This window comes from Dermacentor andersoni, chromosome 7, assembly GCF_023375885.2.
Source record: "Dermacentor andersoni chromosome 7, qqDerAnde1_hic_scaffold, whole genome shotgun sequence".
NCBI lineage: Eukaryota > Metazoa > Arthropoda > Arachnida > Ixodida > Ixodidae > Dermacentor > Dermacentor andersoni.
In genome coordinates, this window is record NC_092820.1 from 18,618,424 (window position 1) to 18,896,186 (window position 277,763).

A 277,763-nucleotide genomic window follows, 5' to 3' on the forward strand; every position below is an offset into this window, starting at 1 on the left:
ATCCGAGCGTGGTCGGCGTTCAAGACGTCGATTACAGAAGTATTTGACCGACCCGCCGTCAGGAAACTCCGAGCCGAGCAGCGCTTACGTACACGCGCACATGACACGGGTGAGACATTCACCAGCTATATAGAAAACGTTGTAGATTTGTTCAGGCGCGTGAACGCTGCCATGACGGAAGCGGAAAAGATCAAGCGCGTCGTGAAGGGAAACGACGAGGACGCGTTCCAGATGCTTCTGGACAAGCACCCGCACACTGTTGGCGACATCATCAGCTTGTGCCAGAGCTATGATTAATTACGCAAGCAGCGAGCTCTGACAAGGTGACATCCGACACCAAATGCGCCGTCACTCTGCAGCCCGACTACCGGCCCAGAACAAGCCTCCCTGATAACCCAAATCAAGGATTTCGTGCGCGAAGTCGAACGACAGCTATCTCTGGTGTCCGTCACTCAGGAGTCTGCCAGCACTTTGCCGTCTCATCTCCGTAACGTGATCCAAGAAGAAGTCGCGGAAGCGCTGCCGCCTGTTGACCAACAGGATCTCGTGACTACACCAGTCACTTATGCTACGGTTGCTGCAATGGCCCCTCGCATTGTGCCCGTGCGTCGCTTCCTGCAGCCTGTGCACCGCCTTCCCCCTCCCGTCCCCTGGACCACCACTGCCATCACTAACCCGTGGCGTACGCCGGACAATCGCCCTATATGCTTCGCATGTAGGCATCCCGGTCATGTCGCAAGCTACTGCCGCCGCCGATCGCTGGCGTTCGATGACGATCGCCGAGCGCCCTATGTGCCACCTGATTCAAATGCGCCTTACGGACCCCTCGATCCATCACCAGCTCGCTCGCAGACTGATCACCATCCTCGGTTCGAACGCCTCCGATCACCCTCCCCACGTCGCCGATCGCTTTCCCCTATGCGTCGACGAACCGTCCCTAACGAAGAGGGAAACTAGACGACGCAGTTCTTGAGGCAAGAACTGCACAAGTGTCGACATGCCGAAGTCCTCCTCATTTACTTGCCAATGTCATTGATGTGTTTATCGAAGAAGTCGCTACAGTCGCCCTCGTCGATACCGATGCCGCAATTTGAGTTATGGACGAAATGCTTTGCCGTTCGCTTCGTAAAGTGACGACGTCTGTGTCTGGATTGTCGCTTCGAACGGCGAGTGCTCAATCTATTCGCCCTACCGCTGCTTGTACTCCGCTACTTGTACAGGACGTTCTGTACACGATTGAATTCATAGTTCTTTCATCTTGCTCTCACGCCATTATCCTAGGATGGGGACTTTCTCTAGCGCCACAATGGCATCAATTGCGCTCAGGCTGAGACTGAACTTTTCTACCTTGGTGACCTGGCCTCCGTCGATGCCCATCCTACCGCTAAAATTGTCGTGAAAGAAGACACTTGTATTTCGCTGTGCTCTCCAGCATTCGTACCAGTCTTCTGTAGTACCATATCCGACGGGACGGTCTTCTTCATGCCCTCTCATCACTTTGTTACCCGAAAAGCGCTTCCTTTGCCCTTTGCAGCTCTTGACCTTGCCGCCGGTGCCAACACGATGCCCATTTACAATCATCTTTCATCGCCGCTATCACTGCTCCGCCGCGAATGCCTTGGTTACGTCGAGTCGGTCGATTCAACACGAATTGTCTCCGTCCTCGACGAAGTGCCTTTTACTGCCGTCCATGAACTGAGTGCCCTCTCTGTACCCGACTCAACATGGACTGGTGTGTTCAGCCCACTCATCGCCGAAGATCTGACGCTTTCGCAGAGATCTCAACTTCCTTCAGCACTTCCGCCGTTCTTTCGACGTGTCGCAAACAGCTCTTAGCCGCGTATAGACGGTCGAGCATGACATCGACACTGGCTCTCATTCACCGCTAGGACAAAGACCATATCGCGTGTCCGATACGGAACGTCGCATCATTGCAGACCAGGTCGATGACATGCTCCATCGAGGCGTCATTCAACCTTCCCAAAACTCATGGGCCTCTCCCGTGGTCCTCGTCACAGAAACAGACGGTTCCTTCCACTTCTGTGTTGATTTTCGACGGTTGAACAAGATCACGCTGAAGGACGTGTACCCATTACCACGAATCGATGATGCTCTGGACTGTTTGCAGTGAGCCGAGTTCTTTTCTTCGCTGGATTTGCGGTCAGGCTACTCGCAGGTTCCGATGACAGAGGCCGATCGCCCGAAAACTGCCTTTGTTACACCAGTCGGCTTGTATGAATTCACTGTCATTCCTTTCGGGCTTTGCAACGCACCTGCTACGTTCGAAAGAATGATGGATAATGTTCTGCGTGGGCTCAAATGGAAAATCTGTCTTTGGTATCTTGACGACATTGTGGTGTTCGCCCCTCATTTCTCAATGCACCTGCTCCGCCTCCAGCACGTACTCACTTGCTTGATCAGCGCTGGGTTGCAACTTAACCTGAAGAAATGCCGATTTGCTGTTCGTCAACTCACAATTTTAGGCCATATCGTTTCAAAGGAGGGTATTCGCTCGATCCAGAGAAGCTACGAGTGGTTACTGCGTTCCCAAATCCTACCACTATGAAAGAGCTACACAGTATTATCGGCCTCTACTCTTACTTCCGGCGATTCGTTCGAAACTTTGCGTCAATTATATCGCCACTCACACAGCTCCTTGGTGGCGCTAGAGATCTCTCATCATGGTCGACGCCTTCATGAAGACGGCGCCTTCACAACCTTGCGCCGTCTTCTCACGACACCACCCATTCTTCGCCATTTTGACCCTCAAGCGCCAACCGAAACACATACTGATGCAAGCAGTGTACGCCTTGGCGCTGTGTTGGCACAGCGTCAACCTCGCCACACAGACTACCTCGTCGCATACGCGAGTCGCACGTTAACGAAGGCGGAGACCAATTACAGCGTTACAGAAAAGGAGTGTTTGGCCATTGTGTGGGCGCTTGGCAAGTTTCGCCCATATTTATACAGCCGATCGTTTGACTAGTGACCGACCACCACGCACTATGTTGGCTGTCGACGCTCAAAGATCCATCGGGCCGCCTTGCCCGCTGGGCATTGCGAATCCAAGAATATGACATCCGCGTGGTTTACCGTTCCGGGCGAAAGCACTCCGACGCTAACGCGCTATCCCGATCACCGCTACCCCCGAAGGACATTCATAACTCTTCCTGCGAGTGCAGGTTATCCTCTCTCGACGTTGACACTACCGCTGCTGCACAGCGTAACGATCGCTGGACTGCATCTCTGCTCGACCTTCTCTCGGATACGTCAAAAGTTCCGGCGTCACGTACGCTTCGGCGCCAGGTTCCTCATTTTGCGATTCGAGACCTGCTGCTATATCGACGCAACTATGCCCCAGAGGGAAGCAACTGGTTGCTCGTCATTCCGAGAATCTTGCGATCAGAGCTCTGCTCCTCGTTCTACGTCGACCCTCAGTGTGGCCACGCGGGAGTCTTCAAGACCTACGAAAGACTCCGACACCGCTATTACTGGCGGGGAATGTACAATTTCGTTCGAAAGTTCGTCCGCTCTTGTCCTGAGTGCCAACGCCGCAAAGCGCCACCGCAAAACTCTGCGGGTGAGCTCCAGCCTTTACAATGCCCATTCCGACCCTTTGATCGCGTGGGTATAGATCTCTACGGGCCACCTACCTTGACTCCTACCGGCAACACGTGGATAATCGCTGCTTAGACCACTTAACCTGTTATGCGGAGACTGCTGCTCTACCAAATGCTACAGCGCACGAGGTCGCCAATTTCATACTTCGCCGTTTTCTTCTTCGTCATGGAGGTCCACGTGAACTTTTAAGCGATCGAGGCCGCGCCTTTTTATCTGAATTCATCGAACAACTGCTTGCTGAATGCGCTATTGGTCATCGTAAATGCACTGCTTTTCACCCACAGACTAACCGTACCACGGCACGCTTTAATCGAACTCTTGGTGACATGCTCGCCATGTATGTCTCACCTGATCATTCTAACTGGGACCTAGCTCTTCCGTTTGTCACCTACGCCTACAACACCGCGAGTCAGGTCACTACCGGATCCTCACCCTTTTACCTTCTTTACGGCTTTTAACTTCTTTACGGATGGGCCCGGCCGGTAGGCGGGACCCATCCTAATGCCTGGCGATCTCGGAAGCCGCCAGACAAACCGAAAAATGCCGCCAGCTGGCCCGCCGATTCACCTCGGACGACCAGAACCGTCAAAAAGCCGTTCACGATGCCCAGAACACGACTCCCACTTTTCTCCCGGGCGCTCTCGTATGGCTGTTAGTGCCACACCGCACGCCTGGGCTCGCTTCAAAGCTCCTTCCGAAGTACGACGGGACATACCGCATTCTCGAGAGAACATCACCCGTTAATTACCTGGTTGAGCCGCTAACGCCGCCGTCCGACATGCGACGTTGTAACCGCGAAGTCGTTCACGTTCAGCGTCTCAAGCCGTATCACCATTCTACCCTCCTTCCAGAAAACTAAGTCGCCAGGATGGCTCCTTTATTTCCGCGTGGTCATTGTAAGGAAGATAACGAACGTGCGCACACAGCAGCACTCGGGAAGTGCTCGGTGAATCCTAGAACCGGTGGTCGCTACGAAACCCAATGAAGCTCTTTTATAATATATATATGTATATATATATATATATATATATATATATATATATATATATATATATATATATATATATATATATATATATATATATATATATATTGAAGATAGAAGAGTACGGCGTACGTTGAATAAGCGCGCTATTGTGCACTGACGTTTCGGCTGGTCTGGTAGACCAGCCTTTGTAGCCCCACCGGCCGCAACGTCAGTGCAATATACTGTGCTTATTCAACGCCCCTCCTACTCTATTTTCTTCATATTACTACCGGGGCCAGCGTGACTACCTGGAACCATATATATATATATATATATATATATATATATATATATATATATATATATACTTATATATGGGTGGGTGTTTGTGTGGTCCGGCAAACAAATCCGGACTTTTGATAACAACGGATTGCAAACGGTGAAGGAATGGACCGTAAATCTTCAGGAATGTCAGGACAGTAAGTTGCTTCTCGACTAAAGCAGAATAATTCCAACCTCCAGATAAAGCATATTCTTAGCCACGGAACTCAGCAGCGCCAGCCAAAGGCGCAGCGCTTGCCTTTCACAAGTATTGCAGGTCTTAACTTGTATGCTACACATTCTGTAAAAAATAACTCAGCCAAATTCAAGAATGGCGCAAATGTAAATGTTATGGATCATCGGCAACATAGCCCTACGCATCCCAGTGTTTTTATTACTGAACCGACGCAGCAATTTCATTACACGTTCTCGTTTACAAGCATTTGCTTCAGTTTGCTGCAGCTAGTTTACCATCAGAAATTAGCCCTAAGTAGTCATAAGCTGCAACGTGTGGGAGCGGCTCCTTTCGATAATGAAGGTAAATAAAAATTGGGCTTGACAATGGAAACGCAAGTAACGAGCGTTTCTTGACGCTAACGGAAAAAGACAGTCAATTCAGCCAGGGATCCAGTTCAGACAAATACTAGTGTAAAGTTTAGTGTAACCCATTAATATTCTTTGCTGAGGTGGAAAATGCAATGCCATCAGCCTAGAGATAGAATTTCACATCCTGAGGAACTGGGACAGAAGATAATGAACAAAAGTGGTGAAAGAACTCATCCCTGTGGTACGCCTCTCGTCTATTTAAGTATGCCCGTTGTCACCGCAACCTTGACACAAAAAAATTGCCTGCCAGAAATGAGCTCTTGTACCCAGGCCATTAAACAGTCTGGAACACCGCTTGCTAATCTAAAAATTAAAATTCCATACTTCACACTGTCGTGGGCTCCTGCAATATCTCATTTTATCAGTGCTGATACATCTCCTGACAGTCCGGTGGGTCGTATTCGGCTTTCTAGATAAACGTGAACTGACCATTTGGAACATTGAGGCAAAAATACTACTTGGCTCGAGCACAGAATACACTGAGAAGTAAATTCGAAAAGCCGGACCTGGATTACACTTCCTATTATTTTGAATAGACTCTGTGATAGGGGAATTTGCGAAATGTTTTGCATGGTATATTCGAGGTTATGATATCTAAGTAAAAGCACAATTTTTCCAATTTTAAGAGAGGTTGAAATCCAGGTATATTGTAGCAGACAGTAAATTATATTAAATACCTTATGACGAAAACAATTGAACAATCTTTTAATTATAGCAATTATGATGCGGTCTGGTGCCGGAGCTGCTAGATGTGTCGTTAAGATGACACCGGATAATTCCGTCACAGTAACTTCTACAAACTATGATGTCTAACTTTTAAACCTCCTAGGTCTAGGACTCTACGAAGAATAGCGTGCTTCAAGCCCGTTCGCTGTGTCATCTATTGAATTCGCCACTTCTTCGAGGGATAGAACAGCATACTGTGATCATATGGAATGTGGAAAATACGTTTTGCTCCGTAAAAACCTAAAAAGTGCAGATCTTCCATCAGGTTTTCATAAAGATGGATGCAACCATTCTCTTGTTCATCTTTAGCTATTACTTTAGTTATTTTTAACACAGTTGCGTAAAATGCATTGTCAATTTTATTTTTCTGTGAATGTTGGAGACATTTCTACACTGCTTTTCTTCACTAGTAATCCCGTGTACACGCTTAATTCCAACGAGATGAGTTTGGCGGCGAGCTTCAAGACATCACCTTAGCCACAGCTGGCTGAATGCCAAAATTGAAAAGCGATACCACTCAGTCAGCCCTCCGTTGTTCATCAGAACTGGTTACCGCTGATAACCCTTAATTTATGGCTTAGTTATAAGTTTCAGAATTATTGAGGACTCTTTGTCTTAAAATAGAAGACTGACATGAAAGCATAATTTATAGGTAAGGATCGTTAATTGTTCCATTGTCAAAGGTGTCCCAAGGGGAATAGACATCTGAGTAGAAGAGAAAGTCAGGTGTAGTGCATTTGCGCATTGCCCCCGTAGAAAAGTGCTCCGATCACAATTGTGACATTCAGAATTGTTATCATGCAACTACTTCCCCAGCCTCTTTCTCCCAACACCCATTTTCATTCTCCAAGAGGTGCGATCAACAATAAAACTTCCTGCCAGGAGCATTGCACTTCATTGCGAAGCGAGTTCAAGTAATCAGTGCACTTAACTTAGTTCGCGAAGCACGCTTTAGCCACTCTAAACCGATCGTAACCAAGCAGAACTCTCAGCACACCTGTTCAAAAGTTACTCTATGATATCATTTTGATGCAACTAATGCTAGCAGCCCACCGCCTCTATCTGGGGCATCTATAAGATATGCTCCAAAATTATTTTCAGTAAATCTTTGATGCGACGAAAGCTATGATTCTTCGAGTAAAATAACGTCCGGAATTAGCTTGTGTACTAGATAAAGAAGATAAACGTAACTAGGCCATAGCGCGGTAATTCCATTGAAGAACTCTTACTGAGGCTACGGCTATCCTGGAATGGATGCTCCGCAGCAGAACGCAACGCATGCTGCTCGCGTTGCTAACGTTCTTTCTTTCCTTTTTCAGCCTAGATTTGGGAGAATCTGTGGGACAAACCGGGGCACTGTTACATCAATTGCTGATAGTCCCAAGCCTCATGTATTCAAATGAGCGGCTAGGTCCCCCAGTTGCTGATAGCGGAGAAAACACGACGGTATTAGACTCAACCTCTGTCTGATTGTCAAATTTTATTTAATGCTTCACAGAAATATTATTTGAAATGGCAGCAGTGGCACCTTAGTGCATCTACGTAGCAGGATGATATGGAATGAGAGCTGCCACAATTACAGCATCTCAATGAAGCAGGTTTTGCACTGCCGTGGTCTAGGTGTCGAGGTATCCACGTGGAACAAATACGGTAATGCCTTCACTTCAGAGGGGGGCGTTAAACGAGCGAACTAGACGATAACGCTTTTAGTTGGAGCTCAGCTATCACCCACTGACCTATTTCATCTGTAAATAGAAACAACACTAGCCGGAGAGAGCATCTCCAAGAAGGCCTCAAATGTGATATTGGTGGGTACCCCACGCATGCGAGATGAGGAGGCACGAAAGCAGGAACCGCGATGGTAACGAATCTCGTGCCGTTAAAGGAATAATTGAGGCACTGAACGTTGCACGACACACACAGAATGTCAGTATGGCCAAGACACCTCGCCTCCGAGATGCCAGTTCGGTTAAACCGCTGAGCTCCTCCAGCAAAATTTCAGATTTGGTCGACCGAATGGACGCACCATCTGTCGGAACGAGCACCACGGGCCAGGTATTACCTCCGTTCAGAAGAAAATACTTCAGGGGCATCGACTCAGTGGGACCGCTACCCAAACAAGGTGAGCTTTTGCCGGGAGCGGAGACCAAGATTCGCGCTCCCTGGAAAGAAAGAAAAAAACACGCCTATGGAAAGAACAAAGCAGGACAAGCAATTAAAATGTGGCCAGTCCCCTCTCCGGATACGAGACAAAAAGATCACTGGCGTGCCTCGTCAAGCTGCAACAGAACGACACCCTGTCCTAATGTTCTTGTTTTTGTTCCTTAACGAAATGGCGCAGCGCACTATCGGGGATCGGCCATGAACCGGGCCGAGAAAGAAGTGTTACAATATTCTTTGACTCGATATTCTCGCGTCTTCTTCCTCTTCCCACTGGTGCCCTCTAAGCCTCTGCCACATCATTTAGTTTTGTCTCTAACTTCCGCCGTGACAGTATACATACATACATACATACATACATACATACATACATACATACATACATACATACATACATACATACATACATACATACATACATACATATATACATGCATGCATGCATACATACATACATACATACATACATACATACATACATACATACATACATACATACATACAGACATACATACATACATACATACATACATACATACATACATACATACAGTGAAGTAGACGTACGTATGAAGCGCTGTATTGACGTTTCGGCTGGGGTCCAGCCGAAGTGTCAATAAATCACTTCGTACGCTTTTATAATTGCCTATATATTTGCGCGGACTCAGAAACGCTTCTTTCTGGCGCATATATATATATATATATATATATATATATATATATATATATATATATATATATATATATATATATATATATATATATATATATATATCTTTATATATATATCTTTATATATATATCTTTATATATATATATATATATATAGTAATGTAGGAACTGGGGTCACTGCATATACGCCGGTCATAGGCCAATAAGAAACAACGGAAGTGCCCCTTTGAGGGAAGGGGTATGACGAAGTAAATTCAACAAAACGAAGCTGTCCTTTCCAATCTTTCCCGGCGTTTGGCATTTGTCGTCGTTTCTTCATCTAGTCGCGTACATGATCACTGAGAACAAATGAGTCTACGCGCGCATTGTGAGTGAGCGTTTATTAGTTGATTCGTTTTATGGGAACGGAGGGCATGCGAACTACCGAGAAAGTGCACGATGAAAGATGAACAGTCACCAAAGCTTTCTGCAGCTAATATGCGGCGTGCAATTGGTTCCTCCAAGTCTAAAACGTCTGCAAACATTGAGATTGAGAGGCGTAAATGATGACGTCTCTGTGAGGGCCCTACTGGGCTGAAACATTCACCATTAGGTCCCGTGATTCACTGTTCGTACGGCCCTGTGTTTCCTACCAAACGGCGTGGCAGCGCTTTGGAAGACCTCCTTACACCGACGTTTAACTTCCTGTGTTGTGAAATTACAATGACAGCGTGCTCCTTCACAGCCAAGCTGTAAAATAAACAAATGCACAACGCCTCTTCCACTAAAAGCAAATGTATAACTCAGCCAACTCGTGCACTCTTTTCAAAATCTTATGCACCTATGTAACTTCGAACATCAATTAACTTGTGAACAAACATTGAAAAAAGCTTTCCTTCAGATAGACTCCAAGTGCGTTCGGTGTTTACTTTTTTTGCGAATTTCAGTCCCTCTCTTTCCCTACTCTTTTGGCCATGTTACGGAATAACTGCCTAGAGGTTAGCTTCTTAACCATATTTAAGCAGTTTTCCTACAATGCGCTTTCACTTAGCCGCATTAAACATTCTAGAGATTCTAAAATTACCAATTGCATGAATGCAGGAAGTCCAAAAACAAAGCGATCAATTTTCGCCACATAAGGAGAGAAAAGGCTTTTTCAGCTTTATCATGGGAAGCGACAGGTTCTTAATCGCATGTCCTTCTTGATTTACATTTCTTTCTCTGAACCAGTGCGTTGAAAATTTGTACATCGGCAATTCGTAGGCCCGTCTTTTATTGAACATTCCAAGCGTGCGGCCCATTACCAAACTTGCTCGGGCAATGAAGTGCACGCTGAGTCAGTTTTCCACCGAAGTGGAACGGCTCCAGAGCTAATCGAAGCGACCGCCGCTCTTCAAAAATTTCGTGACGTACCGCTGCTGTTTCTACCTGGCCCGTTCTAAGAAAAAAAAATTCCCTTCACCGGGAGGATCGGTCGTTCGCACTGAAGTAGCCGGCAGCCGCCTTTCCCGGAGGCAGTCAACGCAGCCTGGGCGCGAACTAGGCCGCAGCGATCGTTCTCCGGGTAAACGGCACGCGGGCGCTCAACGTAGCAGGATTCCTCCTCTCCCGCTCGAAGGAAGCTGCGGGAAGAGAGGACGGGAGAGTACGGGAGTAAGCCCAGCGGAAGGAAAACGGAAGGGCGCCGGGAGGCACGAAAGAAGCATCGATTTTCGAATTGGCGTCTCTCTGGCGCCGACGGTCGGCGTCCTGGAGAGGAGGAGACAGTGGACCCTCCCGCTTGTTTCGTTCCGCGGAAGAGCAGCAGAGTGCGATATGGAGGGGATGGGAGTTGGGGAGAGGGGCTTGTTCGTCCGAGTAAAGGGCCAGGAAAAGGATGAGGGCGAGAACTGACACGACGAAGTCCGTCAGTCTACCACGAGGCGCGGCCTGGAGGCACTGCTCCGCCCAAAAGAGCGCGGAAAGCGGACAGAAGAATTTTGTGAAGAAGACAATAACTTGGCCACTTACGGAGTGTCCTAGCTAAAACACTTCAGTAGAGTAACTCGGCGAGTGTGTAAATGAGAAGAAAATGAAGTGCACATGGTGAGAGCCGCACAGGCCACGGGGCAGACACGGCGGGGACAGCGAACGTCCCGTTGGAGAATGCCGCGGCCAGCGAACACCAGCGGAGCAGAGCCGCCCAGAAGTGGAGCGCGGCTGTTGCCTGTAGTGGACTTGCCTCGTTGGCGATGAAAGCGAGGAACACTGCGACGTGCCCACGCGCCGCCGTGGCGTTAGTTTTGTTGCTCCTGGCGCTGCCCGCCGCCGTCAGCGTGCGGGCGCTTCTTGCCTCGTCCTCCGTCCGGCCGCGCAGTCACGCCGCCCACTGGGAGGATGCGGAGCAATCGACGCTGCTCTCTGCTGCGCGACTGGACACGGCGCGCTGCAGGGCTGCCTGCCTCTCACAGGTGAGTGATTTGCACGTGCATGCACGCGCCTTTCGGTTCTTGGGTGGGAGGGACGCTGTTGTGATCAGGGGCACGAAAAATTCCCCGTGCTTTAACCTTCGTTAACGAAAGCGCGAAGTGAAAGAGAATGCCGGCGTCATTTGTTGACTCTGCTCTCTTCTTTAAGGTGAAAGCTTTAGATCTCTATGTTTCAAGGTCGCGTTTTGAGGTACAGAAAATTGGAGCGCTCGTGGTGGTGCTCACGCGTTGGTTGTTGTCTTCTTCCACATCGCCGCCACATTGATGCCGCTAATCATCTAAAAAATACGCAGGTAAACATTATAGAGCTAATTAAGGCACTCGAATCCACTACCTTTGTTGGGAAGCGGAACAAGGAGCTTTGGTGTTAAAGGACGACGTTGATTAAGGCACATTTAATTAGAGTAGCTTTTAATAGGGCACTCGAACCCACGATCTTTATTGGGAGCATGCAAGTAATAAAAAGTAAGAACGCATTAAAATGAGAATATCAAGAAATTTATTGGATATGTCTCTAGCGCACTCGCTTTCGCCTTCCACCTCTTTGGCGTATGCTAAAGTGACTGTCAGTTTTGTTTGTGTGTGCGCGCGCGTGAGTGCGTGTGTGTGAGGAGGCTTATGTGTGTTTGTGTTTACGGCTGAAGTCGTACGTGAGAACGGTGTAACTGAATTCAATTGAAGCTGGCCGGGAATAAATACTGACTCCTAGCGAAACTGCTTCACTATACCGCATTGTACAATGAGTGTTTAAAAATAGTGAATGTCGCGAGAAGAAGCTTGTTAACTTGACCAGTTGGCTTCGTCCATGAAACCACTCTGGTTTACAGCATTTTAAATTGTTAGAGTATAAACTTCACCTCTAACATATCATTTATTTTACAAGTGGTCGTGTTCAATGTGATGAATTGCTACGTGAGACAATAGGGTGACGTAACAAATGGGTCTCTTCTGGCATTCGAAGTTGCGATGTTTTTCATATAAGTCGAACTGTTTTTCATTACACTAGTCTCTTTTCACAATGGCGATGGTACTCTAACTTTAAGCGTGCTGAGGAAGCATCGAAAAAGAATGGTCTCCAGTCCATGCTGGGCAGGTGGCTGGATAGCGAAGCTGTAAACATCCACTGAAACGATGACCCATTGCTACGTAGGTTGAAACTATTCAAGTGGTGACATTGACGTTCACTTTACCAAATTATTAGCCTAAGATGTTTCAACTGCCTAGGCTTTCGACGCTACTTCGTGCTGTTCTTGGCGCTCGAAGTAGCGGTGCAAGCCAAGTCACAGGCCACGTCAGAGTACCTATTCATTTTTCGTCTTCACTGAAGCTTGTTTGCCTATGCCCACGTATCTTAGACCTGCAGAAACTGACCCTTTCAACTAAAAACCATACAAGCCGTAGGTGACTTGCGTGGTCAGTGTGGCGTACGAAATTTCATTATTTGCTCCAGGGTGCATATCGGCGAGACAGACCACTGCATCAACGATAGGACACGATCTGTCTGTCAATAATAGGATTAACGCACATTTGCCAGTGCACTGCGATTCCTACATTTGTGCGACACATCTGTTCCATATCCGCATTCTTGGTAAAAGCAAAGATGCCCTGGCACGGCAATTAATGGAAGCCTATTTCATAAACATGAAACGTGAAGTCTGTGTCAGCGGTACATCTGTGGCAATACGTAGGACTGAACTGCAGTTTCTGCACTATATGATTGGATAATAATGCAAATTTATTTGAGTATTGTGCGCAAACGTATGTGGGCACATGACCACTTTCGCCTATAAATATGACCCTGTCTGCTTTCAATAAACTAGTTGCTATTGACGCTCATTCCTGTCCTAAAGCTTTTTTCGAGCCTTAGTTGCGTCTTAAGTTCGGGGAATTAATATTAGCTTGATACGGTACATAGTACGGCAAGTGAAGCGGCAAAAAATTTGGGACAGACAGAGGGTACAGCACAGGCGCTTGAATCTCGAAGAACTTCAAGTTCGCATGCTACCGGCAAGCTCATTTCGAGCTGCAACAAGTTGTGGATCCGGTGTCTGAGACATCGCAACACCCTCATGGGAATCGGCGTATCCGCCAGCCTCTCCGCAATTCCGCAGAAACCATGGAAGTCATTTCGTGGTTCCATCTCCACTGGCTACGTTGGAGAGTCACCAGACAAAGGCCTGCGGCCGGGAACATCATTGATTCCCCGGAGGGGTTGAACCTTCCTGGCGACGTGAGTGATGTACTCCTCCTCCATCCCAAGTTTGGCACCGAGCTGAAGCAGTTGGCCCTTCAGCCGCTTTCGCCCGTGCGGCATGTCTGCCCTCGTGCGCCGTAGAACGAGGAAGCCCGCTGCAGCTGTGCCCGTGTCGACGCGCTCAACCAGTTTAGGTAAAGCTCTTCATCGCATTCCGGTTAAATGTGTTGGTAACAGAGAACACTCAGTGGTTGTGCTAGAAGCTGATAATGAAAGTGACTTTGCTAATATTTTTAAAGACCGGTTCATAGCAAAGCCGATGAAGCTGTCGGCTGTGTTTTTCTATGTCGAGAGGACATAACCACGTCTCAAGTAACAAAAAAAAGCAAAGGATATTTGTAAAAGGCTTAACCTTCACTGTGTTTGAGAAGGTATCCACAGAAGTAGAGAACACTACCTTGACGTCTTTTTAGCACGAGAGTGTTTTATGCCGGAGTCCCCGATGAACTTTCTGTAACATCTGTTACGTCGGCGCGAACGCGTAAAATATGGTCCCTTGATCTTGACAGGGATGGCGCCGCCATCTAGGAGCGCTGAAGCGAAGTACGGCATCATGACACTACCGAGCGCCGACAGGGAGTTTTCGGTAGCCTCAGCGCAGTGGAGGTTCCAACGCGGTGTAGCCTCCCAGGTAGCACAAAAGAGATACGTAACGTTTTCGTAGCGTTTATCCAAGACGATAAAAACGGGTTAAAGAAGACACGAATGAGAGAACTTCGGCGGGAAAACGTCGTATATCTCTGCTAATGTCCGGCTTAATTACTTTCTTGAGACGATCTAGAACAGGTCTGCAAGACGTATTCGAAAAGCTGGTCTAGAAATAGGATTGGGAAAGACACAAGCAATCCCTTTGGCAAAACTATTCGTAACCAATTTCTAAACGTTTTTAGGACGTTATCAAAAAGCTGGTCTAGAAGCGGTCTTGAAAGGTTTACGATCATCTGAAGCTAATTTTCGCGGGTGACGGGCGCGATCAGACACCGTTGTTCAAAACACGCGTTTAGTTTCGCCTCACGCGACTGGCCTATGCCGCGCAGACGTCGTCAGCCGCACCTGTTGGCACGGCCTAGGCCAATCGCGTGAGGTGAAACTGATCGGGCGTTTCGAACAACGATCTCGAATCGCGCCCCAGATGAGTAGAAGCGTCGGTGTTGACTGTAAGAGCCACGGCGCAGTGCCAAGCACTGTTCCCCGCATGGCCGGCGCATCCTCTACCAAGTCGCACAAAAATGAGCCTGTTAGGAATAATAAATCCTTAATACCGCCTTTAGTAAGCTACGATGCTTACAACCACAATGGGAATGACATCCTGCAAAGAACAAATGGCCACGTCTTGGCAGGTGGCCAGACCAAGCCCTTTATGCCAAGAGTGCATGAAATGAGAACATTGTGACAAAGCAAAAACACTTTATTAAAACGTAATGCTTATGCAAGGTTCGAACAAACTGTGTGAGAAATGCAAATAGAAGTAAAGGTACATCAACAATGACAAAAGTCGCAGAAAGGATTCGTAATGAACTCGAAAGTGAACATTCACTAGCACATTAACAAAATTCCAAGTACACATACAAAAATGAAGAGAAAAACCTGGAGTGTACTAATGTGTCTAATTTATCATAGTAAAGTGCACGTGCTATTAGGTGGACTAGAGTTATGCAGAAGTGACATCGGAGCGAATGGAAGAAGTAGACTGAAAAATGCAAGAGTATGAATCGGATGGTAACTGCCTCCAAGCAATGTTACCTATCAGCTAGAAGCTTGAAAAGAGCACAAAAAGAAATACCACCGCATATCATTCCTGTGACAGAAATAAAAAAAAAATGGGAACAATGCAAAATTGGAAATATTGCCTTTAGGATATATCAAAGAAGGTAATGGCGAGAAAAAATAACCCTACAACAAAAAAGCAAAAAGTGAAATTAGTACAGAATACTTAAACGGGGGATTCAGTGTAACAAGTGAACACTACTGTAGTACAGCGAACGATGAGACAGTAATGCTGCATCTTGCCACTCCAGAACGTGAAAAATGAATATGCAAGCCTCATATTAGAAACTTACATAAACATGGAAATAAACTGGAATGCACTGGAAGCTGCATTTGTGTAACAAAGGAAGCAATGGTCATAATAAATAGTATGTGTTTTTTCTAAAAACCTTTACAAGAGGCAAAGTTGTACCTCTCTGGCAAAAACAAAGTTGCAACGAATAATTTGCAAACCAGCAAATACATTAATTAGCGCACTGACATGTCACACTTTGCGCACATCTCCAGTCTCCTAAAGTAAAAAAAAGCACTCTGAATGAGAAAAACGTTTAACACATGTAGCCCAGAGCAAGTTCCTTGCCAGTTCACTCACACTTTCACATCCAAAAACATTTGCCACAAAGTCCAGGCACAGTTCCACTGACGTTTACCAATTCACCGCCACTTTCACGTGCAAAAATATTTGGCACACAGTCCAGGCAGAGCTTCATAGATAAACAGCTTGAGAGCACCCTACTGATTATTGTGCAGTCCCGCTGCTGGAAATAGAACTGCCGCACATGCTGGTAGTGGTTTCAATGTAGACACACTTGCTGCCCTGGACAGGTATGCTCAGATATCTGCACTGGTGCTCCATTTTGTCGAAGTAGACACATTGATGCACTACGCTGGTAATTGAAATGTATTGAATGCACAAGTATTGGCTTCACCAGAGAGACTTGCCCACATACCACCACTGGCATATATATGCATTTGCTCTTCACTCAGTAGCATTGAACTTAAAGTGTTCCCTTTGTGGGAGCCATGTGTAAAACCGGTGTCACACGACCACTCTCGATCGCGATCAAGCCCGATCCGGATCGAAATTATCGATGCGACTGGCTCAGTATCGTAGCTTGCACAAAGGAGCCAATCACGACCGAGAAATTCGATTTGTAACGGGCTGGATAGCGGCTAAAAGAGCCCCGTGTGAAACCGGTATCAAATAATGCACAGACGTACGCTAGGAAAATGTGTTGCACAAGGACAAAGAACTGCGACATGCCCTGTTGTGCGAAGCGCGCGAACAGAACACATGTATATATATATATATAAAAACTGCGAGAGCGCATTCGCGAACTGCATGCGCACACATGGCACCCGCACGAACTCGGCAGGCCGCCGTAAAGCGCGAAGGGCGCACAGCGTACATTCCGACACATGTCCCAAACTGCAAACAATCGTACTACCTAAAGCATACAAGTTATTTTATACCAAGGGCATACTCGACTCACGTATGCAGTATCCACAAGCGAGTTATGCAGCGTACATGCTGCATCCATTCGCCAAATAGTGAAATTGATAACAAGCACAAAGCTACAAGGGACTCAATACATTACTACCATTTGAGGCGTCAAATAAAATCGAATTTGGCCGTTTCATATATTGGACACAATATATGGACACATGTGGTACCCGGTAATACCATGAAATACCCATCACGTGGGTAAAGGGGGCGAAAACACAATCGAGAACCTGAAGCGCAAACGATAAAAGCACGGTATGGTGCACGCAAAATTCTGTCAGTGCGCTGTAGCGCGAGGGAAGAAAATAGGGCGAGCACTTGACCTCACCTTTTGGGATACCGCACTAGTACTGAATCATTAAAAAAAAGCCTGTTTGAACCAGTTCCCTTGTCTGCAACACTCTTGCTAAACGGGAGACTAAAATACCACGATCACGGCTCTATATTGCGGAGATCAGCAAGGTGCGCACAGACAGAAATTTTGCCGCCTTTCTTCGCATTCCGCAAAATGCTTTCTTGTTAGGATCACGCATAGCGGCCGATCCCGACGCTAGAGACACACAGGCACGATTTCGTCCCTCTAACTTTCGTCCTTATACTGCCCTTAACGCCTTTATTACAGCGTCAGTGAAAAGGCGCCTCACATAACATGACAATGAACTTGAAGAGCTGATTAATGCCCTCCACTCCGCGCCCTCCAATTGAAAACACTACTGATTTCCAAATTAAATTACACAAGCAGATCGCACAACCCAAATTAATCACAGAACGTCGTTTTCTTGACGGCGAAACCCTGCAACACTTACATGACAAAGGGCAGCGGCAGCACATTCAAAACAGCCGCTATCATACCACAGCGCAATGCAAGTGCGATAACGCTATTATGCCCGGCTCAAATAGATCGCACAACCCAAACTAATCACAGAATGTCGTTTTCTTGACAGCAAAGCACTGCAACACTTACATAACAAAGGGCAGCGGCAGCACATTCAGAACAGTCGCAAACAGACCATAGTGCTATGCGAGTGCGATAACGCAACTATGCCCGGCTTCACGAATAACATGGCCGCCTTGGTCACATAACAATTGAAAACAGTACTGATTTCCAAATTAAAACCACACAAACATACCGCACAACCCAGACTGATCACAGAATATCGTTTTCTTGACAGCAAAACACTGCAACCCTTACATAGCAAAGGGCAGCTGCAGCACATTCAGGTCAGCCGCAAACACACCACAGCGCAATACGAGTGCGGTGACGCGACGACGCCATGACGACGCGACTATGCCCGGCTCGCCCGGCATCACGAATCACGTGGCCACCTTGGCCACATGATTTGACGATGGTATCGCCACCTTGCGCAAGGTTGGATCGCGTTGATGGGTTGTTGAATATTGTAGAAGCCGCTAAAGAGGCTGACGCGCCGTGGCGTGGCGGTGGCGCCTTGAGTCGTTTTCAAAACGTATTCACCCCTCGTTTTTAAGCTGCCTGGCTTCCAACGTTATCAAAACGTATTCACCCCTCGTTTTTAAGCTCTCTTGTTTGGAACGTCTTTGATGTGTCGATTTTGGTCAAAAATCCGTTTCAGACGTTGAATCTCTTAATACGACGTTTTCAAGACTTTGTGTGCTACCTGGGCTGATCTAACGTGGGAGCAGGCGGTGTAGGCCTTCTGTTGAGTGAGGACGCAGGTTCGGCACATAGTTTGTCTTTTAAGTTGGATTAGCCTGTGATGCCTCGTCGCCTACGGAGTGCAGCTTCAACACGCAACAGCACTGCCTACACGCAGCCTGCGGCTTCGATTTCGATGGCACCAACCTTATCTTTAAAGGAAACTGCTGCACTAAGCGGCGCAGAAAGGCAGCGACGCCGACGGGCGAATCTCGCTTTGGTCCGGCGAGAGACACCAGAACCTAAGCAGAACGCCTTCGCGTGCTCGGGTCGCACGCTGCGAGCTTTGCCGCTCGCATTCCTGAAGCTGGGCGCGTCGCGACTCGACTGGCAGCCCAAGACAATATGGAGCCGGATCAAAATGCTTGTACTCGCGCCGAAACAACTTGGCAGCAAAACGCCGTGCGCCATGCAAACTTGCAATATTGTCGCCTACCCACAAATTGTGCCCCTTTCGCTGCAGTGGACCGTGAGTTCACTAAGCCATTTACAAACAACGCGTTCGGTATCGCTTGTGCCGTTTGAGAACGGCTCTGGTTTACGGCGGAGTTTCGCAGTGCTCCGGGGTGAAAATGAATGGTCTCCGAGGGTTGTTTCCCGGTCGTGAGTCGTTCGACAGCTTTCGCTTGTGTGGCAATTGTCGAGGGTCTCTGTGCAGTTGTAAGGTGCCGCCGATGGCTACTTGCAACTTCATTCTTCACGTACAATAAAGATAGAACAACTTCTGTGGAAACACGTTTCGCTTTGTGATCCACCGATTCACATGAAATAGGGATCAACTATGTTTTTTTCAGGGCAAGGACACACTAGCCTGAATTCCTCTCCAGTAAAGAACTCTCAAGGCATCATAAACCTCTGCGAAGCTATCAGTATAAAAGCACCTGCGTCTTTTCCGCAGATATTAAGGACTATTATTATTCACTTCCATAAACTCACCGTTTACTTTCATCCAAGAATGCATTGAAATATTTGAGTGTGTTAACTGCGAAGATATATCTGGTGTTCCGGAAGGAAGTTTTCTTTAGAAGTTTTCCTTTTTCACGTCAAGTATACATGCGGGCAATGACACGGAAAAGCTAATATTCAGAAAGAGGGAGCATGCATCGGTTCCTGTATCGCTTCCATTCCTAGTGGCTTCTTTGTAGCCAAACGTGAGATAATTCTTTCGCGGCACCTTGAAAACCAGTAATGCAAAAAAGATCTTCAGGTAGGTTGAAGATAATCTGCTTAAATCAACTGTGACGACGGTTCTTTTGATTCTGACCTTCCTAACCGGTAATCGAGGAGACTTTGTAGCCACTGATGGTAACGCACGGAACGCCAGCATCAGATACTTATCGGAGGTTTTCAGATATCGTGTTTAATTTTCTGGATGATCGCACCTGTTAGTGCTCTTGAGGTTTCGTCGGGGTTTTGAGGAAACAAGTATCTGATACCCTACAAGTCGGCACGTTCGAAACTCGTAAAACGGAGTGTTGTGGAGTGTTGTTAGGTGGTGATTTGATAATGACCTGAGGAAACGCTATTGTCACAGTATTAATTACAGTGCGTTCACTCAATCTGATGGCCTCTTGGATGCAGGTTACTATATGCCCTTCCAAGTTTTCGTAGTCGAAAGTTTGCTAAAACAGTCGCTTTCGCTCGAGCGTGCTAATGCTGTAAACACTACTGAATTTCAGTACATTCAGTTACTGCCGATTACCTTTCTCTTGTACGTAATAACCATAAACATTAGACTCCTGCACTTTTCGGTTAAGGCCCTGAATAGTTCCTTACAAGTAACCTCCTGCGTTGAAGAATGTGTCGGTGTCTTCTGTATAGCAAATGTCGTTGAAATATTGGCCATGGATCCTCAGTCGCAGTCATTCCCATTCTATTAGCTTGAACTCACGTAAGCGTGTAGTCTAGAGCTTCTGAAAAATAAATGTCTCCCTGCCTTACTCTATACTTAATCAGTATTTTTACGATTTTCTTATGAAGAATTTAGGTAGGTGTTGAATCCTTACAGATATTAACTCAGCCAATGACTTGTGGTTTCTGTACTTCTTCACTAGGCAATTTCTTCATGACTGTAGGTATTTCTACTAAATCAATCCCCTTTTCATAATCTCCGAAAGTCGTATAGGGAGGCCAGCTGATTATACTCCGCAGATTAATAAATTACTTTACTGATGGCACGAATGAAATTCATTGTTAAATATCCCTCTCGAAATGCAGCCTGTTGTCCTGGTTGATCGAAGTTAAGGGTTCTGCTGTTTTGATTAGAAAGTATTTTGGTAAATATTTCTACCACGAAAAAAAAATGCCTATTTGATATGTAGAGCTTAAATTTTTTAACGTCTCTCTTTATAGATTATCATGACGTTGGCTTTCGTCAACGTTTAGTGCACTTGATATCTCGAGAGATTGCGTCTAAAGGCTTATAAAGCAAATACTATACAATTCTGCCGGTTTAGGTTCTTTGGAGTCGCGACAGGAAATTAACAATTCCACCCGGTGTTTTTGACACAGCTAGCCAGGGTAGTAAAATCATGGTCGTTTGTGAATAGTAAAAAGGACAAGTCTAAACATCATAACATGCTGAGGTTGACATTGACAAGGTTATAAAATTATAGAGTTGTTGGTTAAACAAGTTACTGTAGAAATCCTCCTTTCCCTGTTAAAAACAGTGATCCAAGAGTTTAAAACAACGCGAACAGCAACAAAAGAATATTGAAGTGGTTCCTGTAAGTCATTGGCTAAATCATGCAGCTTAGAAATTTGCACACATGTGAAGGATGCCCTCTTCACTTAAAATCAACAGTTCTGGGTGCTTCTCTGAGCTCAAAAATGTCAATTAGGAAGTATCAAACCTCTGTGCTCGCGCGTTCGACACCACGAACGCCGCACCACGCACAGGTGTTGAGGTAGACGTACAGGATTACAGTGATGCTGTTCAGCATGTTTCACAGTTTCACAAGAGAAGAGATTCTTCAAAGTGAAGGCATATCAAGACCTAACAATGAGATGCTGGGCACACCAGTCCAACCTTGTGCAACAATAAATATCTTTTATATATTACTCATGAGTCATTTTTAATTTCATTATATAATAACAATAATTTCGTTATCCCACACCATACCAATATTTTAAAGTGAAGATTTCTATGCCTCTTCCTTCGACTTTCTCACTGCTGTTGTGTTGTCTTTAACCCCGCGTCGGGGGTGGTTCAGAGCGTGTATATACATGGAAGGAGCGAGGAAGGGAGGAAACGAGACCCCAGCAACTCGTTTGGACCTTTGCAGCGCGTCGAATGTGCACAAAGCCCTCCGCAGCACCCTGAGCGTCGCCAAATTAGCCTCGTGACAGCTGTAGTAATCCGTGACCCCCAGAAATGCCGAGAATGTAGTGCTTAACTTTCTACTAACGGTCAAGTCCAAAGGGAAGCTCGATAGAATAGGAGAGGGGGCAGAGACTGGATAGAACCGACACTGTCTTCGCTCGCAGTTCCCATACAAGGGGAGAGGACAGAAAAAAACACTTGAGACGGCAAGGAAACGCTACTGCTAAAGACATGACAGTGCTTGCGGGGAAACTGGAATTTAAGTTCACGGTACGGTACGCTTCGTTTCTGCTATTGTTGAAAAATAAGCACCGTGCAAATATGGGAAGCGCACACCTTACGCAGGAACTGCATCAGCAGAGTCGCAATAAACTGCACCGCAGGGTGTAGGCGACATAGCGGAAGCGGTCCCGCATCAAATCAACACTTCTGCGCCCGCTGAGGTAGCTTTGCGGCTATGGGATTGCTCGAGGCCGCGCGTTTGATCCCGACCACTGCAACCGCATATTGCCGCGACACACATGGTGACATTCAAGTTGCGCGCCCTTTGTATTGGACACTGTGCACGCCGTAGCGTGGTGTTGTTCAGCAACAACAGGCAGCGATCTTCGTGGCACGGGCAGCCAGTTGGACCAGGCTCGCATGCGCCACGCACACGAGGCGTCACTTGAGGAGAAAGAGGAAGACGGTTCGAGGCCAGTTTTTGAGAACGCGACTGCCGGGAATTTCTTCACGACCGCAGTGGCATTTACTTGTGGGCACAAGTTCGCCCTTAATAAATATTGTTGTTTTATTAACATCGTTACATTTCTGGTCGAGGTGCGGGGTATGAGTCGAAGCCCCACGAACGAAAGTCAGCGTAGCCCCGACAACCAGCGAGTCCACCCCGTGGAACTGACACCTGTACGCCAGCGTACCAGCCGCCGTCTTCGAGGTGACTCGCCCAAATTCGGCCCTCTTCATGCCAAGAGAAACTCAGACAACGCACGCCGCCACAATGACCAGCCAGGTAACACCGGCACGGCTAGTCGTAAGCCAACCTCGCAAGCCGCCAACATTCCATGGTGACTCGTTCGAAGACGTGGAAGATTGGTTGGAACTGTTCGAGAGAGTGGCGAGCTTTAATGAATGGAATGAGAGACAGAAGCTCCGTAACGTATCGCTTTGGAGGACTTCGCAAAAACGTGGTATAAAAACCACGAACCCTCTTGGTCCTCTTCGGAGGAATTTCGACAACTGCTAGCAACGTACGCCAGCACGGATCGTAAAGAAAAGGCGGAAATTGCACTTCAAACCAGGAACCAGCTCACAAATGAGAACGTGGCGACGTACGTCGAGGACATGCCCCGACTGTTTAAGCGTGCTGATCCCACCATGAGTGAAGATAAGAAGTTGCGCCATCTCATGCGTCGAGTAAAGCAGGAACTCTTCGCAGTTCTCGTCCGCAACCCACTGCGCACGGTCGCCGAGTTCAGACGCGAAGCAACGACCATAGAAAACCCGCTGGAACAGCTGGCTCGGCAATACAACCGTGAGGCAAGCTGCGCACCTGCCCATGTCTTCCCTGGTGGACTGCCAAACGACCTGGAATCCCTGCGGGAGCTCGTCCGGTCAGTGATCAGGGAAGAGCTCAACAAGTTGCAGGCACCTCAGGCTCCAACTGCACTATCTATCGTCGGCGTTCTCCGGGACGAACTGAGGAACATCACACGGGATCCAAAGCGTAAGCCACAGCTGACGCGGCGCACCCCAACGTACGCCGACGTACTCAGGCAACCCGCGGTACACAGTAGTGGAGCAGTTGCGACGGCCGTTCCCTACCTGCCGACAGTACGCAGTGCGCCTCGTCTACTGGAATCACCGGCTGGCTATCAGCCTTCAGCACGAGTTCACCTCGTTTTGTGGAACAAAGGCTCCGGAAAAGTGACGTCTGGCGTGACCACGAGCGCAGGCCTCTGTGTTTTCACTGCGGAGAAGCGGGTCACCTGTATAGGTTCTGCCCGTACCGTCAAGCTGGATTAAGGGGTTCTCCATTAAGTGCACCATGCCCACGAAACGGTGAACGGCCTGTAGAGATCTAAGAATACTTGTCCACGCGCCAAAGCCCCCCTGCTCCTCGCCAACATCAACCACAGTCACTGTCGCCCATGCGCTACCGATCGCCTAGCCCACGCGCGACTTCTAGATTGCCTAGGCGTCGTTCACGAAGCCCACACTAGGAAAACTGAAGCAAGCGACCTGTGAAGGAGAGTCCGCTGATAACCAGAGTTACGAAGATCCTCCAACGTGGTTCCAGTGCGATGACGAGATAATTCCAGTAAACAGGTGCAGGAATGAAACGATTACATCAGACTTGCGGTAGATAATAGATGGATGCGAGCTGAATGCCTTAGTCGACACCGGCACTGATTATTCGGTAATAAGCTTCAAGATGGCGAAACACCTGAAAAAAGTTGTGACACGGTGGACTGGAGTGCAGATACGCACGGCAGGCGGTCATCTTATTACGCCCCTTGGCCGATGCACCGCAAGACTTACGACAAAAGGGTTCACTTACGTTTCTGACTTTATTGTACTGCGAGAATGTTCACGGGAACTTATATTGGGAATGAATTTTCTGCAAGCTAACGGCGCTATAATTAACCTACATAGGTCCAGTGTGTCTTTCCCGACAGAACAAGCTATACCTGTGGTAGCATAGGAGGAGCGACGTCTTGCTGCACTGTGCATCGTTGACGATGATGTAACTGTGCCGCCACGCTGCAGTATAATGGTTCTTGTGGAGAATGAAAGATTTTACGACCGCGAAGGCATAGCGGATAGAAACATAGAGCTCCTTTTCAACAAAGGTATTTGCGTGGCTCGGGGGCTTGTTCCCTTAAGCGATGGTCGTGCAAATGTCGCACTTACGAATTTCGGAAATGTATTTCAGCACATCGCAAAAGGAACAGCTATTGCCTATTTCCACGAGTTCTGTGTAGCGACCGAATTATGCAGCCTAACGACAACGTCAACTGCCCTGCCAGGGACAGATCAATTACCGTCAACCCGAGACTCCCGGAAGCCCAAAAGAAACAGATATATGCCCTGATCAAGAATTTTTCCGATTGCTTCTCCACTTCTTCGAGGTACGGCGCACGTCTGTTGCAAAGCACAGAATTATAACAGAGGACGCCACAAGACCGGTATGCCAGCGCTCGTATCGAGTTTCACCGAAAGAAAGAGAGATCGTCAAGAAGCAAGTAGACGAGATGCTTTCTGATGACGTTATTCAGACTTCCAGCAGTCCATGGGCGTCTCGCATAGTGCTCGTTAAGAAAAAAGATAACACACTTCGATTCTGCGTCTACTACCGTAAATTGATCAGCGTAAACAAGCGGGATGTGTACCCCCTTCCGCGTATCGACGATACGTTAGATCGGCTCCGATGTGCGAAGTTTTTCTCCTCCCTGGATCTCAAGAGTGGATACTGGCAAATAGAGGTGGATGAACGGGACCATTAAAATACAGGATTCGTAACCCCTGGTGGCCTCTACGAATTTAAAGCCCTTCCATTCGGCCTCTGTTCCGCGCCCGCAACGTTCCAGAGAACGATGGACCCTGTGCTCGCAGGATTAAAATGGCAGTCATGCTTAGTGTATTTGGATGATGTGGTCGTATTTTCCACCACATTTGACCAACATCTACAGCGCCTGCGACTAGTATTAGAAGCTATTCGCGCAGCAGACTTGGCAATTAAGCAGGAAAAATGTCAATTCGGCTTCGATGCGCTTCGGTTTCTTGGACACGTCATCAGTGCTGAAGGTGTTCGGCCAGATCCCGAAAAGACAGCAGCTGTTGTGAAGTTCCCGACACCCACAGACAAAAAGTCAGTGCGACGTTTCTTGGGTTTATGCGCATACTACAGAAGATTTGTGGAAAACTTTTCAAAGATTGCTGAGCCCTTCACTTGACAAGAGAAGATCAACCTTTCATGTGGAAAAGCGAACAAGACGCCTTTGACGAGTTAAGGAAACGCCTGCAAGCTTCACCAATCCTTGCCCATTGTGATGAGACAGCCGACACTGAAATTCATACCCATGCAAGTAACGTCGGCCTCGGTGCCGTACTAGAGCAGTGGAATAACGGCCTGGAGAAAGTAATTGCTTATGCCAGCCGTAAACTCTCAAAAGCAGAGGCAAACTACTCACAACCGAGAAAGAGTGCCTTGCAGTCATTTGGGCAATATGTAAATTTCGGCCCTACCTCTATGATAGACCATTCAGAGCAGTCAGTGATCACCATTCGCTTTGCTGGCTGGTGAATCTCAAGGATCCATCCGGACGACTAGCAAGATGGAGCCTTAAGCTTCAAGAGTATGACATTACTGTCGTATACCGTTCCGGGAGGAAACACAGCGATGCCGACTGCTTGTCACGCGCACCCGTCGAGACAACTGTGTCAGAAGAAGAGGATTTCCCGTTCCTTGGCATTGTAGACGCGTCACAAATTGCTCAACAAAAACGACATGACCCAGAATTGCTTCCACTTATACAGCGCCTGGAGGGACTCGACGTTCAACTCCCGTGTATTTTCTCTAGAGGGCTATCCTCGTTCTGTCTGCGAGGAAGTGTCCTCTACAAGAGAAACATCGAGAGCAGCGAGACAAAGTTTTTACTTGTGCTGCCCACATCTATGGGAGAAGAAATTTTCATGCATGTCACGATGAAGCGACGTGTGGACATATGTGCGTGAGCCGTACAGTCGCCAGGATTAATCTGAAATACTACTGGCCCAAGTTAGTAGCATCAGTGTAGCACTATGTCAAGACTTGACGCGAGTGTCAAAGGCGCAAGACTCCACCGTAAAACCAGCAGGCCTCCTCCAGCCAATAGAGCCACCAAAAGCCCCATTCCATCAAGTCAATATGGACATCCTTGGACCCTTCCCATCATCATTTTTAGGCAAAAAGTGGATATTTGTGGCCATAGACTACCTGACCCGTTACGCAGAAACTGATTCCCTGTACAATGCAACGGCTGTCGAAGTTGCAAAATTCTTTGTCCACAATATCGTGCTCAGGCATGGCACTCCCACAGTTGTTATTACCGATAGTGAAACGGCCTTTACTGCGGACCTAATGAAATGCTTGTTGCACATGACACATACTGATCATAGCAGAACTACGGCGTACCACCCTCAGACAAACGGTTTAACTGAACGCCTCAACAGAACACTGACTGACATGCTTTCGATGTATGTCGAAGTTGAACATAGGCTGTGGGACGAAATTTTGCCATACATCTCTTTCACATATGATACGGCCGTTCAAGAAATAACATGAGTCGCCCCGTTTGAAATTGTATTCGGCCGAGCAGTAACCACAACTTTGGATGCTATGTTGCCGTTAGATGAAGAAAATAACTCATCTTACCTAGACGATTTTTTGCAACGAGCCGAGGAGGCACGACAGATGGCAAGGTACCGAATATGCCGCCAACAACGCATCGACTCCAGCCGCTACAACCAGCGCCGTAGTGAAGCTCATTAACAGCCCGGTGACAAGGTGTTGGTATGGACCCCAGTGCGACGCCGTGGACTGTCTGAAAAGCTTCTGTGGCGATACTTCGGCCCTTACGAAATACTTAGTCGTGTAAGCGACGTCACTTACGAAGTGAAATCCGCTGGACACGAGAGCCCAAGACGGCTCCACTCCACGGAAGTTGTGCATGTTGTCCGCATAAAACCCTACCAGGAGAGGTCATGAACAAAAAAAAAAGTGAAAGCCCAAAGGAACCCCTAGTTCCTCTCACGCATCTGGCCGATGCGGTAAGGAGGGGGATAATGCCGCGACACACTTGATGACATTCAAGTTGCGTGCCCTTTGTATTGGACACTGTGCACGCCGTACCGTGGTGTTGTTCAGCAACAACAGGCAGAGATCTTCGTGGCACGGGCAGCCAGTTGGACCCGGCTCGCATGCGCCACGCGCACGAGGCGTCACGCGAGGAGAAAGAGGAAGACGGTTCGAGGCCAGTTTTTGAGAAGGCGACTGCAGGGGATTTCTTCACGACCGCAGTGACTTTTACTTGTGGGCACAAGTTTTCCCTTAATAACTATCGTTGTTTTATTAACATCGTTACGATATCCACAGGGGCGAAATAAGAAGCGTTGGTACACATATATTTAGGGCCACGTTAAAGAAGACCATGGTGTCAAAATTAACGTGGAGTCAGCCACTACGACGCGCGTCATATTCTGGTCCAGGTGTTCGCTCGCCATGCCCCATGTTCAATTGAAGGTAAATACTTCTTCCACGATGCCATGTGCCATGTGAGGCAATGATGATGCTCAACCCTCTCAGACGTTATGAAGTATGGCGCACAATAGCGTGTCAAGGAAACACCTCTGCCTGTAATACGCAGACAAGCAGCAGTGGTGCACGCGAAGTAGCGTTTAACATAAACGTACCACTCTCGTGCTGCACTTAACATTGAATAAATGAAACATTCGCCTTCAACATCACCGCTGAATATCATGAAAGCAAACAGCACAGAAAGCCTCGCTTACATCGATTCCAGCAGTACGGGAGATTGGCATAGTTTTTTCATAATTTGTGCTTTTTATTTAAATTTAGGAATATGTATGACACCCAGCTGTATGTGAACTTGACATGGTAATTGGAATTGCATAAACAGGCCTGGAGTGTGGCCTGATCCCCGGTGACCAGAACCGCTAACGCACTCCCTCACCAGAGCAGGATTGGCCACCCTGGTGCAGTACTTGGCCACAACCTCCTATATGAGCACAACACTAAAACCCCGGCCCTCAGTCCCCAGCAGCTGCGAAGCAACTGACCACGGCGGCGGTCAGACCTGCGACGCTGCAGAGGGTGCTAAGAATCCCTGGCTCCGGACAGGCCGCCATTGGTATATGAACCTGGCAACGTTTAACGCTAGAACGTTATCTAGTGAGGCGAGTCTAGCAGTGCTATTGGAGGAATCAGAGGGTAGTAAATGGGATATAATAGGGCTCAGTGAAGTTAGGAGGAGAAAAGAAGCATATACAGTGCTAAAAAGCGGCCACGTCCTGTGCTACCGGGGCTTAGCGGAGAGACGAGAACTAGGAGTCGGATTCCTGATTAATAAGATCATAGCTGGTAACCTGCAGGAATTCTACAGCATTAACGAGAGAGTGGCAAGTCTTGCTGTGAAACTTAATAAGAGGTACAAAATGAAGGTTGTACAGGTCTACGCCCCTACATCCAGTCATGATGACCAGGAAGTCGAAAGCTTCTATGAAGACGTGGAATCGGCGTTGGGTAAAGTCAAAGCAAAAAACAGTATACTGACGGGCGACTTCAATGCCAAGGTAGGCAAGATTTGTTGAAGGATGGTGGACAGATTGTTCTAGAGAAACTGGCCACTCTGTATACGCAATGCCTCATGACTTCGAGCGTACCGGAATCTTGGAAAACGCTAACATAATTCTAATCCATAAGAAAGGGGACGCCAAAGACTTGAAAAATTATAGAGCGCTCAGTTTACTGTCCGTTGCCTACAAAGAATTTACTAAGGTAATTGCAAACAGAATCAGGAACACCTTACACTTCCGTCAACCAAAGGACCAGGCAGGATTCCGTAAAGGCTACTCAACAATAGACCATATTCACACTATCAATCAGGTGATAGAAAAATGTGCGGAATATAACCAACCTTTATATATAGTTCTCACTGATTACGAGAAAGCGTTTGATTCAGTCGAAACCTCAGCAGTCATGGAGGCATTGCGTAATCAGGGTATAGACGAGCCGTATGTAAAAATACTGAAAGATATTTATAGCGGCTCCACAGCCACCGTAGTCCTCCACAAAGAAAGCAACAAAATCCCAATAAAGAAAGGCGTCAGGCAGGGAGATACGATCTCTCCGATGATATTCACAGCGTGTTTACAGGAGGTATTCAGAGACCTGGATTGGGAAGAATTGGGGATAAGAGTTAATGGAGAATTCCATAGTAACTTGCGATTCGCTGATGACATTGCCTTGCTTGGTAACTCAGGGGACCAACTGCAATGCATGTTCACTGGCCTGGAGATGCAAAGCCGAAGGGTGGGTCTAAAAATTAATCTGCAGAAAACTAAAGTAATGTTTAACAGTCTCGGAAGGGAACAGCAGTTTACAATAGGTAATGAGGCACTGGAAGTGGTAAGGGAATACATATACCTAGGACAGGTAGTGACGGCGGATCCGGATCATGAGACTGAAATAATCAGAAGAATAAGAATGGGCTGGGGTGCATTTGGCAGGCATTCTCAGATCATGAACAGCAGGTTGCCATTATCCCTCAAAAGAAAAGTTTATAACAGTTGTGTCTTACCAGTACTCACGTACGGGGCAGAAACCTGGAGGCCTACGAAAAGCGTTCTACCTAAATTGAGGACGACGCAACGAGCTATGGAAAGAAGAATGATTGGTATAACGTTAAGCGACAAGAAAAGAGCAGATTGGGTGAGGGAACAAACGCGAGTTAATGATATCTTAGTTGAATTCAAGAAAAAGAAATCGGCATGGGCAGGACACGTAATGAGGAGGGAAGATAACCGATGGTCATTAAGAGTTACGGAATGGTTTCCAAGGGAAGGAAAGCGTAGCAGAGGGCGAAAGAAAGTTAGGTGGGCGGATGAGATAAGGAAGTTTGCAGGGACAACATGGCCATAATTAGTACATGACCGGGGTAGTTGGAGAAGTATCGGAGAGGCCTTTCCCTGCAGTGGGCATAAGCAGGCTGATGATGATGATGATCAAACGCTAGCGGGATACAACACGCCATTTTTCCAGATGCATCGGACCAATCTACCCTTTCACAATTTTCGGTCACATATATCCCATCCACCTCTGACAGTGTATACTTTGACGTCATCTGCCTATCACGCATTGCTGTATGTGAATGATTTTATAGTCGATTCGATATTATATGTCATTATACCCTACTTACTATGTCTGTGCATGAGTTACATGAGACAGATATTCTAACACAAAATTAACGTTGCCAACAGGTACCTGAAATTAGGCACACGGCATTACTTCCATTCTGGCCTTCGAAGAATTGCCGCTTGCGAAATTCGAACGCGTAGTAACGTGCTTGCCAGGAAAGCGCCGGGGCAGGTAATTCGGGGCAATATACAATTTTGCCACGCCCTACTTCCGAACCACTGCTCGCTTGTTGGTTTTCCCCACGCCACACGTATCCATTTGCGTCTTCAAAACAGGCATAGTCACCACCGGTTAGTTACAACATCACTAAAAAAAAAAACTAGATTGCCTGCGAAAAGCCGCGACAGACTTCACGGCCGCGAGGTTACGCAACTTCTGGCTTTTGTCTGGTAATCGAGGCCAATATTCACCAAGAAATTATTCGTCTTTACGCTTAGTTTGTTTCCCGGAGGTGACCCTTAATAGCATCTTTTATTTTAATTATTTTAATTGCATTTTGAAATTTGGTGACCACTTTTTTCTAAATCTTCAGTCCTTTATGCATCCCTAATGTTAATATTCGTTAGGTGCCCTACATGTTGAACTTTAGCCACTGATTTTATGTCTGCTTCAAGTGCGCGTCTTTTATGTGTCGTAATGTAACCGTAGTTTGTGCTGATGTTGAAATTTCACCACTGCATTTATATTTTTTTCACATGTCCCACGTTTATGCACTGCGTCCGTGGTCAAGAAATGTGGTCATCGCGTTTATATCTATCCAAAGTGTGGCGCTATGTTGCATTACCATAAATTTTATTCCCTTCTAAAATACAAGTGCACTGACCATATTACAACAAGGCTGTTAGCCTCTAGTAGGTCGGCATTTTTCGTGTCGCCGTCTGTCAGCAAAAATATGAGCCGATCCCCGTGGCACTGCAGGGCCAGGAGCTGTGGCTTGCTCTATTGAAAAAAAAACGTAAACTAGAATGAGCGAGAAATGTTCTACGCTATTATTGCTCCGTAGACTGGACGATTTTTCGTAAACTGGACGAGTTCTGGCCAACTGTACGATTTCTCATAGACTAAACGACTTCTCGTCGACTGAACCATTTCTCGTAACTTGAATGATTACTCGTACTATACATGTGTATGAGATTGCGTTCTTGCCAATGAACAAGATTCTCGCACCTCATGAACGAGTTTGTTTGTGCGAGCTGAGCGCATACGAGATGAACGACCTTGTACGACCTGCAAGAGCATGAACCCTAAGATATATTGGCACTTCCTTTACATATTTACTATGATAATTCAAATAGAATTCTTGTAAGGGGTACTACATGCATGATCACTTGTGCTGACCTTACTGCAGTGTTGTCTTGCTGTAATGGTTTGTTCCCCATTCCACAGTAAAGAGTAATTTTGAGGTGAAAATGTGATGTGAAGTAGTGGTTTGTATTTGTAGATGAAAGAGTATATTTACGCAGTTTCTTTTTGCACAGCCATTCAAGTTTTCATTAAGAGTGATGTCCCCTTAATTCAAGCAACATCATGTCATACATCACACAAGCGTTGTTTATTTGACCTTCTAATGGTGCTTTAATACATCCAGTCTGCTGACAGATGGCCACTGGAACGTGTTGCTTGAGTGAGAGCTCGCGGGGCCGAGTAACTAGTTTGGCTTGCTGGTTGAGCATAGTGGAAGGCTACAGCGCGAGAACGGTTGCGGATTTCTTCATAGTAAACCTTAATAGATTAAAAATACACGATTTTTTTTAGACCGTAGTTTGGATGACGTTGAACGTTACCTGACAACGCATAAGAATCTTAGTGCCAAAGCCTTTTCAGTCGGTATAAAGGACGGCTGCCCCACAATGGGCTTTTGTCTTGCGTAAAAGAGGCATTTGACAAAGATGGCGTTGCTGGCTTTCAAATAACGCAGCTATCAGTGGCAGTGGATTTTTAGAATTATTGAACGTCTAAATGACGTCTTCCTATGCTACATGGAACAAAGGAACTTACCTGCAGAAAGAGGGTGTCTCTATTGGTTCCTCGATAGCGCCAGTACTCAGTGACTTATTCTTAGGCCAGTGTGATGAGAATCTTTACTTACAATTGCGTAGTTTAAACATCGTTCATATCTTTAGATATGTCGAGGATTTCTTTAGTTTTTCTTGACGTTAAAAGCACTAAAATGTGTCCTTGAGGTTTGTCACTGATCTCGGGGCCGTGCGGATGTTGGGAGAGATGGAGTAGGGAGACGCAGGAGAGCACAGCAATGAGATTTTAATCTACCCAAACTCGAAAAGGAAAAGTCAGAACTCGAACGGGAAAAGTCAAAACTCAATTGGCAAAAAAATAAAACTCCACACTTGCATAGCCACAAGTCCTTATCCTCGCCTACGTGCGTCCTTAGCGCGTTTCGCACGAAAGCCCGGCAACCCTGGCCTATGGCTGCACGCTAACAAAAAGGAACGCTCTTACAAAGTTCGGTTGTCGCGCGTATCTCCAAGTCCGATGTGCGTCAGCTCTTTGTCCCAGTCGGTGCTCCTGCCGAGTTCGTAAGCTCTGTTGCCTTGGTATAGTCCGGCCAGTTCCTCCGTCTCGGATGTCGGTGTCCCGAACTACGTCGGTGACGTCGCACTGCGGCCTCCCTGGCTAGGCCTAACGCCGGGTTCCGCTGCTACTTTTCCGAGTGCCGACGAGGAGGAGGAGGAGGAGAAACATTTATTAAAAAGAAAGGACAAGCAGGTGTCTTTCTGTTTGTGAGGGAGGCGCCCTTAGTCCAGGGCTCCTGCGGCTCTTGCTGTCTCCCGGGCCCGCCGCACCAGTTGCTGCTGGTTACGAGGGTCCGAACTAGTCAGCACGGCCTCCCACTGTTCGGGTGTGGGGTTGGGTATTTGTGGGGCCGCCTTCACGTTGGGGCACGCCCATGTGGTGTGATATAGGGAGGCGTAATCATTACAAAGGGGACATTTGTATGAATATAGTGTAGGGTGTATTGCGTGTAGTCTGCTTAAATGGGGGTATGTGTTGGTTTGTAGTTGTCGCCATGTTACCGCGTCTTCACGTGAGAGGGTCTTGTGTGGAGGCGGGTATTGTCGTCTGTTCAATCTGTGGTGTTGTAGTATGGCGTTGTATTGTAAATGTACGGGCTCCATGGATTCGGCCGTATCCCTCTCTTGTGGCACCCGGGAGGCATGAGCTCGGGCTACAGCGTGCGCACGCTGATTTCCACGGAGGGACTCGTGTCCTGGAGTCCACACTATTTCAACGTCCGGGAATCGGGAGGCTTGTTTGAGGAGTCGGTGGGCGATTGAAGATATTCTGCCTCTCGCGTAGCTACGGCAAGCTGCCTGGGAGTCAGTAATAACTGTGACGTACTCGTTGGTCGGACTAGAGGTGATGGCCAAGGCGATGGCTGTCTCCTCTGCTACGAGGGCGCTGGCAGTGCGGATCGTCATCGAGACCACCTCTTGTAGGTGATAGTCGACAACGCTGGCCGTCATGGCTGCTTTTTGGGGGTACTGCGCGGCATCTGTGAACAGTGTGGTGGGGAGACTGCCATATATTATCTGTAGAGTTTTTGCGCGATCTTGGCGACCATCGGCATGATGTTCCGGGTGCATGCTTCTGGGGATAGGGGCTACCTTGATATGTTGGGGGCCAGATGGTCCCCAACATCTGGCCCCCAACCGGAAGTTGGGGGCCAGATGGATTCTTTGTTCGTGGCCTTTGCCATGTGTGGGGTAGCCTAGGCGCGCTATGACTGTTCTTCCTGTTGGTGTGAGGGCTAGTCGTTCTCGTTGGCTTGTGAGGTGGGCGTCTATAATTTATCTTATAGTATTATTCGCGCCGTGCACAGTTTCCCTGTGCCCGGTTCTGGTTCTGAGGTGCGCTGCTTCGTCGGCTTGTGTTCTTACTTTCGCAGTTTCCTTAAAAAATTCGCCGACGGTGCTCGGCCTTTGACAGATCTTCTAAAGGAGAACACGCCATTCTCATGGGATCCAGAGCAAGCTCACGCGTTCGCCGCCCTCCTAGGGTTTCTGACCACCCCTCCCATACTTGCCCCCCTTGATTTGATCTATCTGCACCGACCGAAGTCCACACTGACACAAGCGGCCACGGCATAGGCGCTGTTCTCGCCCGACAGCAGAATGGTACCGAATGCGTGACAGCTTACGCTAACCGCCTGCTGTCTCCTGCCGAGAGAAATTACTCCATCACCGAGCGGGAGTGCTTGGCTATAGTTTGGGCTGTCGCCAAGTTCCGGGTATATTTTTACGGCCGCACGTTTTCAGTTGTTACCGACCACCATGTCCTCTACTGGCTGTCTTCCCTCCGGGACCCCACAGGACGGTTTGGTCACTGGGCTTTACGGCTCCAGGAATTTTCATTTGTTGTCAACTATAAGTCTGGACGTCTGCGCAATGACGCTGACTGCCTGTCTCGTTACTCCATGGATCTTCCTGATCCTGTTGCGCATGATCCGGTGACTTGCGTGATGGCTTTGACTGACATGTCCGACATCCGCGCTGAACAACAACGCGACAAATCCTTACAGTCCATAATCGCCGGAGTGCAATCTGGCAGCACCGACGGCACGTGCCGCATGTTCGTGCTGCGCGACGGCATCCTCTACCGCAGCAATATCAACCCTGATGGGCCCGAGTTCCTCCTTGTCCTTCCTCGTCATCTGCGATCCGTCGGTTTAGAACAACTTCACAATGCACCAACGCGGGACGCGTTGGAGGTTTGCCTACATACGAACGCGTACGACGCTGGTTCTTCTGGCCAGGTGTCTACCGCGCTGTGCATCATTATGTTGACACTTGCAAATTTTGTCAGCGCCTGAATTAACGTGCCCTGCCACCTGTTGGACGACTCCATGCAATTAAACTTCCCTCTGAACCGTTCTTTCGTGTTGGCCTTGACCTGCTTGGCCATTTTCCGACGACGACTAGAGGGAATAAGTGGATCGCTGTCGCTTCTGATTACGCGACACGCTACGCGATAACAAAGGCGTTTTGCCGACTCTTTGCGGAACAGACCTCGCCGATTTTCTCCTTCACGACGTCATTCACCAGCACGGTGCACCTCGACAGTTACTTACAGACCCCGGCCGCTCGTTCTTGTCTCGAGTTATGGCCGACCTTCTCCACTCTTGTACCACTGAGCACAAGCTGTCCAGCGCCCATCACCCACAAACGAACAGTCTTACGGAGCGTCTTGTCTTCGTCGTCCTTTTTTGTCCCTCGTCTATGTATGCACTATAAGTGACGATTGATACAATGGAATATGAACTAGCCGGTACCCAAACCTTGCTTCATTACGGAACTTCTCAACCGAACACTCACAGATGCTGTCCATGTCCGTTTCCAACAATCACCGTGACTGGGACGCCACACTGGCCTAAGTGAAATTCGCGTATAAATCGTCCCGACATGACACCGACAATATTCACGCTTTTATATTTTGTATGGTCGCGACCCCGCATTGCACTTAGACACCATGCTACCTTCTTTGCTGCGCGTTGCCTCTGAGTACGCTAGCTAAGTCATCGATCGCGCTCACATGGGGCGTCAAATCGCCCGATCTCACTTATTAGCCTCCCAGCATCTGCAAAAAGAGCGTTACAACAAATGCCATCGCGATGTTCAGTTCTCTTCAGGTACTTGGGTGCTGCTTTGGTTACCATGTCGTCGGGTCGGCCGCTCCCAGAAGTTACTGTTCGCTACACAGGGCCTTATGAAGTCCTACGTCAAGTTAACGACGTCAGTTACGACATCGCGCCGTTGCAGTTCGATCCATCCTGAAGTCCGTCGCCTGTTGACGTCGTGCAGGTTTCGTATCTGACGCCATACTTCGCTCGCAGATCTTCGCCTACCGTGCACCGAGACGGCTCTTCACCACGCGGGGGCCCTTTTACGGAACGATGAATGAAAAGACGAAAAAGAAGGTCGCGAGACTGGCTGCTGCGGGTTGTTGGTGGTCAGCCACCATAACTACTAAGACTTATTTTGTATATATAATCATCAGCCTGGTTACGCCCACTGCAGGGCAAAGGCCTCTCCCATACTTCTCCAACTACCCCGGTCATGCGCTAATTCGCCCCATGTTGTCCCTGCAAACTTCGTAATGTCATCCGCCCACCTAACTTTCTGCCGCCCACTGGTACGCTTCGCTTCCCTTGGAATCCAGTCCGCAACCCTTAATGACCATCGGTTATCTTCCCTCCTCATTACATGTCCCGCCCATGCCCATTTATTTTTCTTGATTTCAGCTAAGATGCCATTAACTCGCGTTTGTTCTCTCACCAAATCTGCTCTTTTCTTCTGCCTTAACGTTACACTCATCATTCTTCTTTCCACAGGTCGTTGCGTCGTCCTCAATTTAAGTAGAACCCTTTTCGTAAGCCTTCAGGTTTCTGCCCCGTAGTTGAGTATTGGTAAGACACAGCTATTATACACTTTTCTCTTGACGGATAATGGCAACCTGCTGTTCATGATGTGAGAATGCTTGCCAAACGCACCCCAGCCCATTCTTATTCTTCTGATTATTTCAGTCTCATGATCCGGATCCGCCGTCACTACCTGTCCTAAGTAGATGTATTCCCTTACCACTTCCAGTCCCTCGCTACCTTGTTCTCTTCCGAGACTGTTAAGCATTACTTTGGTTTTCCGCAGATTAATTTTTAGACCCAGCCTTCTGCCTTACCTCTCGAGGTCAGCGAGCCTGCATTGCAGTTGGTCCCCTGAGTTACTAAGCAAGGCAATATCATCAGCGAATCGCAAGCTACTAAGGTTTTCCCCATTTACTATTATCCCCAAATCTTCCCAATCCAGGTCTCCGAATACCTACTGTAAAAACGCTGTGAATAACATTGGAGATATCGTATCTCCCTGTCTGACGCCTTTCTTTATAGGGATTTTGTTGCTTTCTTTGTGGAGGACTACGGTGGCTGTGGAGCCGCTATAGATATCTTCCAGTATTTTTACATACGGCTCATCTACACCCTGATTCCGTAATGCCTCCATGACTGCTGAGGTTTCGACGGAATCAAACGCTTTCTCGTAATCGATAAAAACTGTATATAAGGGTTGGTTATATTCCGCACATTTCTCTATCACCTGACTGAGAGTGCGAATACGGTCTGTTGTTGAGTAGCCTTTACGAAATCATGCCTGTGTCCTTTGGTTGACCGAAGTCTAAAGTGTTCCTGATTCTATTTGCGATTACCTTAGTAAAAGCTTTGTAGGCAACGGAGCTGATCAGTTTATAATGTTTGAAATCTTTCGCGTCCTCTTTCTTATTGATTATGATTAGGTTGTCGTTCTTCCAAGGTTCCGGTAGCGTCGAAGTCATGAGGCATTGCGTATACGGGGTGGCCAATTTTTCTAGAAAAATGTGCTCACCATCCTTCAACGAACCTGCTGTTACCTGATCCTCCCCAGCTGTCTTCCCCCTTTGCATAGCTCCCAAGGCTTTCTTTACTTCTTCCGGCGTTACTTCTGAGAGATCAAATTCCTCTAGAATATTCTCTCGTCCATTATCGTGGTGGGTGCCACTGGTACTGTATAAATTTCTATAGAACTCATCAGCCCCTTGAACTATCTCATCCAAATTAGTAATAATATTGCCGGCTTTTTCTTTTATCACATACATCTGATTCTTGCCTACTCCTAGTTTCTTCTTCACTGTTTCTTAGGCTTGCTCCGTTCCTGGGAGCCTGGTCAATTCTATCCATATTATACTTCCTTATGTCAGCTGTCTTACGCTTGTTGATTAACTTGGAAAGTTCTGCCAGTTCTATTCTAGCTGTAGGGTTAGAGGCTTTCATAGATTGGCGTTTCTTATTCAGAGCTTTCGTCTCCTGCAACAGCTTACTGGTATCCTGTCTGACGAAATACCCAACGACTTCTATTGCACACTCCTTAATGATGCCCATAATTTTGTCGTTCATTGCTTCAACACTAAGGTCCTATTCCTGAGTTAAAGCCGAATATGTGTTCTGTCGCCTGATTAGGAATTCCTCTATTTTCCCTCTTACCGCTAACTCATTGATCTGTTTCTTATGTACCAGTTTCTTCCGTTCACTCCTCAAGGCTAGGCTAATTCGAGTTCTTAGCATTCTATGGTCAGTGCAACGCACCTTGCCGAGCACGTCCACATCTTGTATGATGCCAGGGTTAGCGCAGAGTATGAAATCTATTTCATTTCTAGCCTCGCCATTCAGGCTCCTTTACGTCCACTTTCGGCTATCCTGCTTGCGGAAGAAGGTATTCAATATCGGCATAGTATTCCGTTCTGTACTCAACTAATAACTCTCCCCTGCTATTCCTAGAATCTACGCCTTGACTTGTCTACAGCCTGCTTCTTGCCTACCCTGGAATTGAAGTCGCCCATCAGTATTGTGTATTTTGTTTTGAATTTACCCATTGCCGATTCCGCGTCTTCATAGAAGCTTTGGACTTTCTTGTCATCATGACTGGACGTAGGGGCGTAGGCCTGCACGACCTTCAATTTGTACCTCTGATTATGTTTACCAACAAGACCTGCCACCCTCCCTTTAATGCTATGGGATTCCTGTATGTTACCAGCTATATCCTTATATCCTACTGGGTGATCCTGCAGGGTGATCGTGCAGGATCACCCTTATTGCCTGCAGGGTGATCCTGCAGGGTGCAATCTGCGAAGGAACGTCGTTCCGACACACGCATGCACTATCGTTCGCATCGAAAGTGGCGTGGAGCACGTCGGCATGTGGTGGCGCATTCGCACTGGCATTAAGCGCGCATTAAAATTTTCCCGAAAAAGACAATCCTGACAGCAATGCGCGGCCAATCGACTACGAACGCAAGGAACCATGTGTCATAGAACGAGGCTACACAAACGCGCAGCAGTATGCCCGCATGGTATTTGGAGCCGGCACGCTTCCCGACGTGCAACTGAAACCGCTTTTGTTTGTGCAGATGCTTGCCGCCGTTTTGTCGACGATCTTGCAGGATGCAGTCGGCGAAGAAACGTCGTTCGCACACACGCCTGTACTATCGTTCACATCGAAAGTCGCGTGGAGCACGTCGACATATGGTGGCGTATTCGCACTGCCTGTCAGCACGCATTACAATTTTTCCGAAAAAGACGATCCTGACAGCAATGCGTGGCCAATCGACTACGAACGCAAGGAACCATTTCACAGAACAATAATGAAAAAAATAAATAAATCAAGATGCTTTGTTTCAAGTCGATTGGTATGCTAGAATCGTTTGTGAACAGCGCATGAACTGACGAGCAGGAGGCACTGACATATACGCAAATGACATGTATGTGCAACCATACGCCTTTGACTCGTAAGGGGACAATATAGCAGATAGTGGGGATGACTCTACCGTTCAAACAAATGACTGAATTATCATATCCCCTGCGTATACATCTCGAAGCACACCCAAGCGTGTTATCGAGAATTACCTTGACCACACATTTTGCAGGTGTTAGACGTGACGACACCACCCCTGTGATCATCGCTGGAGACTTCAATGTGGACAGTTCAAAACCAGATAAGAAATGGTTGACCCAGTTCGTGCCAGGAAAGTTTTGTTTCAAGTGCCACACAAGCCCAAGTAATTCAACTACTGAACAACGGTCGCGCATAAATTGAAGTTTCGCTAAGAATCTGTCTAAATTGTAACCGAACCAATCAGGCTATATGGCAGTAATCACAAGGCTATCCACACACCATTACGAAATGACGAAAATAAATACATGTACCTTTGTCTAACCCTGTGTAATGTGCTACAGCTTCGCTGGTCATCCACCTTCACACAGCAGAATGGCTCCTCAATTTTTGTTTAGAAAAATGTCTGTGTCACCTCCGAAGGATGAAGACATGACTTAGGGACCTAGAGAAAATGTGATCCATGGTGCAAGTCTTCAACAGGGGCTATTTTTCCCAAGTTGCTTATTAGCACCAATTAATAAAATATCACATTGACCATTGTGCTGTGCGTACAAACACAATACTCATGCAGCTCCAATTTCTCGTTTCAGCTTGCCAATTCGAGTGCTGCAGACCACTTCATAGACTGCCACATGTCTCAAGAATGTAACCTGGTATGTCACACTCATCATTAGTCTCTCGTCAGTAAAATAAAATATGCTCAGGTGAATTTTGGTTGCTCTTGGTATATTTGTTGCTTTCGCATTGCTTGTGATAAGCTGTTTATCTTCGTAAGAAAAATGAGAACGAGTCGAAGTTGAGTGGTGATGTTTGCAATAAATGGCGTTACCGCACCTTCCTGGTTACAAGTGCGTAAGCCTTAGTAGGGATATAAAAAGGGGCGGTGGTATAGCAATTTTTATAAAGGAGAGTGTACAGTGTGAAGTGCTGAGCGACCTGACTAGATGCGATCAAGGTATTGAAAGCCTCTTTGTCAAATTGTCGAACGTCACTGTTGGCGCGATCTACAGACCGCCAGCAGACAAATCGATGGAATTTATCGACTTCATCGACAATGCTCTTCGCACTTTACAGTCTATAACAAAATCACTTATGCTTCTTGGTGACGTCAATATAGACACCATATCAGATAGTCCTTTCGCAAGAGACTTTCATGACATACTAAATTCCTATGCCTGTTCTAATCTGATATCACTGCCAACCAGGGTCACAGTAGATACTGCCACGTGTCTTGATGTGTGTGTTACCAACATAGATGATGCAAATGTTACGGCTGGTGTTCTCAGATATGACATCAGCGATCATTTGCCAGTGTTCTGCTTGGGCTTTCCTTCCGAGAAAAATTATGTTTTTCCTCAAGAAAAAATGTTGTATCGAGCAATAACTAATGAAACCTTGATGACGTTTCATAACTATATAGCAGAAGAGAACTGGGATGATGTGTTCAAGCAACGCAACGCCACACTGGCTTACCAGGTCTTTTTGATGAAATTTCAGCATCGCTACGATTTGGCCTTTCCGCTCCGAGAAAGTGCCCAGAAAAGTAAACGGATTAGAAAACCATGGGTTACTAGGGAGATGTACAGAAGAATAAACGAGAAAAACCGAAAATTGCAACAGTTTCTTAAAACCCGAGATCCATGTGTACTGTATGAATTCAAACAACTGAGAAACAAATTGAACTCGGATCTAAAATACGCAAAGTCCAATTATTTCCAAACTAAATTCCAGGATGTTCAAAATGACAGCAAAAAGACATGGGAGCTACTAAATAACACATTAGCAAGGAATCAAGCTGACTGTGGTGTGAAGGAAATCTGCATTGACAATGTGCTTCTAACTGGGAACAATTTAGTAGAAGCGATGAATCTGCATTTCGTCAAAGTAGGTGTTTATTCAGGACGGCATGGCTCTTCCAGTGACTGCGTACATATATATAGCTTGATGGAGTCAATCATGCTTGCCCCTACAACGTCTCATGAAATTGAAACAATAATAGGACATCTAAAAAATCAAGTCGCTTGTGGAGACGACGGGATAAAAGTTTTGCCTATTAAGCATGTGGTATGCTTGATAAGCCCCATATTATCGCATATAATAAATCAGATGCTTCTTAGTGGAGATTTTCCAGATGATTTGAAGATCGCAAAAGTTACACCTGTCTACAGAGGCGGTGGTGAGACCAACATTAATAATTATAGGCCCATTTCAGTTCTGACAGTGTTTTCAAAGGTATTTGAATACGTCATCAATCACAGGCTAAGCGGTTTCTTTAATAAACATCGAGTAATAACAGAAGCTCAGTACGGCTTTCAAGCAAACAAATCAGCAGAGATTGCTCTTCTTGACATAAAGGATAAGATAGTCGAAAATATAGAAAAAAAATTGCTCACTCTTGGCTTCTTTATAGATTTCAGCAAAGCCTTCGACACTGTTCAACATAATATATTGTTAAGAAAATTAGAAAAATATGGTATTAGAGGAGTAGCAATAAAAATAATCCGGAGTTATCTAGACAAACGTTATCAATATGTACGTGTTAACAATTGGTCCTCCAGCAAACTCGAAGTACAACAGGGCGTTCCCCAGGGCTCTATTCTGGGACCCCTACTTTTTCTTATCTACATAAATGATATTATAGCAATACATGGATCCCCGCAATTAATAATGTATGCAGACGATACTAATGTTTTTTTCACCGGAGAAACCATGCAATGTTTAGAGACGTCTGTTAATGACTACTTATTACAGTTATCTGCATGGCTTCAAAGAAATCACTTGAGTCTAAGTATAAATAAAACAAAGTACGTCATTTTTAAGCCAATTAATAAACATGACTGCTACCCGGTAAAAATTAGATTTGAAGGACGCTTGCTGGAGCAGGTTACTGAACAAAAGTTTTTAGGTGTCTGGTTTAACCACAACCTCTCATGGAATACCCACGTTATTCAACTAAAATCAAGCCTTTCTCGCACCCAAACGTTTAAAGCAATACCCAAACGTTTAAAGCAGGCACTATACTATTCACTGGTTTACTCTAGAATGAGCTATGGAATCTTGACTTGGGGAACAACAGCTACTAACTACTACAAACTTATGTACACAAACTATGTACTATGTACTACAAACTTATATATTACAAAAGCAAATTTTGCGCATACTGGAAAATTTTAAAGGCAACAAGCAGTTATTGAGAACACAGCCGTTATTTATCAAATATACCATGTTGAAGGCTGACCAGGTGTACTACTTTAAGCTATTGCAATGGATCAATAAGTATAAGTTACATATTTCCGCAGTGCCCAGCTCAAGTTCATACAGTACCCGAAACCCAAAACGAAAAATGCCGCAAGTTAGAACCAACTATGGAAGGCAAGCATTATCTTTTCAGATAACCAATGCTCTAAACAGAAGAGATATGCAAGTCGACTTTAATAAAAGTGTACATACATTTAAGAAACACTGTAGGAAGTTTCTTGTGAAGAGTGACATTATGTTTTCATTTGTGTAAATTACCTCAAAAAGCGCGCTTTGTTCTCCCTTGCCATGCTCCTCTCAGCTACTGCAATTTTGATACACGGCTGTGAAATTGTGCTTGGTTTCTGTGTCTTGCTTTTTTTTTATGAGTGCCATGTCTATGAATGATGTTGTTGAACGTGCTGACTGATAACTGAATTGCTGTGTTCTGTATTTACGTTGCAGACATTAGGTTGCGCATGTAAATATTTTGTTCCAATTATTTGCTGACTTCATATTCGAGCAGTGACTAGTCTCCCTTTTTAATATTGCCCACTGTCTGAACCTATGATGTCTGTCTGGCTGAACTTTGTTCATGTATTTTGTCTGTGTATATTGTGCAAGGGGGCCGGGGCCCTTGTCAGGCGCTCTGTCGCCTTTAGCCTCGGCCCCCTCTTAGACTGTGTCTGAGGAAACAATAAAGAAAGAAAGAAAGAAAGAAAGAAAGGAAGAAAGAAAGAAAGAAAGGAAGGTGAACTTCACTACAGTGATCACAGTGGCAACAAAGACAACATTAGTTCATTAAAAATAGCCCAATGGTATGCACACGAACAAAACACCGACTTATGTCGAAAGCGAATGGAGAAAGAAGTTAAGCAATAATGGGTTGAATTTCTCTCAAAACTATGTTCCTAGTCTCTTTAGCTGAACTAGAACGTATCGTTTTACATACCTCAGCGCGTTGCCTTGCGACACCGGCTCGATGCTTCAAGTGTCAGCACTATGAACATGTGGCCAAGTACTGCTGTGGTGAGCAGTGACGTAAGAGATGCGGAGGATTGCATGATTTCAAAACATGCATGCGCAGCGAGAACGTTGCGCAAATTGCACTGGCGCGCACCTAGCTGCTTACAGCAAGTGTCCTACGCGGGCAGTGGCTAGAAAATGAAAGAAAATATTTATCTTGGAACCAAAGGGAAAGGATGAAACGAATGAGAATAAAAAGATGAAAAGTCGCAGACAGGCAAAAGACATCACTGGAAGCTCAAAGAGATATACTTTATTCCCAAGCCCAAAGCCTACATCAGGAACGCCAAGACACAGTGGTGAAATCACACAGCGGATCGGCTAACGCAGTCAGATCACTGAACAGATGCTCTGTATGCGAGAAGACTGCTGAACAAACGGAAATGCGAAGTTATGTGTCTGCACTGCAGTGACCCCATTTGCGTTGCGGTGAAGCAGAACCACCACTACAGGAGGACAACAGGTGTCAACAACAAGTGCTATGTGTTCTCTTCAAGGCCTGCGATCACAAATAAAGAAGATGCCGGCGAACTCCATGAAGGACATGCTAGTAGCAGTCCCGCCTCTCGAATCAGTGATTCTAAGCTGTGCCTCCTAGTAAAATACCTAGCACCACGGACGTGGTGAGGGCACAATGTTCATCGTCTTGTACAAAGGTGCCACTTCTTATGCAGTGGAACTCTGCAGGTCTTGCATGTCATTTACTTGAACTGTCAATTTCTTAGGTAACATGCCAGTGCCAATATCGGCCCCGTCCGAGGCTGGCGTTCCAAGTTCCAGATTATTTGCTCGAAATGTCGCACACGGAAACCAACGTGTTCCGGCATTTGCCAGCGGTAGCTCCATGGTATATGTCAGGCATGAAATACCACATTTTCTGCTACCAATTCAAGACCTCTGAAGCAGTGCTCTGGATGTCATTGCTGTTGAATTACGGCTGGGAAACCGAACGCTCAGCATGGCGTCTGTATATGTGAGCTCTCGCCAGAAATTCATGATGGGAGAAATAAGGGACCTCTGCAGCCGCTGCCCTGGTCCGAGGGCTATATGCGGCAGCTTTTACGAGCACCATGCTCTCTGGGATGACAAGTTGATCGATGTTCGTGGAAAACAATCTGTCAGTGCTTCAGATACTGAAGGACTCTGTGTGGCGAATGGCAGACAGCAAACGCTTTTCCGACCATCATCATCATCATCAGCCTGGTTATACCCACTGCAGTGCAAAGGCCTCTCCCATACTTCTCCAACTACCCCGGTCATGTACTAATTGTGGTCATGTTGTCCCTGCAAACTTCTTAATCTCATCCGCCCACCTAACTTTCTGCCGCCCTCTGCTACGCTTTCCTTCCCTTGGAATCCATTCCGTAACTCTTAATGACCATTGGTTATCTTCCCTCCTCATTATGTGTCTTGCCCATGCCCATTTCTTTTTCTTGATTTCAACTAAGATATCATTACCTCGCGTTTGTTCCCTCACCCAATCTGTTCGTTTCTTATCCCTTAACGTTACACCTATCATTCTTCTTTCCATAGCTCCTTGCGTCGTCCTCAAGTTAAGTAGAACCCTTTTCGTAAGCCTCCAGGTTTCTGCCCCGTACGTGAGTACTGGTAAGACACAGCTGTTATAAATTTTTCTCGTGAGGGATAATGGCAACCTGCTGTTCATGATCTGAGAATGCCTCCCAAACGCACCCCAGCCCATTCTTATTCTTCTGATTATTTCAGTCTCATGATCCGGATCCGCAGTCACTACCTGTCCTAAGTGGATGTATTCCCTTACCACTTCCAGTGCCTCCTTACCTATTGTAAACTGTTGTTCCCTTCCGAGACTGTTAAACATTACTTTAGTTTTCTGCAGATTAATACTTAGAGCCACCCTTCGGCTTTGCCTCTCCAGATCAGTGAGCATGCATTGCAGTTGGTCCCCTGAGTTACTAAGCAAGGCAATATCATCAGCGAATTGCAAGTTACTAAGCTATTCTCCATTAACTCTTATCCCCGATTCTTCCCAATCCAGGTCTCTGAATATCTCCTGTAAACACGCTGTGAATAGCATCGGAGAGATCGTGTCTCCCTGCCTGACGCCTTTCTTTATTGGGATTTTGTTTCTTTCTTTATGAAGGACTACGGTGGCTGTGGAGCCGCTATAGATATCTTTCAGTATTTTTACATACGGCTCGTCTACACCCTGATTCCGCACTGCCTCCATAACCGCTGAGGTTTCGACTGAATCAAACGCTTCCTCGTAATCAATGAAAGCTATATATAGAGGTTGGTTATATTCCGCACATTTTTCTATCACCTGATTGATAGTGTGAATATGGTCTATTGTTGAGTAGCCTGTACGGAATCCTGCCTGGTCCTTTGGTTGACGGAAGTCTAAGGTGTTCCTGATTCTATTTGCAATTACCTTAGTAAATACTTTGTAGGCAACGGACAGTAAACTGCTTGGTCTATAATTTTTCAAGTCTTTGGCGTCCCCTTTCTTATGGATTAGGATTATGCTAGCGTTCTTGCAAGACTCCGGTACGCTCGAGGTCATGAGGCATTGCGTATACAGGGTGGCCAGTTTCTCTAGAATAATCTGCCCACCATCCTTCAACAAATCTGCTGTTACCTGATCCTCCCCAGCTGCCTTCCCCCTTTACATAGCTCCCAAGGCTTTCCTTACTTCTTGCGGTGTTACCCGTGGGATTTCGAATTCCTCCAGAATATTCTCCCTTCCATTATCGTCGTGGGTGCTACTGGTACTGTATAAATCTCTATAGAACTCCTGAGCCACTTGAACTATCTCATCCATATTAGGAATGATATTGCCGGCTTTGTCTCTTAACGCATACATCTGATTCTTGCCAATTCCTAGTTTCTTCTTCACTGCTTTTAGGCCTCCTCCGTTCCTGAGAGCATTTTCAATTCTATCCATATTTTTCCATATCTATCCATATCCATAGTTTTGAAGCCTGGGTTTCCGACCACCGGCGTCTTAAGTGTCATTGGTTTGTCATTTCACTCGGCGAACATTCTTGCATCATCAATGAAGAGTAAAGATAGAGTGGGCAGCGACTATTTTCATGTCTTCGTCAACATTGCTGGATTTGGAACCACCGGCTGAAGGTCCTGCCCTGCGACGCATTGGGATATGTACAGGAATGGTTTAAGTGAATTTTCTGGCGACCTGTTCGCCGTTAAGCTACGTTGCTAGAGATTAGCTAACGCTGAGCTGAAGCTACCTGACCACTTCCAGCTGCGGACTTGAAGTTCAAAAATATGTGAGCTGTCATTAGGAGAGCGGAACGAAGCGTAATGAGTACGAAAGGCGACCCACCAAAGAAGACGATATATAACAGAGTTAACGCACTGATTCGCCGTTGCGCAAGGAAAATAATAAAATTTCAATAGGCAGCATTTTGTGAAAGCCTTTCTGTCTTCACGCCAATGCCAAGGATATGGCGGGTCGTTAATAACCGTGCTGGAAAAGTTAGACCAATCAAGGCATTTCAAGTCTTAGCATTGAAATTAGGCATGTCGCTTACTTGTCTTGCGGATGCCTTTGCTCAGGTGTTCTCTTCCGGCAGGTCGCCAGGCACAACCAACCCGCCTCCACCGCTATCGTCGGCTCTGACGGATGCTTCTTTCACACTGAGGAATTTGGGACAAGCTATGAGCAGCCGCCGACGTCGCTGTGTGCTGGGACCTAACCTTATCAGCAATCAGATACTAACTAACCTACCAGCTGAGAGACGACGTGATCGGTTAAAAATTTTGACGAAGCATGGGGCAGATTTATGGAAGGTTGCATGGGTGGTACAGGTTTTGAAGCCTGGAAAACAACCGCCAGCTCTGGACTCGTACAGGCCAGTATCGCTGGCCCCCTGTGCAGCGAAGCTAATGGAGAAGATAGCGTGCACAAGACTCACTGGATACGTAGAGCAGGGTCGAAAGCTACTATAGTGCTTGGCTGGGTTTCCGCAGCATCTGTGAACTCAAGATAATGTGCTGGTCCTGCTAAGTCACATAGAACATTACAATGCGACGGCCTGTCGACACCTGCTGTTCTTATGCATCTCTCCAACGCCTATGACTACATATCGCAAACAGCCATCATCTGCCAGCTACAAGCAATAGGCGACACGGGTCATCTCTTGAACATTGTACATACGTTTTCAATGATCGTCGCATCAGAATTCGTCTTGGTGACAACTTGAGCGATGAAATTGATATATTTCGCGGCGTACCACAAGGGATCGTTTGATGTCCCTCATTATTTACCATGACCATGACGACGCTTCCAAGAATGCTAAACCATCAAAAGCCTGTGAAGATGTCTATATATGCGAATGATATCTGCATATGGGTCTCCGGCTACCATCATCGTCGTCTCGCACAAACAGCCCAGGGAGCAGTAAATGCCATTCAGGGACACTTGAAAACGCTTGGCTTATCATTACCAGCAGAGAAATCATTATTCAAATTATTTCCGAGAAATAAAAGAAAATCTACACGTTGAAGCTGAATTTCGATGCGTACCAGATCTGCGAAGTCAGTAACATCCAATTTCTAGGCATTACCTTTGGCCACAAGGTACTCTGGCGCCACGCTGTTGACTACGTTGTGGTATTTCGCTAGAATAGCAGCTTGGGCTTGTTGGTTTTCCATCCTGCTAGTAACAGCGCCAAATGTAGACAAGAGACAAGACAAGAAGACACCACAAGCGCTGACATTGAAAAGGGCCCAAGGTACTAGAAATGTATTTCGCTAGAATAGCAGCTTGGGCTTGTTGGTTTTCCATCCTGCTAGTAACAGCGCAAAATGTAGACAAGAGACGAGACAAGAAGACAACACAAGGGCTGACATTGAAAAGGGCTCGAGGTACTAGAAATGTATTTCGCTAGAACAGCAGCTTCGGCTTGTTGGTTTTCTATGCTGCTAGTAACAGCGCAAAATGTAGACAAGAGACGAGACAAGAAGACACCACAAGCGCTGACAATGAAAAAGGCCAGAGGTACTAGAAATGAATTTCGCTAGAATAGCAGCTTGGGCTTGTTGGTTTTCCATCCTGCTAGTAACAGCGCAAAATGTAGACAAGAGACGAGACAAGAAGACACCACAAGCGCTGACATTGAAAAGGGCCCGAGGTACTAGAAATGTATTTCGCTAGAATAGCAGCTTGGGCTTGTTGGTTTTCCATCCTGCTAGTAACAGCGCAAAATGTAGACAAGAGACGAAACAAGAAGACAACACAAGCGCTGACATTGAAAAGGGCCCGAGGTACTAGAAATGTATTTCGCTAGAATAGCAGCTTCGGCTTGTTGGTTTTCCATCCTGCTAGTAACAGCGCAAAATGTAGACAAGAGACGAGACAAGAAGACACCACAAGCGCTGACAATGAAAAGGGCCCGAGGTACTAGAAATGTATTTCGCTAGAATAGCAGCTTGGGCTTGTTGGTTTTCCATCCTGCTAGTAACAGCGCAAAATGTAGACAAGAGACGAGACAAGAAGACACCACAAGCGCTGACATTGAAAAGGGCCCGAGGTACTAGAAATGTATTTCGCTAGAATAGCAGCTTGGGCTTGTTGGTTTTCCATCCTGCTAGTAACAGCGCAAAATGTAGACAAGAGACGAGACAAGAAGACAACACAAGCGCTGACATTGAAAAGGGCTCGAGGTACTAGAAATGTATTTCGCTAGAATAGCAGCTTCGGCTTGTTGGTTTTCCATGCTGCTAGTAACAGCGCAAAATGTAGACAAGAGACGAGACAAGAAGACACCACAAGCGCTGACAATGAAAAGGGCCCGAGATACTAGAAATGAATTTCGCTAGAATAGCAGCTTGGGCTTGTTGGTTTTCCATCCTGCTAGTAACAGCGCAAAATGTAGACAAGAGACGAGACAAGAAGATACCACAAGCGCTGACATTGAAAAGGGCCCGAGGTACTAGAAATGTATTTCGCTAGAATAGCAGCTTGGGCATGTTGGTTTTCCATCCTGCTAGTAACAGCGCAAAATGTAGACAAGAGACGAGACAAGAAGACACCACAAGCGCTGACATTGAAAAGGGCCCGAGGTACTAGAAATGTATTTCGCTAGAATAGCAGCTTCGGCTTGTTGGTTTTCCATCCTGCTAGTAACAGCGCAAAATGTAGACAAGAGACGAGACAAGAAGACACCACAAGCGCTGACATTGAAAAGGGCCCGAGGTACTAGAAATGTATTTCGCTAGAATAGCAGCTTGGGCTTGTTGGTGTTCCATCCTGCTAGTAACAGCGCAAAGTGTAGACAAGAGACGAGACAAGAAGACACCACAAGCGCTGACATTGAAAAGGGCCCGAGGTACTAGAAATGTATTTCGCTAGAATAGCAGCTTGGGCTTGTTGGTTTTCCATCCTGCTAGTAACAGCGCAAGATGTAGACAAGAGACGAGACAAGAAGACAACACAAGCGCTGACATTGAAAAGGGCTCGAGGTACTAGAAATGTATTTCGCTAGAATAGCAGCTTCGGCTTGTTGGTTTTCCATGCTGCTAGTAACAGCGCAAAATGTAGACAAGAGACGAGACAAGAAGACACCACAAGCGCTGACAATGAAAAGGGCCCGAGGTACTAGAAATGAATTTCTCTAGAATAGCAGCTTGGGCTTGTTGGTTTTCCATCCTGCTAGTAACAGCGCAAAATGTAGACAAGAGACGAGACAAGAAGATACCACAAGCGCTGACATTGAAAAGGGCCCGAGGTACCAGAAATGTATTTCGCTGGAATAGCAGCTTGGGCTTGTTGGTGTTCCATCCTGCTAGTAACAGCGCAAAGTGTAGACAAGAGACGAGACAAGAAGACTTGTGGTGTCTTCTTGTCTCGTCTCTTGTCTACATTTCGCGCTGTTACTAGCAGGTACGTTGTGGTGTCATCGCCACAGAGGCCTCATGTGCTCAAGCGAGTCGCTGATATACGCTGGGGCAGCCCCCGGAAGTCGACGCTACCGCTGCATAAAGCGTTGTTTACAAGAGGGCTCCTTTATCAGCTACCGATGATGTCATCCTAAGATAGCCAATACGATCACTTAGAAATTATAGACAGAAAAGGTATTCGGCCGTGCTTGCGAAGGCCTTAGCCAGCATCGAACAAAAAAGGTGCTCTAGGAAGCTGAGCGACAACCTCTGCGCCTTCAGGCTTCCCAGTGTCTTGTGAACCAACTATTACGTCGGAGTTAGTGTTCGTCTGGTCAAGCCCTCTTAAGACGTGTATGTAACACTCCGCACTCACATGTCATGCAGCACTGAACACGCTTTCAGTCTTAGGATTACGCTGCTCGAGAAAGAGGAAAGAGGTAGACCTGCCCTGGACAATGGAGGATACAATATTCAACCTAAGTGTACCATGGCTACAGTCAGAGCTGTGATGCAGCTGCAGAAGCTAAGTCGCTAGCTCTGAAACATTCGCACTCGAGTTAATCAAATCACCTCAAGTATACACAAATTGCTCGGTCAAAGTAGACGAAGATTGCTGACCAGAGGCATAGTATATTCCCTCTATGAGATATGTGTCACCTGGCCGCGTGGACTGTATAGTAGAAGAGTCGACTGGTGGATTAGTTGGTTTTCAATAATTCAGCTATAACTTAGCACAGTAAAAACCAGATACAAGAAACGTGGACAAAAACGAGCGCTACACTCACAACTGCTTAACGGAAAGATAGAATTATACATATATGTCACTTCGTCATACAAGCGCATACCTAGCAAAACGAACCGGCAAATATAGATCAAAGGCAGTTGCGCAAGAAGTCGAATTCAGCATCAAGTAAGGAGATAGAAGACCCACTTATGCACCTATCTCGGTTCTTCTCGATAGAGAATGCCTCCCGAGCAAGCAAGCCTAGAAGAGGCGTTGCCGCTCCTTCCCAGAATGGTAGTCTCGCAAAATCGAGCGTCACACCCACACGCGGTAGCCTGACGCACCATATGTGCGCCCTCATCCTCATTCTTCTTTATTTTTTGCGCATGTTCCCTTGTACGGTCATTCACGCAACCCTTGGTTTGTCGATACAGCTGCCCACAAGGATGCTATGGGATGGCATATGCAACCCCTCTGGAGCATTTAACAAAGGGCTTCTCATGCCTAGTGTGGCAGCTCCTACTGCTCTCACAGCAAATAGAGAGCACAGCTTCGGCAGCTTTCTGGGCACCCCAAAAACACGAGGAATACCATGACGGTTCGCAACTTCTTTAATGTTGTATGCCACCTTATGCACGTAGTGTATAACCTCCGGTCTCACCTCAGTCGTTGAACGTCTGCTCCTGACCTTCGTGCTCTAAGCTTTACTTTCTTGTTGCAGAGATGCTATAGTGTTGGCGACCGTAAAAGGGAAAGCAGCTGCGAAAAGGTGCCCAACTCGGTTTGAGAAACTAGACCACATTTGGTGCACGCATTACTTTCCCCAGAACTGATTCCAAGCAAAGACTACCTATTTCTCGCTGCACCACCTTGGAATCATACGGCAGTAGTTGGTCAAGGCTCGCGGTTGATTGGCCTAGCATACGTGACCAACTTCGAAACACAGCTTTGAATCTCAGAACTGCAGGTCTGTGGCGTCAGGAAGTTCATACGGAAAACAATCCCTTGGCTTTTTTTGTTACAATCTTCTAAAACGCAAGTAGTGGATGTAAAGTCACTGTTATTGTTTAAAAGCACTAAAAAGCATCAATGTGCCTATAAACCTTTAAGACCTGTCCCCCTTTAAAACCAAGCTAGAACCGGCACAAGACCTGTCAACAAAAGGTAAAAAAATGGCGCACAAGATAGGAGCGGCACATGATCCCCCCTTACGGCGTTGCACACACCCCCGCTATGGCGTTGCGAATATGGCTGCTCGTTGAAAAGAATAAAAGTCACACTTAAAAAAAACCTGACTAATTATAAAAAGTTGCCCACTGACATTCCCGCTTAGTTCTGGAAGTGGAACACGTCATTGTACTCAGTACATTTCGTCAAGGCAACCAGAAGCTTACCGTGAAAAGTTGAGCAGAATGGATCTTTTACGTAAACGGCAAAAAACATACGTAATGTCGTCGTTACATCTAACGAATTGCGCAACCTCTGAAGAACTTTCTACACGGAAAGGATCGTCCACATGTAGCGTCTTAAGGTTTTTCAAAAGAAAAAAGGGTCACGCAGTGCTGCCACGCTCCGCGCTCGCTAACAGTAGCCTGAAAATAGTGTCGGTCTTGTGCGTTTTCGTGGTACAGAAAATCATCAAACAGCTTTCTTTGCTGTTCTTGATTCCTGTGGCAAGTGTGGACAAGTGCAAACTTTCGCGTAACTCGGCGAATCTTGGCTTGGCCCGAATGGCACCCTTACTAATGGGAATAAAATTTGTAATCACCGCAGCCTGCGTTTCTATTCTACTGAATTTCTCAGGATAAACTTCTGGTTTCCCTAAGGGAGTGCATTGAGTCGACTTCTAGAACTCAGAGGGCCTGTCAGTAGGCAACTTCTTTAACGTTACTGGAGTTTATTTAGGCCTGCCTTTTATTCTTTTCAACAAGCAGCCATATCTGCAAAGCCGGAAGGTGTGTATAGGTTTATGTGTCGTTCCTATATTGTGCAAAATATCTTTTTCTTTGAGCTTGTTTTTAATGGGGGGCCAGTTTCAATAGTTTTAGGCATGTTGGTCATTTTTTGTAGCTTTTAAACAATAATGGTGACTCTACATCGACTGCTTGCATTTTAAAAGCTCAAAACAACCAAGGCCAAGACCTTGTTTTTACGCATAACGTTACTGACGCCGCAGGCCTGCAGTTTTATTTTTTTATTTATAGATACTGCCAGCCCTTACACAGGCCTATAGCAGGAGAGGAATACGAACAATTATAAATCAAATATTTTGCACATGGAAAATTGTACATTGAAACACAAAAAGGGACAATAAATTAAAATTAATAACACCAAGAGGTAACAAAGCGTAAACTGCTGAAGATAACAAGGACACAAAGTTAAGTATATAATTTACAAACTAGAATATTTCCAATGCGTTTTGCGAAAAAATCAATTGATGAGGATGAAACGGCTTCTTCCGACAGAGAGTTCCATTCTTTGATAGCTCTTGGAAAAAAGCTGTACTTGAAACAATCGGTATGTATAACAGGTGGACGAATAAACATTGAATGACGATGTCTAGTGGTTTCACTAGAAAGAATATCAAAAAAATCTGTATGCTTTATATGAACATGATAATGAATGATTAGGTAAAGAAATATGTCTTTCATATTTAGATCTAGCCTGGAATGTCGGTAGGTCTGCCTGTACACAAAGTTGAGAAGGGGAGTCCGTCCGCCAATATTTATTGAATATAAATCTGACTGCCAGACGCTGTATTCGTTCGATTTTTGATATATTTATAGCAGTGTAAGGGTCCCAGACCACCTTAGCATATTCCATTATAGGTCTAATTATTGTTTTATAGGCTAGAAGTTTTGTTTCTTGAGTTGCGAATGGCAAATTTCGCCTCAGACACCAGAGTGCCTTGTTGGCCTTGGCACACACATAATCTATATGGTGGTTCCAGCGAAGATCACTTGTGAAAATCATGCCAAGATACTTATGCTGATCAACTCTTATCAGTTGATGATTATTAATAAAATAAGAATAGTTTAAGAAATTCAACTTTCTAGAGACTGTCATAACTACAGTTTTTAACGGATTTAGCACCATTTGCCATTCATCACACCATTTCTTTATTTTCTGTAAATTTGCTTGTAATTTTGCCTGGTCTCCTACCGCATCAATTTTATTGTATATAATGCAGTCATCTGCAAAGAGCCTGATGGAAACGTCTATTTCATTCGGGAGGTCGTTTATAAATAAGAGGAATAAAAGGGGGCCCAAAACACTGCCTTGGGGAACTCCCGACTTAACACATGAAATCTGAGACTTTGTACCACTAATTTCGACATCTTGCTCACGAGAAAGAAAATAGGATGAGAACCATTGAGTAATAGCAGCATTTTTGAACATAACATCAATTTTTCTTAGTAGTTTATGGTGAGACACTTTATCAAATGTCTTCGCAAAGTCCATGAAGATCACATCCGTCTGTCCCCGAGAGTTAATAGTTTCTGAAAGATCATGGGCTAATTCGATGAGCTGAGATGTTGTGGATAGGCCTTGACGAAAGCCATGTTGGTGGATAGATAACAAATTATATTCATTAATATAAGTTAACAGATGGTTCGAGACGATATGTTCAAGCATCTTTGAACAGGTACTAGTGATCAATATAGGGCGATAATTTGCTAAATTATCAGCACCGCCGCTTTTAAGGACAGGAATCACTTTAGCTTGCTTCCATACCTTTGGTAAAAAACCGCTATGAAGTGAAGACCGAAAAATTAATGCAAGATATTTAGAATTCCAATCGGCATAGCGATAAAGAAACTCGTTAGGGATGCCATCGGGTCCAGGGTTTTTCTTGATGTTCAAACGAAGCAAAAGGTTGAGCACACCTTGTTCAGAAATCTCAACGTCCGCAATAGGCGGCCTGTCAGATGGAGTTTCAATACTCGGCATAATCCCGTTGTCTTCTGTGAACACAGATGCAAAATAATCATTGAAACTCTCGGAAGAAGGATGCTCATTAGATTGTGTCGTTGAGTGAACATTCGATGATGGATTAATATATCTCCAAAATTTACCCGGTGCTTCTTTTAGAAATTTTGGGATTGTGATGCCAAAGAACCTTTGTTTGGATTCTTTCACAAGTATCTTAAGATTCCTTCCAAGGCATTGAATGGTGGAACGAGTCTGAGTGCTAGGATTCTTTTTACAATTTTTACGTTTTCGTTTTATTATTTTTTAAGTGTACTATTTCTCTATTTATCCAAGGGCTTCTATTGCTAGTTTTCTTTAAACGCTTAGGTATATACAGTTTTATAGAAGACATGACCAAATTAGCAAAGTACTTCCAAAGACAATCAGGACCCTGATTACGCATATAAAGTTCAGAGAATCTCTCATAAGAGTCCTCTAGCAATTCTAGAACCCCAACATCATCAGCTCTAGCAAAGTCTAACACGATATTTTTGCTGGGATGGTTTACAGTATTGGCAGAAAGGCTCAAAGACAGTACTACAAGTTTATGGTCAGAGATGCCATCACTGGTCTCACAGTCTATTAGTAAAGGCAACAGGTTATTAGACACGAAAACAAGGTCAAGGATAGACGAAGAACGAGCACTGATTCTAGTATAGTCGGTCACCACTTGGTTTAAACCAAAACAAAAAACAACATCAAGAAGCTCATTGCAATTCAAAATATCTGTATCTCCAGGAGAGTGAGCATTCCAGTTTATTCCAGGTAGGTTGAAATCGCCCAAAAGTATAATATTGTCTCCTTGTTGCATATTGCTCTCCATAAAGTGCCGGAGAGAAGAAAGAACCTGGACTGGTGAATTTGGTGGCCTATATATACCGCCTATGTGGACTGAACGATCCTTACAAATTATCTTAATCCAAACTGCTTCAATATCAGCAGGGACAGGAAGTATAATAAAGTCAATGTTATCGCGAATCATTAACGCAACTCCACCACCTCTACCATCCCGGTCCTTCCTTACCATTACATAAGACTTTGGAGTTACCTCGCTATCTAATATACCTTTATGAAGCCATGTCTCAGTAATCATTGTAATATCCGGGTCATGCTCTAAAATCATAGCTTCGATATCCTCGACCTTATTTAATATGCTGCTTGCATTCACATTCAGTATCCTGAAGGAATCGCTTTCCAAAATTCAAGCAGGGTCATCCTGAGGGTGTGCTTCACACTCATAGCGCTCATTAGTGATTTCATTCCACGCATAAAGGACATTATTGACTTTTATTTTGTCATATAGTAGTTTTAACTTTTACTCCCTTTGACCTTTCTTCCTGTGTAGAAACCCATAGACATTTTCGTACTTCAACAATCTTTTTCGAATAATCCTCACTGATGCTTATATTCGTACTTTTGAGCATAGAGCAATGACGCAAAATTTTAAATTTGTCTCTGAAATCAGCCACCCTCAAGATTATGGGACGGTCTCTACCTTCAATCTTTTTGCCTAGGCGATGGATTCTTTCAACTGAATTGATTTTCAGCTTCAATATGCCGCTAAACACATCACCGTTCACCTTTTTGAACAAAACATCATCAGTTTCCCGTGCTTCCTCACCAATTCCTCTTATTATCAAGTTATTTCGCCTGGACCTGTTGTCAAGTTGATCAACCTTTCGGTTGAGAGCATCTAAATTCCGGTCATGTACATGCAGATAGTCCTTAACTTTAGATAGTCTTATTAACAACGTCGAATTCCTTCAAACTTTCTTCTATGGAAGAAAGCCTGGTATTCATTTGAACCAAATTTGCTTCAAAAGAGGCTTGTTTTTCCTGGATTTCAGAAAGTTTACCCAAAATCACTTTCTGCGTGTCAAGAAGTTCCTTGATCATTTCAGTGTTAGTAGGCCCAGGATTTTTTTCAACATCCCCTGATAACGACAACAACATCCCTGCCAAAGAGAAACATTCGCCGATACAACTCACAATAGTATGTGGACACGGCAGCACGACCAGACAAAGGTAATTGCTACGAAATACATATTTCTTATCACTAACCTGCATGTACAAAGGTACGTGAGCCAACATTGTCACGGCCATGCCGCCGAGTCCACTGAAGGCCGTCACTGCTGCAGCTTCTTTTATACCCAAGAATCCGTCATGCCGATGTCTTCTTAATGACGTCAGGGTGCTCCAGGTGGGTGCGCGGTAGACAGTGTCCACGTGTAGATGGAACGATGGCTTGCCAAAAACGGCACTTGCATTGGGGAGACAGCCTTGATCGACGATAGACGAAGGCGAGATCAGCGGCGCTTTCGCAGAAAGGTGCACTCCATCTGCCCGTCCCACGGATCCGCCACCGATGAAGCAGCTCTCGAAGACAATCTGCATGTACAAAGGTACGTGAGCCAACATTGTCACGGCCGTGCCGCCGAGTCCACTCTTGCAGTTCTTAAACTGCAAGCTGTCTTTTGAAGTCGGTCACGTCTGCTGGGGCTATAAACCGCGAGCCTTGAAGCAATTACTGCCGTATGACTCATCACATTCTAAGGTGGCAAAGCGAGCAGCAGGTATACTTTGCTAGGAATGAGTTCTGCGAAAATCGTGCGCCCGACAAATGCGATCTAGTTTCTCAAACCAAGTTGCACGCCTTTTGGCAGCTGGTTTTCCTTTGAGGGTCGACAACACTACAGCAGTGTCGACTGCAAGAAAGCAAGGCTTCGAGCACGGAGAGCAGCAGCAGACGTCCAACTGAAGGTGAGACCAGAGGTTATATCCTACGTGCACAATGTGTCACAAAACCTTAAAGAGGTTGCTAACCATGGTATTCCTCTGTTTTCGTGCGCCCAGCAAGCTTTGGGAGCTGTGCTCGGGAGTTTGATGTGAGAGCAGGCGGGGCTGCCATACTAGGTAAGAGAAAGCTTTTGTTAAGTGCTCCAGAGGGTTTGTATAGGCTAACTTCTTGCACATTTGCGGAAAAACCTCTTGCACATTGGACAAACCGAGCGTTGCGTGAATGACAGTTTAATGAAACATGTGCAAAAAACTTAAGAAAAATTAGGATAATCGCGCACATATGGTGGCTCATGTTACGGCGTGTGGGTGTGACGCTCGATTTTCCGAGACTAACATTCAGGGAACGAGCGGCAACGCGTCTTCTAGACTTGATCCAGAGGCCATCTTCATCTACAAGAAGAGAGATAGATCTATAGGTGAGCTGTCTATCTCATTAGTTGATGCTCAATTTAACTTTTTGCGCCACAGGCTTTGATGTGCATGCGCGCGTTCTTTTGTATTGGTATGCGCTTGCGTGATAAGAGCATATATATGTACAAAGGTAGCGTTTGTCCTTGTCAATCTTTCTTTTCTCTGTGGTTTTTATTGCGCTAAGTTACTACTTCAAATATGGACTGCATAGCTTCGTCGGCAGTTGTTGAAGACGTGGTAATAGCTGCTGTTCTGCGCAAACTAAAGACATTGCAGCAAATCACTAGCCATCGTGAAAGAACTCAGCAACAATGGCTCCACGGTAAAGTTTCAGTGAATTCCCTGCCTCATTGGGAACGCTGGCGACGAGAAAGCTGAAGCTTTTGCATGCACAGCGCTCCATCGTCCTCCCAAATGACCCAAAGATCAATCAAGTTAAAGAATCCGACATTCGAAATTATTGTGGGTCACTTTTGGTTCAACCACATATGTCGTGCGTAACCAAGAGATTTCGTCCAGAGGAAGCCTCACTACTACATCGAATAAGGACACGATCGTCTAGTAAACCAGCATGATTATTTAAAAGGGCGCATCAATTCTACGAACTGTACGACATGCGACGAGAAAGGAAATCTGAAACATTTTCTGTGGTCGTGCCCAAAATTCCGAGACGAAGGCGAGGCTCTCCTAAAAACTTTGCAACAAGAGGACCTTTCACATACGTGCCTGAAACACCTTGTGTTCCCCAAAAACTAGTTATAGATGGCAAAGAAACTTCACGTCTCCTAATCAGATTCTTAAGAAAGACTGGTCTGATGGAAATGTGGAACACCACAGTGTTGTTATAAAAGATACTCAGGGTGAGCAATCGCCGGCCGTGAGTGCCAGGTTAAACCCGACTATTGCTACCGCACCACCACTACGATCACCTCTACCATGACCTCGCAACGCCCACTGATCTTGGTATGTTCCCCTGTGACGCTTACATATACTTCCGAAAGCTCATCCACTTTAGTCATTGGCACTGAACCTTCTCAGTACGTGATACGAAAGAATCGTCAATGTTGCTCGCATGCAAAAGGTAAATGATGACTGCAGAGACATAACCCAGCACAAAGCATTGTTTGTGGTACTGGCGAAGACCCCTTGGCAGCTATACTTGCAGATACATTTCCACCTACGCTCGAGTGCCACCAGACCAGAGAGGAGACATGTGTGTAAAATTTATCGTGGCATGAGTACGGATATATAGGTTCGTTGGCTAAATAGACACGTACAACAAACCTTCTTCGCATCGCGGCATAATAAAGCTTCATAAGGCATATTTCCATAAATAGCAACCACCCAACTCAATGCTACCATTCTCCATGTATATATCTGAGAGTTCCACGTTACAATATTGTCGGGAGCACCACTATTGTGTCAGAGGCACGGAAGTGTAGCATGGAGGTGCAGAAGCTAGGGGTGATGTCGGTAGATCTCTGCACCAAAAATTTTATGAACTTCGTATATCTGCTTCTCACTCATTCCACAAAAAACATCAGTGCCGATAGCAATGTAAGTAGCAAAAAGTGTTAGGTGGTTTTGCAAAAAGGAACTTCAGTATCTGCTGAACTACAAGGTATGCTTGCGTACTTCTGGGCGACGGACTATATGAGGTGCACAAGCTACCTTTGAGGTACATTATTTGGCCAGGTCGTACAGGCCTACGCCCCTACATCTAGTCATGATGACCAGGAAGTTTAAAGCTTCTGTGAAGACATGCAATTGGCGATGAGTAAAGTCAAAACAAAATACAGTATACTGATGGGCGACTTCAATGCCAGTATGGCAGGAAGCAGGCTGGAAACAAGTCAGCGGGGGAATATGCCATAGGTTCTAGGAATAGCAGGAGAAAGTTATTAGTAGAGTTTGCAGAACGGAATAATATGCGGATAATCAATACCTTCTTCCACAAGCGGGAGAGCCGAAAGTAGACGTGGAGGAGTCCGCAGGGCTAGACAAGAAATGAAATAGAGTTCATACTCTGCACTAACTCTGGCATCATACAAGATGTGGACGTGCTCGGCAAGGTGCCATCTAGTGAGCATAGAATGGTAAGAACTCGAATTAGCCTAGACTTCAGGTGGGAACGGAAGCAACTGGTATATAATAAGCCGATCAAAGAGTTAGCGGTAAGAGGGAAAATAGAGGAATTCCGGATCAAGCTACAGAACGGATATTGGACCTTAACTCAGGAAGAGGACGTTGGTGTTGAAGCATTGCACAGCTATCTTATGGGCTTCATTAAGGAGTGTGCAATAGAAGTCCGTGGTAACTTCGTTAGACAGGATACCAGTCGCAGGATATCGCAGGAGACGAAAGGTCTGATTAAGAAGCGCCAATGTATGAAAGCCTCTAAACATAAAGCTAGAATAGAACTGCCAGAACTTTCCATGTTAATCAACAACCATGAGACAGCTGACATCATCATCATCATCATCAGTCTGGTTACGTCCACTGCCGGGCAAAGGCTTCTCCCATACTTCAACAACCCCGCTCATGTACTAATTGTGTCCATGTCGTCCCTGCAAACTTCTTAATCTCATCCGCCCACCTTTCTGCCGCCCCCTGCTACGCTTCCCTTCCCTTGGAATACAGTCCTTAACCTTTAGTGACCATCGGTTACCTTCCCTCCTCATTACATGTCCGGCCCATGCCCATTTTTTTTTATTTCAAGTAAGATGTCATTAACTCGCGTTTGTTCCCTCACCCAATCTGCTCTTTTGTTATCCCTTAACGTTACATCCATCATTCTTCTATCCACAGCTCGTTGCGTCGTCCTCAATATAAGTAGAACCCTGTTTGTAAGCCTCCAGGTTACTGCCCCGTAGGTGAGTACTGGTAAGACACAGCTATTATACACTTTTCTCTTGAGGGATAATGGCAACCTGCTGTTCATGATCTGAGAATGCCTGCCAAACGCACCCCAGCCCATTCTTATTCTTCTGATTATTTCAGTCTCATGATCCGGATCCGCGGTCTCTAGCTACTTTAAGTAGATGTATTCACTTACTATTTCCAGTGCCTCGCTACATATCGCAAACTGCTGTTCTCTTCCGAGACTGTTAAATATTACTTTAGTTTTCGGCAGATTAATTTTTAGACCCACTCCTCTGCTTTGCCTCTGCAGGTCAGTGAGCATGCATTGCAATTCGTCCCCTGAGTTACTAAGCAAGGCAATATCGTCTGTGAATCGCAAGTTACTAAGGTATTCACCATTAACTCTTATCCCCAAGTCTTCCCAATCCAGGTCTCTGAATACCTCCTGTAAACACGCTGTGAATAAATAGCATTGGAGAGATCGTATTGTTACGTGTAGAAAGACACAGACGGAAAAGGCTATTTACAAGCAATTTACACTGGACTGAAGCCAGAGCGCCAGGCTAACAGTTTTCTCGCACCAAGGGCACAGGCCCACTTCATGGTCGTTCTCGCGGCGGCTCGTCTCTCGGGTATCTACCGATAATATCGTAATACTTATCCCCGGCGGCAAAAGCGCCGTGACGGTGCTGTTAAATATCCAAGGCACGTGGAGAGTTGTAGGGCTTGAGTCGGGTGACGTGGACAATGTCACTGGTTGTCACACCGGAGGACGTAGTGGGCGTGGCTAGAACAATTTCATAGGTGACATCGGTCACTTCGCGGAGCACGCGATATCGCACGGTATAACAGGAAAGCAGTTTCTCACAAAGGCTAACTTTACGCGATGGTGACCAAAGCAGCACGAGGGTGCCGGACGCAAAATGGACAACACGGTGACGGAGGTCTTAGGGTCGCTTCTGTTTGTCTTGAGAGACTTGTAGACGAACGCGCGCAAATTGACAAGCATGGTCACCACGGGCGATTGCATCACGGGCATAAGCGCAAGTTGAAGCTGTGCTGGACGGAAGCACGGTGTCTAGTAGTAGCGTCGGTTCGCGGCCATACAAGAGGTAAAACGGGGAAAAGCCGGCAGTTTCGAGATGGGAAGAGTTGTATGCAAAGTAATGTAGGGTAGAGCCAGGTCCCAGTCACGGTGGTCGTCTGAAATGTATTTGGATAGCATGTCTGTAAGGGTGCGGTTCAAACGCTCAGTGAGGCCGTTCGTTTGAGGGTGGTAGGAGGTAGTAAACTTATGCTGAATGGAGCAGGCCCGCATGATGTCGTCAATGACTTTCGCCGAAAACGTACGGCCACGGTCTGTTAGCAATTCACGCGGAGCACCATGCATCAAAATGATATCATGTAGGAGGAAGTCCGCAACATCAGTTGCGCAACTGGTCGGAAGAGCACGGGCTACGGCGTAGCGGGTCGCGTAGTCCGCCGCGACTGCAACCCGCTTGTTTCCTGATGTAGATTCCGGAAATGGGCCGAGAAGGTCTAAGCCGACACGACGAAAGGGCTCGGCAGGGATGTCGAGCGGCTGCAGGTAACCAGCGGGGAGCTGGGAAGGATTCTTGCGTCGTTGGTAAAGTTCCCAAGCGGTGACGTAACGTCGTACGGAACGGGCAAGACCCGGCCAGAAAAAACATCGACGTACACGGTCATAGGTTCGAGATACGCCGAGATGTCCTGCCGTTGGTGCGTTGTGGAGCTCTTCTAGAACGGTGGAGCGGAGGTGTTTAGGTATTACAAGTAGGAACTCATAGCCGTCCGGATGAAGGTTACGACGGTACAGAGTACCGTCGCGGAGGACGAAGAGGCGTAGAGCAGCATCGGCCGCAGAGTGCTCAAAGCGGTCGATGAGTGCTCTGGTGTAGACGTCATGGCGTTGCTCGTCGGCGAAATGAAGCAGCTGTGATACAGAGAATACGCAAGAAGCACTGGCAATATTGGGGGAGTCAGAGTCGTCAATGGGGTAACGCGACAAGCTGTCAGCGTCTTTGTACAGGCGGCCAGACTTGTACACCAAGGAATATGAAAATTCTTGTAGCCAAAAAGCCCATCGACCCAGCCGGCCTGTAGGATCTTTTAGCGATGACGGCCAACAGAGAGTGTGATGGTCAGTGACTACGGAAAAGGGCGACCGTAAAGGCAAGGACGGAACTTCGCAACCGCCCAGACAACAGCAATGCACTCTCGTTCCGTAATGGAATAGTTGCGCTCCGATGGTGCTAGGAGGCGGCTCGCATAAGCAATAACGCGATCCTGGCCACGCTGACGCTGGGCTAAGACGGCACCTACGCCGTGACCGCTGGCATCTGTACGCAATTCTGTAGGGGCATCAGGGTCAAAGTGGGCGAGAATGGGTGATGAGGCTAGAAGAGTGGCGAGACGAGAGAAGGCGGAGGCTTCTGAAGTGCCCCACGAGAATTGTACGCCTTTCTTCAAAAGATTAGTGAGGGGCCTAGCAATTGTCGCAAAATCTGGAACAAAACGACCAAAGTACGAGCATAATCCTACAAAACTTCGGACATCTGTGGCTGTCTTCGGAACCGGAAAATCTGGGACAGCGCGAGTTTTGTCGGGATGAGGTTGTACTCCGGAAGCGTCAACGAGATGGCCCACAAGAGTAATTTGTCGGTGGCCAAAACGACATTTGGACGAGTTAAGTTGCAGCTTCGCCTTTTGAAATACATCAAGTATAGTTGTGAGACGCTCAAGGTGAGTGTCGAACGTTGGCGAGAAGACGATGACGGCATCGAGTTAGCAGAGGCATGTGGACCATTTGAAACCTTGGAGCAAGGAGTCTATCATACGCTCAAAGGTGGCAGGGGCGTTGCATAATCCAAACGGCATTACTTTAAATTGACATAGGCCATCAGGTGTAATGGACGCGGTTTTTTCTGTGTCCATATCGTCAACAGCAATCTGCCAGTATCCAGAACGCAGATCAATAGAAGTGAAATAGATGGAACCGTGGAGGCAGTCAAGGGCATCGTCTATACGTGGGAGCGGGTAGACGTCCTTCTTAGTAATGTTGTTCAGATGACGGTAGTCTACACAGAAGCGCCATGTGCCGTCCTTCTTCTTAAACAACACCACAAGTGACTCCCAGGGACATGAAGAAGGGTCAATGATGTTTTTCTCTAGCATTTTGTTCACTTCAGTTTGAATTACTCGGCGTTCCAACGCAGAAACTCGATACGGTCGTCGGTGAATAGGCCCAGCATCGCCAGTAAGAATCCGATGCTTGACCGCGAGCGTCCGGCCTAAAGGGCGATCGTCGAAGTCGAAAATATCTCGGTAGGACGATAATACTTGGCAAAGGTCTTCAACCTGCGCAGAGGACAGGTCCGTCGCAACCATTTCCTTTATGTTTGGGTCGGTGCCCGAGGCTGGCGCGAGGGGCCTGCGAAGATCGCAAGAACCATCGGTTGATAACGCTGCCACATGATGATCGCCGAGACAATAAAAGTTGGCAAGGCAAATACCTTGCGGTAGAATTTGCTTTGCCAATCCAAAGTTAAAGATAGGTATGCGAGTGCGGTTCGCAGTAATAGTAAGTATAGTGTGAGACACGGTAACGTCATAATGTAGTGGAAAGTCGGGCAGAGGAGTGACGAGGTACTCGCCATCAGGAACTGGTGGGGAAGACGACAGTTCAATAAAGGCTATTGATTTTGGCGGCAGGCGAAGAAAGCCGGTGGGGCGTAAGCGGCACTGGGTTGCGTCAGAAGGGTTTGCGAGAATCGGCAACTCAAGGCGAAGGGTACTGGTAGAGCAGCCAATAAGGGCAGAATGCGCGGAGAGAAAGTCGAGGCCGAGAATTAGGTCGTGGGGGGCAATGGGCAATAACGGTGAAGAGGACAGGCGTGTGGCGGCCGGCATTGCTGACTCGTACCGCACACATGCCAATGATAGGCACAGTACCGCCATCCGTAACGCGGACGACGTGTGCCGACGCTGGGGTGAGGAGCTTTTTGAGTCGTCGTCGGAAGGCAGCACTCATAATAGAAAGATGTGCGCCTGTATCGATGAGTGCAGTGACAGGATAGCCGTCAACGTCAACATCAAGATGGTTTTGTTTCGTTGGTAACGTGAGCAGAGGATTTGAGGGCAGGGTCGACAACGCAGCTTCACCTCCAGAAGCTGCAGTGCCTAGTTTTCCGGCTGGTTCCGGGAGGCGATAGGCGGCGACGAGAAGCGGCGGGGTTGGGGCAAACGAGACTGATGACGTCGAGGTGAGGGCGAGCGGCTGTTCGGAGCAGGGGCATCAGCAACAGTGAGTTCATGGCGGGTGGCATAGTGAACAGAAGGTCCAAAAGTGCGGGAATAAGTGGCGGCGTATGTGCGAGGAGGTGGTGGCCATCGGTTGCGGCAGTGACGAGCGACGTGGCCGATGCGACAGCAGTGGAAGCAGATTGGCCTGTCATCAGGGGTACGCCATTCTGACGGGTTGCGGCGAGATATGGTAGAAAAAGACTGCCGGCGACGAGGAAGGCTGGTAGAGAACTGGGGAACGTTGGGTTGAGACGTTGTACACACGGAGTTCAGACCCATGTTCTCAAATTCCTGTCTGACTACGGCCTGAATCATTGCAATCGCGGTTTCTGGCCGATTGGGAGGGGTCGCGGCGAAAGCTGGCAAACAGGCGGCCTCGAGCTCGCGGCGAACAATACGGGTGACGTGGTCAAGGTGGTAGCCTGACGTGGTTGACCCTCACATGTCGACGTAGCTGCAGTGTTGGGTAGCCACGTGATGTGGTGTGTGATACGGCGGCTCTTAGCTTGTTCAAGGCGACGGCATTCTTTGATGATGGCGTCGATTGTCGAGACGTTGCCGAAAACAAGGAAATTGAAAGCGTCGTCGGCGATGCCTTTTAGAACATGTGACACTATATCAGCTTCAGACATAGCGTCGTCAGCTTTTCGGCATAGAGCCAACACGTCGAGGATGTATGAAATGTACGGCTCTGTAGATGTCTGAACACGAGACGCAAGAGCCTTTCTCGCGGCAACCTTGCGGCCAATGGGGTCGCCGAACAGTTCCCTGAGCTTTTCTTTGAAATTGTCCCAACTGGTTATCTCGTCGTCATGCGTCTGGTGCCACACGCGTGAGGTGCCGCCGAGATAAAAGATGACATTGGCGAGAATAATGGTTGGGTCCCACCTGTTATTAGCGCTGGCATGTTCATATAGCTTGATCCATTCGTCAACGTCCTGTCCCTCCAGGCCAGAGAACACACCAGGGTCGCCATGTTGGGCAACCGTGACGACGGGAGCAGTCGGACAAGCCGAAGCCGTTGCAGAGGCGGGATCATCACCGGTAGGCATGGTGACAAGCTCGATGTTCCGACCACTCCGGAGTTCCGTGGTGAGGACGGGGATCACTCACCTCCACCAGAATGTTACGTGTAGAAAGACACAGACGGAAGAGGCTATTTACAAGCTATTTACACTGGACTGGAGCCAGAGTGCCAGGCTGACATTTTCTCGCGCCAAGTTCACAGACCCACTTCGTCGTCGTTCTCGCGGTGGCTCGTCTCTCGGGCATCTACCGATATTGTAATAGTATCTCCCAGCCTGACGCCTTTCTTTATTGAGATTGTGTGGCTTTCATTATGGAAGACTACGGTGGCTGTGTAGCCGCTATTGATATCTTTCAGTACTTTTACATATGGCTAGTCTACACCCTGATTCCGTAATGCCTCCATGACTGCTGAGGTTTGGACGGAATCAAACGCCTTCTCGTAATCAAAGAAAGCTATATATAAGCGTTGGTTATATTCCGCACATTTGTTTATCACCCGATTGATAGAGTGAATATGGTCTATTGCTGAGTAGCCTTTACGGACTCCTGCCTGGTCCTTTGCTTGACAGAAGGGTAAGGTGTTCCTGATTCTATTTGCAATTACCATAGTAAATAGGTTGTAGGCAACGGACAGTAACCTGATCAGTCTATAATTTTTCAAGCCTTTGGCGTCCCCTTTTTTATGGATTAGGATTATGTTAGCGTTCTTCCAAGTTTCCGGTGCGCTCGAGGTCATGAGGCATTGCGTATACAGGGTGGCCAGTATTTCTAAAAATATCTGCCCAACATCCTTCAACAAATCTCCTGTTACTTGATCCTCCCCCGCTGCCTTCCCTCTTTGCATATCTTCTAAGGCTTTCTTTACTTCTTCCGGCGTTACTTGTGGGATTTCAAGTTCCTCTAGACTATTCTCTCTTCCATTACCGTCGTGGGTGCCAGTGGTACTGTATAAATTTCTATAAAGCTCGTCAGCCACTTGAACTATCTCGTCTATATTAGTAACGATATTGCCGGCTTTGTCCCTCAGCGCATACATCTGATTCTTGCGAATTCCTAGTTTCTTCTTCACTACTTGTAGGCTTCTTCCGTTCCTGAGAGCATGTTCGATTCTATCTATGTTATACTTCCTTGTATCAGCTGTCTTACGCTTGTTGATTAACTTGGAAAATTCTGCTAGTTCTATTCTAGCTGTAGGGTTAGAGGCTTTCATACGTTGGCAATTCTTGATCAGATCTTTCGTCTCCTGCGATAGCTTACTGGTATCCTGTCTAATGGAGTTACCACCGACTTCTATTGCACACTCCTTAATGATGCCCATAAGATTGTCGTTCATTGCTTCAACATTAAGGTCCTCTTCCTGAGTTAAAGCCGAATACCTGTTCTGAAGCTTGAACCGGAATTCCTCTATTTTCCCTCTTACCACTAACTCACTGATCGGCTTCTTATGTACCAGTTTCTTCCGTTTCCTCCTCAGATCTAGGCTAATTCGAGTTCTTACCATCCTATGGCCACTGCAGCGCACCTTGCCGAACACGTCCACATCTTGTATGATGCCAGGGTTAGCGCAGAGTATGAAGTCTATTTCATTTCTAGTCTCGCAATTCGGGCTCCTCCGCGTCCACTTTCGTCTATCCCGCTTCCGGAAGAAAGTATTCATTATCCGCATATTATTCTGTTCCGCAAACTCTACTAGTAACTCTCCCCTGCTATTCCTAGTGCCTATGCCATATTCCCCCGCTGACTTGTCTCCCGCCTGCTTTTTGCCTACCTTGGCATTGAAGTCACCCATCAGTATTGTGTATATTGTTTTGACTTTACCCATCGGCGATTCTATGTCTTCATAGGAGCTTTCCACTTCCTGGTCATCATGACTGGATGTAGATGTGTAGACCTGTACGACCTTCAATTTGTACCTGTTATTAAGTTTCACAACACTGCCTGCCACCCTCTCCTTAATGCTATAGTATTCCTGTATGTTACCAGCTATATTCTTATTATTCAGGAATCCGACTCCGGGTTCTCGTCTCTCTGCTAAGCCACGGTAGCACAGGACGTGCCCGCTTTTTAGCACTGTATATGCTTCATTTGTCCTCCTAACTTCACTGAGCCCTATTATATCCCATTTACTACCCTCTAATTCCTCCAATAGCGCTGCTAGGCTAGCCTCACTAGATAACGTTTTAGTGTTAAGCGTCATAAGGAAGGAAAATATGGATAGATTTGAACATGCTATCAGAAACGGAGGAAGCCTAAAAACAGTGAAGAAGAAAATAGGAATATGCAAGAATCAGATGTATGCATCAAGAGACAAAGCCGGCAATATCATTACTAATATGAATGAGACAGTTCAAGCGGCTGAGGAGTTCTATAGAGATTTAGACAGTAACAGTGGCACCCACGGCGATAATGTAAAGAGAATAGTCCAGAGGCATTTGACATCCAGCACGTAACGGCCAAAGAAGTAAAGAAAGCCTTGGGAGCTACGCAAAGGGAGAAGGCAGCTGGGGAGGATCAGGTAACAGCAGATTTGTTGAAGGATGGTGGGCAGATTGTTCTAGAGAAACTGGCCACTCTGTATACGCATTGCTTCATGACCTCGACCGTACCGCAATCTTGCAAGAACGCCAACATAATCCCAATCTATAAGAAAGGGGACTTTTGTCAACCAAAGGACCAGGCAGGATTTCGTAAAGGCTCCTCAACAAGAGACCATATTCACACTATCAATCAGGTGATAGGATAATGTGCAGAATATAAGCAACCCTTATATATGACTTTCATCGATTACGAGAAAGCGTTTGATTCAGTTGAAACCTCAGGAGCCATGGAGGCATTATGGAATCAGGTTGTAGGCGAGCCGTATGTAAAAATACTGAAGGACATCTATAGCGGCTCCCCAGCCACCGTAGTCCTCCATAAAAAGAGCAACAAAATTCCAATAAAGAAAGGCGTCAGGAAGGGAGATACGATCTGCCCAATGCTATTCACACTGTTCATACAGGAAGTATTCAGAGACCTGGATTGGGAAGAACTGGGGATAAGAGTTAATGGAGAATACCTTAGTAACTTGCGATTCGCTGATGATATTGCCTTGCTTAGTAACTCAGGGGACCAATTGCAATGCATGCTCACTGACCTGGAGAGGCAAAGCAGAAGAGTGGGTATAAAAATTAATCTGCAGAAAACTAAAATATTGTTTAACAGTCTCGGAAGAGAACAGCAGTTTACTATAGGTAGCGAGGCACTGGAAGTGGTAAGGGAGTACATATACCTAGGACAGATAGTCCCAGCGGATCCGGATGAAGAGACTGAAATAATCAGAAGAATAAGAATGGGGTGGGGTGCGTTTGGCAGGCATTCTCAGATCATGAACAGCATGTTGTCATTATCCCTCAAGAGAAAAGTGTATAAAAGCTGTGTCTTACCAGTAATCACGTACGGGGCAGAAACGTGGACGCTTACGAAAAGCGGTTTACTTAAATTGAGGACGATGCAACGAGCTATGGAAAGATTAATGATGGGTGTAATGTTATGGGATAAGAGCAGATTGGGTGACGGAACAAATGCGAGTTAATGACATCTTAGTTGAAATCAAGAAAAAGAAATGGGCATGGGCAGGACATGTAATGAGGAGGGGAAGATAACCGATGGTCATTAAGGTTTACGGACTGCATTCCAAGAGAAAGGAAGCGTAGAAGGTGTGGCAGAAAGATGGGTGAATGAGATTAAGAAGTTTGCAGGGACAACATGGCCACAATTAACACATGACTGGGGTAGTTGGATGAGTATGGGAGAGGCATTTGCCCTGCAGTGGGCGTAACCAGGCTGATGATGATGATGACGATAATTTGGCGATTTAAGTTTGCTGTTGTGAACAAGTCAATAACTGCAAGGTGTTTCACAACATCAACGGGAGCAATTATTTTCTGAAACTATAGCAAACAGCAAGAACATTTAAACAAGAAACAAGCACGACACATTTGCTTACTTTCAGTGAAATACGTAGCCAAGGCAGCCGCGTTTCGATGGGGGCGTAATGCGAAAGAACCCTTCTAGTTAGATTTAGCTGCGCGTTAAAAACCCCAGGTTGCCCAACTTTCCAGAGTCACCGCCCTACGACGTGCCTCAAGCTGAGAAAGTGGTTTCGGTACGTCAAACTCCATAATTAATTTTTAGAGACAAAGGGACATGCGTATTTCATTAAGACTTGAGCGCTAAAAGGCAGCCTTCCCTAAATTTAATAATTCAAAGTGTCATCCGACTTGAGAGGCTGCAACTTAGCTTTGAAGGTGATAGAGAAGCGTCCATCCTCGGCGCTGTCGTAGGCCATCGTTAACTTTATGCAAGGGAGATGTTCACAGGCACCGTGTTCGCCATATGTATTTTTCAAACCCACAACGCACATAGCTCCACATTCAAGTTAGGATTGTGAAAAAGAAGGACGAAAACATCAAACTGACACAAAGCATAAAATGGTCTTCATATAGATAAAAGTGATGTAAGGTAACATTCTTTTGCAAGTAAGGATCAAGCACGCAGAGCTAACTCTGTCTTTTCCTGAAGTACCAGCTTGTCAAAAATATGCATCTTCTTATGATGCCATTCTGTTAACTTTAAAACAATAAAATATTGGAAATGTGGCACATGTTCGCCATATTGCTTCGAGTATCGTATTTCTTACTCGTAGAAACAGTTCTTCATGGGCATATTCTGAATATCAAGGATACCCTGGCGTACTCATGCGAATGCTTTGGTCTCCTTCATGCTTTAGTCTGCTCGCATATGAATTACAGTACACTGGTATGGAGGACTACTATAGAAACTAATCATGAAAAAGTAGTCATCCTTGAGAAATGTGCTCATCGCATTGTTGTTAACACCAGGGTAACACTCGACAAAACAAATAAATAAAGGGCAAAGAAATATGCCCGTATTTTCCTTGCACACATGTAAATTATTACGATAAAGGGGTAAAGTGGGCAACTTGGTTGATCTTCTTAATAAACGCAGCGCAAGAGAAATGGCAGCACAAGACAGAGAGGTACACAGGACAGGCGCTGTCCTGTGTACGTCTCTGTATTGCGTTGCCGTTCGTCTTGAGCTGCTTTTAGTATGAAACTATTACACACCTGTAGAAACAAAGAAGACACGCGCTTGGAAATATTTCTCGCTTAGCTCCACTGCATTTGAATGATCCGCCGTACTCACACCACTGCAAATCACACTGGTTGTTATCAGCAGTAAGAAGAAACTGTGGGTGGAAAACTTTAGTATAATAGTTGCCAAAAGCTATAAAGAAATTATCAAGATACACAATAATGTGGACAACTTCAGTAACTCGGCCTTGCATGAATTGTTTCATTAATAAGGTTGGCCACCTCAGCGCCAATTTCATAAATATGATCATTTCAAGATTGTAATCTTTTTTATGAACAATGTTCTTCTATATGATCTGTTTCTCACTTACAAACTCGCCATTAGTCTTCTTCGTCTTGTTTTCTTTTTTTCGTCAACTGCGCAAGGTGATGTGCAATTTTTTTTTTCATTATTATTATATACTGGGCAAGCTTACCAGCATTCCCTTTCTTATTCATAGCGAGAATGTCAATCGTCTCCTGCCGCTGCCTGCTGTAATTGGGGTGGAAACCTAATTTGTCAAGCACTTTCGCTTGTCTACCACCTCGTTCATCTTATTTTGTTGGTGAAAAACAAATTGTGTTTTGTTGTAATGTGCAGAGCATAGTAAAACTGGGAATCTTGCATTTTGATGCGTACATAAATGCCCCCATTGGTTGGTTAGGTTAAAGCTTTCTTCCCCTCTTTAGGCTATCACACAAGTGTGGAGCTTTGGTCGGGTGCAATAATGATGTCAGTTTTATAACTCAGTGGTTTTAACCCTGTGGTCCAGTGGCGACATGCACGGCAATGTCTCCAGTCGTAGACGGAGCAGATACCCTGGCATGACGGGTATAACAGCTGACACACTCGGCAGAAAAATCAGCCATTATTGAAACCAATGTTACGTTAAAGCAGCGATTAGATTATTACTAGAAATGTCTGTTCGTGAGTGGCTGATGAAAACGAAGAAATAAAATCGAGTAAAGGAAGTTCCTTCTTTCACCAGCCGAGAAATAGTTGCATGTTCGGCGAAGTAGGGACAGTTTAACAGGCATAAACATGTCATGATGTCTGGTCTCTTCCTAAGATTTGTGCTTCGTTTCTCTATTTGCTCAGTGATCACTTAACTCGTCATTTTTTTTTTATATTGACAGTGCTGGCAAACGTGCGAACTCATCGAGGCGAACTACCCTGTCTGGGGCAACATGTGCCAAATTGAAGACATTTGCGTGAGTGTTTCTCTTGAGCTCTATTCGAGTTTTTTTTTTTTTTTTAGCTAACACAATAAGGCCCAAAGGTTTCACAGTCGCATAACAAAATGCTTTTGCTAGTTCATCGGACAGCATGTGTCTGTTTCCTTATCTAAACTGGGCTTCCCCTAAGTTGCTGGCTAAGGGACAAGTGCAACAATTACGAGGAAAGTGAGTTCACTTGTTCACGTAGCACACTGATCGTAATCAGATAAAAAGGCTACACAATCCAAAACATGGTTAAATAAATATGTGTGTCTATTTTTGGTAAAAGCATGTTACACTCAAAGCGCAACGATGTCCGCGAACACAGTCGGCGATCGTCGGAATTTCATTTGCGGGTCCAGCCTGTCGGCTTTTACACGCTACTCGTCGAAGGTTGTAGTGTAATCCCACGTGCCCACGTGGTTTCCAGAAAGTACTACGCAGTTCATGTCTCGCATGTAATCGGATAATGCACGCTTCGGCAAGATATAAACAACAAACAGAATGAGCGATAACATTCGCGTGAGTTCCAAATAACGCAGGTGCGTCTTGCGCTGACCATTGAACTATAGCGTTTCACATTTGGTAACAGGTGAAAAGCGGTCACCACAGAAACATAAACAACTACACGTGTCAATATAATGTTAAACAACAAGCATCAAATACACATTAAAAAAATAAAGAAACATGAACATATTTTTTCACATTATCATTGAATAAATACAGCAATTCAGGAAAAGATTATACCACATATACAGGGTGTTACACATAGCTTGCACGAAGGATTTTAAAAACGTGGTCAACCAAACCAATGGCACATGGTTTGCCGTCATGTGGCGCTCCTTAGAGTATTTTTATATTACGCCTAATTACAAGTAAATATGAAGAATTATGCGAAATTTTATTGCGATGGCAATTATATAACACTCTAGGCGCATTTTTACCGTCGCCGTCGCCGTGATGTTCACTATAATGTCCAAGGGCGATAACACCGTTGCCGCATGACGTATGCCATATGACGTATGCCGTGTGCCGTGACGTATGCTGTAAGTGCGAGTGAAAGCACGTGAGGGAAACCGGCGATCTCGGCTCAATCTGGAGCGCGCGAAGGAGAAAGCGGAAATCATACGCGCCGTCTTTCGTCGCGCGGAAGGGCGTGGGGTTGGGGGGTTGGGAGGGAGGCAGCAACTGCGTATTTCGCGACCGGGAGCAAGGGGAACCGCGGCTCGACGCGGGGAGGCAATGCGGGAGGGAGGAGAGGGGCGGCTTCAACAAGTGTGAACTGTGCACGGCTTCGCGCAGTCGCGCGCACCGTATCTTGACAGGAGCCGCGTTTACACGAAACCGAAAGTGGCGCATCGCGTCACATTTCTAGCGCATCGCATTCATGTAAACAGCGGTAATGCGCCAGGAAGGCGCATCGCATTAATGCGTGAGGCGAGGGTAGATTTACGGGCGTGAGTCGATGATGATGATGATAGCAACTTTATTGTACCGCCGGATAAGGATGCCCCCTTATCCACCGCACACAGGCCTAGGGTACGGGGGCCGGGACCTCCGCCATTAGAAGCGAGCAAAGAGGTCTTGACTCTTCGCGGCTTCTTCAGACAGGCGGATGGCCTGTTGCTGGGGAGTAGTGTCCTCGCTCCGCAGCAGGGCTTCTCAGGCCTCTCTACAATTTATGTTTGCTTTAGCCCCGGGGAGCTAGCGCATTCCCAGATTATGTATAACATGGTATGCACAGACCGGGTTTACGAAGTTCTCAGCTTGCAAGCGCCGCCATGCGACTGCCTCTCTATTGTTTGGACTTCTATCCAGGGGTGCCACCAGTATCCTGCGTAGCCGATAATTTTCTAGATTCTCCGTATAATTTTGCAGACGCTCGTCCATGCTCCGGCAGTCGGGCGTCTCCACAGCGACCAGGAAGTAGAGAGCTCGGGCTAACTCGTGGGCCGCCTCGTTGCCAGGAACGGACGTGTGGCGGGGTTCCAAATTAAGCTAATTTTTCTGTTTAGCCGTCTACTAGTGAGAACCCTTGCCACTTCCGGTGAGATCCTACCTTTTCAAAATTCCAGACAGTCGTTTTGGTACGCTAATTATGACATTTGCTTCTGTTCCAACGCAAGCAAGCGCTATCGCAACTTCTTCAGCCGTTTCCGTGTTGCGGCTTCTAATGGCGGCGGCCCGTGCGGTGGCCCCTCGGCCGTCGACCACCGAGGCGACCGCTGCGCCCGACTTGCCCCTTGCGGCGTCGACGTACGTAACCGACTTGCTGCCCATCGAATCGAAACGTTTGATTAGTGCTTCTGCTCTCTTTTCACTCCTCTCTGTGTTGAATATGGGATGCATGTTACGAGGGAGGGGGGAAATGATTAGATTTTCTCGGTAGTCCTGCGCGATGTCTGGTTGCCTCGTAGACCCCTATCTGTTTGCAGGCCTACGAATTCGAGGATAGCTCTGCCCGTGGTCGTTCGGCTTAAACTTTCGAACTGTGAAATTCTGACAGCCTCCGCTATTTAGTCCCAGGTATTCTGCACTCTCATAGAGAGGAGCTTCACTGTGAAGGTGCTAATTGGTGCGCCGAAGTCGAATGAGCGAGTCGAGTTTCCTCCTCTCCTCTGACCTGATGTTTAAGTAAGGCGTGGCATAACACACGCGGTTTATTACGTATGCTTGGGTTAATTTAAGCAAGCTTCTTTCCTTCAGGCCTCGTGCTTTCAGCGCGACCTTTCCAAATATGCCAAGGGCTTGCATGGCACATCCCTCTAGATTTTTATTGCCCCATTATTATATCCACTTTCCTGTATGAAAAGCCCCAAGATTCTGATTTGTTTACCTTTGGAACTACTTTAATGTCAAATTGCCAGCTGCGCTTGCACCTGAGTGACTTTGGGTTGTAGACTAATAATTCCAATTTTCGCGGAGAGCATGAGAAACGCCTACTGGCAGCATGGTCCACGACAGTGTCCACCACTGCCTGCAGGCGCTCCTCGATGCTCGCATCGTTCCCCTGGTTGGTCCGGAGGGTGATGTCATCCGCATACATACTGACATTTAGCCCCTGTATGCTTCTCAGAACTTCGGGGAGGCCCCTCATTGCCATCTTGAAGAGGAACGCGGAGAGAAGCGAGCCCTGCGGCGTGCCCCTGCTTTCTAGTTTCAGTGTGGGAGATTCAATGTCTTGGAACTTCATGCAGGCAGTTCTGTCTGACAAAACGTGCTTGACATAGTCGAACGTTCGCGCGCCTAGCCTAATTTCTTGGAGACCGTGGAGTGTCGCTTCGTGTTTAACATTATCAAAAGCCTCCCCTTCAAGCGATCCCCTTCAAGCGTCTTGGTTGCCTCTTCTACGTGACGCGTGATCACCTCCGTCCATTTTTCTATGTTTGTGATTCTCCCTATGACAGCTTTCTCTCGCTTCACCCTTAATAATCCCCTTTCGGTGACCCTCGGTTGACGAGCATGATGCGTCTTCACCCCTTCTTCAAGGATTGAGGCCACAATGAAACGATCACTTCCGAAATTGTGCTCCGAGTTTTTCCAATTCAGATCTGTCACATTTTGAGAGAAGCTCAGTTCAGGAGAGGCGTGTGCGCTCACGCTGTTACCCATCCTGGTTGGACTACTAGGGTCCATGTGTAGGGTGAGTCCTAGCTCGTGCGCGTCCTCCCATAGCTGCGTGCCTTTTGGGTCTTATTTAGCGTAACCCCACTCCGGGTGCGCCGCATTAAAGTCACCGACTATTAGCCAAGGGTTAGTACAGGGTGCCTGAATAGCTTTGCAAAAGAGGGCCCTGAATCTCGCCTTTCTCTGCTGTAGAGTACTGTACAAATTTAAGAGGAACACGCTTGGGTCCTCTTTTTGTCCCGTAAGAATTTTCAGTAGCACTGCCTCAGTGACTCTCGAGTTCATTTCGTGCTCGATTGCCACAATATTCCTCTTAATCAATGTTGTGACGCATAATTTCTCACCTCTGTCACTTGAAAAAGCTTGGTTTCCCTAGAGTTGTGCTGCTTTACCCATCTCCTGCAGGGCTATAGCTAGCGGTTTCTCATCTAATAGCGTCAAGTAGTGTTGCACTAACGCCCACTTGCGTTGGAAGCCGCGATAGTTCCACTACCAGATTAAAGACTCACTTGACGGGCCTCTGGCCATGTTGGAGCTGGTCGAGTTGTTCCTTCGCTATCCGTTGCCATTCTCCGATTCTGCCCTTTGCTTTTGTACTTCGTCCGTAAGGGCATGAATCTGGCTTTGAGTCGGCTATATTGCTCCCATAAGTTGGGCCATGGAAAAATCTAATTGAGCTTCTATTTGGGCTTCTAATCTTTTCTCTAGTGCCACCAACGGATCAACGTCTTCCCCTCTGCGTTTCATTAGGGGTGGTCTAGCCGATTCGATAATCATCTTTTCCTCCGCCGGTGTCGCAGGCTGCATGGTAGTCGCAGCCTTAGGGGCCAGGCGGGTTGGTTTCGATATCACTTTTGGTTCCGAGTTATGGGGGAGGGGGATACCGTATACGCCTCCAATTTCGGTCCCCCGCAGGGGCGTCTGCGTCAGCAGGCGTTTGGTGTGTTGCGACACCACGTACCCGAGCACACGAGGGTTGGACCCTCCCGCGTGTAGCCGTGCGCGGCTTAGCCATGTCTGGGGAAAGGGGGATCCTGAGGCTTGAGCTGATGCTGGGTGTTTGGACCTTTAAGGCCCCCCGGCGGAGGCAACACACCCCTTAGGCCTCTGCTTCACATAGACGGCACCCCCGGACTGACCCACCCGGGGGAAATCGGTAGTTGCCTTTTCCTGTCTCTCTCTCCCTCCAGCCTTCGTCTTTCTCTCACTTTCCACCTTTCCTGTCTTCTTCTGGCTTCCCTTTACTTCCAATTTTCCAGGCAGCAAGGGTTAACCTTGTGTGAATAGCCAACCTAGGTTATTTCATATTTGGTTATAGTGATGACGTACAGCTGGCGTTTACAGGACCTGTTCATACAGTCCCTGTAGTGTCCCCTTGTAGGGCTCCATGGTGGGTGGCTGGCGTTATTGCCGAAATTGAACTCTGTCTATGGCCAGCTCCTTTCCTCGCCTTCCCGATCGCCCTCAGAAAAGAGGGCGCACCGAAGATGTTTTCCAGTTCTTCGGACGCCAAAGCCCGAACTTCCCACGTTAGCATGTGATCCATTCAGAAAAATCCGATAAACAAGTACGAAACATTTCCCCTTTTCTAGTTTCCAAGTCCTTAACTGATGTCCTTGATCCAGGCTACAAGGTATCAAGGCTGGCAAGTGGTGATCTCCTGTTAGAGCTGCATGATCAGAAACAACACGAAAAGTTGCCCAGTTTAGTATCATTTGAGGATGTTCCATTGACAGTAACTCCACACCGCACTCTGAACACCACCCGCGGCGTTGTCTCGGATGATGATTTGCTCCAGCTGACAGAGGCTGAGCTCCTGGAGGGCTTCAGTGAGCAGAATGTTGTCAATGTGAGAAGAATTAGGATGAAAAGGGATGGAAAAGAAATTCAAACGAAGCACATAATACTCACATTTGGTTCAAGTATTCTGCCCGAGTCTGTAGAGGCCGGGTACATCAAGCTCCGTGTCAGACCATATGTGCCGAATCCCCTAAGATGTTTCAAATGCCAGCGTTTCGGCCACAGTTCGCAGAGCTGCCGAGGCCGCCAAACATGTGCGAAATGAAGTGCCCTTGAACACGCCACTGAAGCTTGTAAGAACTCTCTCCACTGTGTAAACTGTGACGGGGATCATGCCGCGTACTCGCGGTCGTGCTACTCCTGGAAGAAGGAAACAGAAATTGTAACGATAAAAGTAAAAGAGAATATATCGTTCAAAGAGGCACGAAGGCGGGTAGCATACCTGCCAAAGAAAAGCTTTGCCGAAGTGACGCGCCAGGGGGCAGCGTCACAACGGCCTCCGGCGGCTGTCCGACCCACAAGCAGTGAGTCGGCAGTTACGCCGTCCGCCCCCACGGTGGTCGCAGCTAGCGCTGCTCCGCCAACCGAGCAGAAGGGACCTTCGACCCCGAAGGTGGGCGCAGCCGAGGCTGCGCCAACCTCCCCGGCTCCTTCCAGCGCTGGCAACAGCCGGCGCCGCCAAATCCCTCAGGGAGCCCCATCGACCTCCGGGCTGGTGGGCGCAGGAGTCTTGCCCTTCCAAGGCGGGACTCCCTCTGAAAACTTGTCGCTCGCAAGAGCACGTGTCCGGAGCCTCGCTAGCGGCAATGGACACTACGCCTGTCCCCATGGCGCACCAAGCGCCTAAGGAACGGCGAGGCTCCCTCGAACGCTCCAGAAAGGGCAAAACCCCGGTTACAGGGCCTCGAAAGAGCTCTGTAATATAATCTCTGAAATTTCTGTAATTAATACTTCTGTTTCCGTATACACAGCACCTATTTACTTCCAATGTGGCTACACAGATAATTCAATGGAACGTCAGAGGTCTTCTTAGGAACCTTGATGACGTGGAAGAGCTTATCCAAAAACACAATCCAAAAGTGCTGTGTCTACAGGAAACACACCTAAAACCATAACACACAAACTTTTTCCGACCGTATGTCAAGTTTCGCAAAGATCGCGATGACGCTGTCGTATCATCAGGCAGTGTTGCCATTTTTATTCATAAAGGTATTTCGTGTCAGCCTTTACAGCTACAAACGCCCCTTGAAGCAGTGGCGGTTCGAGCTGTTCTTCTAAATAAACTCGTCACCATTTGCTCGTTTTACGTACCCCCACACTACAAATTAAACAAACATGAATTTCAATAATTTATAGACGAATTGCCAGAACCTTAGTTGTTCTTGGCGATTTCAATGTGCACAGCTGCCTGTGGGGCGACTCTCGTATAGACGCGCGGGGTCGTCTTGTTGAACAGTACCTTTTTTCTTCAGGTGCGTGCTTGCTGAATATGAAGAAACCCACGTATTACTCCCTAGCAAATAAAACCTTTTCTTCAATAGATCTTAGCATAGTTTCCCCGTCCATACTGCCCGAACTCGAATGGGAAGTTACGAACAATCCTTACGCGATCGACCACTTCCCTATAGTGATAAGAACATCTAAAGAAAACGAATATCCTCCACAAGCTCCTAGGTGGAAGATAGGCGCAGCCGACTGGGAGAAATTTCGAACTCTCACTAACATCTCATGGGCCGACATGTCTTCTTTAGAAATTGATGCTGCTCTGGAGTATCTTACATCATTCATAATAGATGCCGCAGCAAAATGCATATCCGAAGTAAGTGGTCTGGCATGCAAACGATGTGTACAGTGGTGGAACAGCGAATGTAGGATCGCGCGTAAGAATCAGAACAAGGCGTGGGGGTTGCTACGCGCTTCTCCCACAGCAGAGAATCTTATGAACTTTAAAGAAGTAAAGTCCCAAGGCAGGCGAAACTGCCGACAGGCCAAAAGAGAAAGTTGGCACAAGTTTTTTTGAGTATTAACTCGTTCAGAGATGAGACCGAAGCCTGAAACAGGGTTAATAGGATTAGAGGGCGGCAAACATATTCACTCCCTCTGGTAAACACACAGGGCAATACACTGCAAGACCACGCAGACTCACCTGGGGAGTATTTTGAGAGCGTGTCAAGTTCAACAAATTATTCACAATCCTTTCTCAAATACATACAAATAGAAGAACGTAAGCCTTTTAACAGAAAATGTCGTCAGAATCAACAATACAACCGTACTTTTAGTATTGCAGAGTTCAGAGCTGCCTTGAGCGCATGCAAGAGCTCTGCACCTGGATCTGACAGAATAATGTATGAAATGATCAAAAACCCACACAATGACACGCAAGTTACACTACTGGCAGTTTTTAACACTATTTGGGCTGTGGGATACCTTCCAACCGCATGGAAACAAGCCATTGTGGTACCTCTTTTGAAAAAGGCAAAGACCCTTCCTCAGTGGCAAGTTACCGCCCGATAGCCCTCACAAGTTGCCTTTGTAAGGTATTTGAAAAAATGATTAATCGCAGACTCATACATTCCCTTGAACTGAACAACACGCTTCATCCCTATGAGTGTGGTTTCAGAGAAGGGCGCTCCACAGCTGACCATCTTGTACGCATCGAAGGAAACATCCGTGACGCATTTGTACACAAACAGTTTTTTCTATCCGTATTCCTCGTTATGGAGAAGGCATACAACACAACGTGGCGCTACGGAATCTTGAGAGACTTGTCAGAAATGGGCATTCATGGTAATATGCTAAACCTCATAGAAAGCTCTTTGTCCAATCGCACATTCCGTGTAAAAGTCGGCAATGCACTGTCACGTCCTTTTGCACAAGAGACTGGTGTACCCAGGGAGTCGTGCTTAGCTGCACGCTCTTTATAGTGAAGATGAACACGCTTCGTGCTTCATTATCACCGGCCATTTTTTACTCTATCTATGTGGACGACATTCAAATAGCTTTTAAATCCTGTAACCTCGCAGTGTGCGAGAGACAGGTACAGCATGGTTTGAACAATGTATCAAAATGGACCGAGAAAAACAGTTTTAAAATCAATCCTCACAAAAGTTCTTGTGTTCTTTTTACACGAAAGAGAGGCCTGGTCCCGGATCCTTGCTTGGAACCGTGTGGACAACAAATTCCTATCAGCAAAGAGCACAAATTCCTAGGTATTATACTTGACGATAGACTCACTTGCATCTCACACATCAAATATCTGAAAGAAAAATGTCTAAAAACAATGAACTTCATGAAACTTCTATCCAAGACTACGTGTGGTAGGGACAGAAAGTGTCTAATGAATCTCTACAAGAGCCTAATACGGTCACGATTGGATTGTGGGGCCGTAGTGCATAACTCTGCCACCCAGAGCGCGCTAAGGATGCTGGATCCTGTTCATCATCTAGCTATCCGCCTAGCCACTGGTGCCACAGTTAGGTTTTTGGCCCTCCCCAACAAGATCTTGGCGAACAGATGTCCTATTCTGTCGCCTCAGAATAGGACACACATTTGACACCCATAATTATCTGCTTACTGGAAGTGAACCTCCAACCGGTGGTAGATGCGGTGAGAGGCTTACCGTCCTCCACGTGCTCCTGGAGTGTCGGGAAGCCGAAACGGAGAAAAAGAAACATTTTCCACTTGCTTACCATCATTACATCCCTCTACACCCGGCTATGTTTCTTGATAAGGAACCGCTTTTTGACACCGAGGCAGTCCTCAACTTTTTAAATAATGTCGTACTACACGTTATATGCCCATTTAATTCGTAGAGCATCCTCGCCCCAGAGGATGCCACTGCGATAACAGTTTTTGCATAGCACATGCCTCCAGGCCCTTGTTTTTCAAGGGCTCTAAGGAGACAGTAGTGCTCTAGCATATATTATAACCTTACATATTTTCACACATCGTATCATTCTGTTTAAATGCATCTTAATGTTCATAGTAAACGTCATAAGTCATCGCCATATTCTTATTATACATATTTTATGCACTTTAGCGCGACCATTATTAAGGCCTCTTACAGCCACGTCACACCAACTTCATTGAACTCATGATTACACTGCGAAGTCATTACCACAGACATGGCGCTCTTTGGCCATACTTGGCCCTTGCGCCATAAAACATCAAACATTCATTCAATTCCAATTTCGGTCTATGCAACTCTTGATTTAGCTAATTAATCGCCGCTTTAAGCTCCCCAACCTCTTTCCTTAATTTATAATTCTCCTCATCCTTATTATCTTTTGCCTGAGAAACCCCACTGCCAAAGCTTACATTGTTTGGGTCCCTGCTCCGTTTCCGCTTATTAGTCCATGGGTGCGCCGGGTCCCTGGAGCTCCGTCTCCCCCTTGGATGGATGGATGGATGTTATGAGCGTTCCCTTCGGAACGGGGCGGTGGGTTGCGCCACCAAGCTCTTGCTACTATGCTGCCTAATATCCCACCTAGGTTGACCAACGAAAAAAAATGAAAAAAAAAACGCTTTGAACTACCACGTTCAAACTTTCTGTTCCTCTATTGCGAACTGTGCTTTTGTACGTCTCCGTCTTTTGTCGTTTCCCTACTTTTCTTCCACCAATCCTCCAATCGTCTCTTACTAATGTCTATTGCGGACCTGTTTGCTTTACCACTGCTTCCGCTGAACCCAAGGGCTTCAAGGAAGTCAGTGGTGCCTAAATGGTTACCGCTGGGCAGACGTCTTCACGTTCTAATAAAACATGCTCCATAGTTTCCCTAGCTTTACCGCAGCAAGCACATGCTTCTTCTTCCTTCTTATATCTCGCTTTATAGGTGCGTGTTCTAAGGCATCCCGATCTCGCATCGAAAAGTAATGAGCTTCCCTTTGAGTTATCATAAATTGTTTCTTTCCTGATTTCGTTTTTTTCTCTTAAGTAGTTACTCATGGCAGGTTTCTTTTCCATTGCCGCCACCCATGAGAGTATTTCAGCCTCTCTGACTTTCCGCTTGACCTTCTTTGTTTCTGTGTTACCCACCCTACAGGCCGCATACTTGCTGGTAAGCTTCCTAGTTCTTTTCCTCCACTGTGAATCAATGTTTTTGTCTGGATCCGGAGTGCTCCTGGTGCGGAACCGCGAACGGTCGCGCTACTGGTGCCCTTCAGTGGTTTCCTCCAGCCTCGGGAAGGAGTCGGTACTGACGCGAAAGTCCTCGTTTCCGCGTCTGGCCTTGGAACGACCCCGGGTATTCACCTCGGCAGTCGCTCAGGCTTGCTGCTGCTGCATCTGAAGTTGCTGCTGTAGCATATTGATCTTTCGATTCCACTGCCTCTTCAGCACCTTGTAAGGAACACGGCAGAGTTCTCTACATTTTCTGTCTACGAGCGGGTGTCCTTTCCCGCACAGTTCGCACTTGGGTTCACATAAATGGTCTTGTGGCATTTCCGCCATGCCACAGCCACGACATTTCACATTCGCGGTATCTGGGCAGACGTCCTCGCGGTGTCCGAGCCTATCGCAGGCGTTACGAATTTCGTACTTCTTGCGGTAGATTACGCAGCGTTACGCCACGGGCGGGAGTCTCACCCACCGCGGCACCTGTTAGTCTTCGAACAGTATTAAAACTGTCCTCGACGTTTTTCCAAGTCGTCGCACTCCCAGGACCGAAGGATTCCCGTAGATTTGCAGCCTTTTCAAGATTTCTGCGTCCGAGAAGGACAAAGGGATTTCGTGCGAGTCGACTCATGGTTGCGGCGCGGCGTTCTGGCAAGAGGTAATGCGCTACACGCAAACGCGTCGCATCGCTATTCCTAAATGCGCTGGAAATGCGATGCGCTACTGTCGCATTCATGTAAACGCGGGCGGCTAGATATCCACAAAAGGCGGCTCTTCCTTTGTGTGCGCTGTTCTCGCCGTTCTTGCGTTGAAGCGATAGACCGCACGAAGGCCCCTTCGCTTACTGCTGCCGCCGCGCTTGCTCACACCAGCGTCCAGCATTCTGCAGCGAGCGTCCGCGCTGACTGTGTGTGACGGGTTCATGTTCGCCTGTGCGCACTTGCACCATGGTTGGTGATTCAGTTAGTAAGTGAATGTTCCCATGTTTAAGCGGCCAATAAAACTACTATTCTTACTTCGCGTAGCTGTGTACTAATTTTATATCGCCATCGGTACTTGGGCTCTCGGGCGAAACTGCGACTTTTTTTCATATTGACTGCAGGGCGAAGTGCGTTTCGTTGTGTTGTAGAGAGCGTTCAGAAGCGACCGATCCAATCTTTTGTGTCAGCGTACCTGCTGCTTGGCGACTATTTTCCTCGTTTAAAGAAAGCAAGCGAAATATAAAATAAAAGCGCGTGACTGCGCTCATGCACTCTCGTATTGTAGCGTTCGCAACCGCGCTTCGTGCGAAAGAACCATGCGCGCGGACAGGGGCGAGGTCAGCGGCTGCGGCTCGAGACATCGGCTTCCCAGTGCGTCGACATTTTCGGAGGCGGCACACGGAACCGCCATTGTCTCTAATGAGCGATAGGCTCGACGCACTGTTGAGAACGCTGCAATGCGATCGCGGACGAGTGCATTAACGTTGTTTAATTTGATATTATGTGGGCTTTCTCTATAAACCGAAAAAAAAAATCGCCGCGCAGCATGTAACAAAACTGAGTTGGTCGTTGCTGAATCCCTTTTAGAACATGAAATCGAGGGTTCGACGGAAGCCCGTCTGGTCGGGATGAAGCATTGAAGAAATAAAACGAAGGACACCGACCAACATAGAAGTGCTAAAAAATGAAAAAAATCTAAAAGACGTTTCGGCTTCGCTACGGAAGCCTTTAAAGGCTTCCGTAGCTACAAGGCTTCCGTAGCGAAGCCGAAACGTCTTTTAGATTTTTTTATTTTTTAGCACTTCTATGTTGGTCGGTGTCCTTCGTTTTATTTCTTCAACCCTTTTAGAACACAACAAAATGCACTTGGCCCTAAAGTGACTATTATAAATTTTGCGCAGTTGACCTTACTTAACTATATAGCCGGAATATAAAAAGTAGTCTAAAGAGCGTCCCAGGACGACAAACCGCATGTCGTTTGTTTTTGTTCAGCGGCGGTTACCCACTTCTTTAAAATCCTTGGTTCACGTTGCGCGAAACAAGCACCATATGTTGGGCATGAAAAAAAAAAACTACAGCATGCAATAAAAGACAGCACTGAAATGAATGCTGCCACCGTGTCCGTTAGGCGATGTTATTCTGGTCATGCGCGTTAAAAAAGAAGGGGATTTCTAAGCGTCTAAGTTCAACACTTGTATTCTCTAACCTTTCTTGAATTTTTTATTTATTTATTTATTTATTTATTTATTTATTTATTTATTTATTTATTTAATACATATTGCAGACCAATCTGGTCCAAGCACGACGGGCAATACAATTTACAGAATATCTTTTTTCCCACAAAGGGAGAACAGCAACAAGAAAAGAAACATGATAGTACCAGACGAAAGAACACAAAAAGACGTAATCATCTAGTCATACAGTGCGTCATAAGGTTCTGTTAGGCTATTCCAGTCAGGCACAGAACGCGGAAAAAAGGAAAACTTATAAATGTTTGTCCTTGCAAAAAGTAAGGGGTTAGAAAGTGTGTTTGGTAATGTCGCGTAGGTCTTGTGGCCAAAGGGGAAAGAAACTGTGTCTGATAAATAGCCGTTTTACCGTTAAGAAGTAAGTTTAAGAAATTCAAACGACATTTCTTTCTTCTCCATTCAAGTAGCTCAATGTTGTTAGTTTTCATGAGCTCAGAAGGGGAATCAGTATATTTAAATTTGGAATAGATAAACCTGACAGCTTTTCGCTGAATCCTTTCTAACTTCTTGACGTTAAGCTTAGTATAAGGATCCCAAACAATGGAGCAATATTCAAGCTTAGGGCGAATGAATGTGAAATACCTAAGAAGTTTGACATTAGGAGGAGAATTACAAAGTTTATGTCTTAAGTAACAAAGTTTGCGGAAAGCTGAAGAACAAATGTTATCAATGTGCAGTTTCCAAGAGAGGTTATTAGTGATTGTCACTCCTAGGTACTTGTAACTGGTAACCTGTTTCAAAGGAAGAGATGTCAGGTTAGAAATATATTTGAGAAGAGTTTGCTTTATCGCTACACATAGATAAACAGTTTTATCGGTGTTAACAGTCATGCCAAAATCTGTGCACCACTTAGATACATTGATGAGATTAGAATTCAACTCAACCTGATCATGTACGCCTCTGATTTCACGAAATAAGACAATTTCATCTGAAAATAACCTAATTTGAGTTCCAGGAGTAATTACAGAGACAATGTCATTTATATATAAAAGAAACAGCAAGGGTCCCAGAACACTTCCTTAAAGCACACCTGATGTTACAGGAAGACTGCAGGAATGTAAACCGTCAATTGAAACAAACTGTATTCCGTTATGTAAGTAATCGGACACCCAAGAGACCAAAATGTCGGGAAGGTTATTGTTTACGAGCTTATTGAGCAATTTATCATGAATAACTCTGTCAAATGCTTTGCTAAAATTTAAGAATATCGCGTCAATTTGTCCACAATTATCTATGCGTGCTGCAAAAGAATGTACTACCGTGACCAACTGTGTTGCAGTAGAGAAATTTCTTTTAAATCCGTGTGGAAAGCTTGAGAGTATAGAGTTTTCGTCAAGAAATTGAGTGATGCGTTTTGCTACAAGGCGTTCCAATAATTTACAGCAAGAAGATGTTAAAGATATTGGCGATAATTTTCTAATAACCAACGGTCACCTTTTTTATAGACGGGTGTAACCTGACCTGTCTTTCGTTCATCAGGCAGCCTCGCACTTAATAGTGAACATGGAAACAAGATCACAAAAAATTCAGCGATAGTTTCGGCATAACGACGAAGAAAAATATTGGGCAAACCATCAGGACCGCAAGTCAATTTTGTTTTCAGATTTAATAGCATTGCGACTACACTGTGATATGAAATAACATCAACCTGGGATGCTGAAAATGCCCCGTGACGCAGATTCAAGGTTGCACTTGCCTTTGAAAACACTCCAGTAAAATAAGTATTAAAATACTCAGCAATGACTCTGCAATAGAGATGTCATCAACCAAAACCTGCGTCACGTGCCTGTCAGCATCGCTCAAGTAATCCCGAAATTTTCGTGGTTCATTATTCGTAAAGTTTGGCAAAGTTGTTGTGATAAAGAAGTCCTTAGACTCGTGAATTGCACGTGTGAGATCGTTTGTGATACCACTAGTGATAATAGGATTGTGAGTAGACCTTTTAGCCCGTTTTAGTTTCCGCCTCAAATGGATAATTTTTCGCGTTACCCAGGGTGTACGTTTATCCACTTTCTTTCGCTTGTTTGGTACGAACGTATTCAAACAATAATTGCACATATCAGCAAACTTTTTGCATAGCAAACATACATTATGATGCTCTTCAGCAAAATCAATCCGGCAATTTTCCATATGTGCAATCACAGAAGCATCGTTAGCTTTGTCGTAATCTCTAAAATAACGTATGCTACTAGTTTTATGAGAAGCAAATTTCACTAGTGGAATTGACATATATACAAGACAGTGGTCTGATAAACCTTCTTGAACTATGACAGTGTGTTCAGTAAAACGCCGGTTTGTAAGGACCAAACCTAATATCGAGCCAGATGAACCCTGGATGCGAGTGGGCTGTTTAACAATTTGAACCAGGTCCTGAGTGAGCATTATATCAAAGACAATATTCATATTTTTGTTGAATTTGCTAGTTCCTTGCAGTCGCTCCCAGTCGACGCTGGGCAAAATAAAATCACCCAGCAAAAAAACTTGCTTATTGCCACAGAAGTACATACACTCTCGCAATTTAATTAGGTAATCAGGAGTACAACCAGGTGGCCTGTAGCATGCTATCAGGATGAAGCTATGACCCCAGCAAGATATTTTCAAGCATAAACACTCAAGGTCGTGGAAGCAGTCGAGTACCACTGCCTCAATTGAAGACTCAACAAGGATTGCTACGCCCCGCCCCTCGTTTCCCTGTCTCTGCGAAAAGCTTTATAAGAAGGAAAGCCTAAGTCGTCTGCTATGTTGCTGTGCAGCCAAGTTTCAGTAAGGACTGAAATGTGTAGGTCATTTTCAGTTAACTTTAATTCCAGGCTATCTTTCTTGTTAATAATGCTCCGGGCATTAATATTTAAAAGTCTCAGGTACTTTTTCTTTGGCTTAGCACGAGTAACATGACTAACGGTTTCATTGTAGAAGTGTGATGAACTGCTGCTTTGGATACTACTGCTCAAGTTTTGTGCTACATTTGCATGCAACTGCGCGTCAAAGGGAAATTTGGTTTGTTGTTTTCGTTTCTTGGAGAAGTACTTTGTCATTTTTGTTCTCATCCCACACATAGGCCACGTTATTGATATACAGTTTATCAAAAGCCAAAGAAACCTTATCATACTTTTCACGGTTTGTTTTTGCACTTGCCCATAACTTTCTTCTGACCTCACGTACTCTAAGCGAGAAATTTTCGCCAATAGAATATTCAGTGTCTTTTTAGTTTATAACCTTTCTTTACAATTTTTACTTTATTACGCGAGTCCATTAACTTGAGAATCACTGGCCTTAACTTTCTAGTGTTTGGTCGGCCCAGCCTGTGAATGCGCTCTATAGCAATGTCATTAATTTCAAGAATTTTCTTAAAAATACTTTCATTCGCGGCCTTTTCAATTGATTCGATATCCTCTATATCAGATTCCGGAAGACCATAAATGATTCAATTGGATCGTCTGCTATGGTTCTCTAGATCGTCAATTCGCGCCTCAAGTGACTGAATTGTGTTACTCATTTGCTCAATTTGATTCTGGCATGAAGAAATTTTGTCTTCCAAGACAACCAGAGCGTCCAATTTAACATCAATAGCGGATAATCTTACGTGTTTGATTTCTTTGATGTCGGACGCCATCAATTTCAGTGGATTCGCAATTTGTGATAGGTCAGGACCAGGATTTGACTCAATATCCCCTCCAAGTAACAACAACAGTCGGAGTGAGTAAAGTACCACATGCGACGCAAAACTTATCAATGGGCACGGCAGCATCAGCAAACATGGGCTAGTAGATCGAAAACATTTATCATGATCCCTTCTCACCTGCGTAAAGAAGAGAAGCACTGATGATACACTAGATACACTGAGAAGCACTATGATACACTGGGGGAGAGTAGCAGTACAGTTGAAATATGTAATTGACCCTTTTCATATGTGTTCAATAACAAATACACTCTGAAGCATTTCGGTGTTGTTTTTAAACTCCTGCTTTCACGCATTTCACATTCAAAGCTCTCCATCGCAAGAGACACGCTAAAATGCCTCCTGCATCTCTTCGAAACTAGCCCTCTGGTGAAATTTAGTCAGCCTTTCTAGTTCTTATATATATAGTGTCTAGTTTTATATACGCATCACTGTAATTGTCATTGTTTAACCATCGTTCCCTTACTGTAAAAGCGTATTCAAGAATTGACAGGACATTATATGTCTGGAGGGTAATAACAGGGCGTCTATAAACAAAGACGCATGTATTTGTCAGGAACACAAGGAGCAGTGCGGATGGCAGGAGGGGAGAGATTTTACTCCAGCTACGAACCATTGCGCTTGCATACGTAAACGACAGTGCTGCGATCATGCAATAATTACAAGACTTGCCGCTGACCTTAACGAATTCAGCATTGTTTGCCGTCGCATTGTGTACACAGGATTGAAATACTCATAATCGTTACTCAAATAATATTGCGCAACAAAAAACGACACAGACGTAACAACGTAACAGAAGACGACACACCAAGCGCTAAGTTTCAACTAAGTTTATTGTACCACTGAATCAATTTTATACATGAGAAGCAGTGTAGACTGCGCATGCGCTTGCATGAAAGTGAACTGTGCATACATGTAACATAGTTACGAGTCATGTGATGCCGCTTCCAAGAAACAAAGTTCTTTTTCAGGGAGAGCCAGTGAAGGGAAGCTAACACACTTACCACCCAATTTGGCTCACACAGAAAAACAACTTAGTTTCATGGAAGCGGCATTACATGACTCGTACCTATGTTACATATATGCGTAGTTCATTTTCATGCAAGCGCATGCGCAGTCTACACTGCTTCTCATCTATAAAATCGGTTCAGTGGTGCAATGAACTTAGTTGAAAGTTTGCACTTGGTGTGTCGTCTTCTCTCCATGTCGTTTTTTGTTGCGCAATATCATTTTAGTAATGCATTACCAACATTCCCGGAATGCTGCTCTCATTAATCGCATATTCGCAACAACAGTACCAGCATGAATAAAGCTTTGTGCACGTGAAAAGGGTAAATTGTCAATGCACTTTCGTTGAACGCTACAAAGGAAAAAAAACTCAGCCACTCCGCACCTAAATGTTTGCGAACTATTATTCGCCTTTGCTTCTCCTCGTATTTTAATAAAAACTGCGCCAGCCTATTTAATATTTTAATGCGGAACATTAAACGACAACTCACACCGGGTTCTAGAGCTGTTCTTTTTTTTTTTTGGTACGCCTCTTGGCGATACCCCTCGCACTCCTGCAGCCTAAAGTCACCCAGATCGTCACGGGGTGAGGAGCTGCCTGCAAGAACAACAGATCTGGCTGTGTGTCCCTTTTGGCACTAAAAATTCTCGGAAAAGCTGCGCCTCCTCAACAAACAATCGAACTAGTGTGGGTCCCGGCCCACTCTCCAGTTGAGGGCTACGAATATGCTCAACAGGCCCGCGCGCTCAACTCGCGGGCCACCGAGGAGCAGGCAAGGAGATGGCAAACAATCACCATTTGCATAGATAAAGTCAAGTATTACAGAGAGGATAAGAACACTGTGGTATAAATTTGTAAACAGGAATAACGTGCCTCAGAAAGCTTGGCCAGCCTTTTTGAGGCACCTTATTTCTGTTGACAAACTTTATACCACAGTGTGCTATTCCATCTGTCAGCCCCTTTCCTGATTTTAGAGACGATAAGAAGATATTCCCACGCCACCACCACTCCTTGACCAGAGCCGAACAATTAATATACCACAATTCCAGGCAGGATCCTTTCCCCACTCCTGCATCCAGAACAAGATATACTCAGAAAGATACAAGAACACATGTCCTCACTGCACTGCACTAGGCATCTTCCGGCACGTCAAACGAGAGTGCATTTTCTCACAATACCACCCCCCACCTATACCCATAACTAATCCCCCTACTATATCTATTCCTTACGAGCGATGGGAGATCATGCTATCCAGTCCCGTCCTGCAAGGCCAGCTCCAACTGATCCACAGGGACCTGGCGGCCCTGGAAGCATATGGAACCCGTGAAGAGGGAGCCACCCCATCAGGCGTTTAACGCGCCCCATTTCATTGGAGGCCAATAAAGTTATTTGCCTCTCTCTCTAAGGAATTTCTTTACCATGGCCAGAATCGCTGATAGTTCGTATTATATAAAACTTACATCACGAGTATTTCAATATGCAAGCTTAACGTTCCATAGAGCTAAAGTTAATTTTACAAAAGGAATTAAATTCTCATTAGAGCGGAGAACATGCTTTAAGTGAGAAGTGTGCGGCCTAGGGGCAAAATATGGCTACAAATGCATGCTATTAGGGTTCTGAGTGTGGTAAAATACAATGCGTGGCTATTAGGGGTCGCATGGCCACATAGGGGAGCCCATGCGCGCTTACCGTCAAGGTCCCGCCCCGCGCGAGTCTCGATGGCAGCAGGTGGCGGCGCTGCGCATGGTCAAGCGATGTCACATGATAGACGCGACGTCGTGCTACGTGTCGAGCTAGTTCGATGTAGTCATAGTATTGAAGGGGAACCGTCTTGGCATGGTAAAGTCGTGGTATAATAGTTGCTACAGTAGTAGTCACCTTAGTAAATCTCGCCACTGACGAACAAACGGTAAAATTGAGGTTTTGGTACCTGAAAAAGAGACGCGGGAACCTGTACGGGAACCTTGTTCATAAACAGAAATGAGATTTTCATGGCTGAAATCGTTTATGCAGTCTTGAATATATGACCAAGTCAGTTCGCTTATATGGGATGAAGATTGCTGGCCATTCTGTTAACCCTGTATGACGCTCTATATTCAGAAAACAATTGACAAATATTAGTGCTGCATCACTGTGCTCACTAAACCAGTTGTAAACTGTTGTACAAGAACGCATTCGTTTATTTCAGAAATAAACTAGAAATTGGCTTGTTACCATTTGGTAGGATCGTACGATACTGTAGTGCAAATCTGCGCTTGTCATCGTGTGTAGGCATGCACTGAACACGTACCTATGACCGTTAATAGAAAACTCCGGCATTCAATGACAAAAATTTGTGAAAAACCAATCCCGGTTGTGATAGAATAATGCGCTTAGCAGGCTTTCTGAGTTGTTTATTTGTGCCATTATGTTGCGCTATGGTGGCGTGGGCAACGTTATGGGTTATATACCTGGAGTAAGATGCGTGGGTTATTTATTCATTTAGTACGCGTAACCTGTACGAGCTCCCGTACTGGTCCAGTAGGAAGTGATGCTCGAAGTACATTCTTAAAAAAGTTTGCACCTTTTAGGGCTTATCTTGTCCTACAAGAAAGTTATTGTAAGCAAGCCGGTTGTCGGTGAAGAACAACGTTTTTTGCCGGTGGGACGCTGGTATACATGAGAACAGGAGCGTGACGTCACAGGTCACGATGCCGCGTTGCTGGCAGCTCTGCTACATCTTCCCTTTCTTTAAATAAACAATTAGTTCCACGTCTCTCAGGCAGTAGTTACAAACAGGACTTGCGAAGTTGCCGTGTGCTTCGTCGTAGCTCTGGGAAAGGTGGTTCAATGTCTGGGACATCAGACTCTAGAGGATGGTGTGGTTGTGGGGCCACGTCACGTAGATGCTTTCGGGTCCGCGTGATCTCCCGGCCGTCTTCTGTTTTCAGGATCGCTGAATGTGGTGCTTCCGCTGGCCTTAGGAAGACAGCAAGTGCCCAGGTCCGGCAACGAGTGTCGTACGCTGTTACCACTTGCCCCTACGATAGGGTGGGCGGCTGTCTGGAGCCGCGGTTGCAGTAGATTTTTTGGTGCTGACGGATTTCCTGCAGACGGCGGTGAATGGCTTTGCAGGGCACCGTCTCTGGCCCCAGGTGCGTTGTGGGTATTGGGAGCAGGGTTCTTGTCTGTCGTCCCATGAGTCTCTGCGCAGGGGATTTCTGCACCGCATCCCTGGTGGTTTTGCGCCACTCAAGTAAAGCCATTCGGAAGGCGGGTGTCCTATACGAGCACTTTAGTAGTTTCTTAGCCTCTTGGACAGCCCTCTCAGCCACACCGTTAGAGCGCGGGTGATACGGGCTCGAAGTTACGTGTGCGGTACCTAATATTTTAAGGGAAGTCCATGAACAGCAAAAATATCCGCATACCATGATTTCAGCAGTATTGCAGTGACGTTTTGGAATTCACGTATCTGAAAAAAAAAGAAGAATAGAAGTCTATGATTATGGCAAGCTGTCAGCCGCCGTGGGAGAACAAGTCCATTCCTACAGTTTCTCAGGGTAAACTAGGCGCTTCGGGACACAAAAGCGGCATCTTCGGGTTCCCTGATTGATGCGTTTGGCAGATCTTACAAGCTCTACAGTACTGCTCAATATCCGCGGACGTGCTGGGCAAGAACATAACGCTTCTCGCTCGTTCTTTGATTTTGCCTGCTCCCGAATGTGCGGCGTGAAGGAGGCTATATATTTCTGCTCTCTTCGAGTGTGGTACGATTACCTTATTGCTGCGGAACAGTAGCCCATCCTGGGTGTGTATGTCCTCGGTATGACCAGTAGGGGTGCACTTCCGGGATATCACATTTAACGTCCGGCCAGCTTGTTTCCGCATATCCTCGTAGCTTGAGCAGGGTTGGATTGCTATCGGTTGCTGCAAGGAAGTCTTCGATGCGTGCTTTGGAAGCAGAAACAAAATCGAGCACATTTACTTGAAGCTGCTCGGTCTCTTCAGCCATGCACACTTTGCTCGAAAATCGTGACAAAGCATCCGCAAGAAATAACTCCTTGCCGGGTTTGTAGGTAACATTGACGGGATAGCGCTGCAAGGTGAGCCTCATGCGTGGCAAACCAAGGGGTCACTGGTGCAGCTGGTTCTTGAAAATTGACACCAAAGGGCGACAATTGCTTTCAACCGTTACTTCTGGCTGACCGTAAATGTAATCGTGGAATTTCGTGCAACCATGCAAATCGCAAGCATTTCTTTTTCAATTTGCGCATAGCGCTGTTGTGTGTCCGTGAGTGACCGAGACGAAAAAGCGAAAGGGCGGCCTTCTTGAAAACGCACTGCACCAACACCGCATTGGCTCGCGCCGACTTAGAGGGTGACATATCTTTAAGGTCGAAGTAGCATAGCACAGGTGCGGGCGCCAAGGACTGTCGCAATTTTTCGAAACTTTTTCCCTGCTGTTCGGTCCATACCCATGCAATATCTTTGCGCAGTGAGGTTCGCAGCGGGGCAGTAACGTCAGACATGCTTAGAATGAATCGCAGTACGAAATTAATCATACCAAGAAACACTTGTAGCTCCTTACTGTTCTTAGGCGCTGACATCTGTGGTATGTCTTGCACTCGTTGCGGGTCTACTCGCAGGCCCTCTGCACTGAATATGTGACCCAGGTAACGCACATGGGGCTGCAAGAATGCGCATTTCTTGAGGTTCTATCTAAGGTTGCGTTCTTTACAGCTTGTCAAGAAGAGTTTCAAGTGGTATCCGCGCTCATCTTTAGTCCTTCCCCAGAGCAGTATGTCGTCCATAACTACCGCTACGCACGCTAATCTTTCTCACAGGTGGTGCATTGCTGCTTGGAAAATCTCTGGGGCCGAGGCGATGCCAAACGGCATTCGGAGAAACCGATAGCGACCATACAGCGTGCTCATAGTGCAGAGTTTTGAGTTTGACTCATGCAATTTAATCTGCCAAAATCCAGATGCCGCATGTAAAGTTGAAAAAAAAATTGCTTCGGAAAGTCGCGGAACTATGTCCTCTATTGTTGGCATAGGATAGTTCTCGCGTAACAGTGACATGTTTAGCTCTGTTGGATCCAGGCAAAAGCGTATTTTGTCCTTTTTCACTACAGTGATCATGGGACTAGACCATTCCGTATGTTCGGTTACCTTTGTTATTACTCCTTGGTCTTCCATGCGCTGTATTTCTGCCTTCACCTTGTCTTGAAGGGCCGCAGTGACTCTTCTAGCGGGCACGAGGACACCCGCGGCGCGGGGCTTGACCTTCATTTTGTACTCGAAGTCCCTCAGCTGGGCGAGTCCTTTGAAAACTTCTGAAAAAAGGCTGCGCTGGGGTGTAAATATGTTCGTATTCCATGCTCTGCAAGCGGCTGATGAAACCAAAGCGTTCCGCCGCTGAGCCACTCAGTGTTACCGGCACGTCCTGCTCTACAATGAAAAATGTTTCTTCGCGAGATTTGTTGTCCGCTGAAAGTAACAGCCGTACTTTTTCATGCGGTGCAGTGTTGTGCCCAAAAATGCCCTAAGTGTGACCCGGCAGGATTCTGTTGGCTTATCTGGTAGCATCTCAATGTCTCGTTTCGAAATAACGCAGCAGTTTGCGCCCTGTCTAATTTGCAGTCATTGGTGTGCCTTCTATAAGAACCGTCGCATTGAAGTTGTCTCTTGTTATGGTATACAATGTTAGAGTTTCCAAGAAATACTTTTTGTCTGGTTCTAGAAGCAACTCATGCAAATTTCTGCGTCTCTGAAACGCGTCTCGTGATGGCGGCGGCGTCTTGCATACTTGGGGCAAAATGATTCCGCCTTTCGCACTTTTTGCAAGTATTCCCGTTCGCATGGCATATTCTGCTGCAATGTGTCTGATAGCCGCATTTACTGCAGACGTTTGTGGTACTTGTCGTACCATCGTACCGTCGTACATGTTCTTCTTTTAGTCCGCGTCTTCCTTAGCGCTCTTTTCTTCAAGCCTGGTACTTACTACTGCATAAATTCACGTTTCGTAAGCGGTTACGGCTGCTTCGCTTATCTCGCGAAACTGCTCTTTCCCTTGCTCATGGGCGCGACAGATATCGACAGCCTTCTGATACGATGGGTTTTCAGCGATAAATTTTAGCTGCAAATTCTTGTCTCGAAGGCCCAGAATAATGCGGCAGCGCAGCATACGATCTTCTAGCGCTCTGAATTCGCAGTTTTTAGCTAGTATACACAGTTCGCTCAGCCATTCACTGAAGCTCTCGCTTTCCTTTTGGTTTCTTGATCCGAAACGGAATTCCTGAAAGGTTAGATTCGTTTCAGGCTTGTAGAAATTCTCAAACTCCAGTAATAAGATGTCGACGTCGTTTTTGTCTTCTCTTTCTTCATACGAACGTACTGTACGCCTTTCTAGCCTCCTCACCAATCGTTACTAGCAACGTGGCTGCCTGCACATCTTTGCTCTGCTTGCTCAGCTGAGTGGCAGTAGAAAACAAGGTAAACTCACTTTTCGAAGTTTGCCGTCCAAGCCAAGCGTTGCCTGATGTGTCCAAGGGCTTCGGCGGTGGAAGAATGAACGCTGGCATCGACATGCCGACAAGGGACCACTGCCACCATGTAGGTAAGCAGGTTGTCGGTGAAGAACAACGTTTATTGCAGTTGGGACGCTGGTATATATAGGAACAGGACTGTGACGGTCACAGGTCGCGATGCCGCGTTGCCGGCAGCTCTGCTACAGTTATCCCGTCCACAAGTTTCTAAGAATAATTTATTCCGGGCAAACCTGTGCCCGTCACTCAAGAGGCTGCACACTCAAGCGAAACTGTCAATCGAGCTTCACTTCTTCGAACGTCGTTCGCTTCTTCGTCACCTACTGTGGCATGCTCTCTAGCATGAGCCGCGGTATGTCAGCACGCGGTGTGGGCACGTACGGTCTAGGGTTAGCTTGCAGTGCCTTCCTTGACACTGGCGGTATGGCGGCTCTTTGGGGCACAACTAGGATGCGGCAGCTGTCTTTTGGTTCTCGCAATGCTGGCGGCATTAGTCCCCTCCAAAGAAGCACCGTCCGGATGGGAAGAAAAGTCCTGGAGAGGCCAATAGCTTTGAAAGGATACAGCTCAGAGCTTGAGAGGTACCAGACCAGTTCTGTTATTGTTCTATTTTTTGTCAGTTCTATTGTTCAATGCCTTTGATAATAAGGCTTCATTTGTACTACGTGCACGGCTTCTGGTCAAGTCCTGCATCGTGCGGACCACATTTGTCCTTGAGGAATTACCTCTTAGTTTGAGGGACTTAGCTGGTGAAGTACTGCATTGGGGCCAAAATAACGGCGCAGTAAATTTTCTGAAACACCGAGCGTATATGTATAGGCGTCCATACTGTCATTTTGTCTCCGAGATTGTACTTTATCTTTCTTCGCCTTATTTTATACCGGTTGTTGCTCTTGTAGACACGGTACCTTTCCAACTTGCGTTCTTCTTCTACCCTTTCTCTATACTCCCTGATGTTAGGGTCGTCTTCGTTGCTGTTTATAGGGAGCACCGCGACAAGCGTCGTTGTTACCGCGCGACCGCAAACAAGTTGAAATGGCGTGAAATCTGTCGTCTCCTGCACTTCAGGGTTAGACGCAAAAGTAGCATATGGTAGAATACTGTCCAACGTTCGATGTCGTATGTCCACGGGCACTGAGATCATGTCAGCGAGCGTTCTATTGAACCATTCAGTCAGGTTGTTTGTTTGCCGATGGCCGGCTCTTTTTATTATGAGTATGTGTTAGCTTCATAACAGACTGCCTCAAACGGGCCATAAAAGCTACTCCTTTGTCTGTTATGTAACCCTTAATGTGCCATGTCGTATTACCACGTGTGCAACAAAAAACTGAGCCGCTGCAACCGTGGTTGCTTTTGTCAGAGATGATGTCGCAGCAAACCGGGTAAGATAATCGGTTGCTACCACAATCCTCCATTTTCCTTAGGATCAATCGGAAAATCTACGAATTAAATGCACTCGTGTCTGTTAAATGATACTGCTAGTGACTGTATCATTTGAAGACAATCTTCTGGTTTGAGTGGCGGTGTTTTGCACCTATGACAATATCGGCATGATTTGACATTGTGCTGCACTCAATTTCTCAACTTTCACGAATAACATCTTTGGCGGACTCTCACCGTAGGCCTATTAATGCCTAAGTGACCAGATGAATGGTCATCGTGGCCAACTTCCAAGATCTCAACTCGTAGCGATGATGGTATTGTACTAGAAGCACAAACGTATCACCACTAAGCTCGAAGTTTATTTTGCAGACGAATTTGCACCGCAGGCCATACTAACACATTACGCGCACTAGCACTCGAGGAAATTTCATTTGTGAACCCTACAGGAACCGGATGAGCCGGAGTAATTAGGTGTCAGTAGGATGATGATGAGCCATTTCCGAAGTGTTCACAGCTGCGAGAAAGGGAAAATTTTACTCGTATTCAGGAGACATAGATTCGATCAGTGCACGTGGTAAGCATTCTGTGTCATTGTGATTGAGACCAGACTTATAGGCAACCATTATGTCATATTCCTTTAGAGGCAAGCTGCAACTAGCGAGTTTTCCAGAAGGGTCCTGAAGATTCACCAGCCAGCACAATGAATCATGGTCTCTGATGTTCGAAATGGTCTGCCGCATAAATATAGTCGGAATTTACTGATGACCCACACAACCACCAGGCATCCCATTTCTGTAGCGGAGCAACTTGTCTCGGCTGTCGATAGAGTATGCCTTACGTACGCAATGGCCTTCTCTTCTGCATTTTGTCAGTGACGAATTATGACACCGACACCTACGTTGCTCGAGTCGGTATGGATGTCTGTTTCTAGACCTTCATTAAAATGAGCAAGTATAGGGGTACACTGCAAATACCATTGTGGCTCAGAGAAGGTGTCTTCTTGTTCTTTCTGCCACACGAAAGAGGCATCTTTTTTGTAAATCGCACGAGTGGACCAGTAATTTTAGAAAAGCTTTCTATGAAACGCCCGTAGTAAGCTGATAGTCACAGGAAATATCTAATAGATCTTTTGTCTCTTGGAGTTAAAAACATTCCTGCGGCCGTGATCTGGCGATCGGGCCGGAAGCCTTCATCTCTGACAGTGTGTCCAAGAAAGCGGGGTTTGCAAAAGCCGAACTGGGATTTTCGGGGATTTATGGCTAGTCGTGCCATGCGAATGGCATCCAGAACTGCTGTCAGTCGTTGCACGTGCTGCTCGAATGTAGTGAAGACTACCGCAACATCAACGTAGACGCAACACGACTGCCATTCCAGAACGACAGAAATCTGAGATAGTTGGTGAGGATTGATAAAGCAAGGAAGGGGTAAGGCGTGCACACACCAACACAAGAGAAGTGGACGACACGAGCGCCGACTATCAGCTGAAGCAAGCACTGCGACAAAAAAAACACACACAGAACTCACTCATCTGCGCATGCTCTGGAATGGGAGCACGACGTGTTAATCGGTTTCACGTGCTGATCTATGTGAGAGGTAACTGCTAAGGCGTTTGATCTCTGCCTTATGTAAAGTAATCGAAGGCTGACTGACCCACGGAGTTCTATCATTATTGATATGACATGTCTCGACCACAAGAAGAGTATCTTCATTCCCATGCCTGTACAATATCGGGCATTCATCTAATTCAGGCCTGCAGTTACAATTTTGGCAGTGTTCCCAATGTAAAGAAAGATTAGAAGGCGATGCACGGGTTAACTCCATAAATGAGTCATTAAGGAACAAGTGCCAGAGAAAGCTTTTATAGATTGCTGCGGTGTTTCCACGGGTGCTCTTTTAGAAATTATTTCAATGTACTTAAAGTCGACGCTGGTTGGGTGGAGAGAGGGTGTCTTTCTGTAGAAATCAGGAATTTGTATTGGTTGAAAGATTGGTCCCTATTCTTAGTGATATTTACATGAGCAAGATTGACAGCTGCTTAGAGAAGGCCTTGGGCGATTGTGTTATTAAGGTATTTTGTTACATTGATGATTACCTGATTTTCTGCAATGGGGACAAATTTCATTTCCCTGCTACGTCAATATGTGAGCAATTTAAATTAATGGAGGAGGAGTAAAGCTTACCAAGGAATTTCCGCAGACACGCGCAATACGGTTTCTAGCCATTTTCTTGGTCTCCGAACAGAATAACCTGTCTTGGCAGTACTCCCCTAGATCTTCGAAACCATTGTCAAACTTTCAATCCAAGCATTCCAAAATAGTAAGAGACGGAATATCCATGTCGTGCCTTAAGTCTTCTCTCACCAGATCATGCATGCACAAAATGAGCACCAGTCTTATGCACAGGTCCGGCGCCTATTAGAAGCAGGATCCTAGCGTAGCAGTGGCCACTGTGGCTGAACGCCTAAAGAAGTCGATTTTGAGGGGGAAAGGCGTGATTACAGAAGGCAGTAATAGCAAGACAAAGTAGCAGCTATTCCTTAAATTCATTCAGTATCAAACAGGCTTAAAAATGTTCCGAGCAGATACGGTGTTAGCGTTGTTTTCACTGCTCCTAATGAGTTAGGTAAGATACGCGCTTCCGTCCAGAGAAAAAAGGAGTAGGTGAAAGGCAAGAAAAGAACAGATATTTGTCCAGTGAAGCACATCAAGAACAACAATTCTACTGACTGTCGTATGGGTGTGCTATATAGCGTTCCATTTAGCTGTAGCCATTTCTACGTAGGGCAAACGGGGCGGTGCATCAATCAGAGGCTAATGGAACATAACAGGTCATTAACCGGTTGATCGCCTTCTAATCTTTCCGCACGTTGCCAAGACTGCCAAGATTTTAACTGCACGCCGGAGTTAGATAAAGGCTCGATACTGTACAGGCATAGGAATGAAGATAAGCGTCTTATGGTCGAGGCATGGCATATCAATAATGGGAGAAGTGCGTGGGTCTGTCAGCCTTCGACTACCTTACATAAGGAAGAGATCAAATGCCTTAACAGTTACGTCTCACGTAGACAGTTACCTCTCACGTGTACCCGATTGACACGTGGTGCTCCCATTCCAGAGCATGCGCAGATGAGTTTAGTGTCTTCGTTCTTTTCGCCGCAGTGCTTCCTTCAGTTGATAGTCAGCGTTCGTGTTGTCCACTTCGGTTGTGGTCGTGTCTGCACGCCTTATCCCTTCCTTGTCGTTTCAGTCCGGATAGAATTGTGTCCATCATCCGCGGGCACGTGGCGAGCGCAGGACACAGACCAAATTGAAGTACCTTAAAGTCGTATAGACCATCCGGTGTCAAAAGTACCGTATTTTCGTGGCCTCGCTCCTGCACTTCTAATTGCAAGTACCCAATTTTAAGATCCACAGAAGCGAAGAAGTCAACATTCCATAGTTTTACCAACGTTTTGTCGATTAAAAGAAGTAGATAAATTTCGCGTATCGAGACGAGTTTGAGCTTCCTGTAATCAACGCTATAGCAGAGGGTGTAGTCCTTTTTCTCCACAACTACCAGAGATGCCGGTGGGCTATTGGATATTTATTACTTCGTCCTTGAACATTTCTTATCGCTTACATTTTTTGGACCCGCTCGGTACGGATGTTGGCGCACCGGTCTTGCAGGTTCTTCGCGAAGAATGCGGTGTTTTGCAACAGCAGTACGACAGACTTTCGATGAAGTCAAAAAGAATTCACCGAAATCTTTGACCAAGCTCACAGTCTCATTTCTTTTTGGTGATTACAGCTCCTGGTCAACATCTATAGGTGCAAAGACACTGCCTAAAGTCACAGAATCTCGAATATTGAATGAAGTGTGAAAACATCCGCAACTTCTGCATAGTCATGAAAAGACCCTATCGCTGTTACCATCGTAACTTGTGCCTCATTACCGAAGTTAGACAAGAGGACATCCCCACATATATTGCGCGGATGAACTATGCCCCTTGCCACGCAAAAGTGCTTTCCCAGGAGCAGGCCGACATTTCTGTCTAGAAGTCACTAAATACCTCACTCCTCACAACGAGTCACACGGCACCGTGCTGACACCATCCCGTGTTCATCCCTAATACGGAGGGAGGAAAGGGAGGTATCCGAAATGGCAACAGCATATTCCGTAGAAAACAACACCTGGGATTCGAGCAAGTAAGTGATTGTGCAATTCGCTTGCAATAAGTTCATGCCTGGGATCACACCACGGGAACACTCTGGGAGAACAACGAATCTGCTGACCGACATAAAGCATTTAATTCCGATTGTTGTGGTGCGCATTCCTACAGGGGTCGACTAATTGTCTCTGGCTGTACGTATATGATATCCGGTCCAATGGTTCAAAACTATTTTAATTTTCTAGCGAGTACACTACAAATAACATAAAAGTCCGCACCAGTGTGTATCAACGCAGTCACTTCGAAGCCGTCGGTCAGGACACACCACTCAGAAGAAACGTCGCCATCACCGCACTTGCTCGTCGCTGCGTCACTGCCATCGTCTCGTTGTGTAAGCAATGGAGGAACTTTTGGTTTTCCGTGCGTCAGCGACCTTGTCTCCCAAGACCGCTGGCACTAGTAATCCTATCACGGACTTGGTGAGCGACACCTCGACGAAATGGGAGATGGACGTGGACATCACTTCAATCACCAAAGTGACGTGTCCCGTCACTTTGGTGCGTTGATAAAAATGATTCTGTTTCATAAGGGTGCTCACCTTTTTAAGGGAAAGGGGCATTCACAGAAAAGCTACGCAGTCTTACTTAGCGATTCTGACATTCTCGATATTGATTGATTGAAAGTACTTTATTTGAGAGTAGGGAGGCGAAGGTTCTCTGTGGGGATTAACCGTGCGTTGGCAGACTACAGAGCCGTTCACATGGTCTGGGTTTCCAGTCGTCTGAGTGACAGTCACTTGTGCTGAGGCTGTGTGCGGTCAAGACCATGGTATATCAGTCCTCCTAAACCATCCTGATAAGGCCGCTTTGACTACCAGATTTTGCAAATAATATCTTTTTGTTAGAATCGGTGAGCAACGATTCACGGTAGTTCGTACATTCTAAAGCCTGTATGGCCGTTTTCCCTGCATCGAACGCCGCACATTGCCATACTAAATGATGAAGGTCTGCGCGGCAGCGCAGCCCGCAGTGGGTGCACGTCACTGTCGTAAAGTCGGGTTGTCGCCATTCTGCTATACATTACGGTGAGTAGGATGAATCTGCGAAAGCCACATTGATGAATACTTCTTGAGAGCGTAAAAGGGAGGCATCCTCGGAAAGAAGCCAGGCGGGGTAGCCTGCTGAAGACGTAGTTTACTTGAATTACGCAGGGACGTACGCACATAGTGCATGATGGCTACCGAGGGAGCCATTTGGCTTTTGAACTCATAGGAGTTCACCCTGAGCGCTGCAGGCAAAGAAAATTTTGTCGACCGGGAGCAGCAGCGGCATGTGCCACCGTATAGCCCCAGGTCACACCTGTATGCCCCGGCGTCTAGATGATTTCTATCGGATTGTTTGTTTTTATGTCTACGAAGGGTGCGTTAATTAGCAGAACCTTTAGCATCCTCCGAAGCTGGGTGAAGTATTTTATAATAAGCTGTGTGTGAGTAAGTGAAGACAGGGACCGGTTTCTGTATGTTGCATGGGAGGCTTGCGGTTGCTCCCCAGATAGCAAGGAGTTCAGCATGCACCTTGGTGCAGGGCGTTAGGTGGCAGCTATTGGCCCCTGTGTAGGCGGTGGTCTGCGTGCAAACCCATGCCATGTAGGCATGGTCACAGAGAGAGCGGCGTCAGTGTAGACGTCAATTGCGTCTACGCTCGCCGCCTTGAGTTGCATGGCAAGATGTTGGCGGGCAGGAGCGTTATTACAACGTATGTGACGACGGAATCGTCGAGAAGCGATCGGGGTCACTTATGAGGGTCAGGACAGATTCAGAGGAAGCGCATCGTCATGGCTTTGATAATTCTATGCCAAAAGGCGACTGCCTTGCGGCACGTTTTCCATGCGAATATGATTTCGAGCATGGGGCTCACGGATTACCCCCTGCAGTGAAGGCAAGCCCGCAGCACGCTCAAAGTCCGGTATCTTAGTGTGTTTACGAGGACCACTGATAGTGCGGAGGGTGGCATTATAAAGGCATTCCAACTTTTGTATGTCCATAGCAGAGAAGGTGTATTGGGTGCGCCGTACAAAATCTGTCCTGCGGCCACAGCTCTCGGGAGAGTTCTACAGGGGCGTTGTCGTGCTCCCCCGCATTTGTTCGAGAGTCGATGCATCGTATGTAACTTGGCCAGCCATGCTTGCCTCGGTGCGCGTACCAACTTTTGCAAGCTGTTGCAGCTGGCTAAGGGTAGAGCTATGACTTTGATCTGTCCGTTTCCTTATTGCATGGTGTGCGATCCAGTGTGTTCCGTGAGATGCACATGTCGGGGTTGGTGCAATGTTTGCCGTCTATTCTAATAAGTTCTGTTTTATTCGAAGTGATCGGCAGAACCATTTCCTTGACAGTGGCCTCTAAACTGATGTGACTGCCTGTAGGTCGGTCTGCATCATTTCTTTTTCACTATAGTCTGCTGCTTCTGTACATATAGTAATGTGACCGGCGTAGAAGGCAAGTCTAGCCTTTTTGTCTCGTTCAAGGTTTTCGGCTACCTTGCACATGGCCAGATTGAAAAGCGTCGGTCTTAAGATGGATACCTGTGGGATACCTCTAAACAGGTAATAAGTCGTTGGTCTCCATCCAGACGACCCGCCAGTTAAGCGAATGGGTTGGGCTACAAGAAAATTTGTTATCCATGTCTGGGCACGCTGGCTGGGGTAGCGGCTAGCTAGCTATTTAGGAATGACGTCATTTATGACATTATCAAGCGCTTCCTGCATATCAATGGCCAGAAAGTATTCAGGCAGCGTTTTCCTTGACGTGCGATTAACAACGCACCGTAGCAGCCAAGCGCAATTGTGGTCGCCTAGGTTAGGCCGAAAGACCACCTGCGCTGGGTGGTAGCCTGGCCGGATTTTCTGGAGGTCATGGGCGTGTGAATAATTCCTTTGATATGTTTACAGAGAGTGGAAGTCTCAGAGACTAGCCGGAGGTGCTTATAGATGTGCGGCTCTTTTCCGTGCTTTGGTATGGGATGAATGAGAAAGAGTTTAAGTCTGCCCAGAATGCTTCCTGAAGCCCAGAGGTGGTTAATTACCGCTAGGGGGCATCCTGAGCTTCTTGGCTCAGTAAAAAAAAAATATACTGTGACAAAAGTCGATGGTTCAAATACTGGTGCAAGGAAATTTAAAAGGTGAAAGTGAAAGATGGTTCTCAGAAATACGTGAGAAAAAGAAGGTCGAACCTAGGATATATTGGAACCACATAAAATTATTAGGCAGGAAGTCCACAACAATACAACATATACTAGACGAAGATGAAAACAGACTGGAAGGAGAAGCGGTAATAAATTACATCCGAAAAATAACAGCCGAATCTTTCCATGGCAATGACGAGCTTGTATTTTAAGAAAAAAAGACCATGCAAGAGACCCTGGTGGAAAAGGAGCTGGTGCTGGCAACTTTCAACTGGAAGAAAGCTGAAGAGAAAATTCCTAAGCGCACAGCCACAGAGCTAGACGAGGTTCCCGCTAGGCTGATTAATGAACTAGGACCAAAAAGTAAGGAAGCTCTGGTGAAAGCAGTGGAAGAAACATTAGAAGATAGACGAATACCAGACAGTTGGCGACAAAGTAGAATGGATTTGATTTCTAAAGGTAAGGGGGAGAAAGACAGAATTCCCTCAAATGGACCGTTGACCATTACATCGGTAATATACAGGCAAGCAATGCAAGGAATCAAATTAAAGCATCGAGCATGGGCAGAGAATAATGGAAATTTGGGAGAACTTCAGAATGGCTTCAGAATAGATAGGTGTTTAGATGGTAACTTATTTGTTCTTACTCAGTATCTTGAAATATAAAATGTAGAAAACAGACCATTATATGTGGCATTTGTAGATATTACAGGAGCCTCTGGCAACGTAGAACGCAACATTTTGTTGGATATCCTGGAAGGGGAAAGCTTAGGTGACGATTGTCTACAGCTTTTGAGAGAGATTTGCCTAGAAAATACCGTTTGCGTTGAATGGGAAGGGATAGGGAGCGAGGAGAAACTTGATATCCACAAGAGGCTGAGGCAGGGGTGCCCTTTATCCCCACTGCTGCTTATGATGCACATGGTGAGGATGGAGAGAGCGCTAGATGGAAGTAATATCGGCTTTATTCTCTCACACAAACAGGCGGCTACAGCAGTAGAGCAGCAGCTTCCAGGTTTATTTTATGCGGACGGCATTGTGTTGCTAGCTAACAAGCAAAGTTATTTGCAACCTCTGGCTAATATCTGTGGACAGGAAGGCAACAATTTAGGTTTGAAATTTAGTGTTAGAAAATCAGGTGTTATGGTATTCAATGAAATCAGTGAACAGACAGTGGCGATACAGGGCCAGGAAATGCCTCGGGTAACAGAATATAAATGCGTTGGTATATGGATAAACGGAGGCAGTAAATATATGGAAACACAGGACAAAACACAAACAGTAAAGGGGAATAGAAATGCAGCCATAATGAAGCACAGAGCGCTATGGGGATACAATAGGTACGAGGTGCTGGAGGTATGTGGAAAGGTGTAATGGTTTCAGGACTTACTTTTGAAAATGCGGTTGTTTGCTGTAAATCAGGGGTACAATTTACTCAACAATAGATCATATTCACACTATCAATCAGGCGATAGAGAAATGTGCGGAATATAACCAACCATTATATATAGCTTTCATTGATTATGAGAAAGCGTTTGATTCAGTCGAAACCTCAGCAGTCATGGAGGCATTGCGGAATCAGGGGGTAGACGAGCCGTATGTACAAATACTGAAAGATATCTATAGCGGCTCCACAGCCACTGTAGTCCTCCATAAAGAAAGCAACAAAATCCCAATAAGAAAGGCGTCAGGCAGCGAGATACCATCTCTCCAATGCTATTCACAGCGTGTTTACAGGAGGTATTCAGAGACCTGGATTGGGAAGAATTGGGGATAAGAGTAAATGGAGAATACCTTAGTAACTTGCGCTTCGCTGATGATATTGCCTTGCTTAGTAACACAGGCGACCAACTGCAATGAATCCCGGCCACGGCGGCCGCATTTCGGTGGGGGCGAAATGCGAGAACACCCGTGTGCTTAGATTTAGGCGCACGTTAAAGAACCCCAGGTAGTGAAAATTTCCGGAGTCTTCCACTACGGCGTGCCTCATAATCAGAAAGTGGTTTTGGCACGTAAAACCCCATAATTTAATTTTTTTTAACCACCTGCAATGCATGCTCATTGACCTGGAGAGGCAGAGCAGAAGGGTGGGACTAAAAATTAATCTGCAGAAAACTAAAGTAATGTTTAAGAGTCTTGGAAGGGAACAGCAGGTTACGATAGGTAGCGAGGCACTAGAAGTGGTAACGGAATACATCTACTTAGGACAGGTAGTGACTGCTGATCCGGATCATGAGAGTGAAATAAACAGAAGAATAAGAATGGGCTGGGGTGCGTTTGGCAGGCATTCGCAGATCATGAACAACAGGTTGCCATTATCCCTCAAGAGAAAAGTGTATAACAGCTGTGTCTTACCAGTAGTCACGTACGGGGCAGAAACCTGGAGGCTTACGAAAAGGGTTCTACTTAAATTGAGGACGACGCAACGAGCTATGGAAAGAAGAATGATAGGTGTAACGTTAAGGGATAAGAAAAGAGCAGATTGGGCGAGGGAACAAACGCGCGTTAATGACATCTTAGTTGAAGTCAAGAAAAACAAATGGGCATGGGCAGGACATGTAATGAGGAGGGAAGATAACCGATGGTCTTTAAGGGTTACGGACTGGATTCCGAGGGAAGGGAAGCGTAGCAGCGGGCGACAGAAAGTTAGGTGGGCAGATGAGATTAGGAAGTTTGGAGGGTCCACATGGCCACAATTAGTACATGACCAGGGCAGTTGGAGAAGTATGGGAGAGGCCTTTGCCCTGCAGTGGGCGTGCGTAACCAGGCTGATGATGCTGATGATGATGATGACAATCAGGACTCGATGGGAACCAAAGGTCAGTGGGCCGCCTCACAATGGGAGCTCACGGGAAGGCTACAAATGAAGCTGTGCAGGGTGGTATGGGCTGGCCTGGTTTTGAAGTGAGGGAAACTCGCAGTAAAACTGAGTATGAAGAACGACTGAGGAATATCGAAGAAAGTGAATGGGCTGGGAGAGTGTTCAGGTATTTGTGCAGGAAAAAGATTGATTCACGGTGGAGGAAGAGAACCGGGAAGCTTACCAGCAAGTACGCGGCCTGCAGGGTGTGCAATACAGGAAAAAAGAACGTCAAGCGGAAAATCAGAGAGGCTGAAATAATCTCATGGGTGGCGGTAATGGAAAAAAAAACCTGCCATGAGTAACTACTTAAAGAGGGAAAAACGAAATCAGCAAAGAAACAATTTAAGATAACTCAAAGGTTAGCCCGTTACTTTTCGAAGCGAGAGTGGGATGCCTTAGAACACGCACTTATTGAGGGAGATATAAGAAGAAATATGTATGTGCTTCCTGCGGTAAAGCTAAGGAAGCTATAGAGCATGTTTTATTAGAATGTGAAGACGTCTACCCAGCAGTTGATTTAGGCACCACTAACCTCCTTGAAGCCCTTGGGTTCAGCGAGAGCAGTGGAAAAGTAAGCATGTCTGCAATAGGGATTAGTAAGAGGCGATTGGAGGATTGGTGGAAGAAAAGTGGGGAAACGACAGAAAACGGAGACGTACAAAAGCACAGTTCGCAATAGGGGATCAGAAAATTTGGTTGTGGGAGTTCACCGTGTTTTCTTTTTTTATTGTTTATCTAGGTAAGACATTGGGCAGTGTAATAGCAAGAGCTGGGTGGCGCAACCCACCGCCCCGTTACAAAGGAGGCGCTCATAACATCCATCCATCCAATGATTATGGGGACCTTGCTACGCTATTCGGCCATAGCCTGGTGACGATCGAGGGTGGCCTTGCTCGGTTGCTGCTAGCATTTCTCCCATGCCAAATGGGCACTCTGCATCAGGTTGCGGTATAGCGCAAACGTTTCGAGGTGTGGGCGGAGTGAGCGAAGCGTGAGGAAAGAAACTCGTAATACTTTCCTCTTCTACCGTCAAATGGTATATTTTCATGAAGAGTATGGTCAGAGGAGAGTTGCCTCTGGCTTTCCCGTGGAGGCTACGAAAAATGCGCCAATGACTCTTGAGTCCCGGGACGTGGCCAAGGTGTTCGCAGGTCGATTGCCAGGCTTCGCTTTGAAGATGAAGATAGAGCTGATGTTGGCGGATCAGCTTAAATTGGCGCTTGATTTTCATAAGCTCATTTTGCCGTTTCCGCATGAGTGGTAGCCCTGTGCTAAATAGTCTGCTCTTCTCCAGAGGTTCGCTAAATCATTGCCCATTGCTTGAGTAAGGTCATCAAATGGTCCTGTTTCTCATGCCATTGAACGGGCCTATAGGAAAATGTCCGAACGACCCTCAACCGTCGTGAGAGATCCAGTAACGTGAGCGGCAAGGTGTTCTAGTTATCGTTGTCGTCATTTTAACGTGGATGCATATGAGGTAAATAGTCAGTAATACCCGGCGATAATTGCTGCCCCATGACTGGGTGGAGGTGGTCCAGTGCCGTACAAATTTGGGGCTGGTGAGGGTAAGATATGGGGTCGTGTCTTTCTGCACTTTATGTAGCCCGATTCTCGTATCATTGTCGGGGGTGTTACACATTTCTACGAAGGAAGGTTCAATGCCTTCATAAAGATATTTTCCGCGTTGGTTAAGCTTTGAGACATTCCAGGCAGGGTGGTGTGCATTAAGGTCACCTCCAATAAGCAGAGGGAGGTTTTATCTGCTTTAAGAGTTTCCAGCCAGGTGTAGCGTTCAACTAAGATACTGCCCGGGCGAAAATATGCAGACACGGCCACAAATGGCTTTTGCACAGGAGGACAAATTTTTATAGCTACTATTTCACTAGCTTTAGAACGAACACCAGGAAGGTCCAGCTGGGCAGTCGTTGCAGACAAGAAGTGCAGCGCGGCCCCTGGGGATCGGCCGTTTGTGCTTAAAGGCTCGAAAGCGCGAAAAAGAGGGAGTGTGCACGAGCCGCATGTCTCGTAGAGAAAAACGAAGAATGGGCGATGTCTTTGAACATAATTACAGATGGTGGAGCACATTTGATTAAAACCGTGACAGTTGCACTGAACCCGCTCAGCCGACGAGCTCATGAAGGTGGCATAGGTTTGCGGCACCTATTGTCATCAGTGAGGACATTGTGCTGCAGTTCGTCGAACAGCTTTAAAACTGAGTCTGCATGGCTTCTAGTCATGCAGACTCGCTTGGCGTGGCTCCTCTTTTTCACAGTTTATCGCATTCTTGAGACATTGCTTGTCTGTGGTGCCCAAAAGTGTGAGAGTAAGCGGAGTACTTGTCCATGAATTGTTTGACGCGACGTGTCGTAGAGCGCCTCTGTCGGTTATGTTGTGAGCGACTGCGTTTAGGAGTGGGAGACCGATACCCCTTCTTCCGCTTCAACACGAGGTCGCGGAGTCTCTGATTTTCCTTCCATAATTCTTGAATTTCCTTGCGAAGGCTTGTGACAAGTTGAGTCAGATCGAGAGAAGCAGCCTCTTGCGCCCAAGTGACTGGTTTCGTTGACGAGGGTGTAGAGTCAGTAAATGGTGTCAAATGTGCTGAATTAGTGCTGCGAGCAGAGGCGCATTTAGAAATATCGCGTTGGGGTCATTGAGGGATGGGTGTAAGTATGTAGACTAGCCACAGGCCGTGCATTGGGGGAAATTGCTTACAGTTCGGGTCGACCTCATGCGGAGCCGCGCCGTAGTCCCAGTAGACCGCCGGAAAAGAACAATGTCTGGCAACTTGGCCCAAATGGTGACAATCGTAGCATGTCACCGGGCGAGGTTGATATTCAAGGACAGAGTTGATGTCATGTTCAAACACCATGCATTGTAGGATGCGGTCGGTTTCATATGTCAAGAGCAACTGCTGGGTTTAACCGAGCATGCGCGCATCCGTGACACTGGACTGTTCACAACGCAGATGTGCTTTGATGTAGTCACTTGTAAGGCCGGATCTTTATCACGCCTGGAGAACTGTCTACTGCGTATGCCTGAAAAGGCGATGTGTCTATATCAAGAACGCGCATTTTACCGTTACTGCCACGACTAAGCGCGATAGTGTGTAAAGTTTGCGAAAATGGCCCTCGTCGCAAACAATGATTCGTATGCAGTTACTGGTTTTGTCAACTCGGAGAATGGCTATTTCTGCAACAAAAATTTATGAACCATATTGTTCTCTGGTGTTTGTGAGCGCCTGCTTCGGAATATTTGCCACGTGACCTTTGTTGAGCGGCCTGATCAAAACGGCGTAGCGGGTCTGACTCACCCGTTGGGCGCGCAATCTTCTTGGTAACACTTGGCGTTAAAAGTAGACGACGTTTCCCTGTCACCCTTCGTCACGAGGTTCGGTGGTTCTGATGGAAGGGACCGTGGACATGTCACGAGCAGATGGCCTATTAGATTATTCCGATGCCTGTGTGGACTAGGTTGTATCTATGGACTCGTTTCTGTCCGATAAAGTTAAAAAATTACTGCACTTCGATGGAATGCCTGTGTATTCCGTGGTCGTTGTCATAGCAGACGTGCTGATGAGGGCAGCAGAGAAACACGCCGAGCGTTGCAGGTCTACCAGGCACTTTGCGGCCACACTGACGCGGTGTAACCGCGGCCACCGATAGCGTTGGTTCGCGTTGGGTAGCGCCCGATAGCGTCACGCTAGGTCTAGCCTTTTTGTCCTGTCCCAACTTTTTTTCGTTAGTCTTGTTAGCGCTAGTAACTATGTCACAACAAGTCACACTAGGCGTAGGGCAGTCAGTACACAAAACGTAGAAAAATGACAAAATAGTCCAAAAAGGGCTTGCTTTGTGGCAGCGTGTAGTCGTGATTCACTCCATGAGCAGAAAACAGCAAAAGAGAAACGGAAAAAGAATTGCTCAAAAGGAATAGAAAACCACGAGCCGAGGTAAGGCACGTCTGCCGTTGCCAGCGGCGGCATCGTGCGCTTGCCCATCGCCCATTTCCGATACAGCTGACTAGTCCCTCCACAGTGGTAGCTGAGGGGACGCCGGTCTGCACTGCGCCGTAGATTGCTTTATCGTCGGCTTCCTTCAGGTATGGGCAGTATACTTCGAGGAATCACCCGGTGCATAGCGGAAGTTCGTGCAAAGTCGCTGCGTCCTAGATACTGCCGTAAAACTTGCGCGCGCGATATCCGCGGCTGACGCTCCGGTTGTGCGCGGGACCTACCAGAGGCTCTGGTTTGCAAATTGCTTGCCGTACTTTTTCACGTACGACATCTTCATGCGAGGACACCGTAGTAGGGCTTTGAGACAGCTGCACTTTCTGCAGCTCTTCTCTTACGACTGACCTCACCATTTCATGTAGGGCGTCGATGTTATTGGAGAAAGCTCCTCACCCAACGTCAGATGTTGTAATGCTTAGGGCCATGCTGTACTGCCTTTCACGCTGCTACAGCTTCTTATCCATCGTCGTCGCCTCTTATTGAAATGCGGTGGCAGAGCCGTATGCATTACAAACTAGGCCGCCAAAGCGCTCCTGTTTCGCAGCGTGCGTTAAGTGTCGCGATTTGTTGTGTTCAGCCATGTTTGTGTTTAATCGGCAGCATAATTGGGACATGTCTTCAAAGTATACGGTTACACTTTCATTTTCCCTCGCATGAAGAGCGGCTTCTGCGCTGTCTCTGCAGTCTGTGCCTCGGTACGTAGTGAGCAGCTCTCGTCGGAAGTCATTCCACATTGACAATGACGCTTCGTGGTTTTGAAACCACGTGCGTGCAGATTCTTCTAGCACGAAGTACAGATACTGGAGTTTCCTCGTTTCGTCCCAACCGTTACATCTGGCGCGACGCTCAAAGTGTTCTAGCCAGTGGTCGGCATCCTCAAATAAGTCTCCGTGAAAGGATTCGGGTGTCGGGGGAGCCTACGACAATGTGAGGAGGTGTCACTTGAGTAGCTATCGCCCTGGCGCCTAGGCTAACTGTCACCGTTGCCTTCGGTGCACTGGCGGGATTACCAAATTGGGGGGCTCTCCTCGCATGCGGTGAGTTGTGCGTTCGCGGTCAAGCGTTTATTAATTTGGCTCCAAACTTCGGGGATCCGGACTACCTTCCCTGTCGTATGTTGGGCTTGGACCCACATACCGCACCTCCACCAGAACTGTATCCGACAGTTACGACAGAGACTTCTATGGAAACTAATTCGGAGCTACACTGTGGCCGTCATTCAAGAGGCTTCACACTCAAACAAAAGTATCACTCGAGCTTCCCTTTTTCGAATGTCGTTGTCCGCTTCGTAACCTACTGTAGCACGCCAGTCATCCGGTTCTCGAGCACGAGCCGCCATTCTGTTAGGACGTGTTGCGGGCACGCCCGGCCCAGCGTTGCCTTGTGTTGCCGTGCTTGACGCTTGTGGTGTGGCGGCTGTTTTGGACACAGCTAGGATTCGGCGCTTGTTCTTGGTTCTAGTATTTCTGACGGAAATATTGACAATATTGACACGTAGCCCGCGATATGTAATGCGAGACATGACGTTTACAAAGCGCTGTACAAGTACACTTCTCAGCTGATATCCCACCAACTGAAAATAGAAATGCCTCCATTGGGTTGACAATTACGGTGCTTCTTTCTTGCGGGTAGGATTTCACCGCGTTGGGTTGTGTACGAAGAGTTTCGTTCTGTTACATTGGTTAATGGTGTTTTGTGGACATGTAGACGGAACGACAGTTCAGGTATTGGGAGATGCAGTGGTGCATGCTGTTCGCAATTGCTAAGGAACTCCAAGCGCTCACAATAGCTTCGTCAGTGACGTTGTCCAAGGGTTTCCGGATGTGTGGCAACGTCGATATGGCAATGATATGCCCAGGTTTTTCAGTTGGACACTATCAGCAAGGCTAATTACATTCTCAATTCTGCGACGGCCTCCTCTAAATTGCAGACGATTGCACAGGGTGAACGTTCGTGCCCATCAAGGTCCATTGCAATTGGATAGATAATGCACTTATAACTTTCCGATACAGTGGAGGACCATCGCGAGATAGGAGCTTATATCTATCGTACATTCGCCAGGCTTTCGCCAGGCTCGTATGTGTCCACCAAGCGGCCACATACGAGTTGCCATTAATGATGTGAAGAAGCCGTGTAGGCTTCTTCGCTAAGTGTGAAACCTCAATATCGCTGACTCGGTCAAACCTAGGAATTACGCCTTCTTTATCGACGTTACACGTTAGCTCGATCAACCCAAGAGCGTGTGGTACAATATTTAGCGATAGCGTGCTTCTCAGAGCGGGTCGACCCAAAGCAGCAGGCGACTCTAAGCCAGTTGCAGTCACGTTTGAATCGCCGATGTTGCAGGATTCTGATCAGAGCTTGAAAATGGGTTGTCCAGTTGACGAGTTTCTCAGGCCGCGAGTCATCCTCAAAATACCTAACGCAGAAAGGCTAGCTAGTTCTAACTTCGACATTTGCAACAGTTCTAGTGCTTCAATATGACCAAGTCACACGGGTGCGCACAGGGGTGCACTGGTTTGTCTTTATTACTGTGCTTTTCCGAAACAAACAGTTCAGCAGCATGTTAGACCCCTGTAACACGTAATGCTGCAGACCCACTAGTGCGCCGTCTCGGATCGTCGCGTTGGTATTTTCGCCGTTCGGCTCCTTCGGCTCGTGTTCTACGCTGAGCTGCACCTTCGTGCGCTCGTGTAGCCGGCTCAGACTCGCGTCAACGACGCTTTTCGTCCACTTTATGTTGCATCTTCTCAGCAGGAGAGCGAAACGTATGGTGTTCGGTGTGTTGTATGGGTTATTTCATTGAATCTATGCATTGTTTGCTTCAATTTGGTGCGGGTTTATAGCCTTAGCATTACAGGGTATGAGCTATTGCATTTTTTGCTTGCTTACAGGAGTATCAGTCATTGAGAAGGTCCCTTTTTTTTTATTTGTACACTCGAAATGACGGCGGGTTTCTGTACGTTGTATGCGTGATTCCAATGAATGTGGCACTCTCCGCTTCACTTTTCTGAGTGAATGTAGGCTCTTCATTAGAAGTGGGATGAGCCATTGCGTCCTTTCGCTTTCTTAGTTTTTGCACCATTGGACTGGACGACGCGTTCTTTTTTTCAAGGACATCGGGGATATGAGCCACCGAAGGTTTTTACATAAAATTCGATGTGACTACAGCCGGATTCCTTTACGTTTAATAAGTTTAGTTGTGTCATTTTGGCGCGCTGCTTCATACGTTAAGATGATTCGTCGCCAACTCACCTGCCTGTCCGCTATGGTAACGCTCATATTTGTTGCTGTGGCCGTTTTCATAGGATTCACTTTCGAGCAGAAAAACCGTCGTTTTTTATGCCCAGCTTCTCGAGTTCGAATGTCTTTTCATTCGCCTAGTGTCAGGAAAGTCATTAGAAGACGGCGTCCTGCGAGCACATCTTTCAGGTCTTCCTTTAAGAAAAACTAATGAGTTAACGAGGCAAATTCTAGCACATATTCTGTACTCTCAAATGGCAGTCATCGTAAAGCGGTCCATATAAGCAATTTGTATTTACGTATCCAGCTTTTCTGGACCTCATAATTTAGTTCGCAGGAGTGCCGTAACTTGGCGTAGTGACCTTAAAAGTTTCGAACTTCCCGCGGTGACGTAGTGGTGATGTCAACGAAACAAAAATGAAATAATTAGAAGCTATCCTTGCGCGCTGAAGTTAACGGCAAAGCGGGTCCCGTTGGCGTTATCAGTGATCTTGATAAAAAGTGGCAGCTCGTCTGCTGGAAATTACTTGCAATCACAAGAACGTTTAGTCGCGACGAGGCAAACTCAGCTGTGATTGATTCCGGGATTTTAAGAGGCTTCGCAAAACACAGCAACTTTTTTTTTCCTTTCCTTTAATGCTGCGGAGTCAACGGGTTAGGACAATCGTCGGAAGAACTTCACGGCAGCTTTACCTCGTGCCTAACCTTGACGTCGCCTATTTAATACATGTGAAACGCAGAAACGCTTTTCTGAGACAACAACATGGCCAAACGAATGAAATTCGTTGCATTGGAAAGGGGATACTAGATTCTTGTTAATGTGTGAAGTGAAATTTCGAATTAGTTCGTGATGTTTCCAAAGGTATTTTCAAAAAATGGTATGCTTGCAAAAAAGAGAACACGAAGGTTGCATATTCGCAGCTCTGCACCTAGAATAGATATCGCAGTTATGTAAACTGCATCCATGAGAGCATCCAAACTGCACAATTTTGATGTGTCGACTTACATCTTAAGTGGATTTGTTACATTGTTTGCAAGGGTTGCGCAAAAGATCCACTCACAAATTACTGGTATTCTTGAGAGTCATGTATAATATGTAAGTTTCTTCCACTTCAGGTGAACCTTTAGGTGAAATGGACGAAATTGGGATATTCTTTTTAGTTGCGGTATTAACGATAGTTTCGTTTTCTGAAATTGTCCGATTTTTGCCATTTTTCGTACAAACATTCACTACCTAAATCAAAAATTCACAACCAACAGTACCGATATTTAAAAATTTCTTTTAATTGGAACAAACCTAATCAAATATGGTGATGTGGTTCCCGAAAGAAATGATTCGTCAATTTCCTATATTTTGGGCTTGTAGAGGCTCAAAAGACGCCGAGGGCGAGTGGAGCTGTACTAATCCAGGTACAACCAAATTAGAAAGGCCCACTAAACTTCAACAAAGGTGCTCCCTCACCAAAAGACAAATTGACCTCCCTGGCTACTCCCTCCCAAATGACTGATTCGATTAACCAATGTCCCTCAGTCCCCTGCTGCGGAGCATCTCACCAAGGCGGCGGTCAGACCTGAAAAGCAGCAGAGGGTGTTAATAATATTTAGGCCCGGACAGGCCGCCAATGGAAACGGACCTTGTAAACCTTAACACCTAAATTCTGTCAGGTAAGGCTAGATTATCAGGACGCTTTGAGGAACTATCAGACAATGTTTGGGATTTCATTCGCCTTAGTGAGATTAGAAGACCGTTGAGGCTTATACAGTGTTGACTAACAGCCATGTCCTGTACTAAGAGGCTTCCAAGATTAGAAGCAATACGAGGAGTATTCTTAATCTATAGCGACATAGCGGGCAACATTGTTGAATGCTACAGCTTTAATGAGGGGGCAGCAGTAGTCGTATTCACACTCAATAAGAGGCATAGATTGAAGGTAGTACAAGCCTACGCTAAAACATTCAGTCGCGATGATCATGAAGTAGACCGGTTTTATGAATATGTGGAATTAGTGATGAGAAAAGTACAAACTCAGTATACTGTAGTAATGGGCGACTTCGTAGCCAAGGCGGGCTGGTCAACAAGCAATTATAAATTACGGCGTCCACTCTAGGAACGCTAGAAGCGAGAGGCTGATAGAATTTGCAGAAAGGAATAAGCTGTGAATAATTAACACTTTTTTCAGGAAACGTAGCAAGAGAAAGTGGACTTTGAAAAGCTTTAATGGTGGAACAAGAAATGAAATTGATTTCATACTTTCTGCCGACCCCAGCATAGTGCAAGATGTATAAGTGATAGGTAGGGTAAAGTGCAGTGATTATAAGCTAGTGAGGGCTAGGATTTAGCTCAATCTGAAGAGAGAAAGAGCAAAATTGGTCAAGAAGAAACAGGTGAACCTACAGGCAGTAAGAGTAAAAGCAGAGAAATTCAGGCTGCTACTTGCAAACAAATATGCAGCCTTAGAATACATAGATGATGATGCCATAAAGGTAATGAATGAAAGCCTAACTAGGCTGGCTTCAGGGGTAGCAATTGAAGTGAGAGGTAAGGCACCGAAGAAAGAAGTAAGCAAGCTATCCCAAGTAACAAAGGGCCTCATAAAGGAACAACAAAGAATGAAAGCGTCCAATTCAAGAGATAAGACAGAATTCGCGCAACTGTCAAAACTGATCAACAAGGCAAAAATAAGGCATTTTCGAAATTAAAGCGCGAGGAACACTGAGCAAGCCGTAAAAATGGATGCAGATTGAAATCAGTGAGAAGGAACTTGGCATTCGACAAACCAAAATGTATGCGCTGAAAGATAAGCAGCGTAATGTCCTCGGCAATCTTGAATATATAGTAAAAGCAGCAGAAGAATTCTATACTGACCTGTACTCCCCAAAGCAACCGCGATACTTCCATTCGAAGTAGTAATTAACAGCATACAGAGGCACATTCTATAAACAGCGATGAAATCAGAGGGCCTTGCAAGACATGAAAGAGGCAAACGCGGCAGCGTAAGACGAATCACCATCCCATTTATTCAAAGAAGGAGGACACAATTGATTGAAAAATTTGTGGCTCTTTATACGAACTGTCTACACAGTTCAAAGGTCCCAGAAAACTGCAAAGATGCCTAAATTGTTCTTATCTACAAAAAAGCGAGGCGATAAAGAACTGAAAAATTAGACGCCGATTAGTATACTTCATGTACTATATAAAATATTCACTAAGATTATCTCCATTATAATAAGGGCAACACTGGGGTTTAGTCATCCAAGGGAACAGGCACGTTTCAGGAAGGAATATTCTGCAATGAATCACATCCATGTAATCAATCAGGCATTCAAGAAATCCGCGGTGTAGAATCAGCCTCTCTATATGGTTTTCGTAGATTACGAAAAGGCATTTGATTTAGTCGAGACACAAGCAGTCATGGAAGCATTACGTGATCAAGGAGTGCAGGGCGCTTAAGTAAATATCTTGGAAAATATCTAGAGATTCCGCAGCTACCTTAATTCTTCACATGAAAAGTAGGAAGATGCCTAGAAAGAAAGGTGTCAGAAAAGGAGACACAATCTCTCGAGTGCTATTCACTGCGTGCTTGGACGAAGTATTCAATCTATTCAGCTGGGAAGGCTTAGGAGTAATGATCAACGGGGAATATCTCAGCAACTTTCTCAGATGACATTGCCGCGTTCAACTACATTGCGGACGACTTACAACTAATGGTTGCGGACCTTAACAGAGACAGACAAAGATAATGATTAATAGCTACGCAAGGGAACACAACTTTAGGATCGGTAGTCACTCTCTAGATTCTGTGAAGGAGTACATTTACCTAGGTCACTTGCTCACAGGGAACCCTGATCATGATGGCATTCACAGAAGAATGAAAATAGGCTAGAGCACATGCCACAGACGTTGTCAGATAGTAACTGGAACCTTACAATTATCATTGAAAAGGAAGGGGTGCAATCAGTGCATTTTACTGGTGCTGACTTATGCGGCGGAAACTTGGGGACTGACAGAGAAGCTTGAGAACAAGTTAAAGGCCGCACAAAGAGCGATGGAACAAACAATGTCAATCATAACGTTAAGAGACAGAAAGAGAGCGGTTTGGATTAGAGAGCGAATGGGTATAACCAATATTCTAATTGACATTAAGAGAAAAAAATGGATTGGGGCAGGTGATGTAATGCGTAGGCTAGATAACCGGTGGACCATTAGGGCTGCACAATGGGTGCCAAGTGACGGGAAGCGCACTCGAGTGCAGCAGAAGACTAGGTGGGGCGATGGCATGGCATGGCAAGAACTTTATTTTAGTCCAGAGAGACTAGGGTCCGAGGGCACAAGCCCCGAGGCTAAGTCGGTGGCTCCGCCCACGTAGGCACCGGTAGGCCAAAGGCTTTCCCGATGTCGTGAGCTCTCCGGACGCCCAGGAGTTGATCTTGGAGGACTTCGCTGGATATACGCCGACTCCAGTCCTCCTCACTGTTGAGACCCGAAGCCCTTTGGTTGGGGCACAGCCAGAACATATGATCAAATAGACACGAAGTGTGTCCACAACTTTTACATTCCGCGGGAAAATCCCGGTCAATTTTGTTAAGCACAAAAGGTGTGGGATAAGATTTAGTTTGAATCATTCTTAATGTGACTGCCTGAGCTCAGTTGAGCTTCTGATGGGGGGGAGGAAAAAACCTCCTGCCTTCCCTATAGTGTGAGGTGATCTCGTGAAAAGTAGTAAGTGGGTCTTTATAGGAGCCGCAGTCATCCTAGAGCAGTTCCTGATCTGATGCGCGGCATGTGAGATCTCGCACAGCAGAGTGAGCTTGCTCGTTAGGATTGCAGCCACTGGGGCTGACCGAGTGACCAACTGGATAGCTCACACCTAGGTGGGGCGATGAAATCAGGAAATTCGCGGGTTCAAGTTGGAATAGGTTAGCGCAGGACAGCGGTAATTGTAGATCGTAGGGAGAGGCCTTCGTCCATTAGTGGACATAAAATAGGCTGCTGCTGCTGCCATGCCAATGCCGCTGCCGCCGCCACCGCCGCCGCCGATGATGATGATGATGATGATGATGATGATGATCATGTGAGGCCCGAGCTGAAGTTTTCCCAGCGTCGTGCAGCATCTCCTAGAGACACCGTCATGAACAGCTTTTGATCTTCGCCAATCGGTTTCGTTAAAGTACCTCCTATTATTTCCCAAGCAAGTTTGCTTTAGGCACTGATGGCCTACCGCAGCAGCTTCAAATTGAGAAAAAATGAGCATGAACCAGTTCGTTTTGCGCCTTGGGACAAAAGGTGTGACACAATAAGGGTGCGAACTGAATGAATGAAGGAATGGTGATTGAATTAATGCTTTATTGTCAACAGACCTAATACAGAGCCTGCTAGAAAGCCAGAGGCTAAAGACTTAAAATGTCTGACAAAGGCATCTGACCCTTTACAGCTTGGCAAGCGGTTTTAAGCAAAGATAACAGTCACGCTTCTTTCTTTCTTCATCATCGATTAGCATGCTGTGGTCGAATCTGCTCACATTATCACGTCACATTTACTTGTTACCGGGCCAGGTACACCTATGGATATGACATATACAGTACTTGCATTTACTTGTAAAAGCACTGCCCTGTCCCGGTTATTCACATCAGTTAAACTTGATCACTATTTAAGATTATTGGGCAAGATTAAACATGCACGATTTGTCTGTTCGCCATATTGTATACCTTGTTGCCGTTATGCCATGATAATATAGCCTCAATGCAGACTAGCAGGTATCGAAGGCTGCCCACGCACTCCCCGCAAGGGCTGCCCACGTATTAAAAGGCCCAAAGGAATGTTGGCAGTTTGAGGAAGGTGACAGCCGGCACATGAGACAATTTGTTTGCATCCTCATTGCGCGAAACTCGGTATTAGCCATCGTGACGAAATCTGGTATGGTCATATTGATGGCTCAGACGCTTTGTTTGTGCGATGCTTTCGCTTTCGGAAACAGATAATGCTAAAAATGCAGTGTCATTCGTTCTTGTCTTGTAGATTGAAATATGTGTTTAAAAAAACAATATCCGATTCGCCCCGAGAATAGGTGTAAGCAAGGAAATGCTCGGTCTCTGGCTGACGCACACATACACGCACACGCGTGCAAGCAGATTGGCAAACACACACATAGCTATCCGAGACAGGTTCGCCCGCATACACATTTACACACACCCACGCACCCACGCATGCACACATGCGTAAAAATGTACGCACATATGCACACGGAAATGCATGCACACACAAACTCGCGTATGCTTGCACGCGCATACAAGCACTGATGAGCGTACAGCTAGATTCAAATACGGAGGCAGAAACACGCGTGCGTATGCAAATGCAAGTACATACGCAAGCTCGCTCAAGGCGTGCACACGCATATACACATCCTATCCTTCCCTACTTCCTCACAAAAATGTGCTGAATATGCAAATATGCAAATATGCAAATGTGCAAATATACTGAATGACACTCGCTCTGCAATTACCGTTCAAACTCAAGCTGGAATAAATCACCTTGCGGTTTGAGTTTTGCGCGTCTTCAAATCAATGTGCCCTCTGCCGCAAGGGTGCACAACCATGTGCACTTGTCGCCTGACTTAACCACCCATCCCTGACCAAAACACTGCTTCAACGCACAAGCAATGTTTCGTCTAAGTGCCATAAATGCACACGCTGTTAGAATGAACTACGCTCTTGGCGTAGTCGGTTGAAAATTGTTGATACTCGTCTGATATATTGAAATGAAATTTTCTAACACATTGCCTATGAAGTTATGCATGAGCATTGCCTTGAAGGTCCGCAGTATGGGGAATGTGCATTCTCCCGAATTCCTGAGTATTTCCATGCTACAAGGCACGACAGTTCTTTTTTTTCTATGTTCAATAACGTAACACAGACATTCGCATGCTTGTTGTGTTGTCGAAGGAATAAATTCTGATTGTAAAGGTGTGACTTAACAAATGAGCAACACATTGCTAGCTTTTAGGAAGGAAAAATGGAAAATATAATATATGAAGAGCACCACTCAAAAACAAAAACCGAAACCAAATTTTGAGTTTTCTGTTGCTGCCACCTAGTGGGAAATTGTGGAAATAAGTCCTCAAAAAAATATCACGGACGGTAATGAATCGCTGCCACTATGACGCAGGACGATAGGTGCGGGCACCTACACCACACAGCCCCGCCTTCTGACATTTGCATCGAGACGCGCTTGGGTTTATCAAGATACCACGTGAATTTGCACGACTGTGCTTGAAAAATCTCTTTCAGGAGCATTGTTACGCCATGTGTAGAGAGTCGAGATAAGCATCAATCGATATCCGAGTCTCCGGACTATAAACGCTGTCGCGGCTATTACGATAGGAGTCATACTTTTATCACAACTACTGTTTCGGTCTCAAAAATCCAGTACAAATTTTCATGGTTTCAATAGGCTACCTTCGGTGAATCTTTAACCGCTTTGGGAACAGGATTGTACCTTTCCATAACACGATCACTGCATTTGTCTCGTGTGAATCGTGTTCTAGAACATGTCTGTTGCCTGTCGTATTAAATAATCTACCTGCACTTTGAATTATTCGCGAAACATTCGCTCGTTCCATTGACAATGCGCTAGCTTCGTGCCGAGGCCGCTTGGGGCGCTAGTTGGTATGTGTCGAGAAAAGCTGCGTATGTTGGGAGAGCCAACCGTGAAGGCCGGAGATATTTTGCTGAAACAAGGTAGCACTATTACGCACATTCTTCAAGCTGAGATGCAGCCACTAGCACATTTTGCCAGAATATGTGAACCAAAGTGAGCTGGCGTCGGGACCGCCTTGGCATCTTCGAGTACAGAAATAAATTTGGCAACATCAATGAAGCCAAGAATGGGATCACCTAATTTTAATTTTACGCGTGAAATAGAGCTGAGGAAGCAACTAAAAGTGACTGCTGTAAAAGGTTTTGAAAGTTACAGACGTTTCTCGACAACCATTGGGTGTATTCGGTTGGTTGCCTCGCATCCGGCGCAGGAACATAGAATATTTTGGTTTGAATGAAGGTACGCGAAATATTATACAATAAAAATGGTGCAAATCGCACACACTCTGGCAATCGATGGAAGCGAAGCTTTGTATGCTGGTTCCTTTGATCGACGATATTTAGTGGTGATGTTGACGGCGAAAGTTTTTTTTCTTCAACGTTCAGCCTAGTCACGAGAGTGGTGAGTTGATGTTTAACGTTACCCTACGTGCACCACTGCTGTTTGTGTGCGTAGTACAGAGAACACACAGAGAGAGGTGTTTGCTTGAGGCGTTGTCGTGGGCTATATTAACCTCCGAGAGGGTTAAACATTGTCATTACCACTCATGGCACATCGCATCATGGCAGAAGTATTAAACTTGAGTTGGATTATGGAATTGTACGTCTGAAAACCACAATCGGATTATAAGTCATGTCGTAGTGACGATCTTCGGACTACTTTTGACACCGTTGTGCTCTTTAATATGTCCTTCAATGTAAGCACTGATGTTTTTTTTTTTTATTTCGCCCCCGTCGAAACATGGCTGCCGTAGTCGAGGTCAAATCCGTGACTTCTAGCAATGCTAGAGCCGCAACACTACCGCGGCGGTCCCGGAAGTGTTCATTTGACGATCGACTACTTCTGTAGTTTCGCCTGGACCCTGCGGTGCGCTTTAATTAATGCATCTCTGGTTCTGCCCACCTTGCGTAATTTGTCCGAATGGCATATTTACATAGTGTTTATCTTACATAAATAGAACGAACCTACTGTACGGTGCCTTGAATTTAAACTTATCTAGTTTATGCGAAACCGTTGTCAGTAGGGTTTCCTTGCCTTCCCACATCATCTTTCCCTCCTCCAGTCACTTAAATGGGAACTGCCTCTTCTCCTCCCACCTCTCTACAGTTCTATCTACGTCTCCTCTGGACTCGCACCTTAGTAGAAAAAGAAGTGCTACAGTTTCTACAATTCTTTTGATGGGGTTTACAGATAATTATAGCTGTCTAGGCGCTAATGGAGTGACGCACAGGGAGCTCCAGAGGGCATTGTGGGGTCCAAATGGCGCTGTGGCGTTTAAACGGCTTTCTCGCGTCTCTTTTCTCTCTGACTCGCTCCTGCAATGTATACACGCGTTCTGAACCAACCCCGACACGGTGTGCCTGAGAGCAGCAGCAGCAGTGGGAAAGTCTAAAGAATAGGTAAAGAAAGCTTCGCTTTAAAAAATAACCCAGGAAATATAGTTCACGTCACCTTATTAATGTAGTTGCCATTACATTGTTATATAGCAATCCAGTGGCTACGTAATTGGCTTAGCTCGTTACAGGCAATGTTGTATGAAGCGTTCCACTGGTGTATTTTGATATGCACATAATAATGTCCTTTCTTGTCAATACAGTTCACCGGGTGCGAAGTCGCGTGTGCATTTCGGGGAAATATTCCTAAAGGTGAGTGCTCTGACAAGTTCAGTGGTTTCTGTATGCATGGGATCAAAAGATTTATTTTGCTAAAACAAGCATCTCAAATATTTCGCACGTATGGATGTTTTTTGTACGTCATGAGAACTTAGAGTAACGATTTCGAAGGCTTCATTGTAGCTTTGAAGTTGGACGACTTCTAGCTGCCTGCTTGCTTGAAGAGTGCAATGCTCAGCTTTGTGTTGTCGCTGCGGCACGAGGGTAAAATTTAGAATCTGTCAGGATCACAAGTTCTTCGTATTTTTTTACCTAAACTTGAAATGCAGGAGCCAGTTCAGTAGCCGGTATCTTTCACCGAGCACCTCGGGTCGAGCGAATAGGACAACATTTCCATGTAACCTGGACGAGACCTGATGCGATGCGCACTGCCAGTTCGTCAGTCCCCCTGGTGTACATTCTACTGGAGAGACAAAGTCGTAGTGAAAGGAAATGGGAAGAAATTGGTCAGGTGAGTGGGCTTTCCAGAGTCCTGAGCTTTTGGTAATTCGCTTCTTGACATTTAAAGAGATGGGATATTCACCTCAATTCTGTGTGGAAGCCGTCACTTAGGAAAATGCAGTTTTTTGTTTTCTTAAATCTCACTTTAGTACTGCGTAATTAGTTCACCGACACATGTGTACAGAGCTGAACAGATCTTCAAAAGTTTCGCGCAGGGTTTGCTTTAAAACGATGCGTTATTTAGCCGTATGGAGGCTGGTGCCTACGTACCTGATTGATGTGCAGTGTGACCGTGAGCTCAATGGCTTCAGAGGTTTTGCTTAACACCAAGAAACCTGTGTGCGGGCATGGTAACATATAATTTTCGGCACAACCGTGAAGGACCAGATATCTGTGTGCGTGAGTTTCGAATGGTAACTGTTCATAGGCGGTGTGACCTCAGCTTAGCAGTTTGCTGCGGTGTTCTCAAGTACATAGCGGTTTCGCCGCGGAACATGGTCCTGCAAACAATATCATCGTTCTTCGCCATGCGATTGGGTAAAGTTCGTAGCAACTTGCGCCTACGCGGCTATATCTTTCCAAATGTAATTATTCGCACAGAGGAATTACACACACAAAGTGCCATCTACCCATTCATATAATTGTTTGTAGGACAAACGCATCACATGGCACCTTTTTTTGTGCGCGTTGAAGGAAATGCAAAAATGTTTCGTTGTCCAGGCTTATGTATATTGGTAAAACATTGGCCTCGAAGAACTCGATCACTGCGAAATATAAGGCAATCAAAGTGTCACTAGTACTCGGATGATGTTTCTTTCTTATAAAATGGGCTGCCATGAGTTAATGCGTTGTGTTGTTGACACTTTTCTGCATACTCTAGTTTGGATCGCACTAGTGTGTTCCATAACGGTAGATAAAATTATTGCAAGCCGAAAAGAAATATCTCCAAATGTAGCCATTAGCACGGTGAGCGTTACAGGTTATATAACCAAAAATGGATCGGCCGAGAAAGAGCGCGAGAAAGATTCGCGCCGAGGTATTCGTAATATTTAGTTTGCATTAGGCTAGCGTTATTCAGCTAGTACATGCTGCTGTTCGTGTATGACACCCCCAAGGGTACCGCGCTGTGGCAGATTGCGAAAGACCTGGATTTCCTCCTAGTGACGGAAAAGGAGTTTCCTACCTGCATAGGCACGTTTACACACACACACACCACCCCGGATCTCTGCTTCGTGAAGAACACTGCCGATGCCCGCTGGTCCAACCTTGCGAAGGATGTTGGCAGCGACCACCTCATACTGGCCGTGCTCTTACCCACCATCGTCAGGAAGCCCAAGTCGTACACGTGAGTCGAGTGGGACCTCTTTCGCAAGACTCGCACCTCACGACTCTCTCCCGACACTGCCCCGAACCTCGAGACGTGGACGCTTCAGCTCAAAGCCGACGTCGGTAAAGCCACGAAAAGATTCAGCACGGATATGTCAACCGAGAACATGGACAGCCACCTCGCCCAATTGCGCGAGGCCAAACAGTTTCTACTGACACGATGGAAGAGCCAGCGTCTCAACCGCATGCTCCGCAAACGCATTGCAGAACTGAACAAGACCATAACGGAACACTGCAGCACCCTATCCAAACAGCAATGGGACGAGCTCTTTAACTCGGTCGGCGGACAGGTGCGCAACGTGAAGACGTGAAGCCTTTTCAAACACCTGCTCGACGACACGAACACTCGCACGAACCAGCGCCACTCGCTCACCAAAGTCATTCACCAGGACAAAGGCACTGCTTAGCCGGATGACGTCGTCAAGACCCTTGTGCATAAGTACCTGCCGATACGCACAGGCTTGCCGACCCTACATTCCGATTACACAGGTACAGAAAACACCCTCCTCGACGCCGAAATTTCCGTCGAAGAGGCACGCCGGGCTCTCCACGAACTGAACGGCCGTTCTGCCCCGGGCCCCGATGGTATAACGAACAAGCTCCTGTGAAATGTAGACGACCCCTCGGTCGTGTACCTCACGGGCGCCATCGATGACGTGTGGGGGCGGGGCGAGTTACCTGACGCCTGAAAGCTCCCCAGACAATCCTCATTCCAAAACCGGGCAAGGCGCCTGGCGTCGACAACCTTCGCCCCATCTCGCTCAAGTCGTGCGTGGGTAAGGAGGCCGAGCGTGTCGTACTCAACAGAGTCGGCCGGTATCTCGAAGACCAAGACTGTTTCACACACCAGATGATCGGCTTGCTCTCCACGCAGGATACGATGCTTCGGAAACGCCAGACCATAAAGGCCGGGGCCACTTGGGGCACCCGCGCCATACTCGGCCTCGACCTGGAGAAGGCGTTCGACAACATCGAGCACTCGGGAATACTTAAGGCGATCGCGGACCTAAGGCTCGGGGGCCGGTTCTACGAGTTCGTCCGCTCCTTCCTAACCCTCCGCAAGGCCGTGCTCCGTGCCGGAGACTTCGCGTCCAAAGAAGTCGAGCTCGGACAGCATCGCACCCCCCAGGGCTCTGTCCTCTCGCCGACGCTGTTCAACCTGGTGATGATTGGGCTCTCCGAACGGCTCTCCAAGATACAAGGCCTCATCCAAACTGTATACGCGGACGACATCACCATCTGGTGCTCCGCGGGGTCGGACGGCTTTATCGAATCCGCTCTACAGGAGGCAGTCGAAACCGCCGAATCCTTCCTCGACCACACGGGCCTCAGGTGCTCCTCCGCCAAATGGGAGCTATGGTTGTACTGTCCAAAACGACAAGGCAAAAGGCCTAAGGGGTGAAAACCCCCGACCGAGCGCAATATCACCGTCCGCACCAGAGACGGTCGCCCAGTCCCCAAGGTTGACTCCATCCGAGCACTGGGAATGATAAACGAGGCGGGCGGATCAAATATCCAAACAGTACACAAGCTAACGACAAAGACGCACAACGCGATACGACTCATACGCAGAGTGGCCAACCATCACCAAGGCCTCAAAGAAGATAATCTTCTGCGTCTGGTACACGCGTTCGTTTTATGTCACTTTACCTACGTCGCAGCAATGCACAAGTGGAAACAACCGGAGTGTGACAAGCTCAATACACTCAACCGAAAGGAAGTGAAGCCGGCTCTCCGGCTCCCAATCACCACGCCGACGTATCGACTCCTCGAGCTCGGGGTGCACAATACGCTCGTAGAGATCGCTGAGGCTCAGGAGAGAACACGGATGATACGACTGACGATGACCATCTTCCGTGAGCGGATCTTGCGCGAGCTCGGCTACTTCCTACCGAACACACAGGATCCACCGGAATTTTTGCTGGTTCCCCGCGAGCTCCGCAACCTGATCACGATCGCACCCATTCTGCGAAACGTACACCCACAGGCGCCTAGCCCAGGCGACCGCATTCCTCAAACCCATAAACAAGAAAGCGGACGACGTCGCTTTCGTGGATCGGTGCCGTCTACCGATGCAACCTAGCCTTCGCCGCGATAGCGGTGTTGTCCTCGCAGCGGACACAAAACGCTGCCACGATACTCACACACGACCCCGAGGTGGCGGAGCAAGTGGCCATAGCCCTGGCAATGCTCGACGACAAGCGAAAGACAATATTCAGCGACTCGAGACCGGCCATCAAATCGTTGGAGAGAGGAGTCGTTTCCGAACAGCCATTACGCGTCCTCCACGGCGCTGATCAGAGCACCCTGAAACACCACACTGTTATCTGGTTCCCTGCCCACGTGGGTTGGATCGCGGGCGCCCTGCCCAACCTCAACGAGACAGCCCACGACGCTGCGCGCGCGCTTACCGACCGCGCCGTCACCCCCGGGCAACCACGTTTCGATGAGTTGGAGGCGAACAGGGACGCCCCAGTAACGTACAATGAAATCACTAAAGACTTTTACTTGAGACGACGTCTCTTTCCGCCCGTGCACCCCAAACTAAACAGGCCGCAGGCGCTAGCGCTACGCTTGTTGCAAAAACTTACCCATACCAACCCCGCCACATTACGCATCATCTACCCGGACGTCTACCCCGACGATGCGTGCCCTTCGAGCGGGGTCGCGGCGAAACTCGCACACGTGCTCTGGGAGTGCAGAAACGCTCCGCCCGACTCTACCTCCGAAAAGTGGGAGGAGACACTACGAAGCCCGCTCCTACAAGACTAGCAATGGGCCGTCCAGCAGGCTCGCGCAGCGGCCGTCAGGTCCCTGTCGGTCCCTGCGTGAGAGAAGCCCATTGCGCGCTGACGTGCGTCCTGCAGGACCTTTATTAAACTTTGTCCACTCCAATGCTCTCTCCTTGTCAGAAATACGACGGGAAGGTCTCACTCATTTACATTTCGCTGCGTTCTTTCATTAACCCAGAGTCGCACCAAGCATAATCTTTAGGCCACCTCGAATAGCATTAGGGTTAAAGCGGTTTAATATTACTTATATAACGTATTCATTCGCAAAAATTTAATTGATGCGGAAATACTATATGGTGGATCATTAATGTCGATAAGAAAACATAGGGGCCTCAATACTGGGCCATGTTGCACGCGAGGTGTTACGAGGTTTTAATGTTATTTGTTGTCGTTAGCTAGCCTGACTTGAGTGCGGTTAGAAAGAAAGGGCTCGATAGATATCAAGACTTTATAGTCCATGTTGAACATGCTAAGTTCTAGCCACCATGGTGGCGTAGTTATTTTGGCATGCTGCTGCGAAACTCGGGTGCGGAACGAAATCCGGGTTGCGGCGGTCGCATTTTGATGGAGACAAACTTCGAAAACACTAGAGTGGTGTTTGGCACCCACTCATCCCTTCGAATAGCTTTTAGCCACTGTGCCCAAAGTGCCACATCCGCTGGAATCTCATGGAAAGGGATGCCAAGAATCCTGCGCTTTCCGTCCAAGTGGCAAGAAGGCACGCAGCTGTATGCTATGGATTCGTGTATGGCAACAGTCAGCGGCTGAGGAATATGTTTCAGTACGGCAATCGCATTAAAAATTACTTCCGTGGGACAACACGAAACGCCACAGGCTACATATAACATTGTCACTGTCAAAAGAAGGCAAGTATTGGCTTACAGTTGAAAGGAAACGGGTGGTCCCGCATGCGTTGATCACCGCCTATTTCCCGTACGCAGTGCCGTCGCAGTGATGTGATTCTTTAACTGAGGTCCGCCTATACGTGTGCGTCAGCGGTACCAAACACAACAAAAATGAAGCCGCACAGGCGCACATATAAACGCAAGGCTGACCAAGCTAACGTGCAGCTAGCGTGCATGCTCCAGCCGCGCAGCCACCCATGCGTCGCTGGCGCCGCCGTTCGGCGGCGAGAAGCGCAAACACGCCAGGCGCGCCGAACGGCGGAGGAGGGCGCGTCTAGCAGGCACTGAATAAAACCCCTTGATACAGAAAGTAGCCACACTCTCCTCCACTCTCGCGCTTTTCTCCTCGATTCTCCTCGCCCGCCGGCTGTGCGCGCTGCGCACGGCACGCTTCGCAGGCCATCGCGCGCTCGCCGGCCCGATGCATTAGCTGGCGCCCGTGATCGCACCTAACTTCGGGATTTTTTTCTCGCTCTATTATTAAACGAAAGCACTAGAAAGGGATGCAATGTGCTTGACTCTACCATGACCCACATTTATCAACTTCTCGTTTAAGCAATGAAAGCGCTAAACGTGCGCGTTTGCAGCATGAATTAACAATCGCAGCGTACTGTATATAGCCCACATTGGCTTTGATATCTTTATAGTGGTCACTTCAACAGGGTGGAGCTTTAATTAGCGCAGTATTTAATTTAAATTTGTACATTCTTTAATATTTTTCGACACAGTGACGCTCCGTTAAATGCAATTTTAACTAGCGCTGCATTTTCGCGGAAGTACTTTTTATGACACTATCTTTTTGCATTCGAGCCAGGCAGAGATTGCGGTAATTTAGTTGTACGTCATTGTGTGCGTGAAGCTTCAGAAGCAGGACAGTGGCCGCAAAAATGATGCCAAATTTGCTTTAACGTGATTATGGATCTCTTTATGAGGGTGGGGGGCAGGGGGGGGGGAGGAGTTCAGTCCTAAAAGGCTTGGGGCCTCGGTGTAATGCATATGCCGCGCATTTAATACCTGGGCTATAGAAATTTCATTCCTGCTTGAAAGAGAACAATTTTTTTCTAGTTTTTCGTGCTCTCAAGAGAGATATATTTTTATTGTCTACTGTAGAAGTGAGCGTAGCCAAGGGTTGGCTTGAAATTTATGAATGATTGCTGACGGCAACGGACGAGTAGATTAAGAGATAGGAAGGTGATGCTGTCTCTGTGACTTATTCAGTGTAGCCCATCGAATGCATTCAATTAGTGCCTCAGACGCCCGTGGTGATGCAATATTCAGCGCTGTAAAGGACGATAAGAAAGGAATGAGGCATTCTGTGACTGGGTCGGTTTCAAGGAAACAATTCGTACTATTTTAGAAACACAGAGCTTAAGAATCTGACGTTATTTTGATAGCGGAACTAAATATAAATTATAAAGATTTCACCTATGGCGAATAAAAGTCAGCCTTAAAAGGCATCTCTGCTGACTCGCTCCTCACGTGCCGCTAGACCTCGGAATCGCGGTAGACTTTCCAGTCGCGGCGGTCACACGAAGGCCTTCATCGCTCTAAAGATCCATAGCAGGCAGGAAGATGCTCAAAGCTTATTTGCGCGAAGTTTTGGTCCTCCTTTTCACATTATTCTTGCAATCTGTGGCATTAATGACTCTCCCAGATGTCATTCCTTTTGCAATTTGCCAATAAAGCTGTTTCGTAAGAGCTGGAAAAGCTGCCAGCCCCAGCCATTACCATAGGTCTGAGAGGGTGGCAGGGTTCTGCCAGTTTTTTCAGCTACTTACTGAAAACATCGTGCCACCCCAACACAAATTTCAGACGCAGAGTACAGGTCTGGAGCGTAGAATACACAGCCGCTGTGACACACCAGCACATATCTGGCCAGATGCAATTTTTATTGCAGGTGACTCCTGAAACGTTCCACGGAAAACACACAAAACATCCAGGATGGCACACACTTCGGAAAATAAAAATATTTATATAAACCGCCGGTTAGAAGTAGCATAAGCTCGAACCCAGTAACATGAAACATTGCATGGTGTTTGCCTCCAGACCATATGCGTGAAAAAGGAACAAATATTATTCAGAGTAGCGCACCAGATGCAACATTAAAATTTTACAACATAACATAACTGAAGGAAACGAAGCAGCTGGTTTGTATGCTCACAAAGTTTTGGGCAGGTGGTACAACAAAAAGCCGCGCGATAACACTCATGTACAGCAAATGAAATAAACAAGATTATCACGCAAATAATTAGAATATATATACAAATACGACATACATTACTAGAATACATTCAGGCAACACAGAAAAGCATTCGAGTCGGTGAAGAAATGAAAGCGTCATATGAATATAATATTAGGTCCCTTAAAGTAGAAATGCAACGAATCGGCCCAAGGACAGCGAATGCGCGTAAATCCGTGTAGATGCTGCCTTTATTACTTGTAGAAGCCTGGCTGATGACACGCGCTGTATTGCTGCCATGTCCACCAGCAGCAAAGGTTCAAATATTTTACCGTATTCCGGATACCGCAGCATGTATGCCGACACTTTTGCTTCCACACTTGCTACTGGACACGGTAAGTGTCCTCATAGAAGCCTCAGTTCGAACAAATATTTGCATTCACACTCTTAAGCTCTCTTAAGTTTATGCACCAATCAATGCACAGTACCTCGCAGAGGACGGTGTGATTCGTCGGAGTGAAGTCCTTACGTCCGATGTTGTGAATCCACTTTTTTCTGCGACTAATGTCGTTAATCGTGAAAGGCATGAAAAGCATGAAGCCATTTTCACGTCGGCTTGTGCACTGAAATGCGCAGCAACCCGGCATAACGCGGTGCGAAATGCAGAGTTCGAATCAGCTGAATATAACTCGACCCGCGACAGAGGAACACGGCCTGCCCATGGCGCCGAAGAAAAACAACACAAGCAAAGCGACGCTTTCGCGCGCGTTTCCAAGGCGACGGCTGGGGCCGCAAGGAGCGGCCAATCATCGGTCAGAAAAGCGCCGAGTGGAGAGGCGGGAGAGGAGGATGTGCGAGGGTGTGCGGCGCGGCGGCAAAGTTCACAGAATGGCGCTACTTTCAAATTATCAAGGGGTTTCAGCACTGGAGAAATAGAGGAGGCACTGCACGGGCGCAGGCGTGGACAGGAAGAACATCGCTACGAATTTACCGAGGGCAAGCAAGAAGCAAGCACGCTCAGGCGCAGAAGGCGTTTATATCCGGTCACAGACGCATGTCTTAAAAGGCGGAACCGCTGCAATTAACAGTGATTACGGCAGTTTGAAGAGATTTATTGCCTTCCCCATTTAGAGAAGTGTAAAAGGGCTTTAAAATTGACACCAATAAAGGCCGATAAAGCCAAATGAACAAAGCCATGAGAACGTCTGAAGTCAGAACCATGTGGATCAGATTAATCCATGTACTATCATTCCCATGGAGGCTGGCCGATCGCAGTGCCATAGTTCCTTCGAGTAATTGTTGTAATGGTCACAACCACATTCTTCAGAATGTTTCACAACACCCTGTCTTGCTTTAGCTAAGCTGATATTTATGAGATTTAATTGTTGGTTAGCGGCCTCCAATGCGTTATCAATGCGTTGGCTCCGTCGTAACTCAACAAGGAGACATTCCTCATTCGCCTAACCAGGCACTGGTTACGGTCTCAGTAAAATGTTACCCCACGTTGCACCGTGAATTTCTTACCTCTGAGTAAGCACTGGGAGAAAATTCTGGGACAAGTGCTTACGCCTTCATGTAGGCAGCATACATGTAGCTCATAACTTGCTTTTTTTTTTTCTCATGCTGGTTTAAAGCCCTACGCTCGCACAGTTGAACGTGGGTTTAAAAGCCATGCTTCAGACTTTTTGTAGAAAATATATTACCAACTTCTTTCTTACGAAAAAAAAACATATGTCAACTTTTAATTGCACATGAGATGATAAAAAGCAGTAATTTCTATCAGGACAAGTTCTTTTTTAACGTTTCAACTATGTCTCTTTTAAAAGCAAGGGTAGTGGATTCACACATTTCTCATGTCATAACTATTACAAGGTACGTTTCAATGATATTACGCTCGTGTTGTGTTCTCCCATTTTCACTAACACTAGCATCGTTGTGGGGAGATGGACACGCTGACTTTTTACTGGGTCAAGTAACTTCTTTTTGCACTTGATGGTGTTAAGGTTCGGTGCTCACATAAACTCTTGCTAATACAACATCCAAGGTGACCTAAAAATTTGTATAAATTTCATTTGTAGCTCTTTTGACCTCGAAAGTAGTTCATGCATAACGTTTCTCCTGACCATTCCTTGTTTTGCGCATTCAACTATTCAGTCTGCTAATATTTATACGCTCGCAAATAATCTGAACTTATTCAGCTAGAAAATATGTTGAATCCCACAGCTACTTGTTTAATGAATTCATTTAGTGCCTTAGTTTTTCGGGTAATTGCAACCACTATTTTCATCTGACTTTTAAGCTGATGATTTCGTCCCGGTTTCAAACTTGCTCGCAGACGCAACACCTCAGCGCGACGCTTTCCAGACACAACACGCCCAAGCTGTGGGGACTCCGTGTTATGGCCGTAGCAACCAGTGGAATATGGGCGGCAAGCAGAGTGACAGAGTTGCCGTCATTGCAGACCAGTGCCGGCGGCGACTGGGCCGCTGCGGACGAGGAGGCTCGGCAGTCCGACGTGGCAGCAGAGCCACGTGTGCTAATTCCATGGCCGCCCCCACAGCTGCTTTCTCTACGTCGAAGTGCAACCCAAGGGCTGGAAGCGCACATTGCCTGGCGTTCAAATTATGACCAGGAGGCCCTCAGTGACCAAAAGTTTGAGGTGGGATATCGCTTGCAACATCACTGACTGCATGAGTACACGAAACACGAAAAGCGCGCTAAAGATAACGTGAATCTGGGATGAAATATTCCCCAAAACTGTGCCGTATCTGTAGAACCAAGTACCACGCGAAAATTTTGAATCAAATCGAATGCGAATCGTTGAGAAATACTAATGCTTTCGAATACCCGACCGATTACCGAATATTTGAAATTTCTTAACAACGATAAATGTAAAATGTGTGGACAACACATTGCGGCAAAGCGCTCGTATACGTTATCTCATACTTGTAGTGCCGTTAAGAAGTTGATTCAAGGTTCACAGAGGACCATCCAAATAAAAACTAAAAAATTATTGCAGTCATTGTGCCATTACATGTAATGAAAGAAAGCAACAGTACGCCACCAGACTCGCATTGTAGATTTTTGCGTTCGTTTAGCGTTCAGGGCAGTATTATACCACCGCACATATCTCTTGCATGCAAACATTGTGAGATTGTTGAAATAATTAACTGGGTTCTCTCAATTGCAATACCAAATTTGTAGGCTCCCGAATGTGCCGACGCTTATTTATCGACCAGCGAAAGTCTTGGGCAGAAATCATCCCAACAAGGCATGCGTGGTTGTCCTGTGTTATCACTGCCGTTATCTTGCTGCACAATTATTTGGAAAAAGATAGTGGGCTACTGATACTGGGCTACCGGTTACGACACCGGCTCTCATCAGCATTTTGTCCTGTCGACTGAACTGCCATCCTACCGCATTCGAACGGTACAAGTACTCGACAACTTCGCATATTGAATTTTCAGATTAAACAGTACTCCAATAGCGACGACGACTCGATCCTTATTCGAAATTTGGGATAGTGATACCCGCCTTGTCGAGTAGGGCAATGAAGATCATCGTAAAAACGCACAACTGTTTAGCGGAGAAACTGCCGAAGAAAGACAATGCGGGCTATATTGCGGAAAGCTCCAAGCAATGACCGCGATCTAATATTTAATTATTCAGTTGCATTTTATTATATTGGTGCAACTTCTGTGAGCAATATTACACAATAAATATTATGATCAAGGGATACTACGGCTACAGCTACTTTCCACCGAGGTGAAAGTCATGCAGGTTCATTGTGTCTATTATTAACGCGATCGCGTTAAGGGCTCCATGTCGCAGAAAACCCGGTGTCGGCGTCTCGCACCCAGCGTCGTGCGTCTGGCGTTCAGCGCCGACTGTCCTTCCCGCAAAAGCCATCTCGAAGCAGGCATTGTTAGATACGGGACCTTTTCCTGAGCCTACTTCGAGTTCACCAAACCACATCGAATCGCGCCACTCCTAAGTAAGGAACGCAGAAGCCGATCTACCCCGTTCCCGAGGCGCGGCACGTACAAACGAGTTGGCGTCCCCCACCTCGTGCGCCGCAGGTGGAGTTATTCACTGCTTGACTCTTCCCGAAAGTGTAGCGAGAGCCTGGCACTGTTCCAGGTAACGTGGGTCCCGAGGCAAGGTGGCTGTAATGCGCCGTGAAACCCTGGCAGCAATCCCCTCATCCGCCTTTGGGAAGGCAGTTGCAGACCGGGTTGGCAATACCGCAGAGAGAAGTAAGCACTCAGACAATTGGGGCCCAAGGAGCGACCCTCAGCGCCGGGTGTGACACAATCGCACGGGCGCCTACCATTGGGCGAAAATGGCGTCACCTGAGCGGGCTCGCCGATTGGCCGAACGCGACGTGACTTCGAGACACCGAAGGGCTTAAAAGCCAGAGACCGGGAGCAGCAAGAGGGCATTCCTTCATTCATCTCTTTCAAGCTTCTTTCCACGGGCCGCAGCGTCCGAGTTGCTGCCGGTCCGTAATGACTTTATGACTGTTAATTTCTTGGTACTCTCACTGTAAATAATGTAAATGAACCTCCAGTTTTCATCTCAATGTCCTTCTCAACCTCGGCCAACTCCCGCACCCAACGGCAAGGTCCAAATATCTGGGGGACAGCAATTGGGATTGTCCTCCAGATCCTACAGCATGCCCAACCACTATTTGATGACCAAACTTGCTCATACCTTGTCTTTTACTCTTCACAAAGTTATTCCGCCGAACATTGAGAATGACAGCCCACAAACAAGCGTCATATAAAAAGAACAGTGACAGCACATACCTTTTATGTTAGATCTTCTAAGACTGAAATATTAAAAGTGTGAGGCTGTAACAGGAGATCAGACCACGCAAAAGGCGGCGTTTCTACCAGAAAGCTCACCTTCGTGAGTAGTGTTTGCCGCCAGCGTTTCCCAGTAAACATTATGATTACATAAGCTGCAGTGGCCGGAAGCGTGAAAAGCAGCCAGGGATCTTTAAATGCTATCGGGTGTTCCACTCTTAAGGGCGAAGCTTAAGCTTCCTCCAAATTTTTCCTACAGCGGCTAACTTTCGCATTTCAGTAACTACGGAAATGAGCGGCGCCTCAATATATGAGCAATACCCGCACCGAATGTTAAGATTCGGCCTCCATATACATCACAGTACCAAGATATATTTAGCTTGCCTTTGTAAAGGAGCTCTGAGCGACGAAGTAATTTGAAAGGTGTGACGTACGAAATTGCTCCTGTGAGCTCAACCTCGTCATCTACTCTGGCATCTAGTGATGTCGTGCACGTCAGTAGGCTCAAGACCTACTACACTGCTTCAGAGTCCGGCTTTAGTCGCTCCGGCACGGCGCTTTTGCCGCCGGGGGTAGTGCTACGGGATAGTATTTCCAATGACGAAGAGCCGAGCAGTAAGAAGACGACGACGACGATTGGAAGCTAGCGCGGGCTGTTGCCTCTTAGCCAACTGCGGCGTATTGCCTTGTAAATATACTTTAAGTAGCTTTTCGTCGGTGTCTTCCTACGTAAGAGTATGTTTTGTAAATATGTCACACATATTTATTTCCGATAGAGGTATCTAAACTTGAAATTGGCAAAGTTCCTTGGTTTCCCATAAATGAAGCAGTGCTGTTATTGCGAATATATTGCATGATATGAAGGCTTCTATGATGCTTCGTTTTCTCTATTGAAGAATTCGAGAACGCGAAATGCCGCACAAAGGCATCTTTGTGTATGTCACGTAGCGGTGACGCTCAAGGACATAGTAGCTAACCTGTGAATGACGAAACTACCTTTTTATTGCTTGAACCTGTGCCCTCAAAAGCAAGTTACACTCACAGCACAACGACAGCGGCAAAAACAGTCGTCGATCTTGAAAATTTTGACCTGCGGGGCAAGCGTCGGCTTTGATAAACGAGTTATCGAAGGTTCCAGAATAATCGCTGCTTTCCGTATGTCTTCCAAAGTACTACGCAGCAGAGTTTTGGTGTAGGTCAGCTGGTGACTCATGATTTGGGAAGTTACTGCAAGGAACACACGAGACGAAGAAATGGACAACACGAAGCGATACTGACAACTGGGGCCCTATAACGTAAAACTATTCCAACACGTTCCTATTCCAATCTCCTGACGTCAAATTTGCGTAACCGCCGACGCAAGCATCGGGCGGTGACCCGCAGTGTTACCTGAACAGCGCAATCAAACGCTTCCCTCGTTTATAGGAGGTCACTTTTGTTTGCTGTCAAAATGAATAAGATCGCCTAAGAGGCGAGGAGCACACTCAAGTGGAGAGCGTTTTCGACGGGGCCGAGCCAGCGCACTGAAAATAGATAACCGGATGAAAAGGGACGTGCCGGCGTCTGCGGTTGGTGCGCTTTCCCTTGCTTAGCTTGCGGTGGCTTGTCTAAAACCGCGGCGACATGCAACGAACAATTAAAAATGCTGTTCAAACACATCCTAAACAAAGAATAGCTGGTATAGCGATATGGTATACTTGCCGAAAAGGCTCGGTAACTTTATACGGCCACGTAAAATTCTTTGTTATAGGCAAATAAACCCATGCTCACCGGCAGCTGAAAGTAGACAGTTCCTGAGGGATTGGCGGGATACATCTTCTATTCCTTTCGGAACGGGGCAGTCTCTGGCTATTCAGAAAAAAAAAACCACTTTTGTTCGGCATATTACTGCATCTTTAACGCGTACACGTCACTTTGACGCAATGAGTTGTCGCGGTTTTATGACGTAGAGAGACAGACTGAATTGGGTGCAGCCTGAAACATTTTGACCAATAGGAGGGGGTAATGGCGAAAAGGGGTCGAATTAGAAATAATAATTTTTCATTCGTTCGGTCGAATCCTGCATCATCAGTGTGTCACGTCATGACAGATTGGGAGCTATTGCGGTTTTCCTGGCGTCGCCTGACTGGCAGGTGAAGTAGGGTGGCCCAAAGAACTTTTCGACCAAACGCTGAGGGCTGATTGCAGAATTGGAATGGAAAGTTGGGAATAGCTTTATGTTGTAGCGCCGCTGATGATTTAATGAAATGAACACCGAGATTATATAGATCAGACACACCTGAGCACCGAAAACCTACAGAAAGCAATAAAACCCAAATCGACGTTCACCAAGGGTGAGATACAAATGCTCAAATAAACGCGGAAGACTACTGAGACACCGAACGCGTGTGCATTACATACAAAGAAGACAAAGTTCTTTTCGAAAAACCAGTACTGATGGTGAGCTAATGCAATCACCATCTTTAAAGCATCGCGTGACCACTGCCTCTAGAATCTCCCTTTCCAGCTGGCCATTTTTTCTACCGTTAATCTCAGTCTTTCATAACAAAGGAGAGCAGCCCAAGCAGCTAAGGCTTTAAATAGCCAATTTCAATCCTGCAGCAGCCCCCACGGAACGCTCATGCTCACGCAAGCTAATGTTAGTTCACCTACCGGTTTTTCCACTATAGTATATGCCGCACTTAAGTGGAATGTTCTAAATGGCACGGGTCGTGCAATGCACACGGGAATTCATTTGCTTTATTTCACAGAAGGCCGAGCCTGTAGTTCTCCTTGCCTAATAGGCTAAATTAGGCTAATACTGGCGGTGACTGTAGGCGTTCTTGATGCTCTTTCAATGCTTAGGTTTGCGCTGTTTCCCACTTAAATTCAACGTGATGTTCGTCCCTTTTAGCGCTACCATCAGTTTTAAAGAGGCCACTTATGCGTCTTCAGAGTGATCCCTGATGAATAGATAGCCTATAGTACTGTTCCAAGCTGGATAAGGTGATCGTTCAAATTGCCTCCGAAGACGACAACTTCACCCAAGAAGACCAGAGAGGTCTGCCACTTCAACCCTGCTAACACCGTATACATCACGCGTTGGAACGTCGCAGATGCCGGGCACAGTCCAAATGGCATGACCTTGACCTTGAACTCATAAAGGCCGTCCGGCGTGACGAAGGTGGTCTTCTCGCGATGCCTCTGGTTGAATTCTATTTGCCAGTAGCCAGTCTTGAGCTCTATCGACGAGCGAACTAGCCTTGCAGAGCTGATCCAATGGATTGTCTATGCGTCGTAGCAAGTATATATCCTTCGTGATCCTATTCAACCGACAATAATCCACAGGGCTGCGTCCTTTTTCTTTATCACGAGTACAATACATGGCCACGGGCTTTTCGACGGCTGAAGGAGGTCGTCCCGCAGCATTTCATCGAATTGTTGCCATACAGCTTCATGTTCTTGCGTCCAAACTCTGTAAGGGCTTTGGTGCGGTGGTCGGTCGCATGCTTCGGTTATTGTGCGATGTCTTGCAACTGGTACTTGTTGAACACACTATGACATCGAAAAGCAGTATTTGTATCGTCGGAGCACAGTTCTTAAGCTCTTGCTGCTTATTCACAGAAAGACTTGGAGTCATGTCGAAAACTCGTTCCCTAACTTTGACCACCGAGGTAAATTCGACAGAATCGATGAGCATATCCGCATTGCTGGTTTCCACAATGTCCTCGATGAATGCAATCGTCGTGCCCTTGTCGACGTGCTCAAACTTCTTGTTGATATTTGTCAGCAACACTTTCGCTTTTCCTCCGTTAAGTCGAGCGAGCCCTCTTCAGGCGCAAATTTCACGGTCGAGCAGGAGACGTTGATCACCCTCGATGACGCCTTTTACGTCCGTGGGTGTTTCGGTACCGACAGAAATGACAATGCTGGAGTGAGGTGGAATGCTGACGTGATTTTAAGGTACTCTCAAGGCACGATGACTGGAAGTCCTCTCCGGCGGTAGCGCTTGGACTGTGGAAAACAGCGTTATCGACTTGGACTTTAGGTCAATGACTCCACCGTGTTCATTCAGAAACACCATGCCGTGACATACGTCACGTGAGCCCTCTTTAAGGATAACGAAGGTCGCAGTGCAAGTGCGGTAATGCGATGTTACTCTTGCTGGGCAGGTTTAATTCGGCATTATAAGGTGTCCCCCAGTCTTCCGCATATGAGGGCCGTTTAATGCAATTTTCACTTGCTTCAGCTTGGCGGCGAATGGTCCAGTGATGACGGAATAGTGGTATCATGTGTCTACAAGATATGCGACCGTGGGGCTGTTGAGAAGCACGGCAAGGTCAATGGTTCTTCGTCTTACATTGCAATTGGGTTGTGGCGTCGCATAACGGCTTTGTCGTGTTGTTCTGTAGCTGTCACATCTCGTCGTCATGTCATATTTTGTCGACGTATCGTTGGCTTCGAGTCTTCGTTGGGATGGCCGCCTGTCGATCCTACGTCGTCGGGATATATCTTGAAGCGTCGTCGTCGTTGGCGGAGGATCTTCGTTGTCTAGGCATATAGCAGCCCCACCCACCTCCATAGGTTGCTGCTTTTGGGATGTTCCAGTGTACGGTCGGCGCGGCGGCAACAGGTGGCGTCCTAGTGACGGCGAATGCAAAAAACCTCGGGGTCTCCACTGTGTTTTGGAAATGTAGTTGGCAATATCATGAGGTCGTTGGCCAAGCTGGGGACACGGTGCATTGAAGGCAATGCGTCGCAGTACGAAGTCGCGGTATGGGCACCGGCGGTAGACGTGGTCCACTTCTCTGCAGCGGTAGCAGAGCGAGTGGTGGTCTGGAGCGCGCCATATATCTGTGTTCCTTGGGTAGCTGCGATGGATACTGGAGGGCGAGGTGGCTGCTGCGGCAGCGAACGACGGAACTGCGGCGTTACCCGGCCCTGGCGCGGGTGTGGAAGGGAAGCGTGAGGGCGTGCTGGATAGGCATAGGTCATCGCTTCAGGCTGAAGCCGCCGTGATTCGGGGACTCCAAGAGACCTCTGAATCTCCTCTCGGACGATGTCAGCTATGTATTCTACTTGAGGCTGCGTTGAAAGGAACGTCCTACCCATTTCTTTGCGAACAACGGTTCTAATGGTGCCTCGGAGCTCATCGGAGCCTAGTGCTTGAATTTCGCTCTTCGGCGAAAGCACTGGGTGGTTTTATTGATTGGTGCGCATTTCTAGCGTCTTCTCAGTCGTCGTTGCCCCTCAAACACTCAGCTAAGGTGTTCGGGAGGTTGCGGATCAGTCCGGTACAAAGTCCTTGCTTTATGCCCTGCATGAGATAGAGCGCTTTTTATCCTCGGATATTTCTGGGTCGGCGTGTCGGAAAAGACGGGTCATCTGTTGCGTGAACATGGCGAAATTTTCATTGGGTAGTTGCCCTCGGGTTTCCAGCAGAGCATGCGCTAGCTCTTTGCAGACCACGCTCGTGAAGGTCCGTAGAAAGACTCGGCGAAATAGGTGCCATGTTGTTGAGGTGGTTTCTCGATTCTCAAACCACGTCCTTGAGGCGTCTTCCAGCATGACGTAGCTTGTCGTCGCTGTTCCAGTTGATATATGTACTGACCCTTTCATATATTTGCAGGCAGTTTTCCGGTCCTTCAAATAATTATCCGTGGAAGGTCGGTGGCTCCCTCGGCGTTTGCAGCCCAATGGGCGACGTTGAGACTGCCATCGTGGTTGCTGACTTTGCTGAATTTGGAGCCTCCCGCGGACTATCGGATTCCTGGACGACGCCTTTCTGTAGCATGTCTAACTTGCTCGGTGATCACTTTGCGCTCAACTAAGGGAACGCGGTACGGCTTCTGTCGTATTGGCGACTCTGTTCCAGCATTGATGCGATGGTGTACGTGAAAGTGCGGTGGTGAATGTAAACACTCTTCTGCAAAGTCAAACACTGAAGCAGAGCGGGCAAGGAGCTCTTGGAGCGCTTGTTCATGGGAGAGGGAAGCGATTTATTAATCGCGTTCTTAAATTTTGAAGAGTGGTCGCCGAGCGACGATCTTCTGTCCGTGGAAGTAGCAACTGCACGAAGTAGAGACTGCACCATGTTCATTGAAGCGTACTACTATCCGTCCAGCAGGCACAATACTTGACTCGGAGGACACATTCACCGTCCCGAGGCAGCACAACCTTCTACAACTTCGATAAGTCAGCGAGGGAAAAGTACATTCTTCTGTAGGGTGTTGACGTATTCGGCTTATATTATTCCTCAGCAAAAACCAACACGGGTGCGCGAAGAACTCACTAGGATGAGCATTGCAGTCTTCGCGGACATATGTACATCAGTGGACACGGCAAATAGTTCTTGGCAATCGAATGGAACTTCGTCGAGCGTTGGTGGTCTGACATCCCTAATGAGGGAAATTTCACCAGCCCTGCTGCCTAATGTTCCTCCACACTCCCGTAAAACATCGATACCAAGAATTACATCATGCGTGGCCCGTGCGAGTACAGTATATACCTTTCGAAATGCGTTTCCACCAACACGTATGGCAACTGAACATAATCCCACAGGACGTAGCAGTTAACCGCCAACTCCACGAAACGTGGCATTTCCGTCCCAAGCAAATATCACTTTCGGTCTTAGCCGATTCTTGAAAGAAAGACGCATCATAGACCCGGAAACACGAGTATCTGCCAAAGCCACAGATTTCCATCCTCTACACAAACACACATTATGTTCTCTAAGAGCACGATAGGCGGAGGCATTTGAAAAAGTGACCGTCCAACGACCTCACCTCCATCGGTCGCACCAGCTAGGTTCCCAGCTGGGTAGGCGTAGGTGAGTGCGACGCGGATATGGTGATCGACTTGTCCAGGTCGGCTGTGGAGTCAGGCTGGTGTCAGATACTGGGGTGCCATTCCTTGGCGTGTACTCTGGAGGTAGCTGACGAAAAGGGACAGCTAGTTGCCAGGATGCAGCTTCTTGCATGCGGGGTAAATATGCGCGATTTCGCGGAGCACGCTGTGGGCGACGATTGCAGTACCTAGCGATGTGTCCCTGAGCCCCGCAGCTGTAGCAAACAGGCGGCCTAAGATTTTCACTGAAGTTCGGCCCAGATCTCGAAGGCTTGTTGGGGACGGGAGACGCACGTCGCCGCTGTCTGCAGTGTCGACGTTCAAGACTCATGGGCTGTGGCTCGGCTATGGTGCTCTCGGCATGGTTGTTTTCGTAAACGGGATAGTCGCTGTGGGCAGGTCGTCGCCAGGCTGCCGGTACCTCGCAGTAGCGCTCATCAAACGGAGCATTGGTAGCACACGCGGTTGGCATCTCAGGCTTGAAAATAAGCCAGCTCATCTTTGATAACTCGTCGTACTAATGCCGCAAAGTCGTCAGAGGTAGCTACGTCCAAACTTGCCACGTTGGTCACGTTGTCCAGCTGACCAAACTTGAGAAGAATGCGGCGCGTTTTATGAGCCTCGAACTTACGACAGTGACGCCTTAAGTCGGAAAGGGTAGCGAGGGCATCCTTAGAGATAAAAAAATTATTGTACAGGAGATTTATTGGGGTTCGTAGTGACCGCCGGTTCTAGGATGCACCGAGCAGTTCCCGAGCTCGAGCCTCTGCTGCGCGCTTGATACAGCCGATGCTGCTGAATGTGTGCGCAAGTTCATTATCTTCCTTACAATGGCCCTGCGGAAATAAAGGAGCCATCGCAGTGACTTAGTTTTCTGGAAGGACGGTAGAATGGGGATACGGCTTCAGACGTTGAACGTGAACGACTTTACGGTTACGACGTCGCATGTCGGACGGCGGCCTTAGCGGCTCAACCAGGTAATTAACGGGTGATGTTCGCTCGAGAACGCGGTATTGCCCGTCGTACTTGGGAAATTTTGAAGCGAGCCCAGGTGTGCGGTGTGGCACTAACAACCAGATTAGCGAAAAGTCGGAGACGAGTTCTCAGCATCGTGAACGGCTTATGACGGTTCTCGTCGTCCGAGGTGAACCGGTGGGCCAGCTGGCGGCATTCCTCGGCGTGTCTGGTGGCTTCAGAGATCGGCAAGCATTCGGATGCCCATCCGAATGCTTGCCCATCCGTAAAGAAGGTAAAAGCAGTAAAGAAGGTAAAAGGGTGAGAATCCGGTAGTGGCCTGAGTCGCGGTGTTGTAGGCGTACGTGACGAACGAAAGAACTAGGTCCCAGTTAGAGTGATCAGGTGAGACATACATGGCGAGCATGTCACCAAGAGTTCGATTAAAGCGTTCCGTGGTACCGTTAGTCTGTGGGTGATAAGCAGTGCATTTACGATGAGCAATAGCGCATTCAGCTAGGAAAGCGCGGCCTCTGTCGCTTAAATGTTCACGTGGACCTTCATGACAAAGAAGAAAACGGCGAAGTATAAAATTGGCGACCTCCTGCGCTGTAGCATTTGGTAGAGCAGCAGTCTCCCCATAACGGGTTAACTGGTCTAAGCAACGATAATCCACGTGTTGCCGGTAGGAGTCAACGGAAGTGGCCCGTAGAGATCTATGCCCACGCGGTCAAAGGGTCGGGGTGGGCATTGTAAAGGCTGGAGTTTACCGGCGGAGTTGTGCGGTGGCGCTTTGTGACGTTGGCACTCATGACAAGAGCGGACGAACTTTCGAACGAAATTGTACATTCATCGCCAGTAATAGCGGTGTCGAAGTCTTTCGTAGGTCTTGAAGATTCCCGCGTGGCCACAATGAGGGTCGACGTGGAACGAGGAGCAGAGCTCTGATCGCAAGATTCTCGGAATAACGAGTAACCACGTGCCTCCCTCCGGGGCATAGTTTCGTCGATATGGTAGCTGGTCTCGAATCGCAAAATAAGGAACTTGGCGCCGAAGCGTACGTGACGCCGGAACTTTCGACGTATCCGAGAGAAGGTCGAGCAGATACGCAGTCCAGGGATCATTACGCTGTGCAACAGCGATAGTGTCAACGTCCAGAGAGGATAATGTGCACTCGCAGGAGGAGTCGTTACTGGCCTTCAGAGGTAGCGGCGCTCAGTATAGCGCGTCAGCGTCGGAGTGCTTTCGCCCGGAACGGTAAACCATGCGGATGTCATATTCTTGGATTCGCAATACCCAGCGGGCAAGGCGGCCCGATGAATCTTTTTGCGTCGACAGCCATTGTGCGTGGTGGTCGGTCACTACGTCAAACGATCGACCATATAAATATGGGCGAAACTTGCAAAGCGCCCACACAATGGCCAAACACTCCTTTTCTGTAACGCTGTAATTGGTCTCCGTGCGACGTGCGACTCGCGTATGCGACGACGTATTCTGTGTGGCCAGGTTGACGCTGTGCCAACACAGCGCCAAGGCCTACACCGCATGCATCGGTATGGATTTCGCTTGGCGCATGAGGGCCAAAATGGCGAAGAATGGGTGGCGTCGTGAGATGACGGCGCCAGATGACGGCGTCACACGCTGGAGACCATGATGAGAGATCTCTAGCGCCACGAAGGAGCTGAGTGAGAGGCGATATAATTGACGCGAAGTTTCGAATAAATCGCCGGAAGTAAGAGCAGAGGCCGATAAAACTGCGTAGCTCTTTCATAGTGATAGGTTTTGGGAACGCAGTAACCACACGCAGCTTCTCGGGATCCGGGCGAATGCCCTCCTTTGACACGACATGGTCTAAAATTGTGAGCTGATGAACAGCAAATCGGCACTTCTTCACTTTAAGTTGCAACCCGGCGTTGGTCAACCAAGTGAGTACGTGCTGGAGGCGGAGCAAGTGCATTGCGAAATGAGGGGCGACCACCACAATGTCGTCAAGATAGCAAAGAAAGATTTTTCATTTGAGGCCACGCACAACATTATCCATCATTCTTTAGAACGTAGCTGGTGCGTTGCAAAGTCCGAAAGGCATGACGGTGAGTTCATACAAGCCGTCTGGTGTAACAAAGGGAGTTTTCGGGCGATCGGCCTCTGCCATCGGAACCCGCCAGTAGCCTGACCGCAAATCCAGCGAAGAAAAGAACTCGGCTCACTGCAAACAGTCCAGAGCATCATCGATTCGTGGTAATGGGCAGACGTCCTTCAGCGTGATCTTGTTCAACCGTCGAAAATCAACATAGAAGCGAATGGAACCGTCTTTTTTTGTGACGAGTATCACGGGAGAGGCCCATGGGCTTTGGGAAGGTTGAATGACGCCTCGACGGAGCATGTCATCAACCTGGTCTTCAATGACGAGACGTTCCGCAGCGGACACGTGATATGGCCTTTGTAGCAGCGGTGAGTGAGAGCCACTGTCGATGTAATGCACAACCGTCGATGCACGGTCAAGAGATGTTTGCGCAACGTCGAAAGAACGGCGGAAGTACTGAAGGATTGCGAGTAGTTGAGATCGCTGCGAATGCATCAGGTCTTCGGCGATGAATGGGCTGAACACACCAGTCCATATTGAGTCGGGTATGGAAAAGGCACTCAGTTCGTGGATGGCAGTAGAACGCACTTCGTCAAGGACGGAGGCAATTCGTGTTGAATCGACCGACTCGACGTAACAAAGGCATCCGTGGCGGAGCAGTGATAGCGGCAGTGAACGATGATTGTAAATGGGCCTTGCGCTGACACCGGCGGCAAGGTCAAGAGCTGCAAAGGGCAAAGGAAGCGCTTTTCGGGTAACAAAGTGATGAGAGGGCGTGAAGAAGGCCGTCCCGTCGGATATGGTACTACAGAAGACTGGTACGAAATGCTGAAGAGCATGGGGGAATAAAGGTGTCTTCTTTCACGACAATTTTAGCGGCAGGGTGAGCATCGAGGGAGGCTAGGTCACCAAGGTGGAAAAGTTCAATCTCAGCCCGAGCGCAATTGATGATGTCATAGTGGCGTGAGAGAAAATCTGATCCTAGAATAACGGCGTCAGAGCACGATGAAAGAACTATGAATTCAAACGTGTACAAAACGTCCTGTATGGTCACACGGGCAGTACAAACAGCGGTAGGGCGAATAGGTTGAGCACTCGCCGTTCGAAGCGATAATCCAGACAAAGACGTCATCACTTTACGAAGCAAACGGCAAAACCTGGCAACCATAACTGAAAAAGCGGCACCGGTATCGACAAGGGCGACTGTAGCGACATCTTCGATAAACACATCAATGACATTGGCAGGTAAAGGAGGAGGAGTTCGGCATGTCGACACTTGCGCAGTTCTTGTCTTAGGAACTGCGTCGTCTAGTTTCCCTCTTCGTTAGAGACGGGTCGTCGACGCATAGGGGAAAGCGATCGGCGACGTGGGGAGGGTGATCGGAGGCGTTCGAACCGACGACGCTGATCAGTCTGGGAGTGAGCTGGTGATGCGTCGAAGGGTCCGTAAGGCGCATTTGAGTCAGGCGGCACATAGGGCACTCGGCGATCGTCATCGAACGCCTGCGATCGGCGGCGGCAGAACCTTGCGACATGACCGAGATACCTACATGCGAAGCATATAGGGCGATTGTCCGGCGTACGCCACGGGTTAGCCACGGCAGTGTTGGTCCAGGAGACGGGAGGGGGAGGGCGGTGCACAGGCTGCTGGAAGCGACGTACGGGCACAGTGCGAGGGGCCATTGCAGCAACCGTAGCATAAGTGACTGGCGTAGTCTCGACATCCTGCTGGTGGACAGCCGGCAGCGCTTCCGCGACCTCTTCATGAATCACGTTACGGAGATGAGACGGCAAAGTGCTGGCAGACACCTGAGTGACGGAAACCAGGGATAGCTGTCGTTCGACTTCTTCGCGCACGAAATCCTTGATTTTGGTTATCAGGGAGGCTTGTTCTGTGCCTGTGGTCGGGCTGCAGAGTGACGCCGCATTTGGTGTGGGATGTCGCCTTGTCAGAGCTCGCTGCTTGTGTAATTCATCATACCTCTGGCACAAGCAGACAACGTCGCCAACAGTGTGCGGGTTTGGCCAGAAGCATCTGGTTCGCGTCATCATCGATTCTCTTAATGACGTGCTTGATCTTTTCCGCTTCCGTCATGGCAGCGTTCACGCGCCTGCACAAATCTAGAACGTCTTCTATATAGCTGGTGAATGTCTCACTCGTGTCCTGTGCGCGTATACGCTAACGCTGCTCGGCTCGGAGTTTCCTGACGGCAGGTCGATCAAATACTTCTGTAATTGACATCTTGAACGCCGACCACGTTCGGATATCCATCTCATGATTTCTTAACCAGAGACTGGCCACGCCCGCGAGGTAGAATGATACATAAGCCTGTTTGTCCGAGTCATTCCATTTGTTGTGAACGCTCACCCGTCCGTAGGACGGCAGCCACTCTTGAACGTCGTTGTCGTCCGTTCCGCTGAAGATAGGAGGCTCCCGCGGGCGAACGATGCCAGCGCAAGGGACGGGTGGCGATGGAAGAGTCTGCTGGTCGGCGTGTGGCATGGCGGAGGGTAGCGTCCGAGAACGGAATTCCAGGATGGTAGAATTGAACGTTACTCCGCACGGCTCCACCACTTATAAAGGAGATTTTTTAGCGTTCGTAGCGACCGCCGCTTCTAGGATGCGCCGAGCAGTTCCTGAGCTCCAGCCTCTGCTGCGCGCTTGATGCTGCCGATGCTGCTGGCTGTGTGCGCACGCTCGTTATCTTCCTTACATTATGTACATCTTCGGCGATTTCCTTGGGTAGGTGTCCAACCTTGTCCTCACCCGATATACTTGCCATCACAATTCCGCAAAGCTTCAGGACTTCCCCAAAGTAGGTAGTGCACATCTCTCGCGGTAACTGCGCTCTTCATGAAAGTGTCTGCTCAGCCCTTTTTCGAAAGAGAAGCTGTCCCAAGTCTTGAGCGAGCCCTCGTTATTGTCGAACCACATCAAGGCAGTTCCGGCAAGGAAAAATACAGCGTTAGAAAGCTGCGCAGACGCGCTCCATTCAGTGTGGCGGCTCAGCCTCTGGAAGTGTCTCAACCAGTCTTCGACGTCCTCATTCGCTTTGCCTGAGAATGTGCTTGCTTCTCGATGAGCTGTGCAGTAGCAGCTTGCTTTGGGCGAGCGCTTTCTTCCGCGGTTTCTTCGCGAACGTCGCCTCCATCCGAATCACTGATGTCAGCGTCTCTCGGTGGTAGCCCGGCCAACCGTTTGCTGCATCTAAGGGGTAGTATAGCTCGGTCATCCATTCTGATCTACCCAGCACGTCCACTAGAATCGTTACGGATGGTATGGGCTTATTTACAGGATGAAAGATGGTAAGCGAAAAGCAAGGGACAGGATGGTCATGCAAGGACGGCAGGTGGCGGCCAGCTCCTCGTGCACACCTCTACTTTTCCTTCGGTTGTGTCGTGCAGCGTGACAGTATATTGACACGTGTACTTACCTTTTTCGAATGACCGCTTTTCATTGTCTAACAAATATTATCGCTTAGCGCAGGACGCACCAGCTTGTATCAGAAATTTCTAGAATGCGATCGATGGTTCAATCTGCTGTCTATTGCCACCGAACCTTGTGTAATTGGATTGCATGTGCAACGTGAATTGTGCAGAACTTTATGGAAGACACGCGAGCGCCAGCGATTACTCTGAAATCTCCCATGACTCATGTAAACAAGCCAACGCGCTTGACCGGCAGATCAGATTTTTGACCATCGCCGACTGTGTCCACTGCTATTGTTGTTCTTTAAGTGTAACTTGGTTTTGACAGTACAGGTTCACCCAGTACAACGCTAGTTTCGTCATTAACAGTTTTGCTGCCTTCTTCACCGTCACTATTAAGTGACATCTGGCAGAATTGCTGGGTACGTTCATGAACCCCAACGCCTCCCAAAAGGCCTGATCCACGCCTCAACGAGGAAGATAGCACCAATGCCGCCCCGACCATCGAGGAAGTCGCAGACAGCAAAACTTGCCCTCGGAGCACGGTCTTCCACCCGAGCGGACCGGGTAGCTTGTCGCCAAGTAAACGACAATGGCAGCTTCAGCGTCCCGCTTCGTGCTTAAACAACCCAGCGAGCCACCCGCCTTCCATGCATCTTTGCTGGATGATCCAGAAACATGGCTCGAGTCTTTGGAAATGATCTCAGCCTTCAACAAATGGACCTCTGAGGATAAGCTGTGCCATGGGCACTTTTCATTGGAAGATGCCGCGAGGTTGTGGCTCGAGAATCGGGTGTCCACCCCCACACGGTGGGACTTCTTCCACAGTAACTTCCTGAGGAACTTCGCAAGCGTTGCCCGGAATGAAAGGGCCAGTGTTCTATTGGCAGCCCCAGTGCAGCTACGAAACGAGAACGTTGCTATGTAACAGAATAAATCAGTCCTCTATTCCACCGCAGCGACCTTGAAATGCCCGATAAAAATATTCACCAATGTGGTGTGAAGCAATGCGTGGTGTGAAGCAAGAACTTGTTGCCGGAACTATACGAAACCCACCGAAGATCATCGAATAGTTTCGTCGCTAAGCCAGCAGCATCGAGAAAACACTGGAAATGCGGAACTGCGAATTCAACCGCCCCACAATCGCAGCACAATACGCCAAAGTTCAACAAGTGGGCACCGACTACTTAGGGGAGACCATCAGAGTGGTTGTGCGAGCGGAGCTTCAGAGGATGTTCCCCAGATCCTAGCCTCAGGTTGCTTCTATCGCTGACGTCGTGAGAGAAGAAATTCAGCGGCCACTGGAACTTCGCGAAGAGCGATCAGGAATCTCCACAGGCCCAGCCTGAAGCGACGACCTAGGCTGCCATCGCCCACCATAAAAATTTACCTTTTGAAGTGCATCGTTACAGCGCCCTGGCGCTGTAACGACGCACTTCCGTCGTCTACCGCCGCTGCCACCGCCGCCGCCGCCACGCCAGCTCGGCCCACCCGTCGTCCTGGAAAACTACTCAAAGAAGACAAACGTCTGGCACGCTCCTGCGGGGGGGGGCTTCTACTACCAATTCAGAGAAGCAGATCACGTCTACCGCCGATGTCCATACCGGAAGATGGTACTGCAAGGGTTAGTCGATCACGTGCCGTGACCACAGCTTGGCCAACAACCTCGCCGCTTCTCAGTAGGGCCGTCGACTACTGTTCTGCTCGCCGTGACCAGGCCGCTACATGTCGCCGCAGCGCCGGTCATAGTATGGCAGGCGCCGGCAACCTGTGCCGGTTCGTCAGCCTTCATCCGGAAAACTAAAACAGCAATCGATGGAGGTGCGCTTGCTGTTCGTCGAACTGACGAAGATCCTCCAACACCAATTAAGACGCCGAAGAGAGTATCTCGACGGAATATCAACGACACGCCGCCATCCCGACGAAGCCTGGAGGAAAAAACGCCGACCAAAGACCTGAAGACAAGAGACGCAAGCCACACGCCTGCGTGACGCAACCATGGTCCGACGTCACGACCAAAGTGCAAAGCAAGACAAAGAACAACCGACCTCGACGTGCTTCTCGGCGGCCATGCAGTCACCGCCTTAGCGGACACAGAAACTGACCACTCCGTAATCAGTGGATTGTACGCCGCCAAATTGAAGAAAGTCAAAGCTGCATAGCATGGCTCTCAAATTTGGACAGCATGAGGACACCTCGTAACGCCGACGGGAATTTTCATGGCATGAATTACCGTTCACGACCGGACCTACCCTGTGACCTTCGCTGTCCTTCAACAGTACTCACTAGACTCTATCCTTGGCATGGATATCCTAAACCAACAAGGTGCAATCATCCATCTTCTGTCGAAGACCATAACGCTGTCCACAGAACAACCGTTACTGACAGAAGCCCTCGAGACAGCACGCCTTGAGTGTACTTGATGACCAAGTCAGCATCCCACTTCACTCCAGCATTGTCATCTACGTCAGCAGCGAAACATCCGCTGACCTAGAAGGCGTCATAGAGGGTGACCAACGTCTACTAATCGACCGTGAAATTTTCGACGCAAGTAATGTAACATGTAACAGTAACATGTAACATGTTGCTCTATCGCAAGAATACATCGCATTGGAAAGGCGGGAAAGAATAGACCAGTGATTGTATTCTTTGAAAATTACAATGAAAAACAGGATGTCCTAAAAAACGAGCGAAAGCTCAAGGGAACAAAAATTTCCATTCAAAATGATTATTCGGCGGACACGCTAAGGAAACGCAAGCTGTTATGGCAAAGCGCCAAAATAGAAAAGCAGCAGGGCAAGAAAGTGACTCTTCTGCATGATAAACTACGCATAGACAATGACCTATACACATGGGACGATGACGCCAATTCTAGGGTAGGATTGGTTAGCCGTCAAAGAACCTCCAGCAAAAATTGACAGGAAACTTCATGTACTGAAGAGCTGCGTCTGTTAAATATAAACGCGCGCAGTGTAGTGAATAAAAGTGATCAGCTTGAGGCCATCATTCTGGGATACAGCCCTCATGTCGTCGTGATCACGGAAACTTGGCTCCGTGATGACATTCATGACAGCAGCATCTTTCCACCTTCCTACCAAATATTTAGACGGGATAGGAATACAAGAGGGGGCGGCGTCGCCGTCTTGGTTAAACATAACATTCCAGCAACTCTGCTAAGACAAATCGACAATCATGAAAGTATTTCATTAAAGTTGTCATGCTGGGGCTTTTCTTCATTACTATTCGCAGTGTACCGTCCTCCCGATGCACCCCCGCAGTTTTTACATGATCTATACGAACACATGTTGAATTTCCCACAGGAGAAAATAATTATTGGTGGCGATTTCAACCTTCCTGGTGTTGATTGGAACAATCCTTTTGCTTCTTGTGAGCATAGCGTGCATATTCAGAGTGTACTAGACTTAATGTTGTGTAGGAACCTGCAGCAAGTGGTTAAGCAACCTACTCGTATTCAAGGCAGTTCGTCCTCAATATTGGATCTTGTTTTTGTAAGCCGATGTATGGAAACTTTTTCTGTGTCAGTCGAACAGGGTGTTTCAGATCACTACATGGTGAAGTTCTCATGCCCTCTAAGAGCACGAAATAGTTCTCCTATAAAAACAGTGACGATTAAAAACTTTTTTCGTGCTGAAGACGAAAGTATCTTAGACTACCTTGATCTTAACCTCAGCAGATTTGGTGGGTCTGATGTTTCAGAGCTATGGGATAAATTTAAACACTTATGCTTGTACTGCATAGATAGGTTTGTGCCAAATAAAACGAAAAAGATGAAGAAAAATAACCCATGGATAACGCGCGACATCTTGCACAAGAAAAGAAAACTACAACGGTTAAGACGACGCGGTGCCTCCCACAGCGTTATCCGAACGAATCAGACACTATTCAACCAAGATGTAAGCCATGCAAAGCAGAACTATTTTCAACATACGCTGCCAAACTTTATCCAGACCGCCCCTGAAAAATTCTGGTCCCACTTGTGCCGAAAAAAAGAGGGTGTTAATCAAATAATGCATAACGACACCCTTGTTACAGATAAACAAAAAATCGCTTCGCAGTTTAACGTTTACTTTCAGAGCGTTTTCCCAAAGGCTTGCGATAACGCATGCGTCGATACCACGTCATGTCATCTTGACTCCGACATCGTATCATTATCAGGCGTGGTGTCTATGCTCCTCAATTTAAAGACTAAAACTTCACCAGGCCCTGATAATATTGACACGTGTACTTATATTTATCGGGCGACCACGTTTCGCCGTCTAACAAATCTTATCGCGCAGCGCGGGACGCGCTTGCATGTATCCGAAGTTTCTGGAAAGTTATCGATGCTTCTATCCGCAGTCTGTTGCCGCCGAACCTTGTGTTATCTGATTTATTCGCCTGACGCGAATTGTGTAGAACTTTGTGGAAGGCACGCGGGTCCCAACGATTAGTCTGGAACATTCGACGATTCTGTATAAAAGCCGACGCGCTTGACCCGCTGATCAGATTTTCGACGATCGCCGACTGTGTTCGCCGCTATCGTTGTGCTTTAAGTGTAGCCTGTTTTGTGGGCACAGGTTCGCCCAATAAAAGCTAGTTTTGTCTTTCACAGTACTGCTACTGTGTTCTTTGGCGTCACTACCACGTGACATCTGGTGGAGGTGCTTTTTGTTCATGTACCGGACGCCCCCGACAAGCCGTGATCCAAGCCCGGACTGCAAAAAGGACACCAACGTAGTCCAGGACCATCGAGCAAGCCGTCGTCTTCAACAGCTACCCCCGAAGCACGGACTTCTACTTGAGAAGACCAAGAAGATTGTGGCCAAAGCAACCCCAATGGCAGCCCCAGCGTCCCCCATCGTGCTGCAGCAGCCCAGGGAACCACCGACGTTCCGCGGTTCCACATTTGAGGACCCGGAATGCTGGCTGGAAACATATGAGAGGGTCGCTAGGTTTAATAGCTGGAACAATGACGACAAACTGCGATATGTCTTCTTCGCATTGGAAGACGCTGCCAGGACGTGGTTCGAGAACCGCGAAGCCACCTTGACGACCTGGGACCTGTTCCGAAGCGGCTTCCTGCAGACATTCGCAAACGTCGTACGCCGAGAACGAGCCCAAGCGCTATTAGAATCCCGGGTGCAGCTACCTAATGAGACAACCGCGATCTTCACGGAGGAAATGAGCCGTCTATTCCGTCACGCTGACCCCGAAATGCCCGAGGAGAAGAAAGTTCGCCTACTCATGCGTGGTGTGAAAGAGGAACTTTTTGCCGGAATGGTACGAAGCCCACCGAAGACCGTCGACGAGTTTCTTCGCGAGGCCACCACCATCGAGAAGACACTCGAGATGCGAAACCGGCAATTCGATCGCCGCACGAACTCTACAACCTACGCCGGGGTTCAATCACTGGCTACTGACGATCTACGAGAGACTATCAGAGCGGTCGTATGGGAGGAGCTGCAGAAGTTCTAGCCAAGGTCGCAGTCCCAAGTGGATCCAATCACTGAAATCGTCAAAGAAGAGGTTCAGCGATCGCTTGAAGTGCCTGAGGTGCAACCACGATCACCGCAACCTCAGCTAGAAGCAATGACCTACGCCGCCGTCGCCCGCCGTCAAGGTCCCCCTCCACGACCGCGCCAGGGCCCTGTAACGCCGCAGTTCCGTCGACCACCGCCGCCGCCGCCAGCACGCCCACCCGTCGCGCAGCGCAGCTACCCAAGGAAGACAGACGTTTGGCGCGCTCCTGACCACCGCCCGCTCTGCTACCACTGCGGGGAAGCCGGCCATGTGTACCGCCGATGCCCATACCGCGACCTGGGATTGCGAGGGTTCGCCGTCGACGCACCGCGCCCTCGGGAAGGTCAACGCCCTCGTGACATCGCCGACTACCTCGCCGCTACTCAGTGGAGCCCTCGACGACCGTCCCGTTCGCCGTCACCAGGCCGCTACCTGTCGCCACAGCGCCGACCATACACTGGCCCAGCCCGGGGTCGGTCCGTCAGCCCATATCCGGAAAACTAAAAGCAGCAACCGATGGAGGTGCGGTTGCTGTTCGTCGAACTGACGAAGATCCTCCGCCGCCGACGAAGACGCCGAAAAGACTACCTCGACGACATAACAACGACGTCACACCGCCGTCCCGACGAAGTCTGGCAGGAAAGAACACGCCGACGAAAGACCACTTGACGACGCCACGTACCAACCACAGGTCAACTCGACGCAGCCGTGATCCGACGCTGAGGCCTAACTGTAACGCAAGACAAAGAACCACCGACCTCGACGTGCTTCTCGACGGCCACGCAGTTACCGCCTTAGTAGACACAGGAGCCGATTACTCCGTCATGAGTGGACCCATCGCAGCCCAATTGAAGAAAGTTAAGACTGCATGGGAAGGCCCGTTAATTCGGACCGCTGGAGGACACCTCATCACGCCGAGTGGAATCTGCACGGCAAGAATTACCATCCATGACCGGACTTACCCTGCCACCTTCGTTATCCTGCAACAGTGTTCACGAGACGTCATTCTCGGCATGGACTTCCTGAACCAACACGGCGCAATCATCGACCTGAAGTCGAAGTCAATAACACTGTCGGAAGATCAAGCGATACCGCCGGAGAGCCCTCGTAGTCACTACGCCTTGAGTGTGCTCGAAGATCAAGTGAGCATCCCGCCTCGCTCCAGCATTGTTATTTCGGTCGGCACCGAAACACCCACTGACGTAAAAGGCGTCATCGAAGGCGACCAACGTTTGCTGCTCGACCATGAAATTTGCGTCGCAAGAGGGATCGCTCGACTGCACGGAGGAAACACGAAAGTGTTGCTGACAAACTTCAGCCAGGAGTTCAAGCACATCAACAAGGGCACGACGATCGCATACATCGAGGAAATTCAGGAAACCAGCGATGCCTTTGTCCTCTCGGATTCTGTTGCATCTACCCCGACGACCGTGGTTCCCGAGCCAGACTTCGACATAAATCCAAGTCTCCCCGTATTTAAGCAGCAACAGCTCAGAAGTCTGCTTCGACGATACAAAGACTGCTTTTCGACGTCATCGAGGATTCGACAAACACCAGTCGCAAAGCATCGCATAATAACCGAAGAGTGCGCTCGACCACTACGCCAGAGCCCTTACCGAGTTTCGACGCGAGAACGCGAAGCTATACGACAACAAGTCGACGAAATGCTGCGCGACGACATCATCCAGCCGTCGAAAAGCCCGTGGGCGTCTCCAGTTGTTTTAGTGAAGAAAAAGGACGGAACCCTACGTTTCTGCGTCGATTATCGTCGACTGAACAAAATCACGAAGAAAGACGTATACCCCCTCCCACGGATAGACGACGCATTGGATCGGCTCTGCAATGCTAAATACTTCTCATCGATGGACCTCAAGTCTGGCTACTGGCAAATAGAAGTCGACGAAAGGGATCGCGAGAAGACCGCCTTCATCACGCCAGACGGCCTCTATGAATTCAAGGTTATGCCATTTGGACTGTGCTCGGTGCCTGCAACGTTCCAGCGCGTGATGGACACGGTGTTAGCAGGATTGAAGTGGCAGACGTGTCTTGTTTACTTGGATGACGTCGTTGTCTTCGCCGGAAATTTCGACGATTACCTTAAGCGGCTTGCGATGGTATTAGAGGCCATCAAGTCATCAGGGCTCACTCTGAAGTCGGAAAAGTGTCGCTTCGCTTACGATGAGCTTCTATTCCTAGGCCACGTCATCAGCAAATCTGGAGTACGCCCTGACCCGCAGAAGACAGCTGCCATCGCAAAGTTCCCGCAGCCAATCGACAAGAAGGCAGTGCGCAGATTCCTTGGCATGTGTGCCTACTATAGGCGCTTTGTCAAGGACTTTTCACGTATCGCTGAGCCACTGACACAGCTAACTAAATGTGACGTCGATTTCAAGTGGGAAACGCCGCAGGCCGACGCATTTCAAGAACTCAAACTACGCATGCAGTCGCCGCCCGTACTTGCGCACTTCGACGAGCACGCCGATACCGAAATCCACACTGACGCCAGTAGCCTAGGCCTCGGTGCCGTGCTAGTCCAGAGAAAAGATGGTCATGAACACGTGATAGCTTACGCTAGCCGGTCGTTGTCAAAAGCGGAAGGCAATTATTCTACGACTGAAAAGGAATGCCTCGCCATCATTTGGGCTACAGCAAAATTCCGCCCTTACCTCTATGGCAGGCCATTCAAAGTCGTCAGCGACCATCACGCGTTGTGTTGGTTAGCTAACTTAAAGGACCCTTCAGGACGGCTGGCCCGGTGGAGCCTCAGACTACAAGAATATGACGTCACGGTAATATACAAGTCCGGAAGAAAACACTCCGACGCCGACTGCTTATCACGTGCCCCCATCGATCCCCCGCCGCAAGACGACGAGGACGACGACGCCTTCCTTGAAATAATAAGCGTGGAAGACTTCACTAAACAGCAGCGAGCAGACCCGGAGTTAAAAGGCCTCGTCGAATACTTGGAAGGGAACACCGACGTTGTCCCTAGGGCATTTAAGCGCGGGTTGTCTTCGTTCACGCTACAAAACAACCTGCTCGTGAAGAAGAACTTCTCACCAGTCCGCGCCAGCTACCTTCTTGTTGTACCGTCAGCGCTGCGTCCAGAAGTACTGCACGCCCTACACGACGACCCAACCGCTGGGCACCTCGGGTTCTCCCGGACGCTGTCGAGGATACAGGAAAGGTATTACTGGCCGCGTCTGACCGCCGACGTCGCCCGTTACGTCAAGACATGCCGAGACTGTCAGCGGCGCAAGACACCACCGACAAGGCCAGCAGGGTTACTACAGCCGATCGAACCTCCTCGTCTACCATTCCAGCAGATTGGGATGGATTTGTTGGGGCCGTTTCCGACGTCAACATCCGGGAATAAGTGGATCGTCGTGGCGACGGACTATCTCACCCGCTTTGCTGAAACTAAAGCTCTACCGAAAGGCAGCGCAGCCGAAGTGGCGAAATTTTTCGTCGAGAACATCCTGCTGCGACATGGTGCCCCAGAAATCCTCATCACCGACAGAGGAACGGCTTTTACAGCGGAGCTCACCCAAGCCATTCTGCAGTACAGCCAGACAAGTCACAGGAGGACAACTGCCTACCATCCGCAGACGAATGGTCTCACGGAGCGCCTGAACAAGACCCTCGCCGACATGCTAGCAATGTACGTCGACGTCGAACACAAGACCTGGGATGCCGTCCTGCCATACGTAACATTCGCTTACAACACGGCAGTGCAAGAAACAACACAGATCACGCCGTTTAAGCTGGTTTACGGCAGGAATCCGACGACGACGCTCGACGCCATGCTGCCGCACGTCACTGACGAGGAAAATCTTGACGTCGCTAGCTATCTCCAGCGCGCCGAAGAAGCCCGACAGCTCGCCCGCCTGCGGATCAAGAACAAGCAGAGGACCGACAGCCGACACTACAACCTCCGACGACGCTTTGTCGAGTACCAGCCCGGTGACCGTGTTTGGGTGTGGACCCCTATACGCCGACGAGGACTGAGCGAGAAGCTCTTGCGTCGCTATTTCGGACCGTACAAGATCATCCGACGTATTGGTGCACTGGACTATGAGGTCGTGCCAGACGGCATTTCGCTGTCACAGCGACGCCGCTCACGACCTGAAATTGTCCACGTTGTGCGACTCAAGCCGTACCACCAGCGTTGACGAACTTCGCGACTTCGCGTAACTGACCTTTGGACTTGCTTTCTTTTCGTTGTTTTGTTAATTATGTTTAATAAGTGTCCTTTTGTATTTCGCTCTTATATTTGTAGCATCGGGACGATGTTTTTTTAAGAGAGGGGTATTGACACGTGTACTTATATTTATCGGGCGACCACGTTTCGCCGTCTCTAACAAATCTTATCGCGCAGCGCGGGACGCGCTTGCATGTATCCGAAGTTTCTGGAAAGTTATCGATGCTTCTATCCGCAGTCTGTTGCCGCCGAACCTTGTGTTATCTGATTTATTCGCCTGACGCGAATTGTGTAGAACTTTGTGGAAGGCACGCAGGTCCCAACGATTAGTCTGGAACATTCGACGATTCTGTATAAAAGCCGACGCGCTTGACCCGCTGATCAGATTTTCGACGATCGCAGACTGTGTTCGCCGCTATCGTTGTGCTTTAAGTGTAGCCTGTTTTGTGGGCACAGGTTCGCCCAATAAAAGCTAGTTTTGTCTTTCACAGTACTGCTACTGTGTTCTTTGGCGTCACTACCACGTGACAATATCCAAAATGCGTTTCTGCGTCGATATGCCGAGATGGTTGCTAACTATTTTGTAATCATCTTCAGTGCTTCCCTGCGTTCATCTAGCATTCCCGGCGATTGGAAAATAGCGCGAATCGTGCCAGTATTCAAAACAGGGGATAAGTCATTGGTCTCAAGTTATCGTCCCATATCTCTCACTTCTTCCTGTTGCGAAATTCTTGAGCATATCATAGCCAACTATATCACTGATTTTCTAAACAATAGGAATATATTAACCCCTTTTCAACATGGTTTTAGGAAGGGTTTTTCCACTATTACTCAATTGGTCTCGGTCGTACATACTTTCGCATCTATTTTAGATAAATCCGGACAAATTGATGTTATTTTTTTGGACTTTAAGAAAGCCTTTGATTTAGTTCCTCACGCTAAACTCATCTTCAAGCTTAAGACTATTGGCCTTCCAAACTTTATGGTGGATTGGGTTGCCGCTTACTTGTTTAATCGCACACAGTTCGTTAATATAAACGATTACTGCTTATCCAAACTTCCGGTTACATCAGGTGTTCCTCAGGGAAGTGTTTTAGGACCTTTACTTTTTTTAATATATATTAATGACATTGTTGATGTTATCCCTGAACCTGTCGAAATAAGGCTAGTCGCTGACGATTGCGTTATGTTTAAGGAAATCGATAACGTAGACGATCAGGGGCTTCTAAATAATTGCATGAATAATGTTTTTCAGTGGTGCAACCAATGGGGTATGAAGCTGAACTCCGAAAAAACAGTGTACATGAATGTAACTAGAAAGAAAAATTACTTCTCTTTTCCATACACGCTATCATCTCACCCACTCAAAGAAGTGAGCGAATATAAGTACCTTGGCGTAATAATAACAAAGAATCTGAGTTGGAATAACCACGTATCCAACATATGCGCATCCGCCTTCCGTAAGTTATGCTTCCTCAAATATAAACTTCGACAAGCCCCTCCATCCGTCAAGCTGTTGGCCTATAATTCAATCATTAGACCTACCCTCGAATACGCATGTGTTATTTGGGACCCACACACTAAGAAAAACATTGATGCTCTAGAAATGATTCAACGTAAATCCATTCGGTTTATCTTTTCTCGATACCGCCTGACGGACTCCCCAACCTTAATGATGCAGCAAAATAATATCCAGCAACTTAAGCTACGTCGAAAAATTTTGAGACTAAAATTTCTTTTTCACTTAAAAAACAACCATCTCGCATTAGACCCTGGTCAGTACGTCCAACCTCTGATGTCACGAGTGACTCGAAATCGTCATGCTGAATCAATAACACCATTTAGAACACGTACTAACACATTCAAGTTTTCATTTTTTCCACGAACGATTACAGAGTGGAACGCTTTGCCGCTATGTATGCTACAAAACAGTGACTCATTCGAGGCATTGACGTCATAATGTGAAGCGCTTTTCTTGTTTTTTCTTGCAAAGGACTGTTTTTCCTAAATGTTCATAATTGTTTTCACGGCCATAAAGTGCTAATTTATGTGTCATCTTTATGTATATATATATATATATATATTTTTTTTTCTCTCTTCATGATTTATGATGATTTCTGGTTGATGTCTTGCCAGTGCTTGTGTAAATCTTTTTCACCCCTCCTGCATGGGCCCTCGCTTGGGCCTGCAGTATTTTGTAAATAAATAAAATAAATAAATAAATAAATAAGAAGGATTGGTTGGCTTCATGCAGGGAAAGCTAAAGTGAAACTTAAACCAGGATTTCAGGCACATCAACAAACGCACGAATATTGCATACATCGAAAAAACTGTGGAAACCAGCAATGGGTTTATTTTCTCCAGACTTCAAAGTACGTCCAATTCTTTCCATGAGTTAGCAGCAACAGCTCAGAAGTCTTCTGCGACGACACAAAGACTGGTTTTTTACGCCATCAGTGATTCGAGAAACAGCAGTTGCAAAGCATCGCATAATCACCCAAGAGTGTGCTCGACCACTCTGCAAAAGCCCCTACCACGTTTCGACTCGAAAACGTGAAGCTATACGTTACAAGTCGACGAAATGCTGCGCGAGTACATAAACCACCCGTTGAAACGCCCATCGGCATCTGTGGTTGTCTCGGTGATGGAAAAGCACGGAAGCCTGTGTTTCTGTGTCGATTATCGTTGACTGAACAAGATCACGAAGAAGGATGTATACATCCTCCCTTGGTCATCCTCCCTTGGTCCATTGGATCGTCTCTAGAACGCTCAGTACGCCTCATTGATGGATCTCAAGACTAGCTATTGGCAAATATAGTCGACGAGAGAGATCGCAAAAAGACTGCCTTTATAACGCCAGACGGCCTGTATGTGTTCAAGGTCACGACATTCGGACTGTGCTCGGCTCCTGCAAGGTTGCAGCGCGTCACGGACACGGTGTTAGCGGAATTGAAGTGGCCGACCTATCTCGGTAACTTGGATGAGATCGTCGTCTTCGGGGAAATTTCTACGAACACCTCAGGCGGTTTGCGACAGTACTAGAGGCAATCAAGTCATCAGGGCTCAGTCTGAAACTGGAAAAATGCCGCTTTGCTAACGATGAGCGTATGTTCCAGGGCCACATCTCCAGTTGATCTGGAGTCTGCCTCGACCCGTAGGAGACAGCTGCCATCGCAAAGTTCTAGCAGCCCATCGACAAGAAGGCAGTGCATAGATTGCTTGGCATGTGTGCCTACTACGGGCACTTTGTCAAGTTCTTTTCATGCATCGCCGAGCTAGTGATACATCTGACTAATTGTGATGTCGCATTGAAGAGGAAAGCGCCGCAGGCCGACGCATTTCAAGCACTCTAACGACGCATGCAGTCGCCACCTGTACTTGCGCAATTCGACGAGGACGCTGATACAGAAATCCACACTGATGCCATTAGCCTAGGCCTCGGTGCTGTCCTAATTCATTGAAAAGACGGACTTCAACTAGTGCTAGCTTAGGCTAGCTCGTCGCTGTCAAAAGCGGAAGGTAATTATTCCAGCACCGAAAAAGAACGCCTCGGTATCATTTGGGATACAGCGAAATTCCGCTTTTGTCTATATGGCAAGCCATTGAAAGTCATCAGGGACAGACACGCGTTGTGTTGGCTAGCAAATTCAAAGGACCCTACTAGACACCTGGGGGTGTGGAGCCTCAGACTGAAAGACTACGACATGATTCTAATATAGAAGTCCGGACGACAATACTGTGCGACCGACAGCCTGTGTAGCGCTCTCGTGGACGAGCCACCCCAGGATGCCCAAGACGCAAGCGCCTTTTTAAGAAAATTAAGTGCAGGCAAATTTGTCGAGCAGCAACGAGCAGATCCGGCGCTCAGAAGCCTTACTGAGTACTTGCAAGGCAAGATGGACGTTCTACAAAAAGTATTTAGGTGTGCATTGTCTTCGTTTCTCTTACGAAACAACCTCCTGGTGAAGAATAAAGTTTGCAAACATGGATAAGATGCCTCAGAAAGGCTGGCCAAAGTTTCGATAGGAGGACCTATCTTCGTCAAAGGCGGCCTCGTCATCGTCGGCATGTTAGCTTTAAAGGGTTAGTGCAGTGACGTCCCATGCGGGTGTTGTCGGTGGTGGTTGCTTATAAAGGGAGAGACTTCAGAGGTAATAAGTGCTGTCGCCCGACGTCTGTGAGCGTCGTTCCCAAGACGACGGGACAAAAGCGGGAGAGTGGGAAGGCGGACAGAAAAGAAAAGAGAAAAAAGGTGAGGAAAATGGGACGGGGACAACAAGAGGGGGGGGGGGGGAGGGGAGAAAGAACAAGAAAAAAAAAAGAAGAGGGGCATGGGAGGGCGTTGGGGAAGCGAGTTGCTAGGGAGCATTTAGGGGTGTCGTTGGCGTCATGTTTTTGTGGCATTAGAAAAGCCGGTCAGGCTGTTAGTGCGCGAGTAGCACAAAAGATAAAAAGAAACGTGAGTTGAAAGAGTGACTTGAGTAGCATAGCAGCATTGCGTGGAGTAATTTTGAAGTAGTTAAGATGGAGACAAGGAGCCTGGGGTACAGTGTATGGGGTAACTGAAAGACAGCGGCATCGTCTTTCAAGGGCCGTTAGCCCCAGTCGCTCAATGTAGGTGTCGTTACGGCGCTATACAGAAATGGCGATACCCTGTGTGGCTGAGGCGCCGAAAAACGTATACTAAGAAATTAAATTACGGCGTTTTACGTGCCAAAACCACTTTCTGATTACGAGGCACGCCGTAGTGGAGGACTCCGGAAATTTTGACCACCTGGGGTACTTTAACTTGCACTTAAACCTAAGTAAACGGGTGTTTTCACATTTAGCCCCCATCGAAATGCAGCCGCCGTGACCGGGATTCGATCCCGCGACCTTGTGCTCAGCAGCCTAACACCATAGCCACTGAGCAACCACGGCGGGTGAAAAACGTATACTGACGTCTGGGACTTCGGAATGTGTTGGTTAGGTAGTTTAAAAAACATTAAAAAATAGACAAAAAAGGAAAAGAGAGGGCGGGGGACTGAAACCGGAATAACAAATAGGAACCTAGAACGGCGGGTGAAAAACGTATACTGACGTCTGTGACTTCGGAATGTGTTGGTTAGGTTGTTTAAAAAAACATTAAAAAATAGACAAAAAAGGAAAAGAGAGGGCGGGGGACGGAAACCGGAATAACAAATAGGAAAGTGACTTGCGCAGAAGCGGGCGGCGACAGGTGTACATGGGAAAAGGCGGTTGTACAGTTGATATAAACGTAAAAACCCGAAAGAGTATATTAAACTGAGTAGTAGGCAGGAAAAATTTACGAGTTGGAAGAGTAAGTGAGGTTAAGAATTCAGGTTAGCTGGTGGCATAATGTCTTTTATGTCTTGGCTGATGATATGAGAATTTCAGATTTAATTTACCGCTTTTATAGATTCTAAGTTGCCACGCGCCAAATTAATTCCCATCGGTTGTAGGCAATTAAACTTGAGTATTAGGTATGCTTCCGTATATTTCCTTTCGCGACGTGAACGGAAATTTGTTTGTAGTATATAAAGCCTCGCTTTGTCAAATATATGACCATATTCATTAAAGTCTCAGGCTACTGCTTTAGGTAAATTGTGTTTCGTGTCCGCGCGGTGACCGTTGAGTGTTGTATGAATTTGTGGTCCAGTCTCACCTAAGTATTGTTTGCTACAGTAGGCACATTCTAGACAGTAGACTACGTTGCTTGATGTGCAGGTGAAAGCCGAAGTTATTTCATGTGCGTAATTCGATGCTGTACTTTTTAGTGTAGTAGTACATTGAATATGCTTGCATGTCGAGCAACTGGGGCGGCCACAGGGACCGGTTCCCAACTTCGTTTTTGTCCTTAGTTTGGCATGCACAAGTATATCTTTAAAATTAGTGTTGCGTCTGTAGGCTACACTGGGCGGGCCGGGAGAAACCTTACTAAGTTTCTGGTTGCTGGTGAGAATCGGGTACTATTTACTGAGGATGTTATTCATGTTTGGGAGTACGTTTCATAATTTAGTAGTTAGAAGAGGCGTTGTTGTGCTTCTGATCCTCGGGCGGGGCTTGAGGACCTCGGCTTTATGAAGTTTAGTTGCAGTGGTGTAGGTTTTTTGAAGATCACTGTTTGGATGGTTCCTGTTTGAAAGGGTTTCTTTAAGGTGATCGAGTCTATCTATGTAGTCTTAGTTTTCAACGCAAATGTGACGTAGTCGTGCGGCTTGGCCTCTTAAAGATGCCTTTTTTGCAATGCCTGGGATGGTGGCCCGTATGTTCTAGGTACAGTTATTTGTCCAAAGGTTTCCTATACAGCGTTTTCTTTAGCACACCATTGTCAATGTATATTGTTCTGTCCAGAAAGTTTATGCGCTCAGTTGAGGATTCTTATGTGAATTTTAATGTTGAATGAAAACAGTTCAAAGTGCTACATATTTATTTAGACTTTGTTCACCATGTTCCCATATTATAAATATGTCGTCTATGTATCGTAGGTATGTGTGGCGCTTGTCTTTGCAGCACGATAGGAAATATGTTTCTAGAATCCCCATAAATGTGTTCACGTAAGTTGGTCCAAAAGGCGTACCCATGCTTGTACATGTATCTGTAGGTAGTGTTAAGAACGGCCAGCTGCAGTGCAAGTTTGCCACCCGCTTGCGACTATGGCGGCAGCATCCCGGCGCTGTTAAGAGCGGCGAGCTGCAGTGCAAGATTGCCACCCACTTGCGACTGTGACGGCAGCATTCCGGAAGTGTCGCCGCCAACTTCTAGCCACAGCGTTACTAAATCGACTTTCGAACGTGTGTGCTTTTGTGCGTGTAGACCGTCCTGCGGAGAGGCGGCTAGTTTGCGATCACCAAACGAACGTTCGCGTCGCCTTGTATCGCGGGAGGACCGAGTGTTTCAGAACTGCTGTTGTGCGGATGCTCAACACGCTTTTCTTAAGCAGTCATGTTGGACTGAGACACTCTCTCTCAAGCAGTCATGTTAGACTGATGTACTTTTTCAAACAGTCATGTTAGACTGATATCATCATCATCATCATCATCATCATCATCATCATCATCATCAGCCTAGTTACGCCCACTGCAGGGCAAAGGCCTCTCCCATACTTCTCCAACTACCCCGGTCATGTACTAATTGTGGCCATGTTGTCCCTGCAAACGTCTTAATGTCATCTGCCCACCTAACTTTCTGCCGCCCCCTGCTACGCTTCCCTTCTCTTGGAATCCAGTCCGTAGCTCTTAGTGACCATCGGTTATCTTCCCTCCTCATTACATGTCCGGCCCATGCCCATTTCTTTTTCTTGATTTCAACTAAGATGTCGTTTACCCGCGTTTGTTGCCTCACCCAATCTGCTCTTTTCATATCCCTTAACGTTACACCCATCATTCTTCTTTCCATAGCTCGTTGCGTCGTTCTCAATTTCAGCAGAACCCTTTTCGTAAGCCTCCAGGTTTCTGCCCCATATGTGAGTACTGGTAACACACAGCTGTTGTACACTTTCCTTTTGAGGGATAGTGGCAACCTACTGTTCATGATTTGAGAATGCCTGCCAAACGCACCCCAACCCATTCTTATTCTTCTGGTTATTTCAGTCTCATGATCCGGATCCGTGGTCACTACCTGCCCTAAGTAGATGTATTCCCTTACCACTTCCAGTGTTTCGCTACCTATCGTAAACTGCTGTTCTCTTCCGAGACTGTTAAACAGTACTTTAGTTTTCTGCAGATTAATTTTCAGACCCACCCTTCTGCTTTGCCTCTCCAGGTCAGTGAGCATGCATTGCAATTAGTCTCCTGAGTTACTAAGCAAGGCAATATCATCAGCGAATCGCAAGTTGCTAAGGTATTCTCCATCAACTTTTATCCCCAATTCTTTCCACTCCAGGCCTCTGAATACCTCCTGTAAACATGCTGTGAATAGCATTGGAGATATCGTATCTCCCTGTCTGACGCCTTTCTTTATAGGGATTTTGTTGCTTTCTTTGTGGAGGACTACGGTGGCTGTGGAGCCGCTATAGATATCTTCCAGTATTTTTACATATGGCTAATCTACCCCCTGATTCCGTAATGCCTCCATGACTGCTGAAGTTTCGACTGAATCAAACGCTTTCTCGTAATCAATGAAAGCTATATATAAGGGTTGGTTATATTCTGCACATTTCTCTATCACTTGATTGATAGTGTGAATATGGTCTATTGTTGAGTAGCCTTTACGGAATCCTGCCTGGTCCTTTGGTTGACAGAAGTCTAAGGTGTTCCTGATTCTATTTGCGATTACCTTAGTAAATACTTTGTAGGCAACGGACAGTAAGCTGATCGGTCTATAATTTTTCAAGTCTTTGGCGTCCCCTTTCTTATGGATTAGGATTATGTTAGCGTTCTTCCAAGATTCCGGTACGCTCGAGGTTATGAGGCATTGCGTATACAGGGTGGCCAGTTTCCCTAGAACAATCTGACCACTATCCTTCAACAAATCTGCTGTTACCTGATCCTCCCCAGCTGCCTTCCCCCTTTGCATAGCTCCTAAGGCTTTCTTTACTTCTTCTGGCGTTACCTGTGGGATTTCGAATTCCTCTAGGCTATTCTCTCTTCCACTATCGTCGTGGGTGCCACTGGTACTGTATAAATCTCTATAGAACTCCTCAGCCACTTGAACTATCTCGTCCATATTAGTAACGATATTGCCGGCTTTGTCTCTTAACGCACACGTCTGATTCTTGCCTATTCCTAGTTTCTTCTTCACTGTTTTTAGGCTTCCTCCGTTCCTGAGAGCCTGTTCAATTCTATCCATATTATAGTTCCTGATGTCCGCTGTCTTACGCTTGTTGATTAACTTAGAAAGTTCCGCCAATTCTATTCTAGCTGTAGGATTAGAGGCTTTCATACATTGGCGTTTCTTGATCAGATCTTTCGTCTCCTGCGATAGCTTACTGGTTTCCTGTCTAACGGCGTTACCACCGACTTCTATTGCGCACTCCTTAATGATGCCCATGAGATTGTCGTTCATTGCTTCAACACTAAGGTCCTCTTCCTGAGTTAAAGCCGAATACCTGTTCTGTAGTTTGATCCGGAATTCCTCTAGTTTCCCTCTTACCGCTAACTGATTGATTGGCTTCTTGTGTACCAGTTTCTTTCGTTCCCTCCTCAAGTCTAGGCTAATTCGAGTTCTTACCGTCCTGTGGTCACTGCAGCGTACCTTGCCGAGCACGTCTACATCTTGAATGATGCCAGGGTTCGCGCAGAGTATGAAGTCGATTTCATTTCTAGTCTCACCATTCGGGCTCCTCCACGTCCACTTTCGGCTAACCCGCTTGCGGAAAAAGGTATTCATTATACGCATATTATTCTGTTCTGGAAACTCTACTAATAATTCTCCTCTGCTATTCCTAGAGCCTATGCCATATTCCCCCACTGACTTGTCTCCAGCCTGCTTCTTGCCTACCCTGGCATTGAAGTCGCCCATCAGTATAGTGTATTTTGTTTTGACTTTACCCATCGCCGATTCTACGTCTTCATAAAAGCTTTCGACTTCCTGGTCATCATGACTAGATGTAGGAGCGTAGACCTGTACAACCTTCATTTTGTACCTCTTATTAACTTTCACAACAAGACATGCCACCCTCTCGTTAATGCTATAGAATTCCTGTATGTTACCAGCTATTTCCTTATTAATCAGGAATCCGACTCCTAGTGCTCGTCTCTCCGCTAAGCCCCGGTAACACAGTACATGCCCGCTTTTTAGCACTGTATATGCTTCTTTTGTCCTCCTAACCTCACTGAGCCCTATTATATCCCATTTACTACCCTCTAATTCCTCCAATAACACTGCTAGACTCGCCTCACTAGATAGCGTTCTAACGTTAAACGTTGCCAGGTTCAGATTCCAATGGCGGCCTGTCCGGAGCCAGGTATTCTTAGCACCCTCTGCAGCGTCACAGATCTGACCGCCGCCGTGGTCAGTTGCTTCGCGGCTGCTGGGGACTGAGGGCCGGGGTTCGATTGTTGTATTCATATAGGAGGTTGTGGCCAAGTACTGCACCAGGGTGGCCAATCCTGCTCTGTAAATAAACCCATATTCCTCGTTCTCGATGAGAAGCAGTCCTTCCCTTCATCAACGTCCTCAGCGTGGATAAGTTGGACGACGGCATGGGCCAGCTACCTTCTAATTCATGCCCGACACCAACCTTAACAACGGATCACGAGCGATGGGATTGAGCCGCCAATCCTGACAGTAGTAACTCTCCTCAAATTTGTCGTTATGTGTTATAATTAATTCAAGGACATGCACGTAGCCTTCAGTAGTGTGTTGTGCATTGGTGTTTAGACAGAGTTTATTTTATCGAAGATAAACCATCAGGGATTGGAATGTTTTATTATTTGATTTTATTATTTTTTATACATACTGCCGGCCTGAGTGTCAGGCCTTGGGCAGGAGTGGGTATATATGAAACAATACAAGAATAAAGGAATACATTGGTACAAAAATTGCTTATCAGCACCATGCTAACATTGCGCGTAACAGCACTCAAAACTGCGCATAACAAAGTGAGCATTCGATATCGCAGCTCATATATATAAAGCAAGAAAGAATACAAGTGAAACAATACAAAAAAAAAATTCCGCATAAACAGCATCCCAACGCCGCGCATAACAGCAATCGGCACTGCGCATAACAAAGAGTATTCGATGTTACAGCTCAGAACGAACGCACATAAAAAACGCATGAACACAAAAGCCGCTTGATGAACAATGCAATTACTTATCGCAATCGGTCAAGCGCGCACATGAAAGACGAAATAGTGGGGCTTTCGACCACCTCAGCGTGCAGGTCGTTCCAATTACGGATTGTACGCGGGAAGAACGAGTATTTAAAAGCATTCGTTTTGGCAAAATATTCACCGACTTTCCTGGAGTGGAAGGATCGAGTTTGCCGTCGCTGTAATGGTTGAAAGTATAAATTCTTATCGATTCCTAATTTATCATGATACAGTAAATAGAAGAGTTTTAGTCTATCACGATACCGCCTTGTCTCCAAGCTCTCCAAATTGGCTGTCTGTAAGAGGGCTGTAGGGGATGTTGTCAACTATAGGAGTTATAAATAAATCTGACCGATTTCCTCTGTACTTTCTCGAGTTTGTGAATGTTAGTTTTTGTATGGGGGTCCCAGACTACTGCGGCGTATTCGAGGATCGGTCTTACATAAGTTTTGTAGGCCAAGAGTTTAATTTCTGTCGTTGATGTACCTAAAGATCTGCGTAAATATCCTAAGCGTTTCATAGCTTTCCTAATTATGTAAGTAACGTGATTATTCCAACGAAGATAATGATTAATTAATAGTCCTAGGTACTTGTTACTCGGTACTTCAGATAGACTGTTGCCATTGAGGACGTAAGTAAACTTAAAAGATTGAACCTTACGTGTTACCTGCATTGCCACTGTTTTCTTAATGTTAATACTCATTTGCCACGTCAAACACCATGTCTGTATGCAATTTAACGAGTTGTTTAACAATTCCTGATCTGCCGGAGTGCGGATTTCTTTATAAATAATGCAGTCATCTGCGAAAAGCCGTGCCACTACAGCAAGATCCCTAATCAAATTATTTATAAAAATCAAGAACAATAAAGATCCTAGTACAGCGCCCTGAGGGATTCCAGATTGCACAGGGGTAGGTTTAGAAGTTGTGTGGCCAACGGTGACTGCCTGGGACCTGTGGGGTAAGTAGGCTGCAAACCATGCAAGTAACGAATCATTCTTGAGTATTGGTCTTAATTTTGAAAGCAGTTTAGAATGAGACACGCGGTCAGAAGCTTTCTCGAAGTCTAAAAATATGATATCAATTTGACTGGACTTGTCGATGGCCAACGTAAGGTCACGAATAGTTTCGAGTAGCTGAGTAGTGGTAGACACACCCCGGCGAAAGCCATGCTGGCGGTTGTCAACTATGTAGTTTTGTTCAAGGAATGTCGACAGGTGTTTGGATATGATATGCTCAAGTGTTTTCGCACTATACAGAGCAAGGAAATAGGCCTATACGATGACACAAGTGACTTGTCGTCTGCCTTTGGAATGCGAGTAATGATGGCTTGTTTCCAATCGTGGGGTAGTTCAGCGCTGGCGAGCGATGTTCTAAATATTAGGCATAGGTATTTCGAGCACCATTCAGCGTATCGGTAGAGAAAAACAGTAGGAATACAATCAATACCCGGTGACTTTTTGATATCCAAGTTAAGCAAGAGCGAAAAGACGCCCTCTTCGCCTATATGTACATCGTCAATAGGTGGTTTACAGGGCCGTGACGTCCAGTGTTGCGAGAATTGTGTTGTTGTGTTGTGGGGTAGTGTGCATTTAGTATTAATGTTGTCTATAATTCTCAGCAAGTAGCGCTTATCTTGTACAAATGACGGAAGTGCTTTGGCAAGACACCAAGGTAGAGGTTAAGAAATCTGGAGATGCTCTCTGTCGGGGTTTTGTTGTATGATACTATCGGTCGACCTGGCATAATAGCGGTGTATAGTTCAGTGCATAGAATTTTACCAATTTTTGGAGAGAGGTAAAAACGCCCGGCAGTTTTGTTGCTTGGTTTAAGAAATTTGTATTCTGGCGGTGTTATTATTTCAACAGCCAAAAGTGACTTCAGCTTGTTCGTAATTGTCACTGCGTACGATAATGTCGGATCGTTGTCTAGCTTGCGGTATCATGTATTTTTCCTTGATGATCTTCGTGACTTCTTGAGTAATGTATATGATGTGCAATATTATGTATGTACGGTATACATGTATATATTTGAGTGAAAGAATGTGATGCTGCCTCTGCCCAAATGAGGGATGGGGGACTTGTCAAGGTGTTTAATGGACAGCTTTCTTCCTCCACCCCCCCCCCCCCCCCCCATCTGTATATTACAAGGTCTGTACCTTACAAGATGGAAATAAAAACTTTCATTTCATTTCATCTGGGTTGTTTAGTTGTCTGTAAGGCCCGTGCGTTTATTTTTCTACTCTCCAAATAACTACACTTGCACCCTCATCTGCATCCTTAATAACATTAACTGAGAAGAAAGGGGGTTAACCGAGGGGCCCGATTTTTATTAGTCATATCATAAGAAGCCAACAAACACTGACACCAAGGACAACATAGGGGAAATTACTTGTGCCTAATAAATGAAATAATGAAACGATAAATTAACGGAAATTAAAGTAGATGAAAAAACAACTTGCCGCAGGCGGGAACCGAACCCACATCCTTAATAACAATGTAATTCCGGCAACTAAGATTTCAAAGGATATGTCTCTCCAACGCAGTTATAATTTTAGGTGGTTTAGAAGTCTTGGATTGGCTTATAATTTCTTTACTGGCAGTTTTAAGGTATATATCAATTTCTATGGCTTGTTCTGGTTCAGGAGTCCAAGTGGACTGGGCTCTAAGTGGTGTCGTCCCGGTGTCGGGTGTGTCTGCAAAAAAGTGTCTGATACGCATTCATCGGGAAAATTCTGACCGGATCGGTCATAATTTGAAGCTCGAATTCATTTATTGTGTTGTTCGTGGGACAAAAACTTTGGCCCCTGCTGAGTGCGCCTTTTTCTTTTTTACTTAATGTTTTTGAAATGCCTGCAACATTGGAGTGGTTTAATTTTGTAGAAGTTTCCGTCACATCTGGTACTTCTAAACTCGAAGTCCCTTTTGTTGGCGTGTGGTGGCTGTTTGCGTGGAAAGTTGTTTTTTTATTAAAGTATACTTTTTTCCTTTGTTTTCGAACCAATTTTCTAGACTGTTTTTCGTCGTAATGCTCTGAATCTCTCTTCTCATCCAGTGTCAGAGCTATGTTCAGAAGTGTGTGGCTAAAACTTTCGAATTGTTCTTCGCAGTGTTCCCTGAGGATATTCAAAAGTGAAAGTGAGGCATTGTGCAATGTTGTTTGCCAGTTTACGCGATGGTGTGGTGGGAGTGTTCCTAGAGCTGGGACAGCCTTCAGTGTTAGAACTTTAGGGATTATATTTTTCTCTGTGCAGATTGTGTAGGTTTTCAGATGGGAGGTGTAGCTCGCATGTTTTTGGTTAGTTTTCGAGCCTGTAGGAATTCGGTGCTTCGTGGCAGAGAAGATTATTGATTTGCAATGTCTGTCATTTTTTTGTCTTTTTGCTGGTAGATTTGCGTGGGGTGTTTTTCTATGCCGCAGATTTATTACCGCATGCATGGCTTAATTTGAGCTCGGTTTCTGTTTCACTTTGTGCGTGTGCAGGCAGGCGTGTGCGGGTGTGTGTGAAAACTTCGGTAGTGTATTTTCTGTTGTCTGTTACAGTTGTGTCTTTTTGCACTGTGGTTGATGTCATTTTTGGTGTAGTGTTTGTCTTGTGGCTCTTTTCACATTCCGCTGTCTGTGTTACAAGTGTTTTTGAGGTGACTGTTGCTCTTGTGCAGTGGCCTGTTTCACATTCAGCTGTCTGTGTTCCAAGTGTTCTTGAGGTGGCTGTCGCAGTTGTGTTGTTCACGGTGGAATGCTCGGCAGAGTCGGTGGCCATGGTATTTGAGGTGGATTTAAAGAGGGTTTTTCTGTACTTGTCCTTAATAAAGGATTTGATGTGTTGGGAAAGCAATTTTCGCCAACCCGCGCAGGCTACCAACTCGTTGTGCCCCTAGCAATCCTGTCCCATGTGCTGCACGCTCTGCACGACGACAAGACAGTCAGGCGCCTCCGGGTTGTCCTCACGCTCATAAGAATACACGAGAAGTACTATTTGCCGCGCCTGGCAGCTGACGTCGCCCGCTACATCAAGACATGGCATGACTCCTAGCGACGGAAGGCACTACTGATAAGGCCAGCGGGTTAACTACAGCCGATCGAGCCTCTTTGCTGACCATTTCAGCAGATCGGGATAGATCTGTTGGGACCTTTTGCGAGGTCAGCGTCCAGAAACAAGTGAATTGCAGTAGCCACCGAATACCATACCCGCTTCGCTGAAACTAAAGCCCTGCCCAATGGTAGTGCAGCGGAAATAGCCAAAGTTTTCGTCGACAACATCCTCCTGCGACATGGTGCGCCAGAAGCCATCATTACTTACAGCGGAACGGCTTTCACATCTTAGCTTATGCAAGCCATACTGCAGTATAGCCACACCAGTTACCGGAGGACGACTGCCTACCACCCGTAGACGAATGGTCTAACGGAACGATTGAACAAGACGCTCGCCGACATGCTAGCGATGTACGTAGACGTCAAGCACAAGACGTGGGATGCCGTCCTTCCGTATGTCACCTTGGCTTACCACGGGGCAGTGCAAGAAATTATACAGATAATGCCGTTCAAGCTGGTTTACGCAAGGAACCCGACGACGACGTTCGACACTATGCTGCTGCACGTCTCTGACGAAGAAAATCTTGACGTCCCCACCTATTTCCAGTGCGCCGAATAAGCCCGACAGCTCGGCCGCCTGTGCATATAAATCAGCAGAAGGCCGCATGCTGGCACTACAATCTTAGATGACGCTACGTTGCGCACCAGCCCAGTGACCATGTTTGTGTTTGGACCTCAATTCGCCGACGAGGACTTAACGCGAAGCTTTTACGCCGCTATTTCGCACCCTACAAGATCAACCTACGCAATGGCGCACTTGACTATGAGGTCGGGCCAGATGGCATTTCGACATCAAAGTGGCGCCGCTCACGAATTGAAATAGTCCATGTTGTGTTACTTAAGCCGTTCTAAAAGCGCTAATGAACTTTGGGAGTTTCCACAGCTGAACTGTAGACTTTCCTTTCTGGACTGTGGTGCTTTGGACTTTGTTTGTGTTGTGTTTTGTTATTTTTGTTTAATAAGTGACCTCTTGCTTTTCGCTCGCCTGTTTGTATCATCGGGAATTTGCTCTATGAGAGGGGGGCATTGGCACCTGTACTTGTTCATCTTTTTTGTGTGACCGCTGTTCAGCATCTAACAAATGTTATCCCTCAGCGCGGAGCGCGCCCGAATGTATCGGAAGTCTCTAGAATGTTCTCGATGTTTATATTTGGTTTCTGTTGTCACCGAAGCTTGTGTAATCTGGTTGCATGTGCAACCCGAATTGGGTAAAGCCTTCTGAGAGACACGCGAGCACCGACAATTCCTCTGGAAACTTCGATGGCTCATGTATAAAAGCCAATGCGCTTGACCGGCAGATCAGATTTTCGACGTTCGCAGACTGTTTTATTTATTTATTTATTTACTTAAATATGCCTTACAGGTCCCTAGAGGCATTGTGTAAGGAGGGAGTACGCTCATAGATTATATTATACAATAATTAGAATGAGTGTAGCTTGCTTTTAAGGGCACAGATTCCACACCAATGCCACGCCAATCCGAGTCACTTACCCTACAACAGTCGTGTGTAGATCTAACTTTGGCAAAGATTCTAAGGTTGTAACCGAACAAATCAGTGTATATCACAGTAATCACAACGCTAATGTCACTACCATTACTAAATGTAATGTTAGCACATGCTACATGCTTACATGTTAGCCCTCATGTAAAGTCTCGTCTCGGGAGCCTTGATTTCCAAATCAAATAAAAATAAATAAAAAATAAATGCTCAAAATAAATACATGTTCCCTTGTCTAACCCGGTGTGATTTTCTGCAGCTTCGCTGCTTATCTGCCTTCGCAGAGTGGAATAGCTCCTCAATTTTTTTTTGGGGGGGGGGGGGAAATCGCATGTTTTCTAACGCTGTCACTAAGAATGCATCACCATTAGTCCGCAAGCGAACATTAATCAAGTTGTAATGAGGGTCTTTGTTGCTCAAGTTCACTCATCTTGTTCTGCAGCTGACTTGGAGACTTGACGACGGTGATATAGAGCTAACTGGCCGACTCTACACGTCCGAGACGGAAGCCACGTTTCCAGTTTTGCCAGCCTCCACTTACACCGTGTTTGTTCGACGACTTGACGCATCCGGGGGATCCGTGGCCGCCAGCGAAGTGCTCTTCTTGGACACATCCACACGGGAAACGGAATCAAAGCTGCTGCACAGCTCGAGAGGTATCCCATTGTAGGAATCGCATAACCGCAAAAAAAGGCATTTCACGCAATCGTGCAGTAGTAGCTCAAGCTTAAGCCTACGTGCACGCTCCCATACTGATCAATAGTATGGTGCCAAAGCGTATGATGTGCCAAAAGGTGTCACCAGTAGCTGTCATTAGACACTTAGGAATTTACTAAAATAAAAAGGACATTTGTATGACCATAATTAGATTGAAGCCACAGAGCAAATAAATAAAGAAAGAAAAATACAATCTGCTGTGTTCGTACAGAGAAGAGCAGCATGTCGTAGCTCAAATTGCGCTCAGGTTATTTTAAAGCATAAAATGCGTCCCGAAACGCTCTTATTAAATGCGTTCTGATGCCACAAAAAAAGAACGGTAATTCGCAGAAGGTCCGGGATAGTTCAGCAGAGTTCCACAAAACAACTTTTTTATTAGCATTCTTTTTTATTCTCTCCTTTTTTGTTCCGGCCGAGAAAGGGGGAGGAAATCGGACTAGCTGCCAAATTGCGGCTTACTGCTCAATGCACAGCTCCATTACTGTGCGCATTGGAGACACAAAGGCCCGCGTGCCCTCTGTCGGCGCTCCACGGGAGAATAGAGCTACTGAGTCATCCGAAATAGTCGCTTTTCGACCAGAACTACAATTTGCGACCGTGGCTGCCTCGCAACCTCCGCGACTTTCTGGTGTGAATGCACCACAATGGACCAAACCATCACTTTGCCGCAGTGTTGAATTTCATGCACATTTTTGTTCTTTGCTTTGCTTTGCTACTTTATTACTGCGCTGAGCGGGTCTCAGTCTTCAAGTTTTACTGAAACGTCGCTTGCTTCCAGAGACGCATATTTTTGCTCCTTGCTCCCAGCCGTAGCGTTTTAACTCTTCATTTAGAGTCGGGTTCTCATGTGTCCGTTTTCTTTCCTTCCCGTCACGTGGAACTGTCCAAGAAGTTCATTTATATTTTCACGCATCCATACGAAGTGATTGGGCAACTGACTGATCTTAAGTGCGAGATAGGGCCCCCCAAATGCCACTACGTGCTGCCCCGCGACACTAGAGAGGCCTAGCGTGTCCGGTATTCGGGCATTCGGTATTCGGTATATGTGACCGATGTGACGACGGTATCGTATTGCCATCTTGCGTAAGGTTGTGTTGTGTTGACGGGCTGTTGAAGCGACGCGGTGTGAGCGCTTGGTGTGCGCGTCGGCGTGTCGTACGCGTTGTGCGTTTCTGCGTATCGACTGCTAATCATGTCGCGCAGAGCCAGACGCCGCCCTCTCTTCCGCTGTTCTTTCGCGCGATATGCCGCTCGACTCAAACCAGACCAGTGAGCCGGCTGTTCCCGTTGTGCATTTCGCAGGCCTTTCCTTTCGGGCGTCGTCAGTGCCGCATCGTGGTAGTTAGACGATCGGCGCGTCTGACCATGCGTGATCACCACAAGCTAGGCGCCCAAGCGTGCCGAGATCATATACCGTTGAGTTCCATGAATAATAAAGCGAATAGCTTATCGTCTCCGGGTGCTTTTATGCTTATTAAGAGGTCAGTGGTCGGTCGTAGGTACTGTTCATTTGCAAGAGACCCGTCCGGTCGTTCTTTTGCTCTCTCGCCAACTATATGCTCTGTGGCCAACAACTATATAGGCAATACAATCAGATCTAGAGAGCACGAGCAAGCGACTGAAGGTGGTTGAAAACAGCCTTAAAATATTTAAAGAACAGGCGAGTACAATTGCTCAATTGTCTAAAACAGTCAAAGAGTTAGGGAGTACACTTCGGCAGCAGCAGGAAAGAATGGACAGCTTTGAGGACAGAAGTAGGCGGAATAACCTAATGGTATTTGGAATAGCAGAAGGCGAGAAGGAATCCTTAACTGACCTTGAAGCGAAAGTGTTAGTAGGTGTATTTGAAGAAAAACTTGACGTCAATTTGAGTACCATGGAACGAATACATAGGATAGGAAAAAGAGCGCTCGGCCTCGACCTGTAATTATCAGGTTGTATGACTATAGGGAAAAAGCTAAAATTTACAAACAATGCAGAAAGCTGAAGGGCAGGGGCGTCTCCATTTCTGATTATTTTTGAAAAGAAACGCTGGCATAGCGTAAAATGCTCTGGGATTCTGCGAAACAAGAAAGGGAAGACGGGCATCGCGTGCGCTTGAATTACGACAAACTACATGTGGACTCTGACGTGTACACGTGGGATCAAACGAAGCGCAGCCGTGTGAAGGTTCCGTATCCTAACAGACGCCCTACTGCGGGTAGGGGTGGCTGACGGCACAAAAGATGTGATTCGAATGCCTTCCGCTTCATCAATTTGAACGCTAGAAGTTTAGTAAACAAAATTGGAGACTTAGAATACATCCTGGCTAATTACGATCTTCATGTGCTTACAATAGCCGAAACGTGGCTGCGGCCCGAAATACAAGACGAAGAGCTCGTACCACCTAATTATAAAATCATACGAAGAGACCGCCATGCTCGTCGGGGCGTTGTTGCTATTGTATTCAAGGCCGATATTGACTGCGTGCAAATTACTGGCATTCCAACACATGAAAGCATCTGGTGTGAAATTAAGCTAGATAAAACAAGGATAATTCTTGGAACTGTTTATAGACCGCCTAAATTACCCATTTCCTATCTTGAAGATATGCAGCTTTACTTAGAAAGCTTTAAAAAGCGCAGCTGTCGCATAATCATAGCTGGGGATTTCAACTTGCCAGGGATTGATTGGTCCACGCTTAGCGTTCAGCCTCACAAAGATGCCCATTGTGAACTACTTCTATAAATAGCTTTCAGTAAGGATTTACAACAGGTAGTTCATGAGTGCACACGCGTAGTTGGTAAATCAAGATCTGTATTAGACTTGGTGTTCCTAGACGGGCGATTTGAAGACTACGACCTATCGGTTGAAACCGGCCTTTCGGATCATAAGCTAGTTTATGTGGAGATAAAGTCTACCGCTGTATACCCGAAGGCTGGTAGTACTACGCATGTTCTGTGCTTCGATAGAGCCGATGACACAAGCATTATTGATCATCTTTCGCTGTGTTTTGATTAATTCACTTCGACGGATGACGTCAATGCGATGTGGATTGCGTTTAAAGATATTGCTTTTTACTGCGTGAACAGATTTGTGCCAACTCGGAAGAAGAAAATAAATAAACGGATCCCCTGGATAACCCGCGTAATTATACATTTAAAGCGGGAAATTAACCGTGAGAGACAGAAGTCAAAAAAGATCACAATAAAATTTCGGCGCTAAGCTCTACATTGCGCACAAATATGGCTGCTGCTGAAACAAATTACTATGACGTGACATTCGCTAATTTTATGAAGCACGATCCGCACTGTTTTTGGCGCCATTTGTCGCATAACAACGAAGGTCCAAGTGTCATTGTCGCTAATGGCGAACTTGTGTCGGACAACTCGCGTATGGCAGTATGTTTTAATGATTTTTTTTTCAATCTGTCTTTACTGACATTTCTGCAGATGGTCTTTCTCCCCTCTCTCTAGAATCCCCGTACACATCACCAATGCCTAATATTCAGGTTTCGCATGAAGACATTGTAGCTCTTTTGCTTAACATTAACGATAAGAAATCTGTAGGTCCAGACGGCATACCAAATGCATTGGGACGAAATGCGAAAACACCCGTGTACTTAGATTTAGGTGCACGTTAAAGAACCCCAGGTGGTCCAAATTTCCGGAGTCTCCCACTACGGCGTGCCTCATAATCAGAAAGTGGTTTTGGAACGTAAAACCCCATGAAATTTTTTTTATACCAAATGTCTTTCTGCGCAGATATGCGGAATGGGTAGCTCACTATCTAGATATCATTTTTACTTCTTCGCTGAAACAAAAACGGGTCCCAGATGACTGGCTGGTCGCAAAAGTGGTTCCGGTTCACAAGTGTGGTGAAAGGCAACATATTGGAAAGTATCGGCCAATTTCAGTCACGTGTGTACGCCGCAAACTACTTGAACACATAGTTTCAAAGCCAATCTTCACCTACCTTGAAGACAAGAAAGCTTTTTTTCCCAACCAGCACGGATTTCGACAGCACCTTTCGACTGTCACACAGTTGATAGAAACGATCAACGATTTTTCAGCTTCCTTGAACAATGGAAAGAGAGTCGACGCTATATTTTTAGATTACTCGAAGCCTTTCGATCGGGTCGTACATAATGAATTAATTAAAATACTGATGGAAATGAATATAAATTATGATGTTGTTATGTAGGTCCGCTCATGTCTTACAGATCGGACGAAATACGTTGAAATAAATGGCAGCAAATCTAACCAATTAAAAGTAACCTCAGGCGTTCCACAGGGATCCGTTTCACGACCACTTCTTTTTCTAGTTTACATAAATGATATTGCTCACATCATAAGTAGCGATATAACCATCCGGTTATTTGCAGACGATTGTTTATTTTATCGTGAAATCAATAACCAAAACGATCAGGCGTCACTTAGTCAAGCCCTTAAAGGTGTAGAAGTCTGGGCCGCAAAAAAGTAAAATGAAAATTAACGAATCTAAATCGTTCATGCTCAGAGTTACAAAAAAACAAAGCATGTTATTGAGTGTAATTATGAGATGAACTCAACAATTGTAACCGAAGCTGAAACGATAAAATACCTAGGTTTAACAATTTCGAAGGACTTAAGTTTGAAATCACACATAGACAGAATTTGTGGAGCTGCAGAAAAAAAGTTATGGTTCCTTCGCCGAATTTTAAAGCTAGCAACGACACCCGTAAAACTACTTGCATATTTAACTGACATTAGACCAACGTTAGAGTATGCCAGTGTCATTTGGGATCCGTTTCAATCAGGATTAATAAACCGCATTGAGAAGATACAGAGAAAATCTGCAAGGTTCATTCTTTCCCGGTATTATCGTACTGACTCTGTTTCCGAAATGCTTCGGTTGCTTGATTTGCCTCTACTGGCTCAACGGCGGAAGTTGGTTAGACTTAAATTTCTTTTTATGTTATCAAAGGGTCACTTAAATATTGAAATCACACCCTATCTTGCTCCCAGGCAGGCTAGAAACGTCAGGTCAAGCAATCATTGCATGTTCTCAATTCCAAAAGCAAATCCGGATATATACGCTTATTCATTTTTTCCGCGAACCATTCAGGAATGGAACAGTTTGCCGGCGTCTGTTTTGCAGTCGAGTAGCATTAAAGTCTTTGAGGAACGCGTTAAAAACCTTTTATGAAATTGAATCTTACTAGTGCCGTGCAAACATTGTCACACTATTCCAGAAATACGTACAATAGTCTTTCTTTTATGCTGCTTCCAATATTACTGTCACAAAGTAAGAAACATGTATTTCTTAGCCAAACTATTGAATTTGTATTTCGTTATTTGTTTTGCATTGCATTTCCACTTCACGTCCTATTTACGTTTGTAAGTGTTTACATTTTTTACGCTATCTGCAAACTTGCTGTACCCACCCTGTTACGGCCAAGACGCCCAACCATATTTGAAAATAATAAAAATATTTCGCCCGCTATCTCTCGTTATTTCGTCCGCTGCCTCGTTCGGGCTATTCACTTGTACTGACATTGTTAGGCCATTTTACTGCCTACAAACAGAGTTCCCGACAGACTTTCGGTTAAGCCCTCCGCAAGAACACGTCACCGTAGACTATAAATTTATAAGACTTTCCAGCGGGTACCAGTCTTGTAGGGGAGTGCGAGTGTTTGACAACGGAATTGCATTGTTAAGTGCAACAAAAAGAAAGCCTATACATGAGTTCGACGCATGGTGCACGTTCTTTACATCTGAAAACATCAAAAATATGTGCCTACAGCATCATCATCATCATCAGCCTGGTTACGCCCACTGCAGGGCAAAGGCCTCTCCCATACTTCTCCAACTACCTCAGTCATGTACTAACTGACGCCATGTTGTCCCTGCAAACATCTTAATCTCATCCGCCCACTCAAGTTTCTGCCGCCCCCTGCTAGGCTTCCCTTCTCTTGGAATCCAGTCTGTAACCCTTAATGACCATCGCTTATCTTCCCTCATGTCCTGCCCATGCCCATTTCTTTTTCTTGATTTCAACTAATATGTCATTAACTCGCGTTTATTCCCACTACCAATCTCCTCTTTTCTTATCGCTTCACGTTACACCCATCACTATTCTTTCCATAGCCCGTAGCGTTGTCCTCTATTTCAGTAGAACCCTTTTCGTAAGCCTCCAGGTATTATACAGTTATACAGGTATTAACAGACACAGCTGTTATACAGTTTTCTCTTGACGGATAATGGTAACCTGCTGTTCACGATCTGAGAATGGCTGTCAAACACACCCCAGCTCATTCTTATTCTTCTGATTATTTCAGTCTCACGATCCCGATCCGCGGTCAATACCTGCACTAAGTAGATGTATTCCCTTACCACTTTCAGCGCCTCGCTACCTATCGGAAGCTACTGTTCTCTTCCGAGACTGTTAGACATTACTTGTGTTTTCTGCAGATCAATTTTAGACCTACCCTTCTGCTTTGCCTCTCTAGGTCAGTGAGCATGCATTGCAATTGGTGCCCTGAGTTACTAAGCAAGGCAATATCATCAGCGAATCGCAAGTTACTAAGGTATTCTCCATCAACTATTATTCCCAATTCTTCCCAATCCGCGTCCCTGAATACCTGCTGTAAACACGCTGTGAATAGCATTGGAAAGATTGTATCTCCCTGCCTGACGCCTTTCTTTATTGGAATTTTGTTGCTCTTTTTATGGAGGACTACGGTGGCTGTGGAATCGCTATAGATATTCTGCAGCATTTTTACATACGGCTCGTGTACACCCTGATTCCGTAATGCATCCATGACTGCTGAGGTTTCGACTGAATCAAACGCTTTCTCGTAATCACTGAAAGCTATATATCAGCGTTGGTTATATTCCGCAGATTTCTCTATCACCTCATTGACAGTGTCAATATGGTCTATTGTAGAGTAGCTTTTACGGAATCCTGCCTGGTCCTTTGGTTGACAGAAGTCTAAGGTGTTCCTGATTCTATTTACGATTACCTTAGTAAATACTTTGTAGGCAATGGACAGTAAGCTGATCGGTCTATAATTATTCAAGTCTATGGAGTCTCCCTTCCTATGGATCAGAATTATGTTAGCGTTCTTCCAAAATTTCAGTACGCTCGAGGTCATAAGGCATTGCGTATACAGGGTGGTCAGTTTCTCTAGAACAATCTACCCACCATCCTTCAACAGATCTGCTGTTACCTGATCCTCCCCTGCTGCCTTCCCCTATTGCATAGCTCTCAAGGCTTTCTTTACTTCTTCCGGCTTTCCTTGCGGGATTTCAAAATCTCTAGACTATTCTCTTTTCCATTATCACCGTTGGTGCCACTGGTAAAGTATAAATCTCTATAGAACTCCTCAGCCACTTGAACTATACCATCCATATTAGTAATGATATTGCCGGCTTTGTCTCTTAACGTATACATCTGTTTCCTGGCTATTCGTAGTCTCTTCTTCACTGCTTTTAGGCTTTCTCCGTTCCTGAGAGCATCTTCAAATCTATCCATATTATAATTCGTTATGTCGGCTGTCTTACGCGTGTTGATTAACTTAAGAATTCTGACAGTTCTATTCTGGCTGTAGGGCTGAAGGCTTTGATACATTGGCGTTTCTTGATCAGATCTTTCGTCTCCAGCGATAGCTTACTGGTACCCTGTCTAACAGAGTTACCACCGATTTCTATTGCAGACTCCTTAATGATGCCCATAAGATTGTCGTTCATTGCTTCAACACTAAGGTCCTCTTCCTGAGTTCAAGCCGAATACCGGTTCTGTAGCTTGATGCGGAATTCCTCTATTTTCCCTCTTACCGCTAACCCATTGATCGGCTTCTGATGTACCAGTTTCTTCCGTTACCTCCTCAAGTCTAGGCTAATTCGAGTTCTGACCATCCTGTGGTCACTGCAGCGCACCTTGCCGATTATGTCCACATCTTGTATGATGTCAGGATTAGCGCAGAGTATAAAGTCTGTTTAATTTCTAGTCTCGCCATTCGGGCTTCTCCACGTTCACTTTCCCTATCCCGCTCGCGGAAGACGGTATTCATTATCCGCATATTATTCTGTTCTGCAAACTCTACTAATAGCTCTCCCCTCCTATTCCTAGAATCTATGCCATATTCTTCCACTTATTTGTCTCTAGCCTGCTTCTTGCCTACCCTGGCATTGAAGTCGCGCATCAGTAAAGTATATTTTGATTTGACTTTATCCATTGCTGATTCCACGTCTCCATAGAAGCTTTCGACTTCCTGGTCATCATGACTAGATGTAGGGGCGTAGACCTTTATGACCTTCAATTTGTACCTCTTACTAAGTTTCAGAACGAGACCTGCCAACTTCTCGTTAATCTTATAGAATTCCTGCCTACAGTATACTATGCTACAAAACATTAATTTTTTCTTGGCTTACTGGACTGTCAAAAATGGCTGACGGGAAGTTCTCTGAGATCACGAACTCTCTGCTGCCACATCGCGGATACAAAAGGTCTATGCATTGTGCTCACAGTAGAATTCATCGCAACACTTTCTGCAGAGCACCGTTCTGACAGTAACGGATGTAGCGATGTATTCCTTCGGTGCCATCGAAAGTGATGTTCGCTCTTTAACTCGATCCCTTTATTCAAGCGTAATATAGAGTAAGCCGTAAAAATACACCGCATGAGAGTGCTTACAAAATGGAAGAGGGGAAAGATTAGCATGTCATCGGTAAAACACATCTCATTGTGTAAGAAACTGTGAAAAAAATCGTAAGAATTAAACAAATCAATTAGGTCAGGCACTGCGCTCATGGTATAGCAGCTCTTTGAATTTTGCTGCGTATCCTTCAGTGCCTACGTGTGATAGCAAGTTGTTCCATTCCACGATAGTGCACGGTATGAATACATTTGCAAAACGATGAGAGTGGCATATCGATCATTTCACATTTGCACTTGTGGTCATCACAAAAAAGAATACTGCAGGGCATTGAAAGAAATCGTCAGAAAGAATTGAATGATGATAACGTTTATGAAAAAGCCAAAGCTATTGAAGTAGAGGATGCGCTGTGACAATCAGCACTAACACCCGCACGGTCGTGGCAGCACTCCTCCGAAGTCGATGTGGAGCCGTTGTCGGCGTCTAAAAGATCGACTTCAATGTTACTTCACTCGCGCACCATTCCTCCGTGGCCTGTTGCGGTGTCAACTTCGTTTGCAACCGTTCGTCTTTTCTGACGTGAGGTCAACACCACAAAAAGCTTCTTTTTCGTAGCCGAACTCATGCTCATGCAGGGTGAATACAGCAGCACTTGACACGAGTTCCGCTTGATAAATGGCGAATTCTCCTGCCAAAACCATGCCATGCGCAAAAATTTCAGTTCTTTTTCAGAGGGAGCCAATGATGGTTTTCTGATACATGACTCCCCTAGGGCATCAATCTGCTCGGCTTCTATTATAAGTCTAGTGAGTTCGCATTTATTTCTACCGGTAATGATTGTTGATTCGAAGAGAGGGGAGCACTTATGTTGCTTACAATGAAGGGAGAGAAACCCATCTGATACAAGTTTGTCAACTTTATTTTTGTGTTCGCGCAGTCTATCATTAATGCATCTGCCCGACTGTCCGACGTAATACTTCCCACACGATAAGGGCATACGATATATAATTGAAGTCTTACATTCTCTAAACTTCTTCCTGTGTTTAACTTGGCAGCTAGGGGCACTTTCTTTCTTTTCTGCTCTTGTTTTCCTGCACAGGCTGATTAGTTTGTTGGGTGCTGAAAAAAACACATCAGTGTTACCTCGGCGGGCAATTTTCTTTAGGTTGTGCGACAAACGGTGGATATAAGGTATCACTGTTGCCCATTCTCTGGAACGCCTCAACATTCTCTGGAACGCCTCAACAACGAGGCAAGGAGAGTAATGACAGGATTGCCAAAGTACACGCCACTCCCTGCACTCAAGAGCTGCAGCGCTTTGGGTGACATCGCTGATCTTATTTCAATGCACGAGCATACTCATGTGACACGCCTCAAGTCCACAAACGCAGGAAGGGCCAAATTGGTTAAAATTAGACATGACATCTCTAACCTTCCGGCGCTTCCATGGATACCTCCCGATTGGGAGCACGTACCAATTGCGGATCCCAAGCCACTGCCGAAGAACATGGGACAAGATCAATTGGCAAGAAGACAGGCCCACGCCAAACGCCATAAGAAATATACGCAACAACTACGTGAGTGGGGCAACGACAACTCTCGCAGGTGCCATATAGTCTATGTGGATGCTTCTATCGGAGGACCAGAGGAGGAGCCAATGTTCACTACGGCGTGGACAAATATGGAAGCAGCTACCCGCCGTGGTTGCTCAGTGGCTATGGTGTTGGGCTGCTGAGCACGAGGTCGCGGGATCGAATCCCGGCCACGGCGGCCGCATTTCGATGGGGGCGAAATGCGAAAACACCCGTGTACTTAGATTTAGGTGCACGTTAAAGAACCTCAGGTGGTCGAAATTTCCGGAGTCCCCCACTACGGCGTGCCTCATAATCATAAAGTGGTTTTGGCACGTAAAACCCCATAATTTAATTTTTTTTTTAAATATGGAAGCAACCGAACGGGGCAGTAAACTCCACCTCACAAGACATGTCGTTCAGAGCTCTACGGTGGAACTGTATGTCATCCTAGATTTTGCCAAGCATGCTGAACACACTGCCAACAAATTTCCAAGAGATGCTAGGCACCACTACAAAGTGTTTACGGACTCTCAAAATGCCTTTAGAGATTGCCAGGACACTCGCACAACCACAGCTGTGGTCCAACTCCACCTCCACGTGCGTCTTCTGCGTTACCAAGGTCATGATCTTCAGTTACACTGGATCCCGGGGCACACGGGTATACCAGGAAAAGAACGGGCCCATCGACTAGCGCGCGCCACGCTACTATCCGCGCGGTCGAAACCGCCCGAACAATTACTGAACAACGTAACAGAAGACACGGAAATACACAGTCAGTGGTACGATCCCATGGAAGCAATAGCCGAAGCCAAGCGCCACCGAGGCAACTATCTCTTCACTACGTCCAATCCCGTGGACATTCCTCCCCTTCCCTCCCAGGCTGTTACTCGTCGGCCGCAGGTTCTGCTCCGGCAGGTACAGACTGGCACCCTCCTTACTCCCTTCCTCGTGCAGCGGTTTCGCAGAAAGGAGGGCCCTCGTGGCCTGGAATGTTCGCGTGCGGGTACCTGCAGCCCCTGCAACACCAGGGCGGACCTCGAACACTTAATATGGGACTGCCCGCTGTATTCTGGCCCCAGGCAAAGGGCCCTTGCTTCGCTCCCAATGGAATGGCGACCAACCTTCCTACACACCTGGGCGCTAGTGAGACACTGCGGTGCTGCCACCGCCAACGAGCTCTGGCGGTCACTGTACGAATTCCTGGATGATCCTGAGGCTCCAGCCACTGGGACCAGGCTTCTTCATCTCGAGCGTACCACCGAAAGCATCAGACCCCATGATGTAGATAATTAAGTCTCCACTTATTTCCCTTACCTCCTCACTCCCGCCACTCCCCAAACCAATTCACTGCAGCCCTTTAAGGGCAAAAAAAATGTGATTAAAGACGTGTAAACAACAACTCTGACGCAAATGTCAATGATGGAGCATGGCGGGATGCTGACTTGATTTTCCAGCACGCTCAAGGCATGGTGACTACGAGAGCTCTTTGGTGGTATCGCTTGGTCTTCGGATAGCATTATCGACTTAGAATTCAGCTCGTTGATTGCGCCGTGTTGGGTCAGAAAGTGCATGCCAAGAATTAGGTCTCGTGAGCACTGTTGAAGGACAACGAAGGTGGCAGGGTAGGTGCGCTCATTAACGCTAATTCTGGCCGTGCACATTCCAGTTGCTGTTATCAAGTGTCCCCCGCTCTCCGGATGGCCTTCCCAAACTTCCCAAGTGTCTGGCCTTCCCAAACAGTCTTAAATTTCTTCAACTGGGCGGTAAGGGGTCCACTCATAAATGAGTAATCGGCTCCTGTGTCCACTAAAGCGGTGACTGTGTGGCCATAGTCGAGGTCGCTGGTTCTTTGCCTTGCGTTACAGCTAGGTCTTGGCGTCGGATCACGGCTCCGTCGCGTTGACCTGTCGCCGGTATGTGGCATCGTCAGGTCATCTTTCGTCGGCGTATTCTTTGCTTCGATACGTCGTCTGGACGACAGCGTGTCATTGTTATGTCGTCGAGACGGTCTCTTCGGCGTCTTCGGCGGCGGCGGAGGATCTTCGTCAGTTCGACGAACAGCAACCACACCTCCATCGGTTGCTGCTTTTAGTTTTCCGGATATGGGCTCGCAGATCGGCCCCGTGCTAGGCCAGCGTGTGGTGGGTGGGCGACAGGTAGCGGCCTGGTGACCAAGAACGGGATGGTCGTCGAGGACGGTACTGAGTGGTGGCGAGGTAGTCGGCGATATCGCAAGTTTCGTCAAGCTGTGGTCACGGCACGATAACGGCGAACCTTCACAGTCCCATCTCCCGGTATGGGCATCGGCGGTAGACATGACCCGCTTCTCCGCAACGGTAACAGAGCGGGTGGTGGTCAGGAGCGCGCCAGACGTCTGTCTTCCTTGGAATGCTACAGGGGGCCATGGGTTGGCGTGCTGGCGGCGGCGGTGGTGGACGACGGAAGTGTGGCGTAACTGGGCCCTGCCACGGGCACGGAGGGGGAACGTGAAGGTGGACTCTGCGGCAATTCAGGGGCTACTCCAAGTGGTTGTATGAGGTCCTCGCGTACGGCGTCTGCAATCGAAGCCACTTGAGTCTGCGGCGAAGGGAACAGCTTCAGAAGCTCCTCCCGCACGACCGCCCAGATAGTCTCCCGCAGGCCGTCGGTGGCCAGTGATTGAACTCTGGCGTAGTTTGTTGAGCTCGTGAGGTGGTTGAATTGCAGGTTCCGAGTTTGTAGTGTTTTCGAAATGCTGGTGACCGCCCGAAGAAACTCGTTGAAGGTCTTCGGTGGGCTTCATATCATTCCGCCGAATAGTTCTTCCTTCAAACCACGTGTGAGCAGGCGTACTTTCTTCTCCTCAGGCATTTCCGGGTCGTCTTGGCGGAACAGACGGCTCATTTCTTCCGAAAAGATGGCAAGGTTCTCATTAAGTTGCTGCACTCGGGTGTCTAGTAAACGTTGGACTCGTTCTCTGTGTACGACGCTTGTGAGTGTCTACAGGAAGCCGCTTCGGAACAGGTCCCACGTCGCTAACGCGGCTTCTCTGTTCTCGAACCACGTCCTGGCGATGTCTTCCAATGCGAAAAAGACATGCCGCAGCTTGTTGCCGGAGTCCCAATTGTTAAAAGTCACGGTTCGTTCGTACGTCTCCAGCCAGGTTTCTGGGTCTTCAGACGATGATCCATGGAAGATTGGGAGTTCCCAACGTCGTTGCAGGAAAATGAAGGACGCTCGGGCAGCCATTGGGGTTGCTGACTTGTACTTGATGTGTCTGATCTTCTCGGGAAGAGGTCCGAATTCCGGTACCAGACCATGCTGCCTACGGCTAGCTCAACTGGTCCATGGCGACGTTGGTGTTGTGCACAGGCTTCGGGCTTGGATCGAGGCTTTGCGAGCGCGTCCGGTATATAAAAGCACTAGCACCTCCCCCAGATGTCAAGGGGTAATGACTGGGACGAGCACAGTAGCAGAGCTGTAAATGGCGTAACTAAATATTTATTGGGCGAGCTTGCACCCTCAAAAGCATGTTATACTTAAAGCACAACGATAGCGATGAACACAGTCGGCGATCGTCGGAAATCTGATCAACGGGTCAAGCGCTTCGGCTTTTATACATCAGTTGTCGAATGTTCCATTATAAATGTCTTCCACAAAGTTCTACACCATTCGCGCCGCGCATACATGCAATCAGATTACACAAGGTTCAGTGACAGACAGCGAATTGAACCATTGATAGCATTCCAAAAACTTCCTATACATGCAGGTGCGTCCTGCGCTGTGCGATAACATTTGTTAGGTGGTGAAACCTTGCCGCCCGATAAAGATAAACAAGTACACGTGTGAATATTGCAATATTCGATAAACAGATAAATACTGCCGATTGACTTTCACGCTGCATTCTTGGATAGGTGTAAAGAATAAAAGGATATCCCTTGCATCTAACACTACACATGCATCTTGTGGTATGTGGGGACTATTGCCAAAGTTTTCTTTTTTTTCTGCGAGGGTAAATACCTCAGGGCATACAGGGGTATTCTTTTCTTTTTGTGTGTGCATCAGACAAGTCGTTTTTTTTTAATATGCCCTGCTAGTTTGTACGTGATATTCGGTACACTTCTGTCTTGTGCTTTATTAAGTTAGGTTTTATGGGCTACTTTAGTTGTTATCTGCTGCCTGTATTTCTGCTTTCTCTGCTCCCCACTGCAAAGCAAAACCGGCATTTTGGGTACCTAAATAAATAAATAAATCTACAAAGATATATCCTTGTACTGCATATGTGTCTCCTGACAGGATCACATTTAACGAAATGTGCCATAATTGGAGTAGCGACGCCGCACAAATCTTTCATCGCCAATTATATAAAGCTGATTATGATGTATACTACGCTTCGATTTACTCTTGTAAGCACGATTTTGAGTCCTCACAAGCGCGGCAGATTACCAGCTACAATATAAACATACGTCATCGCCGGTCTACGTCGTAAAGGGAAACCACTAGCAACCCGTGTTTAATATTTAAAACACCGGCTAAGACGGAAACGTTAAAATCACTTACGGTCCATACTCAGCAACATCATCTGGTCGAGAAACGGCGAGATGACGTTGTCCTGAACGTCGTCCACCCCAGCGCCTTTCTTCTTTTCTTCCTGAAGCGTCTTCAAAAGGCGCCGAAATGTATCCCTCAAGAACTTCCATCTCTTCTGCAGCGCTGTGATAATGTCATCTGCAAAAATGATACGCGTTTTAGACATTGGAGAGTAGGCTAACAAGAGAGGCAGCGTACAGCGGCTCTACAGGGGCTTTCGATCGGGATCGATTCTGGATTGTGATGTCTGGATCGCTATCCACTCTGCGCATATTGCGCAGTACAGTCAATTGTGATCACACGCTGTGATCCCGATCGGGCTTGATCGCGATTAAAACTGCTCCCGTATGACGCCCGTATAAAATACCGAGCACTTACCTGTTACGCCAGCGTCGGATCTGACGATCCTCGACACCTCGGTCCACAAGCATCTCGTCATGTGCTTGTTCTTGTGGCGCTTATGTAGCACCTGCCAAAGCGCAGGCCAAGCCTCAACGCAGGCGATCAGTGGTTCACTGTAGACCGCCTTCATAGCATCTGTGCTCTAACGACGCGAAACCAGCAGCGATTCCCGGCGCCTGGGTACGATGCCGAAACTTCAAGAACCTGTACAAGTGTACATATGGGCCGCTTAAAGTCGGTGCAAAAGCTGTAATTTCCGTCGCGTGCGCTAAACATGACGCCCAAGAACAAGACCTCCCTGCCGCGCGCGAAGCCTGTGCGCCTCCCCTCTCTAGACGTGTAAGACAGGCGCGCACGGTCTCGCAAACGCGCACAATTAGCCACGAGTGGTTAGGCCTTTAGGTCTGTTTCAAGGTCGCGTTGTGAAGTACAGAAAATATCACGTGACCCAAGAAAGGCCACAGGCAAACCAAAGTAATACTTGATGGGGGGCTAGTTGGTGCATGTTTCCGGAACAGGGTTATAGCGCCAAAAAAGACAACACATAGCAAGCGAGACGGTACGCTCGCAGTTGCGCCTGTCGCGTCTCGCTTGCTATGTGTTGTCTTTTTCGGCGCTACAACCCTCTCCTGGAAAGCAAACCAAAGCTTGTCCAACCGTGTATAAGAGATGATTACTGCTTAACAAAATTATTTAATGATTGATTAGGGATTGTATTAGGATAGATTGAGGTGCATTAAGGATCATTAATGTGTAATAAGTGGATTATGGTAAATAAGGGTGCACTAGGGAGGGTTATGGTGGATTAGAGTGGATTAAGGTGAATGAAAGAGGATTATCGTGGATTAAGGAGGATAAGGGCCGATGAAGAAGGATGAGGGATAGAAAATATCGCGTGACCCAAGAAAGACCGCAAGCTAAGCAAAGCATGTCCAGGCGTATATAAGAGATGATTACTCCTTAGCGAAATTATGTAATGATTGATTAGGGATTGTATTTGGATAGATTGAGTTGTACTAAGGATGATTAAGGTGTATTAAAGATAATAAGGGTGAATTAAGGTCGGCGAACGTGGATTACGGTGAATTAAGGTGCATTAAGAGGGTTATTGTAGATTAGAGTGGATTAAGGCGGATGAAAGAGGATAATGGTGAATTAAGGAGGATAAGCGCCGACGAAGAAGGCTGAGGGTGGATTAGGATGAAATAGGTTTAATTGCTAAACTATATTGCCTGCAGAATATTCTCTGTATTACTACATCATGGCCGCAATCAAGATTGATTACTCAACCTTTGTAATCAAAGCGCACTGATTTAGTGATATCGGCTCGCGTTGAATCAATGAAAAATGTTCCCCCACAGAACAAAACCGCAGAAAGGTGGTTTTAAACATTCGCTACTAAAGTGAAGATTCCCTGCCTCCGCCTACATGCCGATATCAACAGCAATCGTGCGCGATCATGTGAACACCCCCTGCGCGCTGCCTGTATCTGTGAAAAAACCAAATGAAAATCGTCGCCCACTCATGGGTGCATGGAAGTGCAATTCAAAGCAAATTTGAAAAATCCAAGGTGTCCTTAGGTATCGCGTGAGAGGCGAACGGTAAAGCTTTCTTTGTAGAGCCTACTGTAATTCTACTTAATCCAGCTCCATCAACCCTAATCCACATTATTCCTCCTTAATCCACCCTAGTTGGTATTAATCCCCGCAGGGGCGTCTGCGTCAGCAGGCGTTTGGTGTGTTGCGACAGCACGTACCCGAGCGCACGAGGGTTGGACCCTCCCGCGTGTAACCGTGCGCGGCTTAGCTGTGTCCGGGGAAAAGGGGATCCTGTGGGTTGAGCCATTGCCGGGTGTTTGGACCATTACGGCTCCTTGATGGCGGCAACACACCCCTGGCCTCAACTTCAAGTAGACAGCACCCCCGGACTGACCCACCCGGGGGAAAACGGGAGTTGCCTCTTCCTGTCCCCCTCTCCCCTCTTCGTCTTTTTCTCTCACTTTGAATCTTTCCTGTCTTCTACTCATTTCATTTTACTTCTCATTTTCCAGGCAGCAAGGGTGAACCATGTGTATCTACCCAGCCTTGGGTACATATATTAGGTTATAACGGCGTTGTATAGCTGACGGCTACAGGTATGTTCCTAACCTCGTAGCGTCGCCTTGTTGAGCTCGGTGGTGGGTGGCTGCCATTGCTGCTGAATATTCTAAAGAAAATAGAGAATGACAAGGCAAATGCATTCCCTCCCTTCCAGATTGTTCTAGCAAAAGAGGGCGCACCGAAGCAATTTTTAATTTCACTCTAAAAAGCAACGTAGAAATATTCCCACGCTACCATGTGATGCACAGTGAAGGATCTATGCCGCTGAGGAAACTATCCCCATTCCTAGTAGCAAAATTCCTAGTAGAAAGAAGTGGAAAACAATACAAGGTTTCAAACATGTCAAGTGGGGACCTCCTCAAACACAAAACGAAAGACCAAGTAGAAAAGTTCGCTGATCTTGCCAGTGTCGGTGACATCAAAGTCACAATCTCAGCGCACTGTTCTCTGAATACAAGCAGGGGTGTGATATCAATAGAACATTTCTTAAACCTGAGCGAAGAAGAACTTCTGGAAGGTTCCCAAGAACAAGATGTAATCAAGGTTCAAAGAATAACTCTCCGAAAAAATGACAAACAAGTCCAGACCAAACACGGTATACATACCTTTGGTCTACACTTGAGGCAGGCTATCTGAAGATCAATGTAGGACCATATATCCCAAACCCGAGGCGGTGTTTTAAGTTCCAGAGGCTCGGATATGCATCGCAAGCATGCATAGGTAAATCGACGTGTGCAAAGTGTAGTGCCAATGACCATCAGTCGGACAACTGCAATGCTGCTCTACATTGTACAAACTGCAAAGGAGATCACCCAGCGTATTCACGATCTTGCCCTTGCTGCAAGAAAGATAAAGAGATAATTAAAATAAAATAAATTAAAATAAAAGAGCACTTAGGGTGAAAGAGAAGATTTCCTTCGATGAAGCAAGAAAGAAATTAGCACACACGCCTCAAACAACCTACGCCAGTGCGGTGTGGCAGGGGGCAGCACCGCAGTGGCCTCGCGAGTCAACAGGGCCGCAGGCAGTGGCCCAGTAGTAACTCCATCCGCCCCCTTGGTGGCAGCCGCCGATGCTGCTCCATCATCACCATCAAAGACGGGCCTGCAGACCCCGGTTTCACTGGGCCCCAGGTTAAACCGAACTCCCAGGTCTGAGACGCGCATCTCAGCGCCTGGTTTTCGACCATCCAGCGCCTCGGACAAGGCTATGGAGGTCGACGCAAAACCTCCGGCGTCATCGACGCTAGAAGATCAGCGCTCTCTGGAGCGCACTAAGAAAGACAAGCTCACAATAACTACGCTAAGAAAGGGACCGGTAACCTGAACGGTTACCGTTCTTCCAATAGTACATTTCCGTTAACGAATATCACCTACAGTTGCTTAGTACATATTTATTTATTTATTTATTTTACAATACTGCCAGTCTCTACAGAGACCATAGCAGGTGGGCACTATATATATGTAAAGACAAAGAACGCCATCATGTTAATGATCAAATACATGTATAACATCAGCTTTGCACTTGACACAGACAATTTACACTACATAATGTATACACCAAATACAAGTACATGCTAATTTCTCAAAATAGAAAAAAATGCCAATTCAGGCACCTTATGCATATATATAAATTAACATTCTCAATTCTGCCACTATGGCTTTTATCATGCATCGGAATTGTAAAGGACTGATTCACAATTTAGGTGACATTAAAGACATAATAAATAAGTTTTCGCCAGTTGTATTTTGCCTACATGAAACAAACTTAGGCCCTAAGCACAGTCGATTCCTTAGGGGCTTCACCATTCTCCGAAGGGGCCGCGAATGTTCCAGTCGTTTGTCAGGTAGAGTCGCTATAGTCGTGCAGGGCGGCACCCCTACCAGAAATGTCCAAATAAATACGTCTTTAGAGGCCGTAGCTGTCACCATTCTATCCTACAAAAGAATCACCATTTGCTCACTATATATTCCATCCCACACACAATTTACTATTAAAGACTTAGAAAATCTAACAGATCAGTTACCGGAACCATTTGTTTTAGTAGGAGATTTTAATGCTCATGGTACTCTTTGGGACAGTGTCAAAACTGACGAAAGAGGGCAACTTGTTGAAGATTTTATTCTTTGAAATGACATCTGTCTTACAAACTTAGGTGCTGCAACTTATTTCTCAACGACTTCCCGCACTGTTAGTTGTTTAGACTTAGCTTTTTGCTCGCCCTCTCTTTTTACTGATATTAAATGGGAAGCTCTCGACACGTCATATGGCAGCGATCACTTCCCCGCACTCATCAAACTCCTATCGTCACCACAAACCTTAGTAACTTGACCACGCCGATGGCGTGCTCTAGTTACTAAGGTTTGGGCCTAGTTCCAGTTCCAGTTCCAGTTCCATTTTCCAGACAACTGGAAAATGTCTTTTCGTCAGAGCTTAGTATTGACAAACCTTAAAAAAAAAATAAGTTATAATCTCAGGGGCAGAAAAGACAATACCTCAGCCATCCGATATTGTGCGCAAAAAGCTAAATCTTTGGTGGGCAGACGAATGTACTGAAGCCAAAAAAGAACAAAATAAAGCCTGGGGAATCCTACGGGGGCACCCCACTTATAACAATCTTCTAAATTTCAAACCGGCCAAAACCAAAGCACGATTTACTCGAAGAAATGCGGAGAAATTATCATGGCAAAAATACATGTGTTCAATCAATAGTACATTCACATCAAAATGAATATGGTACCAGGTGAGGAAATTTAGAGGACAGTACTCATCAAACACAATACCACTACTGACATGTCCAGGTACACAAACAACACTACAGGACCAGGCCAACTTATTAAGTGAATACTTTTACAACATATTGTCGCCGCCTAGTAGAAGACGGGAAAGCCGGCGTAGAGGACGTATGGGAGCACTTTATCAGAGCAGTCAACGCGACGTCGTTGTCGTCTCTGTTTTTCCACTCACGCGCTACTTCAGCGCCGTTCGCATCGCCTGGCACATACCCGCGGTGACCATATAGAATGTGGCATTTGCCCCCCTTTGAAAAAAAAGAGGCATCGTCCCGATGCACCAACGTCCGAAGGCTGTGCACAGACGGTGCAAAGTTGAGGTCATGAGGAAATGTATGGCTTCATACGAAGCACATGCACAACCTCGGGCAGATGCCGCCGGCGGTTGGAGCAGTTATGGCTGGCGGGGACAACTTCATAATTAACATCGCTGATGCGGCGCAGAACTGTGTACGGGCCGAAGTATCTTCGCAGGAGCTTTTCAGACAGCCCGCGCCGACGAATCGGAGTCCAGACCCACACCTGGTCACCGACGTTGTACGTGACGGGTCTGTGTCGAAGATTGTAGTGTCGGGCATCGTATTCCTGTTGTTGTGTGATTCGCAAACGCGCAAGCTGCCTGGCTTCCTCTGCGCGTTGCGTAAACTCCTCGGCACCAGTCTCGTCGTCACCGCACTCGTGCGGCAGCATTGCGTCCAACATGGTTGTCACTTCGCGTCCGTAAACGAGGTTGAAAGGCGTCACGCGTGTTGTCTCTTGGCGAGCCGTGTTATATGCAAATGTAACATACGGCAAAATCTCGTCCCAGTTCTTGTGGTCGACGTCGATGTACATACTCATCATGTCTGCCAGAGTCTTATTCAGACGTTCTGTCAGCCCATTGGTTTGGGGATGGTAAGCCGTGGTCTTTCGGTGAGTGGTACCACTTAGTCGCAACACGGTATCCAGAAGCGCAGCCGTGAACGCAGATCCTCTGTCTGTTATGACCACTGCGGGAGCGCCATGCCTGAGGACGACGGCTTCGACAAAAAATCGCGCTGCTTCGGCTGCTGTTCCACGTTGGATAGCACCTGTTTCGGCGTATCGCGTAAGATAATCCGTGACGACGATTATCCATCTATTTCCGGCAGTAGACAGTGGAAACGGACCTAAAAGGTCCATGCCAATTTGTTCGAACGGCGCTTGCGGTATCTGAACAGGATGCAGCAGTCCAGCTGGCTTGCCGGGTAGGGCTTTGCGGCGCTGGCAATCCAGGCATGTCTGTGTGTAACGTTTCACGATCGACGCAAGTCTCGGCCAATAGTAGCTTAGCCTAATTCTTGCCAATGTCCGAGTGTAGCCCAAGTGACCAGCGGTCGGCTCGTTGGGACAGGCATGTAGGACTTCGTCGCGAAGAGACGCGGGGATGACGAGTAGGTAGCTGCTGCCACTAGGTGAAAAGTTCTTTTTATACAGAACGTCGTGGCGTAAGCAGAATGAAGGCAGCCCTCTGGCGAATAACCGCGGCACGTTGCCTGTTCTTCCCTCTAAGTAATCAAAAAGAGGAACCAGTTCTGCGTCCTCGCGTTGTTCTGCACCTCCACCAGTGTCGCCGCCTAGTAGAAGACGGGAAAGCCGGCGTAGAGGACGTATGGGAGCACTTTATCAGAGCAGTCAACGCGACGTCGTTGTCGTCTCTGTTTTTCCACTCACGCGCTACTTCAGCGCCGTTCGCATCGCCTGGCACATACCCGCGGTGACCATATAGAATGTGGCAATATTCCGTTCAGCAAACTATATTCAAATACATTCTTAAAATATAAAGAGTCGGCGGAGAAAAAGAGACTGCCCACCACTGGGGCTTCAGCTGAAATGTATAATAATCCCCTCACAATACGTGAAATAAACAGAGTTCTTTCTGCTAGTAAAAAAGCGGCAACAGGTCTTGACGGTGTCCACTACACACTGCTAGCACACCTATCTGAAGCATCGGTTGAGGCATTTCTCAAATTCTTCAACAAGGTATGGGAGTCTGGGGTAATGCCCACAGATTGAAAAAGCGCGGTAGTAGTGCCTTGTTTTAAAAATCTTGTAAACCCTCAACATTTCGTAGCAGCTATAGACCCATTGTACTAACAAGTTGTCTAGCCAAATCCTATGAGAGCATTATAAACATAAGACTCACATTCATCTTTGAAACAAGAAGCCTATTAGACAAGCACCAGTGCGGATACAGAAAGGGTTGCTCCACCACTGACCATCTCGTGCGACTAGAGCATGAAATACGTGACGCGTTTCTTCAAAAACAATACTGCCTCGCGGTTTTCTTTGAGATAGAAAAGGCGTATGATACTACGTCGTGATATGTAATTTTGAGAGACCTGGCTTACATGGGAATTCGCAGGAAGAATGCTAAATTGTCTATGCGATGTCATGTCAAACCGAACATTGCAAGTACGTCTCGGCACAATACTCTCGCGCACCTTCACACAAGAAAATGGCATTCCAGAAGGTTGCATTCTGAGCACGACGCTCTTCATAGTTAAAATAACTCTGTGAATAAAATCATCCCATCATCTGTTATGCACTCAATATATGTCGACGATTTTCAAGTGGCTTGCCGCGCCTCAAACTTACCCACCTGCGAATGACAGCTACAAATAACGACCAATAATCTTGCACAATGGGCTGACAAAAATGGTTTCCGGTTCTCAACACACAAAACTGCTACAGTTCTTCTTACCCAGAAGCGAGGGTTACACTGCGCTGCAGCTGTCACATTGTATGGTACAACGCTGCCGGTCAAAGAACACTACGAATTATTAGGCGTAACTTTTGACGCAAAAGAGAACTTCCTGTCCCACATTAACGCAACTAAAACTAAAGCAAATAAAGCACTAAATATCCTCAAAGTTTTGTTGCATAAGCACTGGGGATCTGACCGAACATGTTTTACTACGTATATACTGGTCCCTTGTACGTAGCATCCTCGACTACGGCAGTGTAGTTTATGATGCAGCTAGGCAGTCCTACATTAAGGGACTTGATCCAGTTCATAATCTCGGCCTACGACTGCCGAGTGGTGCCTACAGAACATCGCATGTGCAAAGTGTATACGTTGACTGAAATGAGCCTTCATTACAGCATCGCAGAGCACTACTTACACTTTGCTATGTATTAAGAATTCCGTCATCACCACAACGTATATGCTACAACATCGTAACACAGTGCAAATCACGAGTATACTACACAAATAAACCGAACATGATTTGGCCACTCATCTTACGACACGAACAATACTGTCAGACTTACGATGTTCCTCCTGAAGCGCAGCAGGTTGCCGAAAGGCCACCAAGATTGCCCCCGTGGTGCAATTTTACACAACTATGAGACTGGACGTTAACACATGTAAAGAAAAAAAGACATTCCACAAGAACACATAATACAAGAGTTCCGGGCTATTAAAAAAAAATATAAAAACTACAAGGAATTTTACACTGACCGCTCTAAAACACAAGAATACGTAGGTCTCGGGATCGTAACGAAAAATTCGGAAAATAGCATTCGGATAAATAATTTTTAATAAATAAATAGCTACCGGGGCTTATACCTAGCTCATGCACTTTATCCTATAGCTTATACACTTTAATGATCTATATACACACTAATCCACCTTAAAACCCGTAATCCAACCTAATCCTCGTCAACCAATACTAATCTGCCTTAAATACTGACACGTGTACTTATCTTTATCGGGCGACCACGTTTCGCCGCTTAACAAATGCAATCGCACAGCGCGGGACGCGCCTGCATGTATCCGACGTTTCTGGAATGTTATCGATGCTTCTACCCGGCTGTCTGTTGTCGCCGAACCTTGTGTTATCTGATTTCATCGCGTAGCGCGAATGGTGTAGAACTTTGTGGAAAGCACGCGGGTCCAAACGATTAGTCTGGAACATTCGACGACTGCTCTATAAAAGCCGACGCGCTTGACCCGCTGAGCAGATTTTCGACGATCGCCGAGCGTGTTCGCCGCTATCGTTGCGCTATAAGTGTAGCCTGTTTTGTGGGCACAGGTTCGCCCAATAAAAGTTAGTTTTCTTGTTCACAGTATTGCTACTGTGTTTTCTTCAACGTCACCACCACGTGACATCTGGTGGAGGTGCTTGTGCGTTCATGTACCGAACGCCCCCGCAAAGCCGCGATCCAAGCCCGAAGCCCGAGGACAAAACCGACACTGCCCAAGACCAGCGTGCTAGCCGCAGACTGCAAGGCCTGCCCCCAGAGCACGGACTTCTACCTGAGGCGACAAAGAAGATCGTGGTCAAGACAACCTCAATGGCTGCCCCAGCGTCTCCCGTTATCCTACAACAACCCCGGGACCCACCGACCTTCCATGGAGCAGCGACTGAAGACCCGGAATCTTGGCTGGAGACCTACGAGCGAATCGCGACATTCAACAACTGGGACTCCGACGACAAGCTGCGGCATGTCTACTTCGCCTTAGAAGACGCCGCCAGAACGTGGTTTGAGAACAGGGAGTCGACCTTGACTACGTGGGACCTGTTCCGTAGCGGCTTCCTGTGCACCTTTACAAGTGTCGTGCGCAAGGAAAGGGCCGAAGCTATGCTGGACGCCCGAGTGCAGCTACCAAACGAGAACGTTGCCATCTTTACGGAAGAAATGACCCGTCTGTTCCGCCACGCCGACCCGGATATGGCCGAGGAAAAGAAAGTTCGCCTACTCATGCGTGGTGTGAAGGAGGAACTTTTCGCCGGGATGGTAAGAAGCCCACCGAAGACCGTCGAAGAGTTTCTTCGTGAGGCGACGAACATCGAAAAGACACTCGAAATGCGGAACCGGCAATTCAACCGCCGTACAAGCTCTACCCCCTACGCAGGAATTCAATCACTGGCCACGGACGATCTGCGCGAGACCATCAGGGCCATTGTGCGCGAAGAACTGCGCAAGGTCATGCCTTCGTCGCAGCCTCAAGTGGCTTCGATCGCCGACATCGTAAAAGAAGAGGTGCACCGATCGCTTGGAGTTCCTGAGGTGCAACCAGAACCACCGCAGCCTCAGCCGCAAGCGATGAGCTACGCCGCCGTCGCCCGCCGTCAAGGTCCCTTTCCACTACCGCGCCAGGGCCCCGTAAGGCCGCAATTCCGTCGACCACCACCGCCGCCGCCAGCACGCCCACCCGTTGCCCAGCGCAGCTACCCGAGGAAGACTGACGTTTGGCGCGCTCCTGACCACCGCCCGCTCTGCTACCACTGCGGAGAGGCAGGTCACGTCTACCGACGATGCCCATACCGAGAGATGGGACTGCGAGGTTTCGCCGTTAACGCGCCGCGTCCACAGCTTGGAGAGCGCCCACGTGACATCGCCGACTACCTCGCCGCTACTCAATGGAGCTCTCGACGACCGTCGCGTTCGCCATCACCAGGCCGCTACCTGTCGCCGCAGCGCCGACCATACAGTGGCCCAGCCCGGGGCCGGTCAGCGAGCCCATATCCGGAAAACTAAAAGCAGCAACCGATGGAGGTGCGGTTGCTGTTCGTCGAACTGACGAAGATCCTCCGCCGCCGACGAAAGCGCCGAAGAAACCATCTCGACGACATAATGACGACGCGCCACCGTCCCGAGGAAGTCAGGAAGCCAAGACTGCACCGACGAAAGACGACTTCACGACGCGACGTACTAGCTTCAATTCAACACGACGCAGCCGTGATCCGACGCCAAGACCCAACTGCAACGCAAGACAAAGAACCACCGACCTCGACGTGCTTCTAGACGGCCACGCAGTCACCGCCTTAATCGACACAGGCGCCGATTTCTCAGTCATGAGTGGACACATCGCCGTCCAGATGAAGAAGGTTAAGACTGCATGGGAAGGCCCTCAAATTCGGACCGCTGGAGGACACCTGATTACGCCGACAGGAATGTGCACGGCAAGAATTACCGTTCACGACCGGACTTACCCTGTCACCTTCGTTATCCTCCAACAGTGTTCACGAGACGTCATTCTCGGTATGGACTTCCTGGACCAACACGGCGCAATCATCAACCTGAAGTCGAAGTCAATAACGCTGTCGGAAGATAAAGCGATACCGCCGGAGAGCCCTCGTAGTCACCACGCCTTGAATGTGCTCGAAGACCAAGTGAGCATCCCGCCCCGCTCCAGCATTGTTATTTCGGTCGGCACCGAAATACCCGCTGACGTAGAAGGCGTCATAGAAGGCGACCAACGTCTACTGCTAGACCGTGAAATTTGCGTCGCAAGAGGGATCGCTCGACTGCATGGAGGGAAAACTGAAGTGTTGCTGACAAACTTCAGCCAGGAGTTCAAGCACCTCAACAAGGGCACGACGATCGCGTACATCGAGGAAATTCTGGAAACAAGTAATGCGTTTGTCCTCTCGGATTCCGCCGCATCTACCCCGACGACCATGGTTCCCGAACCAGACTACGACATTAATCCAAGTCTCCCAGTGATTAAGCAACAGCAGCTCAGAAGTCTGCTCCGACGATACAAAAGCTGCTTTTCGACGACATCGAGGATTCGACAAACACCAGTCGCCAAGCATCGCATAATCACCGAGGAGTACGCTCGACCACTCCGCCAAAGCCCTTACCGAGTTTCGCCGCGAGAACGCGAAGCTATAAGAGAACAAGTCGACGAAATGCTGCGCGACGACATCATCCAGCCGTCGAAAAGCCCATGGGCATCCCCTGTTGTCCTGGTGAAGAAAAAGGACGGAACCCTACGTTTCTGCGTCGATTATCGTCGTCTGAACAAGATCACGAAGAAGGACGTATACCCCCTTCCACGGATAGACGACGCATTGGATCGGCTCTGCAACGCTAAGTACTTCTCCTCGATGGACCTCAAGTCTGGCTATTGGCAAATAGAAGTCGACGAAAGAGATCGCGAAAAGACCGCCTTCATCACCCCAGACGGCCTCTACGAGTTCAAAGTTATGCCATTTGGACTGTGCTCGGCGCCTGCAACGTTCCAGCGCGTGATGGACACGGTTTTAGCGGGATTGAAATGGCAGACCTGTCTCGTTTACTTGGATGACGTCGTTGTATTCGCCGGAAATTTCGACGATCACCTTAGGCGGCTTGCCACAGTACTAGAGGCCATCAAGTCATCAGGGCTCACTCTGAAGCCAGAAAAATGCCGCTTCGCTTACGACGAGCTTCTGTTCCTAGGCCACGTCATCAGTAAATCCGGAGTACGCCCCGACCCCCAGAAAACAGCTGCCATCGCAAAGTTCCCGCAGCCCACCGACAAGAAGGCAGTGCGTAGATTCCTTGGCATGTGTGCCTACTACAGGCGCTTTGTCAAGGACTTTTCACGCATCGCCGAGCCGTTGACACGTCTAACTAAATGTGATGTTGAGTTCAAGTGGGAAACGCCGCAGGCCGACGCATTTGAAGAACTCAAACGACGCATGCAGTCGCCGCCGGTACTTGCGCACTTCGACGAGTACGCCGATACAGAAATCCATACTGACGCCAGTAGCCTAGGCCTCGGTGCCGTTCTAGTCCAGAGGAGAAACGGAGTCGAACAGGTGATAGCTTACGCTAGCCGGTCGCTGTCAAAAGCGGAAGGCAACTATTCTACAACCGAAAAGGAATGCCTCGCCATCGTTTGGGCTACAGCTAAATTTCGCCCTTATCTTTATGGCAGGCCATTCAAAGTCGTCAGTGACCATCACGCGTTGTGTTGGCTAGCGAGTATAAAGGATCCTTCAGGACGACTGGCACGGTGGAGCCTCAGACTACAAGAATACGACACCACTGTAACCTACAAGTCAGGACGAAAACACTCCGATGCCGATTGCCTATCACGCGCCCCCATTGACCCGCCGCCGCAAGATGACGAAGATGACGCCTTCCTTGGCATGATAAGCGCGGAAGACTTCGCTGAACAGCAACGGGCACACCCGGAGCTAAAAGGCCTGGTGGAATATTTGGAAGGACACACCGACGTTGTCCCCAGGGCATTTAAGCGCGGATTATCTTCCTTCACGCTTCAAAACAATCTCCTCGTGAAGAAGAACTTTTCACCAGTCCGCGCCAACTACCTTCTTGTTGTCCCGTCAGGACTTCGTCCAGAAGTATTGCACGCCCTACATGACGATCCGACCGCTGGACACCTCGGTTTTTCCCGGACACTATCGAGGATACAAGAAAAGTATTATTGGCCGCGCCTGACCGCCGACGTCGCCCGTTATGTCAGAACATGCCGAGACTGTCAGCGACGCAAGACACCGCCGACAAGGCCAGCCGGATTACTACAGCCAATCGAGCCTCCTTGCCGACCATTCCAGCAGATCGGGATGGACTTGCTGGGACCCTTTCCGACGTCAACAACCGGAAATAAGTGGATCGTCGTGGCGACAGACTACCTCACCCGCTTCGCTGAAACTAAAGCACTGCCGAAAGGTAGCGCAGCCGAAGTGGCGAAATTCTTTGTCGAAAACATCCTGCTTCGACATGGCGCCCCAGAAGTCCTCATCACCGACAGAGGAACGGCCTTTACAGCGGAGCTCACCCAAGCCATTCTGAAATACAGTCAGACAACGCACAGGAGAACCACGGCCTACCACCCGCAGACGAATGGTCTTACGGAGCGGCTGAATAAGACCCTCGCCGACATGCTAGCGATGTACGTCGACGTCGAACACAAGACCTGGGATGCCGTCCTGCCGTACGTAACATTCGCTTACAACACGGCGGTGCAAGAAACAACACAGATCACGCCGTTTAAGCTGGTTTACGGCAGGAACCCGACGACGACGCTCGACGCCATGCTGCCCCACGTCACTGACGAAGAGAATGTTGACGTCGCTAGCTATCTCCAGCGCGCCGAAGAAGCCCGACAGCTCGCCCGCCTACGGATCAAGACCCAGCAGCATACCGACAGCCGACACTACAACATCCGACGACGCTTCGTCGAGTACCAGCCCGGCGACCGTGTTTGGGTATGGACCCCGATACGCCGGCGAGGACTCAGTGAGAAGCTGCTGCGACGCTATTTCGGACCCTACAAGGTCATCCGACGTATTGGCGCACTAGACTATGAGGTCGTGCCAGACGGCATTTCGCACTCACAACGGCGCCGCGCACGATCTGAAGTGGTCCACGTGGTGCGCCTTAAACCATTTTACGGACGCTGACGAACTTCCTTAGTTTGTTGTTTTCTTTGCTACGAGTGCTTTTCTTTGTTACTTTCGTTTGTTAGCAGCATCGGGGCGATGCTTTTTAAGAGGGGGGTAATGACACGTGTACTTATCTTTATCGGGCGACCACGTTTCGCCGCTTAACAAATGCAATCGCACAGCGCGGGACGCGCCTGCATGTATCCGACGTTTCTGGAATGTTATCGATGCTTCTACCCGGCTGTCTGTTGTCGCCGAACCTTGTGTTATCTGATTTCATCGCGTAGCGCGAATGGTGTAGAACTTTGTGGAAAGCACGCGGGTCCAAACGATTAGTCTGGAACATTCGACGACTGCTCTATAAAAGCCGACGCGCTTGACCCGCTGAGCAGATTTTCGACGATCGCCGAGCGTGTTCGCCGCTATCGTTGCGCTATAAGTGTAGCCTGTTTTGTCGGCACAGGTTCGCCCAATAAAAGTTAGTTTTCTTGTTCACAGTATTGCTACTGTGTTTTCTTCAACGTCACCACCACGTGACAATATACTGTATTTATTCTAATTCCCCTTCAATCACCCTAAGCTACCTTATACTACCCTAATCCACTTTAATATCCCTTAATCGCACTATAAGCCACCCTAATTTTCCTTAATACATAATAATCATTGTGCATGCACCTTTATTAACCTTAATTTTTCTTATTGCACCCTAATACACCTCAATATATTGTAATCAACGTTAACCTTCCCAAATGCACCTTAATTCAATCACTAAGGAGTCATTACCTTGGCTAATAATTGATCTCTATTACATCAGCTGGACGTCCTTTAATTATTTAAATCCTTTAATATAATTTAAATTTAAATAATATATTTAGGCTTTAATTATTTGTACGCTTTAATAATACAACCACATATACAAAACATATTAAATTTTTCCTTGGATACCAGAAACATGGCGAAGCTATTTCTGGTGCTGTTTCTGGCCAGAACGGAACTAGCCCAGTTGAGTTGGAATTCTGTAAGAGTCCACCTAGTAGACATGTCCATTTCCTCTACTGCTCAGGTGCTCATTGGATGTGGCGCCTCGCTGCTCTGGACGTGCAGCCCAACCCAGCCAATCAGAACGTCAACAGTAGACGAAATGGCATATTCAGTATGTGGACTCTTACATAATACGTCTACTTCGCAAGCACTGCTCGTGGCTCATGTTGTTCGTGCTGACGATGGACGCTTTCTGTAGCTCCACATTCGCAATCTTACTAAGCGCAAATTTTGGTTCTTTTTCATTTCATACATGAATAAACTTTGGTAACAATACATTGGGGCACAACCTATCTCACAATCATCGTCGGCGGTTATAGTGTCACGTTGTCGTGACGATGACGAAAGCAGTCGCAAAACTGTGAAAACTGTTATTGGGGAAACTAACTTTTTATTGGGCGAATCTGTGCCAACCAAAGCAACTTGCACTCAAAGAACAACGATAGCGGCGAACACAGTCAGCGATCGTTGAAATCTCATCTGCGGGGCGAGCGCGTCAGCTGTTATACGTGAGTAATCGAAGGTTTCAGAATAGTCGATTGTGCCCGCGTTTCTTCTACAAAATACTGCACAATTCGCCTCGCCCATACAATCAGATTGCACAAGCTTTGGTGATAACAGATAGTAGATAGAACCATCGATAAAATTCGAGCAACTTCCTATACATGCTGACGCTTCCTGCGCTGAGTCATGGTGCTGAACCTTTGTTAGCCGGCGAAAAAAACGGTCAGCCGAGAAAGATAAACAAGCATACGTGTAAATAGCACTCACACAACATATTAATACAAACATATTAATACCAGATTTTCACACTCTGGAAACGAGGTATGTATGAGGCGGTAAGGCAGCGAAAATACTTTTACGCACTTCCATAAGAACACTCGGCGCCATCTAGCGCTTCCACCGTGAACCCTGTGTGTGGCCTACGAAATGCACGGCGCGCCAATGCGTGGGAACGCGTTATGGACATGCTGCACCATGGAGTGGCACTGCCGCAAAGTCCATGCGTGGCCTAGGAGATGAGAACCATGCCTGCAAATGGCGAGAACTCAGGCTTACCGCTCGCATACTCCGTCGACCAAGTTGACGAGAAGTTCACTGATGAGCTACAGATAGCTCCTTCATGCATGGCGCATCCAACTAAAGCGTCGGCGTGAAAGCCGTTCTTTCAAAAGCGGCACATACCAAGTTAATATTTGGGGCAGTCTAATAATGCGTCGGGTTGCTGTATTTGAGAATCTCTTCAGAGGTTAGTTCGATGCTGCTCAGCATCGAAGAAATCTAAGAGATATTTTTCTTCGTTGTAGGACTATGCTCTGGCTGGCTAGCATTCCTATCTCCTGTACACGGCAATTGACATACATACGCATAAAATGCTTGTCTTGTCTTTACAACTGCAACACGTTATTCAATGATACATCGAGGAGATAGCTAAACAAAGGGAATACCAGTTTTTCTCCTTCAGGGCAGCTTTTGGTTGGCATAATGATTCTGTTACTCTACAAGCAGGCTCATGGCTTTCATATAAAAAAAAAATTTGTCGATGGCTTCTGCCGGAATAAGGACCATTTGAACTGCACATTTGCATTCTGCTGACGGCAGGTTTGCCTTGATCTCCCCATTTGTACATATAATACATCTTTTTTGTGGTTCGGAATCAAGTTGGTCTTCTTAGGTGGACGTGTTACCAAAGGCCAAATTGTCCACGTTGTGAACACTGCCGCATCAGTGAACCATGTTTACGTCAATTTCGCATCTGCTCTCTTCATCCGTTGCCGCTGCTGTAAAATTCTCTGGAGGCAGTACAGCCGCAGCGAATGGTGCCAGCGCAATGCTAAGACATCATTCAGCGAGCGTTCGTGGTAGATCAGGTTTTAGGATAAAAGTGTGCGCTCGAGACTTCCTCCCTAGAACGGCTTAAATAAAGAAATGAACTGCTGATTCAAAGAAATAAAGCTGTTAGGACTGGGACGTACCAAACACTTCAGAAAATATATATACTCACATTGTACGACCACAGCGTATCTGCTTGTCATGTCATACATCACACCGTGGTCGAATGATCCTGGTCCTCTGTCAGTATTTTTCCTCTTTCGTTTTCTTCTGCGCTTCCTTCTTCTTGTCGTCACTTGTACACAGAGGTTTCCTGTGGAACTAAAGATGTTGCAATGTTCATTTTGAACTCAAGCAGGGTAAGTCTTTGGGTTTTCGAGACCACTGCCTCTTCCCACTCCCTCCTCTATTCGATCCACCCAATACAACATACAACAAGCCACATGCAAAACATGTGCGAACGTGCGGACAGTACAGTTTCTTGTGCGCAAAGAAATACGGTAGTAGGACACAAAGCAGTTGATTAAATCGACGCCGCCCATGAGCTGTTTGTACTTCGCAACCACGTCTGGCTGATTCACCTTCATCTTCTTCTTTTCGTCCTTCGACCACCTGACACAAGAACCTTCTGGCTAAACGCCTAATGCATTTGACTGTAGCACGACGAAATTGCTGCCTTTCCGTTCGCCAATGTATATTTTATGTTAACTGTGGATTTTAGAGGGCGACTTGCCGCGCTGCAGCGATTGGTTATTGGGAATTGTCGCCGCAACTTCACTTGTTCTGTTAGTCATGATTCCTCTTGTCAAAAGGACATTCCGTTCAATTAGATATTCTGCTATCTTCATGCCTGTAAAATATCTGTGTGTGAACAGAAAAACTGCACACTTCTTCCAAGTGCTTCTAGGAGCTTCTTGACTATACTCGACAGTTTTAGTATAGCGTAAAGCAGCAAACGCAAAGAGTTAGCGTTAGCGTTAGCGTTGCGTGCACCACACTGCGCATGCGCTATACGTAAACGCTGCTGGAGCTCTTACGTACGTACGCTATTTTCAGGATTTAGCGTTGAACGCTAACGCACGCAAGGGGAGCCTTACGTACGGCAAGATGGCGGCGCCAGTCGAAGTGAGAGCAGCCCGCTTCGGATCTATCGAGTCGTCTGCCTGCACTGCTAGGCTCTATCCTTCCCCACTAATGCTCGTGTTCACCTTAGATTTGTGTGATGATGCTTCGGCAGCGGCGCACAGGTGACAAATGGGCGTTGTTTGCGATATACGTCCTCGATTAGCCGGGCAGTAGGCTTAACTGGAGGGTTTGCTAATGTTTGCTCATGTTTGCTGTAGCCGCCTCGAGATGGCGCCCAAGTGTATTTCGCTCGTTCGCTTGGTGTAAAGCCGCATGTGAAGCCGATGCATGTCATGTTTTCCGCAGCAAAACACAGTAGTGTGGTCGGTGCTGTGGTCACAATGCGTGTGCGTTTTACCAACGACGACGATATGAACCTCGTGAAGGAGGTTTTCGCCTTGAACCCATTCCGATGGCGGTCAAGGTGGGCGTCCGTTGCAAAAAATTGGAAAGAAGTGGGAAATCCGCTTTCTGGAAGCGAAATTGCCGGCGAAACGTCCCCTCCGGTATAGCTTCGACGTTGAGTGGATCTTGAGGACACGTATAACCTGCGCGGTCGCTCTCATTCCCGAAGCATGAGGGCGTCTATGACATCCCAACTTAAGAAGGACACGTAATATGGGTCCCACAGAACACGCGATCGCGGCATGCCAAGATTAATCGGTGTGTTTCGCGACTCTCGACAAAACAACGCTCAAACCAAACACCTACATGCGTAATTAACGCAGCGACTGTGGCTTTCGATAAGCTTGACTTAGGGACACACTTGCGGATTCGGCATTGGATAAGCTCGACATTTCGTGTGGATTTGGCTTTCCAGTACTTTGTGTTTTTACATCTAGATGGCGCTGTATTTGTTTGCGTTAACGTTAACGCTTTTCTCCGTTCCGCTATTCTAAAACACTACCTTGTGCCGCGCAGTGCAGTCTTTCTTTGCGTTAGCGTTGCGTCGCACGCTAACGCTAACGCAAGGATTTTACGCTATACTAAAACTGTCTACTTACGCGAAGCGCCTAGTCCCGGGTATTATCTTCTGATACAGTGCCTTTACCGACGAAGATGGTGAAGTCAAGCACCAAGCCTACTGGCAATGCTACAGTGAAGTTCTTCAGCCCGACAGCATTGGGTTTCGAGGGCACATAGTGCCAGACTGGACAGCTCCCTGCAAACGGAATAATTTATTCTCTATGCACACTTCCCGAGAAAGAGGCTGCTGCAAGCATTCACGTATTAGAGATTCGAAGATTGGCCCAACTATAAAGAGCCTATTCTGCTGCTTTTCTTTTTCACTTACGGCCAGCTTGTCAAAAAAGTGCAAGTAGTTCCGGAGCTGAAAGAACCTATTTCTTGACATTGCATCTCCAGTCAAGTCCACGCGCCACTGTGAGACCAGTACATCCATACTCTTGGGAATTTCAGTACGCCCATAGCAATATGTATACCAACAAAGCTTCTCAGTTCTCTTGAATTTGTTTCGACAAGTTAACCTTTTTCTTGGACAATATACAGGTTGGTCTCATACGTACACTCCTCCCAAAAATCCTGCTGCAAATCTCTCAAAAGATAGCTCAAAGTTGTGCTCGGCTCGTTGACATCCCTCTTTTTCTTCTTCAACAGAGCCAGATGCCAGCAAACCTGATAAAAAGATGATGAACAATAAAGTGTCGTTGCACACCTTGCAATACTTTGGCAGCGTGTGCGATGCATTTTTGTTACAAGCAGCGAACCTTTTCTTTTCTTCATTGGGCGGACGGTGGACGACAAAAAGTGCAATTGAGAAAAAATTCTCGAGCCCGAAGCCCGAGCACGAGGACCTCGGCCAGACGAACGTAGGCCTGTCCTCATCTTTGTTCGAACGATGGAAAGCGCATGCTTTGGCTGCTTCCACATGGAGTTGTTATTATCATTCATTGCTCAAGGAACAACTTTTTCTAACTTCACTTGCTTCTCATGCCCCGTCCGCTCGTTGAAATGACGACCACAAAAATTTCACTACATCCACGACCACCGAAATGGACCAAAATTAGTAAGAGCTTACTAATTGTGTTAAGCAAAAGTGATTAAAAAATACGAACCCTGTACTCCTCCAGTGCAGTGGACCCCTCGTTCGAGGCATGAGTTTCCCTTTGAGTTATCATAATTGTTCCTTTCCTGATTTCGTTTCGTCTTCTTAAGTAGTTACTCATTGCAGGTTTCTTTTCCATTGCCGCCACCCATGAAATTATTCCAGCCTCTCTAACTATCCGCTTGACATTCCTTCTTGCTGTGTTGCCCACCGCACAGGCCGCATGCTTCCTGGCAAGCTTCCTAGTTCTTTTCCTCCACTGTGAATCAATGTTTTTCCTGTACAGATACCGCAACCCTCCCAGCCCATTTACTTTGTTCCATCATCCTCAGCCGTCCTTCATAATCAATTTTATTGCGAGCTTCCCTCAGTTCACTATTAGTCCAGCCCATATCATCCTGCGCAGCTTCATTTGTGGTCTTCCCGCGAGCGCCCAATGGGAGACGACCCACTGACATTTGGTTCCTATCGAGTCCTGATTGAACCCCTGATTTCAAGAAAAAAAAAAACGCATTTCCAAAAGTAAGCCCTGGTGCTGGAGGTGGAGCACCATATCGTTGAGCTTCAAACAAGTACAGCTCGCTACGCGGGAAATTCAAATCGAAAGTAAAAATATATTTCTTTCAGAATTACCTACGCTTGCTCGAACAAGTGGCCCCAAAAGGGGTCGCGGGGACTGGAGGCTGGTTGAATGTGAACCCTTCTTATTTATGACGTCTTTCAAATTTTTCGCTAAAATTAATTAACTAACAAGAGGCTCAGACATCCCACGAACCTGCTGAAAAAGCATCTCGATAAATCCGTAACATTGAAACAGGGTTTTCGCGTACTTTCTCCTCCGTTTCGTGTTCCGTTCCACAAAGGGAATGCACGCGCTGAAACAGGCCGTCCGCATGTGAAAACGAGTCGAGATAGAGATGTGTTGGCCATAGCACGCAAGGAGGCATAGACATGGTAGTGGCAGCTTTCAGCTATAGAAAGGAGAAGGTTGCTGGCTGTAAAAGAACGGTCTCAGATTATTAACACTTTTAATACTTGGGTTACTTATGTGCCTTGAAAATATTTACTTGATACTTGCCTTACAATTTGTATGCGTTACACAAGGCATGCAGTTGCTTTTCCCCAGACTCTTCGGTTAAGTATGCGAGGAATGATGTTGGTATTTTGCTGGATTTTAAACTATGTGGCGAGTAACAAGGGAAAAATCTTTCTTCCTGTGTACTTTCATAATGTCACCATAGAATGTTAGTCTAGCCATCCATAATGGGACATTGAGTCATTCCCAATCTTTCCCAGACTTCAAATACTGCACAACATGGCGACTTTGAATTCCACCGTAATAATGTAATCTGCGGTAAAGATTTCACGCTACTGGCTTGAATAGAACTAGTACATATAATTATTTACTTCCTAGTTTTTCTTATTTTGCATTCGTTCTATGAGGTTTGCCTGGTGCTCTCGGAGAAAAAGTGCTAAGCAGCTTCTTCATCTTTGGTTGCAGTAAGGATCAAACCGCGAGGCAAAGTTCAAAGTGGATAGATTTATTGGGGCTTTGTCAATAAATTACGTATGCAAAGCCTGTGAAGTGTTAAAAATGCCTCGTACTAACGGCGCCAAGTTTAGCTGGTTGTCCAGGCATCGATAGAAGTGACAGCGAAATCACCTTTATGGAGTTTTGGCGTACCCCTCTGGCAAATTCATTTGCGAGGATATGTGCGTGTGGATTGAATATACTTTTTGGAAAGCATTCCTAATCAAATTTAAGGAAGTATGATAAGGCTATAGCATCACAGCAACTATGCTGCCCAATATCAGACCGAAAATTTAGGTTACACGAGATGTATATTTCGCGGAAAGAGCGTCAATTGCGGCAAATGCAGTTAGGATTACCGCTTTGCGTTCTGTATCTAAACAGGAGTGTTGCAAAGCATTATTAACTGTTCTCCCTTGTTTCATGCGTCATACGACATTACTGTCATCCTCAGTGAACTATACAAGGCACCTTGTTGGACGAAAATAAGCGGCAGCTTATGAGTAACGCGCAAGCAAAGTCCGAAGTCCGGGGACTAACGACGGCCTTTGTAGCAAATACGTATGTCAGTGATCCACAGCTTCAAAATTATGTTTTACAAAGAACGCAAAATTTATCCAGCGGTCCTACAACTGCGAATGAAACTTTCTCTTTATTTATTCATTTATTTCTTAGACCATAAGAAATAGAAAATAAATACTTCGTCAGCCCGCCAATGCAATGATGCTCTTTGAACTCGGAGTAAACTTAGCAGAAATAAACAAGACGGAGTTTACAGTGTAACCAATTTGACGGCGAAGTAAAATGTGTGCGGGTCAATTATTGCTGAAATATTATTTGCTTAAGACGTGTTCGGCAGCGTGTTATGCGGGCTCGGTCTGAAATAGAAAAGTCATACATGGGGAACGCTTTAAGGTATGTGATTTATTTACAGGCAACGAAAACTATTCTTGCAACTGCTTGAAAGAAGCAGTTTTTCTAGAAATTTGGTTGTTTTTCTGCAAGGTCGCACAAATTGGTTCTCTTTTCTATTAATCGGGCGCAATCCTTTTAATGCACGCAGCAGCTTTATGCACTACATTCTTCCAACTGCCTTGACTAACAATGTCGGACGATTTAATACAGGAGCACGGACAATAAAAACGGTCCACATAAACGTGCACACTTCAGCTAGACAAGACACGACGGGGACAAGAAGCGTCTTTGTCAGCGAGTCAGCCAGAATCGGTTATTTGTGAAGTGAAGTTTCAATTGGTGACTTGTGTTGTTGGTGTGTTTTACCGCGTACCTAGCTTGTCTGCGGACCCTTTAGCCTACTTAAATGCGTTCATCCAATAACTTGCGAGGCATGCCCCAAACATGCATGGGCGACTTTATCATTCCTGATATAGAATGGCGGCTGTTATCTATGGCTGGCCACGATTGTCCATTGTACACAGAAACATAGAACTTTTCATTGACTTCCGATTTGAATCAAATGGTGATGTCATGAGCGGTACTGTGATTTAACATCTCATCCTTTTCAACCCCTGGGTCTGTGATTATGCTTAAGAATGTATTGTTTATGGTATATACGATCGTAAGCCAGTTTTTGTATCCGTTCCTTATAGTGTCTGAAAAACCCGATATGTTTGTTCTATGTTTGGCAATCTAAACCATGCTGATAGCGTTAGTATATTTGGTGCAATTGGCGTTTCTATTAGTAAATTTGAAGTGATCGGTCATTCCGGCGACATCCACCCTTTAAACGAATTTTTGAGTGATCTTGTTAAAATGTGCACTTCGCGTTTTCTTTTTTCACATTAAAAACTAGAGACCAACACAGTGTTGCACTAGATTAGTCGGGAATGTTTACATCGGTCGCGCTGACTTCGCCGCTTTGATGTGTGGAACGCGTTGGTTATACTCTTCTTACTGCTCGGTCTGTTGCTCTTAAGGGGAACTTCGAAGTGAAACTATTGCAACATTGATTTTTACTGCCATGTAACCCTTTCGGGTTTGCTAAAAATTATCCTGGAAAATTCTGCAGTACTGTTCTTCCTAAAGGATCTACCCCTGATTCATTTGTAATTAGTGACACCGTTGTAAGCGGTATTCCTATCATCGCTAGCACACTTATTACGCACTTTTAATCTGTATGGCCCATCATAAATTTGTATCTCTTTCTTTTACTGAATATTCGCAAAGTTCCATTAATGATGTTATTTCAGGCCAGGGCATGCCAAGTGTGATTTTAAATCTATAATAAGAAACCAAAACTAACACTGGCGAAATAGGCAGCGTACTCCTCACCCAATGCTCATTATGGTCAAATCGTTATTAGATTATTACTTGCCATAAATTTATATAAACGTCTGTCGTCCCTTCACCTTGAATATTTGAAAGTTCTTCCATTCTACAAAACAGATAACAAACATTCCATATTTAATTAGGCACCCATCTCGCTTGCATTTCATATATATAAACTACAAGAAGGCACAATATACAACATACCATTCAGTTTCTGGAGGCACATTACGTTTTATCTCATGCTCAAGACGGCTTTCGACATCGTTCCTGCACCATTACCCCACTCAGTAAATTCGCTCATTATATCGTCCAGGCTCTAGACGTAGGTGACGAAATTGACGCAGTATTTACAAATTTATCGATGCATTCGACAATGGTGCATACTGGAAACTTGTGAAAAACCTCGTCATTATTCACTACAACCATGCATTAGCTAACTGGATAGCTTCTTTTCTGTCTACCGGGTCCGCAACCTTACTCTCCAGATCTTTCCAGTCCTCAATGCCCAGTGTAACTTCTGGCGTGCCTCAAGGCGCAATCTAAGATTGTGCCTTGAGGCACGCCACATGTCTGGTTCTCTTTCTATTTTATATAAGTGACTTAGAACGTATCATTCCGGCAAAATTCACATATACGCTGATGATTGTGTTAAATGCTCTACTAATAAAATTGCTAATGATCACGACATTGTTAAGTATTCATTTGTGTAATTCATATCATGGTTTGTTACTTGACAAATGCAAAATACCTTCCAAAAAACTATTTTCATGTCATTTACTAAATTCTCTGTCGCATCTTCTTTCGCATGTTTGTTTAATGCTTATCCACTAGAAAACGTCACAATATTACCATCTTAGATTTACGATCAATGTCGCTTTGGCCAACCACACAACCGTGCACTTAGAAAATTAGGATACCTGCAAATTAACCAGCATTCGCTCCTTCTTAACACAAGGCTCCTCACTTATAAAATAGCATTTCTTTCAGTAAATAGAGAAAGTGAACCGAGCAAGTTGGCATTGATTTTTCTCCAAATAGAAATTAACTGGCCATCTTGGTGCTGGGAAAGTGGATGCCCAGCGAAGCCGTTGAAAACCACAAGTACAATTGCTCAGGGGGTATGCAATGCTTTATTCCTTTAGAGTAATGAGAGTAATGATTATTTCTAGTAATGGCAGTAATAGGTGTAATTGCAATTTTGACGCCACGCCGCCACTGGTCCTATTGCTTTTTTTTTTTTGCCTTTGCCGATACATTGTTCACGATGCTCCTCGGGAGTCTTAACTATTGGCCCTATAATGTAAAACTATTCCAATATGTTTTTATTCCAATCCCCTGACGTTAAATTTGCGTAACCGCCGACGCAAGCAAAGGGCGGTCACCTGCAAGGTTGTCTGAATAGACAACTCAAACGCTCTTCTCGTTCATAGGAGGTCACATTTGCATGCTGGAAAAACGAATAACATTGCTTACACTGGATTATTGTCTTATCTAATTGGCTGAGAAAAGGCAAGGAGCATGCTCAAGTGGAGAGGGTTTTGATGGGGCCGAGCAACTGCACTGAAAATTGATAATCGGATGAAGGGAGTTGTGCCGGCGTCTGCGATTGGTCCGCTTTCCCTTATTTAGCTTGCGGTGGCTGGTCGAGAATCGCAGCGGCATGCAACGGAAGCCTAACAATGACGCTAAACGGATCCTCAGCAAGGAAGAGCTGGCAGAACGAGGTCGTAAACGTGACGAAAGTGCTCGAAATTGTTACACAACCGCGCAAAATGTTTATTATACGCGAATAAACCCATGCTATCGGCTGGTGCGAGTAGCCAGTGCCGGCGCGATTGGCGGCAGTGATGTTTTATTCCTATCGGAACAGGGCAGTCTGCGGCTATTCAGAGGAAAATTCAGTTTTTTTCGGCGTATTATAGCATCTTTAACGCGTACACGTCACTTTGACGCGGTGAGTTCTTGCGGTTTTGTGACGTCGCGTAACAGACAGGTGAAGTGGGTGCAGCCCGAAAACTTTTGACCAATAGCCGAAGGCTGATGGCGGAAAACCGTAGAATCAGAAATAACTATTTTTCTTTCGTTCAGTCACATCATGCGGAATCAGTTTGTGCAGGTCGTATCAGAAGGGGAGCAATCGCGCTTTTCGTGACGTCGCGTGACAGGCAGGTGAAGTGAGAGAGGTCCAAAAAGTGTCTGACCATTCGCAGCGGACTGATTGCAGAATTGGAATAGGAGAGTGTGGAATATTTTTACGTCGTAGCACACTATGTGTTGCCTACCAGTAGCGGTGCTGCAACAATAAAGAAATCAGTAGCTAGGCTGGTTCTTTTGTGTACGAAAGGCTAGTGACGTCACCACCCTCCACCGTCGCACGCTGCCATCGCCGAGGCTTCTTGCGCAACAATAATGTTTACCGGGAATTGTAAGCTGGCAGCCCTACATACTTCACATTGTTATCAGGGGCGCCTTATCATCATTTATGTGGTTCGAATGCTTGTTTTGTGCATGTTCTGTGTTGAACGACCTCTTCTGTATACTGTATGCGTGACTGCAAAGAATGTACGCACTTTTCACTCCTGTTTGCTGAGTACTTGAAACCGGCTCGACCTCCGCAGTGGGTCGGCCTGGTATTTAACTACCTCCGGGATCGGCCCACATTTTCGCTCAATGGAGCGGACATAAATATCCAAACCAACTTGAGGCTAAAAGCTTTGATGCATAATTTGCCCTGCATTCTTTGCAATTTTGAGCTTGTCATTCTCTTCGCTTGCCGTTGTCGAGCCTTATCTTTGAAGATTTTCCATGCTCTAACTCTGCACTATTTCGTCTACTCAGCAGCTACATCGCTCCCGCTGGACCTTCGTCCACCACACATTAGAATCAGTTGAATATGTTTCCTTTTCTTCACTGACTCGAACCGATAAATATATTTTTTCCTGCTATTACACTGTGCAATGCTTTACCCGGACACGTTCTATCTTCATTACCTGATTGTTAACCACGGATTTTATTGCATCTCGTTTTGTTTTCAGTTTTCTTTTTCTTTGGCCACCTCTGCATTAAAAGCGAAGCTTTTCTCTCTGAACTTCACCGGGTTTCGTGACAGTGGGTGCGGCTTCTTCCTCGTGGAATCCCGTCGCCGTGGAGCGCCTTCCTTGCACCTTCTAGCCTCCGTGCATCCGCAGCCATGCACGGGAAAGAAAAAAGAACCTGCAGTGTCGCCTTCGCGCATTGCATTACGCTTTCTAAAATGCCTGAATGAAGTCTTTCGTGTCGCTTTGCGCGGACATTCAATGAACACAAACTCATGTTTCGGCTTTGTGGACCCACACGTAACTTCGCTGCATGAAGATTCCCGCTCCTTGGATCTAACGCATTCTCATTTTCTACTCCCTACTTCTTTAAGCCCATCATGGCTGCAGTGTGTTGAAAAAAGGAAGAATAAATAACAAAAGATTAGGGGGTTTCACGTGCCAAAACCACTTCCTGAGTAGGAGGCACGCCGTAGTGGAGGACGCCGGAAATTTTGACCACCTGGGGTTCTTTAACGTGCACCTAAATATAAGAACACGGGTGTTTTCGCATTTCGATGCCATCGAAATGAAAGAATAAATAAATAAATAAATAAATCTAACCGTGAATACAAACACCGCGTAACAAATGAAAGTTAGGGAAAAAACAAGAGCTCTTTAATTATTCGCGCCCCTGCAAAATAAGCTAGGAACGTCGAAATTTCGCCTGAGATTACATTTAACATGTCCCCTATTTATACAGAATGTGCACTCGGACTCGTATAAAGTTCTTTCGGCATTCTCAAAAACATTACAAATAACAACCAAAGAACACTCGGGAACGCCTGAATAATTAGTTAGCTACAAAAAGTAATTCTACAAAGCGCATAACTTTCAAAACGTCGTATTGGTCCTTCCAGGGCAATGGCAAAACGAGCGTTTCACATAAAGTGTATAATTAGACCGAGAAGGAGGGTTTAGCAACTTTTATTTACGCCCAAACAATTCGTACACTCCAAAATTGCCTATATATTACCTCAAGAATTTCCCATGTTTCACCAAGATCTGTTATATCAGTGATCTAGTGTTTTCAGATAACCAAGAGAGCTGACAAATGGCGCTTTTAAGCGCTTCTATCGTACATTTTTTGGTTTAGTATAGTATAGTATAGTATAGTATAGTAAGCAGTCACACTTTCGCTGTGAGCAAAGAACCACTGAATCGGCTATTTATCCACAACGTTGTAATTCAGCGACCGATACCAGTAAGGCGTTCCTTTTTTTTAACTTTGGCACCCTAGTTACCTTGGCTGTGAAAATATTTTTGTGCGAATCAAGTATGCTTTCTTCTAGATTTAGAATGTCGATCTGTACGTTAGGGAATTGTACCTTACTAATCTAGAGGTGTTTTTCTTCACAGGACGATGCGTGCGAGTGGAAATGATGGCCGCTTGCTTGTCCGCCGCTTCAGTTATGGCGGTTGTTTGCGTGGCGTCTGCCGTCTGCAGAAAGAGCCGGCGCTCCCGGTCACATACAGCAATGAAGAAAACGGCATTATCAGCGAACCTCAAAGGTACATCACTGCCAATTTGACGGCTTTTTTCGACAGAGCTTACGGTTGTCATCTGGCACTAAAATACCTGTAGTGCTTAGCTCGAATCATGCAAAGCGTGACTTGCACTGAATTGGTAGCTGTGGATGCTTTCCGTCTCGCGTTATTGTAAGAATCAAGCCCTTCCGTGTCTAGTCGCATCTGCTGTTCTGAACTTTTTGGTTCAGAGAAAAAGACAGACAGACATTTCCTAGGTATACTTTGTGGCGCAAAATACATTTCTGGAAAAGGGACAGAAGAAAGGGAGACAGTGGCGCTTCACTGTCTCCCTTTCTTCTGTCCCTTTTCCAGAAATGTATTTTGCGCCACAAAGTATACCTAGGAAATCTAAGCACCAACTTGCCCAAGAAGAAGTCCTTTTGGACAGACAGACAGACAGACAGACAGACAGACAGACAGACAGACAGACAGACAGACAGACAGACACAGACACAGACAGACAGACAGACACACAGACAGACAATGGGTTCGCAGCTCGTGGCGCTTGTTAGTACAATCGACCACTCTGGAAATGAGCGTGCGGTGGCCACCAGCAACTCGCCTTCACCTTATGGGGTCAGCGTACAAGCCGTATGTGGTCCGGCACCGCCTTCTCTCTCAACGCCTCGTAACTAACCACCAGCATGTGCATAATCGTCATGTGTGTGACGAAGCCCAGACCCCGGCCGAAACGTTGGTTAAAACTGCACCTTTATTGTGTCCTTCAGAATTGCTGCATCATGATCTTTACGTCCACTGTAGGGCGATGGTCTCCCCCAGCGAGCTTCAGTTACCCCTTTCTTGAGTTAGCTGATTACAGCTTGCGCCTCCTAACTTACTAATTTCTTCGCCCTACATAAATTTATGCTGTCCTTGACTGTGTTCCCCTTCGCTTTGGACCCGTTCTCTAACTCTCGTGATCAACCGGTGATCTTTCCCACGCTATACATGGCCTGTAGAGTTCCATTCTTTTCTGCTAATGTCCACTAGAACATCCGCTATTTCCGCTTCGTCTCCGATGCCCACCGATGCCCACCGATCTCTTCCCGTCTCTTAACGTCTCAGGACGCCTTAACGTCTGAGAACATATTTCATTACAGCACTCTTATCGAGGTTATCAACTTGTTAATATTGTAGTGAAGAGGAATGCCCGGCGCCGCAGCCACATCGCCATTCACCCGGGAGGCGCGAGCTCGAGATTGCTTGAGCTGCTCCGGTTGAGACACGCTGCCTGCTGCTCTCTTGTGCTGTATTCCTATTAGATTCTGGTGCAGGTGCAATGGTTTTCGCCAACCTGGAATTACGCACACGAACTCTACCATCCGTCATGCCTGACGAACCCAGCCCGACGTCCCCACCGGTTACTCCAGCCATTGTATGTGCCGATGCCCAGCGTCAGCGGGATCCTGTTATCTTCAGCGGCACCGATGAGAAAGACGTTGAAGATTGACTGGAATCTTCTGAACGCGCCAGCAACACCAACAAATGGGATGATCCCCTAAATCTCGGCAACGCGATCTTCTATTTACCGGGCGTCGCCAAGCTGTGGTTCAAAAACCACAAAGCCGATCTCCGCACGTGGGCTAGCTTCAAGACCGGCATCGCAGAAGTTTTCGGCCGCCCTGGCGTGCGCAAACTGCGCGCTGAACAACGCCTACGAAGCCGATCTCAGCAAACTGGTGAAACGTCCACCAGCTACATAGAGGACGTCGTCGACCTCTGCCGGCGTGTCAACCCGACGATGGCGGAGGCGGACAAGGTACGGCACATCATGAAGGGCATTTCCGACGATGCCTTTCATATGCTCCTCTCCAAAAACCCAGGCACTGTCTCTCAGGTCATTGAGCTTTGCCAGAGTTTCGACGAGCTCTGCAGACAGCGCCTTCTCACGCGGCGCCCCCCTGTGTCCGACGAAAGCCTCGCGAATCTAATAGGAATACAGCACAAGAGAGCAGCAGGCAGCGTGTCTCAACCAGAGCGGCTCAGGCGATTTCGAGCTCGCGCCTCCCGGGTGACTGGCGATGTGGCTGCGCCGCTGGGCATTCCTCTTCACTACAATTGCCCTCCATAGGGAAAGGAGCCATCCTGGCGGCTCATGGTGAACATAGAATCATGGGGTCGTAATAGGGCTTCAATCGTTGTACGTGGAGGGTTTCACGACCACGACAGCGTTGGTCCGTAGGTAGTGTGACAGGCTCGACAACATAGTTCACAGGCGATGTCTGCGCTACAACACGGTAGGGTCCTTGGTAGTTGGAGACAAGCTTGCATGAGAGTCCAGCCGCAACGGCGGGAACCCAAAGCCACACAAGGAAGTCCGGAAGAAAGTCACAATGCGGGTGATCACCGTCAAGTCTCGATTCGGATGAGTCGGGTCTGTACGGAAGAATGGTGTCGAGGGTAGTCGAAGGCTTGCGGTCATACAAGAGGAAGAATAGGGAGAAGTTTGTGGTCGCCTGTGGTGCAGTGTTGTAGGTGAACGTGATGAACGGCAAAATTAGGTCCCAATCACTATGATCAGAGGCGACGTATTTGGAGAGCATGCCGAGGGTGCGGTTAAATCTCTCCAGCAGACCATTAGCTTGAGGATGGTAGGAGGTGGTGATGCGATGAACGATGCGTCATTCAGCAAGGAGCGCGTTTACGACTTCGGAGAGGAATACACGTCCTCTATCACACAAAAGTTCGCGAGGTCCACCGTGACGGAGAATAGAGTTTTTCAGGAGGAAGGATGCTATATCGCGAACGGTGGCAGCAGGCAGAGCGGCTGTTTCTCCGTATCGCGTCAAATGGTCGATGGCGACGTCTATACAGCGGTTCCCGGAAGCCGTGCTCGGAAGGGATCCATACAGGTCAGTGCCAATGCGATCGAAGGGCCGGGCAGGACACGCGATTGCTTGGAGTGGACCAGAGACATGCTGAGCAGGAACCTTGCGGCGTTGGCAGTGAGGGCACGACCGAATCTACTTGCAGACAAAGGTGTACATGCCACGCCAATAAAACCTGGAGCGAAGCCGGGTGTACGTCTTGAAGACACCAGCATTTGCACACTGCAGGTCAGTGTGGAAGGCAGAACATATTTCACCACGAAGAGGTCGAGGTATGACCAGCAACCACTTGCGGACGTCAGAGACGTAATTCCGGCGATAGAGAAGTCCATCCCGAATTTCGAAGTGAGATGCTTGATGGCGCAAAGCTCGAGTAGGTGAAGGAACAGTCGACGGATTTGAAAGAAAGCGGATAAGAGTACTAATCCAGGCATCCTTGCGTTGCTCCGAAGCCATGTCGCAGCCTGCTTTGACCGAAAGTACTTGATCAACGGCAGAGAGGCAGGCATCGCTTTCGGTTGGCACGGGCGAACGGGAAAGCGCGTCGGCATCGGTGTGGCGGCGGCCAGACCGGTAGACAACGCGTACGTTGAAATCTTGCAACCGCAAAGCCCAGCGAGCTAATCAACCTGAGGGGTCGTTGAAAGTGGACAGCCAACAAAGTGCATGGTGATCTGTAATCACGTCCGAAGTTGAAGGGGCGGCCATAGAGGTAGGGTCGAAATTTACCAAGTGCCCAGATTATGGCCAAACATTCCTTCTCCATAATGAAATAATTCTTCTCGGCTTTGGTGAGGGTGCGGCTTGCGTATGCAACGACGTACTCGTCAAATCCAGATTTGCGCTGCACGAGCACAGCGCCGAGTCCAACACCGCTGGCGTCGGTGTGTACTTAGGTCGGAGCTGTCGGGTCAAAGTGATGCAGTATAGGCGGCGAGGTCAGTAGACGACGCAACTCTCGGAAGGTATCGTCACAAGCGGACGACCACGCGTAGTCATTCAAGTCGCTCCGTAGAAGCTGATTCAAGAGAGCGGTGATGGACGCAAAATTCCGAATGACGTGGTGAAAGTAAGAACACAGGCCAAGGAAGCTGCAAAGTTCTCTTACGGAAGAAAGTATGGTAAAATCAGGAACTGCACAGAGCTTGGCGGCGTCAGGAAGAATACCGTGTTTAGATACTATATGGCCAAGGATGGTGAGCTGACTTGCGCCAAAGTGGCATTTTTTCAGGTTGATCTGAAGGCCGGCGGCAGTTAGGCACTGCAACACTCCCTCCAGCCTACAGAGATGGGTGGGAAAATCGGGCGAAAAAATAAGCAGATCATCTAAGTAGCACAGACACGTTTTCCACTTAAGACCACGCAAAAGATTGTCCATCATACGCTCAAATGTTGCGGGAGCGTTGCAAAGCCCGAAACCCATGACACGAAATTTCTATAGGCCATCTGGTATTACAAAGGCTGTTTTAGGTTGGTCTTCGTGTGCCATGGGGACTTGCGAACAGCCGCTGTGTAAGTCGATAGACGAGAAGAAGTCCGCTCCTTGAAGACTGTCAAGGGCGGCGTCAATTCTCGGAAGAGGGTGAACATCTTTACGAGTTATTTTGTTAAGACGACGGCAATCGACACAGAATCGTATCGATCCATCCTTCTTAACAAGAACAACGGGACATGCCCAGGGGCTGTCCGAAGGCTGAATGACACCGTGCTTGAGCATGTCAGCTACTTGGTCGTCGTAACACGGCGCTCTGTCGCGGATACGGGATATGGTCTTTGTCGCAGTGGCGCACTGGTACCCGTGCCGATGCAATGACAAACCGTTGACGTGCGGCCCAAGGGAACATGCTGGCAGTCGAAAGACGAACGGAAATTGTCGAGGAGGCGTAGAAGCTGGGCGCGTTGACAAACAGTCAATGTGTCGGCGATGGAGCTATGTAAAGTATCGGGCGAATTCGGCTCCTGCGCGGGGTTACAGGTCACTCCGGCGACCTCATGAGTGGCGATGGGACCAGTTGGCATGTCAATGACAGCAACAGAGTCGACACACTGGGCACGGCCAACGCACTCCCCACGAAGTAAAGTGAGAGGACAGGATAATCGGTTGGCGACGAGCAATCTGCTGACGCAGGCATGAACGTCCAAAACAGCGAAAGGCAGCGGGGAACATTTGCGACGAGCGAAAATTGCAGATGGCGTAAAAAGTGCGCTGGAATCAGCAACAATGTTGCAGGACACTGTGGCAAGGGCAGATGAGTGCGGTGGAATCGTAACGTCTTCGGCAACAAATACTTTATCTTCAGGTTCACGAGTGTCATGCAGTGGGGCATTACACAACGTTTGGAATTCCACTTCAGTAGAGAACAGCCTTATTAGCGGAAAGGAAGTCCCAGCCCAAATTAAGATCGTGGGAACAAGAACACAGCACCGAAAATTCGACGATGTAGAGGAGGCCGTTGATCACAACGCTAGCAGTACACGCAGCTGTAGGTGTGATGCGGTCTGCGCTTGCAGTACGAAGTGACACGTTGGACAGTGGCGTCGTGACTTTTCTGAACGAACGGCAAAGTTTGGCACTAATAACTGAAACTGCGACACCAGTGTCAACGAGGGCGAGCGCAGCGAGGCCGTCCACATATACGTCAATAACATTAGTCGGAGAAGGGAGAGGCTTTGGTCTCTTCGAGGGTGACGCAGTTCTTGCCTCTGGAACAACGACGATTAGTTTTCCCGTTCCGGCGAAGAAGGACGACGGCGCATCGGCGAAAGCGAGCGGCGTCGAGTCGATGGCGAACGGCGGTCAACAAGAAGGCGGTGGTCCGAGTAGGAAGACATATGGCCGGGGTTCTGAGACGTGGGGGATGACGGGTATGGAGAAACGTATGGTGCGGCGTCGAAGCTACGGCGGTAGGACGTTGCGCGTGGACGACAAAATTGTGCAACGTGGCCAGGTACACCACGCGGAAAACATATTGGCCGCTTGTCAGGAGTGCGCCATTGTCCACTGCTGTACCGCGGCTGAATGAAGTGAGGAGCTCAACGCAGTGGCACGACCGATGGGGACGGCGCAAAGGTCGCAGGTGGTGGCTGCGCGAGAGCCTCGGCATAGCTGAGAGGTGCAATATAAATAATTAAATAATGGTGTTTTACGTGCCAAAACCATAATCCCATCATGATGCACGTCGTCGTTGGGGACTCCGCAATCATTTTGGCCACCTGGGTTCTTTAACGAGCAGATAAGTCTAAGTAGACGGGTGTTCTTTCAGTTCACCCCCATCGAAATGCGGCCTCCGTGGCGATGGTTTCATCCCGTGACTTCGGGCTTAGAAGCGCAGTAGTAGACCACTAAACAACCATTGCGGCTTCTTAAGTTGTATTCCTGCTTCTTTTTTTTTTCATTCGCTTTCATTTCCATTTAATAAATATTTATTTAATTCAGATAACATCTATATATAATCTCCCCGATGATGATCTGGATTTAATGAGATCAGCATTCCAGGCAAATTTCTTCTTGACGCTTTTAATCTAATTATAATATGTGAGAAGTTGAATGATTGATTAGAAATAATTACGAAATTAGGCGGAATGCAAAAAAAAACCGAATATCTTCAAGCGACGGCAAAGAACATTACCTTGATTCTTTCCACCTACACGGCATTTGCCTACTTTTAAATCTTCATACATGATAGTTGGGACAACCAGTATATTAGTTCAGAGAAAATGAGACATCCACCCAATTGTAGCAATTGCTACGAAGGAAACCCAAACGGGTTCCTCGAAAGAAAAGCCTTGCAGTTGAAGGAAAATTCGTCCTGGTCCGGGACTCAAACCCGGGGCCACCTCATTTCCGGGGCAGCCACTCTACCATCTGAGCTAACTAGGCGGCTAGCATATGGCAGGGCGAAGTTGACTTTGTCAAAACTTGAAGCAAAGGCAAGTGTTCGACGTAATAGTTCTGCATAAACCTGCACGGTGGATAAAGACAATTAATTAAAGGAAATTGAGACATCCACCCCATCGCAGCAAACATCTGGTGGAGATGGGGGATACCCGATGTCACGTAGTAGTGAAGGTGAAGGAAGCAAAACTGGAAATGATGAAACAAGCGTTTCATTGGGCGAATTTGTGCCCTCAAAAACAGCCTATAATTAAATAATGGGGACAGCGGCGAACAGTCGACGATTGTCGAGAATCTGATCTGCCGATGAAGGGCGCCGGCGCCTGGTAGCAATATATATACATACTTGAAATCAAGAAAAAGAAATGGGCATGGGTAGGACATGTAATGAGGGAAGATAACCGATGTTCATTAAGGGTTACGGACTCGATTCCAAGGGAAGGGAAGCGTAGCAGGGGCGGCAGAAAGTTAGGTGGGCGGATGAGATTAAGAAGTTTGCAGGGACAATATGGCCACAATTAGTACATGACCGGGGTAGCTGGAGAAATACGGGAGAGGCCTTTGCCCTGCAGTGGGTGTAACCAGGCTGATTATATATATAATATATGCTCAACGAATTTTGAAATATCGCTTATGACAGACAACAGAATTTCATTCAATTTCATTTCTTGAGCTCAATTATTCTGAGGACACTAATTGCAAGCGATAGCGACAGACCTAATTACCCACTCAAGATAATGTACTAATTGACTTTTTATTCATATCGAATCAACGCAAGCTTTATTTCCTTTTGAGAGAGGAGGAGGCGGGACTAAAAGCTGTTGCTTTACAGCAAATACTGTAATAAACGAATTGTAGCGGTTAGTTTGCAAGACATATGCATACGAACAAATTTTGTAGATCGTACTCTGCACGGTGTTGAGATATGCGCCATCAAATTCGCGGTAAGAATGCACTGTTGTTCCACAAAATTATTTACAAAATGCTCTTTTTTGCATTAGTAATGAATATCTCGAAACTGGTGCCATCCTAAAAATTCATTTTGAGTGAATACGCTTTGTAAACCCACGCCTACAATTCGTAAATTGCAATATTTGGTGTAAACTAAATAATTAAGAAGTTAACTAGTGAATGTGCGGTAATTATTTAACTATGTGTTTTCGCTTTCTTATGCAAATAATGTCCTCCTCTTCGTATATTCAAGCTCAAGAAATGAAAAGATGCTTTCTGTGACTGATCAATAATAAAAATTCTTTAAATTAATAATGGAAATTGTGTAAATGTACCTTGTCTATTGCAGACTACAAGTTTGTTCCTGGCTACGTTCCTAAAAGCTGCAGTCACCTCCAGTGTGATCACCTAAGAAGCTGCCGGCTTCCTTGCGGTTACAATGAAAAAGTCCCTGGCCTACAAGTTGCCTTCAAAGAAGCCAGTAGCCCTGAAGACGGCACTTACTTTGTGTTCGACCTACGCTCATCTTGAGCAATGCATACAAACAGAATTTGATTGGCTCTACTTCGATATATGGGCTCAAATGTGGAGCGCCAACAATATCTGAAAAGAGCAGAACTCATTGCCTCGTATTTCTCTTCATCCCACTTTTCTGCAGCAAGCAAAGTTTAACCACATTTATCACAAAAAAAACAGGACAAGAAGTAACGTTCTCGATCTCCTAAAAAGGTTAGAAACAGCATGAGCCAACGCATCTGAAGTACTGTGAAAATTTTCTTCAAAACTACTTTACACAAACCGCACTGTGGTGCGATTTTGTTTCGATAATGCTCAACAGAACGACATTCTTTTTTATATTTTGCTTTTACAGTTGCTGTAGAGCTCAAAGGCAAAAGGTGATGATAGGCAAGTTTGCACATGGCTCTGGCTGTTGTGCGACTGTAGGTGTCAAACATTATTATATTTTGGGAAACTCCCTTACGCAATGCCCTTTTCGGGCCTATAAGGTATTTTGAATAAATAAATAGGCTAGCACAGGAAACGAGGCACTGATCAAGAAAGGACCCCATTCTGACTGTTTCCTTTTTCATGTCTTAGCCCTTTGCCCAACAACAGCTGATTGCTGAAAAAGTTAAGCTCTGAATTTTTGTGTAATTATGTGAGAAAGGCCCTTTTATGTAGCGGAATATAAACTTCATGCTTGGACATTCCAATTTGGAACTACGTTGTTTGTGACATACATTCAGCAATGTTCCCATAATGAGAAATCACGAACACTTTGTGTACCTCACAAACAATTATCGCGCATGGAGCCCAGTTGAACACTGGACAATTGCTCAATATTGCCATAAGACAGACCACAGTCCGTTTTTTCCAACATGTTTTCGTGCTTTTCTACGACGGAGTGTGAAATTAAAGTAGGTTGTTTCGACACGTAAATAGGAGAAAGAGCTCCTCATATGACTCCCTATATTCCGCAGTAGGCAATCGCGAGATCTGCGAAGTTTCATAAGTGTTATGTGAAAATGCCTACATGATTTGTAAATGCCCCATAAAAAAAAACTGTAACAGCCTCCGGCCTTGCTTGCCATACGTAAGTATAAAAATGGTTCGCCTTACATTTCGAAACAGGGTTGCTTCCAGAGAATTCAAGCTTCCTGGTGTCGCAGATAACGGAATCGATAGCCAGGCTAGTTGGCTTCATTCGTCTTTGAATTGACTTTTCCCGCACAAGACACAACACGGACGTGCTGTCCCTGTGTGCATCTTTGTCGTCCATGCTGTTCCTTGCGCTGAACAAGTCGATTGAATGATACCAGATGGTACTTTGAATAAGTACATGTGTACATATTCTCCATGCTAATTTGCGTTAGTTTGAGCGAATAATATTAATACATGATATGGGGTTGAATAGATTCACCAAATAGTTTAACAGTCATTGTACTTCACGTGGCGCTGCATTAGATACAGCATGAAGCAAATAGAAAAGAAATAAGCTGCAAAACAATGAGCATTGCAAGGTCACAATGATCTCCAGGATGCGTGCTAAACACTGTTGCTTTAGGTGGGGGATTGCAGTTATCCATAAAATATCTATGCTGCGATAAATAACTGCTTATGTGACAAGTGTAATTTGCTATTCACAATGATGGCGTCTGTTGCTGCGATCCGTTGAAGCATGATTTTCTAATTTAGTGAATGCATAACGTAGGAGTCTTGAAATGTCTATTTAGAGGTTTAAAATGTGAAGTGTTGTGTTGAAAACTTCATAGGTGATCTAAAGTTCACTTTCTTAAGCTGCATTACACACCATCTCAAATAGCCACAAGGCAACGAAGTACGTGTTTATGCACTTTGTATGCATTTAAGCAAGGAATTTTTGTGCATAAAATGGCAAGGACCGAACGAGCTAAGCTTCATGTTCGTAACTCACATTTGCCACTGGTGCCACGCTTCCTTCCTAAAATTATTAGGTGCAACAGTGTGAATGTGAGGCAGCTGCTCTTATGAAGTCTTCTAACATAACTTGAATATTGGTGAAAACACAAAGAACGTCTGGACGTTTTACCGTTGTTTCTATTTTGCTGGCCTTGAGAGCAAGATTCAGTGGCGATGTTGTACAATTTTACTGTAATTCCTCTCGGGCGTGTTAAATGCCAACTTTAAACAACAATTTCATTAAAAAAAGATCCGTGCACACGGATCTGCTCGCGTCAACTACTGCCACGAGTTGACGCCAATTCCACGCAATTCCACGCTTGCTGAAGCAGCAAGGAAAGCATATTTAGCACATTAGCCTTTTAGTACGACTTGACAGCAAAATAGCCATGTCGCAATATTTGCAGGAGTCACTCCAGTAAGGAATGCCTTTTTTATATAAAGAGCTGCGCGGTGACCGTACCTCAAGCTATGCATGATATTTTGTTACCATGCTCGCCTTCATTTTGCCGCATGCCTCATGCACATATTCTTCAGATAACGCAAGACTATTTTGTACATTTTGGTAGAACATGTTAAAGTTGGAATGATTTGAAATGTACGTAAACATGCTGAAGAGCTTCTTTATGTACTAATGGCTTTCAAATAAAGTGTCAAAAAGTGCTACTTAAGTCGTCATGGTATATTTTAGAGATTCTATGGAGAAAAGTAGTTTGCAGTGTTCTTCCTCGCTCAAACAGTTTTCTTGATCGGATAACCTCTTTCCTTTTTGCGTTGGTGCAATGCATAATTTGCAGGTAGAGTAAGAGCAAACAACTGGAGATCTGACTGTAGGAACTGCGGTAAGCTGTGGCGGGGAGAGAGGGTGTTTCCATAGAGGAGCTACTATAGATCGGTAGCTTCAATGTCTGCACACCACGAACAAATACACCGAGTACAGAAACTCTGCCTTTTCATCTTATAGCTGTTCCAGTAAGGTTCGCGGTTATTCGCTACTTAAAAATTGCATAAAAATCGTGCTTACCTTTTATTCTCTTGGAAAAAGAAAAAAAGTGGCCCTGCTGTCTCTCCACGTGTTGCCACCCCGTAGATCTTCGCAGAAAGCCTTGTGGCCCTCTGCAGAGAGCGCTAGGACCAGGCGAAGAAAATGGCAGCCGAAGCAATAACAGCCAAAACACCACCCGTTGGCGCAATGAATAAAGTAACCAACACACGCAACGCATGCTAAACAATTAGGAGAAACATATTTTATTGTCACGTATATTCTGTGATCTTTATTATTCGTACGTTTTACTATTACAGCAACACATAGAAAATACCTTTTTTTTTTATACCAGAAAGATGGCGAAGCTGTTTTCGGTGCTGTTTCTGGCCAGAACAAAAACAAGCCCAGCTGAATTGGAATTCTGTAAGAGTCCACCTAGTGGACATGCCCATTTCGTCTCCTGCTAAAGTGCTCGTTGGCTGTGTCATCCCGCTATTGTAGACGCGCAGCCAAGCCCAGCCAATCAGAACTTCAGCAGCAGACGAAATGGACATATCCCCTAGGTGGACTCTTACGAATACGTCTTCTGTGCACGCACTGCTAGGGGCTCATGTTCTTTCTGTTGATGATCGGCGTTTTCTGTAATTCTACATTCGCCATCTTACAAAGCGCAAGTTCTTGGTTCTTTTTTTTTATTTGATACATGAAAAAATTTTGGTTAACAAAAAATTGCGTCTCACAATCACTGACGACGGTAATGGGGTCACGTTGTAGCGACGGTGACGAAAACAGTTGCGAAGCTGTGAATGACGAAACTAACTTTTTATTATGAGAACCTGTGCCCCCCAGAGTTGCACTCAAAGAACAACGATAGCGGCGAACACAGTCGGCGATCGTTGAAATCTCATTTGTGGGGCAAGCCCGTCGGCTGTTATACATGAGTAATCGAAGATTTCAGAGTAATCAATGGTGCCCGCGTTCCTTCCTCAAAATACTACACAAGTCGGCTGGCCCATACAATCACATTACGCAAGGTTCGGTGACAACAGATAATGGACAGAATCATCGATAACATTCGAGAAACTTCCTATACATGCAGGCGCATTCTGCGCTTAGCGATATCGTTTAACCTTTTCTTATCCGGTGAAAAAGCGGTCACCCTAGAAAGATAAACAAGACCACGTGTAAATAGCACTCAATCGATATAATCAAACAAAATATTGGCACTGTCGAAACAAGGTATGTATCAGGCGCGTAGGGCAGCGAAAATACTTTTACGCACTTCCATAAGAACAGTCGGCGCCATCTAGCGCCTCCAGCATGAACCCTGTGTGTGGCCACCGAAATGCCTGGCGCGTCGGTGCGTGGGAAATCTAGGAAATGTGCCACGCGGCAACCGGCCTCATTTCCCGTTATTCTTTATAGAGATGCTGCACCATGGAGTGGCACTGCCGCGAAGTCTGGCGTGGCCTAGGAGATGATAAGCGCGCCTACGAACGCCGAGAACTGATGCTTGCCCCTCGCAAACTCAGTCGACCAAGTTGACGAGACGTTCACTGATGAGCAACACATGCCTTGTGTAAACATGGCGCAGCCCACGAAAGCGTTGGCGTGAAAGCCGTTCATTCAAAACCGGCACATACCAAATGCGTTTTTCCTCATCATCATCAGCCTGGCTACGCCAACTGCAGGGCAAATGCCTCTGCCATACTTCTCCAACTGCCCCGGTCATGTACTAATTGTGGCCATATTGTCCCTGCAAACTTCTTATTCTCATCCGCCGCCCCGTGCTACGCATCCCTTCCCTTGGAATCCAGTCCGTAACCCTTTGGTTATGGACTACACACCTACGCGGAAGAATGGTTTTTATGCTACGTCAAGAGATTGAAGGTGACCAGCAGGGAGTGCGGTCGGCTTTTTGCATCGTTGACAAAAGTCACACGCAGCGACATAACGGTATATGTCACGGTATAGACCAGGCCAAAAGAAGTCCCAACGAACACGGTCATCAGTCCGTGACACGCCAAGGTGACCGGCAGTCGGTACATCATGAAGCTGGGCGAGAACCGCCTGACACAGATGCTCAGGCACAACGGAGTCGGACAGGACCATGCGGGCGTATGTTAGAGCGGTACAATATACCATCTTGTAGTTCCAACGTGCGAAGGGAAGGATCGGGCATCGATTACCTGAGCCGTTGAATAAGGTCTTGTAAGGAGGCGTCCCCGCGGTGTTCGGCTCCAATATCGCGAAAAACAGCCAGAGAGAACCGCGACAGGTATGCCGGTCGCAGAAACGTCAGGAGGGTCGACAGGATGGCGCAACAAGCAGTCCGCATCTTTGTTTAACCGGCCGCTCTTGTATACAACGGAATATTTGTATTCTTGAAGGCGCACAGCCCAGCGGCCAAGGCACCCTGAAGGATCTTTGAGGGACGAAAGCCAACACAGAACGTGGTGATCAGTGATGACTGTAAATTGGGGGCCGTACAAATAGGGGCGGAATTGACCCAATGCCCAAACGATAGCCAGGCACTCGCGTTCGGTGATAGAATAATTGCGCTCAGCAGAGGAAAGGCGGCTGGCGTAGGCAATAACGTGTTCTCGCCCTTGTTGTTTCTGTGCCAAGACAGCTCTAATACCGTGGCCACTGGCATCGGTACGGACTTCTGTTGGAGCTGACGCATCAAAGTGAGCGAGGATGTGCGCGGACGTAAGGAGCCCACTCAGCTCGGTGAAAGCACCAGCTTCCTCATGGCCCCAAATGAATGCAGCGTCTTTCCTGAGGAGCTGATTGAGAGGGCGCGCAACGTTCGCAAAATTTCGGACAAACCGACAGATGTAGGAGCAAAGGCCCAAGAAGCTGCGAACATCCTTGGCACATGTTGGGACGGGAAAATCTTTCACTGCCTGTATTTTAACGTGATCATGGCGTACACCAGAAAAATCTACGAGATGCCCGAGCACAGAAATGTCCCGACGACCGAAGTGGCATTTGGACGAATTTAGTTGTAGCCCTGCCTGACGGAAAACAGATGGAATGTCGATAGGCGATCGAGGTGTGTCGCAAAAGTCGGAGCAAAAACAATCATGTCGTTCAGGTAACAGAGGCAGATGGACCACTTAAAACCGTGTAGGAAGGCGCCCATCATTCGTTCAAATATAGCCGGGGCATTACATAAACCGAAAGGAATCACTTTGAACTGATACAGGCCATCGGGAGTAATAAAACCTGTCTTCTCGCGGTCCATGTCATCGACGGCAATTTGCCAGTAGCCGGAGCGGAGGTCGATGGACGAAAAATATTATGCTCCATGGAGGCAATCCAGGGCATCGTCAATGCGTGGTACCGGATAGACGTCCCTCTTTCTTACCTTGTTCAGCTGACGATAACCCACGCAAAATCGCCAACTGTTGTCCTTCTTTTTAACTAGTACAACAGATGATGATGGTTCGAGGATGTCTCGAGAAAGCATCTTGTCAACATCATGTTGGATGATATCTCTCTCAATGGGCGAGATGCGGTAGGGTCGCCGATGGATGGGGCTCACATCACCGGTGTTTATTCGATGTTTTACGAGAGATGTTTGTCCTAGAGGGCGCTCTCCAATGTCGAATATCTCCCAGTATGAGGCAAGGAGGCAACGTAGTTCTTGAGCACGCTGGGGCGGAAGATCAGGAGCAATCATTTTCGTTAGAGCATTCAAGTCTGAAGGGACAGGGGGCGAAGCAAGAGTTGAACATCAAGAGCTGTTACAACTTAAAGCCGAAATGTGGTAGTCTGGCCTGCGTTATTTGCGCCAGGAATATTCCGCGCGGAAGTACGTGTGTATACAATCCAAAGTTCACAAGCGGAAGGCAGGACGTGTTGTCCGAAATAGTAATGACGCTGTGAGGAAAAGTGACGTTATGCGAGTGCAGGACATCCGGATTAGGGCATACGATGTAGTCACCGTCTGGTATACGTGGAACGGAGGAGACACCTATGTAGGTAGCAGCAAGGTGAGGGAGGCGAATATGCTCTGTGGAACATAGCCGTATCGGAGCTCTTTCGGGAGGGTCAATAGGAGCAGGTAGAGCGAGTTGCACAACACCAGCAGAACATTCTATCGAAGCAGAATGTGTGGACAGAAAGTCAAGGCCCAGAATGAGGTCGTGCGGGCAGGGCTCTAGAACATAAAATAAAACAGAAGTATGATGTCCGGCGACACTCACGCGAGCCGGACACATGCCAATAACGGCTGGTGTTCCACCTTCGGCGACTGGGACCATGAGTGATTATCTTGTTGAGACGATTCCGAAGCTGAGCATTCATCACAGATACGTGCGCGCCAGTGTCAGTCAGAGCCGTAACAGGTATACTATCCACGTTCCCTTTAATGAGGTTCCGATGTGTGGGGCATGGTCAGAAGAGTATTTTTGCGTCCGGTCGGTTTGGCAGCATCACCTACAGGTGCTGCACCCGTTAGATTTCCGGAAGGGTGCGCAGAAAGGAGCTAGGGGATGGTGATCCACGAGATGGGGACGATTGGGAGATGCGGCGACGTGGTGATGGAGAGCGGCTAGAGCGGGTAGGCAGATAAGTGTCGCCAGAATTTGCTGGCTGTGTTTGCGGGGCGAACCGAGGAGTAGCTGAGGGCCGTGGGATGGGAAGTAAGGCCATGGGTCAAATTCCACGAAGACCTGCAGTGACGAGAAATATGGCCGATACGGCCACAAGTGAAGCATATATGCTTGTCGTCTGGTTGTGATACCGCGTTGGGGCATTCAGGCTGCGGGTGCGTATGATAGTGCTGGACGGAGTGTAGTCAGGCCGATTAACTGAGCAGACGTTGGTCAAGCCAACGCTGGCTAGTGCTTGGCACACGACGGACTGTATCAGTGAGACGGTCACCTGGCCATTTACGGGGCCATGGGTTGGGTGTGTGACAGGAGATGCGGCTTCTAGTTCACGTCGGATGATGTGTAGGATGTCATCAGAGCGATTGGTCGTGGGTGGACTGCGGAGGTCTTCGCAGATGGACGTAGCACCGTGTTGGGAAGGCCGGGAAATGGCTGGGCAATGCGGCGACTCTTGGCTTCTTCAAACCGCCGGCATTCGGTAATAATGGCTTGCACAGTTCAAGAATTCTTGAACAGAAGGAGGTGGAAGGCATCATCTGCTATGCCCTTTATGACATGTGCAACTTTATCAGGTTCGGACATCTTCGGATCCACTTTGCGGCACACAGCGAGCACGTCTTGGATGTACGTGAGGTAGGATTCAGTGCACGTCTAGACATGCGAAGCGAAGTCTTTTTGGGCGGCGTGCTCACGTCCATCAGCCTTGCCAAACAAATCCTTACTGTTCACAAATGTCCCAGCTGGTAAATTCGTCCTCGTGGGTCTGAAACCAGACGCGTGCCGTGCCCGCGAAGTAACATATCAAATTAGCGAGCATGATGGTCTGATCCCAATGGTTGCTGCAGCTTACCCGCTCATAAAGTTGAAGCCATTCTTCAACATCAGTGTTGTCGGTGCCAGGAAAGCTTCCTCGGTCGTGAGGTTGTGCTAGAATGAAGGTGGGCGTGGGCCCGAAGCATCCTCGCCTTGGGCTCGCATTGTAGATGCAGCCAAGGAGCGCCCGCTGCGTAAATCCGTCTTGATAATGATCCCCCAACCTTCACCAAAAATGTTACGGGGTTAAAAATAGTCACACGTATATTTACAGGATATTTACGATGATTGTAGCAGCTGACAAGATGTTAGACAGCGCGCGAAGCCCAGAGCGTCTTCTTCCGACCAAGCTGAAACCATCTTCTTCGTCAGCGTGTCACATTATTTTATCGTAACTGCGCAATTTACAGGGCAACTTGCCTCACTGCAGCAATCGGTCATTGGGAATTGACCCCACTACTCCACTTTTTCTATTAGCCATGATTGGTTTTGTCAAGAAGGCATTCTGTTCAATTAGGTATTCTGCTATCTTCACAGCTGTAAAATATCTTGTCACTTCTTCCAAGTGCTTCTAGGAGCTTCTCGACTATACTTGTAAAAAGCGCTTAACCCCGCATATTATATTCCGTTACTGTGCTTTTAACGACGAAGACGGTGAAGTCAAGCACCAAGCCTACTGGTGATACTACAATGAAGTTTTTCAGCCCGACAGCGCTGGGTATCGTGGGCACATATTGCCGCCCTGGACAGCTCCCTGAAAACGGAATAATTTACTTCTCTGCGCACACTTCCTGAGAATGAGGCAGCTGCAAGCATTCACGTCGGAATGATTCGAAGATTGGCCTAACTAAAAGAGCCTATTGTGCTGCTTTTCTTATTCAGTTACGGCCAGCTTATCTACAAAGTGCAAGTAGTTCTGGAGCTCAAAGAACCTATTTCTTGACATTGCATCTGCAATCAAGTCAATGCAGAGCATGTAGGACCAGTACATCCTTACTGTTAGTAGGTTCAGTACGCCCATAACACTATGGATCCCAACAAAAATCCTCACTTCTCTTGAATTTTTTCCTACAAATTTACCTTTTTCTTGCACAAAATATAAATTGGCCTAATATGCACATTCCACCCAGAAATCCTGCTGCAAGTCTTTCAGAATATAGTTTAAAAGTGTGCTTGGCTCGTTGACATCCCCAGTGACTTCTTCCACAGAGGTGCCAGCAAACCTGAAAGAAAGATAAAAAATAAACAGTACCGCACACCCTACATTACTTTGTCAGCGTGTGTAATGCATGTTTGTTGCAAGCGGCGAACCTTTCTATCCTTCCTCAGGCGGACGCCGGACGACAACAAGTGAAATTGAAAAAATTTACTCAGGTCCGCAACCGAAGCACGAGGACCTCGGCCAGACGAAAGTGGGCCTATCCTCATCTTTGTTCGAACGCTGGAAAGCTCATAGTTTGATTGCTTCCACATTGAGTTCTTATTCCCATTGATTTCTCAATGAAGGATTTTTCCTAACTTAACTTGCTGGTCATCCCCTGTCTGCTCGCTGAAATGATGACCACAAGAAATTTCACTACATCCACGGTAACCGAAAATGGAACACAAATATTAAGCGCTATCTATTTGTGTTACGCTGACGAAAATTATTTAAAAATGCGAAATCTCTTCTCCTCCACTTTAGTGGACCCCTCATTCCAGGCCTCGTGTAATTAGCGGAATCCTGGTCGTGGTTGCTATCATCACTTTCAGCCTCTGTGTCGTTGCTGTTGACATCATTGCCAATAAACAGTGGTTCCTCAGAATCTAAAAAATCGGCGTCACTTTGTTGCAGGATGATTTTTATTTCTTCGTCAGTCAGGTTAGCCTAAAAGTGATAGTGTGGCCTTTCTAACTTACAGTCCCGTGTCGCCGACACAAAGTTTGAACTGCTGCAAATTTGAAGTGCACAATTTTCTACAAAGATTATCATTAAAATTGATCTCAAGTTGATACCAGACCTTTCAGTAGTGCTGTCACACATACATGGTTACAAGAAACAGCAAGAGCTCCGAGAAAAAGCTAACCGCTCACCACGAGAACGAAAAAGTTGACGTTTGAGTGGAGACGCCATTTTCAAACCTACCATGCGTCGCTGGATTGCTGCATGGATGTTACGAGCGTCCCCTATAGAACGGGGTGGTGGGTTGCGCCACCAAGCTCTCGTTATTTTATTGCCAAATGGCCTACCTATTTTAACAAAAAGAAAATAAGAAAGGTTAAAAAAACATACCATGACTTCCCATAACCAATGTGTCTCAACCCCTATTGTGAACTTTGTTTTGTACGCCTCCATTGTTTGTCTTTTCACTACATTTCTTGCACCAATCTTCCAATCGCCCCTTATCTCTATTGCGGACATGCTTACTTTCCTCCTGGGGCCGAATCTTATAACGGTTCGGTTGGGGAACCGTTCCTTTGGCCTCACCTGATTGGCCGAAATTTTGATACGTCACAGGTCGTGACGTATTGATACGTCACGCATGTGTGAATCATCTTCAAAGCGAACCGGTCGTAGGAACCGGCGAAGGGGTAGTCCGCTTTGGGTTCCGTTGCTGTGGCTTGGCTTTGGCTTGTGACCCTGGCCGGGCGCGCCGGTCGCGCGACCCCGGAGACATGCGGGCGTCGCGCGCGCGTGCGTTGGTTATTTTGGAGGCTATCACTTGCCTTCGTCGTCTGCTTGGCGTTCCTCTTTCGGTGTCGACCACGGCTGGAAGCGCGATACGCGTTCGAAGAAGTGGCGGATAATGAGTTGAACCGCGTTTGCTGGCTTTCTAAGTAAACCTTTTGCAGGCTACGCTATCAAATGGAGGGGATTCGGGTGCAAGCGTACGAGTGGCCATTCCACGCAGAGGAAGGAATATTGCGCGCTGCGGTTCATCGCCACCGACCTGCAGCTCCCAGAGGTCGGTCGGACGTGAAGCATTCATCGGAGTGACCTAGATCTCTGCTGCCGACACTGTCCACAAAGTTGCTCTCGCAATTACTGTGTTGGCCGGTTGAAGGGCTGGGTCAGCTTTCCCGTGACCTCAGCTTCAAAGCCAATGCCAAGGAGATAGTTGCATGGTGAGATCGAATTCTCAGTGCTATCGCCAGCGTGAATAGCTCGCAGATCGCCGTTCAGCAATCAGAAGGGTTCAACCTAGGCTGGTTCAGCACTTCCTTCGTTCGGCTGATAAAACTATAGTCAGGACGGGAAGATATTGTGTAGACCTCTTATTTGGCTGCCTTCTTTTTCTTTGGTTCGGGAGTGCCGCACTTTGTTACTCAATTTTACGGCACAGCGCGCACCGTCAGCACCACACTCTTCGATTTGACTTCGCGCAGGCAATGCAGGGCCCGTGTATCGTAATGTTCGATTTCAAGTTCCATTGCTTTTATCACGCGACGTGCCGTGGGGCTTATCGCAGGGACAGCGGCAGCGCGACGGCGAGCGAGTCATGTCCGAGCCGATGACGAAGGGCGAAAAAAGATGGAAAATTGATATAGTCGGCTAGTAAAGGGGTCCCTAAGAACCAGTTCACGGTTTTGTCGCGCTCGCTACTTGAGAAGTGCCGGCAGTGCGTTCCTGTTGCGTGCATCGTGCGAGCTCCTGGTAGCAGACGACATAGCTTTAACTCATTTACGCTTGCGATACCACCTGTGGGCTGAGAATAAAAAAGAATGACAATAATAAATTACTTCTGCATTGCGTAAACGCCCGGCACCACACGTTTATACTTCAGAACTTGGCGTATAATATTTAATTTATATTTTACATTTATTTAGCAAGCAGAAACATTCTGCAATTCCTCGATTAACTCGTCATATAATGACGTACACTTCAGAGGTGGCACCCTCTCATCTATTGGTCGCGTCCTCCCCTTCTTCCACGGCCGGCTTGGGAGTGGCACATCTAGTGACGTAAGCGGCGAAGCGAACGGTTCGCATTCCGAACCGTTATAAGATTTGGCCCCTGCTCTCGCCGAACCCAACGGCTTCAAGGAGGCCAGGAATTCCTAATTCGACCGCTGAGCATATAGCCACATTCTAATACAACATCCTCCATTGTTTCACTAGTTTTACCGCAGGAAGCACATGTTTCTTCCTTCTTATATCTCGCTTTATAATTGCGTGTTCTAAGGCATTCTGATTTCGCTTCAAAAAGTAATGAGCTTCTCTTTGAGGCATCATAAATTGTTTCTTTCGTGGTTCCGTTTTTTCCTCTTAAGTAGTTACTCATGGCACGTTTCTTTTCCATTGCCGCCACTTCTGAGATTATCTCAGCCTCTCTGACATTCCGCGCGACGTTCTTTGTTGCGGTGTTGTTGACCATACAGGCCGCATACCTGCTGGTAGGCTTCCTAGTTCTTTTCCTCCACGGTATATTGTTACAAGAAGACTCAAGAGATGGCGCCACCATCCTGCATGTGCAGTCTCAACACTGGCCACGCGTCCTTTCTGAAACCTCCGCTCCCACGATCGCGACAGCCCTCCTCCTCTATGAACTCTGAGCAGACGACATATCAAGTTGCGTCTGTCACTACCGCTCCTCTCCTGCTGGTCAGCCGCCTCCCCATCTCAAAAACACACTATTCTCTCTACCTCCATGTAACCCCACAGTACTCTATGGTTAATAAACCCAGTTTACCTCCGTTAAGAAAAGTGCAGTGTTCTATCGTCCACTATACGAGACATAGCGAATCATACATCACTACTATAGCTGTAGATATACCTGAACACTCTCCCAGCTCATTCACTTCATACCATATTACTCGGTCTTTCTTCATAAATAACTTTACTGTGAGCTTCCTTCACTTCAAAACTTGCCTAGCCCATATCACCCTGCACGGTTTCATTTGCAGTCTTCTCGTGAGTGCCCCAATGCAAGGTGTCCCACTGAACTTTGGTTGCTATCGAGTCGTAATTGCATTTTGAAATGTGTGTCCTGGAACATTAGCCATTTCCAGATACCCCGGAGCACCTCGTACTCCATAGCGCTCTGTGTTTCATTACGGTCGCATTTCTCCTGCCCTTTACAGTTGTTGTTTTTTATGCATTTCCATATATCTGTTACATTCGTTTATCCATATACAAAGTATTTATATTCTTTTACGCGAAGTATTTCCTGGTTCTGCATTATAAATATCTGCTCGCCTTAATTTTACCACCTGAATTTTTAACGGTAAATTTAGGACCCAACTTACCGCCTTCCTTTCCACAGTCATCAGCCACACGTTGCACATCAATTTGCTTGTTAGCTAACAACACAATGTCGTCCGCATAAAAAAAATCAAGAAGCTGCTGCACTACTACTGTACTCGCCTGCTTGTATGAGAACTTAAACCCTATATTTCGTCCTTTTAACGCCCTTTTAATCCTTACCATGTACATCATAAACCGAAGGGTGGACAAAGGGCACCCCTGCCTTAGTCACTTGTTGATATCAACTTTCTTCTCACTCCCCATTCCTTCCCATTCAATGCAGACGGTATTTTCTAGCTAAATATCTCTAAAAAAGGCGTAGACAATCGTCGCCTAAGCCTTTCCCTTTCCAGAATATCCCAGAAAATTTGCGGTCTATGTTGTCATACGCTCCTGATGCTGGACATGGAGTGCCATCTCGTTGATATTAAAAAAAGTAAAGCTCGCTACGCGGGTAGTTCAAATAGAAAGTGAAAATACGTTATTCAGAATTGGCTACGCTTGCTCGAACAAGGGGCCCCCGAATTTGGTCGAGGGGACTGCACGGGAGATATGCGAGGTCGGAATTTGAACCCTTCTCATTTATGACGTCTTTCAAATTTTTCGCTAACATTAACTAACAAGAGACATCCCACGAACCTGCTGAAAAAGCATCTCGATAAATCCGTAACATTGAAACAGCGTTTTCGCGTACTTTCTCCTCCGTTTCGTGTTGCGTTCCACAAAGGGAATACACGCGCTGAAACAGGCCTTCTGCACGTGGAAATGAGTCGAGCTAGAGATGTGTTATCTATAGCACGCAAGGAGGCATAGAAATGGTAGTGGCAGCTTTCAGCTATAGAAATGAGAAGGTTGCTGGCTGTAAGAGAACGGTCTCACATTATTAACACTCTTAATACATGGGTTACTTATGTGCCTTGAAAATATTTACTTGATACTTGCCTTACAATTTGTATGCGTTACACAAGGCATGCAGTTGCTTTTCCCCAGACTCTTCGGTTAAGTATTAAGTATTAGTAACATTAGTAAGTGAAGTATTTCGCTGGATTATAAACTATGTGTCGAGTAACGAGGGAAAAATCTTTCTTCCTGTGTACTTTAATAATGTCACCATAGAATGTTAGTCTAGCCATCCATAATGTGACATTGAGTCATTCCCAATCTTTCCCAGACTTCAAATACTGCACAACATAGCGACTTCGAATTCAACCGTAATATTGCAATATGTGGTAAAGATTTCACGCTACTGGCTCAAATAGAACTAGTACAAGTAATTATTTACTCCCTAGTTTTTCTTATTTGGATTTGTTCTATGAGGTTAGCCTGGTGCTCTCGGAGAAAAAGTGCTAAGCAGCTTCTTCATCTTTGGTTGCAGTAAGGACCGAACAGCGAGGCAAAGTTCAAAGTGGATAGATTTATTGGGGCTTTGTCAATAAATTACGTATGCAAAGCCTGTGAAGTGTTAGAAATGCCTCGTACTAACGGCGCCGAGTTTAGCCGGTTGCCCAGGCACCGATAGAAGTGACAGCGAAATCACCTTTATGGAGTATTGGCGTACCCCTCTGGTAAATTCATTTGCGAGGATATGTGCGTGTGGATTGAATATACTTTTTGGAAAGCATTCCTAATCAAATTTAAGGAAGAATGATAAGGCTATCTCACCACAACAACTGTGCTGCCCAATATCAGACCAAAAATTTGGGTTACACGTGGTGTATATTTCGCGGAAAGTGCGTCAATTGCGGCAAATGCAGTTAGGATGAACGCTTTGCGTTCCGTATCTAAACAGGAGTGTTGCAAAGGATTATTAACTGTTTTTCCTTTGTTTCATGCGTCATACGACATTATTGTAATCCTCAGTGAACTATGCACCTTGTTGGAGAAAAATAAGGGGCAGATTATGACTAACGCGCAAGCAATGTCTGAAGTCCGGGGACTAACTACAGCCTTTGTAGCAAATAGGTATGTCAGTGATCCACAGCTTCAAAAGTGTGTTTTACAATGAACGCAAAATTTATCCCGCTGCCCTAGAATAACTGCGAATAAAACGTTCTTTCTTTATTTATTTATTAGAACATAAGATATACAAAACAAATATGTCGCCAGCCCATCAAAGCTCGTTGAAAACTTAGCAGAAATGAACAACAGCGGGGGGCACCGTCACCAATTTGTTAGCGAAGTGAAATCTCTGAGGATGAATCAGTGCCTTAATATATATAAATATTTATTTGTTATACCCTCAGAGCCAAAGGCATAACAAAGCGGCGTGGGTAATATCGAATACAAAGACAATCAATACAATACAGAGAATTCTGTTGAAATCTAAATTCGACAGTCTCCAAAATATACAAAAGTTGTTAGTGCATCGCGAAATCGTTGATTATCTTCAATGGCTGCAATATTTGGAGGGAGGCGGTTCCATTCGACTGATGTCCGGGGAAGGTAAGATTGGAAAAAAATGCCCAGGCTTAGCTTGGTTAAGCCAAGAATGCGTTGCATATTGTGCTGGGGCCCAGCTTTTCCTCCGGCTGTCGTGACGTCACGTCACGTGGTTGCGCTAAAGGTCAATGGTGGCTGCCCGGCCGCGCCCAAGGGCTGAACTGAGTGATTGCAATATGCAACGCATAAAAGTTTTCGTATTGCATTTTTTTGACACCAAGCTTGTGGCGATGATGAAAGCGACGGGAGATGTATTCCAGTAGGTAAATAAAATCGTCATTTAGCAGGACGGGATGATAAACGTTGTGGAATAGAGACAGGCGACTGATTTTTCTGGCGAGATCTTAAGGTGGGAGGGAAAGGTTAGCTTTCATGGTTGTGATACTCGCGTTAAAGTTGTAATTTGAGAAGATGAAGGGATTGAAAAGATTGCTTAAGTGCTCGGCAGGGCCAGGTCTTAAACAGACCATAGGGATCGTAACATGGGGAATGCTTTAAGGTATGGGATTTATTTACACGCAACCAAAACTTTTCTTGCAACGCTTTGAAAGAAGCAGATTTTCTAGAAATTTGGTTCTTTTTCTGTAAGGTCACAATGTTTGGTCTCTTTTCTATAATTCGGACGCAACTTAATGCACTACATTTTTCCAACTCCCTTAACTAACAATGTCGCATGAATAATTAAGGAAGCACGGACAATACAATCGGTCCACAAGAACGTGCAAACTTCAATTAGACGAGACACAACGCGGGACAAGAAGCGTCTTTGTCAACGAATCAGCCAGAGTCGGTTATTTGTGAAGTGTAGTTTGAATTGGTGACTTGTCTTGTTGGTGTATTTTACCGCTTACCTATCTTGTCTGCGGACCCATTATACTGCCTAAATGTTTTAATCCAAGAAATTTTGAGGCATGCACCAAACGTGCATGGGCGACTTTATCATTCCTGATATAGAGCGGCCGCTGTTATCTATGGTTGTCCACGATTGCCAATCGTACAGAGAAACATGGAAATTTTCATTGACCACCCGTTGGAATCAAATAGTGATGTCATGAGAGGTACTGTGATTTAACATTTTATCCTTTTCAGCCCTTGGGTCTGTCATTATGGTTACGAATGTATTGTTTATAGTATATACGTTCGTAAGGCAGTTTTTGGATCCGTTTCTTGGAGTGTTTGAAAAACCCGATATGTTTGTTCTACGTTTGTCAATCTAAACCATGCTGATGGCGTTAGTATATTTGATGGAATTGGTGTTTCTATTAGTAAACTTCAAGTGATCGGTCATTCCGGCGACGTCCACGCTTTAAACACATTTTTTAGTGATCAAATCAAATCAAATCAAATCTTTATTTTCCATCAGGTGCTAAAGATGGAGGGGCTACGGAAAAAAAGCTGCCACTTGGCGGCTTGACGAGTCCGCAGACCCATATATAAGGCAGCGTCTAGACAGCACCAGAGCATAAACAAGCAATAAACAAATCGAGACACCTGATCAAAGCAAATAAATAAAATAAAAAGTCCTGAGCCAGATCAATCAAACACAGTCAACACAAAAGAATGAACCGGCAATAAGCGTATCAAGGCACTTGATAAATGCAGAAGAAAAGAAAAAGTCTTGAGCTAGATAAAAACAAACACCAGAATAGCTGAAATCAGGTTAGTCAATAAGCAAACAGGTCTCTAAGTGTAACAGTGGAGCAACTAAATAAATCAAAATTTAGTGACTGATAATAGTATAAAAGAGATGGCAGAGAGAAACACAAACGTTCCATACCAGAATTCAAGCGTGGTACAGCAACCTTCCAGTTTTCTCCACGTCTAGTATTGTAATATTTCTCATTTGTTTCTAAATGTGCCAAGGCATCGAGGCTATGAATATTTTTTTTCACCTCATATTTAAACCGAGCACTCAAACGGTAGCGGTATAGCTTGTGAGCTGTAATAACATGTGCCCTGTGAAAGAATATTCTGCAGTGGTTGCATTATGACGAGCACTGTATACGTGGCGTAGATACCGTTTTTGCATAAGGAATATTTTTTGTGTGTTAGAGAAAGTAGTTGTGCCCCAGACAAGTTGGCAATAGTTGACGTGTGGATAGAAAAGAGAATTGTAGACCAATATTTTCGTTTTAGTAGAAAGCATGTACCGGAGACGACCGACTACACCGGTTATTCGAGCAAGTTTGGCTAATACAAAATTCACATGCGGTTCCCAGTACAGATTGGTAGTGAATATCACACCTAGACATTTAAACTGGTCAACAATGTCAACAGGGTGAGAGTTTAAAACAATATCGGCATGAGGAGGAACAGGTTTATTTTTCGGCCGGAAGACAACTGCTTTTGTTTTATTTTCGTTAATCTTCATGTAATTGGATAAGGACCATTGCTGCAGTTTGACTATGGTATCGTTACAATCAGTGATAAGTTTATCGATGTTATTACCAGAAAAAAGTATGCTGGTATCATCTGCATATATAATAAATTTGGCGTTCTGATTAATGTTAACAATGTCGTTTATGTACAGGTTAAATAGCAAGGGGCCTAATATGCTGCCTTGTGGAACACCACAAGGCAGTGGCAGCACTCGTGATCGCGTGTTGTTTATTTGGACTACTTGACATCGATGAGATAAATATGATTGCAATAACTGTAATCCACACCCTCGTATACCGTAAAATTCCAGCTTCTGCAGCAGAACATCATGATTAACCAGGTCGAATGCCTTAGAAAAATCGACAAATAGGCTGAGTACTATTTCCTTGCGTTCAAACTGAGTTAAAATATACTCTTTTTGGTGAAGCAGAGCTAATTCTGTAGACATATTCTTCCTAAACCCAAACTGGTGTTTTGTTATTATTTCGCAGTGATGAACAAAGTTTACAAGCCTACAGTGTATTATTTTTTCAAGGGGCTTAGGAAATATAGGTAAGATAGACACCGGACGGTAATTGCCCAATTCATTTCGGCTTCCCGTTTTAAAAAGCACTACTACTTTTGCGGTTTGCATTTGCACTGGAAATGTCGATGTCGTCAAACATTTATTAAAAATATGCGTTAGAACTGGTGCGATGACATCTGCGACATACTTTACTGGTTTTACTTGGATTTCGTCGATATCTCTACTGCTGCTGTTCTTTAAATTTTTTATTGTTGAAATTACTTCCTGTACATTCACTGGCTGTAGAAATATTGATTTTTCATTCCGCGTACTGATATACTGACATGCATTTGAGGAGCTTCCTGGCGTACTAATATTTGTAAAAAAAATATTGAAAGCATCAGCCAGTTCCGCCTCGTGCAAAACTTGGCCATCGATTGTTAGTTTAGAAATGCAGGTACGTTGGTTAACGCGACGCAATAGCGTGTTTAATTTGTCCCAGAGCAACTCACTCGGCACATTTTTGTCGTCCAAAAAACGTGAGAAGTACTCTTTACGTGCAGTACGCAGTTGTTTCGTTAGTTGGTTCCGATACCGTTTAAAGACGGCCAAATCATCAGGATTACGGGTGTTTAAGAATTGTCTGTAGAGCTTATCTTTTGCTCTCATTTGTTGATAAAGTTCATGTGTGACCCACGGCTTTCGAATTTTTCTACTCTTTTTACGTCTTTTAACAGGAAAATGCGCATTGTACAATCTTTTGAAGGTATCTAAGAAAACATTGTAGGCATTGTTAGCATCATGACTATTCAGTACTTCACGCCAGTCTGTTCGAAGCAGCTCATTCCTAAACGCGTTAAGAGCCGTATCGGTTACTGGCTGGTAAAAACTGACAGCAGACGAACAGTTCACAGTGCGGGCAACTTGTAAACAAAGGAACACGGGAAGGTGATCACTAATGGAACATGATAAGACACCAGCTATTATATCTTGCGATGAAAGGTTTGTTATGATGATGTCTAGTACTCACTCACATTCAGTTGTTATTCTTGTTGGCTCTTTAATAACGTTGTCAAATCCATATGACAAGAGAAGGTTGTTAAAATTTGTACTAGTAAGTGTGTTAACACCCATATCAATATTATAATCACCTGCGGCGATCAGCTTATACTTGTTTTCTACAACGAATGAAAGAAAGCCTTCATAAAAATCAAAAAATGTTGAAATATGCCCATTTGGTGGCCGATAACAGACCGAATATATTTCCTTATCTGCAATTAAAGTTAACACTTCATAGTCTGGAGTCACTATGCAAAATGAATCAAGCAGTTCACAGTCCATTTGTTCCAAGGTGAGAATTGCAGTGCCACCTCCGCGACCACAAGGGCGGTTGATGTAGTACGTATTGTAGCCTTTCATTCTGAAAACGTCACTCTCGTTCGTGCTCCATGTTTCGCTGAACATAATAACCGAAAAGTTGAAAGAAAATTTAGTGAAGAATTCTTCTAAAGAAAATATTTTGTTGCGGACAGATCTTGCGTTTAGGTGTACACATTTTAGTACGGAAGACCTAAAATTAGATACCATAATGTTCAGATCATCTGGTGAGTAAGAAGTGTGCTCATACATCTTTGCCCTCTTCCCTTAAGTATAGCACTCAGTACACACTTCATTTTGGCTGAAGGCGATGAAGGTCCTCAAGGCATTTAATATGGATTGCTTTTGCCCCATCCGTCATACGCACAAGAACCTTCCCATGGGTGTACCATACATATTTGAACTTGGCCTCTTTCGCCCAGTTTTTTGTTGCCAGAAGCAGTTCTCGGTTGTGCCTGGTTAAGTTTTCTTGGATGAAGATGTGTGGGTTACTGTCTTTTAGGTTGTTCTTCTTACTCAACCACGATTCTCTGATCGCCTGCCTTGTGAAGCGCACGATTATGCCGGGTATCTTATCTTTCTGAGCGGGCAGCCTGTGTGCCGAGGCAATGTCCTGTTCAACGAGATGAGGCGCCTTGAGCTTATCGGCAACGAAGTGTGAAAAATGTGCACTTCGCCGTTTCTTTTTTCACATTAAAAACTAGAGACCAATACAGTGTTGCTTTCGATTAATCGGGAATGTTTACGTCGGTCGCGCCGACTTCGCCGCTGGCGACGTGCGGAACGTGCAGGTGGCACTCTTCTTACTGCTCGCTCCCTGGCTCTTAAGGGGGAACTTCGAAGTAACACTTTTGCAGCTGTGATTTTTATTTCCAAGTAACCCTTTCGGGTTGGCTAAAAATTATCCTGGAGAGACCTACAGCACTGTTCTTCCTAAAGAATCTACCCCTGATTCATTTGTAATTAGTGACGCAGCTGTAAGCGGTATTCTTATCATCGCTAAGACATTTATTACCCACTTTCAAGCTGTTTTCTCCGTCATAAATTTGTGACTTCCCTCTACTGAATGTTCGCAAAGTTCCATTAATTGATTTTATTTCAGGCCACGGCATGCCAAGTGTGATTTTATATCTATAATAAGAAAACAAAACTAACACTGGCGAAATAGGCAGTGTACTCCTCACCCAATGCTCATTATGGTCAAATCGTTATTAGATTACTTGCCAAAAATTTGTTTACGTCCTTTCAACTTGGAAATTTAAATTTTTTCCACTCTACAAATCAGAGAACAATCATTCCAAATTTAATTGTACCCCCTTGTACCCCCTTGTCTTCCGGTGCATCGGCGGGATGACGAGACAAGCAGTCGGCGTCCTCATGTAAACGACCCGACTTGCAGACCACAGTGTGTGTGTTCCTGAAGGCGTAGGGCCCAGCAGTCGCAGCGTGCGGTAGGATTCTTGAGGGAAGAAAGCCAACAAAGTGTGCGGTGATCGGTTATTAGTATGAATGGTCGACCACATATGTAGGGTTGCAACTTTCCCACCAAGACGAGCGCGAGACAACCGCGCTCGGTAATCGAGTAATTGCGCTCAGCAAGGATAGAGAAGGCGGCTTTCGTAGCCGATAACGCGGTTAGGCCCGCGTTGACGTTGCGCTAAAATTGCGCCGATGTCGTAGCCACTGGCATCCGTACGGTTTTTTGTGGAAGCGGAGACCTCAAAATGGGCGAGAAAGGGGGGTGTGGTGAGTAGCGGGATGAGATGCGAGAAAGAAGTCGCTTGTTCAGAGCCCTAGCAGAGAGGAACGTCTTTCTTGACGAGGTCAGTTCGAGACGGACAACATGCGTGAAATATTTCACAAACCGGGGGAAGTAAGAGCAAAGGCCAATAAAGCTTCGAACATCTTTGACACAGGTTGGTAAGGGAAAATTCTGCACAGCACGAACTTTAGCACGGTTGGGGTGAATGCCTGGCGAATCAACGAGGTGTCTGAGCTTCGTTATTGGTCGGTAAGTGAAGTGGAACGTGTATAAGTTGAGCTGCAGACCAGTGGTGCGAAAAACAGAAATTTTTGGGAGAAGACGATGACATAATCCAAATAGGAAGAAACAGATGGAGTATTTCAATACGCAAAAGCATGTCCATCAAACGTTCAAAGGTTACCGGGGCATTCCATAAGCCAAGAGGCATTACCCAGCATGGATAGAGGCCCTCGGGTGTGACGAATGCGGTCTTTTCACGGTCCATTTCGTCCACTGCAATTATCAAATATCGATAACGAATGTCTATTGATGAAAAATAACTGGCACCGTGGAAACAACGCGTGGAAGTGGATATACATCGTTCTTAGTGATCGTGTTTAGACGACAATAGTTCACGCAGAATTGCCAGATGTTGTCCTTTTCGACAAGAGAGGAAGCCCGCGGGCTGGCAAAGTGTCCAATAATAATTTCGGCAAGCATTTTTTCGACTTCGCTATAGATAACTTGTTGGTCAGAGGGCGGCAACCTGTATGGAAGTTGGTGAACAGGTGCCGCACCACCGGTATTTACACGTGTTACAACCATACATTGACCCAAACAGTGATCGTTCAGATTCTAAATGTCTTAGTAGGACTCGAGGAGGTCATGCAGCTCTGGGGATTGTTGGGGCGAGAGTTCCGATGGAATGTTGTTTGCAAAGCTGTCGGGCGGGACAGAGGCAGAAGGAGCAGAACGAGTAGTTGTTGAAGACGGCGCAACAGACAGAGCGGAAATATGACCCTCGCGTGACGGTGACAACGTGGAAAGAGTCATGTCTCGATAAAGTACTTGACAGCACTGTCCAAAATTTACGATGGGAAGACATGTGAGATTAATCGCTACAGAAACGATGGTGTGTGGGAAGGAGACGTTGTGGGAAAGCAAGACAGAAGTCGCTGAAGTAAAAATATAGTCGCCGTCAGGTACAGGTGCGCAGGCTAAAGCAATGATGCAGCTTGCTCCTGGAGCTGCGAGATGAATAAAATCTGCAGAACAAAATTCAGTTGAGGTTTGAGCAGGATCTTCAACGGGAAGGGGTAGTTCAAGTTGTACAACACCAGCTGAACAGTCAATCAGGAGAAATTCGAGGGTCATGAAGCAGAGTCCGACGGTTACATCGTGAGGGCAGCGTTCGAGCCCACTAAACAAAACGGACGTGTCGCGGACGGCGAAACTGACATGTGTATTGTACATTCCACGCAGAGCTGGAGTTGCACTGTCGGCGACTTGAAGCAGTCGAGTCGCAGCAGGAGTACTTTGGTCCCGCGCGTTCGAAGCTCCGCACTCATGATGGAAATTTGTGCTCCAGTGTTGACGAGTTCTGTAATAGGCAAACCACCCACGTCACGTCCAGAAGGTTCCTATCAATAGGCAGGGCCAGCAGACGAGTTTTAGGCCGGTGTGCTAGAGCAACGACACTTCCAGGAGATGCCCGACTTATCATTGCGGACAACTTTCTGTGGCTATGAAGGGAAAGCTATGCAGACAAAGCGCGCACAATTAAGAGCGCTTCTGAAAAGAGTCGCGCGTTTTATTTCGCGTCAGCTTCGGCTGTGGAAGACAAAACATGAAGACCTTGTTAGCAACAGGTAAATAAGACAGAGCACACCACTTGAGTGTGAGAGTTTAGGTGTTTAGACACTTTTTCCTTTCCACTCTGGGGAAACGCGAAACCATCGCTTCTGGAAGCTGCGTCAATTCAGCGTCTGTTCCTAGCGACCAAAAGCACTGAAGGCTGCCCGACTACTTGGAGCAGTAAAACATGTGCAGCAGCCACGCGCCCGTAGCTTTCCCTTCATAGCCGCAGAAAGCTGTCCGTGAGTGTGGCATCCCGTCAGAGAGTGGCGACGGTAAGCTGTGGAAGGGGAACGACGCAGCTGAGGCGAACGGGAGCAGCGACTATGCAGTGAAGGCGAGTGGGTAGTCGCAGTGGCTCGAGCGTTTTCAGGTGCATCTTCGGAGTGCAGGCGGGCGAGGATTCAGCGGGAAGCATGGGAAATCTTGGTCGAGAGTGGACTGGCCAGGAACTTTGGTAGTGACGAGAGATGTGCACGATATAAGCAGATAGGTCTATCATGATGTGCGCGCCGTTCGGCCGGGTTGCGATAGCTCGAATATGGACTGTATTGGCTCCGGTGAAGAGTTGCAGAAACAGCAAAGTCAGGACGGTTGGTGGAGCAGATAGACGGGAGTCCCATGCGTTCTTCGCGAATGACCGATTGAAGGAGGGACATGAGCGGCCGGCAATCGTCAAAGCACTGCGCCAGTGGCGTGGCCGGGGACGCAGATTTAATTTCTCGCCGCACAATATGTAGGACGTTCTCAGATCTGGTGGGCTCATGTGGAGTACAAGTGTCTTCGCACGTCGATGAAGCTGCGGTGTTGGGTAGACGCATCAGCTGTTGAACTACGTGGCGGCTCTTCGCGTCTTCAAAGTTGCTATATTGATTAGTGATCTCATTCACCTTTGTTATATTCATGCAAACGAGAAGGTTAAACGCGTCGTCCGAGATGCCTCTTAAAACGTGGCTGACCTTGTCTGCCCCTGCCATATTGCAACGTAATAGTGACGGTGAAGAAAGCAGCAAAACTGGGAATGACGAAACTAGCGTTTTATTGGGCGAACTTATGCCCTCAAAAACAGGCTACATTCAAAGGACGGCGAGAGTGGCGAACACAGTCGGCGATCATCGAAAATCTGATGAGTAGGTCCAGCGCGTCGGCTTTTATACATCAGTCATCGAAGGTTCCTGCGTAATTTCTGGTGCCCGCGTACCTTCACAACGTTTGCACCATTCACGTCGCGCATACATGAAATCATATTACACAATGTTCGGCGACAACAGACAGCAGAAAGAACCATCGATTACTTTCGAGAAACTTCCAATACGTGCGGGCGCGTCCCGTGCTGAGCGATAACATTTGTTAGAAGGTGAAAAGCGGTCCACGGAAAAAGACAAACGAGTGCACGTGTCAATATTATTATCTACCTCACAACAAAGAGTTGGGACGTCCTGGATGTACGCCAAATAAGATTCAGTCGACGTCTGTGCACATGTCCCAAGGTTCTCTAAGCAACCTGCTGGCGGCAGACGGGCTTGCCGAAGATATCTCGAAGCTTCTCTTTGAACTGGTTCGAACCCGTGATCTGTCCTTCATGTGTCTTTAATCAGACCCGCGCAGTTTTCTCTAGGTAGAATATTATAAAGATAATCGTGTTATTCCACCTGTTGCGTGCACTGACACGTTCGCAATTCTGCAACCAGTCATCGACGTCAACGCTGCCTATATCAGAAAACATGCGAGAATCACAAGGCTGGGAGAGGATGACCGTTGGTGTCGTCGACGGGTCTGTGGTTGAATACTCTCCTTCTGATGACACGGTGGCTAGGTTACGTCTGCTGCGAAGTTGCGCCTTGCTCGAGTGAATACCCCGCACGTCCACCACTGATGTTACAAGAAGGAAGAAACGTACGTCTGCTTACAGATGGCTTTCATGACTGAGCCAACGTCCGTGCAGAAGCGATAGCCCAAAATCTGCTTCGTCGTCTCCAAGGACTGCATTGGATTGGATTTTCTTCTTCGACGGCAGGTACCCACTACGGGGATTGGCGGAGATTTGGCTGGTATTAGGAAGGTTTTGGTGTAACAAAAACTGGTTAATTTGTAATGTGGAAACGAATGAAGATAATGTTTGAAGAACTCAAGGAACACTTCTTGAAACAACTATTAATTCCTTCATGGCGGAGCAGGCATCCCTATGGTTGTTGCCAAGAGAGGAGCCTTTTAGAGAAAGGATATTTAAAATGGAGAAATTTAAACCAAGTTGCTTGAACATTGGTTCTAAGAACTTCCTCCTTAAAGCAGATAAACGGTGGCAAAATTATAAAGAATGATCGACGGTTTCATCTACTGCACAGAATGGGCAAAGAGGGGAGGGTGCCAGACCAGCCCTGTGACAATAAAAGTTTAATAACGGTGTTCGACTGCGTAACCAGGTAAAAATTACGTCAGTTTTTCTGGTTCGAGAAGAATTTTAGGCCACCATCCGTGTCCTCTTCTTCCTACATTGCACATTGTGACAATATACAAGCTCCTTATACACTCCGCTGTCAGCGGTATTAGTTGTCGATATTGCAATTGATGGAACTCACTGCTCTACTCGTCAACCAAGGAGAGGCTCGCGATCCAATTACAAGAACGACACGCCGTGGTGGTTTAGTGGCTATTTGGCTGCGCTGCTAAGCACGAGGTCGCAGGAACAAGTCCCGGCTGCGGCGACCGCATTTCGATAGAGGCGAAATGCAAGAACGCCCATGTCCTCTGCACTGGGGGGCTTGTTTAGAAATCTCCTGAAGGTCAAAAAATAATCCGGGGCCCCCAACTACGGAGTGCCTCATAATCAAATATTGCTTATGGCACGTAAAATCCTATAATTCATTCAATTAGCAGAATTCAATTTAGAACATCGTCCTCATTAGTAATTCTGTTCGTCCAGTGTAGCGCCTCTTACCCGCCCACAATAATTGCAGTCTGCTATGCGCCCCTGGTAATGATCCTAGCTTTCGCGCCGAATTCCACGCAACATTGCGTTCAGTAAATTAATTACATCACCACTCTCCAATATTACTGTTCGGAGATTTCAACTTTTGCGCAATTAACTTGACTAACCTGACATCAGCAAGTTCGCAACACAGTACCAAAAGCTATTTTTCCAACTCATGCCTAACCTTTGGATTAGCGCACCTTGTCATTGAACCCACACGCCAAAGCTCTAGGTTTAACATACTCCACCTCATATTTTGCCTCTTATACTGACAAAGTATATGCAAAACGCATTTGCCTGGTCTTAGTGATATTTTTTATAATCCATTCATCGTACTCCTGACAGCTTACAGAAGCTATTAAGGTAACGAAAGTGATCAGACTGTGTCGAAAATGCAATAACTTTCAGCATGTTCTTTCGATACTAACTGGCTCCTTTTCATAAACAAAAACGTTCGGTGTGTTCGCAAAATACGTAAGTCTTATCACCCTAACATAAAAAAAAAGATTTATCCCCGTGCTTTAACGAAGTTTGTCACCTAACCCACATGACAAAGTTATATTCTGTTAACATACTCGGCCTCATTTTGGGCTCTTATGCAAAGCATGTACAATGGCGCATTTGCCTGATCTCACTGATATTTTCATAATACACGCATCGCACTCCTGAAAGCTTAGACAACATATAAATATAACCAAAGTGGTCAGAATGTGTTACAAAGGGAATTACTTGACAATTAACTTGGAACTGGCCAATTTCGCTGCTTTAATTCATACCAATATATTGGTGTGTTCTGTCGACAGTCACTGACTCCTTTTCAAACACAAAAATGCTCGATGTGTTCCGAAAATACTTACCCGTTATCACCCTAATAGAAAAAAAAAATCATCCCCGTGCTTTAACGTGAGACTAAAGCGTCTGAAGAATAAAAATGAAATGCTTTTTCGCTCGGCTAATCGTTTCAACTACGATTCCGCATAAAATAATATTACAGCAAAGAAAAATAATAGGAAACTGTAGCCAACAAAGAAAAACTCAATTTTTTGCAAACAATGCCGACTATGTGAAGAAATAACCCCTAAAATTCTGGAAGGTTATTAACACTAATAACTACCAGCCATTAGCTCTGTTTCACGAAAAAAAAAAACGTCATATTCGCGATGTCGAAACAGCCGAGCAACATAAGCGAGCTTTTTCTTCCGTCTTCACTATTCGACCTGATAATATATACCCTCCCTTCCCTTTCAGTAAAGCAGTGAACGGGGTTAGTTGGTGGACGTTCATGATTGTAAGGCGCTTAGTGTTACGCTGACGAACATAAGGGACAAGACGCAGACGTACGTAGCACAAACTACCAACTGTTTAATACTGTTAAAGAACACGCTTATATACAAGGAGAAGTCGCACGGGGAGGGAGAGATATAGAAAGCTATGACAAGGTGACGACATGTTTAGGCACTTTGGGCCCTAAATACATGCTGCTAGTTCAGTGCTAGTTCACGCGCTAGTTCAGCGGTTCACCAAATGCCAATAGAATGCGGGAAAGTGTACATTGGACAAACTGGACGCTGTCTAAACGACAGGATACGGGAGCGCCAATACACGTGCCAGCTTCTGGGAGCACCTAGCCACTTGGTTGCGCAGTGAAAACAGTGCAAATGCTCTCGGCTACTAGAAAGGACCATAGTCATTGGTACTTAAAAAAATGGAGCGAGAAATAGGGAGACTCTTGCGATAGCAAAAGAAAAATACATGTTCGTAAGCCCTCCGTTCATCGCGATTATGAAAGCTGAGGTCGAGTTTGCCAGGGCGAACGGGTGCAGGTACACGATGTATATCCGTCCCAAAGTATCATCAGTTGTCGTCACCTTGTCATATCTTCCTATATCCCCCCCCCCCCCCCTCCCTGCACCACTTCTCCTTCTATATAAGTGGGCTCTTTAACAGTATTAAACAGTTGGTAGTTTGCCCTACGTACGTCCGCGTCTTGTCCCTTATGATCGTCAGTGTAACACTAAGCGCAATACAGCCATGAACTGCCTTCCCTTATTTCCATCATGCAGTAATGCTTGATATTACCTTTTGTCATTATGGCATTGACGAACTAATTGATTCATTAAGGTCATCGTTTCGTGTCAACCAAGCAAATGCAACTGTGACCGCGATCTTATGTGCAAGTTTGCAGCAATCATTTCCATCAGGAGTGTTGCCGGAAAATGGAGGGTAACCAAGAACCACTAACCTATTTCATACTGCTCAACATGGCTTTCGTTAAGATTTTTCGTGGGACTCTCAGCATGCTTTATTTTTCATGATCGAAGTTCTAAACTCCACTTGAACGTACCTGTAGCTGCCCTTTTCTTAGACATTGAAAAGGCGTTTGACAAAGTTCCACTCCAACGGCTACTTCTAAAGCTTACCGTCTCAACAGTAATCCATTTGTAATAGAGCGGTATCGCAGCTTTCTCACTTATCGGCAACAGTTTTATTCGCCATGACGCACTCATCAAAACGATCTCCAGTACTTAAGGGCGTGCCACACGGCACAATTCTCGGGTCACTTCCCTGTCTAATTTACGTTAATCACCTTTCTATTGATATGTTCTAATATTTGAGTCTTCACAGATGATTGTGTAATTTATCGATACATATCTAACGCTTCAGATAAGGACTTGCTTGAAGATGACCTGAAATGCATTGAATTATGGTGTGACGAATGGCTGATGTCTACTAGAAAATAGAAAATAGGTGGTGCCAAATGAGGCAGAAGGCACTCATGCGCTCGTGTAATGCGGCAGAATTCCGAATTAATAGTAAAAAAGCATCTTGTCCTCCTTAACATATTACTATTGCCCTTGAGAATTTATGCTGCATCTTAACAACAAAGGGCAGGCTTTCAAAAATATGCGTTGTACTAGTATTGTACCTCGCTCTGCTATTCCACTACTTCGAACAAAGTGCATCTCAACGATGTCTCGATAAGCAAGTCTAGCTGACGGCAGCGAATTTTTTTCTGCAGATCGAGCAAAGTAAGAGAGTTGAAGTAACGTATAGGAATAGGGGGGCATATGTTCTTCAAGGGGGAAAGCATTTGAACTTTATACCAAGAAGATTATTTTTCTTTAAATATAGGAGGAGGGATTAACCAACTATAACTTCTAGGTGGCTAGATTCCTTACTATATACTGCGTACAGTTGGACATAGGAAATATCCCTTTGGAAATTGCTTGCGTCACTTCCCAGGTTGCTTACGAAGAAGGCGCACAAGCGTTCAAAATGTGCTTCTGAGATGAGTCTTCCCGTGTTTAAAGCATGACGTGCAGCATGTCACGCAGGCAATTTGCCTGAACACAATTTGTACAGACATGTGCGTCGAAAGCACCTCACTTCAATAAAGAGATATTTGATGTGCGACCGATAATGCAACATAAACTCTGCTGCCGAGCACTGTAGCTCAGTGCACAAACCGTTAGGCCACGATCGCACGCATACCTTCCTTGTACTACCAAGGCCATTTAGCTCCTTCAAACATTTGGCGCGCACATACCGGGCCGATTTCTCGTCTTCTTTCCTTCAGTGTTCTTACCGACCACGCCTAAGATAACCATTTATGCCTCATAGATGTCCATAGAACATGATGTTTTAGACATTGCTCACATTCTACAAATATTTATATTTCACCAAAGAACATTACAAATGTGTATGATGGATAATGTAAGTCCCATGGAGATTATATTGCTGTAATGTTGAAGGGATATCGCAGCTTGACATACTAAGTAACCTCTAATAGACGTTCATTTGGTAATTCAGGAGGTGTATGGATCTTTTCTGTTCACAGTATATTGTGAGCTGCATACCTGCAAATGCCACTGCAGATGCACTATAGAATACAAAGGAAATGCAAAACAGCTGAGCATGTGGCCGAAGGGTGACTTAAAGAATAGTGTGCGGCGTCCATCAGCCATCATTGCACCCATGCACGCGCATGTGGTTTCAAAGCGGAGTGCAGGGCTGCTTGTCCTAATGCCATTATGCCACCTGTATTTTTTTTAAGCTGGGGCCCTATAGCGTAGAACTATTCCAATATGTTTCTATTACAATCTCCTGACGTCAAACTTGCGTAACCACCAACGCAAGCACCGGGCGGTCACCCGCAGGGTTGTCTGAACAGACCAATCAAACGCTCTCCTCGTTCATAGGAGGTCGCTTTTGTTTGCTTGAAAAACGAATAACATTGCCTACACTGAGCGGCTTGTCGTATCTTATTGGCTGACAAGAGGCGAGGACAACGCTCAAGTGGAGAGGGATTCCATGGGGCCGAACCACTGCACTGAAAGTCAATAACCGGATGAAGAGGGTGGTACCGGCGTCTACGATTGGTCGGTTTTCCCTTACTTAGCTTGCGGTGGCTGGTCGAAAATCGTGGCGGCATGCAAAGGAAGCTCAAGAATGACGCTAAAACGGACCCTCAGCAAAGAAGAGTTGGCATAATGAGGGGTAAACGTGCCGAAAGTGCTCGAAAACGTTACACGGCCACGCAAGAAGTCTTATTATACGCAAATACACCCATGTTCTCCGGCAGGTGCGAGTAGCCAGCGTCTGAGTGATCGGTGGCAGCCATCTTCTATTCCTTTTGAAACGGGGCAGCCTGCGGCTATTCCGGAGAAAATTCAGTTTTGTTCGGCATATTAATGCATCTTTATCGCGTACACGTCACTTCGACGCGGTGAGTTCTTGCGGTTTTGGGACGTCGCGTGACAGGCAGGTGAAGTGGGCGCAGCCCGAAAACTTTTTACCAATAGCCGAGGGCTAATGGCGGAAAGGGGTCGAATCAGAAATAACTGTTTTTTCTTTTTTTTTCTGTCAAATCATGCATAATCAGTGTGTACACATCATATCAGATGGGGAGGTATTGCGGTTTTCGTGACGTCGCGTGACAGGCAGGTGAAGTGGGGGGGGTCGAAAAAAGTTTTTGACCAATCGTGGAGGGCTGATAGCAGAATTGGAATAGTTTTACGTTATAGCGTCCCTGGTATGCTCACCGTGCCTATGCAGTGCCATTCCTACCTGCGATCACTGTTAAGGTGGCCAGCACTGTTGTTGCTCCTCCAGTGTAATACATTTTTGGTGCTATTCAAATTAGGATTAGACACTGGCAGTGTTGATGGTGGAAACAAAGGCAAAGCTATGCACATTACGAACTGTGCGCGTGCCAGCTATATTATGCTACATATGCAGTGGTGGTGCTGGCCACCATAACAAAGCACTGCCAGGCGGGAATGGCACTGCTGTGGCGGGATGCCAAAACTACGTTTGGAAAAGATATAGGCGACATTTATCGCAGTAGGGTGAGCAGCGCTGCACTTGCCCATGTGCAGAATGACTGGCCAACGGCATGCACTGTACCTTTAGTCATGCTTGGGCCACAGGCTCCGCTTTTCGTATGTTATTCGTCCTCGATGGTGCGTCTGCAGAGGCACACTTACGACTGTTGTCGGCAAGTAGGTGGTGGCTTGTTTGAAACGTTTTGTTAACGTGCAAATGTGTTTATGTGAAAATATAAATAGAGACACTCATGAGGCATCTTATTATGTATAGATCTAGCGCTCACCAAAATGAGAAATCTAGGCTCACCAATTTGTAAAGCTGCATTTTCACAATTCTGAAATATTACAAACCCTGCAATGGTTACAAGGAAAAAAGTCACTTCAGTAAGCACCTGGTAAAGAACACGAGTGAGACTCACAATGTGATATCAAGGTTGCTTTTTACTTATACACTTGATAACGCTTTATTACAAAAATGATTCGCACCCAGTCAGGCGGATGTTTGGAAATATACATTGCAAGTTTTAATCGTATACGAACAGGATGCGCATGTAGTTAAAAGAAACAAACAAATGAACTGCAATTAAAACAAGCTTTTTAATATTCAACTTGACTCAAATAAAAGTAACGAGAAAAGGGTGTTATCACTCAGAAAGTGAATGGCAGTCACAATGCCATAATTACATTTTAATACACTGAATTGATTAGTAGGAGGTAGTGATATCCCATACCAAATGAATAACCAAAAGCTCATGCCTACATGCCAGTACCAGCTTCTGAAGTCACGAGATTCAAGATAGAAAGCTCGTACTTTCTAGCCATTTTTAAAAATATGCACTAAAAGAAAACCCCACAAGCAGAATCCCCAGAGGGTATGTTCATTTTGATAGGAAACTTGCTGAGGCAGCTAGTCACACCATGAACGTGCCAAACACATAAGGCTGTCGGATACTTAGATTGAAGAATTGGAAATAGGAAAATATCCCTGTCACTTGAAGAGGAGCTCGGGAAATTAAGCAGTACAAATATGTCTGAAAATGAGCCGCCAAAACGTTGCCCTCAAGACATTTCTAAACCACTCCGCAAAGCGAACAAACGTACCACAAAAAGCAGTCAGAACCACAGCTCTAAATTTCAATACGCAACTGTACAGTTCAGCCTTGTATATATGTACTTCACTCATGGTCAACCGAAGAAAAGTAGAAAAGGCACACCAATGATGCACAGTTCGTACTGCTCACACGCGGAAATTTACCCCGCATTTCTGTCAAGGCGCGCGCTGCATTGAGATTAGTGGCAATGTCAAGTCAAAGGTATTGCGACGTGAAGCTTACTTTTTTTGAAATCATCGCGCAGTATATCGGCAAGTTAAAAATTGCTTATTTTGAACAATGTACTATTAGCTATAAATGAAAAACAGTGTTTTTGTATCATAAAAAAATAACGTAACCAAAACCAAAAGTTTTGGCTTTTGACACGCAATGTCCACCAGTGCGTGCACAGGTCGCGCGAAAATGCTACTACAAAAGTGCAAAAAACAAATGTGCTCATATCTGAAACTCTGGGCTTTATTACCTCAAATTTGATATTTTCGAAATAAGCAGGAGAATATACGATCATTCAGGAACACATTCGACCTCTCGTAGGATTTCCAACATGCACATCACCACAGCACTGCTAATAAAACAACCATAGTACGTTCACTCAAAATATTCCTTTATGAGTGCAATATTTCACGCTAGAGGCGCCGTAATAAGCACAATTATCACCTACAAACTTTCTCCTACACTTCTCGAAGCGTAATTATTAGATGACAATTAGTACAAAATTTGTTTAATCAAACATTCTACTGTTGAATACTAACTCTTTTTTTGGCATCGTAAACGTAAAATAACGTTCAGCATCTTCGAACTCCCTTGTTGCCTCAGGTCTGGATTTAAAATTTTCACTGCTAAGTTCCCATGCGAAGATTCATTGGTTCGTACACTCAATTTGGTTGCATATTCCGTTCTAAAACCAGTTTACTGCGTTTCGATTCCTCGCGTTATTTAACTTGGAGTGAGAGAGAGAGAGAGAGAAAGAGAAACTTTATTTGGTTCCTTCAAGGATTTAGCGTCTCGAGGTCTCGGTCGTCTTGGGCGCCGGCGACTTGGAGCCTCTACCGGCAAGGGTGGGCCCCTATTCCAGGGCTCCACTGAGCCTAGCTACCTCACTAGCGTGCTGCACTAAGGCCCTTTGGGCCGTGAGCTCGCAGCTGGTAAGCCGACTCTCCCATTGCTCCGCACGTTTCTGAGGGGGGAAGCAAGCCCGAAAGCTAGGTTTCGGTAGTGAGCCATGTGGAACAGATGTACATCGAAACGGGAGCTGGGTTCTGCTGCGACTGAGGACGGCAATAGCGGTGAGTCCTTTAACATCGCTGTTTGAATCGTTGCGTAATATTAGTCTCGTTATCTTACAGGCAGAGACGAGTTAATCAACTAGATCCTGTATTACCTGTCGGTAGTCAGGACCCTACCTTGCTCTTTCCGAAATAAACCTTTAGTTGCGAGGCCGTCCTCGTGCACACGATCATGGAACAGAGAGAGCTATATCTAAACCTGCCTCACATGTTTGATCTAGTTGTAGCTGTAGCCATGGGTGACTGAGTAGCTTTATAAAAATAGTACAACCATTCCTCTCTATGAAGATGGAATGGCAGCGAAAGTTGACGACAGTCAATGCTCTCAAACGAACTGCGAAGTGCTTCACCTCCACCGAGGGTCGACCCGAAGAGAGTGCTATATCGGGCCGACCTAAGGTGCAGATGAAACAGACGTTGAGCGCTTCCCATACTTGGGCCCATCTCGAAGGAAGTGCAATGCAGGCCCGACCCGCGGCGGGGGTTAAGCAGGAGTTAAGCAATCCCTATACGTGGGCTCGTCCCGAAGATTGCGAAGGGCGCGTTAAGGTTCACGAGCTCACAGGGGTATCTGCCATGGAGCTTGGACCCTTTCTGCATTATCACCAGGATCGGCCCAGAAGATGATTTTTTCTGCGGATAGACGCAGAAAAATTAGGGAAGGTTATTCATATGCAGCTTTCATTGTAATATATATATACATATTTTTGAATCCGTCGCCAACTTCTTCCGTGCACGAAACTGAATACCCCTATTGTGAATTGAAGTGAAAATATTGAATTGATGTATAACTAGTTGCACGCATCATAATTAACCCTTATTCTGTACCTGTTGGTTAGAAATGTTCTTGCTGTTCAGTTTGGTTTACCTTCTAATGCCTACCCAGTCTACAAGAATTGAATCCATTGGGGTATCATAAACTTTCGTTGAAGGTGGCAAAAGCATAGGTGCAGCGCCATGAAAAAAGGGAGCAAAGACTTTAATAACACAATAAACTAACTAAACTAAAAATACAAACTTGCGTAAAAAATATGAGGAAATAGGCTCCTTTCCGCCGGCTGATCACCAAGCCGCTGTAGCTGTGAGCACCCGTGACGATGAAGGGAACGACCCGCCATTTATTGTGCTGAAGCCGAAAGAAACTTCATAGGACCTAAACCTTGTCTCTGAATTGTTGCTGAGCAAGCCGTAGAACCAAAGGAAACGATGTCGACGTTCCAAGACAAATTCTCGGATGTACCTGGAAAAACTCACCTCGTAGAATGCAAGCTCAGAGTGACAAAGGACACGCCGGTTCATGTCCGGCAACATCCGGTACCTTTTGCAATCGAAAAGGTTGTCGAAGCTGAAGTGCAAGAAATGCTAAAGCAAGGGATAATTGAGACGTCGAACTCTGCCTACCAGTCGCCTGGGGGGGGGGGGGTAATGAAGAAAGAGTACGGCAGTATGCGCTTGCGCATTGAATTTAGACACCTAAATCGAGATGTCATAATGGACAACGAACCAATACCATGAGTAGACATGATATTGCCAAAGCTGGATAAGAATCGCTATTTTTCTCAATTAGACTTTACTAAAGGGTATTCGCAAGTACCAATGCAGTCCAATTGCAAACACATGAGAGCATTTCAATCTTCGTCGGGGCTCTGTCAGTGCCGATTTGTGATGTTTGGTATTGAGATGGCTCCAGCTGTTTTCGCAAGACTTATAAGGAAAGCAGTGGACGGTATCCCTAATATCTACCACTACTTCGATGACGTCTTAATTGCCACCGAAACACGGGAACAACATATTCACATGCTTCGGCGTTTCTTGCAGCAAGTCAAAAACTCCTGTCAAACTATCAAGCTCTACAAAAGGGAAGTTCGCTTTACCTCTGTGAAATTTTAGGGCATATTGTAGGCCATTGTGCTCTTCGTCCGAAGATCTAGACCCTCGACAAAATTGATGCTGCAAAGCAGCAAACTACTAAAAAGAAGTCCGTTCATTTTCCGCCTTACTATATACTGCAGGGACTTCGTGCCAAATTAGTAAAAAGTATCAGCGCCCCTCACAGACCTGACCCCGCAAGAGTGCGCCCAATAACCTGGTTTGGGAGCCGCGTAACACAAAGCCTTCGACAAACTACGTCGCTTACTCTCTGATGAGCCTATTGTATAGTCTCCAGATTTAGAACAGCCGTTTGCTCTACGTGTAGATGCGTCATCGACAAGCATCGGAGCAGTCCTTTTACAATGCCATGGTGGTGCTCTGCACCCGGTAGCGCACGCAAGTAGGAAGCTGTTACTCAACCATAGAACGGGAAGGCCTCGCTCTAGTCTGGGCAATCAAGATGTCTTATGTTTTTCTCTGTGGCAAGCGCTTCTTGCTGCAAACAGACCATGAACCACTCTCATATATTAACTCCGCCAAACACATGAACAGCTGAGTCTTGTGCTGGAGTATATTGAATATGGAATACGACTTCACTGTCGAATACATCAAAGGCAGTGCCAATATTGGAGCGGACTACCTAAGCAGAGTTTCTTAGTTCTTCAAGCTTATATGTGTGTGTACCTGTCTTTTGTTACTGCTTATATACAAGTGCGTATTTTTCTTTTTCGTACTCTGTGAACTGCGTACAATCTGTGAACTGTCTACTGTAAGCCTGTGAACTTTGTGCGCTATGTAACAGTGCAACGATTCCTCCTGCTGTGAGATCGTTCAGCATGGCAAAGTTGTTTAAACGGAAGCAACTTCCTTGAGTGGGGGGTAATGTGGTGAAAGACGACGGTGGCAGACGTGGCACGACACAGGAAATAAGAGACACGCTCGACGGCTGGTGAGAGAGGAAAAAGAAGGGGAAGACGAGTGAGCGGGATGCCGCGGGCACCGATCGAATGAGCTGAGGATGTTCGAACAACGAGTCCCAGGAGGGCTATTGGGTTGTGCCGCTGAGCAGCCTCGTGACAGGCCATCAAGGCAAGGTCCTGCCGTGTCCTGTGCCTGGCCTGTTCCAGCGCTCTGATGGTCCCTGTGTTCTCGGAGTTCCGGCACTACCAGAGATCCTGAGCCACTATCCCAGTGGCTTGTAGCCGTGTCACCGTCAATACTTATGCGACCCAAGCCGTCTCCGCCCAGTAGCGCGAGTGCCACCCACGAGTACAACCACACGTGAGCGAACTCAGTTCGACCGTGTGCCGCGACACCCGGGCTTTCGCGTGTAATTTGGCGAGACACGGGAACTGTGCATTGTGCAGCGTCGTCGTATACCGCACCGCATTATAAGGCATCCTTAATTCCTGCTAAGTTTGGAGCTTTGTATCGGTGCAGTGTTGTTAATTACATGTCCACCTGTGCAACTTGTCCGACTATCACCTTCGAGTACTTCTTCACCGCACCTCACGTCAACAAACGTTACGGTCCACATTATTACCCTACAACTTCTTCCAAGCACGCAGTGAACAACATTGGACAGATTTTGTCTCCCTGTCTGACGACTTTTTATAGGTATCTTCCCGCTTTTTTTGTGGAGAATTAGGGTAACTGTGGAATCTTTGTAGATAATTTCCTAGATATTTGCGTAAGCCTCCTGAACTCCTTGATTAGGTAATGCCTGTACAACTGCTGGTATCTATACTGAATCAAACGTCTTATCGTAATCGACGAAAGCCATGTAGAGAGGCTGATTGTACTCTGCACATTTCAAGATTACCTGATTGGTTACATTGATATGATCGATTCTACGGTATGCCTTCCTGAAGCCAGCCTGTTCCCTTTGTTGTCTGAAGTCATGTTTTGCCCTTATTCGATTGGAAATAATCTTGGTGAATATTTTATACAATACTAGAACTAACCTAACGGGCCTATAAGTTTTTCAATTCTTTAACGTCTTCCTTTTTGTGGATTAGGATAATGTTGGCAGTCTTACAGTTCTCAGGGACCCTTGAAGTTGTGAGACATTTCATATAAAGAGCCGCAAGATCGTAAAGCTTGATGTCTCCTTGACCTTTGATTAAATCGAATGTTATTCCATCTTCTTCTTCCGACTTTCCTCGTATTATTACTTCTAAGGCCCTTCTAACTTCATCGCAAGTTCCAGAAGGAGTCTCTGTAACCTGTTCAATACTACTTTCAATATAGGTATCCTGGTTGCTCTGCGTATTGTATAGGTCCGTATGGAAATGTTCCGCTGCTTTTACTACATCTCGAAATTGCTGATGATGTAACCCTGCTTATCTTTCAGTTCATACATCTTCGCTTGTCCTATGCCAAGCTTTCTCTTCACTCATTTTACACTGCGTCGACTCATTACTTCTCCCTCAGTCTTTCTTGCGTTATATTTTCGAATATCTTTTATTTTCTCATTGTTGATGAGTTTGGACAATTGCGCGAGTTTTAGTTGATCTCTTGAGTTGGTCTGTTTCATTCTTTGTCGTTTCATTATTAGTTCCTTTGTCCCTTGAGAAAGCTTACCCACTGGTACCCTTGGTGCGTCGCCTCCCACTTCAATTGCTGCTGCTGATGCCAGCCTAGTTACGGTTCCATTCATTACCTCTATGTCATCTACATCTCGCTGTTCTAAGGCTGCATATTTGTTTGAAACTAAGAGCCTCAATTGGTTCGCTTTTAGTCTTCTTGCGTCTAGGTGGGCCTCTTTCTTCTTGACACGTTATATTCTTTCTCTCTTCAAATTCAGCTGAATCCTACACCTCACTAACCTATGCCCACTACAGTTTGCCCATCCTAACACTTCTACATCCTGGACTATGCTGGGAACAGCAGAAAGTATCAAATTGATTTCATTCCTTGTTTCACCATTAGGGCATTTGCAGGTCCACTTTTTGTTGGTATACTTTCTGAAGAAAGTGTTCATTATTCACAGATTATTCCTTTCCTCGAGATTTGCCAACATGTCTCCTATAGTGTTTCTAGAACCCACACTGTAGTTGCCAATTGCTTATTCACCAGCCTGGTTTTTCCCTAAATGAAAGAGAAAGAGTGAGGGTGAGCGAAAGGAACGGTGGCGGACATATACCATCAGCCACTTCCCGCTCAGTGTCCGATTTACAATTAATAAAACTAACAAGCAATAAATAAGTAAACAGAAAGAAGTGTACTTTCCCGTCAACTCACCTTTCTTTTTATCTGTAAATACTAGTGATTGGCCAGAAATTGCAACAATCAAGTCTACTTTACTTCATTTCACTGGCTGTCAGGAAGGATGAATACCACAATCAAACCCCAGCCCTCAGTCGCCAGCAGCTGCGAAGCAACTGACCACGGTGGCGGTCAGACCTGCGACGCAGAAGAGGGTGCTAAGAATATCTGGGTCCAGACAGGCTGCCATTGGAATCTGAACTTGGCAACGTTTAACGCTAGAAGGTTATCCATTGAGGCGAGTCTAGAAGTGCTATTGGAGGAATTAGAGGGCAGTAAGGGATATAATAGGGCACAGTGAGGTTAGGAGGACAAAAGAAACATATAGAGTGCTAAAAAGCGGGCACGTCCTATGCTACAGGGGCATAGCGGAGAGACGAGAACTAAGAGTCGTATTCCTGCATTATAAGGATATAGGTGGTCACGTACAGGAATTCTATAGCATTAACGAGAGGGTGGCAGGTGTTGTTGTGAAACTTATTAAGAGGTACAAAAGGTCGTACAGGCCTACGCCTCTACATCCAGTCATGATAACCATCAAGTCGAAAGCTTCTATGAAGACGTGAAATCAGCGATGGGTAAAGTCAAAACAAAATACACTATACTGATGAGCGACTTCAATGCCAGGGTAGGCAAGACGCAGGCTGGAGACAAGTCAGTGGGGGAATATGGCATAGGTTCGAGGAATAGCAGGGGAGAGTTATTAGTAGAGTTTGCAAAACAGAGTAATATGCGGATAATGAATACCTTCTTCCGCAAGCGGGATAGCGGAAAGTGGACATAGCAGAGTACAAATGGCGAAACTAGAAATGAAATAGACTTCATACTCGGCGCTAACCCGGACATCATACAACATGTGAACGTGCTCGGCAAGGTTCGCTGCAGTGACCATAAGATGGTAAGAACTGGAATTAGCCTAGACGTGAGGCGGGAACGGAAGAAACTGGTACATGAGAAGCCGATCAATGATTTAGCGGTAAGAGGGAAAACAGAGGAACTCCAGATCAAGCTACAGAACAAATATTCTGTTCTAACTTACGAAGAGGACCTTAGTGTTGAAGCAATGAGCGACAATCTTATGGCCATCATTAAGGAGTGTGTAATAGAAGTGGGTGGTGACTTCGTTAGACAGGATACTAGTAAGCTATCGCAGGAGACGAAATATCTGATTAAGAAACGCCAATGCATGAAAGCCTCTAACCCTACAGCTGGAATAGAACTGGCAGAACGTTCCGAGTTAATCAACAAGCGTCAGACAGCTGACATAAAGAAGTATAATATGGATAGCATATAACATGCTCTCAGGAACGGAGGAAGCCTCAAAGGAGTGAAGAAGAAACTAGGAATAAGCAAGAATCAGATGTGTGCATTAAGAGACCAAGCTGGCAGTATCATTACTAATATGGATGAGATAGTTCAAGTGGCTGAGGAGTTCTATAAAGATTTATACAGTATCAGTGGCACCCACGATGATAATGGAAGAGAGAATGGTCTAGAGGAATTTGAAACCCCACAAGTAACGCCGGAAAAAGTAAAGAAAGCCTTAGGAGCTATGCAAAGGGGGTAGGCAGCTGGGGAGGATCAGGTAACAGCAGATTTGTTGAGGAATGGTGGGCAGATTGTTCTAGAAAAACTGGCCACCCTGTATACGCAATGCCTCATAATCTCAAGCTTACCGGAATCCTGGAAGAACGCCAACATAATCCTAATTGATAAGAAAGGGGACACCAAAGACTTGAAAAATTATAGACCGATGAGCTTACAGTCCGTTGCCTACAAAGTATTTACTAAGGTAATCACAAATAGAATCAGGAACACCTTATACTTCTGTCAGCCAAAGGACCAGGCGGGATTTCGTAAAGGATACTCAACAACAGACCATATTCGCACTATGAATCAGGTGATAGAGAAATGTGCGGAATATAACTTATGCTTTCACTGCTTTCAAACGCTTTCATTGATTACGAGAAAGCGTTTGATTAAGTCGAAACCTCAGCACTCAACGAGGCATTACGGAATCAGGGTGTAGACGAGCCGTATGTAAAAACACTGAAAGATATCTATAGCGGCTCCACAGCCACCATAGTCCTCCATAAAGAGAGCAACAAAATCCCAATAAAGAAAGGCGTCAGGTAGGTAGATATGATCTCTCCAATGCTATTCACAGCGTGTTTACAGGAGGAATTCGGAGAGCTGGATTGGGAAGAATTGGGGATAAAAGGTAATGGAGAATATCTTAGTAACTTGCGATTCGCTGATGGTATTTCTTTGCTTAGTACCTCAGTGGACCAATTGCAAAGCATGCTCACTTACCTGGAGAGGCAATGCAGAAGGGTGGGTCTAAAAATTAATCTGCAGATAACTAAAGTAGTGTTTAACAGTCTCGGAAGAGAACAGCAGTTTACGATAGGTAGCGAGGCACTGGAAGTGGTAAGGGAATACATCAACTTAGGGCAGGTAGTGACCGCGGATCCGGATCATGAGACTGAAATAATGAGAAGAATAAGAACGGGCTGGGGTGCGTTTGGCAGGCATTCTCAGATCATGAACAGCAGGCTGCCATTATCCCTCAAGAGAAAAGTGTATAACAGCTTTGTCTTACCAGTACTCACGTACAGGGCAGAAACCTGGAGGCTTACGAAAAGAGCTCTACTTAAATTGAGGACGACGCAACGAGCTATGGAAAGAAGAATGATGGGTGTAACATTAAGGGTAAGAAGAGAGGAGACTGGGTAAGGGAACAAACGCGAGTTAATGATACCTTAGTTGAACTTAAGAAATAGAAATGGGTATTGGCAGGACATGTAAGGAGGACGGAAGATGCCTGATGGTCTTTAAGGGTTACGGACTGGATTCCAAGGGAAGGGAAGCGTAGCAGGGGGCGCCAGAAAGTTAGGCGGATGAGATTAAGAAGTTTGCATGGACAACATGGCCACAATTAGCATACATACAACCGGGGTATTTGGAGAAATATTGGAGACGGTTTTGCCCTGCAGTGGCCGCAACCAGGCTGATGATGATGACTACGCCTAATGATGTAGGCATGCCGGTTCTGTTTTCAACGCAATGAAGCCACTATACACCAAACGCTATTCAAATGCACTCACTACAACAATGTATGCGCCTTCGGGCACATCGTTGCTTTAAATCACCGAATTAATTTCATTGGCTATTAAGCTACCATTTCAAAAGAATTTTTTTGCTTGCATACATTTTCGTACTCGAACACGCGCATTCGTTGCCGTATGTGTCAGACTTGAAAAATTCACTGACGATTACGATACTCTCTAATGCAATATTTCAGCGCTGATACATAGTTGCTCTCCTTTCGAGGTATACTGGCTGGCGCGGACAATCTCTCTCGTGCGGCGCAATCCAAACGGAGCGAAGTGTGGCGACGCTGCGCGCTCATGGCGGGATCGCGAGAGGCAGCGCGTAGGGTGACGCGTGGGCGCGATTCACAGCAGCCGCCGCAGACAGATCTCCGCTCATCCATCGCTTTGTTTCCGTATATGGTATCGGTGGCTTCATCGGTGAACAGACGACGTGCGCTACTCGTCCCGTCTTGTGCGGCACGACGCTTTTCTTCTCACGCTTCCACTATAACGTCCTCCTCCGCTTTCCGTCTCATGGTTCCGCTGTACCCTTCTCCACTTTCCTCGTCGCGCTCACTTCGCTGTCGCCGCTTTTCATCCCCCGCTGAGGTGCGCGTTCAGTCTTTCATCCTTTGATGTGCTCGTTCGCTTGGTTACGACGAATGACACCGACGCCGACGCTCTTTGCGAAAACGGGCGCCTATGACTTGCGCTCTAAAATGAGAAAACCCAGCCTTCGAAGACACATACACAAGGAGATAGAAATTGTACAACCACACACGCTGGGACTACAACAGAGTTTAATGAAACACATGGGCCGAAAGGCAACTAACGCGCGCATGCGCCAAAAATAAAAAAACTAGGCGTAAAAGTATTGGTATATGACACATTCGAACGATAGCATTTTTTCCGAATAAACCACTTCTTTGTCTGATAGTGATAAGGAGGGTATTCTCACACACTGGTTGTGACCGTGTTTTCGAATTTCATACGCTTCAATCACTTCTCTTTCGTAATGAATTCTCTTAAAACAAAATATATCGTATTTGCCCCTACTAATAAACCACGGAACTGCAATATGGATATTCTTTTTGATGTTAGAACGATAGAAGAGGAGTTAACGTGGCAGAAATTTTTTGAAGTGTTGTCCAAGGAAGATTTGGCCTGGAACATGAACGTTGACCAAATTGCTATGGAACTAAGTAGAAGTGTCGGAGACTGAGCGCACTCGTTCCTCCGTAGTTTCAACGTTCCTTGTCCTACGCACTTTTTATTCTCGATTGTCCTAGTGCATAATAATTTCGGCCACTAATTCACAAAAAAGTTATAATAAATTGTTAGTACTGCAAAAATAGTCTTACGTGCATTAGAGGGATATCGTGGCCTTGTACAAAACTTTTGAACCAAGCCATCTTTTATAAAACATTCTAAAGCACACCAGGTCTATTACAACAAGTTGTTGCAATATATTAAACAAAACAAACCACAGCATATCCTCAACGTACACACCAACCTGGGTTGCAGCTTAGCAACATTTAAAATAAGAACCAAGCAAAACAACTAGTCAGTTATCAGGCGCTTACAATGTTAAATCGCCTACGGGATTTTCATATTGAAAAAATGGAAGGTTGGAATAAATCATATAAAGCTTTTCTCATTGCGAACAATATTGAGTTTGTCGTATTAGAACCGTAGCACAAATTTTCAGTCTTCTATTTGTTTTCGGGTTATAGTTATAGTTTAAAACAACATACGTTAAAATGTACCCTAAGTGTATTTCTTGAAGACATGTTTTTTTTCTTTTTCTAGTTTTTTACGAAAATAATATTTTGTATCCCGACACTCCAGTTGATTTCCGTATATCTATATGATTTGTATGCTGCGTACGGCCTGCGTGCCGAATTATTGTAGGAGCAGAAGCCTTTGTCAGGTCACACGGCCTTTAGTTTCTGCTTCCTTTCAGTTGTAAACAGGGGAACTAGATTATTTATTACAATATTCCATTCCATTTCGTGGCACTACGAACAATTTTGGTTCCCTTAAAAGCAGGAGAGCAACGCACGTTCGGCAATGAGCAGGAAAATTTACTCCTTCACCTTAAGTCGCAGACGTTTCGTGTTCTTTTGAGCGAGCATTCACAGAGTGCCGCGTCTGTCCGATGACACTCTAGCGCACGAGAACTCTGTGCGATAGGCAATGAACACAGAGGTCTACAGCAATTTCATGTGACCGAACCTGCCGTGTAAGCAGTGTGCATTGGTGGATCTGTGAGATACTTGTCGGTTTCGTTCGTACCACCTGATACTTATAAGTTTTGAAATGGGACCAAGATGCAACTTGCTGTGTGCATCAGTCAGGTCTTTTCCTGGCGGTCCCTCCTATCGCATACAAGGCTCCGTGGGAAGGAATAGAACTCCGCATTTCCGACGGCGTGGATTCTCTTTCGAATGAAGGTGACAGGCCACGTAGAAGCGTTGAGCTCTCAATAGGTCCTATCACTCGCAATTTTCGTAAGCATGACCTCAGCCTTCTACATGCCGATAAAGAAGGCGGCTTTGCCGTGCTTCTGCACGGATTATTCGCTGCAAAAGTTTTGCAGGGGGTTGACAACAACTTCGAAATTGTCACTGTAAGACCCCCAAGATTTAAAATGTAGGCTATCACGCTTCTCAATGAGCTTAACTTGGAATATTTAAGAAACAGTACCGCCAGACAATAACAGATGACCGTCTTCTTTGCAGCCACGACCCACAAAGTCGACTGCCCACTGGGAGCCATTGTGACGAAGAGAGGGTCTTATCAGCAACAGTTGGGGCTGTATCTATAATGCTGGATTGATAAGCTAGTTGTATGGGATCATTTTGCTGTCACATCATCGAACTGTGTCGTGGATTTTCTGCTTGAACAACAGCCTGTTGATACCAGAGCGTTCTCCCTCGATATCGAATAACTTTTTTGTTGAGTGCCACGTGCCCAATTGTTTGTAGCCGTTCCTGAACTTACTGAAGAACACAGGAAAGTCGAGGTCCAGAACAGCTGTGGCATTCTTGTTGACTCATTCCTGCAGCATTTAGCCTTGTATTGTCGTTGACGTCTTGTAACTTTGAGAAGACTTTGTTGGTGCACAAGAATGAAATTCGTAGAGGGTTTAGCGTGGCAACCGTTATATGCCACATTTTTTGCTAAATTTGACAATGCATTGAGTTTACTCGTTGTTTCACGGTGGTGCCGTAAGTGCCTTCAGTTATGATGGTCATTTTTTTTACTTTTCATTTTAAACTTTAAGAACCAGGTTGACCTAGATTTGTTATAATGTGAGATTTACAATTCGTCCAAAGCAAGCAGTGAACTTTTACCAAGGAATTGGCGTCACAGAATGCCAAAAGTCTTTACGACTTGAAACTGACTTTTCCTAACAACGTGCACGTATGCCGAATGCAGCTGCCCCGCAGTAAGAAACATCTTTTACCATTCGAGTCGTTACACTCAAAATTAGTGAAGCGTGACATAGCAGCCCTGCGTTTTACTAATGCCCTCAAGAAAAGCTGCCACCATTCAATGGAACAAAGTTTTCATGAGCAGATTCGATGTCTAAAGGCGGCTGGCTTTCCTGCTAACATGCTAAGGCGGCAGCCACAACAAAATTCAACAGGTTGAACAAAAGCAGATGACAGGGTACACGCGCGTGAAGATCAGGAGCGTAAGCGAGTGGAAGGTATTCCTTATACCAGCAAGCTTTAACACAATGTGAAAGAAGTTGCCACTAGGCCCATGGCGTATGAGTTGTGTTCTCGGCGACATGTAAGCTGTCAAGATATTGTGCCAGGATGAGAAAATCAAAAACCTAAGAACACCCGCACTAGTCGCCACGCTACTAAATTCACAGAATGAACTACCAATGTAATCTATCGCATACAGTTGTCGTGTGGTAGAATCTATATCGGACAAATCCCATGCTCTGTCAATGTTTGCGTAAAACACCATAAAACATCTGTGACTTCAGGTGGAGGGGCAAACTTGCCTGCTATGCCGAATGAGTGGTTTATCTCCAGTTATTAATGACACCCAAATGATTGGTAGGGCAGCCACGAAATGAGAGATAGAAGTGATCGAACCACACGAAATGCAAAAAAAGCGG

At 46.6% G+C, this 277,763-nt stretch overlaps 1 protein-coding gene across 2 annotated transcripts; it reads left to right on the forward strand.

Moving 5' to 3' along the window:
* Positions 1-10,938: 10,938 nt before the first annotated feature.
* Positions 10,939-233,420, forward strand: LOC126535533 (uncharacterized). Of its 2 annotated transcripts, XM_050182346.3 has the most exons (9): positions 10,945-11,502; positions 41,040-41,102; positions 73,990-74,064; positions 126,288-126,336; positions 126,633-126,814; positions 136,402-136,725; positions 178,677-178,890; positions 222,471-222,623; positions 230,665-233,420. In XM_050182346.3, the coding sequence occupies exons 1-9, from the start codon at positions 11,284-11,286 to the stop codon at positions 230,844-230,846; spliced, it is 1,461 nt and encodes a 486-aa protein (XP_050038303.2). In that variant the 5' UTR covers positions 10,945-11,283; the 3' UTR covers positions 230,847-233,420. The 2 variants fall into 2 exon arrangements, with proteins under 2 accessions (XP_054929161.2, XP_050038303.2); XM_055073186.2 differs by lacking the exon at positions 222,471-222,623 and having other exon boundaries at positions 10,939-11,502.
* The last annotated feature ends 44,343 nt before the right edge of the window (positions 233,421-277,763 follow it).

Excerpts from the sequence above, each read along its gene's own strand:
- LOC126535533 (XM_050182346.3), top strand. The coding sequence starts at position 11,284 with ATGAAAGCGAGGAACACTGCGACGTGCCCACGCGCCGCCGTGGCGTTA. Across the intron at positions 126,815-136,401 it reads AATGGGAAGAAATTGGTCAG|ACGCAACACCTCAGCGCGAC; the intron begins GTGAGTGGGCTT and ends ACTTGCTCGCAG. Across the intron at positions 136,726-178,676 it reads TCAGTGACCAAAAGTTTGAG|CTGACTTGGAGACTTGACGA; the intron begins GTGGGATATCGC and ends CTTGTTCTGCAG.